The sequence below is a fragment of the Rhinatrema bivittatum genome, chromosome 3 (assembly GCF_901001135.1).
Source record: "Rhinatrema bivittatum chromosome 3, aRhiBiv1.1, whole genome shotgun sequence".
NCBI lineage: Eukaryota > Metazoa > Chordata > Amphibia > Gymnophiona > Rhinatrematidae > Rhinatrema > Rhinatrema bivittatum.
In genome coordinates, this window is record NC_042617.1 from 213,108,708 (window position 1) to 213,397,065 (window position 288,358).

At 44.8% G+C, this 288,358-nt stretch overlaps 1 protein-coding gene and 1 long non-coding RNA gene across 2 annotated transcripts; one reads left to right on the forward strand and one right to left on the reverse strand.

Annotated features, from left to right (window-relative positions):
- The first annotated feature begins 885 nt into the window (after nt 1-885).
- EDARADD (EDAR associated death domain) lies at nt 886-206,359 on the forward strand. The gene is made up of 6 exons (XM_029594164.1): nt 886-1,012; nt 88,448-88,509; nt 134,987-135,026; nt 189,489-189,577; nt 197,539-197,578; nt 205,819-206,359. The coding sequence occupies exons 1-6, from the start codon at nt 985-987 to the stop codon at nt 206,211-206,213; spliced, it is 654 nt and encodes a 217-aa protein (XP_029450024.1). The 5' UTR covers nt 886-984; the 3' UTR covers nt 206,214-206,359.
- On the reverse strand, nt 197,002-235,481 carry LOC115087236. The gene is made up of 4 exons (XR_003855467.1): nt 235,398-235,481; nt 202,848-203,010; nt 198,256-198,402; nt 197,002-197,229 (listed from the first exon to the last, which is right to left on the reverse strand). It is a non-coding gene; the product is annotated as an uncharacterized LOC115087236 (long non-coding RNA).
- Between the last annotated feature and the right edge of the window lie 52,877 nt (nt 235,482-288,358).

Below are 288,358 nucleotides of genomic sequence, written 5' to 3' on the forward strand. Positions count from 1 at the left end.
GAGAACCACTGCTCTAGACAACTGCCTAGTTTTCCTAATGGAAGCACCAACCCTAGTAAGACTTCAGTTATGGTTTTTTAGATAGCTAGGGCAGAGGTTCTCAGCAAAGTCAGTAGACAAATTTGGTTTGTAAGATTACAATCAAATGGTCATCAGATGTATTTGCATGCATGTAGTGTATGAACAAGGCTCATTTGCAGACCCTGATTACCCTGAAAACCAGACCTGTATCTGGCTCTTGAGGAATGGAGTTGAGAATCCCTGACCTAGAAGACAACTTGCATACATTGACTTTATATTTTCTAAATCTAACATCAAAGCCATGACCAAAGCAATTTTTTTCAGAAAATAGAAACTACAAGAGTTTTCATGAGATACAGCCAAATATCTCTAATGCTGGCACAAATGTCATTTTTACACAAGAGATTAAACTATTGAGCCAGATATTTCCAGATATTGACCATTTGGAAAGTTTTGGAATTTTGCAACATGAAATTCTAAGATCAGGGTCTAAAGAAGATTTCTCTAAACTAATGCCTATGTTCATGAATCTTTCCTCTATATAGTTTTGAAGTCAAAACTATACAGATGTTTGGAAATTATTTGGTAATTTCAAATATATGGTAAAATTCAAAACTATCTGACATGGAGAAAAGCACCATAAGCAAAAGTATTCCTAACAAAGAAATTACCTTAGCATTTTATAATAAAATGAATCTACTTGCAACTTTTGTTGGGAAACTGGATGTACTTTATGAGCATGGACAAAAGAAACTTACATTAAAATGTTAAACATACCCAGTAGGTGGTGTAAAGAAGCCTTTTTTCAATGTTAAAAGATCATTTGAAGAAAAAAAAAAAGGTATAACTAGCATATTGCAAAACCAGGAAGTAAAAAGCAAAGACCAGGAGAGAAAGTGAGGTTTGTTTATTGACTGCATTGTTTAATATCGCGCACAAGAATTCCAGGAACTTTAAATACACATGGCTTCGGAGGATCCACTGCCTGAAAGTAAGGTTTAAGTAAAACATTATCTATCCTTGAGATGCCTTTTGAGAGTTGTAGGTTTAATTGGAAAATTTTTCCCTGCAGTATTGAAATCAGGCATTGGCAATGAGCATGCGTCATCCAAATCAGGATAAACAAAAACCCTGTCTAAGGAGACTAACGAGATGAATATGCTAGGTTTTAAGCATATTTTAAAAGAGCCCAACTGAATCTTAGTGACCCTCCTCCTTTAAAGCACGTTTGCGCATGTTTTTAATAATTTCATTAAAATTATTCATAACAACTCAGTAAATACAAATTCTATTTACAGCATCCTTTCATTATAGCCTTAGCATGCTATACATTAGAATTAATAGCATTTGGTTTAACTAATTCATATCGGTCTGTTCTATACTTGACTTATTTCTTATTAAAGAAATGTGAAAAGCTTTTTAAACAAAGGCCTGTTGATGCATGTGACAAAGTGATTATGGTAAAGAGCTTGAATGTGTGCCATATGTAATTTTTTAATGTTGATAATTTAGGAAGCTTGAATGTTAAATTCAGTTGCAAATTCTGATTAGTGAGTTTGAACGTTACCATCAGAATATGTTCACCTCTATAACACTACTCTTCTGGTGAATCCTCGCATTTTATGCAGGACTCCAAACAAAACAAGAGTTGAAGTGGTAAAAACAAATTAAAAACACTTGTTTTGGATTTTGTGACAACATTCATCTGTCTTGTGAAAGCATGCAAGATAAATCTTCAGCTAGGCTACTAAGTACAGCCCTTGTCTTGGTCATTTAGGAAATTTAATAATGGAAAGACAATGCTATATCATCCTGGGTGCACTACAGGTTAAATTTTCAAAAGTTTAGATGGGGCAATGTGCATTTATAAAATATGAACTTTGCATATTTAAGCAGGAAACTTGTATGTCTGAAAAATTTTCAAAAACATTTTTTATGCATCTAATTTAAATGTGAAGGTGTCTTAATGACATTGAAGTGAGTGGTTTGGAGACATAGTTTTTCCTTTAAATGTCCAGCTATTTGTTTAAATGGTTACATTTTAAATGAGATGCTATTTATGTGCAGTCTCTGCACAAAGTATTCAATTATAAAAGTAGGTTTTAGAGCTGTTTTTAGTTTGTTGGGGGGGAGGGGGGTTGATGTTTTCCCTATGGCTATAAAAGTATTTTTCTTCAGGGTTACTTTATCAATCTTTTCCTTCTCTCTACAACTCCTACGGAGTAAGTGTTGCGTCGGAGGTGGACCCTTGGGCAGAAGTGGGGTTGACGCAACCCGTAGGTAAGGACCTACAGGTCCCCACTGTCAGCAGGTGGAGTGGGCTGATAGGCAGAGGCTGCTGGGGCTTCACCTATACCAGCCCTCATTCCCTGCTGGTTGAGCCTTTGGGTGCTGGGGCCGGCAGGACTTAGGTGGGCCTCGAGATAGAATAGCAGGAGGAGTTGGTTCAGCCCAGAGACAGTAGGCAAGGGATGGAGTAGTCCTACTCTGGACTGGGTAAGGTTCTGGAAACTTGGGCGCCAATGAGACAAAGGCAGACTGAGGGCGCTTGAGCAAAGGTAGGCCGAAGCCTAATAAGTCCACGTCCAGGGAGTAAGCAGAAGAGGCGTCCAATGGTAGGCTTGAGTCAGGGCCGATGGCAATCCAGGGGCTGTGGCAAGCAATGCTGAGGTCTGTTCACAGAGATAGTCAAGTAGCATAGTCAATCGAAGCTAAGGTCTGATCACGGAGAAGTCAATAGCATAGTCAATTGAAGCTGAAGTCTGATCAAGGAGAAGTCAATAGCGTAGTCAGGCAAAGCGAAGTCAAAGTCTGTGTAATCAATCTGAAGCATAGGTAGGACAGGAATGAGGAAAACAGGAACCAGGAACAACGAGGATCAGGAATGAAGAGTAGAGACGAATCTCTTAGCAGCAACGAGTACTCAAGTTGCGAGGAGACCTGTTGCAAAGGCAATGCTATGGAGCGGGGCCTGATCATAAATACTATGCAGAAGTTGACGTCATCATCCAGGGCCATGGCCAAGTTCCCGCTGCGGTCCCTTCATAAGGATGACCAATGCGCGCGCCTAGGGAGGGGCGCAGCGCGAGTGGTGGTGTCCCTCCGCGGGCCACGTGGAGAGGCCCGATGAGTAGTGGCATCAGGATCGGGAACACTGGAGACTGCAGTGGGGCTGGAGGCTCTGGGGGAGGCCTGAGGACGGAGCTGGTGGCCCACTGCCACCAGCAAGGAGGAACCAGAGGCTGGAGTCCTTGTGAGAGGGCCATGCCGCGGGTCTGCTGTGGATGGCATGCGTAACAGTAAGCTCTTTCTGTGGGGGGGAAGGAAAACCTTTGTGGCCCAAGTGATGGACTATTTCTTCTGATGTGTGTATATCTCATCGCTGTAGTATTCTCCACAGGGACAAACAGGCTGGAGTCAGACTGGGGTGTTCAAATAAAGTTTACTGATTATTTCCAAAATGTCAGTCACTGTTTCACATACAGTACTTTCTACAAATGAAACTGTACATTTGCATTCTTTACATAATCTTTCTGTTGGGGTGTTTGTGTCCATCTCTCTAGCTCCTGGGAGGGAGCTTGCCACTGTTTCCTTATCTGTGCACAAACAGCCAAGTAAAATGGGGAATCCTAGGATGGAGCCCCTTGCCATGAAAAGTCCTGATCCCTTTAGAGTGGAGATTCAGTTGGGAGTCTCCAGATCTTGATGTTTCAATCCCTTCTCTCCTTCCACTCTATATGACTTCTCTGAGAGAAAAGTCTGATGTTTCCAGTTTTGTCCAAAGTTCTGTATCTCCTTCTTCCAAGTTGTGAAGAGGGGTGAGTAAAAACCTCCGTACTAACAGAAATGGGGAAAACTCCAAATGTCTTTAAGTTCAAAAATATCTTACCCTGGGTAGTGCTGTCACTGGTCTTGCATCCTCTAGAGTAGCGCTTCTCAACCGGTCTCTCCCGCTTCTCTTCCTTCCCTGCTGCCGTTGCCACCGGGCTATCAGTACGTTCAAGCCCAGTAGGAACGGCAGTGCTGGTAGAAGAATCAGTGGCACCTGTGGCTGGCTTTTTCTTCTTCCGGCCCCCCCCCCCACCCCCGTGACCCGGAAAAGGAAGTGATACGCAGTGCGCGGGAAGGAGAAAGAGCCGTGCCGCGTGGGAAAATAGCAGCGGCAGCAGCAGCAGCAGCCCACGAGCAATCGAAACAGCCAGTAATCGGGAAAGGAGACAGCAGCATGAGCCTCCCGCGGCTGATGGGATTCTTCTTTCTTGGCCTGCGGGGGCTGGAAGAGGAGGCTGCTGCAGCTACTATTTGTGCTCGGGGGGGGGGGGGGGGGGAGGAAGTGAAAGTGAGTGAGAGAAAGAGAGAGAAGCAGCCAGCCAGCCTGTGTGTGATTGAGAGAAACTGGTCAGAGGGCTGATGTGTGTGTATATGTGAGAGACAATGAAAGTGACTGCTCAGGGAGATGACTGATGTGTGAGAGTGTGAGACATTAGTCAGAGAGGTTACTGATGTGTGTGTGTGTGAGAGAGAGAAAAAGCATGGACGTGAGAAATCTGGGTATGTGAGAAATCATGGGCATAAGAAGCCTGGTGTTGTGTGTGTGTGTGTGGTGGGGGGGGGTGGGTGTGTGTGAAAGAAAGCATGGGAGTGAGAAGCCTGATTATGTGAGAGAGAGAGCATGGGAGTGGGAAGCCTGTGTGTGTGTGTGTGCATGCATGAGAGAGAGAGAGAGACTGGTTGCTAAGGTGACGGTGTGTGTGAGAGAAAGAAACTGGTGTGTGTGAATGCGAGAGAAAGAATGTGATTCAGGGAATGAGAAGCCTGTGCACGTGGAGAGCGAGCATGGAAATGAGAGAGAGACTGGTGTGTGTGTGTAACAGAGAGAAAGTGATTATGGGAATGAGAAGCCTGTGCATGTGAAGAGAGTGAGCATGGGAGTGAGAAACCTGGGTGTGTGTGTGAGACACAGCATGGGAGGGAGAAGCCTGTATATCTGAAAGAGAACATGGGAGTGGGAAGCCTGTGTGTGTGTATGCATGAGAGAGATCAGGTAACTGGTGTATGTTTGTGTGTATGTGAGAGAGAAAGAAAGTGATTATGGGAATGAGAAGCCTGTGCATGTGGAGAGAACAAGCATGGGAGTGAGAGACTGGTGAGTGTGTGTGTGTATGTGTGAGAGAGAGAGAAAGTGATTATGAGAGTGAGAAGCCCATATATGTAAGTAGAACACGGGAGTGGGAAGCCTGTGTGTGTGTGTATGGCATGAGAGAAACTGTTCAGGAAGGTGACTGGTGTGTGTGTGTCAAAGATTGATTGGGAGATGATTGTTGTGTGAGAGACAGAAACTGGTCATGGGGGCATGACTGGTATGGTGTGTGTGTGTGAGAGACATGGGCACTAAGGAAGAGGACCATGAAGGGCCTGCATGGAAGGGGAGTAGGAGAGCTGCTGGAGGGGGTAAGTAAAGGTGGCTTTTTAAGTTTATTTTACTTGATTGACTGCCATTTTAATTATTTAATATTATATGATGTCTGCTTTTTTAAAATATTTTATTGGTGTTTGGAGAATGTTTAATAGTTTTTATGAGTTTTTAATTTTTGGATGTTATTCTGTTCAAAGCTGTTTGAAACATTTATTCTGCTTATTAGTATAGTTTTACAATTATTTCTGTGTGGGGATCTATAGCTGCTTGCTAGTTCTGTTTTCCTAATAAGAGGTGTATTGGTTTTTAGGGCCTGATTTAATATTTGTAGTGTTGCCTTTTCATAGATAGGGTCGCTCCTGTTTGAATGTATTCCATAATACAGGTGTAACAGTGTGCGGATTAGTTTATGTGCATTTCTACAGATCCTGAGAGTATGTTAGGTCGGTTCTGTGTCTGTTACCGAGATGATATATTTTACTAGCATGTAAGCGTTTGTATCAGTCTTATTTGTTGTGTTTTCTCAAGAGGACATGCATTGGTGGTAAACTGCTGTCTTTTCATAAGTAGGGCTATTGAGCCTGGAAGTAGAAGGAGTTTGAGTTGCTGTTACTGAGATGACACCAGAACCAGAATATCTTTTTTGTAGGGTGAGTTGTATGGGGAATGTCATAATTCTGCTTTACATCCATTATTGTGGGTCAGGGGGGTTCCCGTGGATGCAAACTGTACTTTTACATCTAGCCCTGTGATGATCATGGGTCAGCGTGTCATGCATGTGAGAACCATCTGTCAGGTGTGTCCCGACAGAAAAAAGGTTGAGAACCACTGCTCTAGAGAGTAGAAGGATTAGTTCACAGATCTCCAGCTCCTGTCCTCAGGATTGGGGGGGGGGGATTGCCCCTCTCGAAAGTACAGGGTATTCCCCAGAATGAGAAAACTTATCCAAAAACCAAACCAAAATATATCCAAAAATCTCTCTCTTCAAAAATGAGGTAGACCTTATTAGAAAGGGAATGTACTGGTGAGGAATCTCCTCCAAATGCAAGAAAAATACCACGCTGGGTTAGTGGGCTTAATAATAATAGCTCCTTACACTTCAAAAGCCAACTCAAAATGACCATACTCTCTCTACCTTTAGCTCTACCTTATGCCCTTGGGATAGCCAATCATAGTCAGCTCATTAGAGAGACTGAAAAGAAATGGGAAAATCCCACTATGCTGTTACTAGTCCTGTTGGTAAGGGACCTAGGGTCATCTAGTGGCTAACCGAAGGGTAAGCCACAAGTTTTTACTTTATAGCAACAATTTATATACAGTTTATATACAAAATGCTTGTATTGTTTAATTGTCTCAGTTTTTAAAAATGTCTTTGGTTCCCTGACCTTTTTTGTTAAAATAATTTCTACTTAACTCCTGCTATGATCATTTGATAGTATAAATGTTTTACATAATATCCATTATTTTCATAAATAATTATATTTCTTTATTCATTTTTTAAGCAGTTTGCTGTATTTAATTCAGACCTTGCCTATGTGTATTCTGCTTTAATACTATATAACCATGGGCTTGATGCTCCCCTGTTGGTTTGGAGCTCCAGTGGATTAATAGTTCCATATATTTGGGGTTTGTCAAACAGCATTTACTTGAATCAGCTGGGCGGGAAGGAGATATAGATTCAGCCATGCAGCTGAAAACAAAAAAAGCTGGGTGGGAAGAAGAAATAGATTCAGCCATGCAACTGAAAGAAAAAAAGCTTCGGGCCCGCCACAGCAGAAGAGACAAGGGCAGTGTAGGACCCATGCAGAGGAAGGAGAAGGAGATCAATTGACTGTGTGAGGAGGAGGCTGCTGTCACTGGCAGGCTCAAGAGGGAGAGAGTAAGTGAGAGAAACAGAGAGAAAGTGTGGGTAGGAAAGGGAAAGAAGTGAGTGTGAGTGGGCATGTATGTGAGTAAATGGGCCTGGGCATGTTTGAGAGTGAGTGGATATGTGCATGGAAGAAGTGAGAGAGTATGTGTGTGTGAAAGAGTGAGAGTGAGTGAGTATGTGTATATGTATGTATGTGTGTGTGTGTGTGTGTGTGTATGCGTGCGTGAAAGAAAATATGAGGGTGTTAGTTTGTGTGTATATAGCTCCATCCCCCACCTTCAAGCTAGTCCACAACAATCTCAGGGTAACTTGAAATCTAAAGTTCCCAGGTATGCCTACCCTCCCCACTCACCAGGATCCCTCTGAACTTAAGCTGGAAGCCAGTACAGTATTACCGTGCTGCTGGCCGCTTCCAGCATGTAGAGCCAAGTGAAAAAAAAGACATAAGCCAGATGTATTCCTGGGATGGATTTTTCAAATGTAGCCAGTTAGAATGACTTTCTGCACTAACACCACTAAATCTCTACCCATACAAGTCTAGCTGCACAGATGACTGGCCTAAATCTACTTGTTCAAATTTATTATACTTTATATATTAACCATTTTCCATACTCATGTCCCTGAATCAATTCTACACCATTCTCTAGATGTGCAGCTCCCACTCAAAAACCATTGCTATAGTCACTGGGTTAGATAAATTTATACAAATGGGAGAAATGCTCCAGATGTAAATTAAAGTCTCTTGGCACCATTGTCCAATAGGCTGATTCTGATTGTTCTGGAAGGGGAGTGGACCAGGAGGAAATTGCTAAGTCAAAAATTAGAGAAATCCCTTATTTTCCTGCAAATGGTTTTATATAGATATACAAGAAGGGATAATAAGTTATCATAGTTTATACATTTTATTAAAAAAAAATCCCAGAAAATTTCTGAAACCATGAAGGATGCAAATGATTTGGCAGTGAAAGGGTTAACATCCTTTAAAAAAAATCAGTGGAATGCAGGAATCTTACCAGAGGTAATGGTGGTGGAGACACATGGGAACAGTGATTATAATGCAATAACATTTCACATAATCTTTAGTGAAGATTAATAAATAAAACAACTGCAGTTGCATTTAACTTTATGATAAAATGGGGAAATTAGAAAGAAACAAAAAGGAGCACTTGCAAGGGTTAAAAGTCTGCCTGAAGCATGGGCATTGTTTAAAAAGACCATTTTGGAAACTCAAATAAAACTGCATTCCACAAGTTGAAAATGGTCAAAAGAAGGCCAAGAAGACTGCTAGCACAGCTAAATGTTATGAAGGAGGATATAGAGGCCAGAAAGCATCCCTTAAAAAACAGGCCCTAAAGTGAAAATTAAGAAAGAGCAAAATTGCTGGTAAATTAGACTTATAATATTATTAGGCAGACCAAAAGATAATTTGAGGCGAAACTTGCCAAACAGACAAAAACTAATAGAAACTTTTTCAAGCACATCAAAAGCAAGAAGCCTGCAAGAGAGTCAAATGGACAATGGAGGGGAGGGAGTATAATTTTCAAAAACCTTCCTAATACCCAAGGAAAATACATACATATTCACTCTTTCAAAATTAACATGGATACAAAATATCCACGGACATTTGCACCTGTGGTTAGATATTGGCATAGAGGAGTGTGGGATGCGATTTAAATTGAGGACCTTCTATACTTATCTACCCAAGATGGTGGAGTAAAGAGGAGGAAAGGAATACAACAAAAATGTCTTGGATTAAGGATGATAGCTTACAAATGATCATGATGTATGATTGACAGCTATGATTTTTCTTTAGAATGTGGATAGGTACTGGGCATGTGATCCATGTGATCCATCAAGCTGGGCAAGCTTGATGGATCACATGGTCTTTTTGTTCAATAATCAGCTATGTTACTATGTTTTTTCTGTGCAGGAATAATTTCTTTGGAAAATACACACAGATTTGAAAATACAGTCTACATGCATTTTACAACCCTGCCCAAAAACATACTGCCAGGCACACATTCTATAAATGTGACTGAGGGTACATACGATATGAAACAGCACACATACTTGCATGTACACTTAGCCATATGCGATGGTGATGGTGGGGAATTTTCTAAACTGGCATTTTACCCAGGTAAATAGATTTTTATCCATGTCAATGCCTTTGAAAATTGTTTTCAGTATGACCAGGGATTAAAAGAGGTATGCCAGGATTATAAGACCATAGTGGATAAAAAATTATTTGCTTCGGTCTTCACTGCAGAAGATGTTGGAGAGTATCTCTGGCACTGCCCTATCTTGGTTTAGAACCTTCCTCAGCAACAGAGGATATAAGGTTAAGATTCATAATAAAGAATCCTCTCTTCACCCCGCGTCAGTAGGAGTCCCTCAGGGCTCATCCCTGTCTCCTACCTTGTTTAACATTTATCTGTTACCCTTATGTGAACTCCTCACTAACCTCAATCTCAAACACTTCCTCTACGCCGACGATATTCAGGTCCTGATCCCCATCAAGGAGTCACTCGCAAAAACACTGTCTCACTGGGAAACCTGCCTCCAAAATATCAAACAGCTTCTCACAAGTCTCAACCTGATACTAAATTCATCAAAAACGGAACTTCTCATCATCACACCAGAAAACAGCTCCCTCACCCACACTCATCCAACCTTACCAAACACTACACAAGTGAGAGACCTAGGAGTTCTAATTGACAATCACCTAAACATGAAAGCCAACATCAACAAAACCACCAGAGACTGCTTTTATAAGCTCCAAGTGCTGAAAAGAATATGACCTCTCTTCCACACTCATGACTTCAGAACGATTCTACAATCAATCATTTTCGCAAAGCTGGACTATTGTAACACCATCATGCTTGGTCTCCCTTCATCACACACCAAACCATTGCAAATGGTCCAAAATGCCTCCGCCCGTATACTCACTAACACCAGAAGAGAACACATAACACCTATCCTGATGGGCCTCCACTGGCTGCCTATCCACTTCAGAATAATCTACAAGGCCATTCTCACCATTTTCAAAAACATCCATCAATTAGCCCCAATCGATCTCCATATCCCCCTCCGATTACACTACTCAACAAGACCAACAAGAGATGCTTACAAAGGATCACTTCAAGTACCTCCAGCCAAAACTACCAGACACATCACGCTTAGAGATCGGGCCTTCTCCACAGCTGGTCCAACTTTATGGAACTCCATTCCCCCGGATCTTAGAATGGAACCCAGCATCTCAACATTCAAGAAAAGACTCAAGACGTGGCTGTTCACGCAGGCCTTTCCTAACTCCAACATTACTTAACTCCCTTCAATCAACATACTTCGCTAGTAATAGCATTAATAGCCACCCCTTATAATGTTATTATATATATATATAACTATCTGATCTTCATTTTCCTTCTTACTCCAAGTTATTGTTTCCCTGTTACATGTAACTGCTTTTCTGCACTATTGTTCAAATTGTAAAGTTTATTTTAATTGCACCCCTGTTTCTTGTGAACCTGCATGATGGGACTATCGTCTTGAATGTTGGTATATAAAAAAACTTAAATAAATAAATACGTGTACCAGAATTATTCTTCCTAGTGTTGTGGTCGCCACCGCTTCCCCTCGCCTTGGGCTCAACCCTGCCTACCTCCGCTTCAGGAACCGCCGCGTTCCGCCGACTCTGGACCCTGGGGCCTTCTCTCACTCCACGTGGCGGCCGCCATTACGTGCCTGCTTCTCCTCAGTCTCGCGCGCACGCGAGGACGCCCGTCTTGAGTGCTCAACCCCGGAAGCTTGGCCCCGCCCGTGCTGCTGACGTCACGTCCAAGTCCCGATATAACCGGCGCTCAAACTGTCTCTCATCGCCTTGCAACGAGGTTCACAACTGCTTAGTTGTTCTGAGTTGCGCTCTTGTTGTTCTCTACGGTTTCCTGCTCCTGACTCCGGCTTGCCTACGACTCCGCTTCAGCCTGCTGCCTGCCTCTGACCCTGGTTTGCCTACGACTCCGCTTCTGCCTGTTGCCTGCCTCTGACCCTGGTTTGCCTACGACTCCGCTTCTGCCTGTTGCCTGCCTCTGACCCTGGTTTGCTACAGACTCTGCTTCAGCTACAGCCCGGTCCAATCCCGGTCTGCTACAGACTCTGCTCCAGCTACAGCCTGCTTCAGCCTCCGGTTTGCTACAGTTTCCTCTGCCGCCCGCTGCCCTGCCATCAGCTGGCCCTTGGCCCTGTACTGCCGGCTCCTGCTTCCCGGTACCTTGGACTTCCTATACTTCCAGTTTACTCTGGTCCCGGCCTAAGCGCACCTCTGTCTCTGGACTCTCTGACTATATTCCAAGTCCCGAGGTCCCAGGGCCCTACGGGCTCCTCCTGGGGGGTTCCTGGTTCTCGGGTGAACACCTCCTGTCTGAGGCTCCGCCTCCCGGCCTACCCCGTCACCCTCGGTGGGCCGGCCCAAGGGTCCACTACCTCGCCAGCAGTGTCCGACTGCAACACCTAGGTGATGTTTCAGAGACACTGAAGCAAATCTTTCTGAATCTGGAAGAGGTGCTACAGTAAATTGATTTAGTTTCAAATCATCAGGACCTGACAGCATGCATCCCAGAATTCTAAAGGAACTCAGTTATGGATTTTCTGTATGTTTTATTGTCACCTAGAATTGGTGATAGGAGGGATACAATATTTTTTTTAAAATAAATATGAAATTTCAGACCTAACACTGTAATTTGTAACCTATCATTAAAATATGCCACTATGCCCAAGGACTGGGGGGAGGGAGCGGGAAGGGGAGGGTAGGCAAAATAATGTCAGTGTTTAAAAATGGCACCAGTAGTGATCCAGGAAACTATAGGCCAGTGAGCCTGTGGTGCAAGCCCCTGTTAAGAACAGGATTGCTGGGCATATGTTTAAATCCTTGCATGTATTTTATCAAAGGTGCAAGCCTGAGGGTACTTGGTAGTTGGCCTAAAATGTACCAGAAAATACAATGTTTTATCTTTAAACTAAAATTAATATTTAAAGTCCTCCTTCCCAGGATAGAGAGGAAGAGGATGATGGGGACCTGATACCTTTAGAGAGGAGGAGGGTTTGAGGGTCATTCCTCCAGCTCCAGGAAGAGTCTCTTCTTCCACCTACTGCTCCTGCAGGCAGAACAGCAGTAGCATTTCAGGGTGAGGTTGAAAGAAAGATAGTCAGTCTGAATGCCTCCCAGTAGTGATGTACAGAGGGACCACATATGTTACATTTGGTATTCGTATTCATGGGGGGGGGGGGGGCAGATACGTTGCATTCGGCAAGGGGGGGGCCCGATCCGTTCATGTGTTGCATTCTTATTCGTTTCCCGGCTAAAATTTAATTAACTACAACCCCCCACCCTCCTGACCCCTCCCCCCCAAGGCTATCGGAGCCATTTTGAATACCGGCAGCCGAGGGCGTGAGTGCAGTAGATGGCTCTCGGACCCCTGCTGGACCACCAGGGAGTTTTGGCTAGTCTTTGGGGGGTGTCAGGAGGGTGGGGGGTTTTGTTTAAATTCGCTCCTTCAAATAATTCGGAGAAGATTCATTGTATTCGTGGGAATCGCGATATGTTTTGTTTCCCCACGAATACAACGAATATGGCCCTATACGTTGCGGATTGCCAATACGTTGCAAACGAATGCACACCCCTACCTCCCAGACAACACAGAAAGCAGGAGGTGGAAAGCAGATAGGGCATATAACTTTACCTGCAATGGTGAGGGGGTGGTATCTCGTCCCTTTCACTGCAAACTACAGAGAGTACATGCATGCATCCACTGGTGGCAAGCCTGGACTGTAAGAGAAGCTTCCAGCCCTTAGGAGAGGCTGCTGCATGCTCTTGATCGATCAAAACAGAAGTGGGAAGAAAGTCTGATACATGGAGGTAAGAGAAAAAAGAAAAAGCAGAGACCTGCAGGTGGGTAAGCTTCTTGGATTATCAGCTGGGAGATCTCCTTAGCGCAGGAGGTAGTAGTATCTGTAACAGTGAAGGCAAGGCAACTGGGCCTATTGGATAGGGCAATTAATCTTTATCTGCTGAAATCTAGTAGGGGATTGATTTATGCATTTTGAGACCAGAAAAAAAGGCCATAGAAATGTCAGGCAAATATTTTAAATGGTATCCTGAGACTGAAAAAAAAAATCTTTGGGAGAGCAAATAGCAACAAATATGTTATTAATGAATCTATAATGAGGCATATGGGGGCCATCTCAGTTCCAAGCCACATAATGCACTATTAGCCTCATTAAAACATGTATAAACTTCATTATCCCTTTTTGAACATGCAAAAAATATTGCGACATTGAAGTCACTCCTTGTGATGTGTTTCGCCTAATGCAGGTTAGTGTTATCAAGATTCAGCCAGGAGATATCCCTTTTATTTTCAAAAGGATTTATTACTTGTTTGGGGTCCATATTCAGCTGGTTAGCCCTCAACTACTCCTTCCCCTTCCAGGTGCTCCTCCATTGGTGTCATGATGATTTGGCAAGGGGTTCCTCCTCTGGTCTGCCGCAGATATTTATTGCAGCGCGCAACATTGTTGTTCATGTTGCTTTCCCAGTTGCTAGACTAGCGACCAGGTCCTTACCTGCCTTTCCCCGCTCCAGGCTCCGCCGGGAACCGCCGCGTTTCGGGCCTTCTAGGCCGCATGGCAGCGGCGTCTCCATGAGGGAGACGCCGCCAAGGCCCGCTTCTGACTCCGCCCCCTCTGAGGCACGCGCAAGGAGCGTCGTTTTAAAGGTCCAGCACCCGGAAGTGCTGGACAGCCCCCAAGATGACGTCAGACGCTGGCAAAGTATTTAAGCCGGCGTCTGCCTGCATGGAGCTGCCTTGCAATGTGGTGGCTCTGGTGAGTGTCTAGTTGCATTCCAGTTGTCCCTGTGTTGGATCCTGCTATTCCTGACTCCACTCCTGCTGTTCCTGTGTCGATTTCTCCTGATCTTGATCCAGCCCCTGGTTTGGCTTCTGACCCTGGCTTGCTTCCGACTCTCCGTGCCTGCTGCCTGCCTCGACCTTTGGATCGTCTTCTCTACTCGTCTCACTACCGTCTCCTAAGTCCCAGCGGTCCGGATCCCTACGGGCTCCTCCTGGGGGGATCTCAGATCTCCAGGGTGAAGACTCCACCTGTACTTCCGCTGTGGTTCCGCCTCCCAGCCTACCTTCTTCTGCGGAGCTCTCTATTCCGCCAGGCCGGCCCAAGGGTCCACCATCCAGTTTCAGGCCAATCCAATGCAGTGCGCTTTGCTGAGCACACTGTTTAACCTGTGGTTGGTGCGGGTTTTGGACGTGCGTCCACAATCCCTTATTCTATAAGGGCATTAGCATGTCCAAAATGTGCATCCAAACCCCCCGCAAAACTAATAGCGCTCATCACATGCAAATGCATGTTGATGAAGCTATTAGCTATTCTCCCCCAATCAAGTCGGAGGAACAAAAAGGACAGAATGTAAAAAGAAATGTGCTGGTGGTCAGGTTAGGGAAAGGGATGCTCAATTAGGGGTGCATATTTGTCCCTAGCACTTCCCTGGCAGCGAGATCACTCATTTAAATATTCGATCACATGTCGAGGAGAGGAGGCTAGGTGCGCTATAGGAAAGAGGGCGCTCAACACTGAGCTCAACACAGAGTTTGCATAAGTTATGGTCATTGTGTAAAAATATTCACACTATTCTGGAATCCTAAAACAGAGAATAAACAGAAAGGACCGGATTTTATAAGCTCTACATGCGTAAATCGCCTTTCGCGCGCTGGGCCTATTTTATAAAGGCACGGTGACACGCGTAAAGCCCCGAGATGCGTCTAAGTCCTGGGGCTTGCAAAAAGGGGTGGTCCAGGGGTGAGGCAGGGGCGGGGCCAGAGGCCTCCGATACAGCCGCCATTTGCCGCTGTGTTGGAGGATTGCGTGCCGGCAGGTTGCAGGCGCGCAACCTGCACCTGCCTCCAGGCAGGCGCAAAAGGTTTAATAAAAATTTGGGGGGTTAGAGTAGGGCTAGGGGGGGGAAAGATTAGGGGAAGGGGTGGGAAGGTTAGGTTAGGGGGAAGGGAACGGGGGAAGCCTGTGGGTGTTGACGCGAGCAAGGTGCACTAGTGTGCACCCCCTTGCATTCGCCGATCCCTGATTTTATAACTTGCGTGTGCAAGTTATAAAATTGGGTGTACATGTGTACATGCCGGGTAGCGCGCGCACATGTACACCCGCGCGCATGTCTTAAAATCTACCCCATAGCTATTAACTTCCCTGTGATTATATTTAATAATGTTCTCACAATTTTTAAAGGACAGCTTAAATATCACAGCATAAATTTTCATGTATTTTGATGTGTTTCTATATATTTTTTGTGTGGGGTGTTTTGTTTTTTTTTGCATTTTTATAGGTGTGTTCATAAAGCTAAAAAACTTTACCCTGCACATTTCTCTATTCTACTGTCTGTGTTAATCAGAAGTTCGCTAATCCATTTTTTGAAAGTTTTTTTGCAATTAAAATCATTCAATTTTTATATTCCACAAATTGAATAGTTCTACTTAGCTGCCACTATTGAACAACTGAAGGGACCGTGGCCAAATTATCCCCTGAGAAAATCCCTTTATGACAATTTATATTTTGAAGACCTCAAATATCTGACACTCTTCACCAAGCGGAGGCTTAAAATACTTGGATGAATCAACCAGTCTGTTACTATTTTACCTATATTGTGAAATCAAGTAGAAAAAGAAATCTACAATATCAGATTTCCTTCAAATTTGCAGGATGAGGAAAAGCATAACCATTCAGAAAAGCACTCTGCATTATCATGTTTTTACCCATAGGGCCAAAATAGTAAACTGATCAAAAAAAGGACATAAATTACCACAGCAAAAGAATAAAACAACAACTGGGGAGAGTATTGTAGTAACATGGCTTTGGGAATGTTTTCTAACACTGATTTGTAGAGGCCAGTGTTTGGGGTCTTACATTATTTATTGAGCACAGGTTATGCTTGAGTACGATTTTTCCACTTGTTGCAACACGTTTCACTTCTTACAACCATGGGGAAAAAGAATAAAGGGTGGGGTGGGGGGGGGTGAGGAAGATAATAACTTGGAAAGCATCTATCTATCTTTTTGTGTCTGTGAGTGTGGCTGATGGTAGGATTGTGGTGTTTATGGGAGGCAGTTAGATGCTGTTAAAATGTTGGCAAAAGCCTCCTTATGCCAGCAACTTGGCCCAGAGAAAAGCTGAACAAGTACCCCAGCCTGTTCGGTGACCACAAAATATTCTGGTGTGAATTAAAACTTTAAGAAGAAAGCAAGGGAAGTACACACAGAAACACATGAACAGTGATACATCTCAGATGTCCCAGTATGTCAATATCTGTGTGTCAGTGTCTGTGTTCTGTGTCTCTATGGGAAGAGGTATGTGTGTGTGTGTGGGGGGGGGGGAGTGTTTGCATTCTCTGTGTGGGGCTGTGTGTTTCTTTGTGAATGTGGTTGTGGGGGTTTGGGTGTATATGTATATGCATATGCAGGGTGGGCATATAGGGTGCATGTGTATAATAGTAATTGTGTGTGTATGTATGTGGTTTTGTATATGAGGTGGAATTTGAGCAGGGTATATGTGCAAGTATGTGCATTTGGGGAGTGTGTGTGTAGGGAGGATTTGTATGTATGGGTAATTTGTGTAGGTACAGTTGTGAGTAATGTGTGTATGGGGTAAATGTGAGTAAGGGGATATATTTGTGCAGGGGAGATGTGGCTGTTGGTGTGTGAGGGTGCTTGTGTGGTAGGGATTTGTGAGTAGTGTGTGGATATGTGCGAGGGTGTGTGTGTGCACATGAAGGTGTGTGCATGGGTGTGAGTGGATAGTGTGTGTGGAGGGGTGTATGGGGTAGGTGTATGGAGGAAGTTGTTTTGTGGGTTGTGTGTGTGGATTGTGAAGGGTATGTAGATATGTGTGTAAAGGGGGTGGGGACTGGCCTTGGAGGGTGTTTGTGATGGGTGGGTGTGACTGGGGGAGTTGGTTAGAGAATGTGGTGTGTGTGTGTGTGTGTGTACGGTGGGTGTGCGAGTGGGAGGATGTGGCTTGAAAGGTTCCGTCTTTTACCATCTGCTTCAGGTTTTTTTCCCTGTCTGTCAACATTCTGCAGTCTCTGCTTCCTATAGTAAAACAATGTGAAATTTTTTGGGAGAGTTTGTTCTCCAAAAATACTGACCTAATGTTTCTGCTTTTCAAAGTTCTCTGAGATATTCCCATTTTCCTCCAGCATGCCAAACTTGGTACCTTTTTGTACCTTCTTTGCAGAGTTATTTTGTCCCCAGATAGACAGAAAGGAATGGACAGATGGACAAATGAACAGATGGACAACTTTTACCTAATTCTTTCCAACATTCAATATATTAGAAACATAAAAAAATGGTTAGAAGCTTTTAGGAAGAAATCATAATCAATCAATATTGAAAATGTTAGAGATATTTAGACATTTTAGAATGGGAGTCTCATAAAATGCTAGGGTATATTTTCTAAATTCACAAATACCAAACATTATATATTGCTAATTGTGTTGTGGGAGTCTCAGTTTAGTGGACCCTTGGGCCAACCTGCTGGAGACTAGGAAAAGATGGACAATGTCTCTGAAGAACAGTGGGCCGGGAGGCAGATGTTCAGGCGGGACGTAGATGCTCTTCACCCTGGAAGCTGGTGCTTCCCCGGGAGGAGCCCGTAGGAGCCCAACCGCTGGGACTTAGGTGGCTTCACCCTTGGAAGCCGAAGCCCCCCCAGGAGGAGCTCGTAGGGGCCCGGCCGCTGGGACTTAGGCGGGTTGTGGATCAGGACAGGTAACTGGAACCAGACTAGGACAGTAGTGATACTGTAACTGGGTATGGGTTGTGGAACCAGGCAGGAACTGTAACAGGACTCAGGTACTGGAACCAGGCAGGAACCAAGCAGGTACTGTAGCAAGCAGACAGGAATCAAGCAAGTACTGTAGCAAGCAGGCAGGAACTAAGCAGGTACAGTAGCAGGAACGGAGCGACGTAGCCAAGCGGGTCACTCCGGGGCGCAACGCAACAGGAAACCAGAATGCTAACCTGTTGCAAGGCAAAGGCTGGATGGCCGCGGCCGGCTTATCAAGGCCGTGGCGTCTGATGTCAGGAATTGGGTGGAGTCAGTACTGGCGGGAAACGGGCTACAAAGGCGCCCAAGTGGCACGCGCGCACGCCTAGGAACAGGGCATCCACCGGAACCTTCACGGCGGTGCTGCCCCAGCGGGGACGCCGCCAAACAGGCCGCAAGCCAGGACTCCGGAGGCGGGAGCAGGTCCGGGAATCAAGAGGTAAGAACCTGGCCGCGGTGCTCGCGGCCAGGACCACAACAAATTGTGCAAAGTGCAGGTGTTTAAACTCAAAACTGCAGTACAAAAACATGGCATAAAATGTAGAAATAAATTAATGACATTTAAATGATATAGTAAAAGTATAGTTTTCTCAGAACACAGAAACAGAAGATATATCCAATACCACAGCATATGTATCCAGTAGATGCATCTACAGATGTGCCCAATATGCCCTGCATTTTGACAGTATATGTCTGTGTCAGGGATCAATTGAGGTTCTAGAAATCAATATTGTTATCTGTTCTTCTCACCGCATTACTTCCCCATTGTTAAAGATGGAAGACATCATAGCAACATCAAAACTATAGACATCAAGGATAAATAGCCATAGAAAGGTCCAATGAATACATTTCTTCACCTCTTGTTCCAGACATGTCTATCAAAAATCAAACCTACTAAAGATAAGTGGAAACAAACATCACATTGTACCTACTAGCAGGGCTAATTCACTACATAGTAACAAAAATGACTGTAGTAGAACCAGTTGCAACTAGAAAAATTAATTGGTAGCAACAAAAGAGCTGGTGTATTTTTATTCTAAAGGATTAACTCCCCATATTAAGTGGGGAAAGGAACTATTGTAAGAGTTTTGCATGCACACCATCTCCACCATTCAAACTGATGAATGGTGGAAGTGGTGTTGAGATCATTGTTGTTGAGATCAGGCTCCATGGTAATTGGTAGAGCTGTAAAACCACATCACACAGTCTTCATTCACAAAAATAATGAACTCAGCTCATGCACTGAATTATATCTTTTAACATAGCTGATTATAGTGGAGATGGTATAGTCATAGAAAACAATTGGTAGCTAAACTATAAAGGGCAGCGTCTGCAAGAAGACAACTATTGTCCAATGAAGTAAGACAATTGTAATGCCAGCTCAGGAAAAGGTGTTGGTGAATCGTTGGAGTGAGGGGTACCTTGGGACCCGTTAGACCCCCCTCATCAGCTGGTGGACACACCCATAGTGGGACAGACTGGAGCTCCTCCTATACCAGCCACCTTCCCTGCAGGTTGAACCCTTGGGTTCTGGTGGCTGGCAGATCTTAGGTCAGTCCCTAGGGTGGTGGCAAGAGCAAAAATCCAAAAATTGGGTGGAGGTCAGGGCAGGAAGTAGACAAGGAGAATCAGTAGATAGGTTGGAGGTCAGGGCACGCAGCAAACAAGAAGCATCAGTAGACAGGCTGGAGGTCTGGATGGTCAGAGTCCAGAGCCAAGGTCAGAATCCAGGAAGTCAAGCTGAGGGAGGATGAGACAAGATGAGACAAAACAATACAAAGCTGGGAAAAGGCACAGACAGGAACATAACTGGGCAAAGCAAGGACAAAGCAAGACAAGAACTCCGGAACAAAGCAAGCGACAAAGGCAGGACTGGAATGCAGGAATATCAGAACATAGAATGGAGGGGAACATAAGGCAATATGCACTGATGAGCAAGGCACATCAGGAGACATGTTGCTGAGGTGAGGAACTACTACAGGGCCTGGGCTTAAGTAGGGCAGGTGGGTGACATCATCAGGAGGCACTGTTCAGGTCCTTCCCTCCACTGCACGCATATTATGTGTGTGCATGTGTCTACAGGGAGGTCAGGTGTGGCAGCATGGTGAATAGATCTGATAGCAGGTGGGTAAGTGCCACAAATCCTAAGAGTACCCCCTCTCCAAAGCCCCCTGCCCAGTCTTCTGGGCTGAGGCTTCCCAGGGAATTTCTTGTGAAATTCTGCCATAAGTTGAGGAGATAGTAGGTTGGAGACTGGCTCCCATGAGTTTTCCTCAGGTCCATAGTTTTTGCATGAGACAAGGTATTGCACTTGGTTTAAAACCTTTTGAGAATCCAGAATTTCTTTGACTTCAAACCAGGTATCCTCCTCAATGGGAACTTCAGGGGTCTGGAGAGGCGGTCTGCTTGGCCATGAAAGAATTGCGGGCTTTAATAAGGAAATATGGAACACATTGTAAATCCTTAGTGATGCTGGCAAATTGAGTTTATACACCACGGGATCAAGTTGATGCTCAATGGGAAAAGTCCCATGAATTGTGGTGCAAACTTCATGGATGGCATCTTCAGCCGTAGGTTCTGAGTGCTAAGCCAGACTAAGGTACCTGGATGGAGAGGTAGCCCTGGGAGATGTTTTCTATTGGCTTGTACCTTGGGGTGTTTAAGCCGCGTGATCCAGGAGAATGTGGGCCATTTTCCATAAGTCAATGAGTTCTTGCCCCATTAAGTTAGCTGCTGGGCAAGTGTCTAAGACAGCAATAGGCCTAGGTAAGTGGGGATGGCATCCAAGGCAATGTAAAAAGGTGAAGACCCTGTAGAACTGTTCACGCAGTTATTAAGGGCAAATTCAGCCCAGGGACAGAGAGAGGCCCAGTTATGTTGGCAGTGGTTTATGTAGGCAAGCAGAAAAGCCTTAGACTTTGATTCACCCTTTTCGTTTATCCATTGCTTTAGGGGTGGTAAGTCAAGGTGAAGTCCAACGAAATTCCCAGCGCTCCTAGAAAATATGACGTGGCAGGCCATACAAGAGGAAAATGTGTTGAATAAAAAGTTTAACCAGTTTAGGCACTGATGGAAAGCCCAGAAGTGGTATGAAATATACCATCTTTAAAAATCTATCCACTACCTCCCATATGGAGGTGTTGCCACCAGAAAGGGAAAGGTCAGTGACAAAGTCAGTGGCCAGGTGGGTCCAGGGATTATTGGGGGCTGGCAGCAGCTGTAACAATCCCCATGGCCATGCTCTGTCACTTTTACTCATGGCATATGTAGGGCAGGATTCGATGTAATGCTTCATGTTGGTTTTCATCTAGGGCCACCAGTAGTGTCACACAATTAATTGCAATGTCTGAGTAACACCAGGGTGACCAGACAGACGGGAATCATGAGCCCATTGCAGAACTTTCTGTAGTAGACATCGGGGCACCACTGTCTTCCTCAGAGGGACTGTGAAAATGGCCGCTACCACAATTTAGAGGATTTTATGATATGCTGGGGTACTTTCAGGGTTCCTTTGGTATCAAACAAATGGGAGAGAGCATCAGCCCATCAGTTCTTATCTGTGGGTTGATACCGTAACTTGAAGTCAAATTGATTAAAAAACAAAGGCTTGCCTAGTGTTTAGTCTTTGAGTCTGTTCCAGATCTTCCAGATTTTTATGATCCATATAGATGGTTACGGGGTGTCTGGCTCCTTCCAGCAGGTGTCGCCATTCTTCCAAGGCCAATTTGACTGCTAGTAACTCGCAGTCTACAATGGTATAGATCCTCTCTGCTGGGGAAAACGTTATGGGTATGTTGTAGAAAGGCAGCACCTACTCCAAGGATAGATGTGTCTACCTCCAAGATGATTTAGACAGATCTGTATGATGAAGGCATGGTTCAAGGGTGAATTCTTTTTTGAGATGTTAGAAGGCCTGGATGGCTTCTTGAGTTCAGTTCTTGGTATCGGAGCCCCTTTTGGTCTGGGCTGTAAGGGGGGCTACTATGGAGAAGTAACCATGGATAAATTTTTTATAGTAATTGGTAAACCCCAGGAAACACTGTATTCCTTTAAGGTCCACTGGGTGGGGCCACTCCATTCTGGCCTATAACTTATCTTGGTCCATTCATAAACCTTGATGAGAAATAATATAACCCAGAATGAGAAGCTCTTCTTGCTCAAATGTCTCCAATTTGGCTCCTGCAATATTTAGAGGATCTGCTTCACATGGCGGTGATGCTCAGTCAAGGACCTGGAGAAGATAGATTGTCACCCAAGTAGACTATCTCATGGGAATAGAGAAGGTCTCGGAAGATTTCATTGACCATAAATTGGAAAATTCAGGGGCATTGCACAGCCCGAAGGGCATCACTAACTATTCATAATAACCATCACTTGTTAAAGATGGTTTTCCACGTGTCACCTTCACAAATTCTGATCAGGTTATAAGGCCTCTGAAGGTCCAGCTTGGTAAAGAGTTGGGCACCTGAAGGTAGTCAAAGAGCTTGGAGATCAAAGGAAGGGGATAGTGGTTTTTCTTAGTGATAGAATTAAGACCACAATAGTCAATGCAGGGTCGTAACAACCCATCTTTCTTCCCCGCAAAGAAGAATCTGGCTCCGGCAGGTGAGGAGGAGGAGCGAATGAAGCCCCTATCCAAATTCTCTTTAATGTACTTGCCATGGCCTCAGACTTGGCAGCAGAGAGTGGATATACTCGGCTTGAAGTGGGACCTTGCCAGAAATTAGTCTATGGCACAATCGTAGGAGTGATGAAGTGGCAAGGTCTCCACCTGCTTTTTGCTGAAACATCTAGTAGTCTGAATATTACGTCAGTAAACCAGATAGATCAGTGACAGCCACCTGGGCAAGGAGGTTTGCAGATCGACCCTGGGATAGGCAGCATGTATGACAGGTGGTACCTCACTTGGCAATCTCCAGTTTATTCCAGTCAATATGGGGCTGGTGCTGCATCATCCAAGGGATGCCCAAGATGATATGGTTGATAGTCCCTGGCAGAATGCATAGATGGATTTACTCCCAGTGGGCAGGCCAACTTGCATCTGTAATGGCCCAGCAGACAGGGTGATGCGGCTAGACAAATGTTCTCCCATGACAGATGAGATGGTGAATTCTGTTTCCAGCGACTCCATCTGGATCTCATGTTGACTCACTAGGTTCTCCACAATGAAGTTTCCTGCTGCATCTATATCCAGAAAGGCTGGTACGTATATGCGAGTACTCTTATAGAAGAGGCAAACTGGAACTAGAATTTTGGGAGAGGAGCTGGGTTGACATAGGGTGGCATCTCTTACCATCCCTAGTTCCTGGTGTTTTCTGCCTTAGCTGGACAGCATGCTGCAAAGTGCCCTTAGTCTGCACAATAGAGGCAGAGATTATTGCTCCTTCTTCTCTGTTCCTATTCTGGTGACAGCCTGCAGCAGTCTACCTACAGTGGCTCCTTCAACAGGTCAATTGCCTCCTCAACTCTGGAGGGAATTGGTGAGGGTAGTGGACTGGAGATCCTGAGGATGGGCTGACAAGTTAGGCCCCTCTCTCTAGATCGTTCTCAGAACTGAAAATTTAACCTGATGGCCAGATTGTTGAGGCCCTCCAAGGTGACTGGAAGGTTCGACCTGCAAGTTCATCCTTAATAGATTCTGACAGTCCTTGGCGGAAGATTAGTCAGACTATCCTCCCTCCATTGGAGCTCCTCAGCCAATGTCCAAAAGTGGATTGCATAGTCCCCCACCAAGGTGGAGCCTTGATGGATCTGGATAAGTTCTGTTGTAGTGAATGTGGTGTGACCAGACTCATCAAATATGAGGTGAAACACCTGAAGGAACTGATCCAAGTTGGATAGGAGAGGATCATCCTTAAACCAGAGGGGGGAGGCCCAAGTCAAAACCGAAACCCCCAGCTGAGACAAGATGTATGTCATCTTGGTTTTGTCTTTGGGGAAGATGCTTGCTTGAAGGTCAAAGTGCATGCTGCACTGATTGAGAAAACCCCTTTATTCTGAGGACTTGCCATGAAACTGAGGTGGAGGCGGCAGCTGTGGCACAGACCTAGGTACTGGAGTTTGGACTAGCTGTGGCTGGACTACGGGAGGGACAGGAACTGGAGGTACCATTGGTAGAGTGGCATGTCTCTCCAAAACCCCAGTGACATGATCCAGGATACTCTGCTGCTGCTGCTGCTGCTGCTGTATTTGATGAGGCAGATCTGTGGCCTCAGCAAACTGTAATGCTAGCACAGGATTAGATATTGGTGAACACTTGGTGCCGAGGGGTGATGTATTCAATGAGCCAGGTCCATGGTCTCAGCAAACTGTAATGCCAGCACAGGATTAGATATTGGTGAACTCTTGGTGCCAAGGGGTGATTGGCACAGCCTAGCAGACAAGCCCATTAGACCCACTCTGTCAGCTGTCATGCACCCTGTAGCAGGATAGACTGGAGCTTCACCTATACCAGTCACCTTCCCTGCATGTTTAACCCTTGGGTTCTGGCAGTTGGCAGATCTTAGGTGGGTCCCTAGTGTGATGGCAAGAACAAAAGTCTGGCGAAGGTTAGAGCAGGCAGCAGACAAAGAGATTCAGTAGACAGGCCAAAGGTCAGGGCAGGCAGCAGACAAGGATGGTCAGAGTTCAGAACCAAGATCAGAATCCAGGAAGTCAAGTCAAGATGGTAGGACAAGACGAGACAGAACAATACAAAGGGGAAAGGCACAGTCAGGAACAGGACTGGGCAAGGCAAGGACAATGCAACGCAAAGACTCCAGAACAAGGCAAGAGATAAAGGCAAGACACAAAGGCAGGACTAGAAGGCAGGAACACCAGAACACAGAATGGACAGGAACACAGGAACATGGCAACATGCACTGATGAGCAAGGCACATCAGGAGACATATTGCCGAGGTGAGGAACTACTGCAGGGCCTGGGCTTAAGTAGGGCAGGCAGGTGATATCATCAGGAGGCACCATTCAGGTTCTTCCCACCACTTCGCGCTTATTATGTTTGCGATGTGTGTGTGTATGCGCCTACAGGGAGGCCGGGCAAGGCAACACAGCAGTTGAATCTGGTGGCATTTTTGCTGCATGAAAGTGGGTGAGTGCCGCAAACCCTAACAACAATAAGGTAGAAGATTACAAAAAAACACACTTGCCACACCATGGTTTGATTGAGACCAGAGAGGTTTGTGTTCAGTTTAAAAAATCCATTGGTCCTCTGAGCTGGACAGAAGTCATTCCATAGCCCCTCCTCTCCAGTCCACATGAGGCTGGTCAATGAGAAAATGTTTAAGATCTTCAAACTAATATTTACATTGTATGCAATGTTCAGCCATATAGGCCTCAGCCTTACATGTACAAATACAGCTCCAATGTTCCACCAATCAAACACAAATGATTCTCTTGCTCTTACTGATGTAGAGTAGCGCACGTGGGCACACAAAAATGTGGACAAGTCTGGATTTGCACTTGTTGGTCAAATACAATAGCCATTAGATCTTCCCTGTGAATGGAATATGAAAGTTTTTAGTTCGCAGGGCTTGTGAGCACAACAACCACAATAAAAGTGTCCCTATAAGACAGAAGTATTTTTCTGTGTATTGATAGGATGCAAAGAGTGCAGCAGAGGAAATGAAAGCACAATATCATGGATTCTGTAACCTCCTGGAAAAGCCATAAAAGAGGCAATGAAAACAATGGAATGGATTTGCAGAATCTGCCAGTGTTTCCTCAGAATCAAGTAGTTCTTAGAAGCCATAGGTGAATATCACACAATATACATTATATAAGATTCTTTTCTGTCATTTTTTAACTCTTTATTGTCCAAATTTTTACAATTTTAAGTTAAACTGAAATTTATAATATATTGGACAACCGACAGAAAAGGAAAGGAAGTATACATTCCATTAAGAAAACATATAGACAAAGTTTGTCACCCGTATGAGACCTCAATTTGGGGACTGTACATTTAATAAGTTAAAAAAAAAGAGAATAGAAAGACAAGATGAACTCCCAAATAAGAATTATGATCCGCTCTGCCATAGACACAAATAGAAATGCTAATTTAAGATGGTACAAGCAAGGGTCATTCTCTATTCTACAAAAGTCCTTCTAACTGATCAGGATCAAAGAAAAGATATCTAATTTAACAATACATTTACAAGGAAATTGAAGAAGAAATGATGCACCTATATTAATTACACGTTGTTTTTTAATCAAAAAAGCTTTCTGTTTCAGCAGAGTCGCCTTAGCAACGTCAGGAAATACTACCAGCTGTTGGCCATGAAAGGTTTTATCAGGAGCACGGAAAAACATTTTCATAGTCTATATTTGATCAAGCTCTAAAGCATATACAACAAGCAGAGCAGCAGAACCTTGAATTTCAATCTGGGAATCTTGAAGCATGGCTGTTAAATTATCTAAAGCAACAGATTGTAAGGGGAGACTACTAGATAATGAAGAGGTCTGTCTAGAAGGTATATAAAAGTCTTTAGTAATTGGTAGAACTGAAGCCTGAAGTACTTTAAGAACTTCTACATAACACTTTCTAAGTAATTCAGCTGGGGAAATACTAACCAATTTAGGAAAATTAAATATTCTTAAGCTTAATTTCCTATAATTATTTTCTAAAGTTTCTAATTTTCATTGGTTAAAATCCTGATCCTTAATCAAAGCCACATCACATTTCCCCACTGTTTCTCCATAGAAGAGATGCATTCTGTGTTCCCCTTTATTACTTGATCCTGCCCTGTAACTTGATTTTGAATTTGCCCAACAATTGAGCTCACATTTTCAAATTTAGGGGGTCATTTATTAAAATGTGTTAGGGCATTAGGGTCCTAACATCCGCAATAATGCCATAATGCATATGATAAACAACGCATTGTGAAATGCATATGAAAATTTCAAAATTTTATTCAAGTGGGAGTAGTAAATGGAAATGAGGGATGGTTAATGTTGCATGCGATAACATAACACACACTATCGCAGGATTTAATGCCAGAAATAACTACACCTTTTTTCTGGGCATTATGCCTTCTATAGCTGTGCATTATGGCTGAAACGGGAGGGAGAGAGAGAAAGCATCTGTGGAGGGCCACTGATTTTTGAACTTTTTATACCACTGTAAGAGGGGGGGCACTAGTAACTCGGGTGAGGTTGGGGAGGGGGGTCTGTTGGGTTTTAGGGGGCAGTTTAACATGTACAGTCATACGAACGAACAGCACAGTTACCATTAGTAGGGATTTTATGTGATTTGGAGGGATGAAAGGTGAAAGAAAAGTAGATTTGTACCATGTTGTCTCTACCTAGCTTGATTGCAGCTAGTGCTGTTCGTACATATGAATGTGCATGTTAAACTGCCCCCTAAAACCCAAAAGACCCCCCAACCTCACCTCAAGTTACTAGTGCCCCCTCTTACAGTGGCATAAATAGTTAACATTTTTCTGAGCCTCTACAGAGGTGTCCTCTCTCTCTCTCTCTCTCTCACTCACATGCCCTTTTTTTTTTTTTTTTATTGCGGGTGCTATTTCTGCTATATTTATAGCAGAATAATAAATCTAGGCCTTAGACCCTAGAGATTGTTCTCGTCCCTTAATAGCAGTCCAAACTGTCTCCATTATAATCTGTGCTGGTCTCTCAGGAAAGTTGGCTAATGATAAGTTGCCTAAAGCTGGGGTCACCAAAGGTTCGCCAGTGATCCCAACAAGTACCAGAGAGTCCATCAGAACAGGTTCCCCCACCACAGAAGAAACATTCGGAGTGCCTTGACGCTGTACCGGAATCTCCTGAGAACCTGGTGATAGCACAAAGTCCAATCCAGGTGGTAAGTGAAGATCAAGGCTTTGGGAGATGGAATTCTCAGAGGAAGCGGAAAGGGAACCCATGCTTTTGTGTCTTTTTTATATCACTTTTTGTGACCCACAATCACAAAACAATGTTCTCTTATAGTTTTAATGGATACATTAGTATGGATACACCATATTCAGGAATCTGACTCCATGGTCATGAAATATGTGCTTAAACGCATGTGTAGCTAAGCATAGTCTGTGTAAAAAAGTGACATATTGGTAAACTCTGTTTAAATCTGCAAGGATAAAAGCTTTGAAAGTAGAGGTATGCCACAGTGGGAGAATTGTATATGCACATTGGTATGAAATCTTTTCTTATCACAATGTACAGATGTCATAATATTATATCTCCTGTGTATGGCTCTATAGAGAAACTTTATTACTGGAATGACGGGGGTCATGAGATGAGGGTGAAAAGGGATAGAATCAGGAGTAATCTAAGGAAAGATATCTTAGAAACATAGAAACATAGAAACATAGAAATGACGGAAGAAGAAGACCAAACGGCCCATCCAGTCTGCCCAGCAAGCTTCACACATTTTTTCTCATACTTATCTGTTTCTCTTAGCTCTTTGGTTCTATTTCCCTTCCACCCCCACCATTAATGTAGAGAGCAGTGATGGAGCTGCATCCAAGTGAAATGTCTAGCTTGATTAGTTAGGGGTAGTAGGGGTAGCAACTGCCGCAATAAGCAAGCTACACCCATGCTTATTTGTTTTACCCAGACTATGTTATACAGCCCTTATTGGTTGTTTTTCTTTTCCCCTGCCGTTGAAGCAGAGAGCTATGCTGGATATACGTGAAGTATCAGTTTTTCTTCCCTGCCGTTGAAGCAGAGAGCTATGCTGGATATGCGTGAAGTATCAGTTTTTCTTCTCCCCTGCCGTTAAAGCAGAGAGCTATGCTGGAAATGCATTGAAAGTGAAGTATCAGGCTTATTTGGTTTGGGGTAGTAACCGCCGTAACAAGTCAGCTACTCCCCGCTTTGTGAGTGTGAATCCTTTTTTCTTAATAGAAAGGGCAGTAGATGCGTGGAACAGCCTCCCTGTGAAGATAGTAGAAGACAGTATCAGAATTCAAATTCAGGTATAACCCCTGACCTCTCCCTCAGAGATCCCCTGTGCTTGTCCCGAGTATTTTTGAATTCTGATACTGTCTTCTACTATCTTCACAGGGAGGCTGTTCCACGCATCTACTGCCCTTTCTATTAAGAAAAAAGGATTCGCACTCACAAAGCGGGGAGTAGCTGACTTGTTACGGCTGTACAGGAGATGTGAATGGATAGACTGGATGGGCCGTACAGTCTTTATTTGCCATCATATTCCATTTTAAGAACATAAGAAATTGCCATGCTGGGTCAGACCAAGGATCCATCAAGCCCAACATCCTGTTTCCAAAAGAGGCCAAATCAGGCTACAAGAACCTGGCAATTACCCAAACACTAAGAAGATCTCATGCTACTGATGCAATTAATAGCAGAGGCTATTCCCTAAGTCAACTTGATTAATAGCAGTTAATGGACTTCTCCTCCAAGAACTTATTCAAACCCAGCTACACTAACTGCACTAACCACATTTTCTGGCAACAAATTCCAGAGCTTAATTGTGCATTGAGTGAAAAAGAATTTTCTCTGATTAGTCTTAAATGTGCTACTTGCTAACTTCATGGACTGCCTCCTAGTCCTTCTAATATCCAAAAGTGTATATAACCGATTCACATCTACTCATTCAAGACCTCTCATGATTTTAAACACCTCTATCATATCCCCCCTCAGCTGTCTCTTCTCCAAGCTGAACAGCCCTAACCTCTTCAGCCTTTCCTCATAGGGGAGCTGTTCCATCCCCTTTATCATTCTGGTTACCCTTCTCTGTACCTTCTCCATCGCAATTATATCTTTTTTGAGATGCAGCGACCAGAATTATACACAGTATTCAAGGTGCAGTCTCACCATGGAGTGATAAAGAGGCATTATGACATTTTCTGTTTTATTAACAATTCCCTTCCTAATAATTCTTAACATTCTGTTTGATTTTTTGACTGCTGCAGCACACTGAGCTGACAATTTCAAATTATTATCCACTATGATGCCTAGATCTTTTTGCTGGAAACCTAACATCGTGTAACCACAGCAAGGGTTATTTTTCCCTATATGCAACACCTTGCACTTGTCCACATTAAATTTCATCTGCCATTTGGATGCCCAATCTTCCAGTCTCGCAAGGTCCTCCTGTAATGTATCACAATCCTCAATCCTCTTCGGACACTCTCCTCACCCCGCGCTGCCGGTGCAGACCCGCCGGGGTCCCGGGCCTACACACGGCCGCCTCACCTCGACCAGCCGTCCAGCCTCCTCCAGCAGACGTCGAAAGCGACGCCCCCTGTGATGTCATACCCGTGACCGGAGCGACCAGCCCCTTTAAAAGGCAGGTCTTAGGCTCTGTTCACCCTCTTTGGACATTCTCCTTGCCCTGCGCTGCCTACACAGACTCGCCGGGGTCCCTGGCCTACACACAGCTGCCTCACCTCGACCAGCCATCCAGCCTCCTCCAGTAGACACCGAAAGCGACGCCCCCTGCGACGTCACATCCACAACTGGAGGGACCCTGCCCCTTTGTGCGCCCTTTCGTGCCACCCTCGTTGTGTTGCCACCCTCCCCCTCTGTTTCCCTTTGACTCCACACATTCAGCACCCTCCCAACAAACACACAAACACCCTCTTCCAGCACACAACACTCCCGAACCATAATTAAATCCAACCCTATCAACCCTCCTCTCCAATAGCCCCCTCCACATCCCTCCACATCCCTCCAATTTTCCTCCTCTCAGCTACCCCGTGCCAGTTTTTACCCCAATAGACTATCCACAAACCTCCCCCTCCCAGTAACAGCAACAGTCCACCATCTGTAACCGCTTTCTCCCCCTCCCCCACCTCATCTCATCAACACCACCATCTGATCCATTTCCTCCAGAGATACCTACCTGAACAGCCCACTGCCCCCCACACCTCTGCGCACCACTTTCCCCTGAGTCCCTATCTTCCTCAACCCCCTGAGCCTCCCCTGGAACAGCCGCGAGCACACCCTCACTCATGCTCACCCCCTCCCTCCCCTGACCCCACAGCAACCTACCACCTGCCACCACTACCACCCAAACAACCATGTCAGCTTACCCCATCCCTATCCTCAAACACATCACCCACCGACACATAGCACACTACATCGCTAAACCTACTGCACACCGCAAATCCCTCATACCAATCATGATTTCCCCACTTACTCAACTCCTTGACCTCACTGCCCTCTCCATCATTCTTTTCAGCTCCCAATCCTTAGGTAAAAAGCTCCCCTACTCAATGACCTCCTCCTTGACTGCAAACCTGATATCTGTGCCATCACTGAAACCTGGCTTAAACACTCAGACACAGTTTTCCTAAACCAGCTCCCCACTCACTCATATGATCTCTTTTCCATCCCAAGACCTAAAAAAAGAGGTGGAGGTCTACTACTCGTGGCTAAAAAAGAACTTAAATTAAGTCCCCTAAATACAGACACCCCATCCAGATTGGAAATTGGCCTATTTAAGTCACAAGACCTACAAATCTGCTTAATATATGCCCCCCCCCAGCCTATTAGAACACAATCCCTCACCACTCATTGAATACATAACAGTCAACCTGAACATAGACATCCCAGCCATCATTCTGGGAGACTTCAATCTCCTTGTGAATGCCACTCCCCCCTCCTCCTCCTCCTGCGAATCCCTACTATACTCCCTTAATGCATTAGACTTTGAACAAATTATCACCTCTCCTACACACAAAGCAGGACACTCTCTCGACCTGATCTTTGTTAATGCTTGCACACACTCTCCCAATCCACCATCTTGCACACCTGTTCCATGGTCAGAACATTCACTCATAAATGCACTCCTATCCATTAAGCAATCCCCTACACCTCTCTCTAAAACAGCAATACCATACACTTTAGGAAACCCTGCAGCAAAGATGACTTAATCACTGCAATCACCAACTCCCTCCACTACCTAGACCTAACAAACCCGACTCAGCACTCTACACCTGGAACAACCTCACAAACAATATAGCCAATAACCTTTGCCCCCTCTCATCTAAAAAGATAAATCACTCACATCACGCAAAAAAACCCTAGTACATCCCCGAACTAAAAAAACGTAAACACGACAGACTAAAAGAAAGAAAATGGTGCAAAGACCCCTCCAGTAGCCACTTGACCTCATACAAACCCTCACTACACAATTATAAAACCACCATCCTCAATACAAAGCACGACCACTACGCAGTCAAAATCCATAACTACCAATACATCCCCAAAGCCCTATTCACATATGTAGCTGCCCTCACCAAAATGTCCCCTCCCCTCCATCACCGATGAGGACTCTAAAACCAAATGTGAAGAACTCACCCAATTCTTCCATGATAAAATCGTGAAAATACTGCTACGTTTCCCCACACCCACCCCCCTACTGCAATCACTCCCTATGAACCCTAACGCCATCCTAGACTCTCTTGACGCAACCTCCGCCTCAGAAGTTGAATCCATTCTAAAGAAACTAAAGCCCTCCTCACATCCATCCAATACGATCCCCACCAAATCCCTTCTATCCCAAATACTATCACCAAACCCCTGGCTGAGATAATCAACTGCTCACTCTCCCTCGGTAAAGTCTCTGAATCCTTAAAACAGGCCATAGTTAAACCTATCCTAAAAAAACATAACCTTGACCCCCACTGACTCAACCAACTATCAACCCATCTCCAACCTTCCCTTCCTTGCCAAAGTCATGGAAAAAGTCGTCAACACCCAACTCTCAGACCACTTAGAAAACCATAACATTTTATTCCATTCCCAATTCGGTTTCCGTAAGTTCTTCAGTACGGAAACCCTCCTGCTCTCCCTCACAGACACCCGCCTTAAAGGACTAGACCATGGCCACTCCTACATTCTCGCCTTACTTAACATCTCCTCCACCTTCGATACCATTAATCACAACATCCTAATCAGCCGCCTCACAGAAATCGGCATCTCAGGAACAGCCCTACACTGGTTCAAGTCCTATCTTGAAGACAGACACTACATAGTTAAAATTGGAAACTCTGAATCCACACCTACCCAAGGATCCTCCCTCTCATCCACCCTTTTCAACATATACCTCCTGCCCCTCTGCCAACTCCTTTCAGTTCTTGGCCTCCCTCACTATCTACATGGACGATGTCCAAATCCTCATTCCCATCCAAGAATCCCTCTCCAAGTCTCTTAAGACCTGGGAAAACTGCCTCAACGCAATAAACTGCTTCCTCATAAACCTCCACCTTGCTCTTAACACAGCAAAAACTAAGCTCATCATCACCTCGACACACAATAACACAGCACACCTATCTGTCGGCAACCTCCTCCCCACCTCGACCTCCTTCCAGTAAAATGTACGAAACCTCGGTGTCACCATTGATAACCAGATGAACCTAAAAAAATGTATCAACGCAACCTTAAAAGAATGCTACTTCAAACTCCATGTCCTCAAAAAACTAAAACCACTCCTCCACCTTAACGATTTCTGCAAAGTCCTTCAAGCCACAATTTTCTCAAAAATTGACTACTGTAATTCGTTACTTCTAGGCCTCCCCACCTCAACCCTTAAACCACTCCAAATGCTGCAAAACGCCGCCGCCAAAATACTAACATCTGCAAAACAGACCACATCACCCCAGTCCTCAAAGAACTCCACTGGCTTCCAATATCCTTCTGAATCCTCTACAAGAATCTTTCAATTATACATAAAACCATACACAACTGTAACATATACTGGCTGGCTTGACAACACCCTTCGTTTCCGTACTCTCAATCGCCCAACCAGAACAGCATACCAAGGAACTCTATACACTCCCTCTCCTAAAACCATTCACCTTAACTCCACGAAAGAGCGAGCCCTTTCGATTGCAGGACCCAACCTTTGGAACACCATGCCCCCAGACCTTCGCCTAGAGCCTTGCACCCAAAAATAAAAAAAAAAACCCCTAAAGACCTGGCTCTTTAAACAGGTTTTCCCTGAATAACGTTCCTCCCCCTTCACCTTAGCCTTCACCCCCCCCCCCACCACCATATTATCACCTTGAATGATCACTTCTCTGTAAGCTCTAATAATGTACTGCATATATATCCTCTATTCCTACCTAGTTGTACCTTCATATGCTCTATTTATATATATAGTCTATTCTTACCTAGTAGTATCCACTCCCGCATCTCCCCCCCCCCCCCCCCGCCTTTTAATGCTTCTTATACGCTATCATTATCAAGTCTATATATTCACTACCCCCTTGCAAACTAGTGGGCCGATACAGTAAAGTCTGCAGGAGAGCGTGCGAACGCCCACTCTCCCAGCACATGCACAGGCCACTCTCCTGTGTGCGCGATTCAGTATGCAAATTAGGCCCGGCGGTAAAAACAGGTAAAAGGAGGCACTAGGGACACTAGCGCGACCCTAGCACCTCCTTTTGGACCGTAGTGGCAGCTGTCAGCGGGTTTGACAGCCGACGCTCAATTTTGCCGGCATTGGTTCTCGAGCCCGCTGATAGCCACGGGTTCGGAGACCGGACGCCGGCAAAATTGAGTGTCCGGTTTTCAACCCGCGAGCCGCGGGCCGACTTCAAATTTTTTTTTTTTTTACTTTTGGTAACTTTCGGGATCTTCGACTTAATATCCCGGTGCCCGAAGAAATTAGCGCCTACCTTTGGGTAGGCGCTAATTTCTGAAAGTAAAATATGCGGCTTGGCTGCACATTTTCCTTTCTAAATCGCGCGGGAATACCTAATAGGGCCATCAACATGCATTTCCATGTTGTGGGCGCTATTAGGTTCAGGGGATTGGACGCGCGTTTTCGGCCCCTTACTGAATAAGGGGTAACACCAGCACGTCAAAAACGCGTGTCCAGGCGAGGGTTAACAGTGCGCACTCTACTGTATCGGCCCGTATGTTAACTCCCCCCTCTAGTTTTATGCTCCCTGTTTCCATGTATCATGTTCAAGTTCTTTGTAAACCAATATGAATGTTGTCATGAACCCTACCCGCGGGTCCCCCCGCGAGCAGGCACTGCTCACCTCTCTTCACCCGACACGGAATGGATGCCGCCGACGTCAGGCCTTCCCGTGCGGCTGGAGCCGAGGACTGGATTTCCTTTTGCGGCCTGGAGGCCGTCCATCTTGTACCCGTTTCTGTGCGGCGTGGGCCGTCGATGATTGCCCATGTGGCAGGGAGCCGCCACCAATGTCCGGTTTCCTTCTGCGGCCCGGAGGCCGCCCTGAACCCTGCATCCATGGCAGGGAGCCGCTGGGAGGCGCAATGCCATCGAGGGGGTCCTCATTCGGCAGCAGGAGGCTGCCCTGGGGCCTGCCTGCGAGCAATCGCATCCCCGGCTCTGCTGTCGTAGCGTGCAGGAGAGCAGGCCGCTGCCCGACGATCCTGTTCTGGCGATGGATCCGCCTTGTTCTTGAGTTTCGTCTGTGTTCCTGGACTGGTTGGGACCGAAAAAAGTTTTTCAGGACTTTGTGTTACGACCTGCTGGAGGCGCCAGCTTTGCCATTGTCACGACCTGCTGGAGGTGCCAGCTGTCTGGATTTTTTACAACCCGCAGGAGGCGCCTGCATCCAGACTTTTTGTCATGTTGCCAGGTTGGGGTTTTTATGACCTGCAGGAGGCACCTGCACCCCTACTGGTTTGCTGTTTTGTTTTTTTTTTTGCCCACCCTGGGCTCCCTCCCCCAGGTCTTCTTGGTGTTTCTTGGTGCTTCTTGTCTGGTTCTTGTTTGTTGCTTGTTTGTCCTGTTCTCTGTTTGTTCCTTGTTTGTTTTGTTTCCCGCTTGTTGCTTTACAGTTATGTGTTCCCGTCCTTTTCGTTCCTGTGTTTTGTTCCCTCGTTTTCCCTTCCTTCACTCTTCGCTCTCTCGCCCTTCGCTCCTTCGCTCCTTCGCTTTCCGCTCTCTCGCTCCTTGCTCTCTCGCTCCTTGCTCTTTCACTCTTCACTCCCTTGCTCTTCGCTCCCTTGCTCTCCATTCCCTTGCTGTCTGTTCCCTTGCTCCCTCTTTTGTGTTTTTTGTATTGTCGGTCACACGGTCACTGTTCGCGCGGTCTCTGTTCGCGCGGTCACCGTTCGCGTGGTCACCGTTTGCTCGGTCTCCGCTCGCTCAGTCTCGTGTTCCCTCGATCTCGTGTTCCCTTGGTCTTATGTTCTTTGGTCTCTCGTCGTTGTCTTCTTGTGTGTGGTAGTTTCCTGCTGCTTTGCTCTGTTTCATGCTGTTCCCGGATATACCAGCTTCCATTTTTGGACCCTCGAATACCTCCATCTGGTATGGACCGATACCCTTGCCTCGGACTGTTGACAGGAGGTTTGAGGAGGGGGTCTTTGAGGAGGGGGGTACTGTCATGAACCCTGCCCGCGGGTCCCCTCACGAGCAGGCACTGCTCACCTCTCTTCACCTGACGCGGCATGGACGCCGCCAACGTCGGGCCTTCCCGTGCAGCTGGAGCTGCGGACTGGATTTCCTTATGCGGGCTGGAGGCCATCCATCTTGTGCCCGTTTCTGCGCGGCATGGGCCGTCGATGATTGCCCATGCGGCAGGGAGCCGCCACCAATGTCCAGTTTCCTTCTGCGGCCCGGAGGCCGCCCTGAACCCTGCATCTGTGGCAGGGAGCTGCTGGGAGCCGCAACACCATCGAGGGGGTCCTCGTTTGGCAGCAGGAGGCTGCCCTGGGGCCTGCCTGCGAGCAATCACCTCCCCGGCTCTGCCTTCATAGCGTGCAGGAGAGCAGGTCACTGTCCGCGGTCCTGCACAAGTTCCTGCTGCTTCCCTTAGGCGCTGGCGCGCGTCTCTCTTCAATATTTAAAGGGCCACACACATGAAGTGTGCTGGCCCCACCTATGGATGGACTTCCTGCTTGAGCCCTATATAAGGGCTGCTCCATCACTTCAGTCTTCGCCTTGCATCGGAGTTACTTCACTCTGGAGGCTCCTGCCTGCCAGAGCTCTGTCAGGTCTTCTTCGTGGAGCTCCTCATTGTTTCGTTTTCATGTCATGTCATGTCATGTCAAGTCTTTGTGCCTGAGATCCTCGTCCAGGTGTCCTGGTGTTTCATCTCCTGGTGTTTCGCCTCCTGGTGTCCTGCCCTTCTTGGTGTTCGCTTCAGCGCTCCTGAGCCTTCTGGTACCTGTCAGGCCAGGCTCCCTCGGATGATGTCTTTCCCGAGCGTGGAGTAGCCTACAGGTGAAATTCGTTCCTGTGCTCCTGAGTCGTCATGTCCTGCCAGCCTTTGTGGTGCTTCGGGTGACATCTGGCTCTTTCGTCGGAGTCCCACCTCGACTGGATTCTTCCCTGCGCTCGTTCTGTTCTCAGCGTGGTCCGTGACCAGCCTCCTTGGGCTGTGTAGGGCACGCAGTGGGACAGGGTGGTCCATGACCAGCCCATTGAGTCTGCCTGTGAAGGTGGGCTGAGTAGGGTGTCCTGAGAGACAGTGCCAATGTTCACCCTCTCAGCTTCTCGTCTCGTCTGGACTTTGTCAAGTTTCTCGTCTCGTCCTGAATGCCGTTGCATCAGTCTCGGTGTCATGTCTTCGCTTCAACGTCTTGTTCCTGATGACGTCGCATTGACCATTGGTCCGTGATGTCTTCGCATCAGCCTTGGTGTCATGTCCTCAACTACCTTGGTGTCATGTCTTGATCCAGCCCTCATCTCTGATGCCGTCTGCATCAGCCTTGGTGTCATGTCTTCGTCTGCGATGCCGTAGCATCGACCTTGGTGTCATGTCTTCATGTCAAGGCCTGTCTGCACTCGTCCTCAGGCTAGGCCTGCTGCTCCATGCCGATCTAAGCGGCAGGTCCGAAAGGGCTCAGAATGGTCGGAGGACCATTCAACTTCCAACATCATCATGTTGTTGGCCTTGGGAGCTTGCAGGCCTGGCAGAGGGTAAGACCGTCTGCCATGCTGGAACACGCCGTCAACCCTCGGTTCGGTCCTGGATCCGTCTGGGGTCGGGCTGAGGCCCAAGGGCATACTAAAACACCCCGTCATGTAACAAATGTACCCTCCAAGTTTTTTATGCGCCCTGTTCTCTGTACCATGTTCAAGTTGTCTGTAAACCGATATGATGTACCCACGAACACTGGCCTAAAAAAGCTTTAAATAAATAAATATATAAACTACTCTGAATAATTTTGTATCATCCACAAATTTGATAACCTCACTTATTGTACTCCTTTCCAGATCATTTATAAATATATTGAAAAGCACCGGTCCAAGTACAGACCCCTGAGGCACTCCACCATTTACCCTTTTCCACTGAGAAAATTGACCATTTAATCCTACTCTCTGTTTCCTGTCTTTTAACCAGTTTGTAATCCACGAAAGAACATTGCCTCCTATCCCATGACTTTTCAGGTTTATTAGAAGACTCTCATGGGGGACTTTGTCAAACGCCTTCTGAAAATCCAAATACACTACATCTACCGGTTCACCTTTACCCACATGTTTATTAACCCCTTCAAAAAAAAGAAGCAGATTTGTTAGGCAAGACTTCCCTTGGGTAAATCCATGTTGACTATGTTCCATTAATCCATGTCTTTCTATATGCTCTATGATTTTGATCTTTAGAATAGTTTCCACTATTTTTCCCGGCACTGAAGTCAGGCTCACTGGTCTATAGTTACCCGGATCACCCCTGGAGCCCTTTTTAAATATTGGGGTTACATTGGCCACCCTCCAGACTTCTGGTACAATGGATGATTTTAATGATAGGTTAAAAATTTTAACTAATAGATAAGAAATTTCATTTTTGAGTTCCTTCAATATCCTAGGATGCATACCATCCAGTCCAGGTGATTTGCTACTCTTTAGTTTGTCAATCTGGCCTACTACATCTTCCAGGTTAACAGTGATTTGGTTCGGTTCATCTGACTCATCACCCTTGAAAACCATCTCCGGAACTGGTATCTCCCCAACATCCTCATTAGTAAACATGGAAGCAAAGAATTAATTTAGTCTTTCTGCAATGGCCTTATCTTCCCTAAGAGTCTCTTTAACCCCTTGGTCATCTAACGGTCCAATCAACTCCCTCACAGGTTTCTTTCTTTGCATATATTTTTAAAAAGGTTTTATTATGAGTTTTTGCCTCTATGGCCAACTTCATTTCAAATTCTCTCTTCGCCTGCTTTATCAGTGTTTTACAGTTACCTTGACAATGTTTATGCTTTTTCCTATTTTCTTCAGCTGGATCCTTCTTCCAATTTTTAAAGGATGTTTTTTTCAGCTCAAATAGCCTCTTTCACCTCACCTTTTAACCATGCCGGTAATCGTTTTGCCTTCCTTCCACCTTTCTTAATGCATGGAATACATCTGGTCTGCACCTCTAGGATTGTATTTTTAAACAATGTCCATGCCTGTTGAACACTTTTAACCTTTGCAGCTGCACCTTTCATTTTTTCTAACTATTTTCCTCATTTTATCAAAGTTTCCCTTTTAAAAGTTGTGTTAGAATTGTGGATTTACTTATTGTCCCCCTTCCAGTTATTAGTTTAAATTTGATCATTTTATGATCACTATTGCCAAGTGGCCCTACCACCGTTACTTCTCTCACCAAATCCTGCATTCCTTAAGAATTAAATATAAAATAGCTCCCTCTTTGTTAGTTCCTGAACCAATTGCTCCATGAAGCAGTCATTTATTACATCCAGGAACTTTATGTTTCTAGCAAGTCCTGATGTTACATTTACACAGTCAATATTGGGGTAATTGAAATCTCCCATTAATACAGCACTGCCAAATTGGATAGCTTCCCTGATTTCTCTTAGCATTTCATCATTTGTCTGACCATTTTGTCCAGCTGGATGGTAGTATACTCTTATCACTATACTCTTACCCAACATACATGGGATTTCTACCCATATAGATTCTACTGAGCATTTAGTCTCTTGTACGATCTTTATCCAGTTGGACTCTATACCCTCCCGGACATAAAGTGCCACACCCCCGCCCAGTTGATCCTCCCTATCATTGCGATATAATTTGTACCATGATATAGCACTCTCCCATTGGTTATCCTCATTCCATCAAGTCTCTGTGATGCCAATTATGTCAATCACATCATTTACTGCTATACATTCTAACTATCCCATCTTACTTCTTAGACTTCTGGCATTGGCATACAGACATTTCAAAGTGTGTTTTTTGTTTGTATTAACAACTTGCTTTTCAGTTGTTAGGGATAATTTGGAAATCATTAGCTTTGGTGATTTTTTACATATAGGCACATGGACTACATTTGCTTTTATTGGAACCTCTCTGTTGGGATGCCCTAACTCTCCTGTTTCATTTGTATCCTTCAAGGATACATTTCTCCGAACTATGCACTGCTGAGTGACTGTTGGCTTTCCCCCTTGTTCTATTTTAAAAGCTGCTCTATCTCCTTTTTGAAAGTTAGTGCCAGCAGTTTGGTTCCACTCTGGTTAAGGTGGAGCCCATCCTTTTGGAAAAGTCTCCCCTTCCCCAGAAGTTTTCCCAGTTCCTTACAAAACTGAATCCCTCTTCCCTGCACCATCATCTCATCCATGCATTGAAACTCTGGAGCTCTGCCTGCCTCTGGGGACCTGCACATGGAACAGGAAGCATTTCAGAGAATGCCACCCTGGAGGTTCTGGATTTGAGCTTTCTACCTAAAATCCTAAATTTGTCTTCCAGAACCTCTCTCCCACATTTTCCTATGTCGTTGGTGCCCATAAGTACCATGACAGCCGGCTCCTCCCCAGCACTGTCTATAATCCTATCTAGGTGATACTTCAGGTCTGCCACCTTCACATCAGGCAGGCAAGTTACCTGGTTGTCCTCACGTCCACCAGCCACCCTGCTATCTACATTTCTTTTTTTTTTTTTTTTAATTTTGTATTTATTGATATTTTTAATAATTACAAAGCATATCCATCTTTGTACAGAAAAGAAAGAACAATATTTAATACAATCAGTATAACTTTCAAAGAAAGAAAATACATTATTTCTGTAGTCCCCTGGAGGGGGGTTGGTACTTAGAAACTAAGGAAGCTATGATTTCTCTTTATATTTTACAGAGATAAACATAAGAAACTGCCCTTAACTTGCTACCATTCACCATTTTAATTTACCTAGGTTATTGGACCTTCAACAGGCGATGATGTTCTCATCGCCCTTTTATGGGAATTGAGCCACAATTTCAGTTGTTCAGGAGTCGTAAACACATATGTATTACTACCATACTTAATAATACATTTACATGGGTATCTAAGTTGGTATGTAGCCCCCATCTCTCTGGTCTCCTTTCGAAATGTCAGGAAACCCTTTCTCCTTTCTTGTGTACTTCTTGCCAGATCAGGGAAGATCTGAACAAATTGGCCCATAAATTTTTCCCCCATGTTCTGGAAATAATTCTTCATTATCACATTCATATCTTGTTCATAGATAAAAGAAATCAATAAAGTAGCTCTCTCTATGATCTCTACTGCAGATGATTCTAAAAAGTCAGTGAGATTTTCCAGGTCCATTTGATTCTGTCTCGTCCCTTCTCTCATCCGAGTGAATAGCAAGAAGTAGACCTTATTAAATGCTGGTATACTTTCAAAGGGAATTTTTAATATTTCATTTAGATATCTTCGCAGAGTTAATCTTGGTTACTCTCCCAATATTTTGGGGAAGTTTAACAGCCTTAAATTAAGCCTTCTCAGCCTGTTTTCCAGCAACTCTGTTTTTCTATTTAAAGCAATACAGTCTTGTATTGTAGCCGTTTGTACTCTCTGCATCTCTTTCATCTGGGTTTCAAATAAATTGCATTTTATCTGACTGTTCCTTGATTCTTTTATCGTGATTCTGAGTAACCATTTCCAGTTTCGAAGAAATTTGAGAAATTTGATTCATACAGCCTTGGAGGGCTAAATTTTTCTGGGCCATCAATTCCCATAAGGAGTCCATTGTTACCACCGCGGGTTTACTAGGAAGGGTTAACTCAGCTTGTTGTTGTTCCATAGTCGGTGTTAATAACAAAGAAACATTTGAAGTGGGAATCAAAACAGCCTTACCATTACTGGCTTCTCCAGGCTGCACAATATTCACCGACATTAAAGCTGTCTGCCCTCCTTGTAAGCTGGAACTCCCTCGGTCCAAGCCTCCGGTTTCTGTGCCCTCCACGGGCTCTCCTGAGCAAGTTGCTCTGGGTGTCTCCATCACAGCTTCCACTGGAGGGCTGAACAACGTCGCTTGTGGTATCCTAGGAGTGGGGGGGCTCAAAGATAGTTCCCCAGACGAAACGGCTGCTTCCTTGCCTGTTTCGTCAGCGGGGCACGGCTCCTCCCGTTTTTTGTGAACGCGAGCGCACTCATCGATGGTCTTTTTTCCCGGGGGCACTGAGGAGCTGGAGGGGTAAGTCCTCAGTTTCCCCTTTCTCTTTGGAGGCATATTAAGTCAACACTGGATTTGGGACTTGGCTACTATGTCCCTGAAGGTCTCATCAATGTACCTCTCTGTCTCCCTCAGCTCCTCCAAGTCTGCTACTCTAGCCTCCAGAGATCGGACTCATTCCCTGAGAGCCAGGAGCTCTTTGCACTGTGCACACATACAATCTCTCTCCAGCGGGTAAAAAATCATACATGTGACACTCAATGCAAAAGATTGGAAAGCCCCCCTCTTGCTGCTGGACTGCTGCCTTCATCCTAGTTTTATTGAGTTCCTAGTTAAGTTTAGGATACTAAGGGAGTTGGAATTAGTACTTTAAATTTACAGGAGCATTTACTAATTAATCTGCTATTTAAGTTTAGGATACTAAGGGAGTTGGAATTAGAGTACTTTAAATTTACAGGTGAATTTACTAATTAATCAGCTAGTGTCCTACAAGGGGATGATTAAACTTTCAATAAGGGCTGATACAATAGTATGATTTAGATAAGACCCTGTCTCTTGCCTAAAAATCAAGGGTTGAGTGGGTGGGAAAGACAAACACTAGAATTAACTATCTCTGGCTTGCTTATTACCTCAGACACACACAAATTCTAAAGAATATATCTCTCTATTTCACCTTTCACCAAACTTTTATAAGTCCAAAGATTTCCCAAAGCTATACTTACCATTCTTCTTTAACCACCATTAAATTCATCTTCACTCAGTTAATTGAAGGGTTTGAGATTCATGCGCCGTTAGGTGCGCGCTTCCAGTCCTCTTCTACTGCAAAGGGTGTAGGGCCTCTGGAAACTGGGGCTGTAGAACTCAATCCTTGGATCACTTGTGGTAACCTCTGGACTCCTCTCCTGGAGGATGCTGGAAGCAGTATGCAGATGAGCCTTCCGGTCCTCTTCTATTGCAAAGGGTGCAGGGCCGCTGGAAGCTGGGGCTGTGGAATTCAATCCCTGGATCATTTGCTGTGACCTCTGGACACCTCTCCCGGGGGATGCTGGGAGCAGTATGCAGATGAGCCTTCCGGTCCTCTTCTATTGCAAAGGGTGCAGGGCCGCTGGAAGCTGGGGCTGTGGAATTCAATCTCTGGATCGCTTGCTGTGACCTCTGGACGCTTCTCCCTGGGGATGCTGGGAGCAGTATGCAGATAAGCCTTCCGGTCCTCTTCTACTGCAAAGGGTGCGGGGCCTCTGGAAGGTAGAGCTATGGAATTCAATTCAATCCCTGTTTCTAGTGTTACAGAAATGCAACCAAACATGGAACAAAATCAATCATACAATGTAGAGCATGTTTTATGACTTTCAAACAATTTTGTAATATTTAAACTATTTAAAAAATATAAAGGTGAAGTTTCAAAGCTGGAAGTGCCAAAATCAGAAAATGGGTGTGCATCTGGCACTTGAAGGTGTCCACCCAATTATATAAGGTTGCCAGATGAGCACACAAGTGCTGATGTGCAAATATCTATTTATTTCTTATTTCTTATTTACCACACAACAGATACCAGATCTGGCCAGAGCAGTTCACAAATACAAAATACTATTATAAAAATTACAATCAATGTAACAATCATTCTCAACCATAGAAATTACCCCTGACTCCCCATTAAAACAAATCTCTCATAACATATTCAACATGACCATCATGTACCCACTCCGGACTTAATCCACCCCCAAAATAAAAATGGTGAGACTCTTATTGACGTAAAAAGCCACACTTCACCTTTTTCCTGAAGCTGCGATAATTTGTTTCAACCCTCACCTCCATGGGTGTCAAGTTCCACAATTCTGGTCCACCTACAGAAAACATTCTTTTCCTATTCATCACCTTACGAATCTCCTGTCTAATGGGAGCCAGTGCCAAAGCTGCTGTTACTGAATGCAAATTTCAAGTAAGCACATAGCTCCTGATCTTGTCTTGTAGATAACTAGCACCTAATCCATGTATTGTCTAATACATCATCGTCATTAACTTAAATTGTGCTCTCTTTTCAACCGGCAACCAATGAAGGTGAATTAATAATGGAATCACACTCGTCCTTCTTGGGAGGTCACAGATTAGATGGGCTGCCATGTTCTCTACCACTTGTAAGCACTGTATACTTTTTTTTGGGAAGATCCACCAAACACTATGTTACAATAATAAAACAAGAGGAATATCAGTGCCTGAACCACCAATCTAAAAGCTGTGACATCTAAAAACATAAGTAACCTCCTCAACTGTCTAAGTCTAAAACAGACCCTTTGGCCCATCATAGAAATATGGGTGTCCATATCCATCAGACAAAAAAGGGATGGGGCATGGGTGTTTCAGGGCATGGCCAAGAGATGTGTGTCCAAGGAGCTACTTAGCCGGACATATATCCAGGTCCAGTGTCACATAACTTTACTTCTGCTATGGAGGAGGAATAAGTCTCAATAAAAAAAAATTCCAGGCATCTATGAAGTGTTTGAAGGGTCTGGGTTAACTGGGGGGAGTGCAGACTAATGAACTAGGGGGGTTTGGTGGACCTAGCTGAACAATGGGCCATCTGGTGGACGAACGGATGAAACTGGTCCTCGGCTGAACGCGTGTCTGCTATAAAATATCCTCACTTGCACGTCCATAAGCCAACTTACACTGCTGGGCATGCACGAGTTTAAAATTAGGGTCGCATATAAGTGCACCTAGGTTATTTTAAAACATACTCGCATATGTGCATGCATGTTATAAAATTTCTGTGTATCTGGGCGCACACCAATACACATGCGTAAATATGTGCCCGTGCGCCCATTTGAAAGTTACTGTCATATTGTTGAGAATTCTTCCTTCCTATCCATAGTTTGAAGCACTAACTTTTGTATATTATGTATTTCTTTATTTTTGATTGTGAAATTTCTTTTCGCATAGCTGAATGCCCTGGAACAAAAATTAATTCCATACAGACATTCTTGTGCAGACAAGAAAAATACTAATGCTAACACAGTTCATGTGCCAACTTAATGAGGGCACATATTGGTACAAATTAAAATATTCAGAAAGACAAACAGATTCTCTATTTTCTCTCCAGAGGATAGCTATCTGGCTAGTTGTTACTACAGAGGGCTATTACAATTATGCAGAATGTGGGACACGGTTCTTAGAAGTACTTGCTTAAACCACTGGTGATTCTTTCAGTATGCTGCTTTATCTTTTATGACAGTTAATGTACTGAATTGCTGTTAAAATCGAGTATCTTATGGCCAGCACAGCCAGTGTTTTATTTTGGATACTGTTTTGTTTTCACTTCAGGCAATAAGAGCTAGGTAGTGCATGCTGCTAAAGAAAAAATGTGATATTTTTTTCCAACAATTCCAAGACAGCAACTACATGTAGAAACATGAACTGACTGCCAATAGTGCATGTTAATCCTAAATTTGTTACAACATGAATTATGTCATAGTTTTTACTTGTTGGAGACATTTGGAATTGAGCAAACAGTTTAGCTTTGTTGTATACTGCTGGAATAAAGTCCATCATTTTCATTTCCGTTGTTCATTGACTGAGCTAATTACTTTTTATTTCCACATCACAGTATAAGCAATTTGGATCTATGATTAGTTATCTCTAAGTTTTGTTACGTTTTATAGTTATTTAGAATACTGCAGAAAAGCTTTGTTTGTTCAACAATCCTGAACAATTGTTTAAAAATAGTTTAGAGGAAAGGAGAGAAAGAAGCCAGGTAGTTACAGATAAAACATTGCTCAGATTTTAGAGCTTCAGTTGTGTTTCCAGTCCCTAGGAAAAGTTCTAATGTTTTAGTTAGGATGAGTTTTCTTGGGCACAAGTTCAATGCACAGACAGCTCAAGTTTGCATTGCTGACTTGAGAGAGATAAGGGGAAAAGGGACTGGGGATTAGGAGGGCAAAGGCAGAAAGAAACAATAAATAATAGTGAGCACCCCACCACCTCATCAGCACCCTGAAAAATAAACTATTAGCTAAATATATAGCATTGGGTACCTATGAGGTGTAAACAAATACAGTTCCCAAAGAAAAACTCCCTTAAACTTCGTTTTCTGCACTCCTTCATGTTTGTTCCTGTGAACATTTATTTATTTATCGAGTTTTATATACCGTCATTTGGTTTCGCCATCACAACGGTTTACAAGTTTCGATGGGTAAAATGTTAAGAGATTAGGATGGGGATTAACATCTTATTCATATTGGCTAACACGTTTTCTATGGATAAAGCGTTAGAAGGTTAGTAGATGCATTGACGTACATAGAGCGTTCATTTATACATACATATAGGGGCAAATCTTTAAACTGACGCGAGGATGCAGATTTGTTCTCGCAACCCGGCGCAAACAAATCTACGCCCGATTTTATAACATACGCGCGCTGCCGCGCACATGTTATAAAATCCAGGGTTGGCGTGTGCAGGGGATGCACAATTGCACAACCTGCATGCGCCGAGCCGAGCAGCCTGCCTCCGTTCCCTCCAAGGCCGCTCCGAAATCGGAGCGGCCTCGGAGGGAACTTTTTTTCTGTCCCCCCCACCTTTCCCTCCCTTCCCCTATCTAATCCACCTCCCAGCCCTAACTAAATCCCCCCCCTACCTTATTTCGTGGAGTTACGCCTGCCTCTGGCAGGCATAACTTGCGCACGCCGCTGGCTCCCTGCCCCGGCACAGGCAGTTGTGCCGGAGTACTCGGTCCCGCCCCTGGACCACCGTCATGCCTCCGGCCCCCTCTTCCTCACTGCCTCAGCAACAGGTCCAGTTACATTTGTAGTGTGTGTTGCTACCAGTTTCATTGCCCAGCCTGTTCGAGTCTTCATTGCCCAGCCAGTTCCAGTCTTTATCCTCCAACCTATGCTAGTCTTCAGTCTGTTCCAATCCTAGTCTGCTTATCCTGCCTTGTTTGCCTGCCTCAGCCTTATCTGTTGCTCTTCCTCTTCCTTGGATGGATACCTGATCTTGAACATTGCCTTGGATACTCAATACGCTTGACCACCTCCTGTCACTGACTATTGCCTGGATACTTGATATGCCTGACCACCACCTGCCACTAACCATTGCTTGAACACTCGATGCACCTGATCGCTACCTGCTTATGACCCTAACCCAGCCTTGGACCATGTCTCCAGTCATCAGCAGAGACCCTCAACTAAGTCCTGCTGGCTCTGGCACCCAAAGGCTCAACCTGAGGGGAACATGGGCTGGTAGAGTTGAAGTTCCTGACTGGTCTCTGCTTTGCCTGGGTCTGCCTGCTGATGGGGAGAACTTGCAGGGCTCCTCTCTGCATGTAGGTGGGAAAAGTGGGAAAAGTAATGGAGTCTCTGCTGAAAGAGAGAATAGTGAACTATCTACAGTCCGGAGAATTGATGGACCAGAGGCAACATGGATTCACCAGGGGAAGAACCTGTCAGACAAATCTGATTGACTTTTTTGACTGGGTAACCAAGGAATTGGATCAAGGAAGAGCGCTCGATGTCATATACTTGGATTTCAGCAAAGCTTTTGATACGGTTCCGCACAGGAGACTGGTGAATAAAACGAGAAGCTTGGGAGTGAGTGACAAGGTGGTGACCTGGATTGCAAATTGGTTGACGGACAGAAGACAATGTGTGATGGTAAACGGAACCTTCTCTGAAGAGAGAGCGGTTTTAAGTGGTGTACCGCAAGGATCGGTGTTGGGACCGGTCCTGTTCAATATCTTTGTGAGCGACATTGCGGACGGGATAGAAGGTAAGGTTTGTCTTTTTGCGGATGACACTAAGATCTGCAACAGAGTGGACACGCCGGAAGGAGTGGAGAGAATGAGACGGGATCTAAGGAAACTGGAAGAGTGGTCGAAGATATGGCAGCTGAGATTCAATGCCAAGAAGTGCAAAGTCATGCATATGGGGAGCGGAAATCCGAATGAACTGTATTCGATGAGGGGGGAAAGGCTGACGTGCACGGAGCAGGAGAGGGACCTTGGGGTGATAGTGTCTAATGATATGAAGTCTGCGAAACAATGCGACAAGGCGATAGCAAAAGCCAGAAGAATGCTGGGCTGCATAGAGAGAGGAATATCGAGTAAGAAAAGGGAAGTGATTATTCCCTTGTACAGGTCCTTGGTGAGGCCTCACCTGGAGTACTGTGTTCAGTTCTGGAGGCCGTATCTACAAAAAGACAAAGACAAGATGGAAGCGGTACAGAGAAGGGCAACCAGGAAGGTGGAGGATCTTCATCGCATGACGTACGAGGAGAGATTGAAGAATCTAAATATGTACACCCTGGAGGAAAGGAGGAGCAGAGGTGATATGATACAGACTTTCAGATACTTGAAAGGTTTTAATGATCCAAAGGCAACGACAAACCTTTACCATAAGAAAAAAATCAGCAGAACCAGGGGTCACGATTTGAAGCTCCAGGGAGGAAGATTCAGAACCAATGTCAGGAAGTATTTCTTCACGGAGAGGGTGGTGGATGCCTGGAATGCCCTTCCGGAGGAAGTGGTGAAGACCAGAACTGTGAAGGACTTCAAAGGGGCGTGGGATAAACACTGTGGATCCATAAAGTCAAGAGGCCGCCAATGAAGAGTAGGTGACTCGCCAGAATGATGGCTACTGCCTGGAGACAATACCCTTATTCAATAAACATACACATGGTTACTGTGACTCCAACATCACTCTAAGCTTCAACAGCAAGAGGAAATGTGGAAAAAAGGATTTGCACTCTCAAAGACGGGAGTAGCTGGCTTGTTACGGCGGTTACTACCCCAAACCAAATATCCAAATTACTACCTCCACCTTCCTCTATTCCTGATGCCTTTCAACTAGCTTGATCACTCCATTCTTATACTTCACTTTCAATGCATATCCAGCATAGTTCTCTGCTTCAACAGCAGGGGAGAAGAAAAACTGTTACTTCACACATCCAGCAGAGCTCTCTGCTTAAACGGCAGGGGAGAAGAAAAACTGATACTTCACGCATATCCAGCATAACTTCAACGGCAGGGGAGAAGAAAAAAGGATTCACACTCACAAAGCGGGGAGTAGCTGGCTTGTTACGGCGGTTACTACCCCAAACCAAATGTGCCTGATACTTCACTTTCGATGCATATCCAGCATAGCTCTCTGCTTCAACGGCAGGGGAGAAGAAAAAAAACTGATACCTCACGCATATCCAGCATAGCTCCCTGCTTCAACGGCAGGGGAGAAGATAAACAACCAATAAGGGCTGTATAACATAATCTGGGTAAAAACAAATAAGCATGGGTGTAGCTTGCTTATTGCGGCGGTTACTACCCCTACTACCTCTAACTAATCAAGCTAGATATTTCACTTGGATGCAGCTCCATCACCGCTCTCTACATTAATGGCGGGGGTGGAAGGGAATTAGAACCAAGAGCTAAGAGAAACAGATAAGTATGAGAGAAAAAATGAGGGAAGCTTGCTGGGCAGACTGGATGGGCCATTTGGTCTTCTTCTGCCGTCATTTCTATGTTTCTATGTTTCTATGTTTCTATGTAATCTCACCTCAGCCAAAGGGTCTATGGATACAACAGTTGTCTGAGGTCATGGTCTCAGCGAACTTTATCTTGCTCCAGGCCATCCCTGGCATTGCTCGCAGGCTACAGAACCAACAGGGAGCCCTGGAACTCTTGGCCACAATGATGGATCATCTTTCCACACGCCTTGATGCCCTGACCACACCTATTGAATCACCTCTACCTTTAGTGATGCCACCACACCCTACAGTGCCTAGTCAATCTGTGCCTCAGCTGCCAGCTCCTCCCCAGTTTGCAGGGGGTCTCAAGCGGTGTCGGGAGTTCCTCAATCAGTGCAGGATACACTTTCAGCTACAAGCTACACTATTCCTGGATAATCAGGCCAAGACTATCTACATCCTTTCTCTACTTGATGGAACAGTGCTGGCCTGGGCTTCTACCCTCTGGGAATGAGGGGACTCCATTCTTCTTGACCTCCAGCAGTTCCTGGAACATTTTCACTTTCTCTTTCTAGAGCCAGGTTGAGCAACTGCAATGGCCTCTGACTTACTCTGCTTTAGTCAAGGATCCTGCACCCTAAGCGAGTATTTGGTGGAATTAGAACACTGGCCTCTGAATTAAACTGGATATAGGACAGCCTGGTCATCATCTTTCTGGAAGGTCTTTCAGGGAAGATTAAAGATGAACTTGCTGCCCAGGAGCTCCCTACTTCTTTGGAGGCTCTCATTGTCCTAACTAGCAAAATAGTAGACACTTGCAGGAAAGGCTCTGGGAAACCCAGCCAGCTCACAGAAGTGTTTACTTGGCACCTTGCTTCCAATGCCCGCTCTTGTCAGCTATTTCAACACCCACAGCCTCTCCTTCTCCTCCATAGGAACCGATGCAGTTGGGCCGCAGCTGCCTAGCCCCAGAAGAAAGACTCCATGACAGGCAACAAGGCCTCTGTCTCTACTGCACAGCTTGGGGCTATCTCTGTGAGGTTGGGAAATGCCAACACCTAGGGTCGTTTGGGGAGATGACTCTAGGCCTTATTGCTCCAGCTCCCCAACTCCTCTTGCTGGTCACATTGGAACTAGGCCCAATGAGTTTCACTACTCAGGTTTTCGTGGACTCTGGCTCCAGAGGAAACTTCATTTTGCAGACCCTGGTCAAACAGTTGCAAATGCTCACTGTCCCGGTGATTCCTCCACTGACCATATCCTCGGTCTATGGGGATCCACACCCAGGACAGGTTACCTGGACCACCGTACCTCTAACCTTATGCATCAGCCTCTTGTACTCCAAAAAGATCAGCCTCCATGTTATTCCCAGGGCTGTTAATCTCATTATACTCCGCCTACTGTGACTCCAACAACATCAACTTCACTTTGTATGGAACACCTTAGAGCTCACCTGCTGGGGGTCTGGATGTATAAACTCCTGCCTGGTATTTGTAGAACTGTCCTGCCCAGCTCAATATGTAGATTATAAAGATGTCTTTTCCAAAAAGAGTGCTGAAACCCTGCCGCCTCACTTTATGAATGACTGCGGCATCAAGTTCATTCTTGGAGCCATGGCTTCCCTGGGCCGGGTCTATCTCCTATCTCCACTAGAGACACAGGCCATGTCAGCCTATATCTAGGAGAATCTGGCCTTCTTCTCTGGTGGGAGCTGGCTTTTTCTTTGTTGCAAGGAAAGATGGATCTCTAAGTTCGTGCATAGACTACTATAGTCTGAATGCTATTACTAAGAAAGACCAATTCCCTTTGCTTTTAATAACCTAAATCTTTGACCATCTATGGGGCACCAAGATATTCACAAAACTGGATCTTAGGGGTGAATACAACCTCGTCTGCATCAAGGCTGGGGATGAATGGAAGACTGCTTTCAATACCCATGATGGACAATACGAGTATTTGGTCATGCACTTCGGGCTTTGGAAAACCTTGGATGTCTTTCAGAAAATGATCAGTTTTCATCTTTCACAACCTACTCTGCACATACATGGCTGTATACCTGGATGACATGCTGAACTTTTCCCAAACCCTGAACTCCCATAATAGAGACATCCACATCATCCTGCAGCACTTTTGGTAGAATAACCTCTACACCAAACTGGAGAAATGTCTCTTCGAGCAAGAGGAAATCCCCTTCCTCGGGTACATAGTTTCACAAGATGGATTTCTTTTGGACCCAGTCAAGGTAAAAGTCATATGGTCTGGCCTCACCCAGTGGGGCTCTGAACTTTACAAAGATTCCTGGGGTTTGCTAATTATTACTGCCAGTTTATTCCTAATTACTCTTCTGTGATGGCTCTCCTTACCACCCTTACCCATAAGGGCGCTAACACCAAGGACTGGTTGCCCGAAGCTATTGAGGCTTTCCAGAAGTTAAAATATGCCTTTGCCTATGGTCCTTGCTTGCACCACTCAGATCCCACACAGCCCTTTATTCTGGAGATTGATATCCTTTACTCTTGGGGTAAGGGCTATCCTCAGCCAACATAGGGGTATATTTTAAAAGGTGCACACAGTTCCCAGCACGCACACATGCCGAGTGGATTTTATAACATGTGCGCACTGGCATGCACCTGTTATAAAATCTATGGGCAACGCGCACATGCACGCCGGATTTTATAAACCGCGCATGCATGTGCGGGCAGTATGTGCGGGGAGGGGGGGCAGATTTTGCAAGAGTATGCACTGTGACGCAATCAGGTCTCCCCCCAGTTCCCTATCCCCCTACCTAACCTTCCTTCCCTTTCCCCTCTCCACCCCGACCCCTAATGCCTACCTAGCTACCCTGAATTTTTTAATTTTTTTACTTACTACTCCTCAGGAGCAGAAGCAGAAGCCGGCTTCTGGCACACGCTTCCTCGGGGCAGTGTACAATGGCGCTGTCCCAGCCCACTCCCTGCCCTGCCCCTCCCTGCCCAGACTCCGCCTTCGGCCCGCACCTCTGAAGAGGCCTGGCACTTGGGTGTGTACCGGAGTTTACGCGCGTGGCTGGGCCCAATTGAAAATATGCACGGCATGCGCAAGGCCCGGCCACGCACATAAACCCCAGGTTTTACGCGCGTGGGCCTTTGAAAATTTGGCTGATAACTCTGAAGGAGTGCTTTGTCCATATTCCTTCTTTTCCAAGTGATTGGGAGCTCTTGGCAGTCAAGTTGGTTCTAGAAGAATGGCGTGAAGTATTGGTCTTACTCCCCTGCCGTTGAAGCAGAGAGCTATGCTGGATATGTATTGAAAGTGAAGTATCAGGCTTATTTGGTTTGGGTAGTAACCGCCCTAACAAGCAAGCCACTCCCTGCTTTATGTGAATGCAAATCTTTTTCCACATTTCCTCTTGCCGTTGAAGCTTAGAGCATTGTTGGAGTTGCATTAACCGTGTGTATGTTTATTTAATAAGGATATTATCTCCAGGCAGTAGCCGTCATTCCTGCGAGCCACCCACTCTTCATTCACGTCCTCTAGACTTTATGGATCCACAGTGTTTATCCCATGCCCCTTTGAAGTCCTTCACAGTTCTGGTCTTCACCACTTCCTCCGGAAGGGCATTCCAGGCATCCACCACCCTCTCCGTGAAGAAATACTTCCTGACATTGGTTCTGAGTCTTCCTCCCTGGAGTTTCAAATCGTGACCCCTGGTTCTGCTGATTTTTTTCCGACAGAAAAGGTTTGTCGTTGTCTTTGGATCATTAAAACCTTTCAAGTATCTGAAAGTCTGTATCATAACACCTCTGCTTCTCCTTTCCTCCAGGGTATACATATTTAGATTCTTCAATCTCTCCTCATAAGTCATTTGATGAAGACCCTCCACCTTTCTGGTCGCCCTTCTCTGGACCGCCTCCATCTTGTCTCTGTCTCTTTGGAGATACGGTCTCCAGAACTGAACACAGTACTCCAGGTGAGGCCTCACCAAGGATACGTATAGTTATTGATCAATTCTTCATGATGGCACACTTCATCTCACTGCACGGTCTTCCTTCCGCCCCAGAATTGGCATGTCTTTTCACCCTTCACGTCTTCCACTTACATGGCTTACTAAACATATTCTATCAGACAGAGGAGTCCAGCTCATCACATGGCACTGGCACTTTCACTGCAAGAAGTTTGGTATCACGTTCGATTATAGAACAGCCTATCATCAGCAGGACATCAGGCAAACAGAGCCTACTAACCAAACTCTCAACACATTCCTCCACTTGTATGCTAATGTATGCCAGGACAACTGGTCCACTCTTCTGCCCTGGGCCAAATTCTCCCACAGCAACCATGTTAATGTAGCCACTGGCTCTTCCCCTTTCCAGCTGGTTTATGGGAAACAGCCTCTATCTCTACCACCATGACCGGTAACAGTTCCTTCACCTGCTGCTAACTCTTGGCACAACAATTGCACAATCTATAGAAACAAACCAATTTATTGATCGAAAAGGCTGCCCATGAGCCAAGCAGATGGCAGATGTCTGGGATCGCCTGTTGATGCTGAGAACTTGCAGAGCTCCTCCCTGGAGGTAGTGCCAATCTCATCTCAGCCCAAATGTCCTTGAGCACAATAGAATGTGAAGAAGAGAGATGACCTACAATGAAATCAAGAAAGGAAAAGCAAGCAACAAGGTGGACATCTCATTCAGGGAACAGAGAAAAAGCACCTGCTTTTCTATTCCATCCAAGAGAAGAGTACCATGCCCAGAGCACAAAATAAGAAATGACAGGGCACACAAGTATAATGAGGAGAACAGCAGAAGAGAGCAGGAACTGTGTTAAGACTGAATTAAATGCCACACAAAAACAATATTTATTTTAAGATTTGTTATCCGCACATTCCAGTGTTAAAGGCATGGTATACAAAAACATTCATAATAAAAACATAAAAACAAAATCAACAGGTCATTTCTCGCTCTTACTACAACTCAAATGCCCACATATTGACCTTCAACTATCTTATCCATATATCGACACATAGAACCACAAGTTATTCTATATTTATATATTTATTCTTTATTAAATTTTTTAAATCATTACAAAGAAAACTTTGCACAGAAATTCTGTAACATTATTATCAAAATATAAACAAATTTGAGGTATCATCTAGTATTTAGACCACAAACATTTGAAAAATAATAAAAATAAATAGAGGAGAACAGAAATCTTGGGAGTTACACAGAAAGGGATATCAATAGATATCTAATCAGGAAATAAGTCACCCTTAAAAAATATTTACCTCAATTACATGATCTGGATATCTAGCCCGTTCCCTGGTTAGGAGAGGAGGTTGTAAAGGCCGCCTTCCTAGAGTCTATGAATACTCTAAGTTGTTCCGGGGCATAAAAAATATAAACATCTCTATTCAAGGTAACCACCCCTTTACAGGGGTATCTTAGCAACAACTTTGCTCCCATTGTATTCACTTCTTGTCTCATAGAAAGGAAGGCCTTTCTCCTCTCCTGAGTTGTTTTTGATGTCTGGGAATATTTGGATTTTTTGACCCATAAAACTTTCATTGATATGTTGAAAATAACACTTCATAAACAAGCTAACTTCCATTTCTGTTACAAAAGATATCAGTAATGTCGCCCTTTCATATATTTCTGTGGAGGATTCTAATAATTCTGTCAAGTTATTTAAATCTACTTGTGGTGGATTGCCTTCTCTACTTCTATTAAATGGAAGAAAATAACTTTTACTTATACGTGGAATCTGGTCAGTTGGAATCTTCAAGACTTCTAATATATATCTCCTTAAAGTCATTCGGGGAGATTCCCCTATTACTTTTGGGAAATTCAAAAGTCTTAAATTCAACCTTCTAAGTCTATTCTCGATGAATTCCACTCTTCTATTAGTTATTTGTTTGTCTTGTATTAACGCTTGACACATATTCTGAGACGATTTTACTGCATTTTGTAATTCCACAATCTTGCTTGAATTTTCATTAATTCTTTCATCTTGTTCCTGGGCTACTTTATCCAATTTCTCAGACATTGAATTTAGTTGCCTCGTAAGCCCTTGAAAACGTGGGCCATATGAGGCTACTAATTCCCAGAGAGAGTCTAACGTCACCGGGCCTTCTTTAATTGGTTCAATCACCGCAACTGCTCCTTGTACCCCTAGCAGGTCTTCATCTGTTTTAGTTCCACCGGGTATTAATTGTGGTCTTTCTCTACCTTGACTAAGGTTTTGCATAATAGGGGACCCCCCATAGTGCAGTATTGAACTTCCATGCTCACTTGTTGTACCCAGTTCCTGATTCACTGCGTCCACACCCTCTAATTTGTTCACTGGACTCACCGGTACTGTGTTCAAATTTGTGGGCACAAGCGTTGGAGACCGACCTGGAGCTAATGGTATCCTCAGATCTGGAGGGCTCAATGTTGTTTCCCCGGACAAACGCGATGCTCCCAACAGCGCTTCATCAATGGGGATTTTAGCTCCTCCTTCTTGGTAAATAGCAGTGAGTTGGGGGATAGTTTTTTGCCCGGGTGGGAGAGGGGGTGTTGAGGGAAACACCCTCACTCGACCTTTTCTCTTTGGAGGCATTGATATTGTTAACCTTCCTCGATTCTCAGGCAAGCCAAGCCACTGAAACGGTGTAACTTTTTTTTTTATTGATCTCCTCTATGGCAGCTGGAAAACGGACGAGACTTCCTCGCCTACTCCGTCTATTCCGGACTAAGCCGGACAAAGCCGCGCGCGCCCCTTAGGCGGCGCGCGCGGCTTTGGCGGCGCGCCGGCGGCGGTGGCGCGCCGGTCTCGCGCCGCTTTTATGGCGCGTGGGCCCCACCTGATGACGTCGTCAGGGCCGAGTGAAGGAGGTAAAGATGGTATTGGCTAGGGGTTCCTCACCAAATGTCTCTCAATCCAGGCTTCAGCTGCGAATAAACCCCGCTCTCGCGCCGCTTTTATGGCGCGTGGGCCCCGCCTGATGACGTCGTCAGGGCCGAGCGAAGGAGGTAAAGATGGTATTGGCTGGGGGTTCCTCACCAAATGTCTCTCAATCCAGGCTTCAGCTGCGAATAAACCCCGCTCTCGCGCCGCTTTTATGGCGCGTGGGCCCCGCCTGATGACGTCGTCAGGGCCGAGCGAAGGAGGTAAAGATGGTATTGGCTGGGGGTTCCTCACCAAATGTCTCTCAATCCAGGCTTCAGCTGCGAATAAACCCCGCTCTCGCGCCACTTTTATGGCGCGTGGGCCCCGCCTGATGACGTCGTCAGGGCCGAGCGATGGAGGTAAAGATGGTATTGGCTGGGGGTTCCTCACCAAATGTCTCTCAATCCAGGCTTCAGCTGCGAATAAACCCCGCTCTCGCGCCGCTTTTATGGCGCGTGGGCCCCGCCTGATGACGTCGTCAGGGCCGAGCGAAGGAGGTAAAGATGGTATTGGCTGGGGGTTCCTCACCAAATGTCTCTCAATCCAGGCTTCAGCTGCGAATAAACCCCGCTCTCGCGCCGCTTTTTTGGCGCGTGGGCCCCGCCTGATGACATCGTCAGGGCCGAGCGAAGGAGGTAAAGATGGTATTGGCTGGGGGTTCCTCACCAAATGTCTCTCAATCCAGGCTTCAGCTGCGAATAAACCCCGCTCTCGCGCCGCTTTTATGGCGCGTGGGCCCCGCCTGATGACATCGTCAGGGCCGAGCGAAGGAGGTAAAGATGGTATTGGCTGGGGGTTCCTCACCAAATGTCTCTCAATCCAGGCTTCAGCTGCAGTTATTCTATATTTAAGAGCAAAATCAATGACATTTTTAGCATTTTTCCTACAACCTGACTGCCTACACATTGAACTTCCACTATTTTATCCCTCTGTATGTTGAAGCAATCCATTATAAGTTCCTCTCTCTGCTGTCATGTGCAAGGAATTGAAATGTAGTTCTTCATTCTTTGGCAAAGAGCTCTAATATACTGATGTATGCAATAAGACATAAGAACATAAGAAAATGCCATACTGGGTCAGACCAAGGGTCCATCAAGCCCAGCATCCTGTTTCCAACAGTGGCCAATCCAGGCCATAAGAACCTGGCAAGTACCCAAACACTAAGAAGATCCCAAGTCTATTCCATGTTACCATTGCTAATGGCAGTGGCTATTCTCTAAGTAAACTTAATAGCAGGTAATGGACTTCTCCTCCAAGAACTTATCCAATCCTTTTTTAAACACAGCTATACTAACTAGGGATGTGAATCGTTTTAGGACGATTAAAATTATCGTCCGATAATTTTAATATCGTCTTAAACCGTTATGGAACACAATACAATAGAGATTCTAACGATTTATCGTTATAAATCGTCAGAATCGTGAGCCGGCACACTAAAACCCCCTAAAACCCACCCCCGACCCTTTAAATTAAATCCCCCACCCTCCCGAACCCCCCCCAAATGACTTAAATAACCTGCGGGTCCAGCGGCGGTCCGGAACGGCAGCAGTCCGGAATGGGCTCCTGCTCCTGAATCTTGTTGTCTTCAGCCGGCGCCATTTTCCAAAATGGCGCCGAAAAATGGCGGCGGCCATAGACGAACACGATTGGACGGCAGGAGGTCCTTCCGGACCCCCGCTGGACTTTTGGCAAGTCTCGTGGGGGTCAGGAGGCCCCCCACAAGCTGGCCAAAAGTTCCTGGAGGTCCAGCGGGGGTCAGGGAGCGATTTCCCGCCGCGAATCGTTTTCGTACGGAAAATGGCACCGGCAGGAGATCGACTACAGGAGGTTGTTCAGCGAGGCGCCGGAACCCTCGCTGAACGACCTCCTGCAGTCGATCTCCTGCCGGCGCCATTTTCCGTACGAAAACGATTCGCGGCGGGAAATTGCTCCCTGACCCCCGCTGGACCTCCAGGAACTTTTGGCCAGCTTGTGGGGGGCCTCCTGACCCCCACGAGACTTGCCAAAAGTCCAGCGGGGGTCCGGAAGGACCTCCTGCCGTCCAATCGTGTTCGTCTATGGCCGCCGCCATTTTTCGGCGCCATTTTGGAAAATGGCGCCGGCTGAAGACAACAAGATTCAGGAGCAGGAGCCCGTTCCGGACCGCTGCCGTTCCGGACCGCCGCTGGACCCGCAGGTTATTTAAGTCATTTGGGGGGGGTTCGAGAGGGTGGGGGATTTAATTTAAAGGGTCGGGGGTGGGTTTTAGGGGGTTTTAATGTGCCGGTTTTGCGATTTTTCGATTTTTCGATTTTTCACGATTTTTCACGATTTTTCACGATATTTTACCCCCCCCAAACGGCAACAATACGATTCCCTCCCCCTCCCAGCCGAAATCGATCGTTAAGACGATCGAGGACACGATTCACATCCCTAATACTAACTGCACTAACCACATCCTCTGGCAACAAATTCCAGAGTTTAATTGTGCGTTGAGTAAAAAAGAACTTTCTCCGATTAGTTTTAAATGTACCCCATACTAACTTCATGGAATGCCCCCTAGGCTTTCTACTATCCGAAAGAGTAAATAACCGATTCACATCTACCCATTCTAGACCTCTCATGATTTTAAACACCTCTGTCATATTCCCCCTCAGTCGTCTCTTCTCCAAGCTGAAAAGTCCTAACCTCTTTAGTCTTTCCTCATAGGGGAGCTGTTCCATTCCCCTTATCATGGTTAGTAGCAGACTGTTATACCAGTAGCATCACCTATAGTTGTTTGGAAATTAAGGTTAAGGCAATGGTGACTTTTATATGCACAGGCAAAGCATGGCTTTTTTGTATGATATTTTCCAGATCCCCTTTGGGTTTTGTCTGGGTGTGGGATAGCAGACTAACACTCAGGCTGGAGCCACACTTAACACTGACTCCAGCCTCTTTCACAACAGATTTCCACTTTATTATAACAGCATTCAGCATACAGTCTTGTAGACAGATTATCTCCAGCAGTTTACTCACAGATTCAACTTCTAACAGAGAAGGTTCAGGAACTGCCTTCTCTCGAAGACGCAGGGCCTCCTCTTCCCAGTTGGGCTCTGGCTCTTATCCTGCACAGCAGGGTCCCATCCACAGATCTCTCACCCTCTATGGATTTTAAGTTGGACTAAACATCTAGCCTGATCCCACACAGGTTAAGGAAGGGCAATAGGGCCACTCCTTTGCATACCCTCCTCCTCAGCTGGATCCTATTGGAGTGAGCCCTACCACTCATCCTGGATCCCATCCAGGGAATTGACTTCACTCCCCAATATACTTCTAATGGCCTCCTGCCATCTAGACTTTGAGTAGGGGCTATAGGTTATATGTTCCCCCTCTCATTAGGGTTACCCCAAATACCACAACCATCCACTGCCTAGTGTTCATCCCCAATCCTTCAAAGGAGTACTTTTGTTGCTTCAGTTTCCACTTCTCCCTGGTCAGACTTTCTGGACTTCATTTGGTTGTGCCTGTGGTGGCTTCAAATCTTTTCCCACTTTTCCCATGGCATCTTCTAATTCCTCTGTGCTATCTTCATCTGCACACTGCTCTCTGGCCATTCTGCAGTGGTTGCATCTGGGTACTCTGCCTCTGGCCTCTCTGTAGTGCCTCCATCTGGCTCTTCTGCCACACCTCTATCTGTAGCACCTCCATCTGGCCCCTCTGCAGCACCTCTGCTACTCTGCAGTGCCTCTTTCTGGCTCCTCTACAGTGCCTTTGGCCTCTCTGCAGCACCATTCTCTAGACTCTCCGCAGTATCTCTCTCCGGCCAGTCTGTGCTGCTTCCATCAGGCCATTCTGTACTGGCCCCCTTCAGGGTAGTCTTTAAAGCTCCACCATGAGCTCTCCTGCACATAAGTCCCAGTCACTGTAAGTTCATTCAACTGGCTTTCATTCTCTTATCTTGCACTCTGCTGAGCTTGATTTTGCCTCACTGGCTTTTCTTTTGCTACCTGTATCAGTGGGGTGTTCAATGATTCCATGTCAATTTCTCCTGTCACACCATTCACAGGCTGCTCTCTGGCCTTAGCACCTTTGCTGCTATTATCTTCCTTTGCATTTTTGTCCTTCTGGAGGATAAAGCACAGTCATATGATTCAAACAGCTGCTGTGTTTCCTTTGCTTCCAGTTGCAGTGATCTCTTCCCTGGCCTTACTTCAGGCAGGCTGGCAGTTAGAAGTGTAAGCCCTGTCTCCAACTATCTCATGATACCCATCCAGGCAATCTGGTTCCTTATGGTCCACTCTAGAAATTACCTCTATCCTTCCAGGAGGCTTTGAATGACAGCTCACATTTCAGCTTCCTTGTGCTCTAGTGGTTAGAGCAGTGGACTACACAGCAGGAGACCAGGATTTGAGTCCTGCTGTCATTCCTTGTGCCCTTAGGCAAGTCACTTTATCCTCCATTGCTTCAGGTACAAACTTAGGTCTGGATTTATCAAAATGCACAAAATATCGCAGGCGATAGGAAAAGGGGTGTGTTTTATGGTAATAGGCAGTTTATTGCAATTTGCGCTAATACCTATGGGGCCCTCCTACAACTGGGGGGGGGGGGAGGAGCGAGCCTAGCCATAATGTTCTCAAACTAGATAAGTATTTATATCTCTATGGGAGGCCCACCTAGTAACTGAAGGTGAGGTTTAGGTATTAGTGTAGGGGTTAGGGGCCACTTTGACATTCAAAGTGAGACGTACGAACAGAACAGTGCTCTCTTGTGAAGATTTGATGACTTTCGGAGTGAGGAAACTCACCCAAAGATAAGATTTGTGCAATGTTCTCTCAACCTAGCTTGATGGACTCTCTACCTGGGTACTTCACTATTCATCTGCGTCTAATGGGAAAACTAACCATTTAGTCCAACTCATTGTTTCCTGACTTCTAACTAATTACCAATACAAAATAGGATATTGCCTACTATCCCATTTCTATTTAATTTCCTGATGATACTCTTAAAAGGGACTTTATCAAATGATTTCTGAAATTTCAGATACCCTATATCAACCAGCTCACTCTTATCTACAGTATATGTTTACTACATCTTCACAAAAGCCTATTAGATGGATAAGACAAGCCTTTCCTTTGCTATATCCATGTTCACTCTTCTCCATCAAGCCATGCCTATCCATGCAGTCAGTAATTTTGTTTTTTTCTGCTATTTTACATAGCACCAAGATCAAGTTTACTGGTTCTTAATTTCCTGGATCACCTGTGGAGCTCTTTTTAAAAATTGGCATTACATCGGCCATCCTCCAGTCTTCAGGTATTATAGCTTGTTTTAATAATAGAATACAAATTACTAATAACAGGTCTGCAATTTATTTTTTTAAAACTTTTTATATATTTGTATTTAAAAAATAATACAAAAAAAAATGTCTTGTTAAGAAAAGTAATAGGAGAAATACTGAACATTTATTTTTTTATTTAAAATCTTTTGTATACCACTTATACAAAGTGAGATCTAGGTGGTTTACATAAAGTAAACATACATAATTAGACAAATAACAAGTACTCAAATAAAAGGTTTTACAGTTATGACATATGTCTGGGTATATACTTAAAAGGAGTAATAAATAACATAAAAGAAAAGGTATCAGTCTGAGTGTAATGTGCTGATTGTGATAGAACATTGGTAAGTTTTTAATTTTTTCCTAAATTCTTTGGGATTAGTCAGAAGTCTGAGTGTTGCTGGGATGGAGTTCCAAGGGAATCAAACTATATCTCCAGTTGGTAAATCCATCCATTACTATAGGTTACTTTATTAGGGAGAAGGAGTCTTATACAGAAGGATCAAAAAGAAAAAAAAATCCTCTACAGGAAATTTGACTAGACATAATACTCTAGAAGCACCATCAAATCATGACATATAGAAGGATTTCAGGGAAAATTTCCCATTTCCTCTTAGGTAACATTCAATCTCTGAGTATTACTGCCAGACCCTGGAGGGTATCACTATGAAAAAGGAAAGTTGAACAGGATCATAAAAGACATACTCCACATTTTTAAATTTAATAATACTTTTACATGGAACTTTTGCCATGTCTGGAAAAATTCTCTCATCTTTTCAAATAGTTTTTCCTTATGTTTGAAAAACAGCCTCAATATCCAATCATTATCTAGCTCAAGTACAAAATTTACAATCAAGGTTGTCAGGGTGACAGAAATTCCTCCAGAGCTTTCTAGAAAAGCAGTGATATCCAATTATCAGATGAAATTTGTGATATATCAACTCTATCCCTATACTTAGACTCTCTCTTAGATAAAGGCATAAAAAAACCTTTGTAACCAGTTAGTATATGATTTTTAGAACCTCTAAAAGATATTTTTGAACATTTCCTCTGCTGAAAATCTGTCAGATTTAGAAAAGTTAATCAAAGAGTTTTACGCTTTAAAACATTCTCAGAATTTTCCAGCTTTTTGTGAAGAAACGTATCAAGGTAATACTTTCCTGCTGAACTTTATAGCTACCTCTACAGCCTCCAGTTTTTTAGTATAGTCTGCTAAGGTAGTCTTATGGTCAGAAGACTTTGCTATTAGGGACACATTCTGTGTATAAAGCTGAACATACTGCCCCAAGAGAGTACTTCTCAAGCCTTCAATAGGTAATCACAATATCTCTTTCAGAAGTATAGGGTGAATACTATCTGGTCCTGGTGATTTGTTAATCTTTAGTTTGTCAGTTTTCTCTATTACATCTTCCAGTTTCACAATAATTTGCTTCACTTCCTCTGAATAATCATAAGAACATAAGATTTGCCATACTGGGTCAGACCAAAGGTACATCCAACCCAGTTTCCAACAATGGCCAAGCCAAAAGTACTTGGCAGGATCCCAAGGGGGTAGAAAGATTCCAAGCTGATTATCACAAGAATAAGCAGTGGATTTCTGCAACTCTACCTTAATAATGGTTAATGGAATTTTCCTCCAGGAACTTGTCCAAACCTTTTTTAAATGCAGCTATACTAATAGCTTTTACCACATCCTCTGGCAAAGAATTCCAGAGCTTAATTACGTGTTGGGTAAAAAAAATATTTTCTCTTATTAGTTTTAAATGTTTTACCTAGTAACTTCATTGTGTATCCCCCTGGTCTTTGTACTTTTCAAAAGAGTAAACAACTGATTAACATTTACTCATTCCATTCCACTCATTATTTTATAGACCTCTATCATATCTCCTCTCAGCCGTCTCTTCTCTAAGCTGAAGAGTCCTAACCTCTTTAGCCTTTCTTCATAGGGGAATTATTCCATCCCCTTTATTGTCTTGGTCTCCCTTCTCTGTACCTTTTCTAATTCTGCTATATCTTTTTCGAGATGTGGTGACCAGAACTGAACACAAAACTCAAGATGAGGTCGCACCATGGAGTGATACAGAGGCATTATGATATTCTCTGTTTTATTTTCCATTCCTTTCCTAATAATCCCTAGCATTTTATTTGCTTTCTTGGCTGCTGCTGGACACTGAGCAGATGATTTCAACATATTTTCAACATTGATAACTAGATACTTTTCTTGAGTGGTGACTTCTAATATGAAACCTCCCATTATGTAGCTTTAATTTGGGTTATTCTTCCCTAAGTGCATTTTAAATATATCCGAAGCAGAAAGCCTGTGAGGGAGTCAGTTGGACCGTTAGATGATCGAAGGGTTAAAGGGGCACTTAGAGAAGATAAGGCCATCGCGGAAAGATTAAATGATTTCTTTGCTTCAGTGTTTACTGAAGAGGATGTTGGGGAGGTACCCGTAATGGAGAAGGTTTTCATGGGTAATGATTCAGATGGACTGAATCAAATCACGGTGAACCTAGAAGATGTGGTAGGCCTGATTGACAAACTGAAGAGTAGTAAATCACCTGGACCGGATGGTATATACCCCAGAGTTCTGAAGGAAATAAAAAATGAAATTTCAGACCTATTAGTAAAAATTTGTAACCTATCATTAAAATCATCCATTGTACCTGAAGACTGGAGGATAGCAAATGTAACCCCAATATTTAAAAAGGGCTCCAGGGGCGATCCTGTTGTGACCACCGGTCGCAGCAAACCACGACCTGGGGGCCAGTCATTCACCTCCGCAGCGTTGGGGCCGTCGTCGGCAGGCCGCCTCCGAGGCAGCGTTGCTGCTCTCCAAGATGGCCGCGGCGTCTTCGACGCGGCTAAGCCACACCCCCCGGAGATCTCCTAGGGCCGCGCGGGCGGCAAGTGCCCGGCCTTAAAGAAACCCCTACAGGAAGTGTAGGGGGTTCCTTCCTGCTGACTCCATCTTCCCTGCACTATTTAAGGCAAGGTCTGAGCCCTCAGACCTTGCCTCAGCTTCGTGGCTCTAGTGTTGTTTGTTCTGGTTCCTGGTTGCATCTTCGTTTGATCCCTGGACTGGCTGTCGTTCCTGTTTGGCTCCTGACTCCTGGACTGGCTGCGGATTCATCTGGCTCTCGACTCCTGGACTGGTTGCGGGGTATTCTTGCTCCTTGATCCTTGGACTGGCTGCGGAGTGTGTTGTTTCCTGTTCTCTGGACTGACTTCTGATACTTCTTCGGTTTCCATGACCTGCTGGAGGCACCAGCTTCTGTTTTCACGTCCCACCGGAGGTGCTCATCCCTATTCTCTCAACCTGCTGGAGGCACCAGCTATCTGGACTAAACGACCTGCAGGAGGTGCCTGCATCCAGATCTTCTTCTAGTACCTCCAGTGACCTTCGTGATTGGCCTCACCCACCGACGAGGGGACTTCATTCCTCGCCGACCAAGGGTCCACCTCTCAAGTCATAACAGTAAGCTGAGGCCATGGACCCGGCCGAGGCCTCCGCCCTAAGAGCAGTTCCTGGATTGGCTCAGAGGATCATGGAGCAACAGAGCATGTTAGAATCCATGGCTGCCTCAATATAATGACTCAACGCCCGGCTGGATGCTGTAGTCACAACGCAGTGTAGTCCTCCGGCTCCCATTCCTCCACCAGTACCAGCTCCGCCTGTTACTCAAAGCTACCATCCGCCTGTTCTTCCTCTACCCACGCCACCCCGATATGGCGGGGATTCTCGTCAATGCTTGGGGTTCCTGGATCAGTGCAGCATGCACTTTCGCCTTCAACGAACTCTGTTCCTGGATGATATAACGAAGACCACCTATATTCTTTCTTTACTTGAGGGTAAAGCTCTGACCTGGGCCTCTCCGCTTTGGCAGCGCTCAGATCCAGTACTACAGGATTTATCACGATTTCTTGAACTGTTCCGAATTGCCTTTGAGGAACCAGGGAAGCAAGTGGCTGCCAGTACGGATCCGTTGCATCTTCGACAAGGAGGATGATCTATTTCAGATTACAACATCGAGTTTCGGACTTTGGCTATGGAACTTCATTGGGAAGAATCTGTTCTATGATCTATTTATCTAGAAGGACTATCTGCCAGAATCAAGGACGAGTTAGCCGCTCGTGAACTTCCATCCTCCTTAGATGCAGTAATTGAAATAGTTACCAGAATCGACCGACGATTACAAGAAAGGGCCCGAGAAACTCTAGGATCACGGAGACGCCCGGCTACCCCTTACATTCCGCCTTTCACCTCTGCTACATCACAAGAATCCGCCATTCCCGAGGGACCTGTGGCCGAACCCATGCAATTGGACCGCGGACCTCTAACACCTGAAGAATGTTTGAGACGTCACAAGGTGGGTCTTTGTCTCTATTGTGGGGGAGCTGGCCATCGTATTGCCACATGCCCTATTCGGCCGGGAAACTCCAAAGCCTAGGGTGCTCAGGGGGAGTCACTCTAGGTCTCGCCTCCCCATCTCCCCCACTCACTGTACAAGTCAATCTGGACATCAGTGGACATGTATTTAACACTTTGGCTTTAATAGACTCTGGTGCGGGAGGAGAATTCATACTACAGGAACTAGTAGATCAACTCCGGATTCCCACTCAACTCTGCTCCACGCCGTTGATCATCTCTTCCATCCATGGGGAGCCATTACCTGGGAGAATCACACATCACACAGTACCTATAACCTGCCACATTGCACCCGATCATACTGAGCAAATCATCTTCTACGTCCTCAGCAAAGCCATCCACCCGGTTGTGCTTGGGATTCCTTGGCTTCAACGCCACAATCCACAATTCGACTGGGCATCTTTGAGAATTACCCAATGGGGACCCAGATGCCATGAGACTTGCTTACAGAGATCTACTTCCGATTCTAGTTTCATCTGCACTTCGGTACTGCGGAGACTACCCCCACAGTATGCACAATTCACAGATGTTTTTTCCAAAGAAGCTGCGGATATTTTACCTCCGCATCGAGAATTCGACTGTGCTATCCGATTGATTCCAGGATCCACTCCTCCACGGGGTAGAGTTTATCCTTTATCTGCCATGGAGACACGGGCAATGTCTGAATACATCCAGGACAACCTACAGAAGGGGTTTATCCACCAATCCAACTCTCCGGCGGGGGCTGGTTTCTTTTTTGTTGAAAAGAAAGATGGGACTTTACGTCCTTGTATTGACTTTCGTGGTCTAAATGCTATCACCATCAAGGATCATTATCCCCTGCCTCTTATTGCTGAACTGTTCGATCGTCTGCAAGGAGCTCAAATCTTCTCCAAATTGGACCTGCGGGGAGCATACAATTTAGTTCGGATCCGGGAGGGAGACGAGTGGAAAACAGCATTCAACACTAGAGATGGACACTACGAATATCTAGTCATGCCTTTTGGTTTAACGAATGCCCCTGCTGTTTTTCAACATTTCATTAATGAGATTTTTCGAGACTTACTATATAACTGTGTGATTGTTTATCTTGATGATATTTTGATTTTCTCCAGGGACCTACAGACACATCGCCAACATGTGACACAAGTTCTTCAGCGTTTAAGGGAACATCAACTATATGCCAAACTGGAGAAATGTATTTTTGAAGCAGAGTCCTTACCCTTTCTAGGTTATATTGTTTCAAATCAAGGGTTCGAAATGGATCCGACCAAAGTGAAGTGTATAAAAGAATGGCCCCAACCCAATGGGCTACGAGCTCTCCAACGCTTCTTGGGTTTCGCCAATTATTATTGTCATTTTATCAAGAATTTTTCCAAACTGATGGCACCATTATCTGCACTTACACGTAAGGGGGTCAACATCAAAACTTGGCCGGTAGAAGCGATTGAAGCTTTCCAAACTCTCAAAGATGCTTTTCTGCGACGACCCTATCTCTGCCATCCAGAACCAAGACGTCCATTCACGGTAGAGGTAGACGCTTCTTCGGAGGGGGTTGGAGCAGTTTTGAGTCAGAACGTTGCTGGCGGGAAATTCCACCCTTGTTCCTATTTTTCAAAGAAATTTTCACCTGCGGAGTGTAATTATTCCATCAGCGATAAAGAACTGCTAGCTATCAAACTTGCATTTGAAGAATGGCGGCAGTGGCTAGAGGGAGCTCAACATTGGATAACAGTCTTTACAGACCATAAAAATCTGACATATTTACAACAAGTCCACCACCTGAATCCGCGACAAGCTCGCTGGGCGCTATTTTTTTCCACGTTTCGACTTTGAATTAAGATACCGACCAGCAAGTAAGAATATTAAGGCCGATGCATTATCACAATCATTTATCTCTGAAGATATAGAAGAACCCTTACAGTACATCATTGACCCTGCCCCTGTCATTCTTTCAGCAACCTTCACAGTTCCCGTTGGTAAGACCGTGGTACCCAAGAGACTCCGTAACAAAGTTCTAAAGTGGGGACATGACTCAGTTGGTGGGGCATCCGGGACGCAAACGTACTCTGAATTTGCTTCAACAACATTATTGGTGGCCAGGGATGTGCAAGGACATTCAAGCGTATGTTGACTCCTGCCCTGTTTGTGCGCAGCACAAGAATCCTGCTGGGAAACCCTGGGGGCAGCTGCAACCACTTCCTACGCCCACAAGACCTTGGACACACGTCTCCACTGATTTTATTGTAGACCTCCCTGCTTCTGAAGGACATACGGTAATATGGGTGGTAGTTAATAGATTCTCCAAAATGGCTCACTTTACGCCATTACCCACCCTTCCCTCCGCCCCTCAATTGGCACAGCTCTTCATGACACATATTTTTCGTCTCCACGGAATACCCCAGCACATCACGTCCGACCGTGGGTCTCAATTTACGGCTCGATATTGGCGAGGTCTCTGTACCAAGTTTCAGATTGCACTAGATTTTACCACGGCTTTTCACCCCCAGTCTAATGGGCAGGCAGAGAGAACGAATTGAGCCCTGAAGCAATTCCTGCGCTCTTACGTCAACTCCAGACAGGATGACTGGGCGGCCTTGCTGCTGTTGGCAGAATTCTCTCACAATTTCCATTCCTGTACTTCCACTGGATCCTCTCCATTTCAAATTGTCTTCGGTCATCAACTGGCCCCACCAGTGCCACTACCTCTGCCAGTCTCATCTCCGGCAGCCCAGCTTACCGCCATCCACTTTAAAAAACTTTGGACTTGTACGCAACAAATGCTACTGAGAGCGGCCCAGACCGCTAAGAAATTCGCGGACCAACATCGGAAACCTGCACCCTGTTTTCACCTGGGGACAAGGTCTGGCTCAGTACCAGACATATTCGTTTACGGGTTCCCTTGATGCGTCTGGCTCCTCGGTACATTGGTCCCTTCTCGGTAGTCAAGCAATTGGGGCCAGTAACTTACCGTTTACGCCTCCCGAATACTCTACGCATTCACAATTCATTTCATGTTTCTCTTTTAAAGCCACTGATACTCAACTGGCCCTCCCGGAAGGTTCCTGTCTCTCCTTCAGTAAGGGCGGAAGATGATACTTATCAAGTTTGAGAAGTTCTTGATGTCCATAGGCGAGGTCGTCAATGGGAGTACCTGCTGGCTTGGGAGGGATTCGGCCCTGAGGAGAACTCATGGGAGACTGCTACGAACATCTTGGATAAGGATCTCCTCAAAAATTTCCACATCAGTCACCCTGGGAAGCCCAAGCCTTCTAGGGGGAAGCCTAAAGGAGGGGGTACTGTTGTGACCACCGGTCGCGGCAAACCACGACCGGGGGGGCCAGTCACTCACCTCCGCAGCGTTGTGGCCGTCGTTGGCAGGCCGCCTCCGAGGCAGCGTTGCTGCACTCCAAGATGGCCACGGTGTCTTCGACGTGGCTAAGCCACGCCCTCCGGAGATCTCCTAGGGCTGCGCGGGCGGCAAGTGCCCGGCCTTAAAGGAACACCTACAGGAAGTGTAGGGGGTTCCTTCCTGCTGACTCCATCTTCCCTGCACTATTTAAGGCAAGGTCTGGGCCCTCAGACCTTGCCTCGGCTTCATGGCTCTAGTGGTGTTTGTTCTGGTTCCTGGTTGCGTCTTCGTTTGATCCCTGGACTGGCTGTCGTTCCTGTTTGGCTCCTGACTCCTGGACTGGCTGCGGATTCTTCTGGCTCTCGACCCCTGGACTGGCTGCGGATTCTTCTGGCTCTCGACCCCTGGACTGGTTGCGGGGTATTCTGGCTCCTTGATCCTTGGACTGGCTGCGGAGTGTGTTGGTTCTTGTTCTCTGGACTGACTTCTGATACTTCTTCGGTTTCCATGACCTGCTGGAGGCGCCAGCTTCTGTTTTCACGTCCCACCGGAGGTGCTCATCCCTATTCTCTTGACCTGCGGGAGGCGCCAGCTATCTGGACTAAACGACCTGCAGGAGGCGCCTGCATCCAGATCTTCTAGTAAATCCAGTGACCTTCATGATTGGCCTCGCCCAACGACGAGGGGACTTCATTCTTCGCCGGACCAAGGGTCCACCTCTCAAGTCATAACAGATCTGGGAAACTACAGACCGGTTAGCCTGACTTCAGTGCCAGGAAAAATAGTGGAAAGTGTTCTAAACATCAAAATCACAGAACATATAGAAAGACATGGTTTAATGGAACAATGTTAGCATGGCTTTACCCAGGGCAAATCTTGCCTCACAAATCTGCTTCAGTTTTTTGAAGGAGTTAATAAACATGTGGATAAAGGTGAACTGGTAGATGTAGTATACTTGGATTTTCAGAAGGCGTTGACAAAGTTCCTCATGAGAGGCTTCTAGGAAAAGTAAAAAGTCATGGGATAGGTGGCGATGTCCTTTCGTGGATTTCAAACTGGCTAAAAGACAGGAAACAGAGAGTAGGATTAAATGGACAATTTTCTCAGTGGAAGGGAATGGACAGTGGAGTGCCTCAGGGATCTGTATTGCGACCCTTACTTTTCAATATATTTATAAATGATCTGGAAAGAAATACGACGAGTGAGATAATCAAATTTGCAGATGACACAAAATTGTTCAGAGTGGTTAAATCACAAGCCGATTGTGATAAATTGCAGGAAGACCTTGTGAGACTGGAAAATTGGGCATCCAAATGGCAGATGAAATTTAATGTCGATAAGTGCAAGGTGATGCATATAGGGAAAAATAACCCATGCTATAATTACACAATGTTGGGTTCCATATTAGGTGCTACAACCCAAGAAAGAGATCTAGGCATCATAGTGTTACACAATGTTCCATGTAAAGGCTTTGCCTATATATCCTTGGTTGTAAGTTATCTGTAAACCGGCACGATGTGCAAACGGTTGCCGGTATATAAAACTAACTAACTAACTAACTAACTAACTAAATAAATAAATAAATAAATAAATAGTGGATAACACGTTGAAATCGTCGGTCCAGTGTGCTGCGGCAGTCAAAAAAGCAAACAGAATGTTGGGAATTATTAGAAAGGGAATGGTGAATAAAACGGAAAATGTCATAATGCCTCTGTATCACTCCATGGTGAGACCGCACCTTGAATACTGTGTACAATTCTGGTCGCCGCATCTCAAAAAAGATGTAATTGCGATGGAGAAGGTACAGAGAAGGGCTACCAAAATGATAAGGGGAATGGAACAGCTCCCCTATGAGGAAAGACTAAAGAGGTTAGGACTTTCCAGCTTGGAGAAGAGACGGCTGAGGGGGGATATGATAGAGATGTTTAAAATTATGAGAGGTCTAGAACGGGTAGATGTGAATCGGTTATTTACTCTTTCGGAAAACAGGAAGACTAGGGGGCACTCCATGAAGTTAGCATGGGGCACATTTAAAACTAATCGGAGAAAGTTCTTTTTTACTCAACACACAATTAAACTCTGGAATTTGTTGCCAGAGGATGTGGTTAGTGCAGTTAGTATAGCTGAGTTTAAAAAAGGATTGGATAAGTTCTTGGAGGAGAAATCCATTACCTGCTATTAAGTTCACTTAGAGAATAGCCACTGCCATTAGCAATGGTAACATGGAATAGACTTGGGATCTTCTTAGTGTTTGGGTACTTGCCAGGTTCTTATGGCCTGGATTGGCCAATGTTGGAAACAGGATGCTGGGCTTGATGGACCCTTGGTCTGACCCAGTATGGCATTTTCTTATGTTCTTATGTTCACTTTGCATTGTTCACAAATTTCATTTGTCTTTTGCATGCCCAGTTTTGAAATGTCCTCTTGCAAATTCTCACAATCCTCTTGTGATTTTAACAACTTTGAATAATTTTGTATCATCAGCAAATTTGATCACCTCTCTTATTGTTCCCATTTCCAGGTCGTTAATAAATATATTACAAAGCAGTTGTCCCAGAACAGATCCCTGGGGCACTCTACTATTCACCTTTTCCCATTGGGAAAATTTAACATTTAGCTCTACTCTCAGCTTTTTATCTTTTAACCAGTTGGCAGTCCACAATAGGATATTGCCTGTTGCGGCAGAGGTGGGCCCTAGGGCCGAGGTGGGGTTGACACAACCCATAGGTAAGGACCTACGGCCCCCACCGTCAGCAGGCTGAGTGGGCTGATAGACAGAAGCCACTGGAGCTTCACCTATTCCAGCCCTTGTTCCCCGTGGGTTGAGCCTTTGGGTGCCAGGGCCGGCAGAACTTAGGTGGGCCTCAGTGTGTAGTCGAAGTAAGAGTTAGTTCAGCCCAGAGACAGCAGGTGAGAGATGGTACAGTCTTACTCTGGACTCGGTAATGTCCTGCAAACTTGGGCGCCAATGGAACGGAGGCAGACAGGGGGTGCTCGAGCAACAGCAGGCTAAAGCTGAATAACCACGTCCGGGGAGTAAGCTGGAGAGGCATCAAAGAGCAGGCTTGAGTCACGGCTGGCGGCAATCTGAAGGCAGTGGAAAGCAAGGCTGAGGTCTGATCATGGAGATAGTCAAGAGCATAGTTAGGCAAGGCAGAAGTCTGGGTCTGGAGATATGCAGTAGCGTAGTCAGGCGAAGCAGAGGTCCGGGCTTGGAGAGAGAGAATGGCGTGGTCAGGCGAAGCAAAGTCAAAGTCTCTGTAGTCAATCCAAGATATAAAGCAGGGTAGGAACAAGGAGACAAGAACCAGGGCAACGAGGAACAGGAATGCAGAGATGAGACGAATCTCAAGGAGGCAATGAGTACTCGACCAGCGAGGAGATCTGTTGCAAAGGCAACACTAGGGAGCGGAGCCTGAGCTTAAATACTGTAGCTGAGTTGACGTCATCATCCCGCTGTGGTCCCTACTTAAGGATAAATGGTGCATGTGAGCATGCCTAGGGAGGGGCAATGTCGCAAGGAGCAGCTTCTTTCCACGGGCCCACACGGAGAGGCCCCGACAAGAAGTGGTAGCAGGACCGGGAACTCCAGGGACTGTGGCAGGGCCAGAGGCACCGGGGGAGGCCTGAGATCGGAGCTGGCAGCCCACCACCACCAGCGAGGAGGAACCAGGAGCTGGAGTCACTGTAGAAAGGTGAGGGGGCCATGCCACAGGTCTGCCATGGATGGCACACGTAACACTGCCTCCTATCCCATGACTTTTTAATTTTCTAAGAAATCTCTTGTAAGGCACTTTGTCAAATGCTTTCTGGAAATCCAGATATGCTATATCAACTAGCTCACCTTTATCCACATTTTTATTTATACCCTCAAAGAAATGTGTGAGGCAAGACTTCCCTTGGCTAAATCCATGTTGGCTTTGTCCAATTAAACTATACTTATCTATATTTTCAGCAATTTTATTCTTTATGATAGTATCTACCATTTTCCTGGCACAGATATTAGACTCAATGGTCTGTAGTTTCCTAGTTTACCCCTTGATCCCTTTTTAAAAATTGGTGTTACATTAGCATTCCTCCAGTCTTCAGTTACCATAGATGATGTTACTGATAGTTTACAAATTTCCAATAGCAGTTCTGGGATGTATACCATCTGGTCCAGGTGATTTGCTACTCTTTTTAGTTTGTTAATTTGCTCTAGTATATCTTCCAGGTTCACTGAGAATTGTTTCAGCTCTTCTGAATCATCACCTTTGAATATCATTTCTGGCATGAGTAAATATTGAAGCAAAGAATTAATTTAGTCTCTCTGCTATGGCTTTGTCAGCTCTAAGTGCTGTGTCCGTCGCTGTCCGATGTCTCTGCTCCGCCCACCTTACCTCGTTGGCAACTCCCTTCGGGGTTGATGGAAGGCTGGCTGCTGCGGCGTCTCCTGGCCGTCCTCCTCCAGCGTTCCTGGACCGGCTCGACGCTGCAAGCCGCCATGTTGACCAGATGTCTAAGGGTGTGCTCGCGCGGCACGACGATGTACCAGCATTGGCGCGAACCTCAGGGGCGTCCCCCTGAGATAACATCACCAGCTCCAGATATTTAAGGTCTCAGTTTTCGCTAACAAGACAAGTTAGCAAGGGGATTGATTACCTAGCTTCCTCCTGGTCGCTGTGGATGGGATTCGCTCTCCGCAACCCTAGCTACTCTGCCTCCTCAGACTTCATTAGAGGTACCCTCTCCTCGGGGGCCTCACTTTCTCTTTTCCTTTTCAGGTCACAGTCCGGAACTGGTACTCGCTCCTCGAGGGCCCAGGTCCCGGACTTGCTCCTGGATACCACTTCTGCTAAGAAGTCATTGCTGCTTACAACATCAGTGAGTTTCCATCTATCTCTCAGAGCTTTCCCTGGGTCCAGGTACTCGCTCCTCGAGGGCCTAATGCATTCCATCTCCTGGGCTGCCTCTAGAGACTATTGTGTGAGTGTTATCATCAAGGACTTGTTCCAGAACTCTGCATATACTGCCTACTCACTTTCTTAGTTTCTCTGCAGCTCAGCCACCCTGGGATCGCTGTTCCAATACCTGAGGGACTACAGCCCAGCCGGGCACTTCCAGCTCACTACTGCCACCTTTGGTGGTTTACTATATTGCTTCTAAGAAGTCTTGGTTGCTTAACATCAGTAAGTCTGTATCTATCTCTCAGAGCGTTCTCTGGAACCAGGTACTCGCTCCTTGAAGGCCTAATGCATACCAACTCCTGGGCTGCCTTAAGAGACTATTATGGGAGTGTTACCATCAAGGACTTGTTCCTGAATGCAGCATGCTTTGCCTACTCACTCTCTTAGTTTCTCTATAGCTCAGCCACCTTGGGATCGCTGTTCCAGTACCTGAGGGACTACAGCCCAGCTGGGTGCTTCCAGCTCACTACTGCCTCCTCTGGTGGTTTACTATATTGTCTAATAAAAGTACTAGTGTGTGTCTGTCTCCTACACTAAGCCTGACCAGTGGTCCCTCGGGATTTCCCCCGAGGGCGTGGTCACCTGCCACTGGTCCAAGGATCCACCCACAACTATTCTAAATAACTACAGATTGCTAATTACCAGCTTTTAACAACAGAGCTTTCTAACAGATTGCTAACTCCCAGCTTTCTCTACATAGCATTAACATTAGATTGCTAACTCCCAGCTTTCACCACAGAGCTTTGTTAGCAGATTCACAACAGATTGATAACTCCATGGATCCAGCTTGTCTCCAAGGTTCCGGTTAACTCCAAGTATCCGGCTTGTGTCCTAGGTTCCGGCTTAACCCCAAGGATCCGACTTGACTCCAGGGTTTTGGTTTGACTCCAGAGTTCGTGCAACTACATGGATCCAGCACAACTCAATGCTTTCCAGGCTATACCGTGCCTAGCTCAACGCATTGCGGAACAACAGGACTCCTTGGAAAAACTTACTTCAGCTTTTCATCAGCTACACACACAGAAGCTTCAAAGTACTGCTTCTAACCATGAAAGTCAGTTACAGGAGGTAACTTTAAAGACTGCTGTACCACTGGCGGCTCCGATCCTCTTCTCTGGAGAAATACAGAAGAATCGGGGCTTCTTAAACCAGTGCTGCATGCACTTTACCTTATAACCATCTTTATTTCCTACTGCTCTCTCCAAGACTACCTATATCCTTTCTTACTTGGATGGTAGGGCCTTGACTTGGGCATCTACCTTGTGGGAGCACAAGGACCCTATTTTGCAGGACATAGAAGGATTTATTGACTTATTTAAATCCATTTTTGATGACCCTGCTTGAAATTCTGTAGCCGGTTTTGCTTTGGTGGATTTGAAGCAAGGCAACAAATCATTGGCTGAATTTGCCATAGAGTTTAAAACTCTTGTGGCAGAACTTTGCTGGGACCCCAAATGTCTCAAGACTCTCTTTTGCAGAGGCCTGGATACCTGGTTAAAAGACGAGCTGGCTGCTCGTGAAACACCTGACTCGCTGGACGAATTAGTAGCCTTGGCTACTCGGATCGATCATCAGCTCCGGGACAAGGTGAAGGAACTCCGGCCTAGAATGTTATCTGGGTTGAATCAGGCTAGCTCTATACCTGCACCTCAAAAGGTTCCAATGATTTCTGCTGCTGATAAAGATGAACCGATGCAACTTGGTCATGGACATTTGACTTCTAAAGAGAGAAAATTTTGGAAGAAGCGCGGCCTCTGCATGTACTGCGGTCAGCCTGGCCATGATGTCTCTACATTCTCCATTCATCCAGGAAACGGACGGGCCTAAGTCCTGCAGGAGGACTGTTCTTAGGCCTTACCACTTCTTCTCCTCCGCATTCTCTCCCAGTCTCTTTGACCTGTGGACCGGGTTCGGTTCAGACTCCTGCCCTGGTGGACTCAGGGAAAGGAGGCAACCTTATTTCTCAAACTCTAGTGGAATATCTGAAGAGTCCTCTCGCCAGTTCAGAAGATCCACTATTGCACTACAACTTGAAGTGGGCTTTGGATGTTTCTCAACACCGCCACTTCTATTGAAGAACGCTATGACGTACCCAGCAGCCCTTTCCATTGCTGCTGATATTCTGCCTTCAACGTTCCCCATGGCTCGAAGGCGCTCATCATCAATACCGTATTCACGGATCTTATACTTTAGAGTATCTCTGTTACGCCCTTTCCTTTCGGAGGATGTGCCTGATGAACCATAGCACATATTAGACCTGAAGAAGATACTCTTGGTAACTACCCAGTCCGTATCCGCTGGCAACACCATCAATTCTCATCCAGCTATATGTACTGGACTGTCATCTTTGAAGTGGTTTTTTGGACATTCCCTATCATCACCACTTCCACTGAAGTTTCAGTGACGTCCCCAGCAGTATCCACTGCTGATGATTTCCATAGACTGTGGCTTCAGACCAAGGACATGCTCATTTAAGCGAGTGACCGTGCTAAGAAGTACTACTATGTGGTCCTTGCGCAGGTTCCAGTCTTCAAGCCAGGAGACAAGGTCTGGTTGTCAGCCAAGCATCTTTAATTTATCTCTCTCCTTTCGGATTGATCCTCACTTCGTGGGTCCATTCCCAGTTCTTCATCATTTTGGCAAAGTCTCCTATTGTCTGAAGCTACCACCTGGTCAAATTCCATAACGCATTCTACATTTCATCTGAAACCGCTCATACTCAGCGAATTGTCTTCAAATTTCAAGATTTTATTTTATTTATTTAAGTTCTTTTAATATACCGATGCTCAAGGCAAGGTCTTATCGTACCGGTTTACAATAAACAAGAGGGGGAAACCAGTTAACACAGGAAGCGAAAGTTACATTAAAACAGGGAAGTCGAACATGGCTGTTTGAAGAAAAAGGGATAGATTAACAATTTCTATTCTAAATGTATAGAAGAGCTGATCAGCAAGGATCGGTTGCTTCTCTGTTAAACTTAAATACATATTTACATAATGGAGATTCAATTGCAAAGTTAATATACATGAGCGGTTCTAGAATAGCAGATACTTAATGCAGCTGGAAGAGGACATCAACCGAGGGGTGGCGGTCCTTGCGGACAAGATCCACCTGTTATCTCTGCAGAAGAAGACTAGAGATCAAAATCAAGAGATACTGGATGTTCGAAATTGAGGCAAGATTTTGAATGCCTTCTAAGATGGGAAGATTCGGCCCCGAAGTTACACTTGGGTGCCTTTGACCATTATCGTGGATAAGTGATGCTTCGTCGATTCCATTTTGCGCATCTTTCAAACTTAAACCTGGTACCCGAAGAGGAGATCGCCCTTTGAAGGGGGGTACTGTTGTGTCCATCGCTTTCTGACGTCTCTGCTCCACCCACCTTACCTCATTGGTGACTCCCTTCGGGGTTGATGGAAGGCTGGCTGCTGCGGAGTCTCCTGGCCGTCCTCCTACAGCGTTCCCGGACCGGCTCGACGCTGCAAGCCGCCATGTTGACCAGATGCCTAAGGGCGCGCATGCACGGCCCGAATGAGGTACCAGCATTGGCGTGAACCTCAGGGGCGTCCCCCTGAGATGACATCACCAGCTCCAGATATTTAAGGTCTGTTTTTGCTAACAAAACGAGTTAGCAAGGGGATTGATTACCTAGCTTCCTCCTGGTCACTGCGGATGGGATTCGCTCTCTGCAAACCTAGCTACTCTGCCTCCTCAGACTTCACTAGAGGTACCCGCTCCTCGGGGGCCTCGCTTTCTCTTTTCCTTTTCATGTCGCAGTCCGGAACCGGTACTCGCTCCTCGAGGGCCCAGGACCCGGACTTGCTCCTGGATACCACTTCTGCTAAGAAGTTATCGCTGCTTACAACATCAGTGAGTTTCCATCTATCTCTCAGAGCTTTCCCTGGATCCAGGTACTCGCGCCTCGAGGGCCTAATGCATACCATCTCCTGGGCTGCCTCTAGAGACTATTGTGTGTGTGTTATCATCAAGGACTTGTTCCAGAACTCTGCATATACTGCCTACTCACTTTCTTAGTTTCTCTACAGCTCAGCCACCCTGGGATTACTGTTCCAATACCTGAGGGACTACACCCAGCCGGGAACTTCCAGCTCACTACTGCCACCTTTGGTGGTTTACTGTATTGCTTCTAAGAAGTCTTGTTTGTTTAACATCAGTAAGTCTGTATCTATCTCTCAGAGTGTTCTCTGGAACCAGGTACTCGCTCCTCGAGGGCCTAATACATACCAGATCCTGGGCTGCCTTAAGAGACTATTGTGGGAGTGTTACCATCAAGGACTTGTTCCTGAATGCAGCATGCTTTGCCTACTCACTCTCTTAGTTTCTCTACAGCTTAGCCACCTTGGGATCGCTGTTCCAGTACCTGAGAGACTACAGCCCAGCCGGGCTCTTCCAGCTCACTACTGCCACCTCTGGTGGTTTAATATATTGTCTAATAAAAATACTAGTGTGTGTCTGTCTCCTACACTAAGCCTGACCAGTGGTCCCTCTCGGGATTTCCCCCGAGGGCGTGGTCACCTGCCACTGGTCCAAGGATCCACTCACAACTATTCTAAATAACTACAGATTGCTAATTACCAGCTTTTAACAACAGAGCTTTCTGACAGGTTGCTAACTCCCAGCTTTCTCTTCAGAGCTTTGTTAGCAGATTCATAACAGATTGCTAACTCCTCATGGAGTCCATACTAAGTGCCCCTTCTACACCTTGATCTAATCGTCCAGCTGACTTCTAGGCTTTTATCTTGAATATACCTGGAAAAGGTTTTATTACAAGTTTTTGCTTCCACAGCAGGCTTCTTTTCAAATTTCCTCTTTGCCTTTCTTATCAATGCTTTGCATCTGATTTGCCAGTACTTATTCTGTTTCCTGTTTTCTTAATTTGGATCCCTTTTTCGTTTCTTGAAAGATGTTCTTTTAGGTATTATAGCCTCTCTTACCTCAACTTTTAACCATTGTTTAGCCTTTCAACTTTTTCTAATGTATGGAATACATCTGGTCTGAGTTTTCAAAATGGCATTTTTAAACAACGTCCTTACTTGAGCTAAACTCTTAACCTTTGCAGTTGCTACTTTCATTTTTTTCCTAACCATTTTTCTCAGTTTACAATAGTCACCTTTTTGAAAATTAAATGCTGTCACAATAGATTTCAATTTTTACGCTCCCTCCAGTTATTAAGTCAAATTTGATAATGTTATCACTATTGCCAAGTGGCTCCAACACTGTTACCTCTTGCACTAAATCCTGTGATCCACTAAGGACTAAGTCTAAAATAGTTTCTCCTCTTGTTGGTTGTTGTACCGCTGCTCCATGAAGCAGTCATTTATTTCATCTAAGAACTTTATTTCTCTATAATTTCCTGATGTAACATTCATACAGTCAATACTGGGGTAATTGAAATCACCCATTATTCCTGGAGGAAAGGAGGAGCAGGGGGTGATATGATTCAGACTTTCAGATACTTGAAAAACTTTAATGATCCAAAGACAACGACAAACCTTTTCCGTCAGAAAAAAATCAGCAGAACCAGAGGTCACGAGCTGAGGCTCCAGGGAAGAAGACTAAGAACCAATGTCAGGAAGTATTTCTTCACGGAAAGGGTGGTGGATGCCTGGAATGCCCTTCCGGAGGAAGTGGTGAAGTCTAAAACTGTGAACGACTTCAAAGGGGCGTGGGATAAACACTGTGGATCCATCAAGTCTAGAGGGCGTGAATAAAGTGGAGGCATTCAAACACTGCACGGAGCGGCAGTAGCCACAGCGGCATTCAAACACTGCACGGAGCGGCAGTAGCCACAGAGGCATTCATGGAGCGGGATGCCAGTGGCCAGTAGTTGGTGTTCCACCTTCACAGAGCGGAAGGATGGAGGGCTGCTATTTCCAAAAAAAAAAAAATAAAACAAAACAAAAAAATAAAAACAGGGGTGGGTAAGAGTATGGGGCAAGGGGGTGGCCTGCTTGTTACAGCGGTCGCTACCCCTAATTGAGCTGGATGTCACTTGGATGCAGATACAGAGCTGCTCTCTAAATTGGGTGGAGGGGAATTAGGGCTGGAGGGTACTGGAAGCCAATAGTAACAGGTGGGAGAGAGAAAAAGGGGAAAAAAATGGATAAAGTGCGTAGTTTGCTGGGCAGACTTGATGGGCCGTTTGGTCTTCTTCTGCCGCATTTCTATGTTTCTATGTTTATTGATTACTGCTGCTGAGTTTGTTAGCTTTCCTAATTTCTTTTAGCATTTAGTTGTCTGTTAATTCATTCTGGCCAGTTGGATGGTAAAACACTCTCACTTCTACTTCCCTTTTTCCCCTGGAATTTCTATTCATAAAGCTTCAACCTTACATTTTGCTACCTGCAGAACTTTTATCCTGTTTGACTTAATGCTTTCTTTAACATATAGTGCCACCACTCCACCAATTTGATCCATCTTATCATTTTGATATCATTTGTACCCTGGTATCACAGTGTCCCATTGGTTATCCTCCTTCCAGGAGGTCTCTGAGATGCCAATTATATCTACTTCTTCATCCAGTGTTATACACACTCCCATCTTATTTCTTAGACTTCTAGCATTTATATACAGACATTTCAAACAATTTTTTTCTTTGTATTAACAACCTGTCATCAGTTGACAGGGGCAATTTGGAATCTTTCTGCACTTTACTTAAAGACACCTGGTCCACTTTGGCATTTATTGCAACTTTCTACTGGGATGCCCTATTTTCCCGAACCATGCACTTCTGAGCGACTGTCGTCTTCCCCTCATCTTCTAGTTTAAAAACTGCAATATCTCCTTTTTAAATGTTAGTACCAGCAGCCTGCTTCCACTTCGGTTAAGGATGAGACCATCCTTTCAGAAAAGGCCCCCCCATCCCCAAAATGAAACCCACTTTCTAACAAACCTAAAATCCTCTTCTCTGCACTATCGTCTCATCCATGCATTGAGACACTGGAGCTCTGCCTGCTTCTCAGGTTCTGCATGGGGGGTGCACAATTGTGCAACTTGTGTGCGCTGACGCCCGCGGCCTTCCCCCGTTCCCTCCCAGGCCACTCCGATTTCAGTGCGGACTCAGAAGGAACTTCCCACCCCCCTAACCTAACCTCCCCTCCCTTCCCCTTCCTCTAACCCTCTAACCCTCTTACCCCCTAGCCCTCACCTAGACTCTTCCGACCTTTGTTATACCTGTTGGGCCTGCCTCCGGGCAGGCGCAGTTTGAGCGCGCCGGCAGCCTGCCGGCACGTGATCCCCTGGCACAGCAGCAAATGGCCGCTGTGCCAGGAGCCTCTGACCCTGCCCAGCCCTGCCCCCTGACTGCCCCCTCCTCGCCCCTGGGCTTTACGCACGTCGCCGGGCCTTTCTAAAATAGGTCCGGCACACATAACCCCACCTACGCGCGTAAATCCAATAGACTTTTTAAAATCTACCCCTAAATTTGGTTTCCAGAACCTCCCTCCTGCACTTTCCTATGTCATTGGTACCCATATGTACCAAGACAGCTGGCTCTTCCCTATCTATGTGATGTATGAGAACCGCCACTTTCGCACCAGGTAGGCAAGTTACCAAGCGATCCTCATGTCCACCAATAACCCAGCTATCATCCTTCCTAATAATTGAACCACCAATTATAAAAGCCTTCCTAACCCTTCCCTCCTGGACATGTGCCCTTGAAGACCTATTCTTGGTGCAAGGGGATACTACATCACCTTGAGGGCAGGTCCTAGCTACAGGATTGCTTCCTGCTTCATCAAGCTGATGCTTTCCTTCCAGGTGACCTTTCTCCTCCAAGGCAGAACCAGGGCTACCAGATTACAGGTGGGACTTCTCTACTGTCTGTGAAGGTCTCCTCTATATACCTCACTGTCTCCCTTAGCTCCTCCAGGTCTGCCATTCTAGCCTCCAGCGATTGGACTCATTCTCTGAGGGCTTGGAGCTCTTTGCACTTAGTGCACACATGCAACCTCTCACCAACTGGGAGATAATCATACATGTGGCACTCAGTGCAAAGCCTGGAAAGCCTCCCTTTCACTGCTGGACTACTTCCTGCATCATAATTTGTATTTTTCTGAGGTGGGTACCTCCCCTACCTTCTCCTCAGTAAAGCAGAAGCAAAGTATTAATTTTGTTTTTCTGCTATAGTCATATCCTCCCTGAGTACCCCTTTTACCCCTTGATTAACAGTGGTCCAACTGACTTCCTCACAGGCTTCTTGCTTTGAATGCACTTTAAAAAGTTTTTTTTAATTTTAATTAATTTATTAATTTTTTATTTATTGAATTTTAAACATTATTAAAGGAAAATACTTTACAATATGTATTAGTCCAGAACTGAAAATGACCAAAAAGAAACAATTACATATTTAAAAAGTAAACAAATATCAAATTCTGATCTATATCCATAGGGGCAGATTTTCAAAGGCTATGTGTGTAACATACGCGCGTAACCTGAGGAAATCTGCCCCTGTGTGCGCCGAGCCTATTTTGCATAGGCTCAGCGGGGCGCCCAAGCCCCGGGACGCACGTATCTCCCGGGGCTTGCTAAAATAGGCGATCCAAGGGCGTGTCCGCGGTCCGGGGCGGTCCGGGGGCATGGCCGAGTGCCCCGACACAGTGGCCTGTGTCGGGACCTGGCCAGCCGGCATGCGCAAGTTACGCCTGCGAGAGGCAGGCGTAACTCCATCGAACAAGGTAGGGGGGGATTTAGGTAGGGCCGATTTTGGAGCGGCCTTGGAGGGAACGGGGAAAGCCATTGGGGCTCTCCTTGGGCTCGGCGCGCGCAAGGTGCACATGTGTGCACCCCCTTGTGCGCGCCGACCCCGGATTTTATAACATGCACGCGGCAGCGCGCGCATGTTATAAAATCGGGTGTACATTTGTGCACACCGGGTAGTGCGCACAAATGTACCCCACGCGTGTAGGAATTAAAATCGGCTCCATATTGAATATTTACTTAAGGCAATCATGGGAGACCAAGAAGTAAATAGGGCAGTTACATCCAAGGTAATAAAGAGTCAAATATAAACTAAGCCGTGCTATTAGGTTTCGCCTAACATTATCTTAACCAACTTCCATAATGGAGGTAATTAGGAATGAGAATGTAAGTCTAAATACATTTTTGTTATGGCTGGCATAGCTTTCTCTGGATATTTTAGAATATTTAAAAGATAACTTTTGAATAAGTTGATTGCTGATAACATTTTCTTTTTGGGAAAATTTAGGATTCTTAGGTTTGCTCTCTTCATTTGGTTTTCAATTATCTCCAATTTATTCTCATGCATTTTTTCAGATTTGATTACATTTACTTGAACCTTCTCAATATCTTTTATTTTTCCTTCCATTACATTCAAATGTTTTTCCATGTTTTCCGTCTTCTCCTCTATGATTTGTCTTTGTAATCGCCTCTTGTACTGTAGTAGTCAATGTATTTATAGATTGTTGCATAGAGATCAAAATACTTCTTATTTCCTCCAAAGATGGTGCAAGAGTAGGGGTGGAACAGACTACAGATATATTATCATTCTCTATTTCTACCTCCATAAGGCCTTCTCCACGTTGTGCCTTTTCCCCTTGGCTCCTGGAACCCAGTACTTCCGGGTTCTCCGAAGAGTCAGATAATCCCTCCACTCTTCCCTGGACGCCAGGGCTTGACGGGTAAGTATCCGTAGTAAATTTTTCAAAGAAAATACTGTCTTCTCTCAACCCCACTGGGGGATCTGGAATCGTTGGAGCGCCCGGGCTTAGAGATGTTTCAAAAGTCAAGGGGCTCGGTAACTGCTCCTTACCGACCCCAGTGACCTCACCTCCAGGCTGTATCGTTGGCGTTCTTGCAAAAGCGGCTTCTATCCTTAGTTGTCGAAAGTCCATAACGGGCATTGAGGGAATTTCTCTTAAGCAAGCTTTTCTCTTAGTATGGGGCATGTTTAAAGCAATTTGCCAAGAAAATATCAAAGAAAAAGCTTGAAGAAACAGTGAAAAACCGGGAGCTGCTGCTTTCACCACCTCACAGCACAGCGGCCATCTTGGTCTGTTTTATTAGTTTTTGCTTCTTTGGCAAGCTTCTTCTTGAATTTTCCCTTGCACTGCCTTATCAATATTTTACATCTAATTTGCCAATATTTATTTTCTTTCCTATTGTCCTCACCTAGATCTGTTTTCCATTTTTTGAAAGATGTCCTTTGGCTTTAATTGCTTCTTTCAACTTATTGTTTAACCATACTGTCAGTTGTTTGATCTTCCTTTAACATTTTTTAATGTATGACATACATTTTATCTTGGCATCCACGATGGTATAAACTGTTATATGTAAAGCTGGTTGCTAAATTACTGTTTCTCTGTAAACCGAGGTGATGTATTCCTTTACGTACCTCGGTATAAAAGAACCTATAAATAAATAAATAAATAAATAAATAAATAAATGTCTGCAAACATTTAACCTTTGCAACTACTCCTTTTCAATTTTTTAACTAATGTCCTCATTTTATTGTAGTTTATCTTTTTTAAATGAAATGTTACTGTAGTAGTTTTATGGAATGTATGTGTCGTCGTCCCCCCCCCCCCCCCCCCAGTGAATATGTGAAATTTAATTGCATTAAGACCAATATTGCTAAGTAGACACTTGCACCAGATCTTGCATTTCACAGGGTACTAGATTTAAATAGTTCCTCTTGTCACTGGTTCCCAGTCCAGCTGATCCATGAAGCAGTCATTTATAGCATTTTGAAACTTTACTTCATTAGCATGTCTTGATGAGACATTTACCCAGTCGGTATTGGAGTACTTGAATTCTCTCATTATTGCATTGCCATTTGTTTTTTTTTGCCTTTCTAATTTCTGTTAGCATTTCTCTGTCTGATTCTTCATCCTGGCCCGGAAGATGGTAGAATACACCCAATACTATACTCTTCCCCGTCACACATGGAATTTGAACCCAGAAAGATTCTATAGTGCATTTTGTTTCCTGTAGGACTTTTATGCTGCTTGACTTTATGCTATCCTTAACTTAAAGTATCACCCCTCCATTAGTTTGATCTGCCCTGCCATGTTGATTTGTACCCTGGTATCACAGTGTCCCACTGGTTATCTTCCTTCTACTGGGTTTCTGATTTGCCTATAATGTTTATATCTTCATTAAGTGCCATACATTCTAACTCTCCAATCTTATTATTTTAGATTTCTGGTATTTGCATACAGACAATTTAGAGTATGATTTGAATTTGTATTCATATCCTGCTAATTAGCAGTTGATACAAGTAATTTGGACACGAACATCTGCTTTTTATTTAAATTCATCTGGGCTTTTTATTTAAATCCACCTGGGCTATTTCAGACTTTTTATTTAAATCCACCTGGGCTATTTCAGACTTTACCACAACCTCTCTATCGGGATATTCTAACTTCCTTGTTTTGCCAGTATCCTTTGAAAAGACCTTGCTCCAACCATGTGCTCTTGAGTGACTGTTAGCTTTCCTGCATGATCTAGTTTACAAACTGTTCTATTTCCTTTTTAAATGTTAGTACCAATAGCCAGGTTCAACTCTGGTTAATGGGGAGTTGATCCCATCAGGACAGGCTCTTCCTTCCCTAAAATGTTCTCCAGCTCCTATCAAAGGTAAAACCCTCTTCCCTGCACTATTGTCTTGTTCAGGCTTTGAGATTCTAGAGTTTAGCCTTTTCCTGGAATCCTGTGTGTAGAACAGGGCACATTTCTGAGAATCCAACCCTAGTGGTCCTGGATTTCAATTTCCTACAGAAAACCCTAAATTAGGCTTCTAGAACATCACTCCTTCATCTTCCTATATTATTGATACTCATACGTACCATGACTATTGGCTTATTTTGGCTCTCTAAAATCCTATCTAGGTGACACATGAGGTCTTCTAGCTTTGCACCAGATAGGTAACTTACCAAGAAATCCTCATGCCCATCTATCTACATTCCTAATAATCAAATTGCCAATAACAAGGTCAGTCCTAAGCCTTTCCTCTTGGGCACATGTCCCCGGAAAGACACCCTCGGTGTGAACAGATAATGCATCACTTGGAAGGCAGATGATAGACTCCCAAAATAATAGTCCACTTATGAAATGTATTGCTTAAAATAATGAAGTTTAAATTTTATATCAGTTCTAAATCCACATATATAAAAACATTGTACACTAACCCAGTCACAAAGAAGATGGTGTTTTTTCAAGTAATGGAGTCTAAAGAGAGTAACTGAGCTAGAATTATAAACCAGGAGAAGAACAAGCCCTGATGAAGCATACTGCAAACCATTGATCACATTGGCATTTTTTTTTTTTTTTTTTAAATCTCCATCTTATTTCTAGTTTTTATGATGAAGGTTCGGTCCTGCTTACATGATCTTCTCATTTGATTCATGGACTACAACAGTATCCAAGATAAGTTTCATTTTTGGATACAATTTAAATCTAAAGTTTAAAAATTAAAAATGAAAGTAAAAAAAGTACAAGATTAATAAAAATATATTAAAGTTTCATGTAGGTTTTTTGCCTGGTGATTAAGATCAATAGCTTATTAAGGTAAAATACTTTGTTGCTCAGTTCTGCAGTCTTTTCCTCCAATTTTTTATATGTACATTTGGAATATATATACAATTTTAGGTGCTCTATATTTGGTTAGTAGTTTTTTTTAGCTTTCTTAATGAGCAAATCAGACCTTCTTTGTGCCAAGGCCCTTTTGTAGCCACTATCTATATGTCTGATTGGATACTCTTTTTCCATGAACCTTTGTTTCATTTCAACCGCTCTTGTTTGATATATTGAATCGTTGGCACAAATTCTACATAACCTTAAAAACTGGGAGTATGGTAAGTTTTTTAACAAGGATTTGTTGTGGCTGCTTTTGTAATGTAATAATTTGTTCGTGTCCGTCGGTTTTCTAAATATATCAGTAATAAACACACCATCGATTAAGTTGATTTTAATGTCTAAAAATGGAATTGATCTTTTATCTGATTGCATAGTGAATTTCAAATTATTATCTAAAGAGTTTTTGGGCATGTTACTGGCGGGGATAAGGGGCCTTACCTTTTCGCCGTCAGCGATGTCTTTGCCACATCCACCCCGACTCCTCCCCATCCAGTGCCGACTCTGCCCCGATCTAGCTATCGCATGCGTGCGAAAGCTATAGAAAATGATCCCCTTAGTACCTGATTCCCTAAGGGTATTTCCCATAGACACAAGATGGGAAAAAAGCCTTAATGAAGCTAGTTCTTAGATATTTGTATAGTTTGCATATGATGGTGAAAAACAACAACCTAGTCAATAGTCAATACAGCCTTCTGTCTGCTGAGGCCTGAGTAAATACATTCAGAAATCATGAATCTGATACTTGATGTGGTCTAGATATTCAATGTCATAAAGAGAAGGAGATTAGGAAGCACATATGATTTTCATGCTAGTATAATTAAACATCCTCTGAAATTTAAAGAAAACAGATACTTATATGTGGTTGTCTCACAGATATACAGTTCTATTTAACTTGAAGAAAGATATCACTATACCTATTTGATCATTTTAGTTTAATTCATAATATAGCCTACTCTTCCTGAAATCATATATAACACAAATGCATTTCCTTTCAGCGGAATATGCAGTGAAAGAACCAGTGGAAGACACGGATCCTAGCAGTTTGCCTTTACAAGTGGTAGGTTTATTTCAAATTGACTTTACTTCTAAAAGTGCTTATTTTAAAAATAACTTTTCCATAGATAGAAAACAGAACCCTTCCTTTTTAAATTGTACCATGGTTAATTGTTCTATGGTTTGTATGACTACTGTATAGATGTTTAGTTTGCATATTCTTAAATTTAACTATTATAAAGAGGAAAGTTGCCTTGCACCTGCATTGCCAGTATGCAAATTGAGCTCTGCTCCTCTCTCTCCCTATACTCCCCCACTCCTCCCCACTCTCCAACTCCGCCCCCTCTATCTGTATTGTCCAATCTACTCTTTACTATTACATATGGAAACTGAATTCTGCCCCTCTCGCTGGCCGTACTCTCCAGCTCTGCCCTCGCTCTTAATTTGTGAAGTCCTTTCTTTACTATCACACAGTGCACCTGAGCTCAGCCTTCACTCTCTGCTGCCTCACACTTCAATTATGCACTTCTTACACTTCACAGTATATCCCCATTCTTGGATAGGCTTTTACTACGAATATTATATAAGGTCCATATTAAGAAGCATGTAGACTAGAATTTAGCTGGCTAACTGGGTCATTCATGAAACCGCATAAGGGCAACATGGTGTGCTAAACAGGGTCTAGCACATGATAAATGCGTGCTAATTATTATAACGTGCGTTAGTAGTAAAAAGTGATCGTATTCCATTGTTTAAATGCAGATGCAAATGGACACCCTGAAATAGGATTGCCAACTGGCTCCAGATTTTCAGGATAGGTTGATCCAGTTTTGGGTTTACTCCATTGCATGCTGGGATTTATTCTGATTTCCCTATTGTATTTTCTAACAAAAGCAAGACTATAATTACCTGCATGCAGGGGAATACAAGCAGGACAGGATCAACCTGTCCTGAAAATCTGGAGCCAGTTGGCAACCCTACCTGAAATATGTGGATTTTTATAGATAGGAAAGGTAGGCAAAATTAACTTGATATTTTCCCTTGGGTGTCTTGTAACTTGCTGCCATATCTGAAGCGTGTGAGCGATAGTGGGACTATTTCTACAAATAGTCCACACACACACCCGACTATATTATGACATTAATTATATTAGTTAAATATTTAGCAATCCCTAGTGTCACATTATAAATCTGTAACCTGCTTAGTTGTTTTTCTGTTAAACTATTATAGTTACTCTGTAAAAGCTGTTATATTGGTTACACTGTAAAGCTCTGTTGCTGATTCCTTGTTGCCTCTAAACCAATATGATGTCCAACAACGAATGTTGGTATAGAAAAACCTTAAATAAATAAATACACCTACTTAGCTGTGAGGAGGCCAGTGAAAATAAGAGCACCGGTAGGTTAACCTCACCAGCCTGCTCCCTCTCCAGGGCAATTCATTCCGCATCCAGGTTACTATACCGGTTCTTTAAACACACCAATCTAGCAGTCCAGTAATAAAGCCGGAAATTTGTTCTGGTAGCCAAAGGGTGTTCAGTTTTATTCTGGCTAGCTTATGCCCCCAAATAAACCTACTCTCTTGACCTCGTAAATCTTGGCAGAATGATGCCTTAAGAGTCCAAGGTATATGTTGGAAGGCATATAGTAGTTTCAGGAGGATAATCATTTTGACTAGGTTTTTTCACCCAGCTAATGAAAAAGGAAACTCCTCCTCCCATTCCTGAAAGTATTGCTTAATAGCCCCTAGTAGTAGGGTGTAGTTTTTAACATAAAGTTCTTTAAAGATCCCAAGGTATAAATATACCCAGCTTTTCCCGTCGATAGCAGGGCTGAATTAGCCATGCTGTCATGGGATCTGTCAATTAGGTCTGGGAGGCGGAGCTTTACAAAGCAGAGATTTAGATTTTAGCTCTCTGCGGCTGCGCGTGTGTTCCCGCGCAGGAAAGTAACAGATTCTCCTCAGTCTGCTTTTTCAGCGAGCGGGATCGCAAGCGGGGCTGACTTCTCCTCAGCATTTCTTATTTTTATTGAAATGTCAAAAAAGCCGGGGTTTAAACCCTATGCCTGTGGCAAGGTAATGTCGGTCACGGATGGCCATGACTGATATTACCGATGCCTGGGATCAGAGTATAATTTACAAAATCGTGATTTTTGTGCTCGAATGTCCCCAAGAGCCCAAAAACAACGGGCCTACAAAATGTTTGAACTTTTCACGTTTTCCGAGCCATCGGAGGCTCATTCTTCACCGGGTCCCTCGTTGACGGCAGCTCTGTCACAGAAAAGTGTGTCTTCGTGGGATCCTCAACCCTCCAGGCTTGGAGGTACGGACTTACCGAGCCGACATAGGCCTTCGGATCCAAGAGGACCGAAAGAGCCTCGGCAAGCGGCGCAGGAAACAACGGCACCTAAATCTGCGGCGCTGACGAGTTATGCGCCTGAAGCACCTTATGCGCCCAAATCACCATTGGCGCATAATACTTCTGCGCCCGAATCATCATCGGCGCATAAGACACCGGTGCGCGCAACACACCGAAGACGTCTGCGTGCATGGCGCCGAAGACTTATGCGTGCACAGTGCCAGACTTCTTTGCGCACAGCGCCGAAGACGTCTGCGCATATGGCGCCGGAGCCGTCTGAAGCGAGCTCGGCACCGAAACCATCTGAGCGCACAGTGTTGATGACTTCTGCGCACAAGTCGGTATATGTGCACAGCTTACAAGAAACATCGACGCACATGGCGCCGAAGGCATTAGCGCACTCGACAACACACAGATCGACGCACAGTGGACTACAAAAGTCAAAACAAAGACATCAGTCTCCACATGTACCTCATTCCACTTCTTCAGACTCTAGTTCTACAGAGGTGAAGTCAAAACGAATCAGACAATCACTGTCGGGAGATGGAACCCAAACAGGATCATCGTTACACCATCACCATAGGCGATCACGTCACTCACATCAAAAAGCTGCGAAGACGAGAGATACATGGGCAGTGAGCCCTTCCACTTCTAGGTCATCTCACCCACGAAGTGTAGATTCCTTATCTCGCAGACAATTAATACAAATCACTTCCTCTGCTGCATCTTCATCCTCAGATATTTCTGTTAAGACCACAGAGGGCAAGATGAGGAACAAGTATGACATACCAGCTGTTTCTGCTAAAATTCCTACAGTATCACCTAAAACAGGTGAACTACCAAAACAATCTGGTCATGCAACAATGCCTCCTCAAACAAAAGAGGCATTTCTTCAATTATCCCAATCATTGGCAGGGTTTTATGAAACTCTTCAATCATCCTTTAAGATGTCTAACGAACTATCTGTGAGTTCTCCGGAACACAATATACATACCTCTAGAGAACCGTCGGTGGAGCCTCTGGCATCCCCAATGACGAAATGACCAATTTCACCAATTCAACAGCAAGATACCCCTATAGATTCTCTATCTCCACAAATGTATCATTGTCATCTACTGGATTCCCATTGGATCCACAGGAACAACCACAGGAACCATATTCTCCTCCAGAGGACCTGACATACCCAAAATCTTTAGAAAAATTGGGCACGATATTACATCTGGAGAGAGACCCTAGGTCAGAAACCTCTGGGCTCCTAAAGATTTTTGATGCTCCGGGAGAACCAACATCTCTCCCACCACACGAATTATTACATTCTGTCTTGCAGAAGTCGTGGGAAACGCCTTGTTCTCTATCAGCGGTTTCCAAGAAAATGGATATAAAATTTCGTATGAGAAAAATATCGCTTTACTCTATACCACAATTACCACATGCTTCAATTGTGATAGAGTTGGCAATGCAAAGATTCAAAAAAGCAAAATCGCATGCCTCATATCCACCGGGTAAAGACAACCGGTGTTTAGATGACCTTGGCATGAAGATGTATCACAACTCAATGTTGAATGCCCGTATGCACCATCAATTCTATATGGTACAATACCTATATGAGTGCATACAAGCCACAAAAGGTATGCTCTCCTCGACGGCTGATCAGGTACCACCGCCTCTTCATGATATGGAGGAGTGTTCTCGACACCTTCTACGATCAATATATGAGGCAATTGAAACATCTTCTAGGGCATCTGCGACAGCCATAGCAGCCCATAGGATGGCATGGTTATGCTCTAGTACGATACAAGAAGATTTACATGAAAAACTGATGAACCTCCCGTGTATAGGAGACAACCTGTTCGGAGAACGGTTTCAAGAAACAGTTGGAAAATTAATGGAGGAAGCTCTAGCAGTCCAATCCTTAATGTCACAATCTCACTACTCGACCATACATTGTTATGTGGGATCTACACGTAGACAGTCTTATAATCGTAGGCCTTACAGGTCTTATCAATCTTTTCGTATACAGACGTATCCATCTTACCAGCATCCTCCACCACAACAAAACAACATGACTCAACTTAGGGGTAAACCACGTAACCAGAGACAGCAAACACAACAACTGGCTGCTGCAGTAAAATCAACGCCGTCTTTTTAATAAACCAGCCACCACCACTACATCAAGCACCACCTGGCAGAATTCATTCTTGCCTGGCAGTCTGGGAGAAAATAGCATCTGATCAATGGGTTTTAGAGATAGTACGACATGGCTATCAACTCCAATTTACCACAAAACCCATACTACCTCACTTTTCCACTCTAAAGAGTCAAAGCTTCCAACCACAACTGGGGGAGGAGATTGCTTTGCTTCACAAACAGCAGGCCATTTGATGAATTTTTCTGAAAACCCAAAAAACAGGATTCTATTCCCCATACTTCCTCATCCCCAAAAAGTCGGGTGGACTTCGCCCCATATTAGATCTACGGGAATTGAACAAATTCCTGACCAAAGAGAAATTCAAGATGGTATCATTGAAATCGATCTTACCTCTGATTCAACCAGACTGGATGTGTTCCATCGATCTGAAGGATGCGTACACACGTACTCCAATCCATCCATCCTCTTGGCATTACCTATGCTTTCGCTACGGACATCAACACTACCAGTACAAGGTTCTTCCCTTTGGACTATCAGCTGCACCCAGGGTTTTCACCAAATGCATGGTTGTGGTGGTGGCTCATCTCAGACAACAGGGTATGACCATCTTTCCATATCTGGACGATTGGCTAATAATAGCCTCAACCCCGGAGATCTTACTCGATCACCTCCGACGGGTGATACAGTGCTTACAGGAATTGGGACTAGTGATCAATTTTCAGAAATCACATCTCCAACCAACACAACGACTACAGTTCATAGAAGCAGGCCTGGACACTGTTCGCAATCGGGCATATCTCCCAACAGAAAGAATAATACAAATACGTCAACTTCCCTACTTCAACAACACTCAAAGGCTGTCGGTGAGACAAATTTTGATAGTCCTCGGCCACATGGCGGCGGCTATTTTCACGGTTCCCAACACCAGACTACACATGAGACGCCTGCAATGGGGACTAAAATGTCAATGGAAACAACACTCATAACCGTTGACACAGAAGTTATCATTGATCTCCGAGATGAAACAGGACATAACATGGTGGCTCCTACAATCCACCCTGTCCAAAGGAGCATTATTCAGTCCTCCTCCTCACAATGCAGTCTTAACCACAGATGCATCTTGCAAGGGATGGGGAGCACATCTCGAGATTTACGAAACCCAAGGGTTATGGACAATCTCCGAGCAGTCCCTGCAGATAAATCTATTAGAGCTCAGAGCAATTTGAAATCTGCTACAAGTGTTTCAAGATCACTTAAAGTGCCGCAGAGTCATGATCTACACAGACAATCAAGTGGCAATGTTTTATATCAACAAGCAAGGAGGGTCCGGTTCATGGCCCCTTTGCATGGAGACCCTGACAATCTTCAAACATGCTCACCAACATTGCATACATCTGCAAGCAACTTACCTATCAGGAGTAGCAAATACAAGAGCGGACAGGCTAAGCCGCATCTTTCATCCTCACGAATGGACACTCAATTCGGAGGAAGCCCAAGACATTTTCATGCAATGGGGGACACCTGCGATGGATCTCTTTGCAACAGAGATCAACGCTCAGGTTCCCAAATTCTGCTCAATAAGACCAAGTCAGTTCAGGAACGCCCAAGATGCCTTCCTCATTCCGTGGACGACAGGCCTCCTGTATTCCTTTCCTCCCATACCACTCATAACAAGGACACTTCAGAAGTGCATAGCAGACAAGGCTCAACTGATACTCATAGCTCCAGCCTGGCAAAGGCAACCGTGGTACAGTTTCCTTCTCCGACTGTCCATCACGGACCCCATTCGATTACCGAATCGCCCAGATCTTCTCTTCCAAGATCAAGGAATGCTTCTACACCTGCTACACTCATCTCTCCATTTAACAGCATGGAGATTGAGAGGCTCCTTTTAACAGAATAGGGAGTTTCCACTTTGGCACAATCCATTTTGTTAGAATTCAGGAAACTCTCAACGAGGAAAAACTGTAGCTATAAATGGAAACGGACTCTACCTGGTGCACTTCTAACGGTGCTGTTCACCTGAGTTACTCATGGATTATCTACATACACTGTACATAGCTGGTCTGGCAACCTCATCCATCAGGGTCCATCTCAGTGCATAGCAGCATATCAAAGACCACTTAACAATATTCCTATTTCCAATCACCCCTTACTATCTCGTTTCATCAAGGGGTTAACTCACCTTCACCCTCCGATCTCCAAGCCTCCATTCCATGGAACCTCAACATAGTTCTTGAACAGCTCATGTTTTTCCCGTTTGAACCCATGGACTCGGCACACATTAAATACCTCACATGGAAGGTGGTATTCCTCGTGGCAGTAACATTAGCATGATGAGTCAGTGAATTACAGGCCTTGGTCCATTATTCTCCGTATTTACAGTTTCATCACCAAAAAGTGGTTCTCCGAACTCACCCATCCTTCCTACCAAAAGTGGTGTCTCAATTCCATCTCAATCAGACCATAGAACTACCCATCTTTTTCCCTAAACCTCATGCAAATGACAGGGGAAAAATTACTGCATATGCTAGACTGCAAAAGAATGTTAGCATATTACAAAGAAAGAACAAACTTGGACTCCCGTGTTTCTCAACTCTTTGTCTCTTTTGACCCGAAAGCACCTGGACTACAGGTGGCTAAACGCACCATCTCCAGCTGGATAGCACAGAGCATCAAGTTCTGCTACGACAAACAGAACCTGCAGCTACATTCTGTTCCCAAAGCTCATCAAGTTAGAGCAGTGGCGGCCTCCTTGGCACACCTTAAACATGTACAACCCATTGACGTTTGTAAGGCAGCTACATGGTCATTGCTCCATACCTTCACATCGCACTACTGCCTTGATCAACAAGCAGCCACTGATGTGAAGATAGGGCACGCAATCCTGCAATCTCTATCCTCTTGTACACGGTGAATGCCACACTGTTCATGATCACGTACAAACATTTATATACCATAAACAATGTGATCGGGAGCTTGGGACTCCCATGACAGCATGGCTAATTCAGCCCTGCTATCGACGGGAAAAAGCAAGTTTGCTTACCGTAAATGTTGTTTCCGTAGATAGCAGGATGAATTTGCCATGCTGACCCACCCTCCTCCCTGGCAGTCACCGTCTTTACAATCTACAGCTTAATCCCAGACTGAGGAGAATCTGTTACTTTCCTGCGCAGGAACACTCGCACAGCCGCAGAGAGCTAAAATCTAAATCTCTGCTTTGTAAAGCTCCGCCTCCCGGACCTGATTGACAGAACCCATGACAGCATGGCTAATCTACGGAAACACCATTTACGGTAAGCAAACTTGCTTTTCTGAACCCCTCTCGGGCAACCCACATCCCAGCTAGGCATTCAGGAATTCTGACTCTGTCCCCTATGAACATTATTTCCGATTTGTCAAAATTAAACTTATAACCCTCCCATGCACCAAATCTGGATACCATTTCTAAAAATGCAGACCCAGACCTACTCAGTTCTGAGAGGAACAATAAAAGGTTATCTGCATACAGCGAGACTTTGGGTTGTTTACCTCCCATCCATATTCCCCGAATATAAAGGATATTGCCTAATTACTTCTACCAAAACTTTAATTACAGGTCAAAAACCAATGGTGAGAGCAGACAGCCCTGCCTTGTGCCCCACCAGATATCTATAAATTGTGTCTTTGAGCCATTAAGAACCAAACAAGCCTGAGGCTGCTGGTACATGGCAAGGATCCAGCCCAAATACTGAACAAGAATCCCAATTTGCAGCACATCAAACTTAAAGAGCCGGGATACCTGATCAAAGGCCTTCTCAGCATCCAAAGAGACCACTAATCCAGATACTCCCTTTTTCTGTGCAATAGCATATTAAATATCCTCCTTGTGTTATTGGTGGACTTTATCTCTTTAATGAATCCAGATTGGTTGTGGTGTACAAGCCTAAGCTGTGGTACCTTGGCTAGGATTTTTATATCTGAGTTTAATAATGAAATATGCCTATATGAATCACATTCAAATGGGTCCTTATCTTTCTTAGGCATTAAAGTGATATTAGCATCTGCCATGTCACCTAAGGAGCCCCCAGATGGATCAGCAGTATTAAAGATGTTGACTAAAAATGGTACCAAGTCTAACAGATGTTTTTTGCAAAGATCTATGTGATAGCCATCTGGGCCTGGTCATTTTTCCTCTAGGAGAGTCTTCACAGCCATCTGTATTTCAAGTGCAGTGATAGGCACTGTCAATAATAATTTCTTCTCGTCCATAATTGTCAGCAGGTGTAGGGCAAAGAGATATTCCTGGTTGCAAACTAAACTCTCCAATGACATCTCTTCATATAAATTTGCATAATATTGAACAAATTGTGTTTCTATATCTCTAAGATCAGAGGTAATAACTCCTGATGGTCTCCTAACTAGCTTTCTTTCTAACTGCTCTGGCTAGGAATGAAGCAGGCTTATCCCCATGCATAGAATTTTAATTTGGAATATTTGGGAGCTTTTCCTATTTTAATGACCTCAAGGGATTTCAACTCTAACCTGTACAACTCTAAATCTTTCAGTTTGGGGTGAGCAGTCTTGTTTATGTTTCAACTCCAAATCATGTATCTTTACTAGGAGTTCATCTGCTTTTTGTCTATGAAACCTCTGTAGATAGCTTGCATAAGAAATTATTTTACCGCAGAGGAAGACCTTGAAGGTCTCCCAACACAGCACCAGTAGGTAGTCAGCTTCAGGATTAAAATGATTGAATTCCTCCACTGATTTTCTCATTAATTCTGCGAATTTCTTATCCCTCAACAGTGAGTGTTGAGTCTCTAAGTAGAAACTCTGGGTCTAGATATTCTGAAATCCAAGATCACCTCCACTGGGTGGTGGTCTGAAATGGAGCAGGCTTGGATATTAGAGTTTTCAGATATAAAAGAAGATGAGCATAGGAAGTAATCAATCCTACTATACATGGCATGTTGGTGTGATTAATATGTATAATCCCTTTCGAAGGGATGTTGATGTTGCATATATCAGTAAGTTGTAGAGTAACAAGCAAATCTCTTAACTCCAGTTTTGTATCCGACCCCAATTTAAATTCTGAAGTTTTGTCCACAGAAGGATCAGGACATACATTCCAATCACCTTCTATATATGCAGGTCCCCAAAGTACCAAGGTTCAGTCAGTTTTATAGAGAATTCCTGCTGATCTATATTGGGCACATAGATATTTTCTTGGGTAAAGGTACCCCCCATCAAGGAGCAGTCTAGCATCAGGTACCTACCCTCAGAATCAGCGCATGAGTGGCGTATTTTTAAAGGTGCATTCTTGTGTATAAGCTGTTGTGCCAGAGGTGGACCCTTGGGTGGAGGTGGGGTTGACGCTACCCAGAGGAGGGATTCTATGGGTTCCCACCTTCGGAAGGCAGAGAGGGCTGACGGACGGAGGCTGGCTGGCGCTTCTCCAATACCAGCGGGTTGAGACTTTGGGTGCCGGGGCCAGCTAGACTTAGGTGGCCTCCATCAGTGGTCGTCAATGGGTGGATCGAGGTCAGCCCAGAGGCAGCAACTAGTGTAGGTATCAGTCTGTACTGGATGAGGCGGAGTCCCAGAGACCCGGGCGTGAATAGGAACACAGTCTGACAGAGGGTGCCCGAGTTAGAGCAGGCTGAAGCCTGAATGAACCACGTCCAGGACAAAGGCTGAATAGGCGTCTTTAAGCAAGCTGGGTTTGGAGCTTGTGGCAGTCTGGAAGCAGTGGCAAGCAAGCCTGAGGTCTAGACAAGGAGTCAAAAGGATGGTCAGATGAAGCAGAAGTGTAGGGCTGGAGAGAAGCAACGGTGTGTTCAAGCGATGCAGAGGTCCAGGGCTGGAGAGAGGCAACAGAGTAGACAGGCAATGCAGAGGTCCAGGACTGGAGAGAGGCAACTGAGTAGTCAGGCAATGCAGAGGTCCGGGGCTGGAGAGAGGCAACGGAGTAGTCAGGCAATGCAGAGGTCAAACCAGGTTAGCAAACCGAAGGTGAGACGGAGGAACAGGAACACAGGAACAAGGAAACAGGAATGAAGGCAATTAGGATTGGGAACCAGGAACTGAAGAGGCAATGAGTACTCGACTATGAGGAGACCTGTTGTAAATGCAATTTGAGAGAGCAGAGCCCGGGCTTATATACCGTAGCTCTGCTGATGTCATCATTCGGGGCTGTGGCCAGGTTCCCGCCATGGGTCCTATTTAAGAACTAGCTGTTCGTGCGCATGCGCCTAGGGAAGGGTGTGGCACTGGTCTGGACGGCGTCTCTCCGCGGGCCACGAGGAGAGCACCGACATGGAACATCAGGAGCTGCAGCAGAGCCGGAGGCCCCAGGGGCAGCCTGAGGACGGAGCAGGTGGCCCACAGCCGCCAGAGACAAGGGACCAGATGCTGGATCACTTTGAAAGAGGTGAGGAGGCCGAGCCGCGGGTCTGCCGTGACCAGCGCACGTAACAGTACCCCTCTACCCCCCAATTGGAGGTCTGGGTTTGCCCAGATGGGCACAATGAAACTGGAGGAGGGTTTTCTTATCCAGGATGTTACAGGCTGGCTCCCATGAATTTTCTTCAGGGCCATAACCCTCCCAGGAAAGGAGGTATTCCCACCTGCGGCCCCTATGGCAGACATCAAGGACTTCGTTGACCTTATAAGTGGTGTCGGTCTCTGTGACCAGTGGAGGAAGTGCAGGAGACTTTTGTGAAGGCCAGGATAGGACCACAGGTTTTAGGAGTGATACGTGAAATGTATTGTGGATTCCCAATGTAGGTGGCAGCCATAGTTGGTAAGTTACCGATCCGACACGACGAATGATTGGAAAAGGTCCAATATACCTTGGTGCAAACCTCTGAGAAGGTATCTTGAGTTGAATATAACGGGTGCTTAACCAGACTTTCTGGCCAGGAAGAAACTCAGGAGCCGAGCGTCAATGGCTGTCAGCAGATCTCTTGGCCCGGGAAGTGGCTTGGTGTAAGTGAAGATTCGTCTGCTTCCAAAGTGCCTTGAGGGCATCGGCAGTAGCTTGCACAGCAGGAGAAGGCACTGACAATGATGGTCACGGTTGTTTCCTGTAAATGATGGAAATTATTAGAAAGGGAATGTGAATAAAATGGAAAATGTCATAATGCCTCTGTATCGCTCTATGGTGAGACCGCACCTTGAATACTGTGTACAATTCTGGTCACCGCATCTCAAAAAAGATATAATTGCAATTGAGAAGGTACAGAGAAGGGCGACCAAAATGACAAGGTGAATGGAGCAGCTCCCCTATGAAGAAAGACTAAAGAGGTTAGGATTTTTCAGCTTGGAGAAGAGATGGCTGAGGGGAATATGATAGAGGTGTTTAAAATCATGAGAGGTCTAGAATGGATAGATGTGAATTGGTTATTTACTCTTTCAGATAATAGAAAGACTAAGGGGCACTCCATGAAGTTAGCATGTGGCACATTTAAAACTAATTGGAGACAGTTCTTTTTCACTCAACGCACAATTAAACTCTGGAATTTGTTGCCAGAGGATGTGGTTAGTGCAGTTAGTATAGTTGTGTTTAAAAAAGGAGTGGATAAGTTCTTGGAGGAGAAGTCCATTACCTGCTATTAATTAAGTTGACTTAGAAAATAGCCACTGCTATTACTAGCAACAGTAACATGGAATAAACTTAGTTTTTGGGTACTTGCCAGGTTCTTATGGCCTGGATTGGCCACTGTTGGAAACAGGATGCTGTTGGTCTGACCCAGCATGGCAGGTTCTTATATCTTATGTGGCAGGGGCAATGTGAGAGAACTCCGCCCAAGGAAGAAGCTCCGACCAATTGTCCTGATGATCATTTATATATGCGCGGAAGAAGGACTTCAAGGAGCGGTTTGTACGCTTGGCTTGTCTATTGGCTTGAGGACTTGTATGCTGTTGTTAAACTGATGTTAATGCCAAACCTTTTATAAAGGGCGCACCAATATCTGGCGATGAATTGTGGGCCTCTGTCAGAAACAATGTCCTTGTATAAGCCATGTAGTCGAAAGATGTGTCGAAAGAACAGGCGTGCCAATTCGGGTGCAGATGGTAGACCCAGTAGTGGAACGAAATGGGCCATTTTGGAGAATCTGTCAATTGTAACCCATATGACCGTGTGGCCTTTAGATGGTGGCAAATCCACGATGAAATCTGTGGAAAGATGTGTCCACAGTTCTTCGGGAGCTGGGAGTGGCTGGAGTAAACCCCAAGGTCACCCGACCGAGGGTTTCTGTTGAGCGCAGGTACTGCAGGAATCGACGTACGCTTTAGTGTCAGAGACTATTGTGGGCCACCAGAAGAAGCGCTGAAGCAGCGCTAAGGTTCACGCTCGCCCTGGGTGACCGGCAAACTTAGAGTCATGTGCCCACCAGAGGACTCTTTCATGGAGTCGACGGGGCACCACAGTTTTCCCAGTAGGAACAGGATGAGTAGCCAAAAGACAAATGCAGGCTGGGTCTATAATATGACCAGGTTCATCGGGTTTCTCTTCAGGTTCAAATGAATATGATAGGGCATCTGCCTGGAGATTTTTCTCTGCCAGGCGGTAGCAAAGCTCGAAGTTAAATCTGGAAATGAACAGAGCCCATCAGGCTTGACGGGCATTGAGATGTTGGGCTTGACTCGTGTTCCTGGTTTTTATGATCCATGAACACCGTATATTTATGTTGGGTGCCATTCCTCCAAAGCCAGCTTGATGGCGAGTAACTCGCAGTCTCCAATGCTGTAATTTTGTTCTGCAGCAGAGAATTTGTGCGAGTAGAAGGAACACGGGACCACTGATCTGGAAGTAGAGCATTGGTTCAGGACTGCCCCCGCTCAATTATGGAGGCATCTACCTCAACCAGGAAGGGGCAATTAGGGTCCGGATGATGGAGACAGGATCCAGTTAAGAAAGCCTCTTTGAGGTGATGAAAGGCAGAAATAGCCTCCGCGGTTCAGTTTTGGGTGTCCTGACACTTACGGGTTAAAGCTGTAAGAGGAGCCGCCAACATACAGAGTGCGGTATAAAGTGGCGGTAGTAATTTGTGAATCCTAGAAAACGTTAAAATGCCTTCAGGCCCACGGGTTGTGGCCAGTCTTGGATTCCTTTTAGTTTCACAGGATCCATCAAGAACCCTTGTTGGGAGATTATGTACCCCAGAAAGGGCAATCTGGATTTTTCAAACAAGCACTTGTCCAATTTTGTGAACAGATGGTTCTCCCGAAGACGTTGAAATACAGTACAGATCGGTATGGTGCATGGTCAGGTCCTTGGAGAAGGTAAGAATGTAATCCGGGTACGCCACAACTACCTTGGCTCTAACGTCATTCTCCCCAATTCAATTGGGGGTCTCTCCAGCTGACAGAATGGGGATCTGCCTGTCACCAGACTTGTCTTCATAAAGTGGCGCCCCACCAGTAGTTCCTCTGGTGACCACTTCCTTAGGCATACCTGCTCCCTACGCAGACTTCGAAGACGTGTTCTCGAACCAGAAGGCGGACCTTCTACCTCCTCTTCGGAAATTTGATTGTCCCATTGATCTTCTGCCTGGAACCACGCCCCCCCCCCCAAGGGCGTACCTAACCTCTGTCGCTTCCCAAGACCAAGGTCATGATGAAATACATCCAGGAGAATCTTGCGAAGGGGTTCATTCGCCCCTCTACCTCCCCTGCTGGCGCAGGGCTCTTTATCGTCACAAAAAAGGACGGATCTTTAAGACTGTGTATTGACTACCGCGGTCTGAATGCAATCACTCTCAAGGACAAGTACTCTGAATTGTTTGATTGGCTACATGGAGCCTCTATCTTCACCAAGTTAGGCTTACGTGGAGCCTATAACTTGGTGCATATTTGCCCTGATGACCTGGAAGACTGCTTTCAACACCAGAGATGGACATTATGAATATTTAGTGATGCCCTTCGGCCTTTGTAATGCACCTGCAGTTTTCCAGCGAATGATTAATGAAATCTTCCGGATCATTACGAGCAAGAGCAGGCCGAAGCCTGAATGAACCACATCCAGGACAAAGGCTGAAGAGGCGTCTTTAAGCAAGCTGGGATCAGGGCTGGCGGCAGTCTGGAAGCAGTGGCAAGCAAGGTTGAGGTCTAGACGAGGAGAGAGTCAAAAGGATGGTGAGATGAAGCAGAGGTTAAGGGCTGGAGAGAAGCAACGGTGTGGTCAAGTGATGCAGAGGTCCGGGGCTGGAGACAGGCAATGGAGTAGTTAGACAATGCAGAAGTCCAGGACTAGAGAGAAGCAATGGAGTAGTCAGGCAATGCAGAGATCAAACCAGATTAGAAATCCAAAGGAGAGACGAAGGAACAGGAACACAGGAACAAGGAAACAGGAACGAAGGTAATCAGGATCGGGATCCAGGAACTAAAGAGGCAACGAGTACTCGACTAGTGAGGAGACCTGTTGCAAAGGAAATTTGAGAGAGCGGAGCCTGGGCTTATATACCGGAGCTCTGCCGACGTCATCATCCGGGTCCGCGGCCAGGTTCCCGCCATGGGCCCTATTTAAGAACTAGCCTTGCGCACGCATGCGCCTAGGGAGGGGCACGGCGCTGGTTGGGACGGTGTCTCCCCGCGGGCCACGTGGAGAGGCCCGATGCGGAACATCAGGAGCTGCAGCAGAGCCGGAGGCCCCAGGGGCGGCCCGAGGACGGAGCTGGCGGCCCACAGTCACCAGAGACAAGGGACCAGATGCTGGATCACTTTGGAAGAGGTGAGGGGGCTGAGCCGTGGGTCTGCCACAGCCGGCGCGCATAACATAAGCTTACACACACCCCAACTTCTGCAGTTATAGGATGAGTAATATACTTGCCTCACCCATCCTGTTTTAAGCTTCTCGTGTTCCATCTTTGTAAGGTGCATTTCCTGCAGCAGTAAGATGTCTGCCCTAATTTTGCAGTTAAATTGAATAATTTGTTTTCTATTAACTGGTGTGGAAACTCCCCTAACATTTTCAAGTTGTATTTAAGTGTGGAACTCATGTATATATTCTAGTTGGAACTATCTTATACATGTAAAGCACTGAGCTTAACATATTATATGATCTGGGCACAAAAATGCCCACTATAATAGAAATAGGGGACCTTAATTACTCAAGCCTTCTATATTGTCCTACAGCAAACCATAAGATACCACTTCCATAGTTTCGTTCCCTGCCCAAGTTTAGGTTATGCCATTTTCTCCCCCCATCCCATCCCTTCCATACCAACCCAATCAAATCAATAGAACCCCAAGTCAACAGTACTCGCCACCCCCAACTTCTCCTACCTGCTCCCCCTCCCCCCCCCAACTTCCCAGAGCGAGGACAAACCTTGACACTGTCAAGGTGGGCCCTCCCCTAACTCAATTCCCTTAATTCCCCCTCACCCTTCTACCCCCTACACTCACAACAAAAAAACAAAAATCCTTCAGAGAGTCTCTCTTCCAAGAGAAACATCTGTGAGATGCTGTGATGGGCCAAGAAATTGTGTACCAATGTTCCCCACAATTGTTCACGGATGTCAATGGACCATTGATGTATGGCAACCTCTGACCCAGTCTGCCTCTAGATGATGATTGTGTAGAAGTAACAATGCTTATCTTGTTGAAGCAAATACATCCCCTCTGAATCAGGCAAAGTTCTTTGCAAGAGCCATCTCATTCAGCAGATATGCACCCCTGTTGATATCCATATGTCCACCGAACTGAATAGTAACAGGACCATGGGGAGAATGATAAGCACTAGGCTAGCTGTAACACAAGTCCTAGCCCTGCACATAATATAATAACTGAAATACCCTGTTTTCTTACCCACCACCAACATCTTGTTGTTAACTAGCTCCTATGGAGGGAGGAGTTAGCAATCTTGTTGTGAACTAGCTCCTACAGAGGGAGGAGTTAGCAATCTGTTATGAGCGGACTCCTACAGAGAGAGGAGTTAGCAATCTGTTATGGTTCGACTCCTGAGGAAGGGAGGAGTTAGCACTCTGTTAGGTTTTGGCTCCTATGGAAGGAGGAGTTAGCAAACTGTTATGATCTACACCTCAAGAAGGGAGGAGTTAGCACTCTGTAATGAATCTGCTCCTGTGAGGTAGTAATCTGATATGCTCAGCTCCTGTAGAGGAAGTAGTAAACAATCTGTTAGGGTTAAGACTGCGGAGTAGCAATCTGTTATGAATCTGTTGCTGAAGACTCCTGATGGAGAGAAGTAGCAATCTGTTACCAGCGGAGTGCTTGGAGAGGGCACTCAGCTGTAGAGGAATGTAGATACGTGGATCCTTGGGCCGATGGCAGATGACTGCGCCCCCAGGAGGATATCCTGAGAGGGATCACCGGCTAGGCTTGAGCACGGAGACAGACACAGATAATTCTTTTATTAGACAGGTTAGTAGAACCACCAGAGGTGGCAGTAGTGAGCTGATATGCCCGGCAGGGCTGAAGTCCCTCAGGTACTGGAACAGCGATTCCAGGTTTGCTGAGCTGTAGAGAAACTATAGATAGTGAGTAGACAGGGTATGCTGTGTTGATAGCCAGAACTAGATGACAAAACTCACATAAGGTCTTTAGGAAGCTCAGTAGCTGGAAAGGGTTAGGCCCTCAAGGAGCGAGTACCTGGTTCCAGGGAAAGCTCTGAGAGAACGGTGGTAGCTCACAAATGTCTGTATCTGCGATAGCTTCCAGGCAGTAGAGAATCTTCAGAGTGTTCAGGAACATGGGTCCTCGAGGAGCGAGTACCGGTTCTATTGGCAATCTGAAATAAAGAAAAGAGAGCGAGGCCCCCGAGAAGCGGGTACCCCTGGTAAGTCCGAGGAGGCAGATTTGCTTAGGTAGGCCCTAACCTAAGCAACTCGATTAGTTAGCGAATACTGAGACCTTTTATATTGGAAGCAGATGATGTCAACTCAGGGGGACGCCCCCGAGGTTCGCGCTCTTGCTGGTACATCAATTGGAGCGCGCCCTACGTCATCAGGAACATGGCGGATCCACAGCGTTGTGCCGGTCCGGGGACGCCAGAGAGAGATGGCAAGAAGGGGCCGCGGCAGCTAACCGTCCATCAGACCCGGAGGGAGTCGCCAGAGTGGTAAAGAGGGCGGAGTGAGGGCGTCAAGCAGTTACGGACGCAACACATCTCAAGAGTCCAGAAATCGCTGCCAGTTAATGGCTCCTGAAAATCACATTAAGCTTCAGCTACATGCTCATCATGCAATTTTGTCAATTGCTGCTCTGCTGATTTTACACTGTCCAGTGTCATGGATTTATCCTTCATGGTGATACACAGTTTTGCTGGGTACAGCATTACATATCAAATGTTTAGTTGCTGTAATTCTTTTTTAACTTGCATGTACTCTTGGCATTTCTTTTGCAATTCTGCTGAAAAGCCAGGGAAGATCATAAATTGATTACCCTCATAAGTAAGACTTCTGGTTTCTCAAGCAGCATTAAGAATTTTGCATTTGTCCTCAAAATTGTGCAGCTTAATTAAAACTGCTCAGGACAAGCATTTGCATTTGGGGCACTGCAAAATATCCCTGCAGCAGGACACCACTGACAGTGCTGGGCCCCGTTTCTCCTAGGGTGTGCACGTGCCCAACATCCTCATTTTTAAAGGACTCGCGGCGGGGAAACCCAGCAGGCGCCACCTGATGACATCACTCTCTTTGCCTCTGTATAGCCACTACAGACATCCTTCTGAGAACTCGGCAACAGGTCTCTCTACCGCCTTAGTAGTGTGAGTTGCTTCAGCGTTCCTGTCTCTGCATTCTCCAGTTTCTGTGTTCTTCAGTTCCAGTATTCTTGTGCTTCAGTTTCTGTGTCTTCATTCTCCAGCGCCCAACATCTTCATCTTCATTCCCATTGTCCCTCGTCCAGTTCTTCAGTTCCAGTAGTTGTTGTCCTTGTTCTTCAGTTCTCATTGTCAGTCCTTCAGTTTTTCAGTGTTCAACATCTTTTCATCTGCCGGCTTGTACTGCTCCTTGCCTTCCTGCCCTGCCTTCCCTTCGGTTGGATACTAAGATTTGACCTAAGCTTACATCCTCGACTTTCTTGAACACTGCTTGCCACTGACCACAGCCTGCTCACTGGATATCATTGAACGCCACCTGCCACTGATCACAGCCTGCATCTGGATTTGCCTGTGCCATTTCTTTTCTGCTTTCATCAGATATCCATCCCATCAACAGAGGCCCTAACCTAAGACCTGCCAGCCTCAGCACCCAAAGGCTTAACCTGAGGGGCTGGTATAGGCGAAGCTCCAGTTGGACCTCTGCCTCATCCGGATCCACCTACTGACAGTGAGAACCTGCAGAGCTCCTTCCTGCAGGTTGCGTCAACTCCACCTCGGTCCAAGGGTCCACTAATCCAACACGAGCATAACCAGAAGTATATTGTCATCTGAAAATTTGTTCACCTCGCTCATTGCTCCCTTTTATTTATTTATTGAAATCATTTATAAACCTCTTACCCGACCAATGCAGGCCGCCCAAAGCACTGTACAATAAAAAAAAAAAAAATATATATATCAATTGATATAAACAGTGTGTACTAAGGGGGGTGGGGGAGTGCAGGGGTGCGGTCCGCCCCGGGTGACAGTCGGAAGGTTGGTGGCCGCAAGTGGAGCCCATCCAGCTTGCGCTACAAGAAGAGGGAGGCCTCTGGGCCGTGAGCGGTGGGAGCAATGGGCGGCCGCCTAGAGTGCCACGGGTCTGGAACTGACAACCTCATAGCCTTTTCTTCTTCCTATCCTCCACGGCCAGGAAGAGGAAGTGGTGGGTATGTGCAGGCAGGAAGAAGGAAAAGTCATGCAGTCATGACCCGAAGCAGGAGGAAGAGCAACAGCGCTGCCTCCTACCTTCCCCACCGCAGATGCAGGAAGTAGAACCACACCAACCCCTGTGCCGCCTCAAGAAAAATGAATAGTCCGCGTCTGTCACAGGGCTACAGGAGGAAACTGCTGCTGTGCTTCTGATGGGGAGTGGGGTAGGAAGTGAGAGAGAGTGTGTTTGTGTCTATGTGTGTGTTAGAGTTTGTCTGTGTGTGCGTGTACGTATGGGAGTGAGGTGCATGTTTGTGTGTGAGAGATTGAGGGTGCATGTTTGTGTGTGAGAGAGGGACGCAGGGCTGGCCTGTTTCCCAGGCCAGCCCTGCGTCTGCGTCTGACGTCTGTGCAGGACCGCTGTCCACGGTCCTGCACAGTCCTGCTTCCTGCTCCTAGGCGTGCTGCCGCGCCTCTCTTCTATATTTAAAGGGCACACAGCCGGATATGCCCTGGGCCCCACTTTTGTGACTATTTCCTGCTCAGCCCTATAAAAGGGCTGGTCTTGCCATTGTTCTTTGCCTTGCATCGAAGTGACTTCAGTCTGGAGGCTCCTGCCTGCCAGAGCTCTGTCAGGTCTTCTGTCTTCTTTGTGGAGCTCCTCGTCTCGTCTGCTTCGTACCATGTCTTCGTGTCAAGTCTTCATTGCCTGAGGTCCCCGTGCAGGTGTCCTGGTGTCTCATCTCTTGGTGTATCGCTTCCTGGTGTTCCAGCCCTCCTTGGTGTTCGTTCTTGCTCCGGAGCCTTCTGTTCTGCCGGCCATGGATCTCTGGGTGATGCAGCTTCGTCATGGGAGATGCCGACAGTGGACTGGTGTCCTGTGCTCCTGAGCCGTCTTGTCCTGCCAGCCTTTGTGGTGCTTCGGATGACATCTGGCTCCATCATCGAAGTTTTGCCTCAGCTGGATTTTTTCCTGCGCTCGTCCTGCTCTCCTCGTGGTCCGTGACCAGCCTCCTTGGGCTGTGTAGGGCTCGTAGTGGGACAGGGTGGTCCGCGACCAGCCCATTGGGTTCGCCCATGAAGGTGGGCTGAGTAGGGCGCCCTGAGTGACAGTGCCACTGTCTACCTGCCCAGTTTCTCGTTTCGTCTGGATGTTGTCAAGTTCCTCATCTCGTCCCTGATGCCATTGCATCAGCCCTGGTGTCATGTCTTCAATAGCCTTGGTGTCATGTCTTTGCTTCACCCTCGTATGTGATGCCGCCGCATCAACCTTGGTGTCATGTCTTCATGTCAAGGCCTCTGTCTGCCCTCATTCTCAGGCTGGCCTGCTGCTCCATGCCGATCCAAGCAGCAGGTCCGAAAGGGCTCGGAACGGTCGGAGGACCGTTCACCTACCAACATCATCATGTTGTTGGCGCTGGGAGCTTGCAGGCCCGGCAGAGGGTAAGACAGTGTGTCTGCCATCCTGGGACACATCGCCAACCCTCGGTTCGGTCCTGGATCCATCTGGGGTCGGGCTGAGGCCCAAGGGCACACTCAACATCACCCGCACACAACACACCCACATTATGGAGCATTTATTCATGTATCTTTTCAAAAGAAAGAAGAATGCAATTATTATTACTGGATAAAAATGAAAATTAAAAATCTAAAAGTAGAGCATGAATTTGAAATAAATTAGTTTTTATGATGCTGTTTGCTTTTTTTATATGATTTCTTCTGATTTGTAAATAAATGTTTCTTTCTGGGTGGGGGAGGAGGGGGTTCAGATTTTTATCTGGTATTGTGGTTTAAATGTATGCGGTAGACCTCCTGATGAAGCTTGTATATGTTATGCTCAGGCTTGTGGACCCTTGGCCGACGAAAGGATGGTATACCTTTCGGAGGGTCCGTAGGCTCTCTCGTCGGGTGGCAAGGCAGAACAGGAGGCAGGACCAGCTGACCCTTGGCACTGGAGACTGAGGCGAACACGGAGACGATGAAGAGAGGAGATAAGGCGCTGTGTCTTCACCACTGGTGGTCTGCGGTCCCCCCGGGAGGAGCCCATAGGGACCCGACTGCTGGGACTTAGGTGGACCTAGGGAGGTCAGGGTAACGGTGCAAAGGCCAACTGGAGCTTCGCCCTGGAAGCCCGCGGTCCCCCCAGGAGGAGCCCGTAGGGACCCGAGCCGCTGGGACTTAGGTGGGCCCTTGGAGACAGAGTCTTGAAGGAGTCCTAGGTCGAGTGCCAGAGGGTCGTCGCTCACCAGTCCGAAGTCGTGTACCAGAGAATCACCGCTTGCCAATCCGAAGTCAGGAACCAGAGAATCACCGTAAGCCAATCCGAAGTCAGGAACCAGGAACACCAAGACGGAACAGGATCCAAAGCTCAAGGACTCACCGAAGCAAGCAGACTGGACAGCGCTGGAGGGCGTTGCCAAGTCACTGATGAGCAGAGGAAGCTGCCTTTTATACTTCCTCTGCCCTGGCTGATAGAGAACAGGTGAGGCCATTTAAAGAGATGGGTCCCTTTAATTCTGTGGAGGGGCGTGGCCTCGTGCTTAAGCATGGCGGTGGCCATTTTGGATTTCCCCCGCGCAGGGGAGACGCTGCTGGGGGGAAGCAGGATGGCTTCCCCTGCAACAGGCAGCACCGAAGCCGCGTGGGCACGATGGCCCGAGTCAGAGCCCTCCCCCGGGTCTCCCGCGGCGCCGCGAATCAGGTAGGGGGCTGCGGTCGTGGGGCGCCACGGCCGCGGAGCACAACAGTATAGAGCTATAACACAGTGGGGTGGATTTTCAGAGCCCTGCTCGCATAAATCCGCCCAAATCCGGGCGGATTTAGGCGAGCAGGGCCCTGCGCGCCGGTGAGCCTATTTTACATAGGCCTACCGGCGCGCGCAGAGCCCCGGGACTCGCGTAAGTCCCGGGGTTTTCGGAGGGGGGCGTGTCGGGGGCATGTCGGGGGCGGGACCGAGTGCAGCGGCGTTTTCGGGGCGTGTCGGTAGCGTTTTGGGGGCGGGGTACGGGGGCATGGCTACGGCCCGGGGCGGTCCGGGGCGTGGCTGCGCCCTCCGTACCCGCCCCCAGGTCGCGTCCCGGCGTGCAAGAGGCCCGCTGGCGCGCGGGGATTTACGCCTCCCAGAGGGAGGCGTAAATCCCCCGACAAAGGTAAGGGGGGGGCTTAGACAGGGCCGGGTGGGTGGGTGGGTTAGGTAGGGGAAGGGAGGGGAAGGTGAGGGGAGGGCAAAAGGAAGTTCCCTCCGAGGCCGCTCCGATTTCGGAGCGGCCTCGGAGGGAACGGGGGTAGGCTGCGCGGCTCGGCGCGCGCCGGCTATACAAAATCAATAGCCTTGCGCGCGCCGACCCAGGTTTTTAGCAGATACGCGCGGCTCCGCGCGTATCTACTAAAATCCAGCTTACTTTTGCTTGCGCCTGATGCGCCAGCAAAAGTAGGCCAATTCGCGGTATTTGAAAATCTACCCCAGTGTGTTGGGCTTTCTGGAAAGGGTCTAATATACATTTATATGTTTTTATATATGTGATGTATTAATTATTGTGTAAATTTGTTTTTTTGTTTTTCTAAAAAAATGGTTTATATAAAATAAGAATTTAATATTGAAAGTTACCAATCACTATTCATATTAATTCACATCACAAAATAGATACTCACAATCAGGTCAACTCTAATTAAATTTTCAGTTCTTATGGATCTCAGCATCTGGATTCTGTAGCACAGTTAATCAGCTTCCAGTTGCTGGGACAACTTCTTTATACTCCAGGGTGCTCATAGAGGGGGGAATGGTCGGATGCTGGAGTTCCGTGGACTTGAGCTTTGCAGATTTCCCTTTCGGGCGTCAATGGGAAGTATGTGCCAGGACTGTGCAAGGCACCTTCTGGATGCCAATCCTTCTCCTCTTTGGCACACAGCTGAGGTTTGTGCTTTAGGTCTATCTTTTCCTATTCTCTTCTTTCATTTCCTCTGCTGGGCTCCAGATATTGTTCTGTTTCTTCCCTCAGCACTGGGAGCCAGCCTCATTTGCCAGACTTTAAAGGAAATTTTAAAAGCCGGGGATGCGCCAAAATTGGTAGATGGGCATACATGTAGCAAATGTGCATGTTCACCCAATTTTATAAGCCATCCACATGCGCACAAGTCCTAATGCACAAATATCTCGCATTGGAGAAAAAAGGGGCACAATGTAGGTGGGGCATGGGCATTTTGGGTTGGGGGCCAAGAGATGTATGTGCAAGTACCTATGTGCCTGGGCTTGCACCCAGGTATATTTGAGCATAAAGTTACTTCTGCTATGGAGGAGGTGTAAGTCTCAATAAACAAAATTTCCAGCCATCTATGAAGTGTTTGAGGGATCTGGGATAACTAGGGGGAGTGCAAGCTATAGAACCAGGGGGTTTTGGAGGATCTATCTTTAGACTGGGTAAACTGGTGGATGAATCCATGAAACTGGTCATGACGTGGATGCATGCCTGTTATAAAATTTCTTCGCTTGCACAGCTCAAAGCCGAGATTTTGCAGCTAGGCATGCACACTTGTAAAATTAGGTGCACACAAACACACACCAGGACTATTTTATAACATATATGCATATGAGCATGCTAGATATAAAACTGCAGCGCATCTGGCCGCGCACCTGTATACATATGTATTGTATATGTGCTCCTGCATGCCCATTTGAAAGTTATCGTCTTTCTTTATATAGGTGTGTGGCATGGGGGCTGAGCAATGAGGAAAAGAGGACTGAGCATGCCACTTTGATGTTCAGAGGCAGTTTTGTTGTTTGTAGCTGGGTGATGTGTTACAGCTTCCAAAGACTGAGGTTCCTTTGATAATTTGTGAGAATTTTCCACAGCCCAGTGCATTAGAAAAAATTGGCTCTGTGCCAAAACTGTCCAGGCTAGGTTTTTATTCAGGTGTTGACTTTTCAAAGAGGTAGCCTCAGGAGCTCATTGTATACATTCAGCAGAAAGGAGATGCTGCAGAGAAAGAAGGAGGGAGGGAGGGAAGTCTGGACAGGCAGAGCCTGAGGTGGAGCCCAGGAAGCAGGAAAAGACAAAAGCAGAAGCCTCGTCCTCTTTCCCATGTGAAACACTGTTTTGGAAGCAGAACCAAGAAGGAGTGGTTTCCAGGTCTTAAAACCTATTCTATGGATGTTCCTGTTATGGTTCCCTTTTGATCGAAAAGAGTATTTTTCTCTTTTTAAGAAGACTCACAGGGGCCGATACAATATTATTCGCAGGGGGGAGGGGCGCCATGCAATATGCAAATTAGGGGGTCACGCTAGCAAGGAGGCGCTAGGGTCGCTAGCGCGACCTTAGTGCCTCCTTGCTAATGCGACCCCGTGGTTACCGGCGGTCTGCCGGTTATGAACACCAATGCCGATAAACTCGGCGTCGGTTTTCATAACTGCAATCAGCCGGTTATGAAAACTGACGCCGAGCATAACAGCATCGGTCTTCAAAGCAGCTGGCAGATATTTTTTTTTTACTTTTAAAAAAGTACACAGGCTCCACACAGGCGTTAATAGTTGAGCGATAAATGTGCGTCTGAGATGCACATTTATTTTTTGGCATTTGGAGTGAATAAGTAATAGCCTCATTCGTATGTATTTGCATGTGATGAGCGCTAACTCATTTACTCTGCATTGGACGTGCGATATATAGGTGCTAATCCCCCTATTGCATTAGGGGGTGGATTAGAGCCTATTTAACCCACGTCCGACAGCGGGTTAAACAGTGTGCTCAGCTGAGCGCACTGTATTGCATCGGCCCCACAGTTAGTTAAAGGGTAGGCAACAGGCAGGGTGTGCCTGAAAAAAGAGGTTCGGCACCGCTGGTTTAAAATACATAGAGAATGATTTAATCCTGGATCCAAAACAGTTGATAAGTGATTTTATTTGTTTGTTCTTTAGTATAAAAGTTTATTGTTGTTTTAATATTAATATATGCAGGTTTTGGTTAAACTTTCCCTGTAAATGTGTAATGAAATTTAAAGGTGTTCAGTACGTATTTTATGAACCCTCTCATTTTGCTAAGTTTAAAGGCCCAGATGGATCTGTCCAATTCTGCCTGATGATTTACAATTAAAGTTTGATTTTAAAAGTCCTACACACGCTAAAGCCAGAAGATATGTGCGTCTTGGGCTGGCACACGCCATGCGGATTTGAAGACGCACCTGAGTACGCGCGTATCTCCCGGTACACGCACAAATCGAAAAGGCAAAAAAAGGTGTGGGACATGGGTGGGGTCTAAGCAGGATATGGGGGAGGCATGGGCAGTCCAGGTCCTGTAAAATGAAGTCTGCACATAAGTATTTATGTGCCAAGTGTGTGCCTGGGTGCTCTACTGCATAACTTTACTTCTGCTATGGATGGCGTGTAAGTTTTAAAAAAGATCAGGGCTAGTCCGCAGAATTTGAAATATCGGGGCTAAGAGGGTAAAAGGGAGGCTAAGGGGGGGGGGGGGGTTTAGGAAGTCCTATCCTTTACCGTGGCGAACTGGGAACGAACTGGGGAAAAGGGTATATGCGTTGGCGCGAGTGCCTAGCAAAATCCTCCCACTTATGCAGCAGAGGCAGCATTTACACTCACATGCATGCCTCCATATAAAATTGCGCGCACATGTAAGCTTAACTTTGTATATAAACGAGATAAAATCGTATATAATTCTTATCCTGTAAGCACCCTCTCCTCCTTTGCCCTTCCCTCCAGTTAGAATTTGTTTAACTTAACTTTTAAAAAACTTGTTAGAATTTGTTTAACCTATTTTCTCTCTAACAGCCTAGTTCTACATTCCCTGTTATAATGTAACTTTTGTTGTTGTTTGCTCTGTTAACTGGTTACCCCTTGTTTACTGTAAACCGGTACGATAAGACCTGGTCTTGAGCATCGGTATATTAAAATTAAATAAATAAATAAATAAATAAATAAATAAATGTAAGCATGTACAGCTGATTTTATAACACGCGCATATATGTGCATATGATATAAAATGGCTGGGTCCATTGGCATTAGCCGGCATGTGCGCATACATGCACCCCCCGCGCAGTTGTTTAAAAGTTATCATCTTAGCTAGTACAGATGATCTCACCTATGTTTGGTTAAATTCTTTGGTATATATTTACTTTTTTTTTTTTCTTGAATTGGGTTTTGAATTTTCCCATGAATTGTAGACTGATAGGAAACAGAAGTGCATGTTATTTTTCTCTTTTGTTTTTCTTCTTCTGGTATTGCATTATTAAGTATTATTATTATTATTATTTTTTATTTATATAATTATTAATACATTACTGTATTAACGGTGCGATTCCACCAGGCGCTGTCACAGAGGGGCAGCCCACTACCATCGGGCACTTAAAGAAAACTACATCTTGTGAGAAAAAGACACAAAAAAATAATAAAAATGAACTGAGATGTTAAAAGAGAAAATCAGCGATGTGAAGACCCGCCCCCCCCGACGTCATGACGACCAGCCAGCGGCGACCCGATTAACGGCGTGATTCCACCAGGCGCTGTTACAGAGGGGCAGCCCACTACCATCGGGCACTTAAAGAAAACTACATCTTGTGAGAAAAAGACACAAAAAATAGTAAAAATGAACTGAGATGTTAAAAGAGAAAATCAGCGATGTGAAGACTCGCCCCCCCCCCCCCCCCCGACGTCATGACGACCAGCCAGCGGCGACCCGATTAACGTCGCGATTACACCAGGCGTCGCGTGCCGGGTGTGACAAAGGGGTTTTCCCCTTTGTGCTCCCCTTCATGCTAACCTTTGTGCTCCTTCTAATATAATTATATTTATGTTTATGTTAATAATTTAACTTTTATTAATGTTATTTAGCTTTTTGCTTTGTTTAAAATTATTTCATTATTGACGTTTAAATGTATTAGACTAAGGAATTTTACTTCCTGCTCATTCTGTTTCATTGTAAACCGGTTTGATATGCATTTTATGCAGGAAAATCGGTATAAAAAAACGTTAAATAAATAAATAAATAAATAAATAAATAAATTACCAGTAGTTTCTTTCTTGTATCTTTCTCAACAAGTTTTTCTTGTTTATTACAATTATGAAATTGTAATAAAAACATAGTATGTGCCGAAAGGTTCTGTAAATAAAATCATTTTTCTGAGCTGATGTCTAGTTTGGTTTTTTTACTGCACTGTCTGCATCTCAAAAATAAAATAATTGTAAGGCACTCTTGAGTGACTTCCTTCGGCTCTTGTGTTTCAATTTGTTGACAGCAATAGAATCTAGCAGTGATCAGGAAAAATGAGTATGGGATCAAGACTCAGGAGAATTTGGAGGGATCTAAAAATGCTCCAGTTGCATACTCAATATTTATCTAGCATAAATGTCCAAGCACCCCTGGTTTTATAAAGTAAATAAAATTAATGAAAGTAGCAATAACATCCCCTACTAATGTCAAGCTTTCAGTTCCTAAAGGGACCTTTTCTTTGAACATATATTTCTTCTGTTGCCAAGTTCATTAACTTTTGAAGCATCTGATAACCTTTGGGGTTTGCATTGTGACTGTTAGTTTGTACCATTGACTTCTGGATACACCCAAATTTAAAGCCTGAGATTGGTCAGACTGATCCAACCAATTTGAGTTGGCTGCAGAAGTCATTGTGAATCCATCACATTCCAGTTTAGGATTCTTCTGTTTAAGGAGACGGCCAGAGAGGCCCGTTGTATGGCCCGGTCCTTATTGGTAGTCAGTTCCTCGCTCTGGAATCAGATGCCAGACTGCAACCCTCAGATTACTATACATCTGTTTAGAAAATACTTTACAACATTCCTTTTCTCAGGATTAAAGAGGATTTCAAAATATGTCTCTCAGTGTAGCTGGTGTTGCTATCCCGGTCGCCAGACTAGCGACCGGGCTCTTACCTCTGTCCCGAGGGCCCCGGGTTCGCCGCACTCCGCTGGACTTTCGGGCCTGGTCGGCCGCATGGCAGCGGCGTCTCCCTCGTGGAGACGCCGTCGAGGCCGATTCTGACTCCTCCCCCCTGCCGGGTACGCGCGCGCACGAAGGGACGGCTCTTGTAGGTCCAGCACCCGGAAGTGCTGAACCGCCCCTTTGCTGACGTTGGAGCCTGGCTGAGTATTTAAGGCAGCTTCAGTCTCTCTTGCCTTGCCTTGCAACGAGGTCGCTCCTGTGAGTACTTAGTTGCTTCCCTGGATCCAGCTTGCTCCGTTCCTGCTTGTTCCGGTCCTTGTTCCTGTATATCCTGCCGTACCTAGTTCCTGCTTGTTCCTGTGTCTGCTCCTGTGGTTCCTGCCTTGCTCCGTTCCTGCTTGTTCCAGTTCCCGCTCTGTGGATCCACTCCTGCCTTTTCAGCTTCTTGTCTTCCGCCAGCCTTGACCATCGGACTTCTGCTTGACTCTTCTCGTCTTCCGCCAGCCTTGACCATCGGACTTCTGCTTGACTCTTCTCGTCTTCCGCCAGCCTTGACCATCGGACTTCTGCTCGACTCTTCTCGTCCTCAGCCAGCCTTGATCACCGGACCTCCTAAGTCCCAGCGACCCGGACCCTTACAGGCTCCTCCTGGGGGGGTCTCGGGTTTCCAGAGTGAACACTCCTTCCTCCACGCCAGATCCGTGCCGCCTCCCGGCTCCTTTTCCATCGTCTGGACTCCGCTGTTCAGGCAGCCGGGCCAAGGGTTCACTAAACAGACTTTCTCACAACAGTTTGCAAGGCCATGGACCCGGCGGAGACTCCCAGCCTACAGGCCATTCCGGGAATGGCCCAAAGGATCCAGCAGCAGCAGCAATGTATAGAAGTTTTGGCTGCCACTGTGGATCGGCGAGTCGCGTGGACGCTCAGCCTCTGGACGTAGTGGTACAACCTCCGCCTCCAGCACCTATACCTCATCCGTCCGTACAGACCCAAATTCCGGCTCCTACGCGTTACTCTGGGGACGCCAAGACTTGTAGGGCCTTCTTGAATCAGTGCTTCATTCGTTTTACTTTGCTGCCGGGACAATTTCCTTCCGATGCTGTCAAAGTAGCCTACATTTTGTCCCTGCTGGACGGGAAGGCCATGATATGGGCTTCGCCTTTATGGGAACATCAAGATGCCTTACTCCAAGATCTGCAAAGGTTCGTGGATCATTTCAAACAAACGTTTGATGAACCAGCACGCCAGACGACCGCTACTACGGAAATTCTGCAGTTAAGGCAAGGGTTCCGCTCGTTAGCGGACTACGCTATTGAATTTCGCACCCTGGCCATGGAGCTGGGGTGGCAAGACGACTGCTTGCGGGGCATATTCTTGGAGGGTCTCGCAAGTCGTATAAAGGACGAACTGATGACACGGGATATTCCCACTACCTTGAACGAGGTGATAGATTTGGCAGGGAGAATCGATCGGCGATTACAGCAGCGAGCGAAGGAGGGCCGACCGCCTCGACGACTGGTCTCCCTGGCGCCCACCTTTTCAAGATCTCTCTCCTCGCCTCACAAGCCACAGCCTACTCCCTCTCACAATGCTTCTGAGGAACCCATGCAAATTGGGCGAACTCCATTAACCGAAGAAGAGAGGAGGCGACGGCGCACTCTAGGATTGTGCCTGTACTGTGGTACCAAGGGTCACTTGCTGGCTCAGTGCCCCGCAAGGCCGGAAAACGCTTGAACCTAGGGAAGAGGGAGGAGATCTCTCTAGGTTGTCTTAATCCTGCTCCTCAATGTACGGTACCTGTCACCCTGGAGTACCCAGGAGGTTCCTTCCAGACTCTAGCCTTTATTGATTCCGGAGCTGGGGGAAATTTTATTCTGAAAGACTTGGTATGTCAACTGGGGCTTCCTACTATACCCCGGAAGCCTCCGCTCCGAGTCACCTCTATCCAAGGAACGCTACTATCGAGAGACATCTCGGAGATCACAGAGCCTATCACGCTTCAGACCGGGATACTCCATACCGAAAGACTCTCTTTTATGCTATTGGAGAAATCTGTGCACCCTATAGTATTAGGTCTTTCTTGGTTGCAACAGCATGCTCCGATTATTCACTGGGACTCTCTTCAAATCGCTCATTGGAGCTCCTATTGCTTTCAGAACTGTTTGAAATTGCCTTTGAAACCAACTCTTCCACTCTGTCAGACTCTCTTGGAACTGCCAGCTCAGTACCAGAGCTTTGCGGATGTATTCTCCAAACAGAAAGCGGAACTTCTTCCAGCTCATCGTCCGTTCGATTGTGCCATTGACCTGCTTCCAGATTCCATCCCTCCGCGAGGCAGGGTCTACCCTTTGTCTATACCTGAGACGCGGGCGATGTCGGAATATATATCTGAAAATCTGGCCAAGGGCTTTATTCGCCCATCTCATTCGCCTGCGGGGGCAGGTTTCTTCTTCGTGGCCAAAAAAGATGGCACCCTCAGGCCATGTATTGATTACAGAGGATTGAATACCATCACCAAGAAGGATCGGTATCCGCTTCCTCTTATACCTGAACTTTTGGACAGACTTCAAGGCGCTAAAGTTTTCACGAAACTTGATCTACGTGGAGCCTACAATCTTGTTCGTATTCGTCCCGGGGACGAGTGGAAGACAGCTTTCAACACCCGGGACGGTCATTATGAATACCTTGTAATGCCGTTCGGATTATGTAACGCCCCCGCTGTCTTCCAAAACCTAATGAATGAGGTACTACGAGAAATGCTCCACTCATTTGTCATCGTTTATCTCGACGACGTCTTGATCTACTCTCCAGATCTTGTCTCTCATCGCCATCACGTCAAACGCATCTTGCACGCATTAAGAGACAATCACTTATATGCCAAACTGGAGAAATGCCAGTTTGAGTGCGAGACACTTCCGTTCCTGGGATACATTATTTCTTCTTCTGGTTTTCAAATGGACCAGGAGAAGGTTGCAGCTATCGCTAATTGGCCTCAACCAGTGGGTTTAAAGGCTCTCCAACGATTTCTTGGTTTTGCCAACTTTTACAGACACTTTATACCACACTATTCCCAAAAGGTGGCTCCTCTCACTGCACTCACTCACAAGGGCGCCAACACTCATGCTTGGTCTACTTCAGCTTGTCTCGCCTTCGAAGAGTTAAAGAAGGCTTTTTTACAGGACTCTTGCTTGCGCCATCCAGATCCACAGCGCCCTTTCATTGTTGAAGTTGATGCTTCTACCTTGGCGGTTGGGGCCGTTCTCAGTCAGCACGATGCTTCAGGCAAGCTGATGCCTTGCTCTTACTTTTCAAAGAAATTCTCTCCGGCCGAGTGCAATTATGGCATCGGAGACAAAGAACTCCTTGCTATTAAGCTCGCTTTTGAAGAATGGAGACAATGGCTCGAGGGGGCCAACCATCCGGTGACCGTGTATACGGATCATAAAAATTTACAGTACTTGGCTCAGGCCCAACGGTTGAACCCTCGTCAAGCCAGGTGGTCATTGTTCTTCAGTCGCTTCAACTTCATGCTTAAGTATCACCCTGCTGAAAAGAATGTTCGAGCAGACGCTCTATCTCGTACTACTCAACCTGAGGAGGAGGAGGCTCTGCAGCACATTGTGGACCCCGCAAGTATTCAATTAAATCTCACTTCGCTGGACCCTCCTTCTAAGACTCCAGTGCCTATAAGACTTCGTAAGAGGGTCCTATGTTGGGGTCACGATTCCTTAACTGGAGGGCACGCAGGAGTACAAAGGACACTGGACCTCATAGCCCGCTTCTATTGGTGGCCTGGACTACGCAGGGATGTTTCCCTTTATGTTAGCTCCTGTCCTACCTGCGCACTACAGAAACCATTAACTGGTCCCCAAAGGGGGTTGTTACAACCATTACCAGTTCCTACGGAACCATGGACGCATATTGCTACAGACTTTGTGGTAGAACTTCCACCTTCTCAAGGCAAGACTGTGGTCTGGGTTACTGTGGACCGGTTTTCTAAAATGGCTCACTTTGTGCCTTTACCCAAACTTCCCTCCGCTACAGAACTGGCTTTGCTGTTTGTTCATCATATATTCCGCATTCATGGTCTACCTCTGGATATAATCTCCGACCGGGGACCCCAGTTCACCGTCAGATATTGGAGAGCGTTATGCAAAAAATTCAAAGTACAATTAAGTTTCTCTACTGCATTCCACCCACAAAGCAATGGCCAAACAGAACGCATGAACCGTTCATTGAAGTCGTTCTTGAGAGCGTTTATCAACCACAAGCAAGACAATTGGGTGGATCTCCTACCGTGGGCGGAATTCGCCTACAACAATCAGGTGCACGCCGCAACCGGAAGATCTCCCTTCCAGGTAGTGTATGGCAAACAGCTTAAACCACCTTTGCCGCTACCAGTACCAGTCTCCTCGCCTGCCGCCCAGTCAACCGCGGATCAACTGGGTAGGCTTTGGGGTTCTACACAGCACCGGCTCCAAAGGGTGGCACTCTCCTCTAAACGATTTGCCGACCGGCATCGAAAAGCAGCACCACAGTTTCTCCCAGGGGACAAAGTCTGGCTCAGCACTAGACACATTCATCTCCGACAACCCTCGAAGAAGTTGGCACCCAAGTTCTGCGGACCTTTCCGCGTTGCGGAGAGAGTGGGCATGGTATCTTACCGGTTACGTCTTCCCAATTCCCTGAGGATCCACAACGTTTTTCACGTTTCTCTACTGAAGCCAGTCATACTTTCTAAATTTCATCCTAGGCCACCTGATTCCTCTCCGGCACCCTCGGCAGAAGATCCCACTTTTCAAGTACGGGAGGTACTGGACACTCGCTTTGTTAACAGGCATTGGGAATATTTGCTAGCATGGGAGGGGTGTGGCGACGAAGACAATACTTGGGAGCCAGCTCGTAACATCTTAGATAAATCTCTACTGCGTCAGTTCCACCTGGACCACCCTGACAAGCCTGGCCTTTAAAGAGGGGGCGTAAGAGGGGGGGTACTGTTGCTATCCCGGTCGCCAGACTAGCGACCGGGCTCTTACCTCTGTCCCGAGGGCCCCGGGTTCGCCGCGCTCCGCCGGACTTTCGGGCCTGGGAGGCCGCATGGCAGCGGCGTCTCCCTCGTGGAGACGCCGTCGAGGCCGATTCTGACTCCTCCCCCCTGCCGGGTACGCGCGCGCGCGCGAAGGGACGGCTCTTGTAGGTCCAGCACCCGGAAGTGCTGAACCGCCCCTTTGCTGACGTTGGAGCCTGGCTGAATATTTAAGGCAGCTTCAGTCTCTCTTGCCTTGCCTTGCAACGAGGTCGCTCCTGTGAGTACTTAGTTGCTTCCCTGGATCCAGCTTGCTCCATTCCTGCTTGTTCCGGTCCTTGTTCCTGTATATCCTGCCGTACCTAGTTCCTGCTTGTTCCTGTGTCTGCTCCTGTGGTTCCTGCCTTGCTCCGTTCCTGCTTGTTCCAGTTCCCGCTCCTGTGGATCCACTCCTGCCTTTTCAGCTTCTTGTCTTCCGCCAGCCTTGACCATCGGACTTCTGCTTGACTCTTCTCGTCTTCCGCCAGCCTTGACCATCGGACTTCTGCTTGACTCTTCTCGTCTTCCGCCAGCCTTGACCATCGGACTTCTGCTCGACTCTTCTCGTCCTCAGCCAGCCTTGATCACCGGACCTCCTAAGTCCCAGCGACCCGGACCCCTACAGGCTCCTCCTGGGGGGGTCTCGGGTTTCCAGGGCGAACACTCCTTCCTCCACGCCAGATCCGTGCCGCCTCCCGGCTCCTTTTCCATCGTCTGGATTCCGCTGTTCAGGCAGCCGGGCCAAGGGTTCACTAAACAGACTTTCTCACAACAGCTGGATTATAATTATTGCTGTTCAGTTTAGGCCTTGTAGTCCGTGTCTATTTTTGTTGTTAATTTAGATTTAGGGGCTTCATATTCAAAGGTATTTAGCTGGATAACTTGTAAGATGTCTGGCTAAATGCTGACTTGGAACATTTTGGGCATTTATCCAGCTATATTTTAGCCAGATAACTCATTTATTTATTTATTTAATGCTTTTTTATACCGGCATTCATGATACAGATCATATCATGTCGGTTTACAAGGAACCAGGGTTAAAAACAGTAACAATAACATTAACGTAACGGAGAAAGGTAAAAGTTATAATAAAACAGGGGTAATGGAACTGGGGGAAGAGGAAGCCAGAGCGAAGGAATGTAAATGTACATTATCGGGCTAAAATGTAGCTCGATAATGTAGGGGTATTCCGTGGCCAGAGTTAAGCTAGCCAGATAAGTAATTTTATTTATTTATTTATTTAGAGATTTTTATATACCGCGGCACGTTACAAACATCACCTCGGTTTACAATGAACCATAATTCAGCAACAAGCTTTACAATCAATTGACAATAGAACAAACAAATCTCAAATGAAGTCAAAGAAAATAGCACAAACATATAATAATATATATAATCATATAATAGTTAGTTATCCAGCTAACTCTAATATTCAGAGTTAGCCAGATAACTTATCTGTCTAACTCTGGTCGTGCCATAGAGTAATCCTAAAGTTAGCCAGATAAAGTTATCTGGCCTTCTTTAAGATAGTAGGGTATACTCTGTGGTGCACTTGTACCACTGAATAGTCTGCCACAATTAGACAGATAAGTTTATTTGGCTAACTATGCAAGCTGGGCCAGTGGCTGAATATTGCCCTCTTATTGTTTTATTGTATTTCATTTAATGTTGTACATCACTTCGAGCAATTTTCTGAAGGTTGGAGAGAATGTTTATACATTTTGCTAAACAATTTACTTTATATTTTATTTGTTTACTAAATTGCCCCTTTCCTAGGTAGTGACTCCTAATACAGAATGTAGCATTGTGTACCTGTAGTTGGGAATATTTTTCCCTATGTGCATCACTTTGCACTTGTCCATATTAAGCTTCATCTACCACTTATCTGTCCAGTTCCCCAATTTGGCAAGGTCCTTTTGCATTTCCTCACAGTCCGCTCATGTTTTAACAAATTTAAATAATTTTGTGTCATCTGCAGATTTGATCATCTCACTCATAGCTCCCTTTTCCACACAATTTATGTAAATGTTAAACAGCACTGGCTCCAGTACAGATCCCTGAGGCATTCCAATATCTCTCTCCACTGGGAAACCTGACCATTTAGTCCAACTCTTTGTTTCCTATCTTTTACAACACACAGTAGGATACTGCCTGCTATCTCATGACTTTTTAATTTGCTGAAGAGTGTCTCTTGAGAGACTTTGTCAAATGTCTTCTGAAAATCCAGGTACATATCAACTAGCTTGCCCTTATCCATGTGTTTATTTACAGCTTCAAAAAATTCTAATAGATTGGTAAGGCAAGACTTCCCTTTGCTGAATCCATTTTGGCTCTTCCCCATTAAGCCTTGTCTATCCAATGACCAATAATTCTATTCTTAAGAATAGCTTCTACAATTTTTCATGGCACTGAAACTCTAGGGTGAATGACATCTAGGTCTGGTGATTTGCTAATCTTTAGTATGCCAAGTTTCTCTATTACATTTTCAAGTTTTGCAGTTATTTGCTTCTGTTCCTCTGAATCATCACCTTTAAAGATCATTACTAGTATGTTTATCTCCCCAACATCGTGAAGCAAAGAATTTATTTAGTTTTTCTGCTCTGGCCCTATTCTCCCTGTCTTCTAGTGGTCCAACTGACTTTCAGGCTTTTGATTGTACTTGAAAACAATTTTATTATAAATTTTTGCCTTTATGGATAATTTTGTCTTAATTTCTTTCTTGACCTGCTTTCATAAAGGTAAAATTTAAAAGCCTGACGTGCGCATTAATTAGGGGATGTGCAAATATGTTGGGTTCACGCATGCAGATTTTAAAAGCTGCCAAGATAAACATGTATCTCCTGGAGCGTGTACATCTTGGAAATTTTCAAAAAGGGGCAGGGCATGAGCTTGGTCTTGGTGGGGCATGGGCATTGTGGGGTGTGAATCTGGGATGTATGCATAAATATGTGATCCAGTGCATGCTGAGACCCCTTGCCGCATAACTTTATTTCTGCTATGGATGCCCTGTAAGTTAAAAAACTAAGAAAACTAGGCAGATCTGCAGGGTTTTAAGGGTCAGGGCTAGCTGTGAGGAATGAAGGCTTTGGAGGACCTATCTCTTATCAGACAAACTAGGAATGAACTGGTGGAATAGTGTCAGTGTGCACTTTTAAAATCCCTCAATTTATGCAAGTAGAAGTGTCATTTGTGTGTACATACGCACACCCAGTTAAATTTGGTGCACATGTGTGCGCTGCCAGGCTATTTTATAACATGAGCACAAATATGCGTGCATGTTATAAAATAGCTGTGTCCCTGGGCACAGGCGGATACATGCGCGCATAAGTGTGCCTGCTCACCAGTTTAAAAGTTACCGTCATAATATTTTACACTTATTTTTGTCAATGCTCATGTTTTCTCCTATGCTCTTCTTTTGCACCTGCTTTCCATTGTTAGGGAATAATACATTGCTATGGATCTATGCCTTACTGCAGATTTATAATCCATCCAAGCCTTAAGATCAGCCCGATACTATCTCTTACAAGTTCTCTTTATTTGCTTGATTCATCTGTCTGAGACTTGAGATTGAGCCCTCTCAATAGCTAGCCCCATCTAATGGAAGTCCTTCCCTGAAAGCTTCTATACTAGTACTTGTATGATCACCTTTATAGAACAGTTCTGCTTTTCAGACCAGTCTTTAAAACTGAAGTACGAGCCACTCATGGAATTGATAAAACAGGAAGAAAAACCATCAGTTTAGTAGGCCATCTTTAGAAAACAACTAAATGCACTTTTGTTCAGACAAGCCATTGAAGCTGTGGCATAGACCATTCACAGTACTGACAAAATAGAGTAATCTTCAGCTTAGTAGGCTTTCTTGTGATATATATCATGTTTGTTTCTTTGGTGTTTATATTTTTATAAATAAATACACAAAGTATTGGAATCAAATAGGCCACAGCTTTATTAAACCAACAAACTGCCTGAGCCAGTAACAAGACGAAACAGACCCCGGGGTTCACCCGCCACTCCTCCAGAAAGATGATCACCCCCAGGCCAGACAGCCTTCAGGTCGCAGGCAGCTCCTGAGAACTCAGCCTCCACCACATCCCAGCAAGAGGCACTCCCTGGAGCAACTGCACCCAATTGCTCCAGCCCAAATCCCAGGGCTGACAGTATCCATCAGTCTGCAACCCTTCAGCATCCCGCTGAAGCGTAAGCCTGGCTCGGGAAACTCGCCACCAACACAGAACAAAGAAATTCATTCTGTGACCCCCAAAGATGTGGCCCAGATTCCTACAGCAAAAAACACTCCTCCTCAAAGGAATTAATCAGCAAATCTTGTCCGACAAAGGACAAGTGTACCCCATCATGATGGAAAACCCCACACAACAATCCCAAGACCACTCATGCTTAATGTGTCGCCCACCCAGCAAGCACAACCAAGAACCAATCTGTTGATTGGCCTTGGCCCTGCTACTCTCCCAAACGACTAATTCTCTTTTAGTAGGCCGGAGAATGATATAAGACCAGCAAATTATAGCATTAGGTAACCAAACGGAAATCATCATTAAATCTTTCCGCACAATATTAATAAACTGCTGGTCTGGTAACTTGCCCTAGTCATTCTCGCCCAGGTGCACAATCAAAACAACATAGCTAGATCTGCATGCTAGGTATTAGTTCATCCCAACGCATGCCAGTCCATCCCAGCCAATGAACATGCACACCATACGCCTCTAGTCCCAAGTGTTCCCCATACAAACACCCATAAGCATGCTTATGTGCCCATGCCCATGTCCAACTATCCAGACGTTGCGCACCCACCCAATGATATCTGAAAAGAAACAACAGTCAGAACCATATTCACAATCGATCATGCCCTGGTCTGACATAGGTCTCAAAGGCATCAGACTTCCATCTTTCAATCCTCTGAATCAGGCCAGGCCCCCCCCCCCGGAAGACCGGAAAGTGCTGCTGACATTGCAGCCCCAATTCTAAAGGAGTGAGTACCAAATCGATTCACATCAAAATTGCCAGCCCTCAGACATGCTCTCTAAACAATTTCAAACTGATATTTGGTCAATGGTCGAACATTAGCATGTACTAGCAATGGTGACCCACCTATAGGACAAACAGAGAAAAATATGCCCGAGCATTAGCCACTGGGCATGAACACAAGCCTGTCACTGCCCATAAAATCAGGGTAGCCCTCTGCCCAACTGACCAGTTTAGACAGTGGAATAAATAATGTCAAAGTATCTTCAGCTAACCGAATGTGCTGAGCCTGTAACCCAGTCAGTTCTGCTCCAACTCCTGTTCTAGCAACTAATTCACTCACCTGGAAGGCACCAAAAAATGCCAATACAAAAGCTAAAATGACTTCAAAATTCGAAATATACACTTCCTGTAAGGTATTCCACAGTTTCAACAAAATATCATGTGTGATGGGCAACCTCCCATCTGGTGACTTAACCAGACCCCTGGACCAACCCAATAACAATCGACGCACTAAAAAATGACCAGCCAGAAATCCCCAGCCCTGCACCCTCATGAAAAAGGAAAACCCCAACAGGTGACAGGATATGGTTGACAGATATATCCCTTGCCTTAGTGTCTTCTATATCTTGAAGTAATAACATATCAGCCACAGGACCCCACAACCAACCCTGGAATAAAAGGAAGGACACCACCTTATCAGCTCCATTCAAATATCCCGACCAAATAGACGGAGCTAATGATACTCGCAGCAGTTTCCATGATTCCGGGAACCAAACCTCCTTAGGAAAGCTGGTACTGCTGCCCTGTACTGATCCGCTTCTGGAGCCAAGTCCCGAAACTGCTTCCACTTAGAACGAGAAAGAGAATCAGCAATAGTATTAGTCACACCAGGCACATGATGAGCCCAGAAAGTAACATTCAATGACATACACTACAAAACAAACTCACACAATAAGTCAGAAACCAACACACATTTAGCCGCTCTTTTATTAATAATCTCGACTATACCCAAATTATCACACCAGAAAACAACCCTCATATTCCGTAACTGAGAACCCCAAAGATAGAAGGCCACCACAATGGGGAACATTTTCAAAAAGGTAATATTTTTGTAATGCTGGACACTTTCCATGCCTCTGGGCACGTGTCAGCACATCAAGATCCCAGAAAATATATCCCAAAACTGCAAGCACCAGCAGCATCCATGTAAAGCTCCAAATCATAGCTAGACAGAGCCTCAGACTCCTGTTGCGGCTAGACTGCTGTGAGGGTAGATGGTGGACCCTTGGGCTGGCCTACTGGATATGATAGGGCAGGCCGGGAGGCGGAGACACAATCTGGCAAGGTTTCACCCGGGGTCTGGGACCCCCCCGGGAGGAGCCCGTAGGGGCCCGGGCCCTTGGGACTTAGGCGCTGCTGTGAATGTCCAGAAAGGCTGATGCGTAGGGAAGGCAGGAGGCCTACTAGCAGCAAGGGTGGCTGGAGGATTGCCAGAGAGTCACAATGAAAGGCCGGGTCAGGAAGCTGGCCCAGCAGGGACACTGGGACCAGCGCAGGCAGGCAGAGGTAAGAGTTCGTGGCAACCCGGGTAGGGTTGACGGCAGGCTGTAGCGAAGTCGAAGGTAGGCCGGAGACACGGCAGGCAGCAGGCTGTGGCGAAGTCAGAAGCAAAACCGGAGACAAGCAGGCTGCGGGCTGAAGCGGAGTCAAAAGCAAACCGGAGTCAAGGCAGGCAGCGGGCTGAAGCGGAGTCAAAAGCAAACCGGAGTCAAGGCAGGCAGCGGGCTGTAGCGGAGTCAGAAGCAAACCGGAGTCGAGGCAGGCAGTGGACTGTAGCGAAGTCAGAAGCAAACCGGAGTCGAGGCAGGCAGCGGGCTGTAGCGGAGTCAGAAGCAAACCGGAGTCAAGGCTGGAACCAGGAAAACAACAGGAAACGCAACTGGAAGCAACTAGTCAGCTGGGAACCTCGTTGCAAGGCATTTAGGGAATGACTGAACGCCGGTTATATCGGGAGCAGAGTGTGACGTCAGCCGAGAGGGCGGAGCCGGGCTTCCGGGAGCTGGGCATACAAGAAGGGCGTCCTCGCGCGCATGCGCGCGAGGCCGGCAATGAACAGGCCTGCAATGGCGTCTGCCACGTGGGAAGTGCGCGAACAGAGGACCCTCCGGGGCCTGGACCAGGCGGAATCCTGCGGCTGCCGGAGCGGAGGTAGGCGGGCCTGAGCCCGATCAGGAGAGGGGCGGTCGGGACCGCAACAGACTCCTTCAATGTTGTACTGTTGAAATCAACCAAAAATCTAGACCATATCTCCAAATCTTCATGTATGCTGAGTGTAACGCGAATATGGTGATTTTTCTTCACCACGACAGACATAGCCACAGACAGGCTCCTTACAAATACCCGCCCCATGGGAAGAACCCTACAAGAAAAATTCAGACTGTCTACCAAGGACTGCATTTTTTTTAAGTCATTTTTTTACTGTGCAATGCCACCTCCACCAACTCTCTCAATTTAATCACCTTTTCTAGCGGCAAATGGCAAACCATTTTCAAGGAATTCAACTCAATACCTAAAAATACTAAAGACCTGCATAGACCTTCAATCTTACAATGGGCAATTGGAACCCCAAATCTGACGCTATCTTTAAAAAACATTGCATAATTTCAGCACAACATCAGACCCGTCCGGTCCGACAAAGAGAAAATCATCCAATGCATAAAAGAACTGAACATCTCAAAGTAAGCACATGCAATGCAGCAACCCATCGGCAGACACTTATCAAAATAATAACTACCCTTGAAAACAAACCCCAATAAATGAAAATTTTCAGGATGGACAGGCAACAGTCAAAACACTGACTCAATATCAACCTTAGCCATAAGTGCACCATACCCGCAACGACATATAAGCTGAACCAGTTTCGGACCTTAGCCGTTGAACTCCGTTAGGGAGAGGATAGTCTCACAGTCATTTTCCACCAGGGATTGTCGGAGTCCATTAGGGATGAATTGGCAGGACGAGACCCACCGGACACCCTAGAAGAATTGATCCGGTTAGCAATTCGTTTGGATCTGCGCTTCCAGGAAAGGTCTTGAGAAAGAGCCGCTCCTCATCGCTGGTGCATTTAGCACCTTCCTTTCAATGCCCATTCCTCTCCTCGAAACCTCAGGAAACACAACCCATTACTGAAGAACCCATGCAAATAGACCGGGTTAGAATCTCTTCCGAGGAGCGTCAGCAATGACGACAATAGAATCTCTGTTTATATTGTGCTGAAGCCAGCAATTATGCCGTAGTCTGTCCTCTGAAGCCGGAAAAACTCTCGGTCCTAGGATTGGTGGGAAAGGCCTCCCTGGGTCATGCAATCTCCTCTCCACAGATTTTGATTCCTGTAAGCCTGCCCACAGTTAACAATACCATTCATCTGCAGGCCTTTGTGGACACCAGAGCAGCCAGAAATTTCATTGAAGAAAGCATGATTCAGCAATATCAGATTCCTATGGAACCATTAAAAGTGAGTCTTACTTTATCCTCAGTCTCAGGGGAACCTTTGACTGATAAGATCTCTCGTATTACCTGACCATTAACTATGACTATCGGGTTGCTGCACCAAGAAAAAATGTGTCCAAAAGTGTTACCTTCCGCAGTGAACCAGATAATATTGGGTCTGCCATGGTTGAAGTTACATTAATCCCACGTAGATTGGAGCACACTACAACTGGCAAAAATGGAGTCCAAAATGTCAAAAGGACTGTCTGATTCCAGTAAAAGCACCCTCTCTTGGCATCCTCTGTTTTGTGCCAACTCTTCCCAGGTTATCCGACCAGTACGCAAAATTCACCGACATTTTCAGCAAACAATGAGCTGAAACTCTGCATCTACATCAAGATTATGATTGCACCATCTATTTCCTTCCCGGAAAGATTCCTCCCCGGGGAAGAGTCTATTCTCTATCAGAGCCAGAAACTGAAGCAATGAACCAATACATTCAGGATTCTTCATGCCATCTTCCTCTCCAGCTGGGGCAGGATTCTATTTTGTTGAAAAAAAGGATGGTTCCCTGCGACCGTGCATTGATTATTGTGGGTTGAATGCCATTACTAGTAAAAATCAATATCCCTTGCCCCTTATCATTGAGCTGTTTGATTGGCTTAGAGGAGCACAGAGTTTTACTAAACTAGATCTTTGAGGATCTTATAATCTGGTGCGGATTCGAGAGGGGGACGAATGGAAAACAGCTTTTAATATACGTGATGGTCATTATGAGTATTTAGTGATGCCCTTCAGCCTGTGTAATGCTCCGGCAGTATTTGAAGCCATGATAAATGACATATTCCGGGACCTCCTATACTCACATGTTCTCGTAAACGAGAACATGTGAGTATAGGAGGTCCCGGAATATGTCATTCTCATTTTTTCTAAGATGGTGAACCAACATCAAGTCCACATATGACAAGTTCTGCAGCATCTGCGAGAAAATAAGTTGTATGCCAAATTAGAAAAATGTGTTTTTCCCAAGAAGAATTACCCTTTTTGAGGTACATAATTTCCCAAACTGGACTGCGAATGGACCCAGAGAAACTTAAGGCAATCCTGGATTGGCCTCAACCAGTAGGTCTCAAGGCTCTACAGCATTTCCTAGGCTTCTCAAACTATGATCGACAATTTATTTCTGGATATTCAACCTTAATAGCACCACTTATGGCCTTTACCAAAAAGGGAGCCAATGCACGTACCTGGACTTCACAAGCTATTCAAGCATTTCAACAGTTAAAAGAGGAATTCGTCAAAGACCCATGCTTACAACATCCAGACCCTTAATTGTGGAGGTGGACACCTCCACACTGGGAGCAGAAGCAATCCTCTGAGGCAGGGAAATTAGTTATGATGAGTTGTCATCATAACTCCCCCCTCCTGGACAATTTCATATCATACCACTTTGTTCAATAATTCTAGAATTAATTTTCTAATCCCTCTTGTCAATTTTTCAAACATTTTATTCACGATTGATTCATTCTAATCGTCTGTCTATAAGATTGCTGTAATTTATTGTTGTTTTAGTGTTATTTATTCAATTTTTTCTCCAAGTTCATTTTCCTGTTCTATGTAAGACACACATGTTAAGTCATTCCAATGTTATATGTAAACCGAAGTGATTAGTAACATTGTTACTAGAACTTCGGTATATAAAAAATGTTAAATAATAAAATAAATAATACCTGCACCTACTTTTCAAGAAAATTCTTTTCGGCTGAGAAAAATTATTCTATAGGTGACAGCGAACTCCTGGCTATCAAACTAGCACTCGAAGAATAGCAACACTTACTGGAAAGAGCTAAATATACCGTAACCATCTACACTGAGCACAAAAACGTGGCTTATCTCTCTCACGCTCAGCGACTAAATCCCCGACAAGCCTGATGGGCCTTATTTTTTAGTTGTTTCGACTTTAACTTGCGTTTTTGGCCAGCAGAAAAAAATCATCGAGCTGATGCCTTATCAAGAAACTTTGATCCTGATGAACCTCCTGACCCACCTTGTCACATTATTGATCCAGCTCAAATCATGGTCACTGCCACTTTTATGGTTCCAGTGGGAAAGACTGATGTACCCAAATGATTAAGGGGAAGAGTCCTCCGTTGGGCTCATGACTCTGTCTTGCAGGACATCGGGACTTCAATGGACTAAGGAACTTCTTGCCCGTCACTATTGGTGGCCACAATGGGAAAAGGACACAAAACGATTTGTAGAATCCTGCTTTACATGTGCAGCCCACAAAAGATCCCAGGCTCGACTTTGGAGTTTACTGCAACCATTACCTATACCCGAGAAACCCTGGACTCATATCGCTACCAATTTCATTACAGATCTGCCTTCTTCAGAAAGGAACACTACTATCTGGGTTGTAGTTAATCAATTTTCTAAGTGAAGTGGTCCCACTTCATCGCACTCCCTGGATTACCATCAGCACTGGAATTACCGCGACTATTTGTTCAGCACATCTTTCAAATTTATGGACTTCCTCAACACATTGTATCTGATAGAAGAGTTCAATTTACTGCATGTTATTGGAAGGACCTCTGTAAAACAATTTGGAATACAACTCGATTTTTCCTCAGCCTATCACCCACAGACTAATGGATTGACTGTACGAACTAATCAGTCTCTTAAGACACTTTTACGATGCTATGTGAACCAGCGTCAAGACGATTGGTCTTCATTACTCCCATGGGCCAAAATTTGCCACAATAACCATATTACTCTGGCCACAAGAACTTTGCCCTTTTATCTGGTTTTTGGACGTCATCCTCGAGTACCACTACCCATTGCCACTTCCTCCTCTTGTCCTGCGGTAGATCCTGCTACTCAGGGATTAAGTGAATTATTTAAAAATATACTCTTGCAGCAGGCCGCAGTCAGAGCTAAGAAACAGGCAGATAAAAAACAAAGACCAGCCCTACAGTTCCATCCAGGAGAGCTAGTTTGGCTAAGTACTCGCAATCTCAGATTACACATGCCTTCACAAAAGTTTTCCCCCAGATTTGTGGGACCATTCCAAGTTGAAAGGCAAATTGGAGATGTTACGTATAAACTTCGGTTACCTCCAACACTCCGGATACACAATATTTTCTATATATCTCTTCTTAAACCTGCAATTCTGTCTTGGCCCTATTATTGATGATGACTCACAATATGAAGTAGAGATCTTGGATGTCAGGCGAAGAAGAAAGGAACTATAATATTTAATTTCCTGGAAAGGCTATGGTCTGGAGGAGAATTCTTGGAACCAGCCAATAACATTCAAGCTCCCCAGTTAATCCATTAATTTCATCAATGTTCCCTCTCAAGCCTAGGCCAAGGAGGCAGAAGGGGAGACCTTGCGGAGGAGGTACCTGAGCTGCTCTGGCGGCTCCGCAGCGTGGTGGTGACTGTCAGCATTATTGTCTCCCTACAACAGTCTGGCAGGACACCCTCCCCATTGTGGCTCCTCCCCCTCTGTGCATTGGGCATCCTCACCAGAAGTTCCTGCTCTAGCGCGGGAACTTGGGATTTAAACACAGCATTGACAGCACCTCCTTGCCTCGGTTACAGGCTTGCTTGTGCTGGTGCTGCTTTGCTGTGTGTCCTTTTCTGTGTGCCTTGACCTTTGTTGGATCCTGGATACTGCTTTGTCTGCTGCCTGCCTCGACTCCTGCCTGGACTTAGATACTGCTTTGTCTGCTGCCTGCCTCGACTCCTGCCTGGACTTGGATACTGCTTTGTCTGTTGCCTGCCTCAACCCCTGCCTGGACTTAGATTTTGGATTGGCTGCTGCCAGCCTTGGTTCCTGCCTAGCCCTCCTTGGTGGGTGTCACCTACTCTAGACCTTGCGGTTCGTCATGGGGCCCGAGTGTCACTCTGCAGTCTCCGTCCAGTTTCCAGCCTGAGGTAAGACTGTTACTTTGTTCTTTGGAGCCACAAACCATAACAGCTAACTTTATATGGATAACTTTAGGGAAGGTTTTGGGCTCATCCAGACTTACAGGGTCATTCATCAAATTGCGATAGGCCAATATCACATGCATTACGGAGGTATTGCATGCAATGCTATTGCGAACTGCACTAAAAACGGCCTATCACATATTGCGTATACAAATGGAAAAACTGATATTCAAGTGGGAGGAGTTGGGGCAGGATAAATGTAAAGTAGGGGGTGGTAGCACGGCGTGCGATAGCTATCGCACGTAATCGCGGGTCAGCAACGCAGGTAGTAGCTACACCTTTTTTCTTTTTCCCCACTGATTTTCACCCATTTTTGTTCATTATAAGAAACACTGAGAAATTCCCAGGAAAAATAAAATAAAAACTGAAAACAAAGGTTCCTAAAAATATAGCAATGAGCTTAACTATACTAGGCTGCTAGGAACAAGGGGATCACAGGAGCCCCTAGAGCTACATCTCATCTCTGGACTGGGGAAAAAAAGAGTTGGTGCAAAAAATTGGGAACAATCTCCAAATATAAGGGATGCCTTGTAATCCCAATCTATGTACATATTTACTACTCCTTCTTTGGCTTTCTCGTCTTTTCATTCATGCATCATCGGTTTGTGCATAGTTTTTCCACTGTGCTCACAGGAACAATGGAGATTTCAGGTATTTAATCAGCTGGAGAAAGACAGTATCTTCATCTTTGTACATGGAGTTTGCCCTTGCCTTTCTCTCAACCCTCTCATGCAATGATGTTAGGCAATGAAGGTGAAACATAGAAACATAGAAACAGGTGGTTATGGTTATGTGAGTTTTACATTTTTAAACTGATAAAAATTTTAGTAAAAACAATAAAATGAGATTTATTCCTCTCTTTTTTTTAACAGCCAGAAAAGTACCCTGTTCAAGATACAGGAATACCTAAAGGTATAGTATACTAAAGTTTTCACTATTTTAGGTATGGTTAAATATTAAGCTTGAAATATTTTTCTAGAAAAAGTAATGCCAAAAGGAAAAGTATATAATAATTTGCACCAGTCTCCAATTTCAGTCCATTATCGCAGTCTGTTTAAAAGGAGAGTCAGTTTATAACTTTTTATGTGCTTCACAAAAGAAAGCAATATTCAGAAGGTTTACTGGGTTTTCTCTCAAATACTATCAGTGCATAGGAGCTTTTTCTTACTTCTTTTTCCTTTGCTTTTTGAGAAGAGAGGAGAAAGGACAATGAGGAAACATGCAACTAAGACCAAGAGAGAAAATGAGAGTAAGGTTGGAGGAGAATGAGCATAAGAGAACACAAGGGGAGAAAGAAAAAAAAAGGAAGAGAGGGACATGAAATAGAGGAAGAAATAGAGAAAAGGATGATGAGTGAAAATAAATACAAATTGGAATAGGTAATAAAAAAAATTAAAATATAGGGAAACAGTTGAGAGAGAATTACAAAAAAGAAGAGCAGAAAAGAAAAGAACTATATTATAGAGATGTGAATCGGAACTGAAATCGGAACCGATTCTGGTTCCGATTCACATCTCTACATATTATAATATAGAACAAGGGTTCCCAACCTTTCAGGGAACATGGACCCCTTTTCAGCTTGAAAAGGTTTCATGGACCCCTGTACATTGTCTTCTATTTTTACAAGCCAAAACTAAAGAAATAATGAGATACACTCCAGAATCATTCAGAATGTGTAAATCTTTGATCTAAACTGAATACATAGGGAGGGAAGTTTCCAAAGGTATTTCAAAATTGAAGGTTGAGGCCATTCCACCTTCTAGTCCAATTGCAATGGGGAAGAGGAAGCAAATTCAAAAGAGGTTCCAGGCTGACAACTTAGTGTGACCTGGCAGAAAATCAGCACCAGTACCTACCATGCACAAGTAAGCTCTGGAATTTGTTGCCAGAGGAGGTAGTTAGTGCAGTTAGTGTAGCTGGGTTCAAAAAAGGTTTGGATAAGTTCTTGGAGGAGAAGTCTATTAATGGCTATTAATCAATTATACTTAGGCAATAGCCACTGCTATTAATTGCATCAGTAGCATGGGATCTTCTTGGTGTTTGGGTAATTGCCAGGTTCTTATGGCTTGGTTTGGCCTCTGTTGGAAACAGGATGCTGGGCTTGATGGACACTTGGTCTGACCCAGCATGGCAATTTCTTATGTTCTTACAGGCCTGCAATCTAATTTTCAAAGGAAAACTGACCATGGAATTTCCTCTTGAAAGCTGGGGCTGGTAGGGGAAAGTCAGATCTTTTGTACCTGTGTACTTTTCATCTGCATTAAAGTGTGAAAGTGTGCATGAGGATTTCAAAATTAAATCCCTGCGTATATTTTCCCTCCTCCAACCTAGCCGAGCTCCTCCGCCTCCCCCCCCCGCAGGTAAAAGCCTGCATGCTGTTCATGGCGTAGCAACTTTAACCCTCAGTGGCAGTGAACAGCAATTTTCAAAAGGGCATTTTTACATTGTTAAACAGGTGATTACTCACATAAAAAGCTTTGAAACTTACCTTCTATGAAATTTGACCCCTTTTTAACCTGCTTTTCTTTTATACATTATCATTTCCTTTTATGATCCTTTCAAACACATACAGAAAATGATAATCACAAAATAATTTAGATTTTAGAAAAAGCAAATCAATAGCCTGCTTTTCAATGGGAAGAAGGCTAATGAGGTCTCCATGACTGTCTGGGTGTCCTCTAAATAACTTTTGTGTTTAATGTCATATCTAAAACTGGCTGTTGTCTTGTCCTCTCTGGCTGTCATCCTTCCCCTCTTCCCTACTTGGAACATGGTGGGTCCTCTACCTTTCCTCTCTCTCTCTTTCTTTCTCTCTCTCTTCCTCTGTCCAACATGATTCCTGCCAGTCCTCTCCTTCTCTGCCCTGATAGGCTACCATTCATTCTCACTCCCCTTAACCAGGTCAATCGTAGATTCCTGTTTCCTCTTTACCCTTCATTTCTTCCTTAATTCCTGTCTCATTTCTTCTCCCCTCTGTCTTTCTCCTCATCTGTCAGTGCAGTCCCATTTTTCCTTTCTTCCTTTGAGCCATTCTAGTCACTTTTCCAGTGCATCTCTCTTCTCCTCTCTCTCTCTGTCTCTGCCAGACCAGTATCAGAGCATACTGGGAAGTGGTGGGAAGCGTTTCTCACTGTTGTGATAACTAGGGTTGCCAACTAGCTCCAGATTTTCAGAATAGATTGATCCAGTCCTGCTTTTACTCACCCGCATGCAGGTACTTATAGTCTTGATTTTCTTAGGAAATGCAATAGGGAAATAAAAATAAATCCCAGCATGCAATGTGATAAAACCAGGACTGGATCAACCTGACCTGAAAATCTGGAACCAGCAGGCAACACTAGCTTTCCTCAATGTGCAGCAGAGGCTGCAGAGGTTCTGACAGATACAATAGGCCCCTATCTTCACATATTCATGAAGTGCTTAGACCACACTGCCACATGTTTAGCGGAGGTGTGGAAGAGACAGATTGATTGCAGCCCTTGAGCATCCTAATCAGTGTGATTTACAATTCTAGAGGGCAGCAATTGATTGTTCTTTTCCCCACTGTTTAACATGCAGCAGTGAGGTTTGAGGCTTCTAATAGGTGCGAATGGCCCTGTCTGTCTCTCCTGGTCTGCAGCAATGTGCATTGAAATTTTCGAGGCCATAATAGGCCCCATTCTCATGCACCTGGCCTGTGGCAACAGTTCAACTAATCACAGGCAACAGCAGCCTACTCATTTTCTTCCTAGCTAAATTTTCTTGCATCCCTTCTGGAGGACCTCCTGGGATGATCTTGCAGGAGGTCCTCCAGAAGGGAACCACTGATATAGAAAAAAAGAACATATAATTAATGGAAGACACTAAACAAATGGATAAGAAAATAAAGTCTAACTAAACTAAAGAAAAAGTATCAGTAAAAAGAAGAGTTAATTTCAACCCATGGCCTTTCTTTATGCTGATGTGAAGTTTATGTTGCCAGGGGCAGAATGGGGCACAGGTTTCTCTTCCATTTCTGCAGGTGTCTCTGTGCATCTTTTGGAGTTTCACCTTCTAGCCAGCTGATGGCAGCAAACTTGAAGCAATCCTTTTGTGTTCAGCTCTATGATACTTTTGTGTTTCACATTCTAGTCAACAGCATGGAAGAGGTATGCTCTCTCTCTCCTGCTCCTGTTTCTATAGTAGAGATCAGCCCAGCCAATCCACAAATTAAAAAAAAATCTTGCAGTACCAACATTTATTTATTTATCATAATTTCTTAATTGATTTAAAGATTAAAAATCTTTACATCCATTGGGAAAAATATGTTGGATAAAATGCTTGATGGCATGTGTGCCAACTCTATACGATTCTTTTACTGCTCCTGGACTAAGAAGTCTTGCTGTAGGGTTATGGTTATAGTTATTTATTTTGTTGTCTAGTGCCAGGCTCTGGGCAACCTACAATTATCTCACATTCATAATAAGTATTAAAAAATGCCAAAAAATATCAAACTATTAAAAATTAACAGTAGTTCAAACCAAACAGTACCAACTGAAAAATCATCAAAGCAGAGACAAAAACAAGGCAAAAAAATATATTAACCTTGTAAAATACTGGCTGATAGAGGTAAGTCTTAAGCAGAGATTTAAATGTCTTAGATGGAGATTCTTAGGAAGAGAATTCTAAAAGACTGGAGCATCTACAGAGAATGCCCATTTGCGGGTCGATAAGAGCATGAAAAGGGAATCAACAAGGGTTGGAGTGGTGGGATTAGGCATCTGGAGGGGAAAAGGGGATTGCTGGGGTGACAAAGTCTGAGTGCAGGCTGGGGTAGGTGGAGATAGAGTATGAATGAATGCTGGAGGTTGGGACAGAATGTGTGAATGAGTGTCTGAAGTGGGAGATTGCAGAGTGTAAATGAATTCTGTGGGAGGAGAGAGCAGAGTGTGTGAGGAGAGAGCAGGGTGTCAGCAGATGTATGTCAATGTCTGGAAAATTGTACTGTGTAAGTAACTTTTGTAAGTGAGCATGAAGGAATGGTTGTTTTTCCCCCTCCTTATCTTAAATATGATTTTATTTTATTAATGAAACCCTGAAGTCTTGAGTTTAAATCATCATTTCAATTATTAATGCTATTTTTCCCTATCAAATTAATTCTAAGAGATGGCAACCTACCTACTTTCAACTATATTTTATTTATTTAAAAATGTTTATCCCACAAATAAATCCACAGCTCAAAGTGGTGTGCATGTATGAAAATGTACATAAAAGTAAACATACATACAAAAAAACAAAAAGTTACATTTAGACTTAATCTGCCAATATACCTCATACAGTATTGGCATGATATGTGGCCGCAAGCCCTGACCAGAGATGATATGGGCTGCTGAGTTCTGTAAAATCTGAAGTGCCCTAAAAAGTGAATTTTAAGAGTTGTGCATGTAAAAATGAGCAGATGTGCACACAAAATAGCGCATATTCATGCAATTGCTATTTTATAAATGTGCAAATAATATAAGAATATAAGATATGCCATACACGGTCAGACAAAGGCCCATCAAGCCCAGCATCCTGTTTCTAACAGTGGCCAATCCAGGTCACGAGCACCTGGCAAATACCCAAATATTAAATAAATCTCAAGCTACTACTGCTTATTTCTTTTTATTCATTTCTTTATTGAATTTTTCAGAATTATAACAACTTAACTTTCTTAAACATGAAAGCATGAAAAACCTTAACACAAAACTGAAGAAAAACTGAAACCCCCATACCCCCCCCCCCTCCTTCTACAGCAGGAGATGAGAAGATAAAAGTCTCTTCAGTACACCTACAGAGCCGTTGAACTCCCAGCAGAGTCCCGGTATTGGCTGTTAGTAACTCCTGTTAGCAAGTCTCTCTTGGAAGTTGAGAGGGACCACCAGAATTTAAGCCACATCGCAAGACAAGCCATCCGTGCTTCTTTCGCCTGAGCATGCGCCGTCATGAGTTCATGCTGGAGCAGAGTCTCCAGTCGGGTGTGCCACTGACTGCCGGTAGGGCGGTCTCGTTTAATCCACATGGATATGATTGTTTGCATTGCAATCGGCAGGGCTTTATGCAAGAACCATTGATCATAGTCTGACAAATGTTTGAGGGAAGCCAAGGGGAGGTGCAACAGACATAATTTAAGGTCCATGGGTATTTGAGTTTTCAATATCTTTCCCAGACTGTCCAATACCTCTCCCCAAAATAAAACCAGCATGTCACACTCCCATAAGCTATGAAGGTATGTGCCCTTGGAAGACTGACACTTTATACATACATCACAGTCACAAAGTTTTACAGCATACAATCGAGCTTGGGAAATAAACACACAATGCCAGATTTTAAACCCCAGCTCACGGAGAGTAACGTTTTCTGTCGCCTTATAACACTCATCAAAACTGTGTGCTATATCTACCAGGGACAAAAAGACATTAGCATGGAGGACCCACTTGTTCTGTATAGCCTGCAAAGCGGAGTGGTCTTACAGACCCTTCAAAGGCCTAGAAAAGGTAGAGCAAGAGTGGCTGCTCCAGTTCCCCAAAAGGAGAATATCCTCCAGCCTGCCCCACAAAGCTTCAGGCAGTGGAACTCCAAATGTTTGGCACACGTAATGCCTTGCCTGTAGGTAAGCAAAGAATTCGTGTTTATGGAGCCCATATAATTCTTGAAGTTCCACAAAGCTCCACATAGACCCTGTGCCCGGGGCATAAAACTGCCATACATTCTTAAGTCCTATAGTGCCCCATGTTTTGAATATCGAATATGCTAGTCCCGGCAGGAACTGGGGGTTACCACACAGGGTGACATAAGGAGTCAGACACCGCCCTAGACGCAATTTATTAAAGACAAAGGAATCGCCAAGCTTTCCTTCCCAAGGTCATGATCATGTTCTGTTTATAGGCTTTGGGGATTTGTGAACCCAGGATTTGCATCAGAGTTTCAGGTCTGTATGGGTGTAGCCATTCTAACAGGAAGTCAATTGGAGTGTATTTCCCTATGTCGTAATAGGCACGCCAAGTTATAATCTCTCCAACTCGGGCAAGCCAAACCCCCCTGAGATCTTTCCAACTTTAATGTGTCTAGTGAGAGTCGAGCCCTGCGCCCTCACCCCCCCCCCCCCCCCAAGATATCTACGCACCAAGCCATTAATACTGGCAATTTCCACCATGGTTAACCAAAGAGGTAATTGCTGAAGGATATAAAGCCAGCGCGACAGCTCGAGCATTTTTAACAGTGCAACCCTCCCAGTTAGAGAGAGGGGGAGGGCTTCCCAGGCCTTCAGCTTTTTGGCCATATTACTCATTAACGGTCGTATGTTGGCAGCATGGATCTTGGTGGTGTCCCTCGTCAGCCGAACTCCTAAATATCGCATAGTTCGATCTACACAATGTAGAGGGAAATCCCCCACCCAGTTCGCGTTTATGGAAGGACAGAGGTCCATAGCCTCTGATTTATCAACATTAATTTTTAGACCCACAAAGGACCCAAATTGGTGCTGATGTCTAAGGACCCGCTCCAACGAATCTTGGGGGGATGTCAAGAAAACCAGGACATCATCTGCAAAGGCAGAGACCTTAAAGTTCCGCCTTCCCCACTTGAACCCTTGGATCCGTGAGTCCGCTTCAATCTTCCGGAGCAGAGGATCTATAGATAAACTAGAGATGGGGTGAAAGTGGGCATCCCTGCCTTGTTCCCCTGTATAGTCTAAAATCCGCAGAGATGTGTCCATTGGCCAGAATCGCAGACCGTGGGTTGTGGTATAACATATAGAAACATAGAAATGACGGCAGAAGAAGACCAAACGGCCCATCCAGTCTGCCCAGCAAGCCATGCACTCTTTTTTTTTCTCATACTTGTTACGCATGGCTTTTAGTACCGCTTAGTTCCATTTCCCCTCCACCCCACCACCAATGTAGTGCCGGAACCGCATCCAAGTGAATATCTAGCTTAATTAGGGGTAGTAACATCTCTATGTTCCGGAGAATCTCTCCCGCAAAGCCATAGTGCCTCAAGACAGAGAAAAGATACGCCCATGACACCCGGTCGAATGCCTTCTCGGAATCAAAACCCACAAGCATCGCCGCCTTTCCCTGTTTCTGGCATTCGTACATGGCTATGAGCAATTTGGTCATATTGATGCTAATGGCCCATCCCTTAACAAAGCCTACTTGGGCACTAGTGATAATCTCAGGGGAAACCCCACTAAGCCTATCTGCCATGATTTTAACAAACCAATTTGGCCTCAAAGTTGAGCAACGATATTGGCCAGTACGTGGCCAGTGAGGATAAATCTTTGCCCGGTTTCTCTAGCACAGTGATATAAGCCCTTGTGGTGTCTACAGGGAAGTACCCACACCGCTGAGCTTCCTGATAAAAAAGCAGTAGGTCCTCCGCAGCTTGGGCAGCCAGACACTTATAATACTTAGTACTAAGGCCATCGGGGCCCGGGGCTTTATTTGCTTTTCTTGTTTTAATAGCCCCCCCGAAGTTCTTCTAACCCTATGGGTCTGTTCAGGGTTTCCAGCTGAAGAGCACTGATTCGTGGGAGATGTAGGCCCTGAAAAAATTCCTCCTGAGAAGAGCCCCCTGTCCTATCCTCAGCATAGAGGTGGTTGTAAAATTTTCGGAACTCTGCACATATCTCCTCCCAATGCACAAGTGGTTGTCCTTTTCCATCCCTCAGCTTATCTATGATGGTGGATCCCCTCGCCAGGCATACCATATTGGCCAATAAACACCCCGCCTTGTTCCCACAGTGGAAAAATTTGTGTGCCCCGCCCCGTATCATCTTCTGTGCCCATTCATGCAATAGAGCATTTAGTGTACGCAAGACATCATTATATTCAGTCTGAGCTTGAGGCATACTATGTTGTGCCAGCCTCCTTTTAGTCTGTCCCAGCTGTCGTTCTAATTCTAGTATTTTTTTGACCATTGCTTTGGACTCTGCTATCATATAAGAGGTGATTTCACCCCTCGTGACCGCCTTGCTGGCCACCCAGAAAAGCCAAGGGTCAGTTCTATGTTGGGAATTGTTAAGTTCATACTCCCTCCATTTGCTCTGCAGGAATGCTCGGAATTTGTCATCCCCACTTAAATGACTAGGAAAGCGCCAGAGCCGTGAGGCAGTCTCCCCGATGCCATCACCTATGTCTACCCATAGTAAAGCATGGCTGGAGATCTCAATGGTCCCTATTTTCACCTGTTGAACCCCAGACAGCAAAAAATTAGATATCAACACATAATCAATTCTGGAAAGGGTGGAATGCACCTTGGAAATGTGAGTATAATCACGCTCTGTTGGATTCAGTGTCCGCCATATCTCCAGCAGATGAAGCTCGGTACACATGTATGAAATCCCCTTTCCAGACATCTTGGGCAGAAGGGCAGGGGGGTGATCGCTTTTGTTTTTTCTTTGCGCAGTGGCTTTGTGGACATCACCGGCAGACTGAGGTAAGCCAAATCAGATATCCAAACCTTTAGCCAGTTGGGGTTCCTCCAGTTTCGCGGTAGGGTAGGCTAGAAATCTTTAAATTTTCAGGCTATGGAGGATCAGCACCTGGAGCCGCAGTGAAAACATCCCACTACACTCACCGCATCACGTGACCTCCTACTACTGCATATTAATTAATAGCAGTTTATGGATATTTCCTCTAGGAACTTATCCAAACCTTTATTAAACCCAGTTTCACTAACTGCTATAACCACATTCTCTGGCAATGAATTCTAGAGCTTAACTATGTGCTAAGTGAAAAAGAATTTTCTTTGATTGGTTTTAAATGAGCTACTTGCTAACTTCATGGAGTGCCCCCTAGTCCTTCTGTTATCTGAGAGAATAAATAACCGATTCACATTAACTTGTTCAAGTCCTTCATGATTTTGTAGATCTTTATCATAACCCCCCTCAGTCATCTCTTCTCCAAACTGAACAGCCCTAACTTCCTTAGCCTTTCCTCATAGGGCAGCCGTTCCATGCCTCATCATTTTGGTCACCCTTCTCTGCACGTTCTCCAGTGCAACTATATCTTTTTTGAGATGCAGCAACCAGAATTACACACAGTATTCAAGATGCGGTCTCACCATGGAGCGAAACAGAGGCATTATGTCATCCATTGTTTTATTTGCCATTCCCTTCCTAATAATTCCTAACATTCTGTTTGCTTTTTTAATTGCCACAGCATACTGAGTTGGCAATTTCAATGCATTATCCACTATGACGCCTAGATCTCTTTCCTGGGTGGCAACTTCTAAGTTAGAACCTAACATTGTGTAACTACAGCAAGGGTTATTTTTCCCTATGGGGTAGATTTTTTAAAAAAGCGCATTCGCGTACTTTTGTTTGCGCACCAGGCGCAAACAAAAGTACGCTGGATTTTATAAGATACACGCATAGCCGCGAGTATCTTCTAAAATCCTGGATCGGCGCGCGCAAGGCTGCCGATTTTGGGCAGCCGGCGCGCACCGAGCTGTGCAGCCTATCTCCGTTCCCTCCGAGGCCGCTCCGAAATCGGAGCGGCCTCGGAGGGAACTCTCTTTCGCCCTCCCCTCACCTTCCCTTCCCTTCCTCTACCTAACCCACCCCCCGGCCCTATCTAAACCCCCCCTTACCTTTGTCCGTAGATTTACGCCTGCGAGAAGCAGACGTAAATCTATGCGTGCCAGCGGAGGGCTGGCACGCCGTGCTCCGACCCGGGGGCTGGTCCAAAGGCCTGGACCACGCCCCCGGTCCCGCCCCCGAAACACCGCGCCCCACCCCTGAAACGCCGCGTCATCGGGTCCTGCCCCCACTACACGCCCCCGACATGCCCCCTTTCGAAAACCCCGGGACCTACGCGCGTCCCGGGGTTCTGCGCGCGCCGGCGGCCTATGGAAAATAGGCGCGCTGGCGCGCAAGGCCCTGCTCGCATAAATCCAGGCGGATTTACGCGAGCAGGGCTTTGAAAATCCGCCCGTATATGCATCACTTTGCACTTGTCCACATTAAATTTCATCTGCCATTTGGAAGCCCAATCTTCCAGTCTTGCAAGGTCCTCCTGCAATTTATCACAATCCGCTTGAGATTTAACTACTCTGCATAATTTTGTATCATCCGCAAATTTGATCACCTCACTTGTCGTACCCCTTTTCAGATCATTTATAAATATATTAAAAAGCACTGGTCCAAGTACTGATTCCTGAGGCACTTAACTGTTTACCTTTTTCCACTGTGAAAACTGACCATTTAATCCTACTCTCTGTATCCTGTCTTTTAACCAGTTTGTACTCCACAAAAGGACATCGCCTCCTATGCCATTACTTTTTAGTTTTCTTAGAAGCCTCTCATGCAGGACTTTGTTGAACACCTTCTGAAAATCCAAATACACTACATCTTCTGGTTTACCATTGAGAACATGTTTATTCACCCCTTCCAAAAAAATATAGGAGGTTTGTGAGACAAGACTTCCCTTGGGTAAATCCATGCTGGCTGTGTCCCATTAAACCATGTCTAACTACATGTTTTGTGGGGGGTTTTTTTGTGATTTTATTTTTTATAACAGTTTCCACGATTTTTCCCTGCACTGAAGTCAGGCTCACTGTTCTATAGTTTTCTGGGTCACCCCTGGAACCCTTTTAAAATATCGGTGTTACATTGGCCATCTTCCAATCTTCAGGAGCAACGGATGATTTTAATGATAGGTTACAAATTAATTGTAATAGGTCTGAAATTTCATTTTTTAGTTTTCTCAGAACCCTGAGGTTTGTCAATCTGGTCTACCACATCTTCCAGGTTCACCATGATTTGGTTCAGTTCATCTGAATCATCACCCTTGAAAACTGTCTCCCGAACGGGTATCTCCCCAAAAGTAATCATTGAAGCAAAGAATTTGTTTAATCTTTCTGCGATAGCCTTATATTCCATAAGTGCCCCTTTAACCCCCTTGATCATCTAATGGTCCAACTGACTCCCTCACAGGCTTTCTGCTTTGGATATATTTTAAAAAGTTTGTATTATTAGTTTTTGCCTCCACGGCCAATTTCTTTTCAAATTCTCTCTTAGCCTGTCTTATCAATGTCTTACATTTAATTTGCCAATGCTTATGCTTTATCCTATTTTCTTCTGATAGATTTTTCTTCCAGCTTTTGAAGGAATATCTTTTGGCAAAAATAGGCTCCTTCACCTCTTGTTTTAGCCATGCCGGTAATCATTTTGCCTTCCTTCCACCTTTCTTAATGCATGGAATACATCTGGACTGCACTTCTAAGATGGTATTTTTTTTTAACAATGTCCACGCCTGTTGCACACTCTTTACCTTTGTAGCTGCACATTTCAATTGTTTTTAAACTATTTTTCTCATTTTATCAAAGTTTCCCTTTTGAAAATTTAGTGCTAGAGCCATGGACTGACTTACTGTCCCCCTTCCAGTAATTAATTCAAATTTGATCACATTATGTTACCTCTCTCACCAAATCCTGCGCTCCACTGAGAATTAGATCTAAAATTGCTCCCTCTCTTGTCAGTTCCTGAACCAATTGATCCATAAAACTCTCATTTATTCCATCCAGGAACTTTATCGCTGTAGCATGTCCTGATATTACACTTACCCATACAATATTTGGGTAATTGAAATCTTCGATTATTACTACACTACCAATTTCATTAACTTTTCTAATTTCTCTTAGCATTTCACTATCTCGCCATCTTGGCCAAGTGGATGGTAGACTACTCCTATCACTATACTTTTCCCCAACACACAAGGGATTTCTACCCATAAAGATTCAATTGTTCATTTAGTCTCATGCAGGATCTTTATCCAGTTAGACTCTATGCCATCCTGGACATAAAGTGCCAATCTGCCACCAACATGCTCCTCTCTGTCATTGCGATATAATTTGTACCCTGATATAGCACTATTCCATTGGTTATCCTCTTTCCACTTTGTCTTTGAGATGCCAATTAAGCCTATGTCATCATTCATTGCTATACAATCTAATTCTCCCACCTTACTTCTTAGACTTCTGGCATTAGCATGCAATCATTTCAAAGTGTGTTTTTTGTGTATTAACATTCTGCTTTTCAGATGACAGGGATACATTGGAATCTTTTAGCTCAGGTGAGTTTATAATTATAGATACTTGGACTACTTTTCTTATTATTGGAAACTCTCTGTTGGGATGCCCTAATTCTAATGCTTCATTAATATCCTTTGAAGATACTTCCCTCTGAACCATGCGCTGCTGGGTGACTGTTGGCTCTGTCTCCTTTTTAAAGGTTTATACCAGCAGTCTGGTTCCACCCTGGTTATGGTGGAGTGCATTCCTTCAGAAAAGACTCCCCCTTTCCCAAAAGATTCCCCAATTCCTTACAAAACTGAATCCCTCTTCTTTGCACCATTGTCTCATCCACGCATTGAGACTCTGTAACTCTGCCTGCCTCTGGGGACCTGTGCATGGAACAGGGAGCATTTCAGAGAATGCTACCCTGGAGGTTCTGGATTTCAGCTTTCTACCTAAGAGCCTAAATTTGGCTTCCAGAACCTCCCTCCCACATTTTCCTATGTCATTGGTACCCACATGTATCACAACGGCCGGCTTCTCCCCAGCACTGTCTAAAATCCTGTCTAGGTGACATGTGAGTTTCACCACCTTCACACCAGGAGATCCTCATGCTCACCAGCCACCCAGCTGTCTATGATGGGAATAATTAAATCACCAACTATGATGGTCAAATTAATCCTTCTCTCCTGGGCAGTAGCCGTCCATGGTCCCCACTGTCGGTAGGCGAGGCCGATGAAGAGCAGAGACCCCGCTGGAGCTTCACCACTACCAGCCCACATTCCCCTTAGGTTGAGCCCTCGGGTGCCGGGGCTGGCTGGACTTACGTGGGGTCTCTATAGTGATGAAAGTCCAGGAGAAGAAGAACTGCTGAAGAGCAGGCCAAGTTTAGGAACAGGCAGCAAAGTATGAGAGCCGGTCTCAGGCAATGTACGAAGCAGGCAGCATATCTTGTGGTCGGGCTCCAGGCAAGCATCGAGGCAGGTGGTGTATCTTGTGGTTGGGTTTCAGGCAGAGGCTGAGGCAGGCCGTGTATCTTGTGGTCAGTATCCGGTCTGAAGTCAAAAGCCAAGGCAATCCAAGAAACAAGGGAGAAGGCCAGAAACTCAGGAAGCAACATGCAGAATGCAAGGAGCGAGGAGACCTGTTGCCAAGGCAAAGGCTGGAAGTAGGATCCAGCCTAAATAGTTCTTCAGTGATGATGTCATCTTGGGCGGCTGCAGGCATTTTCCCACCGCGGGCTCTTTAAATGAGGAAGAGAGGCAGGCGGGTACGCGTGCCTAGGAGGATGCCGGAAGCAGGAGGGACTTGGCACTGACGGTGATGTTCCTGCCACGAATGGGAAGCATCCGCGGTGTTGGCCTGATGGCTTGGGTCCACGGAGTCAGTGGCGTCAGGCAGCTGGCTCAGAGCTAGAAGGAGTGCAGCAGTAGTGGAGGCAATTCCCTGCCGCTGTCAGGGTGCCTGAGGCTGGCCCGACCGCTCCAGTGCGGCATCGAGTGAGTGCGGCCGGCTGTGAGAACCTGCAGCCGGTGAGCAAAACACACATCCTTGGTGCAAGAGGACAATGCACCACCTGGAGAGCAGGTCCTTGCTACAAGATCATTTCCTGCTGCACCAGATTGATGCTCTTGGATCATGATACCTTACTCCTGCAAGGCAGCACCAGGGCTGCCAGACTGGAGTTGGGACTTAGCTAAAATATCCCTGAAGGTCTCATCTATATACCTCTTTGCCTCAGCTCCTCCAGGTCTGCCACTCTAGCCTTCAGAGATTGGACTTGTTCTCTGAGAGACAGGAGCTCTTTGTACCAGGTGCATATGTACAACTTCTCACTGGCAGGTAAAAAAATCATACATGTGACACTCTATGCAAGACTGGGAGGCTCCCCTCTCACTGCTGGACTGCTGCCTTCATCTTAAATTTGTTCAGTTCCTAGTTAAGTTTAGATTGCTGTAGGAGTAGGAATGCGTACAATTAGGGTCCTTTAAATGTATTAGTGTATTCACTATTTATTTGGTAGTGACCTATAAGGGAATGATTAAACTCTTGATAAGGCATGGAGAATTTCTGAATTTAAGTTAAAAGGCTGATTAATTTTTTTTGTGTGTGTGAAAGTATCACCTGCCTATAAATTAAAGGATGAACTAGGGGTGGGTGGAAGGGAAAGACAAATACACAAACTCCTGGTTTTTGCCTGCCCTCTAGCTATTTAATACAGACACACAAATACACTAAATAATATACCCAATAGTTTATTTCTCCCCAAAACTTTTAAGTTCTAAAAATTTCCCCATGCAGTACTTACCGATTTTTTTCATCCAACAGCAAGGTGATCCTCTCATCTCAGTGCTCCCACAGGATTGTAATGGTGCATAAATAAATTTGCTTTATAACAAAGGGGCAGGCTGGGGCATTTTGGGGTGGGGCCAGCATTTCCACATATACAGGTGAATTTTCAAAGGAGTTATTCACGTTAATGTAATATACTGTCGTAGCAATTTTCAAAAGACACACTCATAAATCCTATGGACAATTCAAAGGGATATAGTGTGGCAATTTTAAAAAGCCTACTTACATGGGTAAAGTGCATTTACACATGTAAAACCAAGTTTTAAGCATGAAAATGCTTTTGAAAATCAGGTCCATAAGGGGCTATTTTAAAATCTGAGAATACGATGTAGGTACGGCTGTTACTTGAACATATTTACACCTATTAATAGTGTAAATTAGAATATAATTCTTTATAGGCAAATACTGATTGGTGAGTGGGCTGGGTAAAAGGGGGGAGTGCAGACTGAAGAAGCAGGTGGGAGGGGTCTTGATGATTTAGAGATAGACTGAGAAAATTGGTGGACTAATTGGTTTAACTGGTAATTTCCTTAACACATAGCTGGATAAGTTTTCAAATGCTAGTTATCCATCTGTCTTATTTATCCGCCTATGTAGTGCTTTTCTTTTAGTTATCTAGACATTTTACTCACAGTAGCTACTACTACTATTACTACTTAACATTTTTATTGTGCTACACGACATACGCAGCTCTATACAAACATACAAAAAGACAGACCCTGTACAAAAGAACTTGCAGTCTAATAAGCCAACATACAGGACAAGAGACTTGGGGTATAAAGCAAGACAATGGTTAAAAGAAAATAAAGTTAGCTGGATAAGCTGAGCACCACCCCATCCCACACTGGAAGGGACGGGAAAAAAACCAAACTTCTGCCAAAAAACCACACATTTATACCTCCTGCTTCAACCTTGAATACCCAATCAGAAAGTGCCAACACTTTAAGAGAACATATGCCTATTTTGCCATAAGCACATTATTACCTATTACTAAATGCTCAGACACCTAAAATGCCATCCAGTGGTCAACCACTATTACTACATGAATGCATTTTCCAACAACCAGATACAGTGATAATTCCCAGGGTCTCCCCATGCAGGCTCACCAAAGTTGCAGGAATAGTCCAACCCTTTCTTAAACCCAGCTATACTAATAGGTTTTACCACATCCTCTGGCAATGAATTACAGAGTTTAATTATGCATTGAGTAAAACAATATTTTCTCCTATTTGTTTTAAATGTATTATCTAATAACTTCTTTGCATGTCCCCTAGTCTGTACTTTTTGAAAGAATAAACAACCAATTTGCATTTACCCATTCCATTCCATGCCACTCATTATTATATAGACCTCTATCACATCTCCCCCTAGCTGTAACTTCTCCAAGCTGAAGAGTCCTAACTTCTTTAGTCTTTCCTCATATAGGAATCATTCAATCCCATTTATCATTTGGATCACCCTTCCCTGTACCTTTTCAAATTCTGTTATATCGTTTTTGAGATAAAATGACCAGAATTGCACACAATACTCAAGGTGGGGTCACACCATACAACGATACATTATGATACTCTCTGTTTTATTCTGCTACTACGACTACTACTACTTAACATTTCTATAGCACTACTCGACTTAGGCAGCACTGTACAAACAATTAGGGATGTGCATCGTTTTTCTGACGGATGAAAATATTGTATGATATTTTCTAATCCATCAAGTATTGGGGGTCCCTGAAAACGATAGGAAAACCCCACGAAATTGTTGTGTGGTTTTCTTATCGTTTTGGGAGGGGGGAGAAAGGGCACACAGAAAAAAAAACCCCAAACCCACCCCGACCCTTTAGATCAAACTCTTTACAATACCCCACCCTCCCGACGGGAGGGTGGGGTATTGTGGGGTATTTTTAAGATGGCACCGGCCATCCATTGCTCCTACCATGTGACAGGGGCTGGCCAATGGCACCGATAGCCCCCGTCACATGGTAAGGGCAAAGGGCCACCGGCGCCATTTTGTTTACTGGCAGCCAACGGCCCGAGAGCGGGAGATCACTCCCGGGACTCCCGCTGGACCACCAGTTACTTTAGGAAAGTTTTATTTGGGGGGGGGGGTCGGGAGAGTGGGGGATTCTAAATAATTAGATTTAAAGGATCAGGGGTGTTTGTTTTTTTTCGGTTCGGGACAGCCGAAAACAAAAACCGTCCGGACCATGGGAAACGGAATTTCCTGCGGGTCCACGATCCTGAAACCGTAACTGATTCCGGCACCCAATTCACATCTCTACAAACAACATATACGAGACAGTCTCTATTACTTTCCTAATAATTCCTAACATTTCATTTGCTTTCTTGGCTGCTGCCACACACTTAGCAGTGAATTTCAACTTATTACTCACATTGACACTTAGATCTTTTTCCTGAAGTAGTGGCTTACAATGTGGAACTTTACATTATGTAGCTATAATTTGAGATACTCTTCCAATGTGAATCACTTTGCACTTGCCCATATTAAATGTCCTCTGCCATTTGGATACCCAGGCTCCCAGCCTTGCAAGGTCCTTTTACAATTTCTCATAATCTTTATGAGATTTAACAACTTTGAATAATTTTGTATCATCAGCAAATTTGATCACCTTGCTCATTGTTCCCATTCCTAGTCATTTATAAATATGTTAAAAAGCAGTGGTCTCAGTACAGATCCCTGGGTCACTCCACTATTCACCTTTCTCCATTGAGAAAATTGACCATTTAGCCTTAATCTTTGTTTTCTTTCATTTCCATGACTTTTAATCTCTCAAGAGTCTCTCATGAGGTACTTAGTCAAACGCTTTTTCAAAATCCAGATACACTATATCAATTGGCTCACCTGTATCCACATGGCTATTCATGCCTTTAAAAAATGTAGCAGGACGGGGCCTTGTCAAGATGGTGCCCTGATGGTGCTCTTAAGTTCCAGCGTCTCTTCTCTGTTTTTCCCCTTTATTTGTTTTTTCTTTTTTCCTTGGTGTTATGGGGAAGAGGAAAGGGGTAGTTAGATCTTACCCTCTGCTGGAATTATGCGGCACGCCACTCTGCCTGAGTTTGTTTTTTCATTACCTTTACCAACAACTGCTGACTTGGCCGGGGGGCTTCCAGTCTGTTGCTTGCTGAAACTTCGCTCAGCCCAGTCACTCGATCATCGCCTTGACCTCCTGAGTTCACCGCTTGTGAGGTAGCAAAATCGCTGGACCATTTGCAGTTATCTGGCATTTCTCCTGTTTCATCTGGCAGTGTTGGTATCCCTGCCATTGCTGAGAGCCCATGGCTGGAAATGGCAGATTTGTTTCATTCTTCCCCGGAGGTGCATGGTTTATCTGAGATACGGTTTGCAGAACCCTGGTATCGGGCAAAGTTCCTCTGCCTGGCAAGGTCCTTGCCCCACAGGAGATCTGGGACACCTTTAATAATCTTCAGGTTAGACCTGCTGTGACTAAACCTTCCTCAGTTACCCTGGAAAGTTTGTGGGGTGTTTTGGCTTCTGTAGAGAAGTCAGTTTCATCTCTGGTTACTGTTACTTAAGATATTCATTCCAAATGTCTCAGCCAAGAGCAAAGGGTGGCTACATGTGAAGGTTCTATTTCCATCTTAGAAATATCTGTTTCAGAGATGAAAGAATTGCAAGCTAAACAAACTGTAGAATCCTCTGCGATAGCACGTTAATTAGAAACTTTGGAGAATGTTTCTAAGAATTTATATCTTCGCTTTTTGTATTTTCCTCAAGTTTCATTGTTTTCTCCTATTGATATGTTCAAGCTCTATTTGAAAGAGTTTCTGCAAATTCCTGAATCGGCCTATTCTCCTTTTCAGAAATTTTTTTCCTGCCATCCAAAAAACAAAAAATTGTGGATAAACCATATCAGGAAGTTTCCTTGAATTTAACTGAATTTCTTGAAATCTCTGCTTTGTCTTCTCAGGAGAGAGGTACTCTATCAGTCTCCTTTGTGTTTTTGCATGATAGAGACAATATTCTTCGTCTCTTTTTCCACAAACATGAAGTTTTATTTCATGGTGAGAAGATTTGGATTTTTCCTGATTTAGCCAGGTCTACTCAGGAATGAGAAGATAATTTTTGATTATGCGACTGGATATGTTAGCTTTGGGGGCTTCTTGTGTTGTTAGATACCCTTGTAACTGGATTGTTGTTTTGAATTCCAATCTTTTCTGATCCTGTGCAATTGAAGGACTTAATTGAGGCTAGATGGATTGTTCCCCCCTCAACCCACTTAAGATGAGGTATTTTGTAATTAGGTAATGATAATCAGGATGCTGTTTGCTTTTTTTTTTTCTCTCTGATGTGATAAGTCTTTTGCCCATAGACCTTTTTCTCCCCCTCCTTATATATCTATATTTAACTTGAGGGCATTGTAGTTGTATTATTTTTTTTTTTACTCGAATGTATTTCTTTCAATGTTACCTCATTTTTTTCTTTCAAATATGTATGCATTTGAAACATGTTAAAACTTCAATAAAAATAAAGTTTAAAAAAAATGTAGCAGACTGGTGAGGCAAGACTTCATTTCGATAAATCCATGTTGACTCACTGATCTGTAGTTTCCTGGATCATCCCGGGAACCCTTTTTAAAAACTGAAATTACATTGGCCACTCTCTAATCTTCAGATATGGTTTCTGATTTTAATGATAGTAGGTCTGCAATTTCATTTTTCAGCACTCTGGGATGTATACCATCTGGTCCAGGTGATTTGCTACTCTTTAGTTTGTCAGTTTACTTCATTACATCTTCCAGGTTCACTGAGATTTGTTTCAATTCTTCTGAATCATCACCTGTAAATATCACGTCTGGCATGGGTATCTGCCTTACATCTTCCTCAGAAAAGACCAAAGCAAAGAATTAATTTAATATCTCTGTAATGGCCTTGTTCTCCTTAGTGCACCTTTTACCCCTTGATTATCTAATCAGGGCTGGTGCAAGAGTATTTGGGCCCTAGGCAAACCTTCGGTCATACACCCCCTCCCCCAACATTCCTTTAGCACAGTGCTCCCTCCTACCAGTTGCAGTGGCTCTAGAACAGTGCTCCCTTTTTTTGCAGTATTAGCTCTGACACAGCACCCCTTTGGGGCTCATACTGGCAGGATTTTGCTGGCCTCAAAACTTTGGCACTCTAGGTGAATGCCTAGTTTGCCTAATGGAAGCACTAGCTCTGCATCTAATGGTCCAACTGACTCCCTTGCAGGCTTTTTGCTTCAAATGTACCTGAAAAAGTTTTTATTATGAGTTTTTTGTTCTATAGAAAGCTTCTTTTCAAATCCTGTCTTTTTCTACCTTATCAATGCTTTGCATCTAACTTGCCAATCTTTATGTTGTTTCCTGTTTTCTTTATTCAGATCCCTTTTCTATTTTTTGAAAGATATTCTTTTGGCTAGAATAGCTTCTCTCACCTCACCTATAAACAATACTAGCAGTCATTTGGCCTTCCTTCTATCTTTTTAAATGCATGGAATACATCTATTCTGGGCTTCAAAGATGGTATTTTTAAATACCATCCATACTGTTATGTTCGGTGTGTCTTGAACTAATAGTGGACCCTTGGGTCATGGCGAGTGAAGACTCCACCCACAGGGCCCTTACCACAACAGGCAAGGTCTCAGCAGTGATGGACAACAGTGGAAAAAACTTTATTATACAGCCAATGGTGATCCGAGGAGCGGATCAATAGAGTCAGTCCCGAGAGAGTGTACTCAGCATAGAGTAGTCCGGTGAATACCTTCTCTAGGCTTAGCTTGTGCTGGCAACTCCGGTAGTGGTCTGCAGCGTGGGGTAACCTGAGGATCCGTGCCACAAAGGTAGAAGAGCAGGTTCTGTACTCACACTGGTACTGTGGAAGTAGATGGAGGATCAGGCACCGAGGAGGTCCGAATATGAACAGCAAGCGTCATCTGAGGATGATGCAGGAACTCACTGGAACAGAAAAACAAAACGTAATGACTCTCCGAGGAGCAGATAGCCCTGAGTGCGGCAAGGCCCCCGAGGGGCGGGTACCTAGGTCACCCAGTGGGATAGCAAGACAAAGTCCCAGTGGTGGAAATAGCAGGACAGGAATCCTTGCTAACTCGTCTTGCAAGAAGTCAGCTGAGTTTAAGTATGGTAAGCGGATGACATCATGCGGTGGGGACGCCCCCGAGGTTCCCGCCATGACGCGTTTAAGAAGGGGGCAGGCGCGCGCATGCCTTAGTTAACCCCGGATGTAAGATGGCTGCCAGGAGTACCCACACCATCCCGGGCATGCCATGAAGGTTGGCGTGTTGAAGTAGAGGCCATCATTTTCCCCAGACTAGGAGCTGCATAGAGAAATGAAGTGAGCAGCAAAGGTCGAAGCCCCCTGCGACCGACGGGTGCAACAGTACCCCCCTTCTTAGGGCCTCTCCCAGGGGGTTTTGGCTTCCTAGGATGAGCAAGGTGGAAGCGATATAGCATCTCTTTGTCCAGTATGTTGGCAGTAGGTTCCCAGCTGTTTTCTTTGGGTCCGTACCCTTCCCAGGAGATGAGGTACTCCCAGTGCTTTCCTCTTTTACAAACATCCAATATGTCATCCACCTGGTACGCGATGTCATCTTCAGCACTGAGGAGTTGTGGATCAGGAATCTTATGAGAAAACTCTGAGAGGATAAGTGGTTTCAGGAGTGAAACGTGGAAAGCGTGTATTTTCATTGAGAGTGGCAACCTCAAGCTGCAAGTCAAAGGTCCCAAACGTCGGAGGACAGTGAAGGGTCCAATATATCGCAGAGCAAATCGAACCGAAGGTAGATTGAGCCGGATATATTTGGTACTGAGCCATACCTTATCTTCTGGCTTAAACTGGGGAGCTGCTTGATGAGCATCATAGAATCGTTTTGCTCGTTGTCCAGCCTTATGTAGAAGCTCCTTGGTCTGAGTCCAGAGTTGGTGAATCTAGTCAGCAGTGGCTTGGAGACCCGGAGACATACTAGTCAATGGTATGGGAGGTGGTGGAAGTGGCTTACGGTCATACACAATCTGAAATGGCATGGATCCTGTGGCAGTGGCAGATGCCGGATGTAAATTCAAGGCGAACTCAGCCCAGGGTAGTAACTCTGCCCAATCATTTTGCCCAGAATTGATACAGGCACGGATTAACTGCTTGAGAGTCCTGTTCATTTTCTCTGTTTGTCCATTAGATTGGGGGTGATATGCAGACGTCAAATCCAGAGAAATATTGAACTTTCAACACAGTGCCCTCCAGATCTTGGTGGTGAACTGGACTCCTCGGTCTGATACAATGTGATTCGACATCCCATGTAAGCGAAAAATATGACGCACAAATAGCTTGGCTAATTCTGGGGCAGATGGCAGCCCCGGTAGAGCAACAAAGTGCGCCATTTTTTAGAACCGGTCCATGGTAACCCATATCATCTTGTTCCCACTAGAAGGAGGTAGATCGACCACGAAGTCAGTTGCAATATGCATCCAGGGTTCATCAGGAATGGGCAAAGGTTGGAGAAGACCCCAGGGACGACTGGCAGGAGGCTTTTGCCTGGTGCAGGAAGTGAAGGATTCCACGTACGCTTGTAAGTCTTTTCTCATAGAAGGCCACCAATAGTATCGCTGTAGGGTAGCAAGGGTACGGGCTTGACCTGGGTGGCCTGCTAACTTAGAGTCATGAGCCCAATTCAACAGCTTGTTCCTTAGAGACAGTGGAACCACTGTTTTACCTGCAGGAACCGAATGGGTAGCGGCCAGCATTAACTTCTCAGGGTCATGTGACGTGGTTCGTCTGGGACATCATCAGGAGTGAAGGACTGGGAGAGAGCGTCTGCCTGAACATTCTTCTCAGCAGGACGATATTTGAACAGAAAGTTGAACCTGTTAAAAAACAGTGACCATCTAGCTTGGCGATGATTGAGCCTCTTAGCATGGCTAAGATATTCCAGGTTCTTGTGGTCAGTGAACACAGTTATCTGATGTTGGGCACCTTCTAACCAGGGGCGCCATTCTTCAAACTCTAGCTTGATGGCAAGCAGTTCCTTATCGCCGATGCCGTAATTCATCTCTGCTGGTGAAAAGCATCTCGAGAAGAAAGAGCAGGGATGTAGAACGAGTGTTTTGCTGACCTGGCTAAGTACGGCCCTAACGCCGACGTCTGAGGCGTCCACCTCGATAATGAACAGCTTGTGAGGATCAGGGTGGCGTAAACAAGGTTTCTGGAGGAAAGCCCTTTTGAGCAGTTGGAATGCAGAAATGGCCTCTGGAGACCAGTTTGAAGGGTTAGCACCTTTTTTCGTCATAGCGGTGAGGGGAGCTGGAAAGATAGAGTAGTCCTTGATAAAGGTGCGATAATATTTTGTAAAACCAAGAAAGCGGCGTAGAGCCTTGACACCGGTGGGTTGAGACCAGTCTTGTATGCTTTTTGTCTTCTTGGGATCCATCTGAAATCGCTTACTGGATACGATGTACCCAAGGAATGGAACAGTCTCTTAATGAAAGGCACACTTTTCGAGCTTGGCGTACAGGCGGTTATCCCGAAGCCGCTGTAAAACAGTAATGACATCAGTTTGGTGGGTTTGCACATCACGGGAAAATCGTGATGTGCAAGGTAAACGACCACACATTTGTACAGTAGGTCATGCAAAATGTCGTTCATATTTTGAAATACAGCCGGGGCATTACAGAGGCCAAAAGGCATTACCAAATATTCGAAGTGGCCATAGCAAGTATTAAAGGCCGTTTTCCACTTATCACCATGACTGATAAGAATGAGATTGTAGACGCCTTTTAGATCCAATTTTGTGAAAATCTTCGTCCCTTGGAGCCGATCAAATAATTCTGAAATTAACGGTAAGGGATACCGGTCTTTGATGGTGATCTTGTTCAAAACTCTGTAGCCAATGCAAGGGTGAAGGGATTCATCCTTCTTGCCAACGAAAAAGAATCCGGCTCCTGCCAGAGATTTGGAGGGTCTAATAAACCCTTTCTGAAGATTTTCTTGGATATAAGCCAACATGGCCTCAGTTTCAGATAGGGAGAGTGGATAAACTCTTCCTCTAGGTGGTTCAGAATTGGGCTTTAAATTGATTGCACTGTCAAAGGGTCTGTGTAGTGGAAGCACATATGCAGCTAGCTTTGAGAATACGTCTTGAAAGGAAGCATACTGTGGTGGTAGACCAGGAAGAGCGGACGTAGTAGTTATTTTTTTTATACATCTGTTATGGCAGTCAGGACCCCATTGAGATAGCTCCATAGATAACCAATTAAATTGAGGAGAGTGCTCTTGTAGCCAGGGTATGCCAAGCACTATAGGGTGGATGGCCTTTTCGAGAACCAGGAACGTAATGGTCTCTGTATGCAAAGATCCCTTGTGGAGGCAAACAGGCTGTGTCGTGATCATAACTTCTCCAGGCAAGGGCTCGCCATGAATGGATGAGAGGAGCAGCGGTGTGGGTATTGGCTCAGTAAGAAGTCATAGGTGTTCAACCAATCTTTTAAGAATAAAGTTCCCACCTGCACCCGAGTCGACCAGGCCTTGAGTGGCGAATTCGAGAGGCCCAGAGATGATGGAATCAGGAAGAGTCAGTGGAGGAGAAGGAGCAGTTAGACCTAGGAAGAGTCCTCCAGCAGATCCTAGGTCTGCGTGTTTCCCGGACATATAGGGAAGATTTGAACTGCTTGGCCGGTCTTCCCGCAATACATGCACAGGCCCATCTTTTTACAATTGCGCCTCTCTTTGGCTGTCAGATGACTACGACCTAATTGCATAGGTTCATCTTCTTCTTCAGGGCTAGGTACAGCCTGGACAGGAGTGAGCAGCAGATTCCGTGAATGGATACATGTTTGTTCAGAGGTTTTACCTCAGTTGAGCATTTGCGTATATGATGGTCAATTCGCCCAGCAAGGTCCATCAGTGAGCTTAAAGTGTCAGGTAAATCCCAGGTGGCAAGTTCATCTTTTATGTGGGAATTGAGTCTTTAAGATCATGAGAGGACTTGAACGAGTAGATGTGACTCGGTTATTTTCACTTTCGAATAATAGAAGGACTAGGGGGCATTCCATGAAGTTAGCAAGTAGCACATTTAAGACTAATCGGAGAAAATTCTTTTTCACTCAACGCACAATAAAGCTCTGGAATTTGTTGCCAGAGGATGTGGTTAGTGCAGTTAGTGTAGCTGGGTTCAAAAAAGGTTTGGATAAGTTCTTGGAGGAGAAGTCCATTAATGGCTATTAATCAATTTTACTTAGGGAATAGCCACTGCTATTGCATCAGTAGCATGGGATCTTCTTAGTGTTTGGGTAATTGCCAGGTTCTTGTGGCCTGGTTTTAGCCTCTGTTGGAAACAGGATGCTGGGCTTGATGGACCCTTGGTCTGACCCAGCATGGCAATTTCTTATGTTCTTATGTTCTTATAGCTCTTAGGCAACCTGAATCCCATAGGAGTTTTGAAGACAGGGTCTTGAATTCAATCACGTAGTCCGGGAGTGGTTTGGTTCCCTGTTGTAGATCCAGGAGGGCTTAACCGCCAATAGACTGGTGAGCGGGGTCATCAAAAACTGTCTTAAAGAGAGCCAGAAACCCAGGCAAGTCATTTAGGATTGGGTCATTGCATTCCCAAAGGGGTGAAGCCCAGGCCAGGGCTTTCCCATCCAACAAGGACAAAATGTAAGTAATCTTGGTAGTAGCAGTAGGAAAATAAGCTGGTTGTAGAGCAAATGCATACAGCATTGATTGAGGAAGACCCTACACAACTGGGAGTCTCCTGTGAAACACGTGGGGGCTGGTAGAGGAACTGTAGTTCACCCTGTAACCACCGGTGGTGATGATTTCTCACTGGAAATAGAAGAATCCTTCAGTCTGGAATTCAGCTGGTTAAAGGCGGTAGCCAATGTGTCGAGAGACCTCTGTTGCTCGGTGATCCGTTGGGCCAGGCCAGGAATGGCCTGCAAGGCAGAGAGCTGAGCCGGGTCCATGGAGTTAGCAATCTGTTACGTTCAGTGTGTTTGAACTAATAGTGGGCCCTTGGGTCATGGTGAGTGAAGACTCTGCCCACAGGGAGGAGCCCTGTGGGCCCTTACCACAACAGGCAAAGTCTCAGCAATGATGGACAACAGAGGAAACAACTTTATTGTACAACCAATGGTGATCTGAGGAGCGGATCAATAGAGTCAGTTCCGAGAGAGTGATCTGCAGCTGGTCGGTCTGAGTAGTAATCCTCAGCATGGAGTAGTCCGGTGAATACCTTCTCTGGGCGTAGCTTGGGCTGGCAACTCCAGTAGTGGTCCGCAGCGTGGGGTAGGCCGGAAGCAGATGGGAAGTTGCACAAGACTGGAGGGATCTGGTAGTGGCCCACAAGCAGGGTAACCCAAGGATCCGTGCCACAAAGTTAAAAGAGCAGGTTCTGTATTCACGCCGGTACTGTGGATGGAGGATCAGACACCGAGGAGGTCCGAACAAGAACAGCAAGGGTCATTTGAGGACAATGCAGGCACTCACTGGAACAGAGAAACAGAAAGTAATGGCTCTCCGAGGAGCAAATAGTCCTGAGTGCGGCAAGGCCCCCGAGGGGTGGGTACCTAGATCACCCAGTGGGATAGCGAGATGGAGTCCCAGTGTGGCAGAAAAATAGCAGGACAGGAATCCTTGCTAACTCGTCTTGCAAGAAGTCAGCTGAGTTTAAGTATGGTAAGCGGATGACGTCTTGCGGTGGGGACGTCCCCAAGGTTCCCGCCATGATGCGTTTAAGAAGGCGCGCGCGTGCCTTAAGGAACCCCAGATGTAAATGGCTGATGGGAGCGCCCATGCCATCCTAGGCACGCCATGATGGTCGGCATGTGGAAGCGGAGGCCACCATTCTCCTCAGACTCGGAGCTGCATAGAGAAAGGAGGTGAGCAGCAAAGGTCGCAGCCGCCTGCGACCGATGGGTGCAACACAATCCTGATGTAAACTCTTACCCTTTGCAGTTGCTCCTTTCAAGTTTTTCTTAACCATGTTCCTTTTTTTCTAATTGTTTCCCTTTTGAAAGTTAAATGATACTGCAGTAGATTTCCCTCCAGTTATCAAGTCAAATTTGATCATGTAATGATCATTATTGCCAAACAGTCCCAACACCATTAACTCTCGACCAAATTATGTGTTTGACTAAGGATTAGGCCTAAAATAGCTCCCCCTCTTGTCAGTTCTTGTACCAGCAACTCCTTGAAACACTCATTTATTTCATCTAGAAACTTTAACTCTTTTGCGTGTCATGAGGTAACATTTACCCAGTCAATTCTGTGGTAATTGAAATCACCTGTTATTACTGTGTCATTAATTTTGTTAGCTTCCTTAATTTCTGTTAGCATTTCTTTGTCTATCTGTTTATTCTGACCAGATGGTAGTGCAGAAGAAATTGAAATTTGGAAAGCATGTGCCACTGCCACCTATTGCTCTGCCTTTTGTTTTGCAGCAGAGGGAAAAGGTGGGAGAGCCATCCAAGACTGGAATTAGCAGAACAGGTGTAGCAGAAGTACAACCCCCAAACCAGCAGCACACTCCTCTGGTTCCTGCTTCTGAGGTAGTGAAGACAGTATTTGCACCAACTGATTCTGAGGAAGAATCTTGACTGGGATTCACAGAATCTGAAGATATTGAAGAGCTAGTAGATGAGGAGAATTTTGAAAGTTTAGTTAGTAGCGTCTTAGTCTCCAGTGAGGTGACGAGAGAGAGAGATTATTCAGTGATGTTGAGATCAACTCCTAGAAAGAACAGGCCATACAGGTAGAGAGCATGAGTGATGCCCCTGGCATTTTTTCTCAGGGTCCACCCTCAACCTCAACTCCATTGCCAGCATTAGCCTCCAAAGAAGTAGAGAAGGGATTGTGGAAGAAATCCCTGATCTGGAAGCACAACGTGAGGGAGGGCCTATATTTTGCTCAATGTATTCACTGCAGTAAGGATATCAATCAAGGAAATCAAGTGAGACATTTGACAAACACTGGTATGCAATATCACCTGCAGAAGCATCACCTACTAGCATTAGCATCAGGAGAGGGTAGCAGTACCAACCTGGGAATACCTTCTGCCACTCCAAGTTTAAGCCAGAGGAAAGGGGTTGAAAAGGGAAAACTTTTCCCCAACATGATTCTACTGTCTCTTCCACCAGTAGTCTCTAGCTATGCATTTGAAGCATCAACCCACCATAGATAAAATGGGGTAGTGTTCCATAGCAATGTCCCGGGACAATCTAGTGGGAACACTGAGAGGAGAATATCATCTTCCTGGTGGCTGAAGAGGATTGGTAAGTATTACTTTGGAAATTCTTAGAATTTAAAAGGTTTTGGGGAGAGGTAAACTATTAGGATATATTCTTTGGTGTGTGTTTGTGTGTCTTTGTTATAAAAAGCAAGCAAAAGGTAGAAAATAGCTTAGAATTTGTGTGGGTACGTGTGGGCATCAATGACCTAGGAAAATAAGTAAGGGAGGTTCTGGAAGCCAAATTTACGCTCTTATTTAGAAAGCTGAAATCCAAAACCTCCAGGGTAGCATTCTCTGAAATACTCCCTGTTCCATGCACATGCCCTCAGAGGCAAGCAGAGCTCCAGAGTCTCAATGTGTGGATAAGACGATGGTGCAAGGAAGAAGGATTCAGTTTTGTAAAGAACTGGGGAACCTTTTGGGAAGAGGGAGTCTTTTCTGAAGGGACAGGCTCCACCTTAACCAGGTGAAACCAGGTTGCTGGTGCTAACCATTAAAAAAAAGAGATAAAGTAGTTTTTAAACTAGAACAAAGGGGAAAGCCGACAGTCATTCAACAGTGCATGGTTCGGAGGGAGGTATCTTCGAAGGATAATAATGAAGCAGGAGAGTTAGAGCATCCCAACAGAGAGGTTCTAATGAAAGCAAAAATAGTCCATATGCCTATAGGTAAAGAATCACCTGAGCTAATAGATTCCAAATTATCTCTGTCAATTGAAAAGCAGGCTGATAATACAAATAAAAAGCACATTTTGAAATGTCTGTATGCCAATGCCAGAAGTCTAAGAAGTAAGATGGGAGAGATAGAGTGTACAACAGTAACTGATGAGATAGACTTAATTGGCATCTCAGAGACATGGTTGAAGGATGAGAACCAATGGGATAGTGCTATACCAGGGTACAAATTATATCGCAAAGATAAGGAGGAGCCAGTTGGTGATGGGGGAGCACTTTATGTCTGGGATGGCATAGAGTCCAACAGGATAAGGATCCTGTAGAAGACTAAGGGCCGGATTTTAAAAGCCCTACGCGCATCAGGCCTATTTTATAAAGGCTTGGCGACACACATAAAGCCCCGGGACACGACTAAGTCCCGGGGCTTTAAAAAAGGGGTGGTCTGGGGGTGGGGCAGGGTGGGGTGGGGCCAGAGGCCTCCGGCACAGTGGCCATTTGCTGCTGTTTTGGAGGATTGCATGCTGGCAGGCTGCCAGAGCACGCAACTTGCGCCTGTCCGGAGGCAGGCACAAAAGGTAAGATAGAGGTCATGGGGGTTAGAATAAGGTTAGGGGGTGGGAAGGGGTGGGAAGGATAGAGTAGGGGGAAGGGAACGGGTGAAGGCCACGAGTGTCGGCACCCCCTTGCGTGCGCCGACCCCGGATTTTATAATATGCGTGCACCTGCACGTGCATGTTATAAAATTGGGCATCCATGTGTGCGTGTACATGAACGCCCGCATGCTTCTTTGAAAATCTACCCCTAAATGCACAATAGAAGCTTTATGGGTAGAAATCCCATCCATCTGGTCAAAATGGTGAGACAGATGATGAAATGCTAAGTGAAATTAAGGAAGTTAACCAAATTGTAGTGCAGTAATAATGGGAGATTTCAATTATTCCAATATTGACTGCACAAATGTAATCTCAGGACATGCTAAGAGATAAATGACAGCTTTATGGAGGAATTGGTTCAGGAACCGATAAGAGTGGGCATCTATTTCAGATCTAATTCTTAGTGGAGCGCAGGATTTGGGGAGAGAGGTAACGGTGTAGGGCTGCTTGGCAATAGTGGTCATAACATGATCAGATTTGAATTAATGACTGGAAGGGGAAGAAAAAGTAAATCCACAGCTCTAACATTAAACTTTCAAAAAAGAAACTTTGATAAAATGAGAAAAATAGAAGAAAACTGATTGGTGCAGCTACAAAGGTTAAGAGTGTAAAACAGGCGTGGGTATTGTTAAAAAAATAGAAGCACAGTCCAGATGTATTCCCCACATTAAGAAAGGTGGAAGGAAGGCCGAATGATTACCAGCATGGCTAAAAAGTGAGGTGAAAGAGCCTATTTTAGCCAAAAGATCTTCCTTCAAAAATTGGAAGAAGGATTCAGCTAAAGAAAATAGGAAAAAGCATAAGCATTGGCAAGTTAAATGTAAAATATAGATAAGACAGGCTAAAAGAGAATTTGAAAAGAAGTTGGCCATAGAGGCAAAAACTCATAATAGAAACTTTTATAAATATATTCGAAGGAGGAATCCTGCTTGGGAGTCAGTTGGACTGTTGGATGATCGAGGGGTTAAAAGGGCACATAGGGAAGATAAGGCCATCGCGGAAAGACTAAATGAATTCTTTATTTCAGTGTTTACTGAGGAGGATGCTGGGGAGCTATCCATTCTGGAGATGGTTTTCAAGAGTGACGATTCAGATGATCTGACCCAAATCATGGTGAACCTGGAAGATATAGTAGGTCAGATTGAAACCTGACAACTATCAAATCACGTGGACTAGATGGTATATACCCCAAATAAACTTTCAGTATTATTATAAGTCATTTGTAATCTATCATTAAAATCATCCGTTGTACATGAAGTCTGGAAGGTTGCCAATATAACCCCAGAGGTGATCCAGAAAACTGTAGACCAGTGAACCTGACTTTGTGCCCGGAAAAATTATGGAAACTATTATAAAGAATATAATCATAGAACATATAGATAGACATGATTTAATGGGACCTAGTCAGCATAGATTTACACATGGGATAAATAAACATGTGGATAAAGGTGAACTGGTAGATGTTTTGTATTTGGATTTTCTAGAAGGCGTTTGACAAAGTCCCTCATGAAAGTCTTCTAAGAAAACTAATACAGGAAACAAGCAATTAAGATTAAATGATCTGCTTTTACAGTGAAAAAAGGTAAACAGTGGAGTGCCTCAGGGATCTGTACTTGGACCAGTGCTTTTTAATATAAGTGAACTGGAAAAGGGTACGATGAGTGAAGTGATCAATTTGCAGATGACACAAAATTATTCAGAATAGTTAAGACACAAGTGGATTGTGATAAATTGCAGGAGGACCTTGTGAGACTGGAAGATTGGGCATCCATATAGTAGATGAAATATAATGTGGACAAGTGCAAGGTGATGCTTGTATAGGTAAAAATAACCCATACTGTAGTTACACAATGTTAGGTTCCATATTAGAAGTTACCACCAAGTTAAAAGATCTGGGCATCACATTTGATATTACATTGAAATCATCAGCTCAGTGTGTGTGGCAGTCAAAAAAGCAAATAGAATATTAGGAATTATTAGGAAGGGAATGTCAAATAAAATGGAGGATGTCATAATGCCTTTATATTGCTCCATAGAGATGTGAATCGTGTGCCAGATCGTCTTAACGATCAGATTCGGCTGGGGGGGTGGGGGAATCTGATCGTTAAGATATGTGAATTGGAATCGTTTCCTATTCCAATTCACATCGCTAGGGAGGCCCGCGCTGCTAAAAAAAAAAAAAACCACCCGACCCGTTAAATCAACCCCCCGCAAAACCTTTTAAAATTACCTGGTGGTCCAGGGGGGCCTCGGGGAGAGATCCAGGGGGGCCTTGGGGAGAGGAGAGATCCAGGGGGGCCTCGGGGAGAGATTTCGCGGCATCAGCTGTTCTAAAAAAAATAATAAAATGGCGCCGATGCCCTTTTGCCCTTACCATGTGACAGGGTATCCGTGCCATTGGCCGGCCCCTGTCACATGGTAGGAGCACTGGATGGCCGGCGCCATCTTTGAAGATGGCGCCGGCCACTTTACTCATCAGCCCCTGGCCGGCGCCATCTTTAAAGATGGCGCCGGCCACTTTACTCATCAGCCCCTATTATTATAATATAATATTATTATAATAGGGGCTGATGAGTAAAGTGGCCGGTGCCATCTTTTAAGATGGCGCCGGCCATCCAGTGCTCCTACCATGTGACAGGGGCCGGCCAATGGCACGGATACCCTGTCACATGGTAAGGGCAAAGGGGCATCAGCGCCATTTTTTTTTTTTTTTAGAACAGCTGATGCCGAGAAATCTCTCCCCGAGGCCCCCCTGGATCTCTCCTCTCCCCGAGGCCCCCCTGGACCACCAGGTAATTTTAAAAGGTTTTGGGGGGGGTCAATTTAACGGGTCGGGTGGTTTTTGTTTTTTTAGCGGCGCGGGCCTCCCTTAAAAAAAAGGGTCGGGAGGGTGGGGGGTCGATTTAAAGGGTCAGGTGGGGGTTTTTTTAATCGGGCCATCGGCACCATTTTAATTAGTGGCAGCCAAAATGGCGCCGATGGCCCGAGAGCGGGAGATCGTGCCGGGATCCCCCCCACTGGACCACCAGGTAACAACATTTTGGGGGGGGTTCGGGAGGGTGGGGGAGGGTAAGGAATTGGTTTTAAAGGATCGGGGTGGGTTTAGGGGTTGTTTTGGTGTGCCGGTTTTCCCGCCCTCCCCCAAAATTTAACGATACAATACAAATGCCCCTGACGATAAATTGGGGGCATTTGTATTGTATCGTGCACTCTAACGATTTTGGACAATTTTAAAATTATCTGACGATAATTTTAATCGTTCAAAAACGATTCACATCCCTATTGCTCCATGGTTAGACTGCACCTTGAATGCTATGTGCAATTCTGGTCACCGCATCTCAAAAAAGATATAGTTGCACTGGAGAAAGTATAGAGAAAGGTGACCAAAATAATAAAGGGCATGGAACGGCCCCCCTATGAGGAAAGGCTAAAGTGGTTAGGGCTGTTCAACTTGGAGAAGAGACAGCTGAGGGGGGATATGATAGAGGTCTACAAAATCATGAAAGGAGTTGAATGGATAAATGTGAAATGGTTATTTATTCTTTCAGATAATGCAAAGACTAGGGGGTACTCCATGAAGTTAGCAAGTAACACATTTAAAATGAATCAGAGATAATTCTTTTTCACTCAACGCACAATTAAACTCTGAAATTCATTGCTAGAGGATGTGGTTAAGGCAGTTAGTGTAGCTGGGTTTAAAAAAGGTTTGGGTACATTCGTAATGGAGAAGTCCATAAACTACTATTAATCAATAGGTAATAGCTACTGCTTGTTGTCGGCATACTTGTGACCTGGATTAGACCTGTTGGAGACAGGATACTGCTTTTATCCTACATCAAAATAAAGCTCTACAAAAAAGTTGTCTTTTATTTCTGCATATCTAAACATCTACCCCTATTGTTTTCATCATGAAACCATCTCAAAATAAGGAAGACCAAGGTCACTCCATTTGGAATCTTGAAAATTTTGCAGGAAAAATATAATTGAGATTTCAGCCAAATAATAGATCATGAATTTGTGGATTGCTGATGGAAACCCAGAAAAAACCAGGATCAGCACACACATGAATAGGCCATATTAGAGTAAACAACAAATGTTTTAGAAGGTACATAGTGTATACTTTTCAGCAAGACAAATACAGCACCTTTTTCCTGTACCCACTTGATTGCCCTGTTGCCCCTAAAAAAAAAAAAAATTCAGTCTGCATGAGAACACTGGCACCTTTTTTTTTTTTTTTTTCCAGAAAGCACTGCTTTTCATATTTCCAAGTGTCCTTCAGTATCGGAAGCAGATCATGCACATACACAGTAACAAAGTATTAGCCCTGCTCTATGCCATTTTTTCCTTCATTATTTGCAGAAGATCTCAGTAATATCACATGGTTTTTCCTTTCTCACTGCCATTAACAAGGGAGAGCGTGGGCAGACCATTGTGATTCCTTTATGCAACCTAAAAGGGTCTGACATACTATCATTATTGCAAATCTTAGCCAATGGTTCCTTACAAATTATCTTACTCCAGGGTCTCCACAAAACTTAATTTTCTGTATGTATGATCTAAGTAACTCCATTCCACCCTACTAAAAGCTTTCTCAGCATGATAGTAAGGTGTAATTTTGTATAGAAGAGTGAACTTTCTAAATTTGATATATTTTCCTAACATGATCTGCAGAAGATCTATCACTAATAAATCCAACTGATCAGGGTGCAAAATCTTTTGCCTACTGTGCTGAATGTAATATGCTTTGAAGTGCCTGTAAAAGCAGAATATACATTAAATTAAATTAAATGCCTTAGCATTTGCATTCTCAGTATTAATGTAACAGGGGGGGGGGTCAAATTCTGCTCCCCCCCACTCCCGGTAAGTAGTTTGCCCCCCACTTGTATGGCATCTGTGGCTTCAGCTAGTCTGAGTGCTCTCAGTATGGCAGTTTCTTATCAGACTTTGCCTTCAAGTAATGTCAGAGAAGTGTGAGTGTGCAAGGAGGACTACGAATCCCCATTGGGAGGGGTTATAAGGAGATAAAACCTCTGCTCTCACATGAAACAGGAGGTTAAAGAGAAGGCTGAGGAGGATTCTAAGATCTAGATTCCTGCTGGTGTTGGAGCCATTTCCTTACAGAGTGGCATCATAGGGCCTGTCTCTCCACAAGAAAGGATTCAGAGAAGCTTGAGGGAGAGGATTCTAGGAGAGGAGTCCTTGGAGGTCCAGATGTTGAAGAGGGTTATGAAAGTTGGGGACAAGAGTACTAGGAGGTGTCTAGAAAAAGACAATCAGAGTAAAAAAGGAAACCCTAAGGAGTAGAGAATTTCCCTGGAGAGTGTGTGGACCAGTGTAGTAGGAGATGTCAGAAAAAGGACAGCCTGACTTGGTAAAGTTCACCTGAGTCTAAGACTTATTCAACTGCAATCAGTCAGAAACACCAAAGAAGAGAGAGAGAGAGGGAAGGACATTGGAGAAAAGACTACAACTACCAAAGTGATTCTGGAAGGGCCCAAGGTGGAAGGGGTACTCATCCCCGAGAGTTGGCCTGTTTTGGGTGAGAAGAGAAGAGAGACTGGATTTGATTTTTGTAACTTTGGACTTTTATTTCTGTGATGCACTGTGTAGTTGTGTACTATTTTGAACTTTGATTTCCCTGCCCTCAGTCAGTAAAGATTTTTATTTGGAGCAACAATGCTGAAGTGGACGTGGTTTATTGGAGTGCTTGATTGACGAGCAGGAAGAGGCCCCTGAGCAAACAAAACCATAAGGGCCTTGAAAGGACTACACTTTTTCCCCCTGTGCAGAAACCCTGGGAGGTCATGGGATCTTGCTATATGCTCAAGTCTTATTTAATTTTTTTTTTAACTTTATTTTTATCACTTTTAAACATGCAATCCAAGAAAACACTCTTGTTAGAAAAGTGTAACAGTTATAACAGTAATATATTAGTAAGGAAAAATAAATAATACATTAATAAGTAATACACAAAAATCCACCAAATTTACATGGGGGTAAAGCCACAGTTCCAAGAAAAATCACAACAATAAAGAATATTGGAAAAATGATCACTAGATCAACAGCCCTTACATACAATGGAATATGCCCATAAGATCTAATAACACGGTAACTGTCATGGGCCAGCCTATGGGCCAATCTTATTGCTCAAAAAAGATAATAATTGATGTATTAATTGATCTTATTTAATTTTTGATAGGATAGGTGAGTAGCTCTTTTCAAAATGTTCAGTTACATCCCTTGGTATTTGGATAGTCAGATATTGTATAAAGTTAACTCCCAACCTGGGGGGGCAAGAGTAGAGTCATATTTCATTTCCTGTAGTATATCAAAGGCTAGTGCACTTGTCTTCTCTCAATTGAACATTTTCAATTTTGACATCTTTCAAAGCTTCTCAAATATATTCAATAAAGCCTTAACTCAGGGGTAGGCAACTAAGGTACTGGAATGCCACAAACAACAACTGGTTTTCAGGATATCCACAATGAATTTGCATAAGGTATATTTGCATACAGAGGAGGCAGTGCATGCAAATATGTCTCATGCATATTCATTGTGGATATCCTGAAAACCAGACCTGTCTGTGGTACACCAAGACCGGAGTTGCCTAACCCTACCTTAACTAATGAGTGAGAGTGGTTAAAAACATTACCTGAAAAAAAAATGAAATTTTGAGCTCCATCCCTCCGTTCATCACTTCTTTTATTTCAATGATTCCTAATCTGAAATGCCAAAGATTCAATTATCAGATCAAATAGAAGCAGGGATAGGGGACACTATGTTGCGATTGGAGGTCTATGGGCTGCTCCACGGACTGCCTCTCTTACCTCTAGCCCAGCCTGAGTAGTGGCAGGATGCTGTCAGTGCACGTGGTGTTACAAACGCAGAGGCATGGTCGCTTCCTCAAGGGAGATTGTGAGCCCTTGGACCATGGGACGGCTCAGGGAGGAGTCAAAAGATGCACACCGTGGGAAGTGAGAGAGTACCGGCATGGGCGGAGCAGGAACAAGGCTGGATTGAAGACAAAGCAAGGAACGTTTGGAACAGGAACAAGGCAGGCTCAACCCTCTACTAGACCTACACGCACCAATGAGACCCAACAATGCAATGCTGGTCTTGGAAGTAGCCCTCCGGCCATTCGATAGCCCTTCCAGACCCGCTGCTTGGGAACGACGAGTGCGTGAGGCCAGACGGAAGCTGAGGGCAGGAACAAGATGAGATAGGAACTAGAAGACTCATACATAGACTCAGGATACTCAGAAGACTCAGGCAATGATTCAGGATACTTGGAGGTCTCAGGCAAGGATTCAGGAGAAAGTACTCGGTGAGTGCTGCATCGCAACGCGCCCTACACAGCTACCTATGGCTGGTTGCGGACCACGCTGAAGGCTAAGCAGGCTCCAGATGAAACAGTGGAACTTGAAGCCAGGACATGACAAAGATTCAGGAGAGGCCTGCACCGAGGCGCGTCCTACACAGCCACTGATGGCTGGTCGCAGGCCACACTAAAGCGGAGCAGGTTCTGGCAGTCTTGGGCATGGACGGAAGCAGACACAAGGAACTCCGAAGACCAGGACAGGATTCTAGACTCAGGATTCAGGAGCTTGGCATTAAAAACAGGAGCCTTCCGGAGGCTTGCGCTGCGGACAAGAAGGTAGGCCTTGTGCCACGAGGCGCCTTACACAGCCCTCCAAGGGCTGGTCACGGACCACGACAGTGGCACACCAGGAAAGGTGAACAAATGAGAAACCCAGGAACTGGACAAAGAGATGGAGATGAGGAAGACGGAATCAGGACTGGAACATCAGACGTCAGGGACATCAGAACATCGGGACATCTGGACATGGAACATCAGGACATCTCGACATGGAACATCAGGACCACTGGACATCAGGGCATCTGGAAACGGAACATCAGAACCATTGGACATCAAGATATCTGGACATCAGGACATGGAACATCAGGACCACAGGACATCTGGAACATCAGGGACAAGGAACAAGTGATGAAGGAGCTCCAATGAGGAACGAGACCAGGAACATCAGGATGAAGGAGACCAGGAACATGAAGAACATGGAACGAAGAGCCATCAAGACACAGGAAGACCACGGAGGACTCGGACCGGAAGGAAGACCACAGACCACTGTGAAAACCGGATCCAAAGGCCCTGAGGGAATGAAGCAGAGCCCTTTTATAGGGCTGATCCAAGTGAGGGAGGATGATGTAATCGATTGGGGCCACGGGGCTTTTCCCATCACTGGCCCTTTAAATCAGCAGGGGAGGCGCACGCCCGCGCCTAGAGGAGAGTCCGGAGGAAGGCTGCATTGGCGGCATTCCAGCCGCGTGGGAAAGGAAGCATTCCGTGGCGGCGGCACCCTTTGCCACGAAGAGAAGATCCCAGTGGCGGCTCAGAACCGCAAAGAAGAGTGGTAACATCGGCAGCATCAGGGCTGCGGAGCGGCAGAGTCCTGGCAGCAGCACCAGCCGAGGAGCAGGGTCTCCGGCATTGCGGTAGGTGGTGAGACGCTGCTGCCAACTTCACCATAACTGACCGCCAATCTTCGATGCAGCGATATGCTGCTGATGGCTCCTGCATGACACGCCATGTCCCTCTTCTGGCTTTAAAGGGACTGTGGCGGATAAAGCTCCATGGTCCCTGAAGTTGATGTCACTAGAATTGCCCTATAAAAAGGCAACTCATGAACAGCAACTTACCTCAGCAACAGGTCAGCCTGCTTCGTTTTAGTGTGAAATACCAGCTTGTCCTCGTTCTTCAGTTCCAGCTTGTCCCTGTTCTTCCGTTCCAGCTAGCCTTCAACTCCAAGGTCCGTGGTCCTTCTTCAGTTCTTCTATGTGCTCCTCACCTACCCATTTGCTCCTTGCCTTCCTACCCTGCCTATCTGTCCTTTCCTATGGATGGATATCCAGTACTAGATTTTGGCCTGAGTACCGGACATCCTTGCTTGTTGACAGTCACTGACCTTTGCCTGTCTCTGAGACATCCTCGAATGTCACTTGCTGCTGATCTCAGCCTGTCTCAGGATCTGCTCCAACCCTGTTACCTAGAAGGATCTCCATAATCTGCAGAGGCCCCCTCCTAAAACCTGCCGGCCCCAGCACCCGAAGTTTCAAGCCGAGGGGCATGAGGACTGGTAAATACAAATCTCCAGTTGGGCATCTGCCTCATCCAGATCTGCCTGCCAATGGTGGGGACTTGCAGGGATCCTCCCTGCAGGTGCTCCAACTCCACCTAGACCTAAGGGTCCACACCAGCAACAGGTTGCCAAGGGCATGGACCTGGCAGACCTGGCAGCCCTGCAGCTATCCCTGGTTTAGCTCTGAAATTACAGGCACTACAGACAGCCTTGGAACTCTTAATCATCAATATGAATCATCTCACTGCTCTGCCCATACCTGCTACCCTGCCTCTGCCAATAGCAGTACCAGTGACACTTCTGGTAATCAATCAATCCGTACCACAGTCATTAGCTGCACCTCAGTCACCAGGGACTCTAAGAAGTGCCATGAGTTCCTAAACCAGTGCCACATGCACTTCACTTTGCAAGCACCATTATTCCTGGTTAACTTGACCAAAATCACCTACATTATTTTGCTATTGGAAGAGAAGGCACTAGCATGGGCTTTTCCCCTCTAGGAGTGCACAGACCCCCTGTTGCATAACTTGCAATAATTTATGGATTTATTAAAGACAATTTTTGAAGAGCCTGGGCTCCAGCCTAATCCATCTCCAACAAGGCACCAGAGCTTTGACAGACTATACCATAGAATTTAGGATCCTGGCAGCAGAACTAAATTACAGGAGATAGCTTGCTTGTTATATTCCTGGAAGGCTTGGCACCAAAAATCAAGAATGAGTTTGCTGCCTGGGAGCTGCCCACCTCGGTGGAAGTACTCATTGACCTCATGAGAAAATAGACAGGCACCTTCCTGGAAAGAGCCCAAGAGATTCGCTCGACATGTAAAAAGATCTCATGGGCACCACCCGTCCAACCTTTGTTTCTGCCTGCCACAGCTGCGCCACTGACTGTACCAGAAGAGGAGTCCATGCAAGTGAGTCGAAGCCGCCTGACTCTCAAAGAGAAGACTCGGTGCAGACAAGTAGAACTCTGCCTATATTGCGTGGCTCAAAGCCACATCCTAGCTCAAAGCCCAGCCAAAATGGATTCTCTACTATACCCAGAGTAACCTGAGTGAATGACCTTAGGCCTCACTACCTCGACTCCCCAGTTTCTCTTGCCAGTCTTGTTGGACCAATCCTTCAGATGCTTCTCCACCCGGGCCTTGGTGGACTCCTGGCTAGATCTGGCCAGACTGAGAACTTGTGTGCCCAATATGCCAATGCATCTGTGTCCATGTCTTCAATGGTTTCTGATTGATAACATTTTACAGAAATTTCTACTGCAGTCTCTTTTACTGGTTTGAGACGAGAGTCTCTTGCCAGCTGCTTTAGCTGGCAAGAGAGGTGGTTCTGTGCAGGCAACATGTCTTTGGTGTATTTAGCTGGGGGAGAAAGTGCTAGCTGACAGGGTGCTGCTCATACTTGCAGTACTCTCTGAGATAACCACTCTTTCCTGTGCTACATCCCCATTGTGCCTTTCCCTCTGGCAGTCTTGTTCACACACCCTAGTGACCAGTATCTCCTTCACAAATGTGAGCCACTGGCATTGGAGGGCAAGATTTCTTTTTACCCATGGCTCACAAAGTATAGCATGATCATATACTAAACCAACATTCATCCATATGATATCGCTTGTTTTATCTGATGCTCCCAAGATCTTTCCATCAACATGTGACTTTTGAACACATGATCATCATAATAGGCTTCATCGTTTTAGCTAATGCTTTAAGACTCAGCCTTATGCTTAATCATAGATCACAGTTATAAATCTATTTTAAGTCTTTTTTATGCCAACGTTAAACTGTTCATCCAGTGAATTTCATATACTTAGCTTTCTTTATACGAAACGATACATCAGTATATACATCTTCTGATGGTCGATCAAATCCAAGATTTTACTTTCATGTCCATTGATCACCAACACTCTGGTCTCCGGGTGTCGGCAGATAATGATTTATGTAGCTAGAATGTAGCCAGATAAGTGGCTGCATATGGCACACTAGTCATTTAGAGTCCTAACTTTACAGTTGGCCATCTAAATGGCTTTTGATGATGGACCTCAGGATATATAAGGAAGGTGGTGTATAGTAAACTCACATAGCATGTGCATAGCTGTCTCTGATGCAGGCAAGTCTCACATGCTTTCAATGTGTTCCACAGCAGCAGGACACCACACACATTAGTAGCTGTGATGTGTGTTCAGTTCAGCTACATTGCAACACACTGAAAAGCTGTAGCTACAGGTGTACTACTCCCACACTGTATGCTTGCATTGCACAAGAGAAGCTAGAGCTATTTGGCCTCAGATAAATGATACTGGGAGCAAGGAGTGGTTCACTTTGGTAGCACAGTTGTAAGGACACTGATAACCTCTCAGACCAATACATTTCCCACTCAGCTGCCTCTTTGCCTCATAAGAAAGTATGTCTCTGCCTGTGTGGCACAGTGGTCAAGCTACATTGTGGGAGTTGTCAAGATCTGGCTACATAGTGCCAACTACAGGCATATATCAACTCATCCGGCAGAGTGGCACTGTATATCTGAGTTCTTACACTGCCAATGTTCTCAACCTCCTCTCGGCTGAATGAATAAACAGAGTCAGGCCAAGGTGGAATGTTAAATTAAAATGTGTCAGGTTATTTTCTCTCCACCTACACATTAGCATACCTGTAGCATTCCTAAGGAGTTGAAGCACAAGATTGCTTCTGGCTAAAGACTGTGTGGCCAAATTGGGTGCACACTCAGTGCATGCTCTGGTGTATACACTGGTGTGGTAAGGATGAAAACTACAAGCCCTACATCACCCCCAGACACAGATATAGACAGAAGATAACACAGCACATCACTCACCCAGTCACACACACATCTGTTAGGACACTGTTGTTTACTTTCAGCACTTTGCTAACCTACTCAGGCCCAAATTTGCCTTTTCTTGGCCTGTTCGTCAACAGTCATCAATGATGTCTGTTCCAAGCTTGTCCCTACCTGCTAATGAGGTCGTCACAGTCATTACTACTCACACAACATTGTCTACACCAGGCAACCTGACAGACATCTGTTGGAAGCATATATGCTCAATGAATCTTCTTTGTTACAGACATGGGCACCTTCAGGTCTCAGATGCCCAAAAATGCATGCCTTTCTACAAAACAACACTGAAAGTGCAGAAGACATCATACCTACCACATAATACCCCTGGGAGCAGTTTGGTTATACAATTTTCATAGTTGCAGACTTCAGAAAGAGGCTTGTTGTTGGCTCATGGGCTCCTCAGCTGACAACACTTTCTCTTGCCTTAATCCTATACACAGAGATGATGACTGAGAATCTATCAGCCAACTTGCCTTGGTCTCCGTATCCTCAAAGTGTAAAATGGCCATCTTCAACAGGAGTCACATTCTATAGGACAGCAATTCTGCTACGTATGTTGACTACAAGTCATGGCAGCATGCGGACAAGCAAGGGCTTCAAACCTAAGAAATTGCCATACTGGGTCAGACCAAGGGTCCATCAAGCCCAGCATCCTGTTTCCAACAGTGGCCAATCCAGGCCATAAGAACCTGGCAAGTACCTGGCTATTTTCCAAGTCAACTTAATTAATAGCAGGTAATGGACTTCTCCTCCAAGAACCTATCCAATCCTTTTTTAAACATAGCTACATTAACTGCACTAACCACATCCTTTGGCAACAAATTCCAGAGTTTAATTGTACGTTTCATGAAAAAGAACTTTCTCCGATTAGTTTTAAATGTGCCACATGCTAACTTCATGGAGTGCCCTCTAGTCTTTCTATTATCTGAAAGAGTAAATAACCGATTCACATCTACCCGTTCTAGACCTCTCATGATTTTAAACACCTCTATCAAATCCCCCCTCAGCCGTCTCTTCTCCAAGCTGAAAGGTCCTAACCTCTTTAGTCTTTCCTCATAGGGGAGCTGTTCCATTCCCCTTATCATTTTGGACGTCCTTCTCTGTACCTTCTCCATCACAAATATATCTTTTTTGAGATGCGGCGACCAAAATTGTACACAGTATTCAAGGTGCGGTCTCACCATGGTGCGATACCTGAAAGGTCATGCCTCTGCTTGGAAAAGGACCATTCTGATAGCATATCTCCCCTGGACACATCAGCCTTTGCACTTTAAGGGTGACCAGATATAGGATAAGGACTGTAACCGCTACTAGCAATCTGTAGCTACATATGCATTTCAGAGGTGATTTTCTACATCATGTGAAGGCAAGATACCATCCTATTCCCAATCCAACCTTCAAATAGTCAGTTCAGCATCCTTCAATAGCCTCCCTGTGCAGCTAACATAACCAACATGACAGACTAAGGGCCAAGGCCCTCACCATCTATGCATGAGAGTTGACTGTTTGCTTATATAGGTGTAGCAGGGCCAGCTGTGCATGGTCATGTGCAACTCCTATGAGATATGCTAGCTTGCAATGACCTGTGAAAAGTTTGGGATAGACACGATATTGGACATGTGCTTCCCAAAAGACTCTAAGTGAAAGCCTGCTATGTGAGCAATCCAATGTTAGCACTGCCTCAGAAACTGATGAGGCAATGCTGACACCTGTGTCTTTGCAGGCCCATGTGAGACTATGCATCCGATGTCAGATGCACATGGATGTCAGCTAGGGAATCTGGCTGTAACATGTAGAGTGTGTGATTGATGATTGTAGCTGTCAAATTGTAGCTTCAGATTGTGCCTTTAAGCAGGTGAGATACTTGTGAAATGTTAAACTTATTCAGCACTTTGCTCCATGTAATAGGCCCTGCTGGAGTTCCATCATACCTATGCAATCATCTTGCCAACATATGAAGGCTATGACAGGGTTAAAGGCGTAGCCGATGCTAACAAAAAGATGCAAACTATGCCAAGCTATGCACACTGTGTTGGCAGTCCTTCACAAATGCTATGGTGAGACAGGACTCTGACTGATAATCAATATAAATACATTAGGACAGCCACATCTATTTGTTGTTAGGTTTATTTGGTGTCTACTTTGACTACTACTGTCAATTGCACCTATTGCTCTAGGATCACGATGTTGCCTAACTAGGCCGAAGTGGTTTGTGTTGCACATTGACCTAGACAGAGGACCAGTGAGTAAAAGAAAGATACTGATGTGACCAGCTAGAACCATTCTGCTGGGCTCTCTTCCATGCAAGTGGAAGGACTAGATGATGACTAACAGGCAAAGTAGCATTATATAACACTTTACCGAAGCTGGCTGCCAATCCATGTGGTCACTCTGGCTTTTGCTGGGGACATAGGGGATCCTGAGGTAAGTTTGGAACAACGTCTAATGGAATGCCATAACGTCTATCCAAATTATGAAATATACAGCAGACAAGCACTAACTCTGCTACTGTGGGTGTTGCATACATTAAAGCTCCCTCCTGTTTTGTCCAAACAGAGAAATCTACTTTTGAGAATTCCAAAGGTGTGTTCAATGACATAGCGGGTAGAACATAAAGCCTTGTTGTACCTCATCTCTGCTGGTGTGTTTGGTATAGCAACAGGTGTGAAAAATCAGGTCCTGCAACCATATCCCGAATCTCCTACAGCAAACTGAGAATGGCTGCATCAGTTACACCCCTGAGACTTATCTCACTGCTAACTCACATCTTGCTTTAAGACACAAGAAGCTAAGCTATAGCTTGATGTGAGTCATAAAAAGTTATTTCCAAACCCTAAGTACATGCCACCTTTTACTGTAACACTCTGGGGCAGATTTTAAAACCTGCGCGCAGGCGCAGATTTGTTCGCACAACTCAGCACGAACAAATCTACGCCCGATTTTATAACATGAGCGCGCAGCTGCGCGCATGTTATAAAATCCAGGGTCGGCATGCGCAAGGGAGTGCACAATTGTGCAACTTGTGTGCGCTGAGCCGCGCAGCCTGCCTCCGTTCCCTCCGAGGCCGCTCCGAAATCAGAGCGACCTCAGAGGGAACTTTCCTTCTGCCCCCCTGCACCTTCACTTCCCCTACCTAACCCGCCCCCCAGCCCTACCTAGAACCCCCCCCTTAACTTTGTTGAAGAAGTTACGCGCGCTGGCTGACGGGGCTTGCGAGATATGCAAGATAGACTCAGCGCACGCAGGGGCAGCTTGGGGCAGCTTTTCGGGGGTTACACTCATATCGTACTCGTGTAACCCTTTGAAAATCTGCCCCTATATGTATGCTATAGCACTTGATATGGTATGACATATCTTCATGAATGGAAAAATTTATCTAGGGTACTTACAAAATGTGTACATCTCTTTCATAAGCAAGACATCTCTTCCCAGTTCTAGCAGTCCTATAACACTGAAGCTGTACATCTCAGTTCCCATTGCAGAAAGCCATCAACCTCATGGTATGATTGTTAGGGATGTGCACAACTTTTTTTTTTTTGGTTCGTTTTCAGGTACGGGGGTGGACAATTTCGGTCCACTCCCCGAACCTGGAAACTTTTTTTGTTTTGCTTTCGGAAACGGATCGAAAAAACAAAAAATGCCCCAACCCTTCAAATTTACTTAATTACAAACCCCCTGCCCTCCATCCCGATCCCCCCCAAGACTTACTGAAAGCCCTGGTGGTCCAGTGGGATCCCGGGAGCGATCTCTCCCTCTCGGGCCGTCAGCTGACACTAATCAAAATGGCACCGGTGGCCCTTTGCCCTTACCATGTGACATAATATAATACATTTCACTTCTTAGTGTGTTGCATTGAGAATCTTTCATTCTTTTGTTAGATTTATTCTTCATGTTTTGATTTTTATCTTTTCTCCTTCTTGTCCTTCTTTCTCTCTACATTCTGATGTTTTTAAGTTATTTTTGAATAGCCATGTTTTTAGCTCACATTTAAATCTCTGTCTGGTAACATTTGTAACATCTCAGGTAGAGAATTCCAAAGCTTTGGACCATTTTTGTGTGTAAGTAAGAGAAAGTGAGAGCATTGTGTGATTGAGAGAAACTGGCCAGAGAGGTGACGTGTGTATGTGTGAGAAAGACTGATCAGGGAGATGACTGGTGTGTGAGTGTGTGTGTGAGAGAGAGAGAGAGACTGGTTGGGAAGATGATTGGTGTGCGAGAGACAGAAACTGGTCCTGAGAGTGTCTGGTGTGTGTGTGTGTGAAAGACAGAAGAGACTGGTTGTGGTCCCTAAGGAAGAGGACAGTGAGGACAGCTTCAGTAGCTACTGCTGCTTCTGGTATGGCCTGCAAGGGAAAGGAGTAGGAGAACTGCTAGAGAGGGTAAGTAAAGGTGGCTTTTTAAGTTCATTTTTCTTGATTGACTACCATTTTAATTATTGGGTAGTATGTAATATGTCTGCTGTTTGAAATATTTTATTGGTGTTTGGTAAAGCTTCAAAATTTGCATGAGTCTTTAATTACTGGATATTCTATTCATCAGCTATTTTGAAATTATTTTATTTGTATGATTTCATAAATATGATTAATGATTTATATATCTTGATTTTATTGATTTGTTTCACGAGGAATGGTGAAATTTTTGTTTTTCCATTGTTACACTGTATAGAGTCTGGCAAGATGCGTTTTACAGTTCAGTTTTTGTCTGCACATTTCTATTTATACTTTATGTGGCTTTACTCTGTATTTGGTGAGGGTTTGTGTTCTGCATGCAAAAACTGAGATGAAACATTCTTTTAGCATATGGTTTCTCTGTAGGGATCTGTAGTAGCTTGGCCTGTTCTGTTTTTCTGATAGGAGGTGTATTGATATTTTAGATTCTAGTGTAATATTTGTGGTATTCTTTTTCATAGGTAGGGTTGTTATTCTTTGAGTGTTGGCAGATAGTTCTGTGATGATACGGGAGGACCATGCCAAAATATATCACAATAGGTATGATGCCATATGAATTCCAAGATGCAATGTTTTCTTGTTGGCATCACAACAGTGCATGAAATTATCACAATAACGTATATATTAATTTTATCTCAGAATGTCACTTTTCATGTAAAATATGTGTTAAATGCATAATTTAAAATTGTGTATGGGGAGGTGGGGGTAGGGCATCAAGCTGTAAGGTTTGCCTAGGGTGCCTAATACCCTTGCATCAGCCCTATGCACAGCAGCAATGCTCCACCCCACCCAGGCATAGTTTATCATGTTTCAGGTCCTAGCACGCATGTTAGACTCCTTGGTCCGTGTTTCAAGACTGGTCGGGTGGACAGTACGCTCTGGTTGACAGTCGTGCCACATGCTGAGCCTCGTCTTGTCTTGCCTCCTTGTCTTTCCCCTATCAACACCACAGCAACCTACCTCCGCTATTCCAGCCTGTGTTGCCCCTATCAAAACCACAGCGACCTGACTACCTCAGCTCTGCCAGCCTGTCTAGCCCCTATAAAAACCACAGAGACCAGACTACCTCCGCTCTGCCAGCCTGTCTTGCCCCTATCAACGTTCTGCCACTCTGCCTTGCTGCCATACACCAGATGACTCACTCAACTCCTTGTGGTGTTCTTGCCACTATCATGGTTCCTCAGTGTGTTGGTGCTAGTCTTTCTGCTTGCTATGTTCCCCCTTCATTGTGCTGTAGGATGTTGATGCCACTTGTCTTGCCACTTTGCCTGTCATGCTGCCTTCGAGGATTCATGCATCTGTTATCGGTGCTCTCTTTTGAAGCTGTGGTGTGTTTTTGACACTCTCACTGCTGCTTTGCACCTCTGTTAAAGCACTCTTGCCACTCCTGGTACCCCTTTGCCCCTTTAAAGTGCCTTAGGCTATTCAAGCCACTTTGGTGCCACTTTGCCACAGTCTAAGTACCTTGGAGCTCTTTTCTCATTCTGATGATTGCTCCCCAGGAGTTTCATCAGAATTGATAAGAAAACCCCAATTCTACAGCCAAAAATAGGCTGCAAATACTTCCCCCATTGACTTTAATGGAAAACGAATCAAACAAATCGGGATTTTTCGCAGGAAAACGAATGCAACAAATTTGGGTCCTGGCGAAACGAATAAGAATCAAAACAAATGTTTTCCTTCTGCACATCCTTAATAAAGACCTGTTCACTTGAGACCTCCATGTGTATAGCATCTATTTATGGAGAGCCGCTACCCGGCCGAATCCTCCTTAACATGGAACTTGTCCAGTTGCGCACCGGTGCCTTACATACAGAAGAATTTGAACTATTAGTATTGGAGAAATCCATCCATCCGGTAGTCCTCGGACTCCCCTGGCTACAAAAGCATTCTCCCCAATTTAATTGGGGCTCGTTGCAACTGGTGAAGTGGGGTCCTACCTGCCACCAGTTCTGTCTCCAAAAAGTATTACCTCCATCTGTGGTTCCTTTGGCTGTCACTTCTTCTGGCATACCTGCTCCTTACACAGATTTTGAGGATGTGTTTTCCAAACAAAAAGCAGACCTTCTTCTGTCTCTTTGGAAGTTTCATTGCCCTATTGATCTTCTTCCAGGGACCACCCTTCCTCGAGGACGTACCTACCCTCTGTCTCTACCCGAGATGAGGGCCATGATGGAGGACATCCAAGAAAACCTTGCGAAGGGATTCATCTGCCCCTCTACCTCTCCTGCTGGGGAGGGATTCTTTTTTGTGATCATGAAAGATGGGTCACTTAGACCGTGTATTGACTACCACGGCCTAAACGCCATCACCCGTAAAGACAAGTATCCTCTGCACTAATCTCAGAATTATTCGATCTTTTTCAGGGAGCATCTATATTAAAAAAATTGGACCTACGCTGTGCGTATAATCTGGTACGAATCTGTCCCGATAATATTTGGAAGACTGCCTTTAACACCCGGGACGGGCACTATGAATAGCTGGTGATGCCTTTCGGCCTCTGTAATGCACTTGCAGTTTTCCAACAAATGATAAACGAAATTTTCAGAGATTTGCTGTATACCAAGGTTGTGGCCTACCTGGATAATATTCTTGTCTTTTCCAAAGACCTGGCCACACACCGCATTAATGTCCGTACCGTCCTCCAAAGCCTTCATGAGAACCACTTGTTTGCAAAATTAGACAAATGTTTGTTCGAGAAATCCAGCCTGCCTTTCCTGGGATACATTATCTCCCAACAAGGTTTTTCAATGGACCCAGCTAAGTTAAAATGAATCCGGGATTGGCCACAGCCCATGGGTCTCAAAGCTCTCCAGTGCTTCCTGGGGTTTCTAAACAACTATCGCCATTTCATCCCATGTTACTCTACCCTGGCTGCTCCTTTGACAGCCCTAACCCGCAAGGGTCAAGATACTCAAAATTGGACTCCGGAGGCCGTCGCAGCCTTCCACCGTCTCAAAGAAGTCTTCCAGGCGGGATCGTGCTTACATCATCCCAACCCGAACCATCCATTTCTAGTAGAAGTAGATGCCTCCACTATTGGAACTGGGGCGGAACTGAGCTAACGCACTGCTTCCGGTACCACAGTCCCATGCTCATTCTACTCTCAAAAATTTTCATTTGTGGAGCAGAATTACAGCATAGGAGATTGTGAGTTACTTGCCATAAAATTGGCCCTCGAAGAATGGCACCCGTGGCTACAGGGTGCACAACATAAGTTCACTGTGTTCACCGATCATAAGAACCTGGAACATTTGAGCCAAGCCCAACGTCTCAATACCCCTCAAGCTCGATGGGCTCTGTTCTTTTCCAGGTTCAACTTTGTGCTTCGTTACCATCCAGCCAATAAAAACTTCCAGGCAGACGCGCTGTCATGCTCTTTTGAGCCTGAAGACACTCCAGAAGAACCCAGCCATGTAATAGACCCAGCCTGTAACTGTTTGTCTGCTACTCACTCAGTTCCTGCTGGGAAGAGTGTCGTGCCCTGATGACTCCGAGAAAGAGTTCTCCATTGGGCACATGATTCGAAGTTTGCCAGTCATCCAGGATGAGCACGAACCTTGGCACTGCTCCAGCGGTTCTTCTGGTGGCCTACTATGGTCTCTGATGCGAAAGCATACGTCTAATCCTGTAACACTTGTGCACAGCAAAAGCCCCTGGTCAGCTGATCCTGGGATCTCCTGCAACCACTTCCAGCTCCCGAGGAACCGTGGACCCATCTGCCTATGGATTTCATCATGGATTTGCCTCCATCTAAGGGTCATACCGTAATATGGGTAAATATAGACCTGTTTTCAAAAATGGCCCATTTTGTCCCTGTACCAGGCCTACCATCTTTCCAGAGTTGGCATGCCTATTTTTTCACCATATCTTTAGACTGCATGGCTTACCTAAGGACATTGTCTCAGACAGAGGTCCACAGTTCATTGCTAGATTCTGGCACGCTCTTTGCCAAATATTTATTTATTTATTTATTTATTTATTGTTTTTGTTATACCGAGTTTCATGATAGGCATCACATCAACCCGGTTTACAAATAACAAGGAGTGTAAAGCATAACGTAACGTAAAAAACAATATTTTCAATAAGAACCTTGAACTTTAAATACAGTGAATCAGAAAAAGGGAGAGGGAAAGTTACAAAAAACAAGGAAAATAAACTTGGGATGGAAGGTGAGAAATTGAACAGCACAATATTTACATTTATATTTGTATATTTACATTTATATTTGGTATATTTTGTATATTTGGTATAATTTGTATATTTACATTTATATTTGGTATTAATATCAGTTTTACAACTGCCTATCATCCTCAAGCTAACGGACAAGCTGAGCAAATGAATTGCTCCTTGAAGGCCTTCCTGCGCACTTACATCAATGACCGCCAAGACAATTGGTCCGAATTTTTATCCTGGGCAGAGTTTTCTCAAAACTCCCACATCGCCACTGCTACAGGCACGTCACCATTCTCTATAGTCTATGGAAAACAACCACGACCACGACCACGACCACCGCTACCCAGCAGCCCAGACTACTGCGGATACCCTCAAGACTTTATGGGAGCAGACGAATCTTCGCTTACATCAATCCGCTTCCCAGGCCAAGAGAACTGCTGACAGTCATCGAAGCTCGGCTCCTGAATTCCTCCCCAGCCATAAAGTCTGGTTAAGTACTCAGTATATCCGACTCAGAATACCTTCCCAAAGATTCATTCCATGATATATTGGACCTTTTACAGTCACTTGACGCATTGGACCCGTCACATACCAGCTTTGGCTGCTTCCTACGTTGGGACTACATAATACATTTCACATATCACTCTTAAAACCTGTGGTCTTATTTTGGCCTGCCCGAAAGGCTCCTGAACCGCCTCCACTTGTGGCTGAAATGGACACGACATACAAGGTACATGAAGTCCTCGACATCCGCCGTGGGGGCCACCGGTGGGAATACTTCCTTTCATGGGAGGGTTATGGACCGAAGAAAATTCTTGGGAGCCAATCAGAACAACCTGGACAAAACCCTCCTCATGAACTATCATCGTGCCCATCTGGGCAAACCCTGACCTCCGCATGGCCCAAGGAGAGACACTACTACCCGCGCTGTGCCCCTCCCTAGGTGCGTGCACACGCAGCACTGATCCTTATGTAGGGACCGCAGCAGGAACCTGGCCGCGGCCCCGGATGATGATGTCAACTTACTCTCAGTATATAAGCTCAGGCTCCGCTCCATAGCATTGACTTTGCAACAGGTCTCCTCGCTGGTCGAGTTCTTGTTGCTACTAAGAGATTTGTCTCTTCCTTGAGTTCCTGATCCTCGTTGTTCCCAGTTATTGTTTCCTCGTTTCTGCCCTGCTTATGCTTTGGATTGACTACAAGGACTTTGACTCTGCTTTGCCTGACTATGCTACAGCCTATCTCCAGACCCAGACCTCTGCTTCGCCTGACTACACTACTGCCTATCTCCAGACCCAGACCTCTGCTTCGCCTGACTACGCTACAGCCTATCTCCAGACTCAGACCTCTGTTTCGCCTGACTACGCTACAGCCTATCTCCAGACTCAGACCTCTGTTTCGCCTGACTACGCTACAGCCTATCTCCAGACTCAGACCTCTGTTTCGCCTGACTACGCTACAGCCTATCTCCAGACTCAGACCTCTGTTTCGCCTGACTACGCTACAGCCTATCTCCAGACTCAGACCTCTGTTTCGCCTGACTACGCTACAGCCTATCTCCAGACCCAGACCTCTGCTTCACCTGACTACGTATTGCCTATCTCCAGACCCTGACCTTCGCTTTGTCCGACTATGCCATTGATTATCTCCGTGATCAGACCTCAGCCTTGCTTGCCACTACCTCTGGACTGCCGCCAGCCCTGACTCAAGCCTGCTTTGGAAGCCTCTTCTGCCTACTCCCTGGATGTGGATTCATCAGGCTTCGGCCTATCTTTGCTCGAGCGCCCTCTATCTGCCTTTGTTCCATTGGCGTCCAAGTTTCCAGGACATTATCCAGTCCAGAGTAGGACTGCACCATCTCTCGCCTGCTGTCTTTGGGCTGAACCAACTTCTCCTGCAACTCAACACAGAGGCCCACCTAAGTCCTGCCAGCCCTGGCACCCAAAGGCTCAACCCACGGCGAACGAGTGCTGGTATAGGTGAAGCTTCAGCGGCCTCTGCCTATCAGCCCACTCCATCTGCTGATGGTGGGGACCCGTATGTCCTTACCTAAGGGTTGTGTCAACCCTACCTTCCTACCTTGGCCCCAGGGTCCACCTCCATTGCAACACCAGAATCCCACTACTATTACCTTCCCCCTAACATTGTAGCTTTAGAAAGACAGAGATGGTAACAAAAGGTGCTTTTATTGGCCCATCAGGGCTGTATAGCTGTGTCCAAGAGAAGGCTGTGATAGCCACAGTCTGCGATAACAGCAATTGTCACATGATAAAAATGTATTTTCCACTCTACCACAAATCAAAAAGTTGTTATAACCCTCGTTAAATTCAGCGTTGTTATGCAATATTTTTCCGCAAAATGTGGTAAAGTCCCTCATTTGCAGAATTTTCCAGGTTCTGCATACTCATTATGTTATTTAAATACTAAGATGCAACCCAATAATCATTGCTTATTTATCGCTTGTTAGACCTCGTTTAGCATGTGAAAATGGCCTAATACAGCTTGATGAATGACCCAGATGATTTGCTATATAAGCTGTCAAATTTTGAAAAGTAAAAAAGGCAAAATCCAGGTGACCCACTCTTTAACCAGAATTTTAAACTGTATACAGTTGTTAATGCTCATAGGACCTGCAAGCCCAAAGGAATAGAGGAAAGGAACCTGCTGGGCAAAAAGAAATAAATGTTTGTACCAATTAAATTGCTCCAGAAACAATGGTTTCCTTACCACAATGCAGTTATATGGATCCTCTTTAAAATGTACTGTGTATCAGGAAATTACATTTGCATTTATTAAGATTTATAAATCACCTAAAACTTAAAAAGACCTAGGCGGTGAACAAAATAACATACACAATTTGAATAAGAAAACAAGAAATAAAACAACATACAATTAAAATTAAAACTTAAGATGAGTTACAATGGTGTAAAAAAATAAGAAATATTAAGTTAAAACAGTTGATGAACACAAGAGTTAAATGATAAAAACAAACTTAACCATAAGCTAAATTAAATAAAAAGGTCTTAATGTAATTTCTGAATTGATCGAGCGAATCACATTGTCTGATTTCTATTGGAAATGAATTCCATAGGGTTGGTGCTGCGACAAAGAAAATATACTCACAAGTAATGTGAAGTTTGGCTAGTTTTGGTGATGGAATTTCCAGTAAACTTCTTTGCGAAGAGCGGAGAAGTCTAGTTGGTCGATAGAATTTTAAAATCATGTTCACCCAGTGACATTTTTTATCATTAAGAAATTTGTATACGAGCATTCCAATTTTGTATTTGGTGTGTTCATTGATTGAGAGCCAGTGTAATACCACTAAGGTGGGAGTAATGTGTTCGTATCGTTTAGTACCAGTAATGAGCCATGCGGCAGAATTAAGCAAAAGTTGAAAGGATATGATATGAGTTTGTGAGATGCCAATGTATAAGCTATTGCACTAGTCAAGAATTGGAAAGATGGAGGCTTGAAGCACGGTATGAAAGTCTGGTGGATGTAGTAGGTTTTTTAACATTGGAAAGAATACGAAGTCTGTAAAAACCTTGTGAAATGACTTGCTTAATTTGTGGATGAAATGAGAGAGTGTTATCGATAAGGATACCTAGACTTCTGATATGGTTTTGAATGGGAAATGAATGACCTTTTAGAGTTATGAGTTTTTCATTAAAGGTTGAATGACTAGAAATTCAGTTTTAAACATGTTTAGGGATAACTTGTTGTGTTTGAGCCAGGATGTGATAGCAGAAAAGCAAATTTGAAGATTTTTCAAAGTGTGCTTCCATGAAGAGTCAATGCCAATAACAAATTGTATGTTGTTGGCATACAATTTGTAACAAGTAGTCAGGGAGGAAAGGATAGGAGCTAAGTATATATTGAAAAGAGCTGAGGAATGTGCAGAGCCCTGGAGAAAACCAGTCTTAATATGGGAAAGAGAAGAACATTTATTGTTGAACTTGACAGACTGAGAACATTGAGAAAGATACGAGCGAAATCAGGTGAGAACTGCGCCATTGAGACCGAATTCTTGAAGACGGTAGAGCAGTATGTCATGATCATGTCGAATGCGGACGAAATGTCTAAGGAGACAAGGAGATATTGTTTGCCAGAATCAATGCCGCTTCTGAGTGTATCTGTTAAAGATCAGAGGAGAAGTTCAGTGTTGAGACCATGTCTGAATCCATATTGATGAGGATCTAATAAATCATGTTTGTCTAAATGGTCAGTAAGCTGGGTCAATACTGCAGGTATCTAAAAAATGCCACCTGGCCATATTTCATAAACAATGTATGCCTACACTAATTGTAAATTATATGTTAGTGAATAGAAACAGAGAACATGAATACAGATAAAGACCATATGGCCTATCCAGCCTGCCTATCCACATCTTCTACTCACCATTATAGCTGCTTTCTATCTCTCAGAGATCCTCTGTGCTTGTCCCATGTTTTCATGAATTCTGACAGTGTCCTTGTATGCACTTCAATGCCATGCATATTTATTAGGAATATTCTGAAAATCTATTCGGTTTGTGGAGCTTGAGGACCAAGATTTGAAATCCTTGCTCTAGACCATTTCTCAAGGTTTGCTAGATCCCTTCTCATTTTTCCATACTTTCCTGGGTGTCTACCTAGGGCCTATTATAGATTTTGGTATCATCCATGAAAAGGCAAATCTTTCCCAATAGCCCTTCTGCATTTTCAAAATGTTAACCAGAACCAGACCAAGAACTGATCCCTGTGGCGCACCATTGATAACTCCCCTTTCCTTGGAGTGAACGAGAGGCATTTATTTAATAATCATTTATTTCTTTTTAGATGATGAATATCTAACAAATCAAATTACACTGCAAATATCATCTGTTACCATCAGGACTCTTACTTCTGATTGTGGAAGGATAATGCAGGTAAGAAAAATGCTACCAAAGTTTATTATACAATTTTGAATATGATATTTGGCAAATGATAACGTGAAGCATAACATTTGGAAAGATTCAAATGGCAGGAAGCATAACACTCATAAATATCTACTATACCTGAATTTAATTCATTGTGAGCTAGCAATGAAACAGAGCAAGATAAATCTAAATAAATACAAGTGCAAAATGAGTATAAAACACTATAGCAGTCAGTAATTTTAATCCTGGGTCCCAAGAAGATTATAATCTTATTTTTTGTTTACGTTTTAATATATGCACTAAAACATGTTATAAATAATTGTCATAATAAATATAGAAGTAAAATAATCTGCCCTTTTTGAGTCATTATTTAGGCATCCATTCCACTTCCCACAAAAAGCAAATCAAACACACACAGGGACTTTGTAAAGAGCTGGAGCAGAGTAGGGACATGAAATCCATTTCTGGAGCATGAACATCATATGGCCTGTGTTTTGACAGATATCTGAATCAGGGGAGAAATAATGTCTTTAATCTCTATATAGCCCAATAAACTTTAATACTTCAGGTTGCCAAAAGCCTACAATGATTGAAATGGCTAAAAGTTGTGGGAGTATTTCAATTACCGGTGACTAGTTAAAACCATATTTATCAACAAGGTCATTTCACTTTCAGGACCAAATTTATTTGCTGTCTCACCTATCAGAGACAGTCATTTACAAGTTACAAGGCCACGGGCCTTTTCAGTTATAGGCTCCACCTTGTGGAACCAATTGCCTGCCTCCCTGCATTTCATAAGTGATTTTTGTGTTTTTAGAAAACAAATGAAAGCCCACCTTTTTCAAGTAGCTTTTCAGTAAAATGATCAAGTATTTTAATATTATGATTGTGTATTTTAAGGTTGTTTTACTTTGATCATGTGATTGCATTTTGATATTGTATTATGTAAATGCTGAAAATCTCCTAGCACAGTTGTTCTGATATAGGCGGGCAACAAATGTTTCCAAATAAATCAGTGGTTCTCAACCCTATCCTGGGGACCCCCCCCAGCCAGTCGGGTTTTCATGATACCCACAATGAATATGCATGAGAGAAAATTTGCATGTTATGGAGGCAGTGTATGCAAATTTTCTCTCATGCATATTCATTGTGGATATCATGAAAACCCGACTGGCTGGGGGGGTCCCCAGGACAGGGTTGAGAACCACTGAAATAAATAGATAGATAGACAAACAAATAAATAAAGTCATTTGAACTTGCCAAAGCCAATAAACCCCCATAAGGTAAAGGCAAATTATCTTACTTAGGGGGTTATTTTCTATAGCTTATCACGGGCGATAAGCGGCTATCGCACACCAAAAGTCCCTTTTGGCATGCGATAGCTTGCCGGGGGCGGAGTCGGGGCAGCAAGGGGCGGAGTCGGGGTGGCGAGGAGGCAGACGCTGCGATGTCCTTGCTGGCAGCGATAAGGTAAGCACCATTTATTTAATGACGCCTTTGCCTCCATTGGTTAAGCACTATAGATACTCAGCAGAGCAATGGCTCTGCACTCTACAGTCCAAGAGCTCTGTATCTCTTCAGCTCCAAGGGCTAGAATGTGGTTTTGGATTGTTAGGGGGTTTTTTTTTTTCATTTTATTATACTACACCCTGGACTTATTTTATGGAGGAGTGGGTAATAAATACATTAAAATAAATAAGCAAATAAATAAATATATAAATAGACAAAACAATACCCAGGGAATGGAGAGATGGCCTTACTGTAAATATAGGATTTATGTATAAACTTCTTCCATTGGTTCCACTCAAGAAGTTTGTTGTACTAATAATCCTGAAAGCTGCAAACACACATCCCTTCAACATCATCAATGGATACACTGAATTTGATCAACAAATCAAGACTGTGTACATTATCATTTTTCATTTATCGTTTCAATAATACATAATCAAGCAAATAGTGAAAGAAATTTAGCAAGAATTAAATGAAAAAAAAAATCACATTATAGGATCCCATCAATCCAAAGAAAACCGAAACCGATAAAATTAATTCTGCAACACAAGTCAACAAAAAAAGAAAAAAAAATCAATTATTATTAAAACCACCTTTCCATTTTGTCACTACCCAAGGCAAGTTTACAACAATAAATACCATTAAAATCAAAAAAGCTATAAAAGGAATCCAACATTATATCAAGAATAACACAGCAATAAATTACAATAATCAATGACAATCAATTTATCATTTTCACCACTAAATAAATAAGCAATAAAATCATCAAAGCCTGCCCTTCAATTAGCAATAAAAATTGGTTAACCCTCATGGTAAGATTTTCCTTCCTATTATGTCAATATTATGGGTCCTCACATGTCACTGTTTTGGACCATTTCATTTAACACAGGAGTACATTCTTCAAAACTGTTAGTTTTGGCTGCTGTGCAGCCTTCCCTCCACCAGGGAGGGCCAAGCTCCTCCTTCCTGCCTGCACCATACCCAGACTCCAGCTCTACTTAAATCTGTCTCTTTCCCCAATGTTCTGCATCGAGTCTCTATTGGCTCCCTGCCTTAGCCACCTTTGCCTTGTGGCCCACCCAGGTCTTTCCATGTCTTGCCTTGTGGCCTACGGACCTTCTAAACACAACCTTGTCTTGCCTTGCCCTAAGGCCTTTGGGCCTTCTGATCTCAGCTTTGCCTTACCTTGCCTCATAGCCTCCGGGTCTCCTGACCTCAGTCTTGCCTAACTTTGTAGCCTTAGGGTCTTATTGCTCTCTACATTGCTCTGCGGCCTTTCTAGGCCTTTCCCTGACTTCTGGTCTATCCAAGCCTTGCCTAATCCTGTGGCTTCTCTAGGATTCTGTCTTATCACTTGGGGCCTTCCTGTATTGCTGCCTTTAGGCTTTAATTTCCATGTTTTGTGTTGTTCTTGTTTTCCCTTGTCCTGTTCTGTCTTAGTCCTTTCCTGTCCCAGCCTGAGTTCCAGTCTTACCTACATGCTGTTCCAGAGTTCCAGTCTTACCTGCACACTGTTCTTGTCTGTGCCTCAGTTCCAGCCTTACTTGCATGCTGTTCCAGTTTAAAACTGTTCCAATCTTACTTGCATTCTGTTCCAATCTGTGTCTCAGATCCAGCCTTACTTGCACACTGTCCTAGTCTAAGCCTATTCAGTCTTATCTGCACACAGTTCCAGTCCAAGCTTTGGTTCCAGCCACACATTAGCCTTACCAACATGTCCAAACCTTACTTCAGATGTACCAGATTGTCCAAGCCTTGCACCAGCATTACCAGACTGCCCAACCCTTGCTCCAGCCTCACCCTGCCATCCTGTGCCACTCCAAGGGTGATGTCTCCCTCACTCTGCCCAGACTGGAGCCGTAACGAAAACTAGGCAAGAGTTGCTGGAAAAGCCAAGTTCTTAGGGCTTTCCTAAAGGACAATAAATCTTTTGAAATCTGAACCTCTCAAGGAAGCTGGTTTCCTTGTATCAGACTAATAGAAAGACCTATTCCTATTCATTGATAATTTTATTTCTGACAGTGCGGGGATTTTTAAAAGCAATTCTCTGCCGATTGTAGATGCCAAATAGGCCTATAGAGATCAATATTCAAAAGGATTTGTATGGCTAAGTTCAGGATTTAGCTGGATAATCTCTCTAGTTTTACATTTCTTACCCTGCTGAATGACTTAGGGGTAGATTTTAAATACTTGCGCGATCGCGTACTTTTGTTCGCGCACCAGGCGCACCAGGCGCGGCTATGCGCGTAGCCGCGCATATCTTATAAAATCCGGGGTCGGCGCACGCAAGGTGGTGCACATTTGTGCAACCTGCGCGCGCCGAGCCCAGCGCGCGCTGCCTGTTCCCTCCGAGGCCGCTCCAATTTCGGAGCGGCCTCGGAGGGAACTTTCCTTCGCCCTCCCCCCACCTTCCCCTCCCCCCACCTTCGCCTCCCTTCCCCTACCTAACCCACCCCCCCGGCCCTATCTAAAACCCCCCCCTACCTTTGTCGGCAAAGTTACGCCTGCTGAAAGCAGGCGTAACTTTGAGTGCGTTGCCGGCAGCCCCGCTCCGTCCTCCGGTCCCGGGGGCTGGTCCAGAGGCCTCGACCATGCCCCGGGCCAGCACCACGCCCACAGGCCAGCCCCCAAAACGCCGCATCGTTTCGGGAACGCCCCCGGACATGCCCCCTCCCTCCCCTTTTCGAAAGCCCCGGGACTTACGCGCGTCCCGGGGCTTTACGCGCGCCGGCGGCCTATGCAAAATAGGCCGCCGGCGCGCGCGGGCCTTTTAAAATCCGCCCCTTAAGTTTTAGCCGGGCGACTCATTACCTGGCTAAAAGTTTGCCAGCTAAAAAAGAGGCAGGGTGGGGCAGATCAGGAGTGTGGTTTAAATTTACCTGGCTAATGCTGAATATTAGTACTAAGTGGGTAAAATTAAGCAATAGGAAAAGCCCAGCCCTAAAATTAGCCAGATAACAGAAAAAAGCCAACAAAATGCAGCCAATGCTGCCTCCCTCCATCCCCCCAATAAAGTAAAAATTATAGAGGGTCAAGCTGGCCCCATCCTGCCCCCCCTCCCCCAATTCACAGTCTCATCCCTGAACCTCCCACCCCCACCTGCTAACCCCAAAAGAGCCCATTCAAGCTGGTGGGGAGAAGCTTTTTCCTTCTTCTGTGGGCCTGGATAGTAAATGCTGGTAAAACTCTCAGTTGTATCAATATTTAATATTCATGTATTCTCTCTGCTGACAGCTGTCAGAACCAAAGCAAGAGTGATGGAAATGAAAAGGAACCGTTGTAAGGGCAATAAACTTATTTTTTAGGAAATTAAAAAAGGAAAAGGAAAAACAAGAGACCAGTAAGGTTTTCCCAAAATATACAATTACTGCAGTTTAATGAATACAGAGGTAGCCAAAGTTCATTAAAACCCTGTGTTAGTGCACTTTAGTAAATAGATCCCACTTTTCACAACAGAGAGTGAGAAATAGATAGTGATGTGCCCCAGGAGTCTGTACTGGACTAGTGTTGTTGCAGAGGTGGGAGGTGGACCCTTGATCCGAGGTGGGGTAAGCACTACCTGTGAGGGAAGACCCCACAGGTTCCCACCGTCAGGAGGTGAGGCCAAACAGGAAGCAGAGGCAAGCAGGGACTTCGCCGATACCAGCCCTCGTTCCCCACAGGTTGAGCCCTTGGGTGCCAGGGCCGGCTGGTCTTAGGTGGACCTCAGCGTAGATAATCCCCGGGACAGCCAAATGTGGAGCGAGACAAGAAACAGTGAGGATTCAGTCCAGGGGTCACAGCAGGCAACAAGAGAAGTCAGGTCTGGTCCAGGGGTCAGATGCAGGTGGCAAACTCGTAGTTGGGTCTGGTCCAGGAGTCAAAGCCAAAGTCAGTCCAAAGAGCAGGGCGAAGGAACTAAGGCAAGGCAGGAACAGATACTGGAACTCAGGTTCAGGAACAAGTAGGAACGGAGACTGGAACTCAGATCAGGAACAAGCAGGAACACGGCAACTCAAGAACTACGCTAAGGACAAGCGAGGTGACCTGTAGCCAAGCAAGCTGTGACTGGCACAGCTTGCTTAAATACTCTGAGTCACTGATGTCATCAGTAGGGGCCGCGGGAGCTTTTCCCGCAGCGGCCCCTTTAAATCTCGGCATGAGGCATGCATGCACGCCTAGGAGCTGAACGCCAAGGAAGGCAACGATGGCCACATGGGCAGTGGCGGCAGCCGCCAGCAGAGGAGAGGAGATGCGGGCTGGCAAAGTGGAACCCCTCACCGCGCCAGAGGAACCGGGGCACGCAGCAGCGGCACGGCTGCAAAAAGGGCTGCCTGCCACCGTGAAAGCAGTAGGGAACAAGCTCGGGGCCCGGCGTTAGAAGGTAGGAGGTCCTGGCCCAAGGCCTCCTTGGCCTGAAATTGTAACAGTTGTCTTATTCATTAATGATCTGCAAGGGGAGCAAGGAGTGAAGTGATCAAATCTGCAGAAGGCACAATGGCATGTTCTTATGTTCTTATAGTTCACCCACTCAAATTTCTTCCCTGTCTTCAAATATTTTTTTGAAGATGAGGCTCCAATTCACCCTTCAGCCCCAAAGCTTTTGGGGTAACATTCATTCAGGATCAAAACTATTAGACCAAGGGTCCATCAAGCCCAGCATCCTGTTTCCAACAGTGGCCAATTCAGGCCATAAGAACCTGGCAAGTACCCAAAAATTAAGTCTATTCCATGCTACTGTTGCTAGTAATAGCAGTGGAAATATTCTAAGTCAACTTAATTAATAGCAGGTAATGGACTTCTCTTCCAAGGACTTATTCAATCCTTTTTTAAACACAGCTACACTAACTGCACTAACCACATCCTCTGGCAACAAATTCCAGAGTTTAATTGTGCATTGAGTGAAAAAGAACTTTCTCCAATTAGTTTTAAACGTGCCACACGCTAACTTCATGGAGTGCCCCCTAGTCCTTCTATTATCTGAAAGAGTAAATAATTGATTCACATCTACCCATTCTAGACCTCTCATGATTTTAAACACCTCTATCATATCCCCCCTCAGCCATCTCTTCTCCAAGCTGAAAAGTCCTAACCTCTTTAGTCTTTCCTCATAGGGGAGCGGTTCCATTCCCCTTATCATTTTGGTCGCCCTTCTCTGTACCTTCTCCTTTGCAACTATATCTTTGAGATGCGGCGACCAGAATTGTACACAGTATTCAAGGTGCGGTCTCACCATGGAGCGATACAGAGGCATTATGATATTTTCTGTTTTATTCACCATTCCCTTTCTAATAATTCCCAACATTCTGATTGCATTTTTGACTGCCGCAGCACACTGAACAGACGATTTCAATGTGTTATCCATATGACGCCTAGATCTCTTTCATGGGTGGTAGCACCTAATATGGAACCTAACATTGTGTAACTATAGCATGGTTTATTTTTCCCTATACGCATCACCTTGCACTTATCCATATTAAATTTCATCTGCCATTTCGATGCCCAAATTTTCCAGTCTCACAAGATCTTCCTGCAATTTATCACAATCTGCTTGTGATTTAACTACTCTGAACAATTTTGTATCATCTGCAAATTTGATTACCTCACTCGTATTTCTTTCCAGATCATTTATAAATATATTGAAAAGTAAGGGTCCCAATACAGATCCCTGAGGCACTCCACTGCCCACTCCCTTCCACTGAGAAAATTGTCCATTTAATCCTACTCTCTGTTTCCTTTCTTTTAGCCAGTTTGTAATCCATGAAAGGATATCGCCACCTATCCCTTGACTTTTTATTTTTCCTAGAAGCCTCTCATGAAGAACTTTGTCAAACGCCTTCTGAAAATCCAAGTATACTGTATCTACTGGTTCACCTTTATCCACATGTTTATTAACTCCTTCAAAAAAGTGAAGCAGATTTGTGAGGCAAGACTTGCCTTGGGTAAAGCTTTTTCCTGAAGGAATTATCTGTTTTCATTTGGATATACAAAATATCATCTTCTATTTTGAAACCAACTAGAAGTGTGGACATTGGACTTTATGTTTTGATAAGTCTTCCCTTGAACCTCCCAGAGACAGTCTGGTCCCCAATTGGCTATCCCTGTTGGACTTTATTTGTTCCCAGGGTTGCAGCAGTGGCACTTGCATCTCTCTGCAGCTCTGAAGGTGATCCCTGAGGAAAAGGGGGTTACACAGAATTTTAGCATACAGTCGTGTTACATAATTAGACCAATTGCTATGCTCAATTTACCATTTACGGAGCAGAGATTGATCATTCCTATCCACCCCATTCTCTCCATATCCCATCAAGGTCATTCACAATACCTTTTTCAAGATTTTGCTAAAATCTACTGCATCTCTAAACAACAGAGATCAGAATAAAAAAAATATACTGATTTGATAAATCTGACATAATGTATTTTGTTGAATACAATATTTCAGATCATTGAAGGCTTAATTTTTTTATTTTTTTTATTTTTAGCCTGAAGAGAATGATAGTCCACAAGACACTGGAGAATCAGGTAAATTTTCTGCTTTTACAATATGTATAAGGCTGTTTATGAACCTTCTACATGAAGATGAAGTTTTATAATAATGTGATGGTAATTAAGTTAATAATTAGTCTCAAAAGCTTTGGCACCTAGAGCATACTGACTTTACAACAGAAAGCCTTAATATGTAGATGAACAGAAATTGAAAGTGCCAGACAAAATGATAGCATGTATATCTATAGCGCTGACCCATGACAACGGAGCTAATAAGTAGGTTTATGTAGATGTAGCATGGTCAACAATATAGCAAATCAAAAAAAGGTGGAGGGACATTTGGGAAAATGGAGGGACATTTGGGAAACATTAGTGGAAAAGCAAAAACTGGTAACAGAATACATTTATTTATTTATTTATTTATTTATTTATTTATTTAAAAACTTTTCTTGGCTGCTGATTATAGCCAAAGAATAGCACTCCTGTATTTTTTCACTAAGACCAAACACTGTAGAAACTCTCAAGGGCAATGGATCAATCATATAATCAAAAATATCTAAAGAGTCACAAATTTTATGTATTTTTTCAAACTACTGCATATAAAAATGTGTATGCATAAAAAATTAAAACCCAATTAGCTTGTTGCTTATCACATCAGATGGTATGTCTAAATTCAATTCTTTATTTATTATAAACTTATTTATAAACCTCACCCTCCAAAGTTCGGTGCAGATTTCTTAAGATTCGAAACGCTGTCCATAAGCAGTTGTTCAGAAAAGCAGAGAGGTTAGTCCCATAGAGACTCCCCTACACTGACAGTGTTTTATCAGCTTGTGCCTGCATCAGGGATTCCTTATCTACTGTAAAAATAAACACAAAAATCAGAACTAAACGCCTTAAAACCACTGTTCCCCCACAATTACTGATCACAAAACCCATGTAACAGTATCTCACCAGACTCCACGTCTCATTGTTCCATAAGGCAGACAAAATGGCTACACTGCCTAAATCCTGCTATATGGAAATGCTGATTGGTTCATTCATACTCCACATCCAATGAAAAATGATGCAAAGCTACTGCACTACTGGATGTCAGAATGCCCAAGTATAAAAAAGGAAAAGCATTATGTAAATATTACAAATGCCATTCAATTTCTTTCTTCAAACAATAACCCTCCCTTGTAGGGTACACTGGATTAAGAGTAGTCCTCAGAATCCCTGATCTCTCTTCCTCTCACACACTGTCCATACCTGCCTCCGGAAATGCTGGGGCTCATCCGGCAGGGGTAGGGTGCAACCTCCTGGGCTCTGGGGGCAGTAGTGGGTAGCACAGTTTTAGTCATGAATTCACACCCCAAGATCTTGCTCTGTCAGTGGTTGGCAAATACTTACAATAGAGAAATCTTCTATGAGGAACAAGGCACTCTTGAATAAAACATGGAGTGCAAGGATGATGTTCAACTGAAATTTTCTTTAACTTAAAAAGGAGATCCAGGACAAAATTGCAAAAATCATTAAAGGAGCTGTGTTGTGTACAGAATTCTCACAGGCCAAAAGCAGAGGGCCATGAAGGCTGCTGCTGCTGCTGCTGCTTGGAACCAGGCAGATTTCCACAGATTGGCTGCAATCCCTGTACTGGCCTGGCTTGGGGATCTGTATAATTCCTGTAAGGTCATCCTTCGCTTACATGCAAGAAAAAGGCCCCAGACAGTCCATGTAGAAAGAGTGCACTTAAAGAGGAACAGTTTAAGGGCCAAGGCAGAACAGTTCACCAAGAAGGCAGCAGGATCAGGACCAAAGAGCACAGCATGGTAGCTGAGGACCAGAAGAAGACACAGCAGCATGGAGGCAGCAGCGTCAGGAGAAGACATTAGCATGAAGATAGCAGCGGGAAGGGATGAGATGAGATACCAGCATCAGGAGCAAGAGATGAGACATTATGAGAAGAGACAGCAGCTGGACCATGACTGGAGACAGCCTCAAAGAGGCTGGAGTAAGGGCAGAGCATCGAGGAGGGCATTGGAAGTAGACCTCAGGACAACAGTGGTGAGCACAGGTAGTCAGAATGGGCCCAGCAGGTTTCTTCCATCTAGCCTGCACAGGAACTCTGTACAGAGACCTGGCCAGGCTTGTCCAACAAGTCTTGTTCTTAGCCGTTAGAGGCCAGCTGATTGCATCTTTCATGGCCCTTTGCTATGCTGTGACTTGCTACTTGGGGGCAGCATGTCCTTGGGAGGCCTACCCCTGGGTTGTCTCTTGGGCCAGGGACTGCTGCATGCCGATGAGTCCTGTGATGTTGAGGAAGGCACAGATGCAGGCTCCGGCATTCTTTGTAGCATCTGTGTCATTGTTGTGAGAGCCTGTACCTTCACTGCCACCTGGGCATGTAGGATCTGGATGTGCCCATTGACATGACTCTTCAGGCGTTATAGCTCTGCCTGTATGTGGTGTGGGTTGACATGATGGCTCCTTTCTTGCCAGTCCAGCTGCTCGTGCATGGAGGTTTGTGTCTGTGATTGTGCTGCTGGTGGTGCTAGTGCTGGAGATGGTGCTGGTGCTATGCTACTAATATGGCAAGATGAGGTTTCGGGCTCCAGAAGGGGCATGACAGGGCTGGTGGGCTGCTCTACCACAATGCCTGCTGCCTTATGCTAGCGATGTAGTGTGCTGGAGTGAGGTGGCACTGGCTAAAGAGTGTCCCATAAATATTCATGTTTAGGACTGTTTAGCCAGTGCCAGAGGTGGCACTGGCTAAACAGTGTCCCATAAATATTCATGCTCACATTCAGTGGGCTTGCTGAGCCTAGGCTTTCCAGGAGCAGGCTATGCTGCTGCTGCTCCTCCTCCTGCTCACTGAACTGGGTCTCTGTGTCCATAAGCAAGGGAGCATAGAAAAGTCCAGTAACATGGCTGCTCCCTGGGGCTTCACTGTTGGCCCCTGGGCTTGATGGCTGTGACCGGCAGAGTCCTGGGCAAGAATGTCGAAACAAAGAAGAAGATATACGTAACAAAGTTAAGAGGTACACACATAGAACATTTGGCATGACATGCGCACTTTGCATCTCAATAAATGTGAGCATCTTATGCCAAATGATGTGCACAACTGTAGCAGCCTTGCCATTTATAGGTGAGGAACTTACTAGCTCTGGATTGCATGGTAGGGATGTGAATTTTTTTTTGACAATTTAAAATATCTTCCGATATATTTTAAATCGTCAAAAATCGTTAGAGCCGCGATACAATAACAATTCCCCCGATTTATCGTCAAAAAATCGTAAATCGGGGGAAGGGGGAGGGGAAGGGGGCGGGCGGGAAAACCGGCACACTAAAACAACCCTAAAACCCACCCCGACCCTTTAAAATAAATCCCCCACCCTTCCGAACCTCCCCAAAATGCCTTAAATTACCTGGGGTCCAGAGGAAGGGTCCCGGTGTGATCTTTTACTCTCGGACCTCCGTGCGTTGTAGAAATGGCGCCGGCGCTACCTCTGACCTGTCATATGACAGGTCAAAGGTAGCGCCAGCGCCATTTTGCTTTTTTGTCCCCCGACGTCAGGAGCGTAGGAGATCGCTCCCGGACCCCCGCTGGACCCCCAGGGACTTTTGGCCAGCTTGGGGGGGCCTCCTGACCCCCACAAGACTTGCCAAAAGTCCAGCGGGGGTCCGGAACGATCTCCTACCGTGAATCATTTTTCCGTACGGAAAATGGCGCCGGCCATACGGTGTATGGCCGGCGCCATTTTCGGAAAAACGATTCGACTGCAGGAGGTTGTTCCGGACCCCCGCTGGACCCCCAGGGACTTTTGGCCAGCTTGGGGGGGCCTCCTGACCCCCACAAGACTTGCCAAAAGTCCAGCGGGGGTCCGGAACGACCTCCTGCAGTCGAATCGTGTTGCCGTACGGCCGGCGCCATTTTGCGCAAAATGGCACCTGGGGTCCACCTGGGGTCCAGGAGTAGGGACAGGAACTCCTGTTCCTGTCCTTACTCCTCCTCCTCTTCTCATGCCTTTTCTCTCTCCTGCCTCATGCTCCATCCTCCTCACCACAACCACTCCTCCTCCTCACAGCCACCACTCCTCCTCAGTCCTCCTCACCACAGCCACCACACCACCTCACTACTCCTCACTTCTCCACACAAAAAGACAGACAGACAAATATGACAAACTAACACAAATTTTCTCACACAGAAAAAGACAAAAGAGACCAAGGAAAAGGGAAACCAAACAAGACAACTTACTCAGTAATCATAAGAACCTCCTAACCTCCAAATATCCATTAACCAACACCTATGTCCTCTCTCTTCAACTTCCAACACATCCTGAAAGAGGCAGCTGCAGGAAGCCGGTATACATAAACCTAAAAACATAGCACACCACGCATAAATCTACGGGTGATGTGGCTAATGATGCGCCTTGTAGTTAATTACGTGCGATGCGCTGATGCATCATGCAATATGTTAAGACATCTAATGCTACCTAATCAAGTCTTTTAACCCAAATCATGGGTTATCTCACTGTTATTCTCACTGTTTTTCCTATTACGATTTTTTTCAACTGTACCTTAATTTTTGAGCTCTTTCATCTTTTGTATTTATACTGTACTCTCACTCCATTTACTCTATCTCTTTTATATTTATTTTCTATATAATATTTATTACTATATTACTATGTTTAATTGGTTATCTATTCTATTTGTTCCATCATTATTGTTATTGTTCTATTGTTACCTGTTTCATTGTTCAACTGTTCTATGTAAAGCCCACTACTCTTTTTGGGCATTTAAAAGTTGTATGTAAACCGGATTGATTTGTAGTTCCTACAAGAACCTCGGTCTATAAAAATTAAAAATAAATAAATAAATAAAATAAATAAATATTACCCTTTGCAGAAATAGCCTGCACAATGCGGAAGATAGGAAATTAGCCTAACCATGCCCATTTTTTTCTTTTTTATCGCGGGTGCTATTTCTGCTGTATTTATAGCATTTTGATGAATCTAGCTGTTAGATTGCTATATTTCGCAAAACATAAGATTTTTTTTTCACTTACAGCTTGCTAGTCTCTTATTAGAACATCTGGGTTGTTTTTTTTCTTTGTACCATCTCAGATTTTTTGGCTGTACCCTGTTCTTGAGCTGTGTGTTATACGAGCTCAGAGTTCTGGGATGCCCCCTGCTCTTGTGCTACATTATAAAACAGGAAAAGGCCTCCTAACATAAAAACAAATGGCAATGCCTTAAAAATAAAACACACTAACATTTTGGCTGAAAAAAGCTCCAGCTAATGCCCTAAAATGAAAGTCACTTACTCTGAGTCTGAGCATTTCCACTTTCTTGCATAAAATGTTTATGCGTATATGTATGATCTTTATGCCACGCGTTTCTTGCTCGTGTATACTTTCTTTTTGTCTCTTTAATCTCTTCTTCCTGGAATTAGGCATGTTCTCTTAGAATCTGGAAACATTTCTTTCACTGTTACAGAATAAAATCATATAATGGTATTAAAACCTACTAACCATGGCCTGTTTATTTTTGTAATACAGCATAATAATAAACCTAAGAGTGCTTACATTATTGGATTAATCTTTGAACTGTCTTTCTTTCAGAGGTTTTTGTATAAGAGGTGTGATCATCAACATTTGTCTCTATTGCCCCTGCATTCTGATACTATTTTTTACAAAAAAAACCCCCATATAACCTCTGATTAATATTAAAACAGAGGCAGCTGCTGGCTAATGACATAGTGATGTTTTTTTCTAAAAGTTTATCAGAAGAAATAGAAGATGTCAATGAGCCCATCTTTTTAGCTGTGACTTGTGTACATTGTACAGCACTACCCATTGACCTCATGGGTCAAATGCCAAATTCATCACAGAACACACTTTTTTTTAACTTGAAACACATTATATTTATTTTTATTATACATGTATTTATGTCATTCTTTATGACATAAGACAAAAATGCTAATGCTTTTAAATAGTGTACAAACAAACCTAAAATATAGGTTTTTCCCTTTAAAACATCCTGTTAAGAACTTTTTTCTTCAAATTATTGTGATCATTATTACCCAACAAAAACTACATTTTTTTCCTAATGCTTTCTACACATCTCACAAAAGGCATATCTAGGCATGTTTTGGATTTCATGTGACATCACATACCCTCCCCCCCCTTTACTTTCCAAGTTCAATTTCCATGCTTAAAATCCAAACATAAATAAATAAATAAATAAATGGAGGAGGGAGGAGGGCTTGTGTGTGTTTGTGAAGGTGCAGTACTGTTTCTGGCCTCTGGATGGTGAAAAGCAGGAGTGCCATATGGTAGTTTCCATGATAACTACTCAGGATGCATTTCTTTTTCCCAAGATTCCTCACATTCCATGATGGCTGCCAATGTAGGTCTGCGTGCTTGTCTCTTTTTTTGTTTTCTTTTTTCATAGCTAATAAAACATTTCTCTTACTTTGAAAAAAAGCAGCATTGCTTTTAAATACAATATCTTTTCTCTGTGTGTATGCAATGTGATGACTTCAGTTCTGGCTTCTGTCTGATCTGTAAAATGCAACCATAGCTCAGTGGAAGAAGGAGGGGTTGGAGGGGGGGGGGAAGTGTTGGGTGTGTTGAAAAAACTTTCTGGAATCCATAAAGAAAACAGCAATTAATTTAGGGCTTTCTGATAAACAGCTTCTTTCCTAGCTTCTACTAATTTTTAGAATGATACAACTGCTCAAAAACTATAATCTTGACTGGGTCTGTCTTTTTATTTAGTTTCGAACATTAAAAAAATAAAGAGGGACAGGGTTCAGTTCTGAGCGATAAAAAAATGCATTTCCCTTTTCTCTAGTCTTTCTTTTTCTCAAACACTGTTTGGGCTAACTGCAGCAAGTATGGGGGAAGGGGTGATGTGGGTGGGAGTAAGCAGCAAGGGGTTGTAAAATCTCTACTAGATGAAAGCATTTTATTTAAAACTGGTCTTTTCTCTCTCTTTCTCAAACAGAAATTATTAATTATAATGTTAATCTATAATATTTATTATCATTATGTTATATTGTCATCCAGTTATATTGTTACATATGTGCCACTGTTCTATGTAAAGCCCCTTATCTCTGTTGGGCAGTTTATTGTTATATGTAAACCGGAGTGATTTGTAGTCTCTATAAGAACCTCGGTATATAAAAATTAAAAATAAATAAATAAATAAATAAATAAAACAGCACTGTGCTCGATAAAAACCAAAAAAGAAAACACCGGCACAAATTTATGCTTTATGGCAAAAAAGAAAACAAAAGGATTTTCTATATTGAGTTTAATGACAGAAAACAGAAGGATTTTAATGTCTGCTATCGACGTACCCTTTCAAACCCCCATAGCTGCTTATTGAGCATGCTCATTCCTTCCAACATGGCTGCCCTCCGTGATCTCTCCTTGTAAACAAAAGATCTGAGCATGCAAAGTGATGATGTCAGTGCCTGTGATGTCATTCCAAGATGACTGCCTGCAGCATGGTTCAGAACGGCATCATTAAAACGCTCTTTGTTTTGGTTTTACTGTGCATGCACAGTCATGACATCATTTCTGGGTCCCACCACCTGCTGCCATCTTGAAAAATGTATTTCCAGTTTGGTCTGCATCTTTCACCAAGGGCCAAACAGGGGAGCGCGATGTCAACAAAGGGGTGGGGATAGGACAGGGAAAGGGGTAGGGCTTAACCCAGAAGTATACATTGGCTGAGGAGGTCAGTGAGTGGGGCTTACTAGTCAACTAAGTTTAGGTGCCCAAATTTGAACATCCTAAATCTAGCCAACTGTATTTTGGCTGGCTAGATGTAAGCTAATTTTCAATTGAAAGACAGAAGCATAGGTTCATTTGAAAATGTGCTTTGAGTGTTTTATATACTGTCATTCCATGTGAGAATCACTAGATCATAACGGTGTACAGGTTTGAAACTCACAAAGGATGAGTCACAAAGGCAGGCATATATACAGGTAAACATTCAAGGGAAACATTCCAAATCTAACTTAATTTAACTTAGCCAGTCAAAATCTAGCAGGCTGTTAGGTGCTTTGGACGTTGTTGGAAACTGGCTACTTTATGTTCAAAAAGTAAAATATATTTTTAAAAGCATGAGGTATCTGTTATGTTGAAGTCTAAAATAAGAATCCTAGGCAACAAACATAAGTGCATACTAGCATCATCTATTTATTTTTTAATATTAGGTACCATGCATAAAAAATCCAGAAAAGAGAAATGTCACCAATGTATTAAATATGTTTGCTAATTATAGATCTGATGATGAAGATGGCCTGCACGGAGACATCCTGTGACAACTGCCTGTGCTCTTTAGCTTTGTTCTCTACTCCAACCATCAGTGACTTGTTGAATGATGAGGACATGCTGTATATGCTAAGAGTTAAGCTGGATCCATGCCATTCCACAGTTAAAAACTGGAGAAATTTTGCTAGCAAATGGGGGATGACATATGATGAACTCTGTTTCTTGGAGCAGAGACAACAAAGCCCTACCTTGGAGTTCTTGCTACGGAACAGCGACAGGACTGTGGAACAACTGATTGATCTGTGTAAATTATATAAAAGAGTGGATGTTCAGAAAGTTCTGCTGAAGTGGGTGAAGGAGGATTGGCCCAAAAAAATGCATGCAAGTTGTAAAAAAAAATTGTAATTTAAAAGGACATGACTTTTTTTGTGAATCTGACTATAATATTGTTAGTAAGACATGAAAGGATAGATATTCAAAAGCCAATTAGACAGATAGGAAAGTTATCCATCTAAGGGCCTCATTTTCTAAAGTATCGCAGGCCTGTGATACTTTAGGGAATGAGGGGCAGGGGGCCGAAACGGGGGGCGGGCCTGAGCTAGCCAGTGTGATCGCTGCCGGTTTCGCACCCAATAGCGCCACCATAGAAGGTGTAGCTATTGGGCGCGAACTCGGACGGGAAAAGGGCCTTACCTTTTCGTCGTCCACGGCGTCTTTGCGGAGTCAGCCCCAGTGACGCCCTGACTCCTCCTCTTCCAGGGCCGACTCCGCCCCCATTTTGGTATCGTACGCGATAAGGGACGTTTCGCATGCGAAACGTCCCTTATCACGTGAGATCCATTTAGAAAATGAGGCCCTAAATGGCTTAGCCGCATATTTAAAAGGCTTCTCTGGCTAAATTCTAGCTAGATAACAATTTATCTGGCTAGAATCGAGCCGGGTAAGTCGGGGATGTTCCTGAAGCGGGAGGTAGGCGTTCTGGGGAGGAGCAGAGTTAGCTGGTAAATATTCAGCCGTTCAACGGCTGAATATTTACCCTTCACTTTAAAAAAAATCTTTGCCATGGTCTGTAGAACACAAACATTATTTGTGTCTATGAGGCAGTGCATATCTGCAGGAAACTATGGTGGGGGGGGGGGGGGGGGGCAGGGGATGGGTTGTGTTTCTGGCTATTGAGGCAAGTTCTGTGAAATCTCCTCTGGGTTTTATGTAATTTGGGGAATAAAAGTAATGCTTGGGTGAATTCTTGGGTGAATTCTGTGCCTTTATTTAGATCTAAAGAACTTTGTAACGGGTTGCTGTTGGTTTATATGATCAGCTAAATGCCTTAAAGAGCTTAAAGAAATGCTCACTCTTCCTGGGCCTATGATTAATCCACACTGCACAGTGCCACATTGCAATTTCAAGCAACCTCCCCCACTTCAAACCTTCTACCAGTGCAGCTGCCCATCTGGTTCTTAAATAAATCATTTTCACTTCTATATTTTTTTTATTTAAAGAAGAACATTGAGTACACACTAATAACTTGAGATCTTTTGTACTTCAAATGTTCATGCTCAGAAAGTGCAAGGATAGAATTCAGACATAATATTTATCTATCTCTTAATTGCCATAGAAGTCAAAATATTGTAAAAGATAAGCATCATATTTGAAAAATACTAGACTACAGCAATGATGGCCCTTGAGCTGGGGCTGGTATTTTGACTTATGAGCCATGTAAGCCCTTTTTAAGACTGGGAAGCCTGGGAGCTGAATGTACATTGGAAGTCCCTCTCCCTTTTGTTTACACCATATGTCATATATTTTTCACTCAGCTAGGAAAAAGAAAGTATGCATACATACAACTCTTTCAAAAAAACATATATATTTTATATTGCAAGTGAAACACTATGCTAATGTTTTCTGTCTCAAACTGAAAGACAAATAAGTTACTTTATTGTAGAGGTGGCCAACTCCGGTCCTCCAGAGCCTCAAACAGGCTAGGTTTTCAGAATATGCATGACATTTGCATACAATGGAGACAGTGCATGCAAATCTATCTCATGCATATTCATTGAGGATATTCTGAAAACCAGGCCTGTGTGTGGCTCTCGAGGACTGGAGTTGGCCACCCTTGCTTTACTGGGTTTGCTTGCAACTTATGGCACTCCTGTCCTCTCTTCACGTTTCATCAACAAAAATGTCAAACACAAAGTTAAAAAAAATGTTAGTATTTGAGGAGGACAACAGTGAAAGCCCTATCTGCAGGTAAAATGCTATTTTATGCATATAAATGGGCTTTTTGATGCTTGTCTACTCTATATTCAATTAAAAGTACCTGTGTATGTCAGCAGGGCGGGTGCTTATACCTACAGATAGCTGAAGGAGTTCCCAGGGCTGGATGAGGTTGGGGAAGACACTTTTGCCTTAAAAACTAACTGGCATGAAAAGCAGATGCAAATTTGTGAGGGTACTTTTCCATTAGGCAATAATGAAATGAAAATTACACATGTAGTTTAGTTTTCCTTTGATGATCGCAGCAAACCCTGCAGGTAAATACTACCTGCGGGATTTTCCTCACCATGAAGAGTTTGATTATTGTCTCCAATATGACAAATTATATATAGAAAGTTTAAGCAGAAGGTGGGATGGGTTAATGGATTATTCCCTTAAAGAGGAAGGGGTTGAAAAAAAATGGAAACGTTCTGAGAAGCAGGTCTATATCCTCTTGTTATTCTGCTAAACTGGTGGAGCTGAAACAAGACTGCCGCCGGTTTGAAAGGCAATGGATTCAGTCAGGAATTCCAAAGGATAAGAATTTGTAGTGGAAGGTCAATACAGATTATTTTATAAAAATCATTTAGCAATAATGAAATATTACATGGGTATTATAAAATCGGCTGATAACCCAAAAATTCTTTTTGGGATAGTGAAGTTTTTGGTTAGGGTACAGACTAGAAACCATTTGATTTATGAGGACATTCTAGATCAGTGGTTCTCAACCTTTTTTCTGTCGGGACACACTGGACAGATGGTTCTCACATGAATGACACACTGAACCCATGATCATCATGGGGCTAGATGTAAAAGTACAGTTTGCATCCACGGGAACCCCCCCCCTCCCCCCTCCTGACCCACAAAATGGATGTAAAGCAGAATTATGACATTCCCCATACAACTCACCCTACAAAAAAGATATTCTGGTTCTGGTGTCATCTCAGTAACAGCAACTCAAACTCCTTCTACTACCAGGCTCAATAGCCCTACTTATGAAAAGACAGCAGTTTACCATCAATGCATGGCCTCTTGAGAAAACACAACAAATAAGACTGATACAAACACTTACATGCTAGTAAAATATCTCACCTCAGTAACACACACAGAACCGACCTAACATACTCCCAGGATCTGTAGTAATGCACATAAACTAATCCGCACACAGTTACACCTGTATTATGGAATGCACTCAACCAGTATAACCCTATCTATGAAAAGGCAGCACTACAAATATTAAATCAGGCCCTAAACACCAATACACCTCCTATTAGGAAAACAGAACAAGCAAGCAGCTATAGATCCCCACACAGAAATAATTGTAAAACTATACTAATAAGCAGAATAAATATTTCAACACAGCTATGAACAGAATAACATCCAACAATTAAAAACTCATAAAAACTATTAAAAATTCTCCAAACACCAATAAAATATTTCAAAAAAGCAGACATCACATAATATTAAATAATTAAAATGGCAGTCAATCAAGAAAGATAAACTTAAAAAGCTACCTTTACTTACCCCCTCCAGCAGCTCTCCTATTCCTGTCCTCTTCCATGCAGGCCATAGCACAGACCAGAAGCTCTATACTCATGGTCCTCTTCCTTAGGGCCCATGACCAGTCTTCTCTGTCTCTCACATACACACACACCATACCAGTCACACCCCTATGACCATTTTCTGTCTCTCACACACCAATCATCTCCCAACCAGTCTTTGACAGGCTGGATTCAGAAGAGGGTGCAGCACAGAATCATTATTAATATCTTTAATGGGCAATGTTCTCCTGATTTTAGATAAGAGAAGCTGCTCGATTGGTACTGCTGGATCTCTCCATTGCTTTTGATTTGGTGGATCACCAATTGTTGCTGCACTACTGTGAAATGTCAGGATTAAAAGGTGTGATGTTAAAATGGTTGGAAAATGTTTTGCATGGGAGGAGACAGATGACCTTTTTCCAAGGGAAATTCTCTGGGTCCAATGTAATAAGACCCATGCAAAACAAGCGCTAGTTATGAGCGCGGGTTTTGTCACCATGCGCAGCTAAAGCTGACGCTTCCGTGGGAATTAAAAAAAAATAATGTTATGGTTTGTGGGCCCTTGGCCTGAGGTGGGTGTTATTATGCCTGATGGGAGGCAGATCAATAACAGATTGCTAACTCCCTAGCAGATCCAGAACAGATCTAAACATGTGGGAGGAGCAATTAGATAGTAGTTAGCAATCCGTTCAGGATTTGTAGTTATATGTGAGAGTTGAGGGTGGATCCTTGGACCAGTGGCAGATGACCACGCCCCCGGGGAATGATCCCAAGAGGGACCACCGGTCAGGCTCAGAGTTAGGAGACAAACACACACTAGTTCTTTATTAGACAGTATACTGAACCACCAGAGATGGCAGTAGTGAGCTGGTAAGCTTGGCTCAGCTGTAGTCCCTCAGATACTGGAACAGCGATCCCTGGAGGCTGAGCTGAAGAGAGACTGAGATATAGTGAGTAGGCAGGGTATGTAGATGAAACACTCACACAATGTCCCAATGAAGCACAGGAGCTGGAAAGTATAGGCCCTCGAGGAGCGAGTACCTGGTTCCAGGGAAAGCTCAGAGAGACTGATGGTAACTCACTCTTGTAGCTGATATATGTTGTAGCTGATATATAGTTGGTAGTGAAGACTTTCAGGCAGAGGAGTATACGAAGTAAGTCTGGAAACAGGGTCCTCGAGGAGCGAGTACCGGTTCCAGACTGTCACCTGAACAAACAAGGAGAGAGCAGGGCCCCTGAGGAGCCAACAACAGCAAGCCTGCTCAATGAAGGGACGCCGACCCATTCCTCCATTCCGAACATCGGGGGTCGGCTGTCCCACTTTTACGAGGAATGGGTCAAAATTACTTCTGATCAGTGGGTACTGGAGAACACATTGAAATCGTCGGTTCAGTGTGCTGCGGCAGTCAAAAAAGCAAACAGAATGTGAAGAATTATTAGGAAGGGAATGGTTAATAGAACGGAAAATGTCATAATGCCTCTGTATCGCTCCATGGTGAGACCGCACCTGGAATACTGTGTACAATTCTAGTCGCCGCATCTCAAAAAAGATATAGTTGTGATGGAGAAGGTACAGAGAAGGGCAACCAAAATGATAAAGGGGATGGAACAGCTCCCCTATGAGGAAAAGCTGAAGTGGTTAGGACTTTTCAGCTTGGAGAAGAAATGGTTGAGGGGGGATATGACAGAGGTCTTTAAGATCATGAGAGGTCTTGAATGAGTAGATGTGACTCAGTTATTTACACTTTCGAATAATAGAAGGACTAGGGGGCATTCCATGAAGTTAGCAAGTAGCACATTTAAGACTAATCAGAGAAAATTCTTTTTCACTCAACGCACAATAAAGCTCTGGAATTTGTTGCCAGAGGATGTGGTTAGTGCAGTTAGTATAGCTGTGTTTAAAAAAGAATTGGATAAGTTCTTGGAGGAGAAGTCCATTACCTGCTATTAAGTTACTAGCAACAGTAACTTGAGATAGACAGTTTTTGGATACATGAGCGATGGCGCGGGCTTGTCCCATGCTGCACGCTATAACATAGGGAAAAGGCGATTGGCGGCAAAGTCTGCGGGGGGGGGGGGAGTGACGGGAGGGAAGAAGGGCCAATAGCGCGGTGTCAGCGATTCGAATCGCGGCGGCGCTGTTGGTGGGGGAAGGTAGGCAATGGTAGATGCCGTTATGCTGCTCGGCAGATGAAGCGGGTAGCAAAAGGGAGCAGCTGGGCGGGGGTTTTTTGCTTCTGTTTGCGCGGGTTCATTAGCTTATGTTCAAACGGTTTTTATTGGTTTTATCCTTACAACAGAGTGAGAATGATACAAGTATGTGCAGGTGAGATTCTGACCTTTATATAATAGAATAAAACCCAAGCTGGACCAACACTGGCCCGACCTACCAGTATTTTCCTTCCCCTCCCTCCTCCCCTGAGGAGCTGCCAAAATCAAACCGCAATAGTCAATCATACATGTCCAAGCCAAGAAGAGGTCCGAAGTCCATGAAGTCCATAGTAAGATTATGGATATTCAACTACTTATCCAGCTGAAATTTAGCAAGATATAAAAGGGGCAATTTGAGGGCATTCCAGGGAGGGCTAGAGTTAGCTGGCTAACTTCGCCAAATATCACATATGTGGCTAGGTTAGCTGGCTAACTTTATTCCTGCTTCTGAGCAGGTCTAAAATTATCTGGCCTTGTGTGGATGGATAACTTGCTACTTGTCTGGATTTCTTTAATGACATCTGGGTAAGTAGCACTTGGAAAATTCAAAAACAATTAAAGTACAGGGTCCTGGGGCCCTGAGGAGCGGGTATCTCTGGTACGTCCGAGGAGGCAGAGTAGGTTAGACAGACAAGGTGAGTCCGTGGTCAATCCGTGTCCTTGCTAACTCGGTGTGTTAGCAAATTCCAAGACCTTAAATATCCGTCGCGGGTGACGTCATCTTTGGAGGATGCCCCCAAGGTTCGCGCTAATGCTGGTACTTCAATCGGGGCTGCACCGCGCGTGCGCCCCTAGGCCTCCAGGAAACATGGCGATTGCAGCGTCGAGTCGGTCCGGGAACACCCGAGGACAAGTGGCAGGAGAACGCCGCGGTAGCCAATCTTCCCGCGAACGGAGAGGGAGGCGCCAGAGAGGTAAGGAGGGTGGAGAGAGGGCGTCGGGCACCGACGGACTCAATAAGATCTTTAAATCTATCCCCATATGCTTTAAAATGAAGACCATAACTATTTTAGTAGCTATCCTCTGGACCAACTCCAACCAGTTTATTTCCTATTTAACTCCAAGCACACTGATTCTTGCACTCTCCCTAAATCCAGTTCCCTGGTCACCCAAAGAAATTAGATAAGATTTTTCCGACAAGATCTACCTCTGGTAAAGCCATGCTATCTCAGATCTTGTACTCATTTGGATTCTAGAAACTGCACTATCTTATTTTTATTTATTTAGGTGTTTTAAATACCATCGTTCCAACATAAGATCACAACGGTTTACAAAATCTGCATTCAAATTCTGGGTTCAACATTCCCATTCTGGTTCAACATTCATATTCTAGGTCAATGCAGCAGCAAATACATATTCTAGGTCAAATTCATACATAATCTAGTTCAACAGTACAGCAAATGCTAGGTCACACATCTATATATAGTACATGTTAACTAGGGTGCTCTGATGGAGGTTTATAATCCATGATTCCATTTCATTACTTTTCACATAATACTCAGTATATTGTCTTGTTACACTTTACATTGCTCAATATTTATTGCTCAATCTGTTCATACAATCTAGGGTTCTGACAGTGACTTTATCGGCATATTGGCATTTTATGTTAGGTCATATGCATTTCTACAGATCCATGTTTTCAATTCATGTTCAAAACTCTCTTTCTGTTATCAGATGTAATGATTCTGGAAGAGAGTTCCATAACTTGGGGCCTGTTATGGAGAAACAATCGGTCTCTTATTTGTGTTAGATGCATTCTCCATGTCATCGGTACTTTTAGAAGTCCTTTGCTTGCAACCTTAGGGTTCTCTGTGGTGTGTATGGTTGAGGTGTCACTCCTAATAAGCATGGGTTAATGTTGATATTAGAGATGTGAATCGGAACTGAAATCCGAACCGATTCTGGTTCCAATTCACATCTCTAGTTGATATTAAAAATTGGAGTTAATACTTTATAATGAATTCTGGATTGTATAGGAAGCCAGTGCAGTGTTTTCAGCGAGGGGTGATATGGTCAAATTTCCTTGTCCCTAGAAAGAGTCTAGCTGAGGCATTTTGTAGTAGCTGTAATAGACCTGAGGATAGGCCTAGTAATAGGGAGTTGAAGTAATCTGTTTGAAAATAATTAGTGTTTGTAGAATTGTGCTGAAGTCCTTTATTGTTAGTAGTGGTTTCAGCCGATGTAGTATTCTTTGTTTGGAGTACCCTGTTTTAATTAGTTTGTTTATATGTTTTTTCATTGTAAAGTTTTCATAAATCTGTATTCCAAGGTCCCATACTTGATCTGAGGGAGTAATGTTAAAGTTTCCTAGGTCTAGGGTTGGCGGTTTGATTATTGTAGAATTTCTCCTTAAGCACACAATTTTGGTTTTTTGTGTATTAATGTTAGTTTCAGCTGGGTTAGTTTTTGTTGAATTGCCTTAATGTATGTTGATAGAGTAGATGCAGTTTTTTCAAATGATTTGTCGAATAGGATGCAAAATTGTATGTCATCAGCATTTAGGAAGAACTTGGTTCCTAGTTCCGTTAATAACATACATAGAGACAGCATATAAATGTGCTGAACCCTGGGGGACACCTGTATCGATTGGAAAGATGTCAGATAAGTGATTGTCCAGTTTTACTTGGAATGACCTATCTGCTAGGAAGGAAGAGAACCAATTGATAACATTTTCATCTATACCAATTTTTCTCAGCTGATGACATAGCAGGGAATGGTCTACCGTGTTGAAGGCTGCTGTTAGATCAATTAGGATCAGGATATATGATTCATCGTTGTCAAACCCTTGTAGTACAGGGTTGGTTAAGGAAATGAGTAGCGTTTCTGTTGAGCCGTCTTTTCTGAATCCGAATTGGTTTGGATATAGAATATTATTGTCTTCTAGATAGCTTTCTAATTGTGATAACACTGCTTTTTCTAGGATTTTAGCAATGAAAGGCAGGTTGGATATTGGTCGATAATTGTCCAATCATCAATTCTAACATTTTATTTTTTAGTATTGGTTTAATTACAGCTTGTTTTGTCCTATCCAGGACCAAGCCTTCTGATAGCAAGTGATTGATCATGGTTGTGATGGTTGGAGTGATTACGCTATGTACTGTTTTCAGGGTGCTTGTGGGGATTGGGCCTAGTGGGTGGATAGCAAGCTAATTTTTGTGATTTGGTTAATTTCAAGTTTAGGTACTGTATCGAATGTTTCATTTTGCTTGCCCATGTTTTTCCTCAGTTTTTTTTGTTGGTAAGCAGGTAGAGAATTGTGGGTTTTAACCTATTGATTTCATTTAACAAAGAAGTGGCATATTCATTGCAGGAGTTATTTGTGAAGTTGTAGTTGGTCCTTGATTACTCTTCAAAACAGTTAAAAACTTAATTTGGAATTAAATATTACACTATTAATCTGTTTAGGTAATAGTTGTTTTTTTGCTTTATTGATTTGTTCTAGATATTTTGTTAGTAGGGATTTGTATTTTCCTAGGAATTGTGTAGATTGGCATTTTCTCCATTGCTTTTCAGATTTTCTCAGGGTTTGTTTAGTATGTCTGAACTCTTCACTTTTGTTTAGAGGGATTGCATTCTTTTTGTAATGTTTTTTTTTCCTGAACTAGGCATATATTATCAGCTATTTCATTGATTATTCTATCCCAGGAGTCAAAAGCTGAAGCAGCATTATCATGTTTAAAATCAGTTGTCTTGCTTTTAATAGTTTCAAGTATTTTTGGCTCTATCTTTTTTCTGTATGTGAATGATTGATTAATATGTGGTACTGTTAGCTGAGGAAGGTTATTTCTAGAGATGTGAATCGTGTCCTCGATCGTCTTAACGATCGATTTCGGCTGGGAGGGGGAGGGAATCGTATTGTTGCCGTTTGGGTGTTTAAAGTATCGTGAAAATCGTGAAAATCGTGAGCCGGCACACTAAAACCCCCTAAAACCCACCCCCGACCCTTTAAATTAAATCCCCCACCCTCCCGAACCCCCCCCCCCCCCAAATGCCTTAAATTACCTGGGGGTCCAGCGGCAGTCCGGAACGGCAGCGGTCCGGAACGGCCTCCTGCAATTGAATCGTGTTGTCTTCAGCCGGCGCCATTTTTCAAAATGGCGGCGCAAAATGGCGGCGGCCATAGACCAACACGATTCGACTGCAGGAGGTCGTTCCGGACCCCCGCTGGACTTTTGGCAAGTCTTGTGGGGGTCAGGAGGCCCCCCCAAGCTGGCCAAAAGTCCCTGGGGGTCCAGCGGGGGTCCGGAAAACAATCTCCTGCCGCGAATCGTTTTCCGTACGGAAAATGGCGCCGACAGATCGACTGCAGGAGGTCGTTCAGCGGGGATCCGGAACCCCCGCTGAACGACCTCCTGCAGTCGATCTCCTGCCGGCCATACGCGTATGGCCGGCGCCATTTTCCGTACGGAAAATGGCGCCGGCAGGAGATCGTTTTCCGGACCCCCGCTGGGTCCACAGTGTCTAGAAATATTTCACATACTGTAGTTTTAGGTATGCTGTCTACATGTAGGTTAAAGTCCCCTATGATTAGAATGGATTCGGGTGATGGAAACCCTTTAGTGAAAATTTCGATTAGGGGTGAGCAGTCTTTTTGGAGTGTTCCAGGTGGGCAATAGATTGTACCTACCTCTGGTTTAGCAGCAAGTCCATTAATTTGTTTACCATATAGGTCAGATAAACTGGCCTGTAATTCAGTCTCTTCCTTACCTCCACTTTTATGACTAGAAACCATATCCATCCATCTCTGGTCCTCAAACTACTCCTGACTCTAATGGTCAGCCAGTGAAGTTCCAGGAATTAAGTTCAGTTAGTACTGTCAGATGTGTTCCATCCATCCCCATTGCCTCATCTTCAAGGTTAAGTCATACTTTTCTGAAAATTGGAAGTGAAGTAAACTTCAATCTTATTTGTGTAAATGTTGTGGTCCTGCTCCTGGCCCATCCACAGTGAACACCAAACATTTTGGCAAGGAATCTTTGGTTTTCTTTACTAGAAGATGTATACTAATTTGCTGGGGAGGTTCAGAGAGCTTGAGTAGAGGCTGAGGTTTTAACTCTTCCCCCCCCCTCCCCCAACCATATGGGAGCAGCATGCGGTGTGCTCTAGTAGTATATAAATCCTTGCCACCATCTTCTGTTGTGGATTCTTAGTTGGATTTAAGTCGCGGATATGGCACAGGTGCCACTAACTGTGCACTAGCCTTGAATTTTTATGGGCCTACATGTTTATATAGATTTATTCTGTACAGTGTTTGAAAGTTTAAAAGTGCAGGGTTATCAGTTGGGAGGGTTGTGGTCTGGGCAAAGAATTTTGAGAGGACATTTTGGGAAAGCCCTTCCTCTAATGGGATGTTTAGTTCTTTTTTTTATAAACGTTAAAAGTTTATCCAGTTCCTGAACTAGGAAAATTCCACATAGTGTTCTAAGATAGCCCCAGGGTGTGTGAATTGTGTGAGTGGACCAATGTTTAAAGTTTTGTGTGTGGCCTGTGAAAGGGGGATGGTTACCGAGGAAGAAGCTAAAGGGTTGAGTGTCTGGAGGATTCAGGCCACAAGAGAGAACTGGTTCTTCACACAAGTGCTGCTGTAAGTATGCAAGTGGATTATATGTGTACCATCTTGGATTTAGAAAAGTGCTATAGAAGTTGAGTATTACTGAGGAGGTTTTGAACTGTGAGATCTGAGGAACTATGCTGGGGGTGTTGGCTGGGCCTAGGGAAGAAGCACCAGCTATCTATTGCTTCAGAGCTCGAAACTAGCACTGGCTCCAAAGCACTGTCTTCATAGATGGTCCAGAAGGGAAGTGTCTGAATTCCTAATAGCTTCTGAAGAGTAACAATTTGAGATTTCTGTGGCAGAAAAAGACAACTATCCAGGACTCCCTTGGGTTCATAAGTGAGAAAGACAGAGGTAAAAGGAATGAGGAGTGTGGTGTGAATTTGAGTGGGTCTTCCATGGGGAAACAAGTGAGCAAAACTAGAAGTTGTGTAAAGGTGAACCGAGCCTTATGTGCATTGGGAGTAACCTTTAACAACCACTGACCACAGTGCAGGTGAACTGGGGTTTCAAAAGACTCAGGGTGTAACCTGCAGCCTAAAGAATACCTTTGAGAGAGTAAGAGTTCGGGACTGATTTTTTTGTGATTTGAACAAAATGGCAAGTGATATGATTGATTCTGGACTGTGGAATAACTACAGATCTGTTTTGGGTTACCTCTTCTTATTGTACCAGTAGTTATTTTTTAGAGCACTTGTGTACAGTGGAACTTTTATAAATGTGGCTTCAGTCAATTTGGTCTAATAGGATGTCCTGTCCCCAAACTGCCCCTTGAGAAACAGTATACCCTACCCGGGTGAGTACGGGCAATGCTCCCCACACCTGGGGAAGTGGCCCCTTGGCACAGGGGTTACATAGATTTGCTTTCTGGTTGTTGAATTTCTGTTGTAGATGTTAAATTCAAATCTTCCTGAATATCCCTCTAGTGGGTCAGACTTTGAGTGACCTATTTAGCTTGCTTTACACTTTTTGAACCATATGTTTAGAAAGCTATGTTGGTCCATGCCAGAGCACTTCAGGGACTCCTTGTGTAGGATTAGACTTGGTATATAGGGAAGATATGCTGGTCTCTGTCCCACCTCCAAAAGATAGACCAGTTGATGACCTGATGCAGAGGAGCTCTAATTTTGAGTTTTCTTCTATTTGTCTCATTTTAGGAGAAGGAAGTTTTTCGTCCACCCTACTACCTCTCTTGCTGGCTTGTCCCCATAAGATTTATATATTTTATCTTTTTCTAGACCTGAATGCCCATGGTACCAAGGCCCCATTTTGGAATCATCACAAAGTGTCTTTTTCACTTGGAAAGCTCCTAAAAAGTAGCTGTGACATTCCAGAGGAATGGATTCACATTCATTGCAAGCGAGGAGTTAAGGCAGGGGTCGGGAACCCATGGCTCGCGAGCCAGATATGGCTCTTTTGATGGCTGCATCTGGCTCGCAGACAAATCTACTAAATCAGTGTGTCGCCACACTTTCCAGTCCCCCGCTGACCCAGCTGCTCCCCGGTCCTCCTCCGCCCGGGCTTAAAATGCTGTCAGCCCGGGCGGAACGCGGCAGAATAGCTGGAGTCGGTGGCACCGGCATGCTCTCTTCTTCCCACCCCCCGCGGCCTGGAAGAGGAAGCGGCAGAATAGCTGGAGTCGGCGGCACCGGCATGCTCTCTTCTTCCTGCCCCCCGCACCCCCCCCCCCCCGCAGCCCGGAAGAGGAAGTGGTGAGCATCGGGTGCGTGCGCAGGAAGAAGAGACCACGCTAGTGTGGTCAGCGTCGGTCCGATGAAAAGAAGACTGTGCAGCGCGGCTCGGAGGAAAATAAAGAAGAGCTTCAACCGTGGCCGATGGGACTCCTCCTCCGCGAGGGCTGAAAATGAAGGAGGTTAGCGTTGGGAGGAGGCTGCTGCTGCCACGAGTTCCCAGGGTGGGGGTGGGGGAGAGAGAGAGTGAATGAGCGAGCAAGCATGTGTGGTTGAGATCCTGTGTGTGTGAGTGAGAGATTGCATGTATGTGAATGATTGAGAGCCTGTATATGTGAAAGAGAGTATGTCTGTGATTGAGAGCCTGCCTGTGAGAGAGAGAGAGCATGAATGTAAGTTTATGATTGGGAACCTGTATGTGTAAGTTTGTGATTGAAAACCTGTTTGTGTGAAAGAGTATGTGTGTATGATTGAGATCCTTTGTGTGTGAGAGAAATCATGTGTATGTATGATTAAGAGCCTGTGTGTATAAGTAAGAGAGAGCATGTGTGTCTGTGTGTGATTGAGAGCTGGTTTAGGTGATGGAGCATGTGAGTATGTGATTGAGAGCCTGTGTGTGTAAATGAGAGAAAGAGAGGACATGTTTGTAAGCATGTGAATGAGAGTCTGTGTGTGAGAGAAAAAGACAGCATGTATTTATGTGATTGAAAGCCTGTGTGTGTGTGTAAGCATGAAAAGATAGACAGCATGTGTGTAAATGTGTAATTAAGAGCCTATATAAGTGAGAGAGAAAAAGCATGTGTATATGTGAGTGACTGAGAGCATGTGTGTATAGGTGTGTAATTGAGAGCCAGTGTGAGAGAGAGCGCTGGTATGTGACTGAGAGAGGAGAAAGTTCCAAGCAAACCACCCCTCCGCCTGCTAATTCAGAACAATCTCAGGACACCTGGATATCAAATGTTCCCAGGTATGCAGAGCAAAAAAGTTTTTGTATCCTTATAATTTTTCATTACTGGGTCTTTATGTCTGCTATTTTGAAATATTTTGTTGGTATCTGGAAATTTTTTATATGAGTTTTTAATTATTGGATATTCCACTCATCAGTTGTTTTGAAATATGTTCTTTTTGTTAAGATAGTTTTACTGCTGATGATTTTATATTTCTTGATTTGTTTTATAAGGATGGGTGATGTTTCTTTTTTCCTTTGTTACACTGCATACAGAGACTCTGGCTTGTTGCAGTTTCCAATTCAGTTTTTTCTGCATGCTTCTTGTTATGCGTTTTGGTCTCTTTATTCTATGTTAGGTGAGGGACAGCACGTGATTCAGGTGAGGTTTTCTGCTGGCGTGTAGTTTCTGTGTAGGACTCTATAGCAGCCTGACTTGGTCCATTTTCCTAATAGGAGATGTATTGGTGTCTTATGGCCTGGTGTAATATATTCAGAGACTTATTGTACTTTAAAAGTGTGATCTTACATAAAATGCACACATTTACTTGAATTTAGTTTTAAACATATTGTATGGCTCTCATGGAATTACATTTTAAAATATGTGGCGTTCATGGCTCTCTCAGCCAAAAAGGTTCCTGACCCCTGAGTTAAGGTATTGTTCAAAAGTATTTTCACTACGGTATTGACTTACTGCACTTGGGGGAGAGTGATCCTTGGGTATTGTCAGAAGGAGATCTAGGAGAATAGAGAAGACATTCAGAAGAGGTATGAATTTACTTTTTATTCTGTTAAGTAATAGAGAGTACTAATCTGATCATTCACAGTGGGAAGAATCTGATATACATTTGGAAAGACGGCTATGCGTTCTTCAATTTGATTAACTGGAAAGGAGATAAAACTTAAGGAATTGGCTTGATCAAATAAGACTTTTCACTGGAAGAGTAAGGTCACAAATTTATATTTTTTCAATGTACATAAATGTAATTTAAAATTGAGCTGTAAACATTTTTTCATCTTTGATCAACTATCAGTAAAAAAAATTGGAAATTGTTCAGCTTCCCGAGTATTTATTGCTGTTATGGACCTTAAAAGTCATCAGTGCTGTTTGCAGAGGGATGTAAGCTATGGAAAAAGGGCTCTGAAGCCGTTTTCCTCCCACAGGGAGGTCCTGGATCACTCAGAAGTATAAGCTATCCTGGAAAACTGTCGCAAGTAGGGATCAAATCCTTGATTGTGTCTCTTTGGATCCAGTATCTGGGATTTCTCACCCAAGGTTTACATTTGTTAAGCAATTTTGCTTTTTCCTCATCAGTCTCTACATATCCTCCCTTTCACCTCTGAGTTTCACAATGCTGCTTTTGCACCTCCTTCTGTCACTAGCATCTAAGGTCTTGTCCCCCTGTTTTACTGTATTTGCTTTTTTTCTTAAATTTTAATTTTTGCATTCCTGACTACTTTCCTAACTTCTCTTAGCTTTACTGGATTTTTGCCAATCTTCCTCATTCTGTAATTTCTTGCACCTTGATTTCTAACCTTTGCTCTCGTTCCTTTTCAGCTGCTACTTTAGAAAACCATAGTAGCCTCTTTGCTTTTTCCTTAATTTACTTTCCTAACAATCTTAGTTGATCTTATCTCCTTTTAATTTTGCCCACCTGCCCTTCTACTTTCCCTAGATTTTCCCATTCTATTGATAATTTCCTACAAGATGTACTTGGATATGTTTAGTTAAAATTGCATAAATAATACAAAGATGCTGGTCAGAGTGGAAAAATGAAGATGGAAAAGCCTGATAGTGCACTTGGAAGAAAACAGGTCAAGGCAGTGGACATGCCATTGAACTGGGCCAATAAACATAGCTGGAGGGGAAATGAGGTTAAGGTAAGGAGCTTTGAAGCATAGATTCATCAATATAAAAGATAAAGGTCCCCTTGCCCTAATCGCTTGATGACAGAATTAATGGACCCTGTCTGCTTTTTGAAGACCTCACCGGAAGTCCAAATAATTGCTACTGGGGGTGGTGACAGAACTTTCTGTCACCTCCTCCAGTTGGGGAGATACAGGTTCCAGAGATGGTTTTCAAAGGTGAGGAGTCAGAGGAACTGAACCAAATTACTGTGAACCTGGAAGATGCAGTAAGCTAGATTGACAAACTAACGAGTAGCAAATCACCTGGACCAGATGGTATGCACCCCAGGGTTCTGAAGGAACTAAAAAATGAAATTTCTGATCTATTAGTTAAAATTTGTAACCTATCATTAAAATCATTCATTGTACCTGAAGACTGGAGGGTGGCGAATTTAACCCCAATATTTAAAAAGGGTTCCAGGAGTGATCCAAGAAACTATAGACCAGTGAGCCTGACTTCTGTGATGGGAAAAATAGTGGAAACTATTCTAAAGATCAAAATCACAGAGCATATAGAAAGACATAGTTTAATGGAACACAGTCAACATGGATTTACCCAAGGGAAGCTTTGCCTCATATCTGCTTCATTTTTATGTAGGGAATAAATATGTGGATAAAGGTGAACCAGTAGATAGTGTATTTGGATTTTCAGAAGACGTTTGGCAAAGTCCCTCATGAGAGGCTTCTAAGAATGATCTAGAATGATCTAGAAAGGAATATGATGAGTGAAGTAATCAAATTTGCAGATGATACAAAATTATTCAGAGTAGCTAAATAGGTGGATTTTGATAAATTGCAGGAGAACCTTGCGAGACTGGAAGATTGGGCATCCAAATGGCAGATGAAATTTAATGTGGACAAGTGCAAGGAGATGCATATAGGGAAAAATAACCCATGCTGGAGTTACATAATGTTAGGTTCCATATTAGGAGCTACCACCCAGGTAAAAGATCTAGGCGTCATAGTGGATAATACATTGAATCGTCAGCTCAGTGTGTTGGGCAGTCAAAAAAGCAAACAATGTTAAGAATTATTAGGAAGGGAATTGCGAATAAAACAGAAAATGTCATAATGCTTCTGTATCATTCCATGGTGAGACCACACCTTGAATGCTGTGTATAATTCTGGTCGCCGCATCTAAAAAAAGATATAGTTGCAGTGGAGAAAGTACAGAGAAGGGCGACCAAAATGATAAAGGGGATGGAACAGCTCCCCTGTGAGGAAAGGCTAAAGAGGTTAGGACTGTTCAGCTTGGAGAAGAGACGGCTGAGGGGGGATATGATAGAGGTCTTTAAGATCATGAGAGGTCTTGAACGGGTAGATGTGAATAGGTTATTTACACTTTCAAATAATAGAAGGACTAGGTGGCATTCCATGAAGTTAGCAAGTAGCACATTTAAAACTAATCAGAGAAAATTCTTTTTCACTCAACGCACATTTAAACTCTGGAATTTGTTGCCAGGATATGTGGTTCGTGCAGTTAATGTAGCTGCGTTCAAAAAAGGTTTGGATAAGTTCTTGGAGAAGTCCATTACCTGATATTAATCAAACTGACTTAGGGAATAGCCACTGCTATTACTGGCATCAGTAGCATGGGATCTACTTAGTGCTTGGGTACTTGCCAGGTACTTGTAGCCTGGATTTGCCACTGTTGGAAACAGGATGCTGGACTTGATGGACCCTTGGTCTGACCCAGTATGGCAATTTCTTATGTTCTTTTGGGGATAAGAAAGTTGTAAATAAAGAAGGATCCCTGAAACACTATGACTTCAAACAATCTCTAAAAACATGGCTATTTAGTCAGGCATTCTATTAGTTATCCATAGTGGGCGGATTTTCAGAGCCCTGCTCGCCGGTGCGCCTATGTTCAATAGGCGCACCGGCGCGCGCAGACCCTGGGACTCGCGTAAGTCCCGGGGTTTGGCGAGGGGGGCGTGTCGGGGGCGTGTCGGGGTCGGGCCCAGTCGGTGCGGCGTTTTGGGGGCGGGCCCGGAGCGTGGTTACGGCCCGGGGCGGTCGGGGGGCGTGGCCGCGCCCTCCGTACCCGCCCCCAGGTCGCGTCCCGGCGCGCTAGAGGCCCGCTGGCGCACGGGGATTTACGTCTCCCTCCGGGAGGCGTAAATCCCCCGACAAAGGTAAGGGGGGGTTTAGACAGGGCTGGGCGGGTGGGTTAGGTAGGGGAAGGGAGGGGAAGGTGAGGGAAGGGCAAAAGAAAGTTCCCTCTGAGGCCGCTCCGATTTTGGAGCGGCCTCGGAGGGAACGGGGGTAGGCTGCGCGGCTCGGCGCGCTCCGGCTATACAGAATCGATAGCCTTGCGCGCGCCGATCCAGGATTTTAGCGGATACGCGCGTATCTACTAAAATCCCGCGTACTTTTGCTTGCGCCTGATGCGCCAGCAAAAGTACACCAATTCGCGCGGTTTGAAAATCTACCCCAGTATGTGCTATGTACTTTTTTGACAATTTGAAAGATTGACACTTGAATATTTTTGTTTGAGATTTTATGTATGTTCTTCTTTTCTATACCGCCTAGTATTAACAAATTTTAATAAAGATGTAGTAAGTAATATTCATGGAATAACAAGATAATATCTGTCTCTCTAGTTACAGTGGTACCAGTAGTTGATTTTATAGCTGCAATCTTCTTATGTTCACATCTGCCCTGTAGATAGGTTGCCAATAACCTATTTTGTTCCATATAGTATCTGGATTTTTGAAGAAACATTCTTTCCCCTACATGGGCAGTGAGGAGCTTATTATATTTATATTTCAATTTATAAATTTCAGTTAGCAGCTGGCTATCATGAGATTTGATATGTTCATGCTCATAATGAATTTGATATTCCAATGTAGCCAGTTCAGCTTTTAATTCTGTGGCTAACCCTTTGGTCAGCCACCAGATTTCACTGCGTCCCTGCACATGAGAAATTATAACAGCTTAGTATTGAGATCACAATCCTGCCAACCTCTCCTCTGAGGCTGGTTGTGATTGGCTGTTTCAGGTTCTTAAAGGGGCTAGTGAAGGAGCACATATGGCATTTTTTGTTAGAGACTTGGAGGAGTAAGTAAGAAGCACCTCTGATTTTTCTGTAGAGTGGTGCTTAACTCCGCAATGTTTGTTTCTTTGGAGGCTAACCCTGATGTGCACTCCCTGCCAGTAGGTTTTGCCTTCATGTTCTTACAGGCTTTCCTTTAGTCTGGATGCCTGTTATTTTAGTGAAGGCCCATTTTCCTGAGCTGGAAGCCAAGTCACTGAAGCTGTTGGAATCCTCTCAGGAGCAAGGCAAGGTGACATTTGTTCCCTCCATGAGGCTTCAATTTAGTTAAAGTATTGGTTTTTGGAAGTATGGGAGGTTTTTTGTCTACCCCTCCCCACTCTGGGATGTAAGACTGCAGAAGCCAGATTTTTGCCATCAGACTATCCCATCCAGAAGGTCTCATCAACCAAAGGAGAAAGGAGAACACAAACAAATATCGGAATACCCTCCATCAGGATCTTCACTCTAAGGGAAAAGGACACAGGCTGTGTATGAGAGACTGAGCAGTCTGGACTAAAGTAGGATTTTTCCATAGCTAAGTGGATCCTGTCACCCATAGGATTTCCTTGAACATCTGGGATAGTTTATTCACTGAGTGAAGAAGTGGAATTTGAGAGACAGGACACATACTCAGAGAAAGAGAAACATCTGTAAGCAACACAGCTGTAATCTTACTCTTTGGATTGATTGGACATTGATTTAACTTTAAAATAATCAATAAACTTTATTTTGAACACCCAGCAAAGTGTCCAGCCTCTTTTGTCCCAGTATTTCACCCCATGAGATCAGCAACTAAATTCACACATTCAGGAGAAAAGCACTCTATCACCTGGGCCACAAAGGACTACTTTTACCCCTTCGTAGCTGGGAAGAAGGGGAAAATGAGTGTGGAGACAGGTCCCCAGGAAATAAATACTTCTCCCCGATTAGTAATTTTAAAGGATTCCCACACTGTTGAGTAGAAACTTCTGGGGTTTCTATGGGAAAAATAGTCAAAAAGAGCTGTGGTAGCATACTGTATGAATGCAGGATCATCCAAAAGCCCTGCATAATATTTCCAACTAGGGGGACCAGAAAATGGCCGATCCTATCTCATAGCATTAGAAACAGTTGCATGATCCGAGATTAATAAGGGAAAGATACGTGTCAAGTAGGTAAGATGCAAAAGGCTACTAAAATCAAAAAGTTATCAATCTAAGAATATGACTGATGCAGGAAAGAAAAAGAGGTAAAATCTTTATCAGTCAGATGGAGAATCCTCCACAGATCAACTAATCCAAATGAAGAAATGAGATAATGAACAGCTTTATGTGCAGGAGAAGATCAGAGGAGCAGTGAGGATTACCATTCTAGAATCAAATCAAAAGGTTGATTGAAATCTCCTCCCAGCAACACTCAAAGGAAGGAGTGCATGCTTAAAAAGTACAGTTGAGATATCCTGATAAAAGGAAGAAACATACATTCAGAAGCAATAAAGTTGTTTTGTATATCATTAGCACCAACTGCTGCCCATCTAGATTCAGTATCTTCCTCTTGGCTTAGGATCTGTATAGGTAAGTGTTTATGGAATAAGATGGCTACTCCCCTCTTTTTACAAACTGCAGGTAGAAAAATCACTTGCCTCACCCAGTGTCTCTTGAACATAAGAAATTGCCATACTGGGTCAGACCAAGGGTCCATCAAGCCCAGCATCCTGTTTCCAACAGTGGCAAATCCAGGCTACAAGTACCTGGCAAGTACCCAAAAACTAAGTCTATCCCACGCTACTGATGCTAGTAATAGCAGCGGCTATTTTCTAAGTCAACTTGATTAATAACAGGTAATAGACATCTCCTCCAAGAACGTATTCAAACCATTTTTAAACCCAGCTACACTAACTGCATTATCCACATCCCCTGGCAACAAATTCCAGAGTTTAATTGTGCACTGAGTGCAAAAGAATTTTCTACGATTAGTTTCGTTTTAAATGTGCTACATGCAAACTTCATGGAGTGCCCCCTAGTCCTTCTATTATCCAAAAGAGTAAATAACTGATTCACATTTACCCGTTCTAGACCTCTCATGATTTTAAACCCCTCTATCATATCCCCCCTCAGCCGTCTCTTCTCCAAACTGAAAAGCCCTAACCTCTTTAGTCTTTCCTCATAGGGGAGCTGTTCCATTCCCTTTATCATTTTGGTAACCCTTCTCTGTACCTTCTCTATCACAACTATATCTTTTTTTAGATGCGGTGACCAGAATTGTACACAGTACTCAGTGCGGTCTCACCATGGAGCGATACAGAGGCATTATGACAATTTCCGTTTTATGTATAAACGGTTTTTATTGAGCAATATCAAAACACAACATCCGGGCTGTATGAACACTTCTACAGCCCGCAAGTACAAGAAGCCAACAAACTGCATTTGCTCCTTTACATGTGCATGTATATCTCTCCCCCCCCACCCCCACTCATTCCCTCCTACTAATTTCCCCCCTGCCCCCCCCCCCCTTCCCTTCGTCTTGGAGTCACACTTATGTCTCATTGTTTCCAGTGGGCCAACTCAGTATATCGCGTCACAAAACCTAAGTTGGACTGACAATTTTTGTTTTATTCACCATTCCCTGCCTAATAATTCCTAACAATCTGTTTGTTTTTTATGACTGCTGAAGCACACTCAGCTGACTATTTCAGAGATTCATGATGAAACAGATGGGTTTCTTGTAGAAAGACCAAATCAGGGTGAAGAGACTTAAAATGGGACAAAACCTTCCATTTTATACAATGAATAAAACCATTAACATTTAAAGAAAGAACTTTTAGGTCGGTAGCGATCATGAAAGTAAGCTGGAAAGCATACAAGCACAGCTGCGATAAACCAACAGAGTAGTGCATTGATCTGAATTGTGAAAAAGAAAGTAATAAGACTCAGATCCAGTGAAAGAAAAAAGAAACCAGAAATCTAAATAATAAATACACAAGAAAAAGGTGCAGTGGGGGGAAAATACAGCACCAACAATTCCAAGTGCTAGCACAAAAAAAATGAGTAGGGTTCAGTGGGTCAAATAGTGGCCTGCTCAGTACTCCTGCCGAACTGATATAATAGGAAAAAGCAAAATCTGTTGCCAATCTGGAGCACTCAGATCACCTAGAGAAAAAAAAACAACAAACCCCAGAGATTGCTACATTACAAAATGAAAAAATACGGCCTAATAGAAACATTATATTTCTATACAGTCAAAGGCATAGCAGGGGTATAGTTGTAATAGCAGGTGAGCAAAGCCTGTAGCAATAACAGGCCTACCAACACACACTCGAAGCATCTAGGACTGCTACCATAGTTGGAACTGCAGCAAAGGAGGACATTCACTAAAGGAACAAGCAGAGAAAAATATAAGTGAGTTCCCTCTGGGAGAAAGATTAAGTAACCATCAGGAACAATATCTTCAAAATGTCCAGGTATTTCTGTAGATCTTTAGGAGATTTGTACGGTTTACTGGCATTGTTGGAGGAGTAGCCTAGTGGTTAGAGCAGCAGCCTTTGAATCAGGAGACAAAGATTCAAATCCCATTTCTGCTCCTTGTGAACTTGGGCAAGTCACTTTACCCTCCATTGCCTCAGGTATGAACTTAGATTATGAGCCCTCTGTAGACAGAGAAATAACTTCAGTATCTGAATGTAACCTGTTTTGAAGTGCTGAAAAATGGAATTTAAAAATCAGATTATGATTGACTTGCATTCATACTGGGTAAAGAAGGCCATTGTTATGGTTCTGCCTACTGCACAATTTCCCCTCCACCAGGGGTCCTCAGCAAGTACCATTCCAAGCTGTGCAAGTTACCTCCTTACTAATCACCTGATGCCTCAGTCCTACTTAACCTAGCCTGTCCTGTCCCTCAAGGCCTTTTCATTGACTCACCTTGGCTCTTTGACCTGGCCAGCTTTGTTTTGCTATACCTTGCCTTAAGAACATAAAAACATAAGAAATTGCCATGCTGGGTCAGACCAAGGGTCCATCAAGCCCAGAATCCTCTTTCCAACAGAGGCCAAACCAGGCCACAAGAACCTGGAAATTACCCAAACACCAAGAAGATCCCATGCTACTGATGCAATTAATAGCAGTGGCTATTCCCTAAGTAAACTTGATTAATAGCAGTTAATGGACTTCTCCTCCAAGAACTTATCCAAACCTTTTTTGAACTGAGCTACACTAACTGCACTAACCACATCCTCTGGTAACAAATTCCAGAGCTTAATTGTGCATTCAGTGAAAAAGAATTTTCTCCGATTAGTCTTAAATGTGCTACTTGCTAACTTCATGGAATGCCCCCTAGTCCTTCTATTATCTGAAAGTGTAAATAACCAATTCACATCTACTCATTCAAGACCTCTCATGATCTTATATCCACCCCCCCCCCCCAAGCCGTCTCTTCTCCAAGCTGAACAGCCCTAACCTCTTCAGCCTTTCCTCATAGGGGAGCTATTCCATCCCCTTGTGGCCTACTTAGGCCTTCTGCCTTGCCTTGTGGCCTACCCAGGCCTCCCCTTTTGCCTCGTGACCTATCTGGGCCTCCTGCCTTTCTCTATAGCCAACCTTGGTTTCCTGCCTTGCTCTGTAGCCTATCTTGACTTCCTGTCTTTCTCTATAGCCTTCCAGGCTTCCTTGCCTTGTTCTATACCCTTTTAGGTTCTCCTACCTTGCTCAGTAGCCTTCTGGGCCTACCTATCCTGCCTTGCGGCCTCCGGGCCTATCAGGAATCCCTTGTCCAGTCTCGTGCCCTATTGGGTTCTCTTGTTTCCTGTTGCCTGTCTAGACCTGTCCTTGTCCAGTCCTGTTCTTCATCTATTTCCCAGGCCTTGCCCTTGCCTTGGTTTGAGACCAGCCAGTACCTGTATCCAGTTCCCAGCCTGTGCCTGTGTCCAGCTCCCAGCTATGATGTTCTCCAGAAGGAAAATCCTACAGACCCCCAGAACCTGGGGCAGCTGAAGGCAATCTGCCTGAGGCAAAAGATGAAATGGTGCTGCCCCCCCCCCCCCCCCCAGGACCCGGTGCAGGTGAAATCACAGAGGGCCAGGGCAGGGGGAAGGCAACGGAGGGTGAAGTGACTTGCCCAAGGTCACAAGGAATGACAATAGGATTTGATCCCTGGCTTCCCTTGTTTGCAGCCCACTGCAAACTCAGTTTCTGGGCCTGTTATTTTTTTGTTTTCAGTCTTCGGTGTCCACACTAGGGGGCGCTGGAGAAATGTTTTGGGGCGGCCTACCTCCTGGGTCTAGAAATAGAACTCCTCCAATCCCTATTGCCTGCTTCCCACCCTTCTCCATGATCTGCCCCCTGGGGGTGTGAGAGGTTGGAGAATGGTGGGAGTCTGTGTATGTGACATACTCTCTCTTAGGGCTGGTACCAAGATATTAGCTGCCCTAGACAAACCTTACAGCCTTTCATTCCCCTTCCCTCCCCTCTTCACATAATTAAAACTTATGCATTCTTTTCCATTTTAAAATGTATTAACTTCCCCAACCTAAAAAGGCAGAATGCACATGGAAAATAGACCTTTAAAGTACAATCTTCTAAAGTAAAAATATCATACAATAACATATATATTATATAGGCATACACTGCAAAAACACATTTTCAAAAATAATTTATTAGACAATAAACTACCTTTCTCATAGCAATCAAGGTGGTTTATTGGATCCCATATGGTATTAGGCCTATGGTAAATTACACTGGGTGTGGACTTGGCCCACAGAAAGCCAGGAATAAACTGAACTTTAATTCCACTATAATAAGCCTTGCATATCATAACTGCCAGCACTCAACCTATGAAAAAGCCATACTGCAAATATTACATCAAGCCCTAAATACAAATACACCTCCTATTAGGAAAACAGATTAAAGCCAGATTAAATCCCTACACAGAAACTACATGCTAGCAGAATACCTAAAGTCTCAGTCACGCCAGCAAAATACAGATAGACTCTCACCAAATACAGAATAAAGAGTTCATAAAATATAAATTGAAATGTAGAGACAAAAGCTGAACTGGAAATCACAAGAAGCCAAACTCTGTAAGCAATGCAAACACTATTAAGAAATATAAAACATTAAACTTATCAATTAAAAGAATGTCAAATCTGCTGATAAATTCAGCCAATTAAAAACATGTATAAAAATGTTTAAAATATTACCAAACACTAATAAAATATTTCAAAACAGCAAATACATCGAATCCAATAATTAAAACTTACAAGGATAAAAAAAAAAAATCTCCCATTCTCCATACCTGGTAACTTTAGATTTCCAGTCCTCCTGAGATTGCAGTAGATTGGAGGAGGGTGCATAGATATATATATATATATATATATATATATATGCACTCTCCCTCATAGACACACACATAAAACCTCTCTCATATATACATACATGCGCTCACACACCCTCATATATACACACATACATCTCTACCAACCTCTCATACACACATACATCCCCTCCATCCTCTCATACACACACACAGGAACTCAGGCGCCAATGGAACGGAGAGGTGCTCGAGCAAAGATAGGCCAAAGGCTGATAAGTCCGCGTCCAGGAAATAGGCTAGGAGAGGCGTCAAAGACAGGCTTGGATCAGGACCGGCGGCAAGTGGAAGTCGTGGCAAGCAATGTAGAATTCTGAACATGGAGAAGTCTAAAGCGTAGTCAATCAAGGTGATGGTCTGATCACGGAGAAGTCTGGTGTAGTCAAGCATAGCAGAGGTCTGGGTCTGGAGATAGGCAGTAGAGTAGTCAGGCGTAGCGGAGGTCTGGGTCTGGAGGTAGGCTGTAGCCTAGTCAAACAAAGCAAAGTCGATATCCGTAGAGTCAGTCCAAAACATAGACAGGAACCGGGAACAACGAAGGTCAGGAACAAGACCACACGGAGAGGCCTGATGAGCAATGGCATCTTGACTGGCAACATTGGGGATCATGGCAGAGATGGAGGCACTGGAGGCGGCCCGAGGTCAGAGGCGGCAGCCCACCGCTGCCAGTGAGGAGGAACCAGGAGCTGGAGTCCATGTAAGAAGGTGAAGGGCCACGCTGTGGGTCTTCCGCAGAACACTTTTAAAAGGGAAACTTTGATAAAATAAGAAAAATAGTTAGAAAAAAATGAAAGGAGCAGCTACAAAGCTAAAATGTGTACAAGAGGCGTGGTCATTGTTAAAAAATACCATCCTAGAAGCACAGTCCAGATGTATTCCACACATTAAGAAAGGTGGAAGGAAGGCAAAACGATTACCAGCATGGTTAAATGGTGAGGTGAAAGAAGCTATTTTAGCCAAAAGATCTTCATTCAAAAATTGGAAGAAGGATCCAACAAAAGAAAATAGGATAATACAGAAGCATTGGCAAGTTAAATGTAAGACAGGCTAAGAGAGAATTTGAAAAGAAGTTGGCCGTAGAGGCAAAAACTCACAGTAAAAACTTTGTAAAATGTATCCGAAGCAGAAAGCCTGTGAGAGAGTTAGTTGGACCGTTAGATGATCGAGGGGTTAAAGGGGCACTTAGAGAAGATAAGGCCATTGCGGAAAGATTAAACAATTTTTTTGCTTTGGTGTTTACTGAAGAGGATGTTGGGGAGATACCCGTTCTGGAGAAGGTTTTCATGGGTTATGATTCAGATGGACTGAACCAAATCACAGTGAATCTAGAAGATGTGGTAGACTTGATTGATAAATTGAAGAGTAGTAAATCACCTGGACCGGATGGTATACACCCCAGGGTTCTGAAGGAACTAAAATATGAAATTTCAGATCTATTAGTAAAAGTTTGTAACCTATTATTAAAATCATCCATTGTACATGAAGACTGGAGGGTGGCTAATGTAACCTCAATATTTAAAAAGGGCTCCAGGGGTGATCCGGGAACCTACAGACCAGTTAGCCTGACTTCAGTGCCAGGAAAAATAGTGGAAAGTGTTCTAAATATCAAATTCACAGAACATGTAGAAAGACATGGTTTAATGGAACAAAGTCAGCATGGCTTTACTCAAGGCAAGTCTTGCCTCACAAATCTGCTTCACTTTTTTTAAGGAGTTAATAAACATGTAGATAAAGGTGAACTGGTAGATGTAGTGTATTTGGATTTTCAGAAGGCATTTGACAAAGTTCCTCATGAGAGGCTTCTAGGAAAAGTAAAAAGTCAGGGGATAGGTGGCGATGTCCTTTCGTGGATTACAAACTGGCTAAAAGAGAGGAAACAGAGAGTAGAATTAAATGGACAATTTTCTCAGTGGAAGGGAGTGGGCAATGGAGTGCCTCAGGGATCTGTGTTGGGACCCGTACTTTTCAATATATTTATAAATGATCTGGAAAGGAATACGATGAGTGAGGTAATCAAATTTGCAGATGATACAAAATTATTCGGAGTAGTTAAATCACAAGCGGATTGTGATAAATTGCAGGAAGACCTTGTGAGACTGGAAAATTGGGCATCCAAATGCAGATGAAACTTAATGTGGATAAGTGCAAGGTGATGCATATAGGGAAAAATAACCCATGCTATAGTTACACAATGTTAGGTTCCATATTAGGAGCTACCACCCAAGAAAGCGATAATACATTGAAATTGTCGGTTCAGTGTGCTGCAGCAGTCAAAAAAGCAAACAGAATGTTGGGAATTATTAGAAAGGGAATGGTGAATAAAACGGAAAATGTCATAATGCCTCTGTATCGCTCCATGGTGAGACCGCACCTTGAATACTGTGTACAATTCTGGTCGCTGCATCTCAAAAATATATGGTTGGGATGGAGAAAGATACAGAGAAGGGCGACCAAAATGATAAAGGGGATGAAACAGCTCCCCTATGAGGAAAGACTAAAGAGGTTAGGACTTTTCAGCTTGGAGAAGAGACGGCTGAGGGGGGATATGATAGAGGTGTCTAAAATCATGAGAGGTCTAGAACAGATAAATGTGAATCGGTTATTTTCTCTTTCAGATAATAGAAGAATAGGGGGCACTCAATGAAGTTAGCATGTGGCACATTTAAAACTAATCAGAGAAAATTATTTTTCACTCAACACACAATTAAAATCTGGAATTTGTTGCCAGGGGATGAGGTTAGTGCAGTTAGTGTAGCTGGGTTTAAAAAAGGATTGGATAAGTTCTTGGAGAAGTCCATTACCTGCTATTAATTAAGTTGACTTAGAAAATAGTCACTGCTATTACTAGCAACAGTAACATGGGATAGGCTTAGTTTTTGGATACTTGCCAGGTTCTTGTGGCCTGGATTTGGCCACTGTTGGAGACAGGATGTTGGGCTTGATGCACCTTTGGTCTGAACTAGTATGGCATGTTCTTATGGGCTTAGAGTTTCCCCCCCCAAAGAAAATCATTTTCACACCTTCCCCATAGAAAATCACCCCAATTGCACCCACCAAATCCCCATACCTCCAACCCTGAGAAAATTATCCTCATATCTCCTGCTTGAGAAAATTGCCCCTCAGTTCCTTGAACTGCCTCTTATTCTGCCCCCCCCCCCGAGCTGCTGCCCTCATTCTCATTGCAGTTACTTCCCTATCAGGCCGAAACAGAAAAACACGTAGGAGAGCTGGCAAGCGCACAGGCCACTCTCCTGGGCGCACGATTCAGGAGAGTGGCCTATGCAAATTAGGGCCTGCGGTAAAAGGAGGCGCTAGGGACACTAGCGCGTCCCTAGCGCCTCCTTTTTGACAGGAGCGGCGGCTGTCAGTGGGTTTGACAGCCGATGTTCATTTTTGCCAGCGTCGGATCTCAAACCCACTGACAGCCATGGGTTCAGAAAACAGATGCCGGCGGGCTGCGGGCTGATTTTTAATTTTTACTTTTGGGGCCTCCAACTTAATATCGCTATGATATTATGTCAGAGGGTGTACAGAAAAGCAGTTTTTTCTGCTTTTCTGTACACTTCCCTGGTGCCGGCCGAAATTAATGCCAGCCTTTGGGTAGGCGTTAATTTCTGAAAGTAAAATGTGCGGCTTGGCTGCACATTTTACTTTCTGTATCGCGTGGGAATAACTAATAGGGCATTTGCATGTTGCGGGCACTATTAGTTTTGGGGGGGGGGGGGGGGGTTGGACGCTCTTTTTCGACACGCTATTACGCGTCGAAAACGCGCGTCCAAACCCTGTATTGGCATGTATGTTTGGAGTAGCCTACTAATTAGAGCAGTAAACTACCAATAAGGGAAACTAGGGTTCAAATCCCACTGCCCTTCGTTGTGATCTTTAGCAAGTTATTGTATCCTGTATTGCCTCAGATACATACTTCTATTATGAGCCCACTAGGAACAGGGAAATATCTACAGTATATGAATATAATTCTCTTTGAACTGCTTGTAAAATGGAATTTAAAAAAATCCTTGTGTTTTGACCATACTGAGCTCATTTTGTCAGGATTTCCGAGATTTCTTAAAGTGGCAATGCCCCCTTTAGAAAAGGTAATCACCTACCTCCACCGCCCCGGTCACAATTATATTTTCGCTATCGATCCACCTTAAGGAGGCGGGATCTCCCCAGCCTGACCTCTGCTGGGAGCTTTGCGCCTGCTCCGTTGCTTTCTCTTACTTGCAAAGAGCAGGAAAGAATAAAAGCAGAAACTTTCTGCCTGCCAAGGACTAGAAATCCCTGCAAACCCCAGCCCCAAATCTGTAGAGGAGAGGAAGGACTTTATCTGAGGGCCTTAAGAATCAACCCAGCCTCTTCCTGTTTAATTAATCTTTCTCAGCATCTGACCAGGAACAGGAAAATCACCAGCCCGAATCATCGCAGCAACTACAGAATTCAGAGGGAAAGCAGGAAGGAAATGTCTGCCCTGGTTTCTGATCAAGTAAGACATTCTTCTCTGTCCTTTTGTATACAGGACATCAGCCCTTAAAGGAAATCTTTTCCCTGTGCAGCTTTTGCAATGTTCTCTTCATAGCACAATACGAAGATCTCAATTCTGGTCACCCTGAAATTACTAGAGATTAGCAGGGAAGATGTGTAGACTGTCCCAGCAGACAAACTCTCATTCTCAATCATGTACGCTCATTTTTTTTTTAACAATAAGCAAGCATATACTCTCGCTCATACGCAGGCGTACACACTTGTAAACACGCACACATTCATTCTCTCTCTCAAAATACGCTCTCTCTTCTCCTTAGCCTGACCCTCGGCAATCTCCACTTTACTGCCTGCAGACTCCAACTCACCAGCTTCTCTGCCACCTGTTCAGTTGCTGCACCCTTTCGGCATTATCCCGTCTTCTCTCCAGCCTGCCTGTGCTGCTGCTGCTTCATTTTTTTCTGCTGAATCAGCCAGCATCAGAGATTTCTATTATTTTTCTGGAGACCAGGCAATCTCTATAAAACATAGGATATTAAAGAGAACAGAGCTCTCTTCATGCTCTAATCTACTAGAAAGCCGATCTCACAGAGGCCATGTAACAAAGTCTATTATACACACACTTTCAAATGCAGTTGGAGGGAGAGGGGTTGAGCTTGTCCTCTTTTTTTGGTTCCAGGTATTGGTCACATTCAGTGATGTTGCTGCTTATTTCTTGGAAGTGGAGTGGGATGTTTTGGGAGAATGGCAGAAGGAAGTGTACAAGAAGGTCATCAAGGAGATTCATGGCATCCTTATATCCCAGGGTAAATATGCCTTCATTTTCTTCCTGCTAGACCAGTTTTTAAGTATGGGAGACAGAGGACACACCTCTTTTATGATCTTACCTGGGTTGTAAGGGAGGTGTGGCCCTGGACAGCTGCCAGCAGTCTCTTTTTCTGGCAGCTGTGGACACAGAACTGGTAGCATGAACTCCCAGAGCCTAGGTTTGTCCCTGGCCAGTTGAGATTTCACTGCTCCTGGGACAACAGCCCTTAGGGACTGATTTTTCCCAGTGGAAGCTTATCTCCCAGGGGTTCCCAGATTGATTTCCCTGAAGGGGGGTCTATGTATTCCCCAGGGAGGTTGTTCATCTTGTTGCAGGTGAACCAGAGAGAGGCCATCCTTTAAAAAAATAAATATAAAAAAGGGGTCCTCAAAACCAGTCTCCCTCTCTACTCTCGCTCTTCCATGCCTTATTTTCCCCTTCAACGGACAGCAAAGTTTTAAAAAAAAAAAAGAGGGACATCTGAGGCAAGCGGGAAGTGGTACCACAGCATTTTTGCTGGGTGGGAAGCATCCAGTGCACTGAATTTTTTTTAAAAAGGTGTTTTTTCACCACTGGAGGCCTCAGCATCATGGCTGCAGTTAAGCAGCTCTAGCATGCTGCACAGACCACATAGCTGTGGGTGATTGCTCAGCATTCCTGCGGTGGCAAGCAGCCTCTCCCATGGACATGCATAGAGGCAAGAGGTGGAAAGCCTGCATGACAAAGCAAGTCCTCACTGGTGGGATCCTTTTGCCCTGTGTGTGAGAGCGATCCAGAGTCAGGCTTCCAGGAATAATGATGGTTTCCCCTCCCCCCTGCTGCTAGGGAAGAACAGTCAAGGGCAAACTACTTGATTGACCTTGGTCAGCCTGCAGTGGGCAAAATCTCCCGGCCCCTCCCTTAGACATCCTGGCAGGAGCTATCCCAGGTTCCAGAATGCCCACTAAATGTGGCCCACCCCTTTAGAATGGACAGCCAAGGCATAAAAGTTCCTGGCAGGGAGTCTTGCCCCTGGACGTCATGGTACTAATGCATCAAGCATATTGTGCCATGCACAAACCTGGAGGAGCCCCTCCTCCCTGAAGCCCCCAGGTTACAATTAATACCTAAAGGGGCGTTTTGAACCCTGTCCCTCAGATCGCACGTGTTCACAGGTTTCTAGGGAAGATTCCCGATCTTTTCAGGAAGAAGAGGAGCTCTCTTATAAAAAAAAAAAAAAAAAGACATTGGCAATAGTCCAGTTCTGAAAAGAGAAGCTTTCACCTCTCATTTCAGGGATGATGGTCACCTTAAGGATAACAGACCCCAGCCCAAAGAACTCCACAAAGGAGGACCTAGGGAATCAGGAAACCACTGAAGGCATTTCTATTGCACAGCGCCTTGAGGCATATAGTCCTCTCAGAATGGGATTATCCCCAAGGGGGTCTTTGTCACGTAATTACCCAGTACTACCCCCTAACACCCACTCAGGGTTAATCCTATGGCCATTCGAAGGGTCCTGCCAAGCACTGCGTAGGCCTGCCTGTCCCTGCTCATGTGCTCCTACACTGGCACCCGACAGCTGAGTTCTGAATGAGCAAGTACCCCACCTTCAAGCTATACCCTGATGGTTTCTAGGAACCCTGGGACCCCACACAACCCAAGGGTCACACAGTTCCTAGAATACACCCAAAGACCACATGTACATAATACTGGGATCATTAATCAGTCCAAAACAGGCAGAGCTAGCACACTAATTAAGTTTATTAACAAAAAAAGATTTAATCTGCAAACAGGAACAGTTTAATCATCAAAGATTAAACAGCAAAAGTTAACTAAACTCTCTTCACTACTTAGTGCCTGGGGAGATCAAGAAAAAGGATGTTTACAGGAACTAAATAGGTCTTTGACATATAGATTTGCTCCTGTGGTCCAAGCTTTCTCACCAATAGCCTTCTGGTTAGTAATGGTTTTCTGGCCAATGAGACTGCAGGATGTTTCCAAAAGGGATACTGGGATATGAATGCTGCTGTTAATGGGGAATAGCCACTGCTTGTTGCCGGCATTAGTAGCATGGGATCTATTTAATGTCTGGGTACTTGCCTGGTTTCTTGTGACAAGGATTGACCACTGTTGGAGACGGGATACTGGGCTTGATGAACCCTTGGTCTGACTCAGTATGGCATATCTTATATTCTTATGTAAGCTTCCTTCTGAGTCAAGGCAGCATCCAAAGTTTGAACTGCAGTGTAGAGGTCAAAACACCACCTGCAGATCAGCATAAAGGAAATGAGCTCTTTGGGGAAAAAGTGTCACAGGGAAGAACAACAAACCACAAAGCATATAAAACCCTTGTTTTGCCACAGACTTAAAGGGGTTAGGACTTGAAGTAAGATTTACCCCTAACTCTGAAGGAGAGAAACAATCTTCTGCCTCTTTATCCAGTCAGACCAATTCAGATGAATGGGTTATGCTCCCCGACCAGCAGATGGAGACAGAGATCAACAGGTCTACTGACATCACCCCTTATATGGATTCATGCTGATCTCAGCTTGCCAGTATTATCTATCTCCAACAGATGGTAGGCGAGCTGGTGGGCTAGAATGGAAAGTTGGTGGGCAGATCCTGAGGTGAAAGCTTTGTCCTGTCTTGCTCGGTTGAGCACGCCTTAGGATCAGAAGATTGTTCAGGAAACTCCTGTAGTGAAAGGTTTGTCTGCTTTCCCTTGATTGAACAGGCCTAATGATCCAAAGACTAGCAGGTGGCTGCTGAGTTCAAAGCTTGGCTCTCTCCCTTAGTTCAAGCCAAGGTCTGGGACAAAGGCTTTTCCAGTAACTTCTTTTTGGCTAGCTTCATCAAGATTTCTCCTGTTTTCCTCCCCACCCCCCCTCCAGCTGGCCTTTGGTTTAAAAAAAAAAAAAGACTGAGGCAAAGAGAGGGGAAGCTCTTTCTCTCATTGTTCATGGGAGAATAAAGTTGTTAAAGAAAAAAAAAAGAGGGGGGGGGGGTGTCGGTAGAAGAACGGCCAAAGGCTTCAGCGTGGCTCCAGCACAAATCAGTGCCGGGGAGACACAGCACTGGGTGAGTCTGGACTGGAGTGCACGATGCAGAGGGGGGTTTTTTGGCTGACGCAGTGCACACTTTAGCCAGTCTCCCTCTGAGAACTGTAGGAGTAAAAATTGTGGCGTGAGGGCAATGCAGCCTATGCCATTAGCCTTTCAAGAGATCATTTTCCTGTGCCTGTGCAGGTAGAAGAGAGAGTCTGAGCATGAATTGAGGATCTGATGTGTGGATGGGGGGGGGAGGGAGGCAGGGTCATTTTGTTCTTTTCTGCTTGCAAGATTTTGGCAGAGGAGGAAAAGATAACCATATTGGAGCACAACTGAGGGACAAGGAGCTGAAGCCTCCCTTGCTCAGTTCTGTGGCGGTGTGCACACCAATTTTGTCCTCTGTGCGGCATTACTTACCTTCGTTTGGCAGTAGCAGCTCCTTCCCACTCTGATCTGGAGGTCTCTTCTTTGGTATAGGACTCGGATGCTAATGAATTAAAAAAAAAACCAAATGCTTGTATCAGATCTCCTTCAGGGCCAGACTTCAGTCTCAGATTCCGCTCCAGTACTTCTTGCACCTCAGGTTTGGTCAGCAAGTGCTGGTACTAAAAGATCCAGGTAAGACGCGTTTGGGCTGCGAGGTGGGATTCGTTTATCTGGATCTGTGCTTGGATGATTTTCCCTTACTTTGGAGGTGCTGGTGGTGACAGAGAGGAAAGTAAATTCCCTCCTAGGGGAGGAAGCGTTCTTTTATGATGTCTCTTTTTATAAGGATGAGTTGTATTTCCTTAATTTCCAGTCCTTCAGAAATTTTAAGGAGAACAAAAAAAAAAAAAAGGAGCCAGGCATCTCTGAGGACCCTGTTATGGTCAGTATCAGGAAGCCCCCAGAGTCCTTTCCCCTGTATAACATTTTGATTCATCTTTAATTGAACTCTTGCAGAAAATTATAAGAGAGGATGCACGTTGGCCTTATTATATCCCTTTGTTGCTCTGGAAAAGGAAAAACTTGTTTTGTTTTGTTCTCCCCTCCCCCTCCCCCCATTGTGTATGCCTCGATTGATTCAATTACCAAAGACACTATGAATTCTGAGGGAAGGAGGAATAGTGCTTAAAAGATGTGCAGCACAGAAAAACTAGGATCTGTCTTGAAGCATCTTATATGGCACGACAGGTGACTGCTTGCACCTTTAGTTGTGTTTTTCGCAACGCATTCAAGAGAAACTCAGGAGTTCTGGTAGTTCGGTTTTTGAAGCCTGGAGCAGCTTTTCGCTGGTGCATGTTTTGTCTTGCTGTGCACTTCTGCCAGGGGTATGGCTTCTAGAGTAGCCAGAGGCTCTTTGGTTGAAAAATTGATCGTTGGACTCTGTATTTAAATCCAATTTCACAAAGATTCCCCTTTAAGGAATTTGTATTGTTTGAGGAGTTTAAAAAAAAATAAAAAAATCAAGGTTTGGATAGATTCCAAGACACTAAGTTTCTAGAGGACAGGCCCACAGTTGCATCCCACACTGTGCAGACTTGAATTTGGTTTTCGGGAGATAGAAGCAGGGTAGGTCTGTTAACAGTCAGAGGTCTTGACCCTTTAGGTAGTTTTCAGACTTTTGTTCATTAGAGATCTACAAGGAACAGAACCTCAGGGGTGGCCGTCCCCTTTCGTACTTCGCAATACAAATTTAGGAGCCGCCATCCTAGTCTCACCATAGTGTTGTCAGAGCTGAGCCCAAGTTATTTCGTATCAGTGGGTCTAGGAGATAATAGGAGACGGTAACAATTTGGAGTTCTCCCATATGCTTGTAGACATGTCATTTTTTTTTTTTGTCTCCCTATGTCACTTTGATGCAGAGAGGGTGGCAGCAACGCTGGGAAAGCTTGGCCTTGCCAAGACCTTTTCCTACAGATTACGGATTCTGGAGTTTCCTTGCGGACACTACCCTCTTTTTCTTTTTTACCGAAGGTGGTATCGGCGTTTCATGTGAATCAGACAGTGAAACTTCCTGCTTTTCCAGAATTGGATTCTTCCTCGCCTTTTGCACGGGAGCTCAAGCTCTTGAATGTCCGCAGGGCTTTGTTGAGATATCTCAAGGTGACAAATGATTTTAAGAGGTCAGACCATATTTTTGTCTTATGGAGCTGTTCGAAGAGAGGTACTCGGGCTTCCATTGCACAGTGGCTCAAGGAGGCTAGTGGGTTGGCATACATTCTCAAGGGGCATCAGGTACCTGAAGGTGGGAGGGCACATTCAACTCGTTCTCAGGTGGCCTCATGGGTGGAGGCTTAGTTGATTTCACTGTAGGAAATTTGTAGAGTGGCAACTTGGAAGTCTCTGCCTACCTTTTGCTAGGTATTATCGTCTGGATGTGATGGGTCCGGTCTTGGTCATTTGGCGAGAGTGTCTTGCGAGCGGGATTCTCCAGGTCCCACCCTAAGTAGGGAGCTTTGGTACATCCCAGGAGTCTGGACTGATGTGGGTACGGACCGAGAAAGGAAAATTGGTTCTTACCTGCTAATTTTCGTTTCTGTAGTACCAGGGATCAGTCCAGAACCCATCTGTTCTATGGAGGTGGAGAGTCGTCCACTCAGCTGCGTTTTTTTTAATACATAACACTGGTCTACATTTGAAAAAATGTTTTCTGCTGACCTAATTATTTTTGCTGATTTTACCCAAATGAAAGGTGCTGATTCCAAATATGAAGTCAAAAAATATGCAGTACATCAAATCTTTTTCACAAATGAGAAATGTTTGATTAAAGATTATAAAGTCGAATATCAAGAGTAATAAGTTCTGAAGAAGTGATAGCAAAAAACGAGTCAATTGTCTAACCAAGAGAGCAATAATTGTGTAAATTTTAATTGTTAGGGAGAAATGTACTCTTTTTGGATGCTTTGGAATAGCTATGATCAGGGTTGTCACGCTGTAAACACCAGCAGTAGTCTGCCATCATGTTTGTGTTCCATCTGCCTTGATATCTATGTTCCATGGTCTTGATGTCTTGGTGGAAGTGTTCTCCTTGTTCTTCACTCATAGCTCCAGGATTTGAGGGGAAGTAGTTCAGGTGACTATCAAGGAAATGCAATTTGACACTCATGTTTGCTCCCAGTCTTTGAAAAGCAATCAACAAATTTTGTAAAGGTTATACTTTTTGGCCCTGAAGTTACCAAGAAAGTCTGTAATCACGTCAGAAAAAGCAGACCAAGCATCCTTTTCTATGGTTTTCATGGTATTGAGGAATTCTGTCTTTTTTATTAGAAGCCTAATTTGCGGGCCATCAAATATGCCAGCTTTCAACTTCTCATGTGAAAGAGAAGGAAATTTGGTACACAGGTACTTGAAGCACTCACCATCTTGATCCAAAGCCGTAATGAACTGTTTCATGAGTCCCAATTTTATATGCAATGGGGGGAGCAAACTTTCTGAGGATTAACAAGTGGTTCATTCTTAATATTCTTTTCACCGATCTTAAATTTCTCTCTAGTGGGCCATTCTTTCCTTGTATAATGTTCGACTTTTGCTCGGCTATCCCAAAGGCACAAGAAGCAAGGACATTTTGTGTAACCACTTTGTTGTCCTAGAAGCATCGATATAACCTTCAGATCGCCACATAAAATCCAGCAATGATCATTATATTTGATTTTTTTGGAGAATAAGAACATAAGAACATAAGAAAATGCCATACTGGGTCAGACCAAGGGTCCATCAAGCCCAGCATCCTGTTTCCAACAGTGGCCAATCCAGGCCATAAGAACCTGGCAAATACCCAAAAACTAAGTCTATTCCATGTAACCATTGCTAATGGCAGTGGCTATTCTCTAAGTGAACTTAATAGCAGGTAATGGACTTCTCCTCCAAGAACTTATCCAATCCTTTTTTAAACACAGCTATACTAACTGCACGAACCACATTCTCTGGCAACAAATTCCAGAGTTTAATTGTGCGTTGAGTAAAAAAGAACTTTCTCCGATTAGTTTTAAATGTGCCCCATGCTAACTTCATGGAGTGTCCCCTAGTCTTTCTACTATCCGAAAGAGTAAATAACCGATTCACATCTACCCGTTCTAGACCTCTCATGATTTTAAACACCTCTATCATATCCCCCCTCAGTCGTCTCTTCTCCAAGCTGAAAAGTCCTAACCTCTTTAGTCTTTCCTCATAGGGGAGTTGTTCCATTCCCGTTATCATTTTGGTAGCCCTTCTCTGTACCTTCTCCATCGCAATTATATCTTTTTTGAGATGCGGCGACCAGAATTGTACACAGTATTCAAGGTGCGGTCTCACCATGGAGCGATACAGAGGCATTATGACATTTTCCGTTTTATTCATCATTCCTTTTCTAATAATTCCCAACATTCTGTTTGCTTTTTTGACTGCCGCAGCACACTGAACCGACGATTTCAATGTGTTATCCACTATGATACCTAGATCTCTTTCTTGGGTTGTAGCACCTAATATGGAACCCAACATCGTGTAATTATAGCATGGGTTATTTTTCCCTATATGCATCACCTTGCACTTATCCACATTAAATTTCATCTGCCATTTGGATGCCCAATTTTCCAGTCTCACAAGGTCTTCCTGCAATTTATCACAATCTGCTTGTGATTTAACTACTCTGAACAATTTTGTGTCATCTGCAAATTTGATTATCTCACTCGTCGTATTTCTTTCCAGATCATTTATAAATATACTGAACAGTAAGGGTCCCAATACAGATCCCTGAGGCACTCCACTGTCCACTCCCTTCCACTGAGAAAATTGCCCATTTAATCCTACTCTCTGTTTCCTGTCTTTTAGCCAGTTTGCAATCCACGAAAGGACATCGCCACCTATCCCATGACTTTTTACTTTTCCTAGAAGCCTCTCATGAGGAACTTTGTCATGGATTCATAAGTTTCATAAGTTTCTTTCATATTTACCGAGTGAGCAATAGGAATGGAAGCTAATTTATTGCCATTGTGAAGCAACACACACTTTAGACTTCTCTTTGAACTGTCAATAAAAAGCTTCCATTTGCAGGCTACATAACTATCGCATCCCATTGACTCAAGTCCTTTGACGTCGATGCAGTATACAAGCTCCTCGTCTTTATGGAAATATTTCAGAAGATCTTTCTCTCTGTTACTATACAAAAATGTGGTACTGGGAGCCAACAGGTTCTTTTCCTTTAGCCTTGAACCCAGTAACTCTGCTGATGCCTTCGGCAGATCAAGATCTCGTACCAGGTCATTCAACTCAGCACATTCTGGCATCAACTTCTGAGGCCACGAAATCTTCATCGTCGGAGTCTTTGGAAAAATTGGAATGACAGAATTCATCGTCGGAACTTTCCAAAAGTACTGAAGATAGGTACAGGGACTTCGTCGCGGTGAGCAACCGGTCTTATAGCTGAGAGGAGATTTGGGTACTGGATGGAAGATTTTGTCTTTGTGTTCATGCCTTTAATAATTACCAATCAGAGGTAGCAGTCATCAACATGGTTTTGGGGCTATCGCCACACCATTGGAACTTCGAAGCTGAGACTTTTTCCTCTGACCTTTAGTCCACTGTCTCAGGTTTTCAACACATGTCCTGCACATTTTATGTGGTGCCCAAGGTTTGTCCTGGTCACCCAGTTTAACCCTGAAATATGCATGATAAGCTTTTCGTACAAAGTCAGATATATTTGACCTTTGGGTGTTGTAAAACAACCACAAATGTAACAGAATATATCTGGATCATTCCGGCACCGTCCACAAACTATTTGAGTGTTGGATGACATATTCAACAAAAACAGATTTAACAGAGTTAAATTTGCTGCGACTTCTAAGCCTCTAGAATGACTGAATGCTGCCATCTGTTTTCATGCTGCTTATATAGCCATAAAATGCCGACATCAGCAGTTTTAAACTATTTAATAAGCAGTCTTCCTATTGGTTATACAGATTGCATATTCAGCATTTCTTTTTGCATATTCAGCATGTCTTTCTGCGCATTAATTATCTTTTTGCGTATTCAGCATATCGAAATAATGTTACGTTATTGCTATAAGAGTTTGAGTAGACAGCATTTTGCGGAAAAACTGGTCATGACTGGAGGAAACGGATGTGATTTTTGGATTCAGCACACTAAAATACCTAAAGATCACCCTATCTTGTAGTCAGCAAAATTGATGTAGACCTGTGATATAATCAGAGGTTTGTTTGTTGTTGATTTTTTTATGGTATGGAATACAGACTTGTTGGAAAAAGCTTTTCTAAATTTGTTTGATGTTTTTGCAAGTTATTTTTGTGCTTGGGTACAGGCCAATACTGAGGAACTGCAGGTGGCACCAGGGATTATGTAGCAGTGTCAGTAAAGCTTTCTCTGTCTCCATCTGTTGGTAGGGATGCATAAACCCAGGAGTCTGGACTGATCCATGGTACTACAGGAATGAAAATTAGCAGGTAAGAACCAATTTTCCTATAAGGCCCTAATTCTGTGTTTGATGAATGGCCCTGTAAGTAAATTACCTTTCTAAGGGTGCCTGCTCTTGGGGAAGGGCTAGAAAAGCTGGTGAAGGATTTAGGGGAATCAAAGTCCCAGAGGCTCTCAGAGGACAGGTCCCAAGAGCACTGTTAGAGGAAGCTTTCCTAGAAATCATCTGAGACATCTGGCAATAAAAGCCAGGCAGACTCTATAATGACCAGAGAACAAGACTACCTGGTAAGGGGCAGCCATTTCAGGGGACTAGACAAAAGAGCTGAGATGGAGGAGGTCCTTACAGGATCTAGGGGCCCACAATGACAGTTCAACAGGCCACTCTTCCCTCCAGCCAGCAGGAGGGAGGTTACAACGATATTACAAGGAGGGGGACCTGCATCACAGAGGACCAGTAAGTCTTGGAAGTCTCTTGAAGAGGACTTGCTTTCAAACTGAGCATGCCTATAACAGAAGTATTTGTCTCGTCCTCATGCAAGTCCCCAGCAAAGAATATGGCTATTTCAAGCAACAATAGAAAGACTGCTTTGGCTTAAAGCAGTGCTGCTAGGCCCAGAATTGGAAATAATAAGACAAGTATTCCATTTATTTTGTGGTCCTGAAGAAGGAGGGAATGTTTTGGATTTAAAAGGGGATTAATTGTTCCTTGAGGGTGCTATATTTCAGCACGGAAACACTGAAGTTGGTGTTATTACCAGAAAAAAGGAGTTCTTATCATCGCTAGATTTATCTGAGGCATATTTCTATATTCCCATCAGGGAAGAACTGCAAATGTTCTACATTTCAAGCTACTAGGAAGACATTATCAGTTCAAGGTTCTGTCCTTCAGGCTAGCTACTGCACCATGGATGTTCACAAAAGTAAGGGTGGTGATGCTGTCCCTTCTCCACAGGGCAGGAATGCTACATTGACCATTCAGAGCAAAGTCCTTTAAAAAAAAAAAAATCATCGGTTTTCTCAACTAGTTTCGCAACTGTTGGTAAAGCCTAGGTTGGATAGCAAACAGACAAAAATCAGTTACAGCCCTCTCAATCACTCATATACCTAAGGGCAAAGTTCAAGATGGACACAGGGAGAGTATTCTTAACAATAGAAAAGATGAGCAAGTTTCAAGGACAGGTGAGAAAATTCTTGGCTACAAAATCACCACAAACTTGGACTTTATTTACAGGTGCTAGGTTCAGTGGTGGTAGTTTACGCTTCCAGTGCAGCTTGTGACAGAAGCTGTGCTGGAGCACTGAGTGGATAAGTTCGTAGCCTGCTCCCGGCAGGGATTTATTTTGGGGAGATGGATGGCGGTCTAGGGGGCATGAGGGGGTGCAACGTGGCATCTTAAGGTGGGTGAGAGAGTCTGGCAGCAGTACCAGATGCTACATTTGTAGAACAGTGATGGGGAAGCAGCAGTGGAGCCTGGAACATTTTTTATATTTAGGAGGGGATGTGGGGTGGGGGGTACACAGACCGATGGGCCAATCTATGAAATTTGGAGGGGAAAGAGGAGAAAATTGTGCCACAGGTCCCTTTATTTTATTTATTTGACATCGCTGCTTAACTGAAGGGTAAAACCAGATAGCTATAAAGCATAATGGTTACTTCAAACATAGCTGGTTAGGTTTTTTAGCTATCCAGCTTCGTGTGGTTGGATAACTTTAAGTGATTATATTTAGCGGGACATTTATCCTGCTGAAAATACAGGGCAAGTTATCTGGCAAACTTTAGCTGGATAACTTGGCCATTCAGTGGCTTACTGAATGTGGACCTCATAAGTCTGGATTCAAGGAAAGGAAATTAGCAGGTAACAATCTAATTTCACCATTCACCCCCTCACTGGCCACTAGATTTAATTATCTTTATATCCCCAGGGCTTGGTTTTTCTTTGTCAGATGCTACTAATAAAAAGCTGGGACGACTCTTCTCCAGCAGGGCACCTGCTTGCAGATAAGATTGGCACCTGCAATACCTCCACCTAGTAGGGTCATGAAGAGAAATGATTCTACCAGATATTCTTCGAGATTTAATCTTAATCAAGTAGCAGTCTACAACTGTCTCTTCTCATCAAGCTTTGTCACACAAATACACACCTAAAGAAGTTTGCACATTCACACACCTTTGTGCACATACTCGCACCACTCTATCAGAACAGGAAACAGGGTTTCTATAAGATCACATGTAAGATGTAATTTTCTACTTTTATTGACAGGTTATTCAATTCTTAATCCTGATGTTATATTCAAGATTAAAAAGGAAGATGAGAAATATTTCACTCAACACTGTGAGTGGAAGGGAAAAGAAAACATGAATGACCCCTCCATTAGTAAGTAAAAGTTTTGCATTTAAAGGGCTTCACATTTTCAGATCAAGACTTATAACAGGAGCTCGGCTGTATGATAATATCACCCCCATCTCGCTCACATTACACTGATTCCCAATTCAATGGAGGGTACAATTTAATATCACTACCTTGGTTCACCATGCTCTCAGTCATAATACCCCATTATGTGTCGGCATTTTGCTCAAAATATATCAACCATTCTGAATCCTAAGATCAGTAGGCCGGAATTTATTAGATATTCCATCAGCTCAATTAGTATGCCTAGATGAAACAAGGGAGATGGCGTTTTATATAGCAGGACCAATACTATAGAATTATTTACCAGATTGGCCAAATTTCCAGTTATACCATTTTTAGGAAGCCACTAAAAGCCTCCCAAGCATTTGGCACTGTAACATCTTGAAATTAACTGCCTGCTTTATGTCTGCGATTATGGTTTTTGTTTTTATTGTTTTAAGTTGATTAAAATAAAAATTAAAAAAATGATTATCTTAAATTTTTTTAATTTTTGTATTTTATTATGTATGTTTATTTTGTAATCTGCCGAGTACTTCGGATCATGCGCACTATAAGTCCATGAATAAAATAAAATAAATTGCAGAAGATATGGGCTATTAACAGACATTTGGAACGTAAAATCCATTTCTTAATGTATTAGTAGCAAATCAAGCTGGACATGTTTGTTTTGTCATTATAGACCTTCCGATTGTAACGTCTGTGTTCTCCGTGAGTGTTAAAGAGGAAGATCTGCCTTTCATGGATCCTCCTGAATCAGAGGTGACTGAAGAGATTCATTTTCCTGGAACAGGTAAGTACAGAATTCCTCCTGGACATCTTTACTTCCTGTTAGATTTTAAGCTCCATTGAACATGAAACAGACAGAAGGAAAATAAAAATGCAAATTAAAAATTGGATGAATCCTAGTTTTTCTAGCAAGAGTACGAGGAAGAGTGAAATAGAGAACTTTACTTAAAGTCCAATCTAGAAATAGAAGAGCATGGACAGTCCACTTAGTGGGTGATGCAGTAAGATAGAGATAATCAACTCCAGTACTCGAAAGCCACAAACAGGTCAGGTTTTCAAGATATTCACATGAAAAGAAATGCTGTTTACTGCCATGTGGATGTCCTCTGGAGTTCTCATCCAGGCAAAGGATCTAGGCGTCATTGTGAACAATATGTAGAAATTCCTGGCTTAGTGTGTGGCAGCAGTCAAAAAAGCAAACAATGGGGGTTATTTGTCAAGCCATGATATTTTACTGTGGGAGAGGCAAAATATTGCAGGGACATCCCTGCAATGTTTTACCTTTGCCGGTAAAATATCATGGTGGTTTTGCAGCAATATATTTTTATTGTGGAAAAACCCGCAATAAAAAATATTGCTGCAAAATGGGGAAAAATCGAACGATGATGATGGGCCCCCTTCTGCCAGGGCTGTCATTGTGTTAAAGGGCCACGCGGCCCAAAAATACACTTCCCCACTTAATGTAAAATTCCCCTACCCAGGGGCCTGAGAAGAACCCCTACCAACCCCCAAACCCCCCCCCCCCCCCGGTTGCCTGTTGAGGGGGTGCAGCCTTAAATAAAGTTATAAAAATATATTGTAAAATCAACATGGTGATGCCCACCCCTGCCCAAACCCCTCCCCTTTGAAGAAAACAACCCACACCCTGGATTCTCTCCTCCTATCTCCCCCCAGCTCTCCATACATTAGAAGAACTCCCTTATTTCTAGTGTGGTGGCCCCCCCCCCCCCCCCAGATCCCCGCATACCTTTAGAAGAAATCCCTGTTGTTTAGTGGGGCCCAGAGTGCCTCTTAGCTCTGGGCCATTTGATGCCACTTTTCAAAATGGGGCTGTTGCCACTATCACATGATGTATGGAGAGGTGTCCAGGGGGTTGGGTCTTCTTTCATAGAAGATGAGGTAGGGGTGGGGAGGGCTAATAGACTACCAGGGATGACTACTACTGTTGGGAGGGGAGGTATGATGCCTTTGGGAGAGTTTAGAACCTGCTAGGGATTTTTATTTTTTTATAATTTTCTTTTTTATTAGAAATTTTCATATGTAAATCAACATGACGTTCACAACCTCCCTCAACTATTCCAAAGCTAGAAACCCCCCCCCCCCAATCAATGACTACACTATTTCTGTCCATTATCTTTGTCCCAGGCTTGAAATACTGTCCAAACCCAAACATATGAAGGAATAGAGTTTCTTTGTATCACTGTCAGTTGCTCCGTTTGAATTCCCATTAATATTTTGTATATAGAAATCATACTAGGTGGATCTTTTTATTTCCAACGCACCATCTCACACTTTGCTGCTAAAAGTATTTGGGTGACCAATTTGCTAACAGAGACCCCTTCCATAGGGCCCTGAAGCAAATTAACTATTGGGTTATCTCCATTGATCTTAGTAATGTCACAGATCAATTGTTTCACTGTCTCGCAAAATGGAACCATTTTTGGCAGGACTACCAAATGTGACCCATTGTTCCTACTTGCCCACATTCTTCTCCAGCAGCGATTGGACACTTTCTTAAACATAGATTTCAGTCTCTGAGGGTGATAATGACATCTAAAATAAACCTTAATTCCCTGAACATGCCTGGATCAGTCCAGACAGCTGGGTTTTGCCTCTCCTTCAGCAGATGGAGACAGATAAGGGCAGTGTCAGTCAAAAAACCTAAGTTGAGGTGCCACTTGCAGTCCGTCAGTATTTCTCTGTCTTCAGCAGATGGTGGAGGTGCGAACTCCTGCCGTATGAAGTAAAAAAAAAAAAAAAAAAAGAAACAGAAGAAGACAGCATTTCTTTGAAGACGAATCTACCGCCTCCCAGGCGGTTGCTAGGTCCCGGTGGGACCATCCCTCCTGTTAGAGGCATTCGAGCAGAGGGTCGGAGACCGGTTAGCTCGACCAGTCCCCCCTTTCTGGCAGTCACTCCCAGGGTGATACCGGGAAGCCCGGCTCACTCACCCTGCCCAGAGAGATTTAGAGCCTGTAGCCAAAACTTTGGTTAAAGTTTAAAAAAGAAAAAGATATCTAATGAGGACGGGCACTATCCGCGGAGTGCAGGTAGGCTCAGGACGTCCCTGCTCCAGCGGCGGCTGCTTCGGATGGCTCCGTGCGGTTTTTTCTCTTTCTCTACTCCCCGCTCCCTGCAGTGCCACGCGGAGTGGCTGTGGTGCCGTGTGAGCGTCTCTCGCATGATGGTCTCTGCTCAAAGTGCCTCCCTGGTGTGGAGGGACCCTCCGAGTCCACTGCAAGGGGGAAATCTTCGGTTTGCCGGGAGGCTCACTTCGGCTCAAGAGCTGTCAGGTGACCCATTCCCACTTAGCGCGGGAACGGCAGCCGTTTTGTCCATGTTCGCGTGACTGGGGGGAGGGGGATTTCCCTCCCTTGTTGTCTCCGCAAGCAGGGGCCGAATTACAGCGGTGGGGAGCCTTTCTGCTGAGGAGGAGCCTTGGGAAGGCTCAAACTCCTTGTCTTCTGTTTCCTCTGACTTTGTGTCTTCCCTACACAAAGTCTTCAAGGTCAGGCACTCGGTTAAGCGTTGTGGACATAAGGACTCCTCTAAATTGGGCAAGCAGTTCAAGGGCCAGGATGGGGCTGCAGCCCCAGTCCCCATGGGACCTCGGAATCCAAAGAGGGCAGGGGTCCACAAACTTTCTCGCCCAGTGAGGTCTGGCTTCCCACTGCGCCTTCCACTCCTGTTCCTGTACAGGGTTCAGATCCTCCGGGGGGGGGGGGGGGGGGGGGGGGGCTTCCGATTGGCTGGACCTGGATCCCAACCAGTCTGTCAGATGCTCCGTTACTTGTCATCAATAATCCCCGGGTAGTTCGTTTGTTCCGAGGAAAAGAACTAGCCCCCCTGATTCCCGCAGTTCTCGAGGAGCTGGGCATTGAGGCCTCCCAGGAGAGCACAGCATTGGGAGCCGTGGATCCAGTGATGTTGAGCCTCCGGGGTCCAACTATGGCTTTTCCCTTTCATGCTTCGGTCTCTGCCTTCCTTTCCCGGGAGTGGGATACCCCAGATGCGGCATTGAAAGTGAGCAGAGCAATGGAAAAGCTATACCCGCTTCCGCAGGATGCCCTGGACCTTCTTAGGATCCCAAAAGTTATGCTGCGGTGTCTGCGGTCACAAAAAAGATGACTATCCTGGTTACTGGCTCTACGGCACTCAAGGATCTTCAAGACAGGAAGCTGGAAGCTCACCTAAAGAAGAATTTTTAGGTCTTCGCCTTGGGTGCTCGGGCTGCAATGTGCAGCAGTTTCATGTTGCGAGCTGGTCTTCGTTGGGCACAGCAACTACAAATGGATAAGTCCCTCTCGGAGGTGGAGGCCCTTCAGGCTGAGCGGCTCGAGGCCGTGATCACCTATAATGCATATGCGTTGTACGATCTGCTACGAAACTCAGGTAGAACCATGATGTCTGCCGTTTCCGCTCGCAGGTTCCTCTGGTTGAGGAACTGGGCGGCGGACATCTCCTCCAAGGCACAGGTAGGTTCCTTGCCCTGTAAGGGTAAACTGCTGTTTGATAAGGAGTTGGAGGAGATGATCAAGTCTTTGGGTGAGAACAAGGTTCACAAATTGCCCGAAGACAAACCGAAACCGAGGAATCCGTTTCCCTCTCGAGCACGTTTCCAGGGAAACCATAGATTTCGGGTTTCTAGATCCTCCGGTTCTTCTGCCCGGCAACCCCTGAGTAGGCAGGGGTTGCCGGGCATGGATGGATCAAAGTCTTCTCAATGAAGCGAAGTCGGTCCACTCCTCTGTGCCGCTCATCGGGCCTGGCTGGCTCTTTGTCGGGGAGTGGGCCAAAATCACCTCTGACCAGTGGGTTCTAGATGTAATCGGTCGAGGCTACGCTTTAGAATTTGCTCGGTCTCTCAAGGATCGTTTCTTTAGCTCCCCATGCTCTTATAAACAAAACAAGATGGCCATGCGAGCTACGGTCCATCGCCTCCGAGACTATGGGGCCATTGTGCCTGTTCCTCCTGCAGAGCAAGGAAGAGGCAGGTATTCCATCTACTTCGTAGTACCCATTAAGGACTGCACTTTCAGACCCATCCTCGTCTTGAAGAAGGTGAACAGGAAGCTTCAGGTACCGCGTTTTCACATGGAAACCTTGCAGTTGATGATTGCGGCAGTCCACAAGGGAGAGTACCTTGAGTCCCTGGTCCTGACGGAGGCTTACCTCCGCATAGGGATTCACCCGGCCACCAAAGATTCCTATACTTTATGATCCTAGGGGAGCATTTTCCGTTTTGCACCCTCCCTTTCAGTCTAGCGACGGCACCTAGGACCTTTACCAAGGTAATGGTGGTGGTGGCGGCAGTGGCCCTTCGGAAGGAAGGGGTCCTGGTGCACACTTACTTGGACGACTGGCTGATTCGAGCGGTCAGAATCTCTCTGTTGTGAAGTGGTGGATCGGCTTCTGTCCCTTTTGCGGTCCCTGGGTTGGATAGTCAATTTGGCCAAGAGTCATCTGACTCCCGCCCAAACCCTCGAATTCTTGGGAGCCCTATTCAACACTGGCATAGGCAAGGTGTTCCTAACCGAGGCGCGGATTCACAAGTTGCAAGCTCAAGTTCACTCATTACTGGCCATGCGCATGCCCAGAGCCTGGGATTACCTGTAAGTTCTGGGTTCTATGGCTTCCACCTTGGAGTTGGTCCCCTGGACTTTTGCACATATGAGACCTCTACAATCAGCCTTACTATCCTGCTGGGATCTGCTCTCCGAGCAGTTTTAGCTACCGCTTCCACTCACGGACTCTGCTCGGTCCAGTCTCTTCTGGTGGAGGTCCCCTCTTGGACAGTAGTAACCACGGATGCCAGCCTCTCAGGTTGGGGAGCGGTTTGTCAGGACTATTCCGCTCAGGACCTTTGGACACCGAAGGAGTTCTCGTGGTCCATCAACCGGTTAGAGACCAGAGCCGTGCGTCTGGCTTTCCAGGCTCTCCTCCCACTGGTGGAGGGAAGGCCAGTGAGGATCCTATTGGACAAAGCCACAGCAGTGGCTTGCATCAATTGCCAGGGGGTCACCAAGAGCCGAGTGGTAGCCCTGGAAGCCCGGGAGTTGTTCAGCTGGGCGGAAATGCATCTAGAGCAGATAGCAGCCTCTCAAATTGCGGGCTCGGACAATGTTCAGGCGGACTTCCTGAGTCCCGGAGAGTGGGAACATTCGGACCGCGCCTTTCATCTCGTGCAGCAGGTGGAACCAGCCCTGTATGGACTTGATGGCGATCTTTCGCAACACCAAGGCCCTGCGATTTTTCAGTCTGAGTCGGGAGCAGAAGGAGTAGACGCTCTGGTCCTCCCTTGGCCATCAAATCTTCTGCTATACATGTTTCCACCATGGCCGCTGATCGGCAGAGTATTGTGCCGAGTAGAGACACACCAAGGAGACGTGATTCTTGTGGCTCCGGAATGCCCAAAGCGTCCGTGGTTGCGGACCTGGTCAACCTAGCGGTGGACAGTCCCTTACGGTTTCCGATCCTGTTGGACCTCCTCCGCCAAGGGCCCGTTTGTTTGGAAGGGGCAGATCGCTTCTGGGGAGCGCCTAAGGAATAAGGGTTATTCGGAGGTGGTGATTACTACTCTCTTGCAGACCCGGAAAACCTCCACTTCCCTGGCGTATGTCAGAGTTTGGGGTGTTTTTGAGTCTTGGTGTGGGGACCACGGGGTGGACATGACCCATGCCTCCGTGGGTGATATCTTGGCCTTTTTTCAGGATGGTCTCTTGAAAGGGTTATCTTTTAATTCCCTGCGAGTTCAGGTGGCGGCTGTAGGTTGTCTTTGAGGGAGTGTGTGAGGCGTTCATTTGGCATCTCATCCGGACGTAGTCCGCTTCCTTTGCGGGGTAAAGCATTTACTTCCTCCCATTCGGAATTCTTCTCCCTCCTGGAGTCTGTCTGGTTTTGAGGGCCATGTGTGCGTCACCGTTCGAACCTTTGAAGCATGCGACAATAAAGGATCTCACTTTGAAGGTGGGCTTTCTGGTGGCTATTTTCTCAGCTCGGCGGGTGTCGGAGCTTCAGGTTCTGTCTTGTCGTGAACCCTTCTTGTGGATTACAGATTTGGGAGTGTCCTTGCGAACGGTTCCCTCTTTTCTGCCTAAAGTGGTGACATCCTTCCATTTGAATCAGTCTGTGGAGCTCCCCTTCCTCCCCGGTTTCGGATCCTCCAACCCCTCAGTCCAGGGATTTGTGAAAGTTGGATGTGAGGCGTACTGTTACATTACTTAGAGCAGTGGTTCTCAACCTTTTTTCTTTCGGGACACACCTGACAGATGGTTCTCACATGCATGACACACTGACCCATGATCGTCACGGGGCTAGATGTTAAAAGTACAGTTTGCATCCACGGGAACCCCCCTGACCCACAATAATGGATGTAAAGAGGATTAAGACATTCCCCATACAATTCACCCTACAAAAAAGATGTTCTGGTGTCATCTCAGTAACAGCAACTCAAACTCCTTCTACTTCCAGGCTCAATAGCCCTACTTATGAAAAGACAGCAGTTTACCACCAATGCATGTCCTCTTGAGAAAACACAACAAATAAGACTGATACAAATGCTTACATGCTAGTAAAATATCTCATCTCTGTAACAGACACAGAACCGACCTAATATACTCCCAGGATCTGTAGTAATGCACATAAACTAATCCGCACACAATTACACCTGTATTATGGAATACACTCAAACAGAATCTATTCTATCTATGAAAAGTCAACACTACAGATATTAAATCAGGCCCTAAAAACCAATACACCTCTTATTAGGAAAACAGAACTAGCAAGCAGCTATAGATCCCCACACAGAAATAATTGTAAAACTATACTAATAAGCAGAATAAATGTTTCAAAACAGTTATGAACAGAATAACATCCAACAATTAAAAACTCATAAAAACTATTAAAAATTCTCCAAACACCAATAAAATATTTCAAAAAAGCAGACACATCACATAATATTAAATAATTAAAATGGCAGTCAATCAAGAAAAATAAACTAAAAGAGCCACCTTTTACTTATCCCCTCCAGCAGCTCTCCTACTCCTCTTCCATGCAGGCCGTAGCACACAGCAGAAGCAGCAGTAGAGGCTAAGCTCTGTAGTCATGATCCTCTTCCTTAGGGCCCATGTCTCTCACACACACACACCATACCAGTCATGCCCCCATGACCAGTTTCTGTGTCTCACACACCAGTCACCTTCCTGAACAGTTTCTCTCATGCCATACACACACACAGACTTTCCACTCCCGTGTTCTGCTTACATATACGGGCTTCTCACTCTCATAATCACTTTCTCTGTCTCACACACACTCATCAGTCTCACTCCCATGCTTGTTCTCTCCACATGCACAGGCTTCTCATTCCCATAATCACTTTCTTTCTCACACACCAGTCACCTGATCTCTCATGCATACACACACACAGGCTTCACACTCCCATGTTCTCTTTCAGATATACAGGCTTCTCACTCCCATGCTGTGTCTCACACACACCCAGGTTTCTCACTCCCATGCTCACTCTCTTCACATGCACAGGCTTCTCATTCCCATAATCACTTTCTTTCTCTCTCTCTCTCACACACATTCACACACACACACCAGTCACCTGATCTCTTGCATGCATGCATACACACATACACACACACAGGCTTCCCACTCCTATGTTCTCTTTCAGATATACAGGCTTCTCACTCCCATGCTGTGTCTCACACACACCCAGGTTTCTCACTCCCATGCTCACTCTCTTCACATGCACAGGCTTCTCATTCCCATAATCACTTTCTCTCTGTTACATACACACACCAGTCTCTCTCTCATTTCCATACTCGCTCTCCACATGCACATTCCCTGAATCACATTCTTTCTCTCACACACACCGTCACCTAACAACCAGTCTCTCTCTCATGCGTGCACACACACACACAAAGGCTTCCCACTCCCATGCTCTCACTCTCATGCTTTTTCACACACACCCCCACAATACCAGGCTTCTTACTCCCATGCTTTCTCACATACCCAGATTTCTCACTTCCATGCTTTTTCTCTCTCACACACACACATCAGTCACCTCCCTGACTAATGTCTCACACGCTCACATACACATCAGTCATCTCCCTGAGCAGTCACTATTGTTATCTCTCACATATACACACACATCAGCTCTCTGACCAGTTTCTCTCAATCACACACATGCTTTCAATCAAATACATTCTCTCACACACAGGCTCTCAATCACACACAAATTCTCTCACTTACACACAGGCTGGCTGGCTACTTCTCTCTCTTTCTCTCACTCACTTCCCCTTCCCCCCCCCCCCCCCCCCCCGAGCACAAATGGTAGCTGCAGCAGCCTCCTCCTTCAGCCCCCGCAGGCCAAGAAAGAAGAATCCCATCGGCCGCGGGAGGCTCATGCTGCTGTCTCCTTTCCCCGATTACTGGCTGCTTTGATTGCTCGGGGGCCAATGCTGCTGCCGCCACTGCTACTTTTCCACGCGGCACGGCTCTTTCTCCTTCCCGCGCACCGCAGTGTGTATCACTTCCTGTTCTGGGTCACGGGGGGGGGGGGGCAGGCGTGGGAAGAAGAAAAGGCCAGCCGCGGGTGCCACAGCTTCTTCTAGCACCGCTGCCGTTCCCACTGGGCTTGAACGTGCTGATAGCCCGGCGGCAATGGCAGCAGGGAAGGAAGAGCAGCAGGAGAGACCAGGAGCACGCGACACATCTGCCGGTGCTTGGCGACACACTGGTGTGTCGCAACACACCGGTTGAGAAGCGCTGACTTAGAGATTACCAACAATTTCCGCATGTCTGATCATCTGTTCGTGCTGTGGAGCGGCCCAAGGCGAGGGCAAAAGCCGTCGAGGGCCTCTAGTGCTCAGTGGTTGAAGGAGGCCATTAACTCTGCGTACATCGCAAAAGGTCGGCCAGTGCCAGTCTGGCTTCATGCCCACTCTACCCGCTCACAGGAGGCCTCTTGGGCTGTCAACAGGTTTTGCCTCAGGAAATCTGTAGGGCGGCTACTTGGAAGTCCTTGCATATGTTTGCCAAGCACTACAGTCTTGATGTCCAGACCCCAGAAGCAGGGGGTTTTGGTGACAGGGTGCTTCGAGAGGGACTCTCGGGAGCCCCACCCTCTGTAAGGAAGCTTTGGTACATCCCAGCTGTCCAGACTGATCCGGGTACGTTCAGGGAAAGGAAAATTGGTTCTTACCTGCTAATTTTTGATTCTGTAGTACACCGGATCAGTCCAGACTCCCGCCCAGGTTGGGTTAGGGGAGTTGGAGAGTCCGCTCATTCAGTGTTTGGCTTCAGGTTCTGTGATCCCGTGCAGATGGCTTTACGGGTACCAATTCTTCTTTAATTTCCAAAGTTTCTTCTTCCCTCTGCTCGTTTGGGGGGAAATTTGTACATAGTTAGTGTGGGTTGTATTCCTTTCATCTGGCTTGGGGTACAGTTCAATACTGGCGGATTGCAGGTGGCACCTCAACTTAAGGGCAGTGTCAGTCAAAAACTTCTCTGTCTCCATCTGCTGGAGGGGAGGTAAAACCCAGCTGTCTGGACTAATCTGGTGTACTACAGGAACGAAAATTAGCAGGTAAGAACCAATTTTCCTATGAATTCTCTGTCAGTTTTGTGTTGAGAGAGACAGTTTAACAGACCTCCATCTAATATCTTCCCATGCCTCCTAGACCTATCCTGCGAGTTAGACGTTCTCACAATCCATCTTATGCTTTAATCTCCCCACTCCTCCTGTTGGAGAGTATTCATCTCTATAGAGTTAAGATATAAAACCTTTCAGTGGGAACCCATTTTTGTAATATTTATTTAAAAAAAAAAAAAAGGAATATCTTGCATATATTTGCTGTTGCCCCAGTATTTTAAATAGCATAATGCTGTATCTACAAATACTGATCAGAATCCATCAGCTCAAATTTTTCCTTCAAAGATGTAAAGTCCAACCAGCGCTGACATTCCGTTAACTGACGTCATTGGGTCAGCCCAACTTTTTCCCAGTTTCTAAAACTATCCCTTTCAATCCTGTTGGAAATTCCTTGTTATGACGAAGCAGTAGAAGTGGCAAATATTTCCCCTAGGAAAATACCTAAGTCTTAAAAGAATCTCATACCTCCAGCATATGCTTAGTGAAGGGATTGTATGTCACCTTTTGAATATACTGCCCTTTCAAGACCCGAGGTAAAGAGAAATAGGAATCTCCCCCAAGAAAAATTGTTCCATTACTATCAACTGTTTGGCCATAGGACCCCATGCCTTGCCAACATCTCTCTAAGATGTGCAAATCTGTAATATTTTTCCATATTTGGAACCCCAGGCCTCCCATTCCTTTAGGCAGATACATAATTCTCTTGGATATGCTAGGGGGCTTTTGCTTCAAATGCATGCCAAGAATTTCTTCTGAATCTTATTTAGCATGCTATTAGGAATTGCTATGGGAAGTGTTTTGAAATAAATAACACAGGTGAAGCAAAGCATTTTAATAGTAATTATTTCCCCCAACCATGAAGTATTGTCTCCATTGCTATGCCATTTATTAAAGAGTAATTCACTTGTGCCATCTGCTGACTGCCCTTAGTAGTTTTAACTCCTAAATATCATATATGACACCGAGACCATTGAAATGTAAAACTGACTCAGTTGCTTAGCTATGGAATAGTGGAGACTGATGTTCAAAGTTTCAGATTTGCTCATGTTTAAAGTCTGCCATTCCACTATAGTTATGGTTCTGAGATTAACAGGATTTGATAAAGTAAACATAACATCATCAGCAAAGAGTGATATTTTTGTACTCTTCCAGACCTCTTAGGACACCACTAATGTCCATTTTCTTAGCATTCAGACAGGTTAATCCATGACCAGTGGGTTATGCAACTGTACCAGCAGATGGAGACTGAGCAAAGCTGATGTCACAGTATATATAAACCCCTGCACTGACATCAGCCTGCCTGTATTCTCCATCTCCAACAGATGGTAGATGTGAATTTCTATTCTGGGGATTGCTTAAAAAAAAATAAAATTAAAAGGAGAAAAGAAGAAGGAAATTAATTTGCCCCATTCTCCTGTGGTGATACCTTATGGTCCCTCCCTCATTTGAGTTTTCCTGAGGTGATATCTGTGGATCCCTCCTTCTGTAGAGTGCCTTGGTCTGATAGCTGGTTTTCCGGCGTGGACTTGGCTGTAGAGAGAAAGGCTAGTGGGTGCAGGAAGTCAAGAGCAGCAGTGAAGGCCTTTACTCTATCCCCACAGCCGGTGAACGAATGGCTGGGACGGGCTGAGCTCAGGTAGAGTAAATATAAAAAAAAAAAAAAAGAGGGATTCCATTCCATTTCCGGTGTCCAAGCCTCGGTGCGCCGATCTGATGCCCATTCCTGCCTCCAGAGGAGCTTGGGGAGTCGTGGAGCCATTTGTCTAGGCCCTGCTCTCAGGCTTTGCTTAGACTCTGTGTGGTAGGCTGTGGTAGCATATGCGCACTTTCTACGCCAGGATGGGCGCTCAGGCACCTAACTTTTGGGCGACTGTAGTGTGTGCTTATTGGACAGAGCTGGTTTTCGGGTGCCCTGTCCAGGCTCGTTTGGAAGGACTTGCAGTTGGGCACACGATTGTCAGACACCTTTGGGAGCATGCTGCTAGTGGGTATGCCGGTAGTAAAGAAGGCTAAGTTCCTTACCCTTTGTGCTGGTTGCCAAATTCGGGCATCTCAGTCTGGCATCCCGTCTAACTTGTGTCAGTGCTGCTTGGAGACTCAGGGAGAGTTGTCTCTGGCTGATTTTGCTGAGCCCTAGGCTAAAGAGGTTAGGGCTGTTCAGCTTGAAGAAGAGACGGCTGAGGGGGGATATGATAGAGGTCTTTAAAATCATGAGAGGTCTAGAACGGGTAGATGTGAATCGGTTATTTACTCTTTCAGATAATAGGACTAGGGGGCATTCCATGAAGTTAGTATGTGGCACATTTAAAACTAATCGGAGAAAATTCTTTTTCACTCAAAGCACAATTAAACTCTGGAATTTGTTGCCAGAGGATGTGGTTAGTGCAGTTAGTGTAGCTGGGTTTAAAAAAGGTTTGGATAAATTATTGGAGGAAAAGTCCATTAACTGCTATTAATCAAGTTGAATTAGGGAATAGCATCTGCTATTACTGGCATCAGTAGCAAGGGATCTACTTAGTGTTTGGGTACTTGCCAGGTACCTGTAGCCTGGTTTGGCCACTATTGGAAACAGGATGCTAGGCTTAATGGACCCTTGTTCTGACCCAGTATGGCAATTTCTTATGTTCCCAGCATGATGTGGGAATTGGACCAGAGAGGGACCTATCAGAGACTTAGTATGGTTTTGGGGCTCCCCTAACTGGTTCATCAACAGAGGAAGCCAACTCATTCCTTTAGGGCTCAGGCAGTGTCATGGGAGAGATTAGATTCTTGTCTCCCGTCAAGATTTGCCGAGCTGCGATGTGGTCCTTACATACCTTTTCCAGGTATTACTGCCTGGATGTGCAGGCCTGGGAGGACACAGCCTTTGTGAATGCAGTGTTGATCGGACTGCAGGCAACCTCCTGCCCTGTTCGGGAGTAGCTTTGGTACATCCCACTTGTCATGGATTAACCTGTCCGAATGCTAAGAAAGGAGAAATTACTACATGCCTGATAATTTCCTTTTCTTTAATGAAGACAGGTTAATCCACCTTCCTGCCCTTGGCTGCCGAATGGTGGTGCTATTGTCCTCCTGAGTGGCTGCGTTTCCAGGGATTTCTGATAAGTATCAGATCCAGTCCCTAGATTAGTAATATTACACTCCTTGTCTGAGCTCAGTGTTTTCCTGTTAACTGAGTGTTTGGTTTCTGTTAATAGTTCTGATTATGTATTATTTAGTTGACCATAGTTGGCTTTTGTAGAGAATACTGGCGGGCTGATGTCAGTGCAAGGATACATATACCGTGACATCAGCTTTTCTCTTTCTCCATCTGCTTGGTACAGGGGCATAACCCACTGGTTGTGGATTAACCTGTCTTCATTAAAGAAAAGGAAATTATCACGTAAGTAGTAATTTCTCCTATATTTTTCTGCTAATAGTTCCAACACTAGGCGACAATAGGCAACACGGCTGGTGTAGGCCTCTGAATACTCTCCAGGGTATCGGGCCTGCGTGGCATCATATAGTTTTCATACCCAGCTACTGAAATTGTCAGCTATTCCCACCTTCGTAAGTACACCATATATAAAAGGCCAATGAACCCTATCAAACACTTTTTTGGCATCAATAACCAACAGCAGTGAGGCTTGATTACCCTACTTTGCTGCCCAAAGGAAATTAAGCACCATATGAATATTGTCAGATGTCCTCTTTCCCAGAATAAAGCCAGATCTATTTATTTATTATTTTTAATATACTGACATCGATCTGAGATATCACATCGATCTTCATTGATGAACGGGCAACACCTTAGCTAATCTGACAGAATTTGTGCTAACAACTTTACATCTATATTCAACAATGAGATTGGATGATAAAATCCACAAATAATTTTTCCTCACCTCTCTTTTGGTAGGACCATTATCCTTGCCATCTTCATGAAAGTAGGCAACGCCTCATCAGTCAACAAAGCATTGAATATCTTTTGTAAAGATGTGGGTAAAAAATATTTTAAATAAACAATGGACAAACAAATTGGCAAATTGCTTATTAAAACAACCCATATAGCTGTCTAGTCCTGGGGATTTATCCACCTTCAGGTTTTTTTATAGTCACAAGAATTTCATACTCTGTGATTTCTCTGTCTTATCTTTCCTGCTGTACTAAAGTCAAAGTTAGCAATTGTATTTCTAAGCATTTCTCAATTTCTCTGTCCCCTATTGAGGGATCAGCTGAATATAAATCTCTGTAGAAAGTCTGAAATCTCTTCAAAATCTGGTTAGGGTCATACATTAACTACCCTTTTCAATCCCTTATTCTGTTAATTTGAGTTATTTGTTCAGTTTAAGGGCTAATAATTTAAAAGCTTTGTTATCATACTCAAAGTAAGTTGTCTTCTCGCTCAGCATTTGATAATTAATATGGTCAACCAATAGTGCTTTCTATTAGAGCTAGTCATTTTCTGCCACTTTTCCACTTCCTCTATGGAATCCTTATCGCTTGTACCTCCTGCTATATTTTCTTTTTAGTTTGCAAAGCCCACATGATCAATTTTCCCTTTAGTACATTCTTTAAACAATCCCAAATTATCGAAGGATTTACGTTTTCCGTATCATTTACCACTAGATATTCCTTGATCTCCTATTGGATCTTATCACTTACTACTTCAACTCTCAGAAGTACATTGTTAAGCCTCCAAAAACTCTAGAGATTGCAGTGGCTAAAACTCTTGATCTCTATCCAAATTGGAACATGGTCTCTCCAAACACAATTATTAATATGGGCAGTAAGAACCTGTCCCCTTAAGGAAGAAACCACTAGAATCATGTCTAAGCAGGTGTATGTAGAATGTGGTATGGAATAAAAGGTAACATCCTTGCTTCCAAGATTCAAGGCTCTCCATATATTCACTACCACCAATGTTTCAATCATACTAGTTAATTTCTTCCTATGGATCCATGAGGTCAAGGAAAATCTCTTTGAATTATCTAAATCTGAGTTTATTGTTAAACTAAAATCTCCTCCTAGTATCAAGGGCCCTTTGCCAAAGTGTGCCAATACCTCAGTAAGGGTATCATAGAAAAAGTCTTGATACTGATTGGGAGCATAAATATTTGCATATGCTATGACCACCCCTTAATTATACCATTAACCGAGATGTATGATAGAGGTCTTTAAGATCATGAGAGGTCTTGAACAAGTAGATGTGAATCGGTTATTTACAGTTTCGGATAATAGAAGGACTAGGGGGCATTCCATGAAGTTAGCAAGTAATACATTTAAAACTAATCTGAGAAAATTCTTTTTCACTCAACGCAAATTAAGCTCTGGAATTTGTTGCCAGGTGATGTGGTTAGTGCAGTTAGTGTAGCTGGGTTCAAAAAAGGTTCGGATAAGTTCTTGGAGGAGAAGTCCATTAATGGCTATTAATCAAGTTTACTTAGGGAATAGCCACTGCTATTAATTGATCAGTAGCATGGGATCTTCCTAGTGTTTGGGTACTTGCCAGGTTCTTGTGGCCTGGTTTGGCCTCTGTTGGAAACAGGATGCTGGGCTTCATGGACCCTTGGTCTGACCCAGCATGGCAATTTCTTATGTTCTAATGTACCTACTATTCCTATCCTTTTTAACTTCTAATATGGTAATGTTAAATGACTTGTGAAAGAGAATACAAACACCCCTGGATTTATTTTGTTGCCAATTAGATGCCAGTAAGAACTGAGTAAAATCCTTATTCCATCGTGTTTCCTAACGAGTGATTATTGTATAACTGCAATATCTACTCTTAACCTCTTAAGTTTTTTAAACAAAAATTGTCACTTAATAGGAATATTCAAGCCTAAAACATTTGTTGAAACAGTCTTTGTGTTCAGCATTAAGATATAGGTACCAACATGCTTACCACTATTCCAACGCTCCATTCCCCCCCCCCCCCCCCAATCCCCATCTCTCTCCTCCACCCCCAAACCTTCCTACTTTTTCATTAACTCCTTCTCTTAATCCATTCCCCTCCCCCTTCAATTTTCCACCCCCATTTCCCTGTCCTCCCCTACCATTTTCTAGGGAATAGCCTGACTGCACATACATGTGCGCTCAATTTTAAGTGGACGAGTGCCGGTGCACACAAATGCTGCTTCTATCACATAAGTGGGGGGATTTTAAAAGGCATGCACGCCAGTGCCATTACCAGTTTTCCTAGTTCATGCCCAATTAAGGGATAGGGCTTCCAAACCCCTCTAGTTTATTAGCCTACCTTCCCCCATGTTAGCTTTCACCTTTAATACCCCGCTGATCCATTCTAGATTATTTTGTCCTCTGTCTTATACGTCATCCATAGTAGAAGTAAAGTTACGCTGCAAGGGACCCTGGCGCATGCCAGTGCGCGTAAGTATTTATCTGCAAATTTCATGATAAATCCCAGAACACCCATGCCCTGCCCAGACCATGTACATGCCCCACCCCCTTTTGGAAACTTTTCATTTGTGCTTGCAGCAGCATGTACACATGTTTTCTGGCAGATTTTAAGATCCACTCGGCACATGCCAGCCAAACATATTTGAGCACCCCTTAATTGATGTATACATTGGGCTTTTAAAATTCACATTAAAATGTGTGCACTCTGCTGAGCATAACTTATTACATCAGAGTCTCTCTCTCTCTCTCTCTCTCTCTCTCTCTCTCTCTCTCTGTCTGTCTGTCTGTCTGTCTGTCTGTCTGTCTGTCCCGGACCCCCTTCCCTGCCAGAAAAAGCCCAGCTCCCTCCGATGATCCAGACTTCAAAGACCGACCCCCTGAACCTATCATACCCTGTCTGTAGGTCCAAATGCCTAAATGGGGCAGGAGTGATCTCCAGGTGCTCTTGTCCCCATTCTGATATGTAAAAATGGCACCAGCTGGCCCTGTGTCTTGTGCAGAAGTACCTCCATTCAGCAAAATGTGTACAGCACCATTTTTACATAGTGAAGATGGGGAAGGAGGGCTGGAGATCACTCCATTCAGGCACTTTGGACCTTCGTATAGGGGAAGATGGGTTTTTGGGGGAGATGGTATGTATAGATATAGGGCTATTGCAAAGATATTAGGCACCCTAGGCAAACCTTACGGCCTTGTGTTCCAGGCTCCCCTTTCCGTCATGGTGCTCGTCACACACAGTTACAATTATGTATTATGTATAATAGATTTTACATGAAAAATTACATTCATAATACAGTCTTCAGAGGTAAAAACATCACTTACAACAGCATATATATATTATATCTACATGCACTGCTGTGGTGCCAACCAGAAAACCTACAAGAATGCAAAAATGATACTTGGAACCCATGTGGTAATAAGCTTAAAGGGTTGGATATGGGCTTGGCCCTCAAAGTCATGAGTAAACTGAATTACAATATAAAAAATCTCCCATACCAAAACAGCATTAACTGTCAGCACTCTAAATATTCATAACCCTACTATGAAAAGGGAGCACTGCAAATATTACACCAGGCCCTAAAAACCAATATACCTCCTATTAGGAAAACGGAACAAGCCAGGCTGCCATAAATCCGTAAGCAGAAACCACATGCTAGCCGAATACCTCACCTTGTTCACACAGGCAGACCCTCAGCAAATACAGAATAAAGAGATCATAAAATATAAATAGAAACGTGCAGACAGGAACTGAACTGGAAGTGGAAACAAGCCAGATTCTGTGTGCAGTGAAACCATGGAAAAAGACAACATTGCTATTCCTCATAAAACATCAAAGAATAATAACAAAGCCTTACTAATAAAAAAAAAAAAATTCAAAACAGCTGACGAATAGAGCATCCAATAGTTAAACTCATAAACATTTTTAAAAACTTTCCAGAAACTAATGAAATATTTCAAAACAGCAGACACAACTAATGCCCAATAATTAAATCTAATACATGATTTTAAAATCCCCCACTCTCTATATCTGGGAATTTTTAGTTTCCATACACCCTGAGATTGTGACTTGCCCTCTCGCTTGCGCACTTCAAGTCCCTCTTTTTCACTCACTCACGTGTGCGCTCTCACTCAGCCTGTACCCCTCTCCCCCTTTATTTGGCTGCCAGCAGGATGAGCACTAGGTCCAAAAAAAGATGACATCATAAAGCCTAAAATATGATAGAATTCTGAGGTTGGAAGTTTGTAAGTAGCCCAAGGCTCTTGACAAAGAGAGAGCAGAGATTAGGGGAAGAATCAGAAGTGATGGAAAAGGAGAAGGAATAGTACTAAAGGAAGAAGCAAAGAGGATTTCTGGATTTGAAGTATTTAACTAAAAAAAAAACTCAGAGCTGAAATCCAGTTTGAAATGGTAGAAAGACTTACGTAAATTTGAATAAAAATAGAGGAGGGCAGTGAAGGAAAAGATAAAGTTGGCTATTGTCATCATACATAAGACAGGAAAGGAAAGAAAATCCTGGTGCCATGGGGAGTCTTTACCCTATATACAGTGCAGGTGCAGAGAACAAGGGGAAAACAGGAATGAGAATTTCAGTGAGATCCTGTAGGTTTGCTTGAACCCTGCTGCAGTGCCTTTCTTATCTGTATAGATGGAAATGCTTTTTTCTGCAGATAAACACCCATTTACCCACAGAATCCCTTTGAAAACTTCCCCAAATATCAAATTCTGAGCTTAGTTGCACTGATGATAAAGACTCTGGAGTAACTATTCTAAAGATATTGAGACTGTTTCTCATAGAATGCTAAGCTCTTTAAGTTAGGCATCTATTTTCAGTTGAAAATTCTCCTAAACTTAGGAGCCTAGATTTAGGGCTGCCATTCATTTGCTAGATTTTGGAGCTGTGCTTAGTGCTAAAAGTCAGTGCTAACCTCCCCTACCCTTCCCTCACACATTTCTCCACCCTAAATCCACCCCTAATTCACACACATTTTAGAGCCTTACATTTTAGGCATTCATTCCTAGTCAATTTTCAGTGAGGCCAGTTTAGATTCCTAATTCCCAAAGTTAGGCTCCTAAACCCTCTGAAGATTGACCCCATTGAAACCATCTTTTCCCATGACAGGTTTCTCCAATGTCACACCTGACATTTTAATCCGTTTTAAGCAAGAGGAAATCAAGACTGAGCCCCAGGAATCTGAAGAAGGAGGAAACCTGACAATTACAGGCATATGTGAGGAGCTGCATGAAACAGGTGATGGGCTGATCCAAACATGTCTTTATGGGAAAGATAATGTAAAGAATGCATCTTCTAAATTCAATAAACAATGAAAACAAACAATACATTGTATCATAAACATTCAATTGTACAGTGAAAATGAACTTGATGCATATATTGTCATCTGACACAAACATCTGAGAACTAGCTCTGTTATAAAGATCATTCACTCACATGCATTCATATTTGCAAACACAGCTACAAAATGCGATTTGAAAGTACACCTTACTGTGAAAACACATATATTGAACAAATAGCAAAAAGCTCAAAGTTGTACTTCTGTTTGAAAAGAGAGCAAATTGTATCACATAAATTAGATATAACAATGTTTCACTAGAAGTCAATATAATTAAACATCAAGGAATAAACAGTGTAACAAATTGTAAAGTATTTAAACATTGTTACATAACTTACAATGCTACCAAAAAACTCTGTCAGGTTGAAAATAAATGGGGATGTAATTCATCAGTTTGAAACAGTGGGATGTAATCCATCTACTTGAAACACTGGGATGTGGGACACAATTCATCAGTAGCAAATATTGAGATTTGATTTACCAACTCCGAGCCTTATGGGGCATTGAACTGGCACTGGCCCCCATACTGGAGCCGGAGCCTGCACCATCTCTATTGTCGACCCTGCTCGAGCATCTGGATGTCCTACTCAGCACCCTTCAGACGCAGCTGGTTCCCCAACGGCTGCCGATACCCTCCTTGGGAGTGATTCCCATTATCGGGTCCGAGGAGGAGGAAGACATGCACCGACCACCAGCACTGTCCAGTGCTTTGGTCCTGAAGCCTCAGTTCCCTGAACTTGTGCCCTGGCCATCGTTGTCCTCCCTGCCACTGAATACAGCTGGCCTCCTTGGTGCTATCGGTGCCCTGGGTCCCTCTGTGCCTAGACTGAAAGGTCTGGACAGGCCTCACCCATTCAGGCTCCTTGGGGACCTAAGTGAGGAGAAAGGCCCATTCGATCCTTGGGGAATGACTCTTCCAAGTATTCTTCTGAAGACTCTGGTGACCTCCCCTCGGAACCTTTGCCACCAGAGGAAAGGCGTCTGTCTTCCCCGGAGGACCTCTCCTTTGCGAGGTTTGTGAAGGTCATGGTCAAAGCCATTCTCTTCCAACTCCTAACTGAGGAGAATGCATGACATAAGATGCTGGAAGTTCTCCAGTTTGTCGATGCACCTAAGGAGATAGTGGCTGTTCCTATACATGACATCTTTAAGGATCTTCTCTTTATGATGTGGGAGCACCCGATATCAATTTCTCTGGTGAACAGGAAGGCGGACGCCACTTACCTGGTGCAACAGACCTTAGGTTTTGAGAAACGCCATCTCTCCCACCAATCTGTGGAAGTAGTCTGCTCTCAAAAAAAGCCAAGCGTTCCCGCACCCATTCCTCTACCCCCTCCCCCCCCCCCCTCGAGGCGAGAACATTGAGAGCTGGATGCCTTGGGTAGGAAGGCCTTTTCAGGGCGCTATGCTCATTGCCCACATTGCCTCCTATTAGTTATACATGATCCAGTACAACTGGAACCTGTGGAAACAGGTCCAAGAGCTTGCAGCAATAATAGGAGTCATTCTCTACTGTTGTATAACAGGGCCCGGAAGCCGGAAAACTCGAGGTGAGATCCACCTATGATGAGTTTGAAACAGCAGCCCGGGTAGCCGCCGTGGGCATTGGCACCCATAGGATGGCCTGGCTGCATGCTTCTGACCTTCGTCCAGAGGTCCAAGAGAAGTTGGCTGACCTCCTTGTACAGGGGAAAATCTCTTCAAGGATAAGGTCAGGGACGCAGTAGCCCAGCTGAAGGATCACCATGAAACCCTTCAACAGCTATCTGCTAGTGCTTCTGATCTTCCCAACCAAGTTCCAGGAAGTCCTTTTATAGGCAGCAAAAGTATTATCCTCCAGTCACCCGGACTCACACGTCACGGGCTGGTTTCAGAGGTCGCTCCCATCAGCAGCAAATTCCTGGGGCCCAGCAGGCCTTGCTATGGGGTTTTGACTGGAGTCAAATGAGAATGAGTCAGTGCGTTGTACCCCTGCACACAATCCCCCGGTTGGGGGCAGGCTTCTTGGCTTTGCCCACCACTGATTGCTCATCACATCAGATCAGTAAGTCCTCGCCATCATTTGCCAGGGGAATCATCTGAACTTCAGAGAAGTCCCAAAAGACTTTCCCCCATGTCCATCATGGGGTTTGTCTGTCCCGCAGGATATACCTCTAACGGAATTCTCCGCTGTTCTAACGGTGGGAGAGGTAGAACCCGTTCCCCGTCGTCAGAAAGGGTGGGGGATTTATTCGAGGTATTTGCTGATGCCAAAGGGAACTCTGGGCTTATGCCCCATTCTTGATCTCAGGGCTTTGAACAAATTCCTCCACAAGGAAAAGTTCAAGATGGTCTCTGGGCACTCTGGAACCGCTCCTCAGGAAAGGAGACTGGCTCTGTTCCCTCAATTTCAAAGATACCTACCCTCACATTGCCATCTTCCCGAGGCCCAGGTAGTATCTCCGCTTCTTGGTGGGGCAAGCTATATACCAATACAGAGTACTGCCGTTCGTCTTGGCGTCAGCTCATCTAGTCTTCACCAAGTGCCTAGCAGTGGTTGCAGCGCACCTCAAACGGGGGGGGGGGGGTGTGTGTGTGTGTGTGTGTGTGTGTGTGTGTGTGTGTGCATGTGTTCCCCTACCTAGGCAACTGGTTGGTCAAAAGCAACTCCCGCGAAGGAGTGTTGAGTGCTTTGAGCCTTACCATGCAGGTGCTGCACTTTCTGGGGTTCATCAACCATCCGAAGTCCAACAACTGCCCATCTCCCCAGCTGGATTTCATAGGAGCTAGGCTGGACACAACCCAGGTAAGGGCGTTTTTGCCCCATGATCGGGCTCTAGCCCTGTCCTCGCTTGGTGGTCTTGGTGGGCAGCAGTCAGCAGGTAACTGCTAGTCTTCTGCTTCAATTGCTGGTCCACATGGCAGCTTCTGTCCATGTAACTCCTTTGGCCTGCCTCTGCATGCACAGGATGCAATGGACTCTGCAGTGGCAGCAGGTATCCCAGGACCTCGGAGTTTGAGTCTAAATCATGCAGCCCCTGCAAATTTCCCTGTCCTGGTGGGAGAATCTCTTCAATCTGGAACAGGGGGGTTCCTTTCTAACCTACGCTACCTCAAGTACTCCTTACCATCAATGCCTCCCCCCAAAGCTGGGGGGCACATGTGGATAAGAACATAAGAAAATGCCATACTGGGTCAGACCAAGGGTCCATCAAGCCCAGCATCCTGTTTCCAACAGTGGCCAATCCAGGCCATAAGAACCTGGCAAGTACCCAAAAACTAAGTCTATTCCATGTAACCATTGCTAATGGCAGTGGCTATTCTCTAAGTGAACTTAATAGCAGGTAATGGACTTCTCCTCCAAGAACTTATCCAATCCTTTTTTAAACACAGCTATACTAACTGCACGAACCACATTCTCTGGCAACAAATTCCAGAGTTTAATTGTGCGTTGAGTAAAAAAGAACTTTCTCCGATTAGTTTTTAAATGTGCCCCATGCTAACTTCATGGAGTGTCCCCTAGTCCTTCTACTATCCGAAAGAGTAAATAACCGATTCACATCTACCCGTTCTAGACCTCTCATGATTTTAAACACCTCTATCATATCCCCCCTCAGTCGTCTCTTCTCCAAGCTGAAAAGTTCTAACCTCTTTAGTCTTTCCTCATAGGGGAGTTGTTCCATTTCCCTTATCATTTTGGTAGCCCTTCTCTGTACCTTCTCCATCGCAATTATATCTTTTTTGAGATGTGGCGACCAGAATTGTACACAGTATTCAAGGTGCGGTCTCACCATGGAGCGATAGAGGCATTATGACATTTTCCGTTTTATTCATCATTCCTTTTCTAATAATTCCCAACATTCTGTTTGCTTTTTTGACTGCCGCAGCACACTGAACCGACGATTTCAATGTGTTATCCACTATGACATCTAGATCTCTTTCTTGGGTTGTAGCACCTAATATGGAACCCAACATCGTGTAATTATAGCATGGGTTATTTTTCCCTATATGCATCACCTTGCACTTATCCACATTAAATTTCATCTGCCATTTGGATGCCCAATTTTCCAGTCTCACAAGGTCTTCCTGCAATTTATCACAATCTGCTTGTGATTTAACTACTCTGAACAATTTTGTGTCATCTGCAAATTTGATTATCTCACTCGTCGTATTTCTTTCCAGATCATTTATAAATATATTGAACAGTAAGGGTCCCAATACAGATCCCTGAGGCACTCCACTGTCCACTCCCTTCCACTGAGAAAATTGCCCATTTAATCCTACTCTCTGTTTCCTGTCTTTTAGCCAGTTTGCAATCCACGAAAGGACATCGCCACCTATCCCATGACTTTTTACTTTTCCTAGAAGCCTCTCATGAGGAACTTTGTCAAACGGCTTCTGAAAATCCAAGTATACTATATCTACCGGTTCACCTTTATCCACATGTTTATTAACTCCTTCAAAAAAGTGAAGCAGATTTGTGAGGCAAGACTTGCCCTGGGTAAAGCCATGCTGACTTTGTTCCATTAAACCATGTCTTTCTATATGTTCTGTGATTTTGATGTTTAGAACACTTTCCACTATTTTTCCTGGCACTGAAGTCAGGCTAACCGGTCTGTAGTTTCCCGGATCGCCCCTGGAGCCCTTTTTAAATATTGGGGTTACATTTGCTATCCTCCAGTCTTCAGGTACAATGGATGATTTTAATGATAAGTTACAATTTTTTACTAATAGGTCTGAAATTTCATTTTTTAGTTTCTTCAGAACTCTGGGGTGTATACCATCCGGTCCAGGTGATTTACTACTCTTCAGTTTGTCAATCAGGCCTACCACATCTTCTAGGTTCACCGTGATTTGATTCAGTCCATCTGAATCATTACCCATGAAAACCTTCTCCATTACGGGTACCTCCCCAACATCCTCTTCAGTAAACACCGAAGCAAAGAAATCATTTAATCTTTCCGCGATGGCCTTATCTTCTCTAAGTGCCCCTTTAACCCCTCGATCATCTAACGGTCCAACTGACTCCCTCACAGGCTTTCTGCTTCGGATATATTTAAAAAAGTTTTTACTGTGAGTTTTTGCCTCTACAGCCAACTTCTTTTCAAATTCTCTCTTAGCCTGTCTTATCAATGTCTTACATTTAACTTGCCAATGTTTATGCTTTATCCTATTTTCTTCTGTTGGATCCTTCTTCCAATTTTTGAATGAAGATCTTTTGGCTAAAATAGCTTCTTTCACCTCCCCTTTTAACCATGCCGGTAATCGTTTTGCCTTCTTTCCACCTTTCTTAATGTGTGGAATACATCTGGACTGTGCTTCTAGAATGGTATTTTTTAACAATGACCATGCCTCTTGGACATTTTTTACTTTTGTAGCTGCTCCTTTCAGTTTTTTTCTAACAATTTTTCTCATTTTATCAAAGTTTCCCTTTTGAAAGTTTAGCACGAGAGCCTTGGATTTGCACACTGTTCCTTTTCCAGTCATTAAATCAAATTTGATCATATTATGATCACTATTGCCAAGTGGCCCCACCACCGTTACCTCTCTCACCAAGTCCTGTGCTCCACTGAGAATTAGATCTAAAATTGCTCCCTCTCTCGTCGGTTCCTGAACCAATTGCTCCATAAAGCTATCATTTATTCCATCCAGGAACGTTATCTCTCTAGCGTGACCCGATGATACATTTACCCAGTCTATATTGGGTGGCCTCCACACGGGAACTGGACAGCTCAGGAAGCTCTGTGTCAAATAAACTTCCTGGAGCTTCGGGCGTTTCAAGATCAGCTGTCCCACAAAGCAGTCCTCATTTGGACAGACAATCGGGTAGCAATGAGGTATATCAACAAGCAGGGAGGCACAGGTCGGTGCAGATCTGGGCTTGGGCTCTGTCGCAGGGTTTATCCCTGTGAGCGACATACCTGGCTGGGGGGGTTCATTGTACTGGCGGACCACCTCAGCCGCTCTTTCCAGCTGCCCATGGTCCTTAAATCCAGCAATAGCAGCCCAGATTTTCCACATGTGGGGAACTTGGGAGGTGAAGAGATCCACATCTGCCTACAATTGCAAGGTGAGCAACTTCTGCTCCCTCTTCAGGACGGATGGACACCCAGCCTCCTATGCCTTTGCCCTCCATTGGGGCACAGGTCTCCTCTATGCGTCTCCTCCTATTCTGCTTCTTATGAGGACTCTCCTGAAGCTCCAATGGGACCAGGGGACCATGATTCTACTGGTGCCGTACTGACCCAGGCAAGTCAGGTTTCCTCTCCTCCAAGATCTGTCAATAAGGACTCCCATCAGCCTCGGGACTGCACTTGACCTGATAACTTAGGAGCGGGGCATGCTACACCATCCAAATCTCTGGGCATTGGCCTTGACCGCTTGGATGTTGAGTGGCTAGTCCTTCAGCCCTGAACTTGTTGGATAACATGTCCTAGGTGCTGGTGACCTCCAGGAAACCTTCCACCAGGAAGTCTTGCCAGTTGAAGTGGAAGAGGTTCTCAGCCTAGTGTGGGGAACAGGACTTGGATCCATTCACTTGCCCAGTGCCGAGATTTCTGGATTTCCTGTGGTACCTTTCAGAAATTGTACTCAAAATCGCCTCGGTCAGGGTCCATTTGAGTGAGGTCAGTGCTTACCATAGTGGGGGTAGCTGGCACACCCATCTCGGTTCAGCCCATGGTAGATCGCTTTATGCAGGGCCTGATTCAACTAAAGCCCCTTCTGCAGCCGCCTGCTGTCTCCTGGGATCTCAACATCATCTTAGCGTGGCTCATGCGTCCTCCTTTTTCAGCTTATGCGCTCCTGTGAGTTGAAATTCCTCACATGGAAAGTCTTTTTCCTAGTGGCGGTTTCTTTGGCTTGCAGGGTAATCGAGCTTCAGGCCTTGGTTATGTACACAGCCTACACAAAATTCTTTCATGACCGCGGGTTCCTGCATACGCATCCCAAGTTCTTGCCGAAGGTCGTGAATGATTTTCACATCAATCAATCCATTGTGTTGCCCACTTTTTTTTCCAAGGCCCCATTCCCACACAGGAGAATGGGCTCTGCATATGTTGAATTGCAAAAGAGCTCTGGTCTTCTATTTAGACCGCTCTGCAAGCCATAGGCAGTTCACCCAACTGTTCATATCTTTTGACAAGAACAGAATGGGTGTTGTGGTAGGAAAACAGACCTTTTCCAACTGGCTAGCATACTGCATCTCATTCTACTATGCACAATCAAGTCTTATTCTAGACGGCAGAGTTAAAGCTCTCTCTATGAGGGCTATGGCAGCATCGGTGGCCCACTTACTGGCGGTCCTTGTTGTCAAAATCTGCAGGGCTATGACATGGAGCTCCATACACAAGTTCATCACCCATTATTGCTTGGAGAAGGATGGTCAACAAGACGATTGATTCAGCCAATCTGTCCTATGCAATTTCTTCCAGTCTTAAACCCAACTCTTCCTACCAGAGCCCCCTGGAAACTGAAACCAAGCTGTTTCCCTACTGTCCAACAGTACCTCGGTTGTGTTTGTGCCCATTGGCACCTTGTTCGGTACCTGTTGGTCTGGGTTGTTTCCGGGAACAGCTTGGAGCTTGGTATTCACCCATCTGTGAGTACTGTCATCCTGCTTGTCCTAAGAGAAAGCGCAGTTGCTTTCTCTTAGGACAGAACAGGTGTTCTCCTAGGACAGCAGGATTTAGTCCTCAGGGAAACCCGCCCGCCACCCTGCGGAGTTGGTTTTCTCATTTTTTTTTTTTTGTTTGTTTTTTGCTCATATTTTTCTGTTACGAGACTGAAGGGGGACCTTGCGTAGACATGTGTAAAATGGCTTGCTGGGCATGCTCAGTGTGCCAGTCAACGCTTCTAGAAACTTTGGCAAAAGTTTTCCGTGCCGGGCTCCATCTGATGATATCATCCATCTGTGAGGACTAACATCCTGCTGCCTAGGAGAACACCTGTTACAGGTAAGCAACTGCGCTTTACCTTGGTATTGTGGGAAACCACATGCCCTGCCTTCCATGGTTCCATTTTGCAGCACTTCTACAGGGGTTTTTTTAATCTCCTTCCACCAGGATACTTAAACTTTCAGAGCTTGCAGAATCCCATCTCACTTTTAATGAAATGTTACTTTTACTATGTCAATATCCAAAACTGTTTAAAAGATGAAGGTATTTTCCTATTTTTCACATAGGCAATCAAAATTACAGTTCTGACTCCACAATAGAGATCCTGAAAATAGAAGTGCCTCATCTCAGCGACCAGTCAGAGGCAGAAGAGGAGAATATTGATACCCAGAGTGGTAAACAAATTATTCCTTTCTAATAGAATACGTGTTGCGTATTATCGAGTGTTTTCAGCCTTTACAAGCAGAAGGCCAATCTTATTATTGTCTTTCAGTTACATTTTTATTTCTAAGTCATTAGAATTCAGTTGTTTTTAAACTGGCAGGTCTGAGGTTCAAAGACTAGGTTTTACACCAGGACTGCATACTTGAGACCCTTTTGGTTGCTTTTGTTGACTACCTCAGCTGAGAGTTCTGATAAAATCAGTGCGGTTAACTCTTTTATCTAAATCATTTAGATCGGGAAGATATCTCCATTTTTATGCAGATAAGCAGGCTGAATTAGCCATATCTTTGGGGAACGTCCTCCAGTCCTCTAGGTGGTGGAGCTTTCTCAAAGCACACAGAGCAGTGCTCTATGTGCCCATTTGGGAGTGTATCTCCCATGTGACTCCCATCCTGCCTCAGCCTTATTCTTTCCTCGCTGCTGGGTGCACGCGGAGCTTTCTCTCTTAATTTATTTTTGTTATTAATTTAGTTATCTTCGTTTGCTGTTCAGAGGAAGATTCACAACGGATGATGGAAGCTGGGTCTGTGCTGCTTGTGTCAGACTAGGTGTTGTTGAGTCCGCTCCAGGGCCCAGATGGGACTTCCCCGAGAATGAGGACAGAGAGGGCCTCTTCGGCAAGGCCCTATGGCGAGCCGGGATTCTGTTAAGCACCCCATGCCGATTCAGAGTGGAGCATCGTGGAATGTCTATCCACTTGACGCATCCAAGTACTTCCATCCACTCGATGCATCCAAGTGCTTTTTCGCAGATAAGCAGGTTGAATTAGCCATGACAACTGGGGCTCGTCCTCCGCTCCTCTAAGTCAGTGGTCCCCAACCCTGTCCTGGTGGCCCACCAGCCAGTCGGGTTTTCAAGATATCCACAATGAATATGCATGCACTGCCTCCATAACATGCACATTTTCTCTCATGCATATTCATTGTGGATATCCTGAAAACCCGACTGGCTGGTGGGCCCCCAGGACAGGGTTAGAAACCACTGCTCTAAGTGGCAGAGCTCCTCAAAGTACACAGAGCTGAACTCTGTGTGCCCACCTTTGTGTATAACCACATGGTCTCCCAACCTGTTTCAGTCTTTTGTCTTTCCATGCTGCATGGTACTCACGGAGTCTCCTCTCTCCCTTACTTGGATCGTCCCTTGCTGAAGGAAGGAACTTGATGATTGATCAGCAACGAGGATCTGGGACACGCCGTTGCTTCCTAAGGCCTGGGCCTGGATCTAGCTCCGGGCAGAAGGTAGGCTGTGGATCCAGCATCCCCTCTTCAGTCCAGCAACGTGGACTCAGTGACTCCTCGATGGAGGAGTGAAGAACAAACACTCCTGACTGCCAGGGAGCGAAGGATCAATCTTGCTCTGGGCCCCTCACTGGGTTACCTGAGAGTAGGGAAGGAGAAGCTCCTCAGAGGAACACATCGGGGTTCCCGATGACAATGTCTGGTGAGGCCGTCGCTTCCAAAGGCCTGGCCCTGGATCTAGCTCTGGGCAGAAGGTAGACTGTGGATCCAGCCTCCCTGCTTCAGTCCAGCAATCCAGACTCTGAGCCTCCTCAAGTGGAGGAGTGAAGAACCAGCACTCCTGGACTGTTAGGGGAGATGGATCAATCCTGCTCCGGGCCCCTCACTGCATTACCCTAGATCAAGGACAGAGAAGCTCCTTGGAGGAACACAGGGTTCCCGAGGTTGATGCCGACGCTGATGCGTTGAGGCTGCACACGATGTGTTGAGGTGGACACCCATGCGTCTATGCCGATGTTATGAGTCGAGGCTGGATGTACGCCCACTGACACAATGGAGTCCATGTTTGTTGACACAACATGCCTGCACTTTGAACGCAGGGCGTCCAGGACTGTTGATGCTGGACGTCCATCCTGGGCGTAATTCAAGGTGTAGTTTCTCGCCAGGGTGCAGGGACATGGGTCAACATGGAGGATACATCTCTTGCAGAGGCTGCCCAGTAAGCGAACTGCCACAAGACACAATCAGCTGAGGACCCTTGGGGGCCCTCTAGGACCAAAACCACACTTTCCCAGCCCAGGTGGGAGTTGGCAACGAGTGTTTCCCTGCTCCACTTTTCAGTGGGACCGACTGGGGTGGACTCCAGTCGGTATCAGGCCTATGCGGACACCTGAGTCAGCCGCGGGGTTGGTCATGTATTATACAGGCAGGATTCAACCACAACTCCTAGGGGAGGACTTTTAATAGACTATCCCCGGACACTCCGGAGGAGCCTCACACCCAAAACTCTCTGCCTGGAAATTTATCTCATTCCATCTTGGAGGAGGGGGCCGAGAAGCTATCAAATCCAGCGAATGCCCAAGGTGTGGGAACACCTGAGGAAGTAACCTCATATCCCGCTCTTGCGTCCTGCATGAGTTTGGATGGGGAGAACACCTCTTGCTATCGTCCCGCGGGTTTGTACTGCGGGAATCAATTGTTGTGGAAGATGGGAACATCTCACTGATCCGGATTCCCGTCAGGGTTTGATAATAAGTATTTCAGTTAGTTGTGAGGCCGAGTCTCCCAAAAGACAATGTAAGTGCCAAGATACAGCATACTTGTTGTGGTATCAGCAAGCCGAATGCCTCCTGAACTTAAAGATAGCACTGATCCAGAAGGCAGGATACAGGAGCAGCTGCCTGTTTTTGTCTTCAAGGCACCCAACAGGTAGCAGAATGGCCATCGCAAACAGATGCCTAGCTTAGCTGTGAGCACGTGCCGTTGTAAGGGATGTGCACGAGAACTCACCGACTTACTTGTTACATGAGAATTGCAGCTCGACAAAAAGAAATCGGATGTAAGGGTGCAATCCCTGTCCTTTCTGGGAGAATATTCATCGGGAAGAAGGTATCCTATCTCTTGCGAAGGATATGCAGTCCAACACAGATGAAGTCACTCTCCCTCTTGCCTGCAGTCACCCGAAGGGCTGCAGCAACAGTAGCAACGTAACTCATGCCGATCACGTGGAGAGACAGATTCATCCTCCTTCATGACTCAAAGGGGATTCTAAGTGTGAATGAGTTGCTATCATCCAGTAATGAGGTGAAGAATGAGATACAAAGTGCAGGAAGATCATGTCTGATTCAATTTGCTGTAAGTCAGTAGGGTCTAGAATGACTCCCCTAAAATTCATCATACTCCAGGTGCAACCCAATGACTGGTAGTCACCAGTGTCAAACCGACAACATCTATTCACATTTTTAACTAGCGGTATCTGCTCTCACAGGGGTTTCACAGTGAAGCAAGGAGCATTGTGTCCATTCCTTAGGACACCTTCCTGAACTTTGCCATTTTCCTGAAACACCATTATCAATATTTAAGGGTAGAGACTTGCCCCAAGAAATGAAAAAGTATTAGGCCCTTCTCAGCATTGCTAAGGTGCAGGCCTGTTTCCTGACAGTGCAGCCTGCAGACCATTCAGATGACCAGGACTGACCAACACCAGGAGGGCAGTTTCAGGCTACATGAAGTGCACATGCCTGTAAATGGTTTGGGTGCTATGCGGCTGGAACATACAAGGAATTCGACATCCGTATCTCCATGTTGCAATACGGCAATATCATCAGCTACATGAAAGGGGATTTGCAACAAAGGTTGCACACTCAGATATCAACAAGAATACCCCCTTAGTAGGTAGCTTAGAGGGGAATTGTAACCAGCTTCTTGAGCGGATCCAGAAAGAGTCAAAAAACAAGTACTCTTCGCAAACAAGGAAGAGAGTCCGGCTCATAGACAATCCGTCAGTAAGAAGTGTGGGCCAGCATGTACATAAGGGAAGAGTATGTTACACCCAACAGGCTTGCCTCACCATTGAAAGAGACGCAAGCAAAGCTATAGGGTGATCCTGCTAACGAAATTGCACTGGTCTCACCCACCAATCAATCTGAATTTGGCATTACAGGGCAGGCTTCTTCTCAACTTCGGAGATATGGGATGAGAGGTAACGGAGCTGACGTACTTCAGCTTGCTGTGACTATTCTGGAATGTCTCGGTATCCCCCAGAGAATTCTCCCCCATGAAGAACTACCAATCAAGTGAATTAGGCATTCAACTGCACCGGGGGGCTTGGATTAGCCCCTTTTCCCAGCCCCCGGAATGCCTACAGGAGTATCTTCAATCTCGTTCCAGACGGGATTGGTAATAGCACTCATTGGAGTACATGTCAAGACTGTTGCAGCTACCACCTCCCTGAGAGGACTCCCAGGTGTCTCACTCAGGGAACATGCTCTTCAGTTGTGTTTACCGACTCAAAACCACCGGTACTGGAAGACCTCAACTTAGTCTCTGAATGGGAATGGCTTCTGCCTTGAACCCATGGACAGGAGCCGTGGAAGCTATTTTTCCTGGGCATCAGGCTTCTTGGTTGCCTTAATATCAGCAAGGAGAGTCAGGGAACTGCAAAAGCTCACCATAATATCTCGCATGATCAACTGACATTAAGAACCCACCCATCTCTCCTTCCTAAGGTGGTATTCACATTCCTCCTTAGCTAGGCAGCCATTCAACCAACACTTGGGGCCGCAGGAATCCGAAAAGGAAAGATGGTTTCACACATTGATCTCTAAGCATGCTTTGCTCCCTACAAGAAGCATACACAGAGACAGGGCTTCTCAACTCATGTCCTTTAGTCCAAATGCTTCTAGTCTACCTGATTGACAAAATGAGGAGTAGTAAATCACCTGGACCGGATGGTATACACCCCAGAGTTCTGAAGGAACTAAAAAATGAAATTTCAGACCTATTAGTAAAAATTTGTAATTTATCATTAAAATCATCCATTGTACCTGAAGACTGGAGGATAGCAAATGTAACCCCAATATTTAAAAAGGGCTCCAGGGGCGATCCAGGAAACTACAGACCGGTTAGCCTGACTTCAGTGCCAGGAAAAATAGTGGAAAGTGTTCTAAACATCAAAATCACAGAACATATAGAAAGACATGGTTTAATGGAACAAAGTCAGCATGGCTTTACCCAGGGCAAGTCTTGCCTCACAAATCTGCTTCACTTTTTTGAAGGAGTTAATAAACATGTGGATAAAGGTGAACCGGTAGATATAGTATACTTGGATTTTCAGAAGGCGTTTGACAAAGTTCCTCATGAGAGGCTTCTAGGAAAAGTAAAAAGTCATGGGATAGGTGGCGATGTCCTTTCATGGATTGCAAACTGGCTAAAAGACAGGAAACAGAGAGTAGGATTAAATGGGCAATTTTCTCAGTGGAAGGGAGTGGACAGTGGAGTGCCTCAGGGATCTGTATTGGGACCCTTACTGTTCAATATATTTATAAATGATCTGGAAAGAAATACGACGAGTGAGATAATCAAATTTGCAGATGACACAAAATTGTTCAGAGTAGTTAAATCACAAGCAGATTGTGATAAATTGCAGGAAGACCTTGTGAGACTGGAAAATTGGGCATCCAAATGGCAGATGAAATTTAATGTGGATAAGTGCAAGGTGATGCATATAGGGAAAAATAACCCATGCTATAATTACACGATGTTAGGTTCCATATTAGGTGCTACAACCCAAGAAAGAGATCTAGGTGTCATAGTGGATAACACATTGAAATCGTCGGTTCAGTGTGCTGCGGCAGTCAAAAAAGCAAACAGAATGTTGGGAATTATTAGAAAAGGAATGATGAATAAAACGGAAAATGTCATAATGCCTCTGTATCGCTCCATGGTGAGACCGCACCTTGAATACTGTGTACAATTCTGGTCGCCGCATCTCAAAAAAGATATAATTGCGATGGAGAAGGTACAGAGAAGGGCTACCAAAATGATAACGGGAATGGAACAACTCCCCTATGAGGAAAGACTAAAGAGGTTAGGACTTTTCAGCTTGGAGAAGAGACGACTGAGGGGGGATATGATAGAGGTGTTTAAAATCATGAGAGGTCTAGAACGGGTAGATGTGAATCGGTTATTTACTCTTTCGGATAGTAGAAAGACTAGGGGACACTCCATGAAGTTAGCATGGGGCACATTTAAAACTAATCGGAGAAAGTTCTTTTTTACTCAACGCACAATTAAACTCTGGAATTTGTTGCCAGAGAATGTGGTTCGTGCAGTTAGTATAGCTGTGTTTAAAAAAGGATTGGATAAGTTCTTGGAGGAGAAGTCCATTACCTGCTATTAAGTTCACTTAGAGAATAGCCACTGCCATTAGCAATGGTTACATGGAATAGACTTAGGGGCGGATTTTCAGAGCCCTGCTCGCGTAAATCCGCCCAAAACCGGGCGGATTTACGCGAGCAGGGCCCTGCGCGCCGGGAAGCCTATTTTACATAGGCCTACCGGCGCGCGCAGAACCCCGGGACTCGCGTAAGTCCCGGGGTTTTCAGAGGGGGCGTGTCGGGGGGCAGGCCCGAACCGCGCGGCGTTTTCGGGGCGTGTCGGGAGCGTTCCGGGGGCGTGGCCACACCCTCCGGACCCGCCCCCAGGTCGCGTCCCGGCGCGCAGGAGGCCCGCTGACACGCTGGGATTTACGCCTCCCTCCGGGAGGCGTAAATCCCCCGACAAAGGTAAGGGGGGGGTTTAGACAGGGCCGGGCGGGTGGGTTAGGTAGGGGAAGGGAGGGGAAGGTGAGGGGAGGGCAAAGGAAAGTTCCCTCCGAGGCCGCTCCGATTTCGGAGCGGCCTTGGAGGGAACGGGGGTAGGCTGCGCGGCTCGGCGCGCGCCGGCTATACGAAATCGATAGCCTTGCGCGCGCCGATCCAGGATTTTAGCGGATACGCGCGGCTCCGCGCGTATCTACTAAAATCCAGCGTACTTTTGTTTGCGCCTGGAGCGCAAACAAAAGTAGGCTATTCGCGCTCGTTTTAAAATCTGCCCCTTAGTTTTTGGGTACTTGCCAGGTTCTTATGGCCTGGATTGGCCACTGTTGGAAACAGGATGCTGGGCTTGATAGACCCTTGGTCTGACCCAGTATGGCATTTTCTTATGTTCTTATGTTAGTCTCCAAGAGAACCATATCATCTTGGAGATCTCAACGCATATTGATCTTATAACAATGAGCAAAGTTTTCATCAGCATCGCTTAAGGATCACCAACTAGAGTGATGGCAGGCATCCATCACCATCTAAATGGAAGCACCAGTTCAGCACGCATGTAAGCCTCCACGTGGTCACTGCTGCATACCCTTACCTCGCACTACTGCCTTTGCCAGCAGACTGCAGATATAGCACAGGCCGAGCCAGTTGTCTGACAGGAACATCTAAAGAGGCTGTCCGCAATGACAGACGCCTTCCAAGAGCTGGGATGGATTACCACTGCTCCGGAGAGTGGGGGGCACCCAACCTGCTACCGTGTGTCCCCGAAAATAAGACATCCCCCGAAAATAAGACCTAGTAGAGGTTTCGCCAAATTGCTAAATATAAGACCTCCCCCGAAAGTAAGACCTAGCACATAGTACATGTAAACGATCGAATTAGCTACGGTATTCCCTCCCATACAGTAACGCGTGCCCCTGCCGTTTTGCCGCGCGTTTAACCTGCTAACTTACCGCCTACCCTTACCCCTGCGTTAGAGGCAGGTGTAAGGGTAGGCGGCAAACTTTCCCCAAGCCCCCGCTCACCTGCCCTGGCCGCGTCCATGGGTGCTGGTCTCCGGGGCAGCCCCAGTCCTCTCCCCTCCTCCCGAAGCAACGAAAGCGGAAAAAAAGCGAAAAAGCAAAAAAAAAAAAAAAAAAAGCGAAAAAAAAAAAAGTTGCAAGAGAGAGAGGGGAGAGAGGACTGGCAATCCTACGCGCGGGATTGCCAGTCCTCTCCCCTCCTCCCGAAGCAAGGCGCGAAAAGCAGCCTTGCTCTGGGAGGAGGGGAGAGGACTGGCAGTGTAAAGCAATGAAGTGACTTACTTTTTTCCCAGCCCTCCTCCGGAGACGGACGACGGACACAGATTGCGGCTCCCCTGCCTCCCAGAGGCGAAGATGGATGCCTGCACGGGTGAAAGCGGCCCCTGTACGTGCGATTGGGCCGCTCAATGCGTGACGTCACGTGCCGTGACGCCAAACGTCGTGACGTCACGCATGAGCTGCCCAATCGCACGCACAGGGGCCGCTTTCGCCGGTGCAGGCATCCATCTTTGCCACCAGGAGGCAGGGGAGCCGCGATCTGTGTCTGTCGATGTCCGTCTCCGGAGGAGGGCTGTGAAAAAAGTAAGTCACTTCGTTGCTTTACCGTACACTGCCAGTCCTCTCCCCTCCTCCCGGAGCAAGGCTGCTTTTCGCGCCTTGCTTCAGGAGGAGGAGAGAGGACTGGCAATCCCGAGCGTACCATAGGATTGCCTGTCTTCTCTCCCCTCTCTCTTGCAACTTTTATTTTTTTCACTTTTTCGCTTTTTTTTTTTTTTTCCGCTTTTGTTGCTTGCTTCGGGAGGAGAGGAGAGAGGACTGGCAATCCCAAGCGTAGGAGAACCGTCCACTTCCTGGTACCTGACATTTGAAATGACAGATACCGGTACCAGCATGTCCGTGAAGCGTTAGGCCAGCGCACCCAGGATACTGTATAGCGCTCTATACAGTAAAATGGGTTGCGCGGGCCTAACGCTTCACGGACGCTTCTTACCATAGACGCAGCTTGCATTTTTTAAAATTACTGTACCGGTATAAAGTTTCCAGCCAAAGTACGGTATTACGGTAGGGGGTGCCGCAAGCAGTGGTATCCCGAGGGGAGCCAATGCCCCCGGGCGCAGGGAGGTTCATATGGCCTTCAGTGACACGCATGTAGCAGGCAGATCGGCAGGGCCGTGGTGGAGCTCACATCACCACGGCCCGAAGAAAATGATCGCGTTCAAACGCGCTGATGCTCCTCCTCCTTCCTCCCTGCGCGACCCCAGAAGTAAGCGTTGCCGGAGCCGCGTGGGCAGTTAGGAGAAGGAGCATCAACACGTGCAGAAGAGGAGAAGTGCTTACGGGCCGCCGCGAATCATTGCAGCGGCCCGAGAAGAGGAAGAGGCCCCAGCAGCAGGGTCGCTGTGGCCCGAGAAGAGGAGTGTTGAGTTCCTCCTGGTGGCCAGAAGCCGCAATACCATCCCTGCTGTACAAGTGGTCCAGGAACTGCTATGGGAAATCATTCCAGTCTGTGGGAGCCAGGTGCTTTTCAGCCCTTTTTTGTGGCCCTGTGTGTGAGTCAGGCAACCAGTGTGTCACTTTGATTCTTTGGGGGATGTCTGGCAACCAGTGTGTCATTTTGATTCTTTAGGGGGTGTCTGCTTCTCTGCTGAAAGGTCTAAAGTACAAGAAATAAACAGTACTGGTATATTTTTACCCCTAGACATGAGCGCAAAAAGAAAGAGCTATTCCGTCGAGTACAAGAAAGGAATCGTGGAAGACTCTCAGGGCAAAAATCTTACTGCTTTCTGCAAAGAGAAAATGTTGAGTATCCGATTGGTCCGAAAATGGCGAGCAGATTACGGTAACCTCAGTCAACAAGTGGACAACGGAAATGCTAAAAAGCGCAAGTGTGGATCAGGTCGGCAACCATTATTTGCTGAGCTGGAAGACCTGATCTGTGAATGGGTTGTTGACAGGAGAGCAAAGGCTTTGGTTGTGAATAGGGCTCAGATTCAAGAAGTTGCCCTTGCAATGGCACCACAGTTCGATATAGCCCCCAAAGAATTCAAAGCATCACAACACTGGCTGGATAGTTTCCTTCAGCGAAGTGAACTGTCTTTAAGAAGATCCACAACACGGTTTAAGCTGGAAGATGCTGAAATTATTAAACGTGCATTTGCATTCAAGTCCTTTATTGATGACGCTGACTTATCTAAATACAATCTTTCCAACATGATTGCTATGGATGAAACTGCAGTTTTTATGGGCCAAGCATCTCAAACAACATTTGAACAGCATGGTGCCTCCTCAGTGTACATTCCCTCCACTGCTTACGAAAGTGCATGTGTTACCTGTATTTTGGCAATTCGTCTGGATGGCACTAAAGTCCCACCTTTAATCATTTCTAAGGGCACGAAGGATAAGATTGAATGTGTTTCAGGCATTTTTATTCTTGAAACTGAAAAAGCCTGGGCCACACAAGCAGTTATAAGGAAGTGGGTCGATTTAATGCTTCCGCTTGTTATGCGAGGGAGCCAAAGAGGTCTGCTAGTCTGGGACGCAGCCAGCACACACCGCGCTAAAAACATGAAGACATTTCTTCACGCAAGAAAAATAGATTCAATAATGATTCCCGCAGGAATGACGGCCTATCTCCAGACTCTTGATATTGCAATAAACAAGCCATTCAAGGACAATTTGCGCATGCAAATTAATGACTACATTGAAAATAGAATGGAGAGAAATCAGCGTGGAAACTTTGTGAAGCCTAAACTGCAAGAGGTTGTGTCTTGGGTGAAGAATTCATGGGAGAAAATCACTGACAGTTGCATTGCAAATGCACTACGAGCAGGCTACCTTGACAAAAAGTATTCATTTAAGGACAGTGCTATTGCTAGACATGAGAGATTTGGGCCAATAATTCTGAAAGAAATGCAGTTACAAGAAATTCACCAGGAAATTCAGGGTTTAGATTGTTATGATGATGTGCCAGAAGATGATGACATGACTGTCCTAGAATAAATCTTGGTTTGTGTTTAAAAATATGGGGATCTGTAAATGTACCGTAAATGATTGTTGTACATAGAACTAATGTTAGTAACAAGAAATTCTTGATAGGATTCACAGTTAGTTGTCATCACAAACCAGCATAACCAGAATATAATAAATGTTCATTTTTTTGTTCAACAATATACCGGTATGTGAATTCTTCTTCATGGAAAAATAAGACATCCCCTGAAAATAAGGCCTAGTGCATCTTTGGTAGCAAAAATTAATATAAGACACTGTCTTATTTTCGGGGAAACAGGGTAGCTGTGGACTCCCCAGTTGTCATTGTTAATTCAACCTGCTTATCTGCGGAAAAGAGCAAGTTTGCTTACCGTAAAAGGTGTTTTCCATGGATAGGGTGAATTAGCCATTCTAACCCACCCACCTCCCCAGACAGTCTCCGGACTGCACAAATGCAAGCTTGGATAACAGACTGAAGCAGGCTGGGAGACCATGTAGTTTATATACACAGGCAGGCACACAGAGTTCAGCTCTGTGTACTTTGAGGAGCTCTGCCACCTAGAGGACCAGAGGACGATCCCCATGGCTAATTCATGACTAATTCACCCTGCTATCCACGGGAAAACACTATTTGCGGGAAGCAAACATGCTCTTCCAGCCACTCGATGCATCCAGCCGCTTCCAGCCACCCAAAGCACTTCTATCCACTCGATGCATCAAAGCGCTTTTTTCCGAACCTAACACAGCGGTATGTCTCATCAAAGCCGAGGCTTCCATGTGCTTCATTGATGCAATGCATCCGATCCAGCGAGGCATTTGAGTCAAAGCGTCAGAGTGACTGGTTGAAGCCAGGCATCTGCTCATTCAGCAGCATTTATCTTCCCATTTGGGGATCCCAAGCTGCATACCTCCCTTCGCTGGCACAGAGGTGTTGCGACCTGACTGAGTTGCAGGGGACAGTTGGCCAATGCATCAACGTGCAGAGTCAATGCTGGAAGTACGCAGACCTGTGGAGGCATAGCTCTAACATAAAAATTGGCAAGGCCTAGGAGGCTGGCCAACAGGTGTACGTGGACTTACCTTGTTAGGCCTCATCGGAGAGCGTATCGCCAGTCGGTGAGATGATTAGCACTTCCGAGATAGGCCCCCTTCGAGAAACTCTTC

Coding starts and splice junctions, on each gene's coding strand:
- EDARADD (XM_029594164.1), top strand. CDS start 985: ATGGCTTCGGAGGATCCACTGCCTGAAA. Junction 135,027..189,488: donor AGATACAGGAATACCTAAAG/GTATAGTATACT, acceptor ATTTCTTTTTAG/ATGATGAATATCTAACAAAT. Junction 197,579..205,818: donor ACAAGACACTGGAGAATCAG/GTAAATTTTCTG, acceptor TGCTAATTATAG/ATCTGATGATGAAGATGGCC.